The following is a 288,358-nucleotide window of genomic DNA, read 5'->3' on the forward strand; positions in this document are numbered from 1 at the left end:
TAAAAATACCCATGAGTAAAAGAGGTGTCTACTTATTAGCCACTATGTCAGGAGAAACTGGAGAAAAAATAATACCCATTTCTGTTTGTTTCAAACAAGTGAGTTAGCTGTAAGTAACAGTATACAGGATCCCCTTCGCTCTAAAAATGGTTATATTTGAAAAAGGCTTTTACATTTACAATACGGTAAAATCAATATGAATTTTTTATCATTGTGCCAGAAGCATGGAAAATAGTTCTTACCATGATTTTATGCAAATTGATGTAGCACATTACCAATGCTCTAGTTCACCTCAAACGATGCTGTTGCTATGAACAAGTCAGTCTATAAAATTCACAGGATTTGCTTCAGACCAAAATACAAAGGTCCTTGTTCTACGGGAAGGAACTCTGTCATGACGATACAGCAAATTCTCAAATTTAATCACAGAGTGGAAAGCATGCTGCTACCTAAGATATTCTCAAAGATCCCCCCAGTGGCCAAAACTAATGAATAGTTACTGTAGATCATCATATTACTTCCTCTGAATTTTGCTGTTGTAACGACACATTCCTGTAAATAGCATCTATCATGACCAAACACAACATCTTTATAACTATATACAAGTTTCTTCAGTTACTAAATTTGGCATCAGCAACTTCTATACACCAGCACAAGCATGGGAAAGTTAGGTCACATATCATCATTCTGTCACTGAACTCCATCACTTGCAATAGCTCACACTGATGACTGATGTGTATGGTGAGAGCTAGGCACATGTGTGCTCTGTGGAAATTGTATAAAAGAATACCTTTACAAATGCAATTCTAAAGAAAATGATGTATGAACAATCGAATCATTACAGCAGTCAATATAATTATCAATGTTGATCATTATTTCTATTTTTACTTTTTTAAATTAATTAATTTGTTTTGGTGATAGCCATCACCAGTATCTGTTGGGTAAACAGAACAAATGAGAAGTACTTCTAAAAATATTATAAAACACATTTACAGAATAAAATGAAAAAATACCACACATAATTATTTCACTTCATTTACAGACATGTGTACAATTGGGTTGAACAGTTGTCTTGTATGTAGCAAATGAAGGAAAGGAAGGACATGGAAGATTCTAGGTGAATGATGGGGGTGAGAGAAAGGGAAGATCCAGAGATTAGGGAGGAACAGGAACGAAGGAGTAGATGTAGTTCCGATGTTTCACTCAGTGTTAAGAACAATACTATTTTGTAGATGGTTAACAAGTGTGATTTGAGTATTACCAGTAAAAGTGGATATGATATGGTCCACTAAATTCAATGAATTCTTCCTAACAGCAGATGAAAACATAAGGCCAAAAAACTGGTCCACCAGGAGAAAGTGTGACTATTACTGGAAGATTGCACATACTAAATACTTAAAAGAGATCCGTCATTGGCACTTAGCAGGAAGATAGGGGAGTCACAGCAGAACTCTGGTCTCTCTGATGAACTTGTGAAGAATTTAAGACAAAGAACATTTAGGTCAACCAGGTTGTATGGTCTCCCTAAAATAAACAAATATGGCGTATCACTGAGACCAACTGTTAGCACTATCAGCTCTCCTACATACAGACTGGCAAAATATTTAACTAAACTATTGGCACCTATAGTCAGCCACTGTAGATATTAGCAACTCACAAATGTTTGTAGGTATCAGAAAGTGGATGAGAATAAGCCCTAGTGAAGTCAAGCTCAGCCTTGGTGCCATCTTCCTTTTTAAGAAGATACCAATAGGAGACACGTTAAAACTGTTAGCTGCTTATTTATGACATGTCATTTCAAATTTTTTCTAATAGATCTTGATGACTAAATATTTTTTGTAAGGGGAAAACAATTATGACATGACTGGTGGAATAGCTATGGGTTCACCACTGTCATCAGCCATATCTATTTTTTTGTCGTGGAAGATTTTGAAGAATGGGCACTGGATAGTGCCCTCCTCCATCCACACTGTTTCTTCAGATGTGGTGATGATATTTTTAATCTGGTTGTACAGCTGTGAGGTGCTGCAGAAGTTCACAGATCATACGAATGGTATACACGCAAATATAAAATTTACAGCAGAGATGAAGGAGGACAGAAAATGGCCTTTCTTGGATGTTTTGGGTGAAAAGAAAGCAAATGAATGACTTGGAAATTCTGGATATGAAAACCTGATACATATAGACTTGCACCTCAATAGGCATAGTTTTACTGTCCAGCTCAGAAGCAACCTATTGTGAACACACAGAGCCAGGACTACTTCAGAGAAGGACCGCCTCAGCTCCAAGATTAATCATCCGATGACTGTTTTAAGAAAGAATGGGTATTCTGTCCTCAATATTAGGTCAATCTAGTCAAGGAAACCAAGACATGATGCTGTTCAACCAACCCAAGAGTACCGACACACAGTGCATCTTCCATCCTGCAGTGAAACAACTAGTAGTGTAGGTACAGCCTTAAATAGGTAAGGAATCAGACCAGTCTTTTGGCCAGGAAAAGAAAAGAAATGTCGTGAACTATTAAAGATAATCTCAGCCTGAGAATATCATGGATTTACAATATCCCTTGTGAGTGTGGTAACAGTTACATAGGGCAATTTATATGAACTCTGGCCAATCACTGTGGTGAACATCAATGTCACCATAATATAGGAATTTTGAAAAATCAACAGTGACTGAGCACAGCGTATTAAATCAGGACAAAGTCATGATTGATTGTATGAGAATTCTGGATCACCGATTGAAGTATTGGGACTACATGATCAGGGAAGCAATGGGATAGACTATGTGATAAATTTAATAGACACACCAGCTGTGCACTTACCAGGGCACAGAAGCGTCCAGTCGATAAAGAAAGAGAACAGGGGAAGACCACCTGATATAAGCAGTGACACTGCAAACAATGCCACATATTGAGCACAAAAGTAATACTTTGACACAGGGAGCGTCACCTGAGAATGCACCACCTCTGTGAGATGGTCTAGCCAATCAGATACTGTCTTCTGGGCATAAAAGTGATAGCTTTCCCAGTTTCTGACAGTGACAACTAGACCCCAGCAATGACAATGAAGTCAGTCATCAAAAGCTTGGGATTTTATCCAAATTTGATGGGGAGTATTAACCAAGAACTTCTTATCCCAAGACTTTATCACCAAAGACTTTGTAGTCACGCTATTCTTCATCTCATATTATACTGATATCTTCCAAGAGTGCTTAATCCAGCAAGATACATGAAAGCTGACAAGATGACTGGCAGAATATGTGAGAGTGCAGGTTGTGAGCTGTGCCTAGACAGCTCAGTTGGTAAGAGCATCATCTTCAAAAAGCAAGATTTCAGGTTGAGTCACAGTCCAGCACACAATTTTAATGTCAATAGTTTCAAGAGTTCTTATAGACCGTAAAATGCAGAAATGTATCAGAAGAACCAGTGAACACAGTAGGTCTGGCACCCAGTATACAATAGTATTTTCCATCTGTACACCCCTTGTACCGCTCTGCTTCAATGTCTTCTTTTTGTAATACCCATTTCCCTGGAGAAAAACAATGCCAATTGAAAAGCATGAATTCTGCAAGTTACCTCCATCTACAGTTTTACGAGCTCTACTGCAGTTGTTTTACATTTTTTTAAATTTAACAATAAAAATTACTCTTTGCTACTACAACTACTGTCGTAAACTATAAAAATTAATTTAATTTACAGAGGACTATTTGACTGCAGAAAATTATACTACAGTTCTTCCTTTCAATGATCACACGAACGTTGCAATGACAAAGTTGAGATACATAATGTAGGATACAAAATTAAGTGAAATTGCTTAAAAGAGGATAATCCCTAATGGGATATATTGTTATTCTATATAGATTGTGAGGTGACAGAACTTATAGTAACTTTATTACCACATGGAATGTAAACAAACATACCTTAAATTACAGGAATTACTCATGATTATTCACTAATGTCATCATTACTGGTATCCTTGGAGAAGTCCACATCAGAAACAGATTCATTTCTTCTTTCCCTATCATTGTTGGTGTCATTCCAGAGCACATCACCTACATTGCCATCCAGAGTATCTGAAGTACAGCATTTTACGATCACTGATGACTTTATGCTTTTCCAGGGAGCTGAAACCCAATGCGCAATAATGCGGGGTGCAGCATGCTTAATTTTTCCTGTTGGAATCAGTTCACAGTTTGGCAGACAAAACCATCTCTTGAACTGTATCTGAACGTAACCTTTGAAAGTTTTATTTATACTAATATCCAAACGTTGCGATATGGAAGTCATTCCTTCAGGAATAACAACAGGGTCACTGGATAGGCTGTGGATCTTCTTTTTTAGACGGTTAGTGAGATGACCACAAAATGCATTGAAACAAAGTAAGGATAGTAGTTTGGAAAGCCCACCAGGATGGAATTCCTATATGTTTCAAAGCAAGTCAAGCATTAAAGTTTCAGTAATCCATTTCGTCTCTTGATTGCAAAAAATGAAATCTTCAGGGAACAGCTTTCCTTTTTTTATGGGTCTTGGAGCTTGTTTTCCACTCTAAGATTAAGAATGGGGGGACGTTTGCACCCATCTGCCACGATCAGCAGCATTACAGTTATGCACTGTTTTTCACACTCTGATGTTCTGATGATAACTTCTGTTGTCCCCTTCTCATCAATCGTGTAATTACGTGGCATATCAAACCATTTGGCATCTCATCTGTGTTGCCCATTTGGCACATCAAAAAATTCTTCTCAAAGTGTGATGATATATTGCTGAAATTCTTGAAGTTTTTCTCAAAATCCTATGGAAGCTTTTGGCATACAGCATTGTAGAGTTACGTCTACCTATTCCATAAAGTGATCAATCTATCCATGGCTAGCGCTAAGCTCTTGGCTCGGATATTAAACACTGCAGCCACCTCTTTTGCTTTGTTTCTCTGGGGTCACTAGTCATAGGGTGCTCATTCTTCCTCCTTTCACAGATGAATTCCAAAGCTTTTACTTCAAAGTCAGAATGTCTTCCTTTGCAAGGGTCAGTGAACTTCTTTCTAGTAGCTGCAAATAATGCCAATTTCTGTTTTTCCATAAGAGAACATTACTCTCAGTTACATTGAGCTCGCTCCTCCCTCCTGTTACGATATTCTTCAGCATAAAAAAAAAAATACTTTACAGTTGTTCTTCTCTGCCTGCTTTCCATTTCATGACTACCTAATGCAAACACAATATGCAGTCATAAGTCAACAATAAGGTGAAAAAGTTGAGAATTACAACACTGCACTGTGGCATAAGGAACAATACCGAAATTACAATGATGTTGCCGATGAATGAGGGATTCAAGTTTGTACTAAAATGAAATGCGCCATTAGAATACTGCACATCATAAAAATGCGTGAATTACATTTACATAAATAAGGGAATCTAGTAAATTTTACTGTAGGTAAGTAGAGGAGCAGGAAAGTATTCCAAGTGATTGGAAAAAGATGCATGTCATTCCTATGTGAAGAAGGGTCACTATACAATTTTACAAATTCACGAAACTATACAGTTGCACCACAAACATCAACCTGTTGTAGAATTATAGAAAATGTTTTATGCTTGTGTATGTATTATGATTTTGTAGAGAACAAAAATTTTATAATAAAAAATTCCTCCATTGGAATCAACATGAATTCCGCAAAAAATGGTCTTGTGAAACTCAGCTCACTCAGTCTGCCAATGACATCCAGACTGCAGTACACACTGGCACTCAGACTGAAGTCATGTTCCTTGACATCCAGAAAGGCATTTGATACGGTTCCACACTGTCGCCTAACAAACAAAATATGAGCTTAAGCATGTAATTGTATGCTTGGAGTTACTTTTACTTCTATGTGTGTGAAAGTAACATCACATGCACACCAAGTGAGTGAGTTGTGAAAGAAACTTTAGGCATATCTCGAGTTAGTTAGTTAGTTTGTACAATGTCACAGAACTATAGTGAAACAAAGGAAGCCCTACAGGGGATTGATACTCTGTTCTGAGACTGTAAGTCGAGTCTTACTATAAACTAATGTAACATATTCTGCTTAAATAAGTGGAAAGCCCGATTACTGTCTGATGTGATTGACAAATTGACAGTATGGCCTAAAACAGAAGGATCATGTAACACTGATTGCTGGTATATTTTGTCAACAATTAATTTAGTAAGCAAGAGAATCACAGAGAAGATGTCATAAGAGAGGTGTTCTGCATCGAGACAACTAAAATTCTGAGCGAACATGTCTTATGAAGAAGAAAGGAACAAATTACTTCCTCACAGACACTGCTTTTGAAATGATGATTATGGTACCATCAGACAAATTTGAGCTCATACGGGGTATACCAACTATATGTCTTCCAGTAGATTAGTATTTATATTTGGTTGCTTGGTAAGCAGGCACTCTTCTTCAGTCTCAGGAATACAAGTCTCTATGAAACTAAATACTGTTCTTATACTTCGCTGTTTCAAATTTTTGAAAATGTGATGTGTAACGCTCTAGCTGTAAATGATTTGTAATTTGCTTCTGCTATGGCTGATTTTACAGGAATCAAGGGATTATACTTCTAATACTATCATGTTTTACTTGATATTTCTCACTTCTTACAGTAGAAGTGTTAGCAAATAAAAATAAATTATAATCAGAGTACATATTTCAACAAAACTAATTAGTACCAATACAAACATAATTTATATAGTAGTAGTTACTAATATTCTAAAAACTCTTGTGACCACTAAATTACTGATTACAAGCAGTTCAATTGTGTAGAACATTTTGATTACTAATATGTTTGTATAACTAATATAAATTAGCAAACCTCTGGTCTCTATTGCAGTAAACGCATCATGTGAAGGCAATCTTTTGTGAAATAATTCCAATGAATAAACTATTCGCATAATATAATTATGTACACGAGCACAACTCACAACTCACCAAAGAAGTGGTAAGAGGGAGTAGTGTAGGAAAGAGCAAAACTTGCTAAGCTTTTGAACAAAAATTCATCAGTGCCAATAAACAAACAAGTGCACAAACTGACACAGCACTAGCAGATCAATATGTTAACCATACTCTAAGTTCTGTCTGCTCAGCACTTAGAAATCATTTGACATGTGAATGAGTTTGCTAGCATAGTCCATTGCATACTGTCAGGTGGCATAATCATCTCGAGCAATGCAGCTCAGGTTACAAAAGTGTATAAGTGTTTTGCAGAAGTGACATGTATAGGTGCTTCATTCGAAGTATTAGATAACAGCCGACTCTCTGCTAATATTACATTAAAATATTTATCTAAAATAAATTCTAACAGTTATCAATGTGAGTAAATTACCTAATTGTTAGCATACTTCAGAGAGGTAGCCTATAGTGGATACCTTTGACAATTAATATTTAATTTGACTCATTCCACATCCCTCACTCTTTGTAGGATTTATGGAACACACCGTGAGAAGTTGAAATTTCAACAACACTGTCTGCTTTGTAAATTTTTTCCCAATGTAATTTTTAGCTCATACAATCTGAACAAGTCATGAGGTATGTTTGTATTGTGCAATAACAAAACTACTTAATTAGTATGTTTCATTGTAAATATCTGACCATCAAGGACTCAAACCATTTATTATCCTCTTTGCATGTAAATCAAACAATAATCAGAGTGTGGCAAACATAGAGATTGTAATGATTTATGCATATATGATCAGGTTGCTGGGATTTTTGTCACTGTTATTTTATCTGCATTTTATTTATCATCCACTTTTAAGCATTTCAGTGTAATCAATTTCATGATTTTATACACATAAACATACAAATTCAATGAAAAGGATATGGAAATTAACACATTAATAGCCCACTTCTATTACTGATCAAAATACAATTTATCCACCACACAAAGTCCAATAGAGCTCAAATCACTAGCACTTTATGACAAACACTGAATTGAATGATGTACCTTTCGTCTAAGCTATTTGTATGTGGTACATCAAACACACTCAGTGGCATACCCTGTGCTGTTTGGGGTGTATAAGTGTTCAACAGCAAGGTTACCAGTGCCCTTACAAAGATTAAAAGAAATGAGTGTGGGTAAAAGGGTTAAAAATGTTGGCACACTCACTCACTCAATCCCTCACCGACTACTACTCCTCCCCACTCGCAATGATCCCCACAATCGTTCCACATCATATGCTATAAAACAAAGAAGAAATAGTGGAAGTTGCTACATCTGAGAAGAAACAGAAGGAAAATGACACAAGAGCTAAAACAACAGCATAAGAATATGTGACTGGTTGACTACTTACACAAAACATTGGTGAGCTGATTGCACTAACACATCAAAAATATCTCCCTAAAATCTTTGGAAACAAGTTGGACAAATCACAAAACCTTATCACATTCATTTGAATGTCACTTAAAATAGAGGGCAGATCTGCTGGCTACCCTGCTGATGTCCTCTTGTCGGAAAATAAGACAGTCTACTAAAATGTGGTGCACATTGACCTGTATGCCACTGCATCACACATTGGGCGGTTGTCATGTCACAGCATGTAGCCATGCATCAGACCTCATCCCATCTTTGTGGCTGAAAGGAAGTATGCCATGTCCATGTAGTAGGCTTTACTAGATACCGCTTATTGTCTGTCACTTCCAGCCACTGATCCTCAACACAAGACTATGTATCTCAACAGGGACGCGAGTTCATGCAGGAGGATGGTAAACAGAGTTCACTGAGGATTGCGACACTACTCCTTGGCTGCTACATCTGCCCTTTTATTCCCCAGGCACATACCCATGTGCCCAGCCACCCAGCAGAAAGACATCTCCTCCCCAGCTACTGTAGTTGGAGGAAGGCATCCTTGGAATTTTAGACTACTTTACTGATGGGTACGAGTGTTGTAGAGAGTGAAGGGCACTCAGAGAATCACAACAGACAAAGAGTTTAGTACTTGAGTCACATTTCATCTACTCCAGCGCCCCAAAGATCACATATAATTCCACATCGAAGACAGTAAAGTCTTGTGGAAGTTGAACCTCGAGATCCTGATCAGGAGAAATAAGGACATGATCAAGGGAGACAGCAGAGCAAACAATGTGATCCCACTGTTTCGACCAATCCATGAAGATATCTATAGAGTTGTGGTGTTTGGTTGAAATGACATAAAGCATATTAAAAACATAAGCAGGAGTGAAATTTTTCCTGTACTGACTGGCCGAGGTGGTGCACTGGTTAGCATACTAGACTTGCATTCACGAGCATGAGGGTTCAAACACATGTCCGAGCATCCAGGTTTGGGTTTTCCGTAATTTTCCTAAATTGCTTCAGGAAAATGCTGGGATGGTTCCTTTGAAAGGCCATGGCCGATTTCCTTCCCTGTCCCTCCCTAATCTGTACTTGTGCTCCATCTCTAATGACCTCGTTGTTGACAGGATGTTAAACACTAATCTCCTCCCTCCTCTCCTGAATTGTACCAAATCTAAAATTACTTGGGAACTCCACAGTAACCATTGCAGCTGGAGGTTAAAACCCAGGACTTGGGGTCGTATGTGCTCCACACCAAGTGACTCGCACACACTGCACCAAGGTCCCAAACAGCAGTGTTGCTTGTGGACAATTGGAGAAAAGGCATTCCAGAGGTGAAGAAGCAACAGTATGGTATGTAGGTGATGTCAGAGTTGTGAGGAACTTACATGCTTGACACACATGAGGAGCTGCCACTGGATGGTGAGTGGCGATTCCCAGCCTCAGCACAGAGACTGGGTACGAGACTGATGTTGTAAGTACCTGTGGCCAGCTGAATCCCTTCATGATGGATAGCACCAATAATCTTCAGGTACAAAGGCCTCGCTGACCCATAGCTGTGCATCCATAGTTTACCCGCAAATGCACAAAAGCTCTATAAAAAATGGGGCATATGTACCCTGACTGCTCCCCAAGACCTGTCACTAAGGCACTTTATGATATTCAGTGCCGTCTGGATTCTTGACTTTCTGGTCTCTCATGTGTTGTAACCACTACAGTTTGGAGAAAAAAATGACGCCGTGGAACCTTACTGGGTCTTTAAAATGTAGAATAGTGTCCCGAAACTGCGAGTCAGGTTTATTAAAATTATAATGAGAACAATTAAAATGAACACACACACATTTATCTGCAGAAAACTGAAAACACATGTTTGCAGCCCACTCCTCTAACCTCTGCAACTGCCAGCAAAATTGTCTACAAATAAGGAGCACTGTACAGAACTCCTTACCACAGACATGATGATGTTTATAGCCATGGCAAAGAGAGTAGCAATTAAAACACTGCCCTGAGAAATACTATTCTCCTGCTGAAAATGATTTGACAGCATGACACCAACTCGGGACCAAAAAAGCTCTTAGACAGGAAGGATTGGTATGAAGATGGGGAGGTGACACAAAAGCCCCATTGATGGAGCTGCATGAGAATACTGTCCCTCCAAGCAGTGCCCTATGCCATTCTGATATCAAATAATATATGAAGATAGTGACGTTTATGAAGGAAAACCTTTAGTAGGGCCAGTTTCTCGACAGTGGACTAAAATCTTCAGAGTCCACACTGAGAGTAGTGATTTGCTGGTTTCTAACAATCAGACCAGACCAGACAATGGTTAACCATTCATTCCAGTGTTTTTCCTACCCAGTTCATTAAGGCGACACTCTGCTAACTACGGGGATGTACGCAGTCCTTTCCTGGTCTGAGGAGAGGCATCAAAATTGCCTCTCCCCACGAGCTGGGAAATTGAGTTGTCAGCCATATCAAATAAAACATTCAAGTAGGATTTCCTTTGATGCTGCTGGCCAATGTTGAAGCACGTCGTACAGGATTTAGTTGTGACCGGATGCAGTATTACAAAATTCAGATAGTGCCAATTATAGCTGCCACATGGAGAAAGGGTAGTTATAGAACTCAAAGTTGTGGGATCTGAAGCCAAACTAGCTGCTCTATGCAGTTGCACAGTAGTGGCGAAAAGCCGGATCCTGGCTGGCACTGACAATAGTCACTGCAAAATGCTCTGCCATTGTCCGAGCAATGACTCCAGGTGTTGTTTGGAGGCACCCCTGTTTCATCACTGCTGCTGCCGGTAAAAGACTGCCTACTGGAAATCATCCTGATGGCTTCCCATACTTTTGTTGAACAAATGGAATGGTTGATCTTTTCTTGCTCTCATTAATTAAGTGTTGGGCCTTGGCTCTAGCAACCCGAAAGGCCACGAGGTTGCTTGCTGTTGTGTGGTACTTGAACCATAAGAAAGCCTCATGCCTGTCCCAGATTCCTGAATGGCATTCATCAGTCCACCAAGGTACAGGTTGTCTTCTAATACTCCTGAGGACATTGATAAGTCAGCAGCATGATGGATTGTTCGAGTTATGTGGTCCACCCATTCCTGGACGCTATCATGGTGTTCTCTATTCCAGAGAAGAATGTCGAGTGAGAAGTGGTTACTGGAAAGAAAGGTGTCAATGAGTTTCAACTGAAAAGAGTGTGCGAGAGCTGGAGAGCAGAAAGAGAGGTCGATGGCTGAGAATGAGCCTCTATCAGCACAGAAACGAGTGGGAGTGACTGTGTTGAGAATGCACAACTTGTGAGACATCATGAGGTTCTCCAAAACCCAACCTCGAGGGCAGGCAGAGGTTGAACCCAAGAATATATAATGGGCATTGAAGTCTCCCAGTAGTCAGGGGAGTTGTTCCATAAGATCTGTGAGAGCCTCAGAGACCAGAGGTAAATACAGCAAGCAGAGAGTGATCCTTTGACACACAAATTTCAGCTGCAACTGCTTGCAGGTCAGTAGCCAGGGGGACAGCAGAGAGGAATGGTGAGCATTATTGACAAACACAGCGACCCCTCTTTTGGTGCTTTCCCCGGTCAGGTTATCCATTTGATAGAGCATATAGCCTCATAGCACGGGGCCATCAGATGCTTTAAAACACATTTCCTGTAAGCACAAGCACGGAGGGTGTTCCTGCGCTAGGAATTTCAGTTTCTCCATGTGTCCTGAACCCATTAATGTTTCACTGATTGATGGTAGGCATCTATCATGGGGGTAGCACTTTCATCCTGACTTTCTGCTCGGGAGGAGAGCCTGCAATGGGTGAAGGCTCAGTCTTGAAGTGAGATAATTGCCCCACTCAGACATCAAGGTCCATCCCCTCTGAAGAAGATTCAAGAGAGTTGTCAGACAGGGTTGATGTTGACATCTCCATCAGTGGGCAATTCTTCACCTTCAACGTTGACTTTTTGGTCTGTGTAGGCTTCAGAGCCACAACCACAGAAGTGTTAGTGGTAGCTCTGCATGGTGGACATGACTGCACCTTTGGAGGGGCAGAGAGTTCATATTCATATTCATATTCTTTATTCACCATTGACCACCTGAGGTGGAATAGGCAATTTACATGGATAGAATATAACACTTTCCTTGAATAATATCTTAAAGCTAAATGAACATTGCAAATAGTACCCATAGATGCTAACATACACCATAACATAAGATAAATACATTCAGTGACATCACATAATGAAATACTTAAAAATTAATGTCAATTGATTTTATATTCATAAATTCTGTTATATTGTAAAAAGGATTGATTAGTAACCATTTTAGTAGCTTGCTCCTGAAGCTACTTATGTGAGCCGACCGAGAAGAAAATGGAAGTTTATTAAATATTTTTATACTATTGATTAGATGGGCATTTCCTGTTCTTGTCAGCCTGTGCCTAGGTATGTCTAATTTTGTTTTGCCTCTGGTATTATGGTGGTGTATGTTTTCTCTCATTTCGAAATCTGCTATATTGTTTTTTGCATACAATGCTGAGGTGTATATATAAAGATTAATAACTGTTAATATTTTCAGCTGAATGAACAGTGGCCGGCAGTGCTCTAATCTACCAGAATTGCTCATTCCCCTTATCACTTTCTTCTGAATTTTTAGAACTTCAGTGATGTGAAGAGAGTGTCCCCATATCAGCAGTCCATATTCTATATGTGACTGAAAGAGTCCAAAATAAATAACTCTTAAATATTCTTTCGTCACTAGGCTTCTCAGTTTCCACATTAAATACATAACTCGAGACAATTTTGTGCAGATATGGTTGATGTGTGTTTCCCACGTTAACTTAGAATCTACATGAATTCCTAGAATTTTAACTGCTTTCACCTCTATCTCTCTTGACAATCCAAGTATAATCTCCTAGTTTTTATCAGGATTGCAAAGCAGTGTATTTGATGAGAACCAATTTAGTGCCGCTTCTAGGCCATCTCGCATCATATTTTCCAGAACTGACATGTTCTCATGCTGAGCAAGCAAAGTTGTGTCATCGGCATAACAGATAACAGTATTGGGGATACAATGGGGTAAATCATTGACTGCAATTATAAAAAGGAAGGGCCCAAGGACAAAACCTTGTGGAACTCCTGTCTTAACATCTAGCAATTGTGAGTCTTTGTTTCCGACAGAGGCAAACTGCTTCCTATTGTTTAGGTATGATTCAATTACTGCCAATGCAGAGTCTTGTACACCATAGAATTTGAGTTTTGCAAGTAAGATATCATGAGAAATGCAGTCAAATGCCTTACTTAAATCGCATAAAAGAAGTGATGCTTTATTTTTATTCTCAAAGGCTGTTATTACTTCATTCACAATTGAAAGAACAGCATTGGTGGTATTTCTTCCCTTGCGGAAGCCAAATTGACTATTAGAGAGTAAGTTATGTGACTCAAAGTAGTAGTTTAGTTGGTTATAAATAAGAGATTCAAATATTTTCGAGAAAATGGGAACTATTGAAACTGGTCGGTAATTTTTGAGATCTTGTTTGTCCCCTTTTTTATACACTGGGATAACTTTCGATATTTTTAGAGTTGTAGGATAAACTCCAAACTCTAGACACCTATTAAACAGAAAGGCCAATGGTTCATTAATTATATGGACTGTTTTTTTAATTATGTTATTGGACAACCAAGAGTAGTCCATACTCTTGGAGTTTGAGAATTTTGCCACTACCTTTGTGATCTCAGTGGGTGTGATTGTCCTCCATTTAAAGGTATAGTTCCCAGCTTCTATTTGCTTAAGTAGATCACTTGCATTAGTGTTTGTTGTTTCAATTTTGTTCCTAATATCAGTTACAGAGTCCATGAAAAAACGATGGACTACATCTGGGTCAAGAGCTACGCTATGTTCATCATTCGTGCAATGCTCTTGTGCAACAACATTCCATGCAGCTTTGCACTTATTAGTAGCCCCTTCAATGTATCTTTCGTATGCTGTTCTTTTTGCCATTCTAAGCTTAGTTCTGTAGGTTCTCTTACATTCAAGATACGCTTTGTACAATTCATCTTTCTGCTCCGTTCCATATTTAAGAGAATTTTTATACATGTGGTACAATGATAACATATTTTCCCTCACATTGGTAAGTTCATCTGTGTACCACTTAATGTTTTTCTTTTTAGGTCGACTTTTATTATTGATTTTTATAAGAGGAGAACAAGAATACCACAAATCTAAATATATTTTAATGAAGTTCTCAAAAGCAGCTTCAGTCTTATTTATTCCCACTTGACAGTTATATACACAGTCCCAGTTAATATCTCTGAGTTTCTGAATGAACTGGTATACCAATTCTTCCTTCTGCCCTCTAACCCAAGTCACCTTTTCCTTAGCATTGACACTAGTGTTGGAGCGGAGTCCTTTAGTTTTGTTCAGGTTGAGTGTGAGGAGTATTGGATCGTGGTCTGCAAATCCCCCACCTACAATACTGACAGTGTACAAATCCCTATCAAAGTTAACAATGATGTTATCTATACATGCTCCATCACGTGTGGCATTTCTATTGCTACAATATAGATTGAACATTCTGAGGAGGTTGAAAAAATACTTTGTGGCTTGCTCACAATCATTTCCCATTTCTATGTTGAAGTCCCCGCAGACAGCAATTTTTGATTTAGATTTTAACAACTTTTCCATTATTAATTCAAATTTCTCAAAGAAAACGGACATGTCACCCCTTGGTGATCTGTAGAGACTTACAATAATTAGGTTATGATCCACAAGATTTACACAGGTGAATTCCCCATCCATTTCAGAACAGTATGGGCTAATATCAATTTTTCTGAATATTGTACCCTCTTTGACAAAAATGCCTGCCCCCCCCCCCCCATTTTTTTTTTCACTTCCCGACACTTCACATCTGCAGCAACATATCCCTGAGGAATAAAGCAATCTACCTCATTACTCCTCAGCCAGTGCTCTGATACACAAATAACATCTACTTTCTTATCAACTCAGAAATGCTCCAATTCCAACAATTTATTCCTAATGCTACATAAATTCACTTGCATCACAGTTAGTGTTTTGTTAATATGAGAAAGTTTTTTAGTCATATTCTGTGTCGTGTCCTGTTCTGTGTCCTCCTGAGGCTCCAAAAATCCTTGAGAAGCTGCTACATTGCGATTACTTTCACTATTATTATTTAGAGAAGGTTGTTTTGATTTGTCACCCCCTACAGACAGTATCAGTTTCCCTTATTTTTGATTATTTTACAGATATCAACGAGCATTTTACTAAAAGTCATTGAACCCAGTCTATTTAAATGAAAACCGTCCCTACCCAGACATTTGTCACTCAGGAATTTGTTTGGGTCAACGAAAATCGCACCAAGTTCATCGCACTGTTCCCTAATGCCACTGTTTAAATTGTTTATGTGAGTATTACTCACCGATCTTCTTTGTAAAATTCCACTGATTACCAGTCTTGAGCCTGTATAAACAGTTTTGGCACAGTGAATTACGTTTCGTGTTTCATTTATTATTTCTTCCTGGCTGTTGCTTCGTAATGCATTTGTCCCTGCGTGTATTATAACAGCTTTGAAATTTGTCTTAGGACCACTATTATTTCTGGAGTTAGAATCATGCTTTTTGATATTCTTAAAATGTTTTGCGAGTTGTTGAGGTTGAATGCCAGGGCGAACATCAATATCACAGTTCGGAACTACCACATTTTTTAGTATGGAATCGCCAATGACGAGAAATTCCTTTTCATCAACCTGTTTTGATGAGACACCGGAATTTTCGAGTTTGTTCTTTTTCTTGTTCGTAACTGTTTTCCAAATGTATTTGTTTACAGATTTTCCACTCCGTATGCCCTCTGCGTCTTTTTTCACTGAAATTTGCGCATGAGAATCGTCCTTGTTTTGTATTGTACTTGACAAAGAATTTCCACATACACAAGAAACTGTTTCACTTGTCAACTTTGCGTTTGCGTCTTTCAGAGATTTAATCTCCTTTTTCAGAGATCCAATATCACTTTGTAGTAATTTTATTATTTCATCTTTAGACTTTATCGTAGTTACAAGTTCGACTGTTTCACACTGCAAACAGTCAGAGCAAGTCCATGCGAGATCGTCACTTATGAATTTTAGGTTCACTCTAGCGCACTTTTCATGATGCCAGTAGTTGCACTTTACACATAAGACTCCTTTCATAACACGTTTTTTACATTGTTTACACAATGAACTTTTGTTTTTACTCTTTCTGTACGCATGCGATGTGTCATTACACTGTTCACTCGGCGCCATCTTCTGGGAGTTCAGCAACATTAGAAACCATGACTTTTTCTTAAGTTCTGGTGGTAGGGGCAGGCTTCGAAGTAACTGCAGCAGCACAAGTGCATTACAAACATAGGTACTAGTTTTGACACTAGCAACCGCCATTTGTGTCGCAGCATCACTTTTCTGGACTGGCTGATTGAGAATAGACGCAAAGAAACCAGTGAATGGGGGTGGCTGCATGGCCTTGTATATGTTTTTAGTTTCACCATACAGGATGCATTTTGTCGTTTCTATCTCCTAGGTCTTCCAGTCTTCAAGGCAGACACAACAGTCCATACTCCAGACAGGGTGATCCTCAGAGCAGTTGACACACTTTGGCGGAGATGAACAACTCTATTGTGGGTGGTTTTACCACATTTGCCACAAGTGGCTTCTCCTTTACAACCAATAGAAGTGCGTCCAAATTGCCGGCATTTAAAACATCACACTTGGTTTGGGGAAATAAGGCCACACGATTAGGTGAAGGGAACCTGATTTGACTTGCTGTGGAAGTTTCGCACTGTTAAGTGTGAGTGTAAAAAGAGTCCAATTTGACGAGATTACCATCCACTTTTTTCACAATGTTTTGCACATCAACAATACCTCTCTGGGACCACTCAGCTTTCAGTTCCCAGATCGCTGTAAGTCACAACATCTTTGCTATAGCTAAAGGTGTTGTGCAGTTCAGTTTCAGTTGTATACTCCCAATGGCATTGAGCTTTCTGGAGCTTCTATATTTGTTGGAAACTAGATGTTTTGACCAACACAGTCCCATTTCACAAGTGCTTGACAGATTTGAAGATTCCAGCAATGCCCTCTAAACCTTTTTGTATGTAAAATGGTGAAACTTTATCGAAGCTGCTCTTTTTCCTCTTAACTATTAAAAACACGTCCTGACAACCAGCTTGCATTCTGTTACTATTAACTGAGTCTGGAGGACTAGCTACCTGAGCCTTCTTGCTAGACTGGGTGTTGGTACTTACCAGTGGCTCACCCATTCTGCTGGGAGGAGGAAGAGAAAATTTAAGATATTAACAGAATCTTCCATTGGTTCTTGGTAGAACAACATTATAATAAATGAAAAGCACCAGTTTGATTTTGTTCTACAATACATATTGTAGAACAAAAGAAAATTTAAGCCTTATACAACTGAAGTGTGGAAGGTTCCCGAGGCTGCCAACTAATGAGTGTTCCACTTGAACAGCCATGCATCTCATCAGCACACAACACACCTTAAGACTGAGGATTTTTTTTAGATGTTTTTACAAACCTCACAATCCAAGCCAAAAGGACCGGTCCCTGTGGCACACAACCACCACTGTGCCATTAACAGTGGTCACTGAAGCATTTTCAGAGTTCATGGTGACAGGAGACTGGTGGTGCCCCTTGAGGGACACTTACCTTGTGCCTGTGCTGGCAATGTGTTAAATAACTGTACATGCATGATTGTGTAATTGTTTTTAGTTTCACTACTGCAAATGTATTTGTAATGAAAGATCCTGCAATTGAATAGAAATAAAAATTTATCCTTTATTTCACTGTCTAAGTTGCATATTTAATTTTATGGTGACTAGCTTCTATCAACACTTGGTGATCTTCAGCTGTATGTAGTTGTGTATGCAACCCATTATGTCCATGTGGAACTGGATGCAAAAATGCAGTGTAGTTGGGAAGTATGTGTCACAGTGTAATTTGTAGTTCAGTATGGATACCACAGGCTGATTATGCAACTACACAGATCTGAAGATGATCAAATATTGATACAGACAAGTCATGAGAGAAATAAATGTGTCACTGAGGTGGTCAACTAAATTTTTTTAAAAAATGTCTTAAGTTTTCTTAACTTTGGAAAAATGGGCTGTAAATTTGCTGTTTTGGCAAGTGTCACTTTAATGAACAAATTGTTGCAGCTTAGGGTTGTGTTGGTTTTCCAACATGCTAATATTCTCTTTGCTTTTTTATTTTACTTTTCATTGGTATTAATAACATACATTGTCCTCACTGCTGTGTAAATTTTGCAATATTTCCTCAAGATAACTGCTCAACATCATAAGGTGGATGCTGCTAGCAAGCTGCAACTGTGACAGTCGTTACCTTCCAGCAATGCCCATCTGACAATGTTTGGAAGTGTTCTCCAAGAGAAATTTTGGCATTTATGCAACATAGACTGATGACATTCCTCCTGGACCATATATTCAACAGCTTAACCAGTGAAATTAGAAGGGGTCAGCTGAATGTACCAATACCAGATGTTGGTTTTGGCCCATGACATCTTGTACATGCAAACAGAACACTGAAATTTATTTTAATCAAATGAATAACAACTTTAACTACGAATGGGCACTGAAATACGTCAATGATGAAAGTTGAAAATTTGTGCCAGCCTGGGGCACTAAACTGGATTTTTCTGTTTCTCTCGAGTAGTTGCCTTGGCCATCCAGAGACAGTTCCTACCAACCAAAATTTGCAACTAATCCACACACTATTGACATAGTGCCCATGCCCATTACTCTCACTCCTTGCAGTGATCGCCGATTGCTGCAGGAGTTTAGGCTTGCTTGAGCATCTGCACAGAAGGTATCATTGGGTGTCTTGTCTTAGTTATGTATGTGTGCTGTCTGTTCTCTCTGATATGTCTGAAAGAACACGGGCATGTCCAAAAGAACAAACACCATTGTTGATCCTGCAGACTTATATGACAGTTAATCAAAGGAATAATGACATTAGCTGCTAGTGAGCACTGACATAAATCAATGGGTGGGGATTTTGCTGTTTCTCTTGAATGGTCACTGCAGCATCAATGAGTTAAGAGTGAAGTTCAGCAGTTGTTATAACCTTTAATCACAATAATTGCGTGGATATTCACACTCTCTCTTAGAAACATTAACTGATCACATGATTACAACTCGAGCGCCTCTATCGCCGTTTGTGCGTACTGTCGTGGCGGCACTGTTAAATGTCGTGGCACTATCACAACACTTTTCACCCCTTGAAAAAAAAAAACACTCACTTCCTTGGAGATATGGACAGCGCGGAGACATCCATGGCCTCTTGTGAGGCCCCGAGGAGATCCCGTGCAGAGACACGAGAGTATGGTCGAAAATGTCCAGGACGGAAGCTCGTGCGTGGAACGTGCCTCCTGGATGAGATGATGGGTGAAAACTCCGGAGCAGCATCCATAGGTGTCATGGACCTGGGAGTGTGCTCCAGTGAGAGGGGTCCCGGAGAAGGCGGCGTCCCGACTGGGGCCGGTTCCAGCATACTCTGAAGTGGCAGCGACGGCGGCTGCATCAACACGGACGGTAGATCGGCAGCAGCAACAGGACTGGCGTCTCGGGCTGGTGGAGGCGAAGGATGGGGCAGTGGCACCAGCGTGGCCACCACTCGTGGGCGCATCTGGTCGTAATGGCGAACAACCGTGCCGTCGCCCGTACGGATTTCACAAAGCCGGCGGCCGCGAAGAGCCTTGACCACCCCTGCAATCCATTTAGGGCGAGATCCATACCCTCGTGCCCACACGTCGGCGCCCACCGAGTATTTTCCCGCACTAGGGGACACAGTACAAGGCCTGACAGGGTGAAGCAGGTGCAGTAGAGTGCGCGGTTGGCGGCCATGCAAGAGTTCAGCAGGGCTGCGATCACCCAGAGAACTCAGAAATTGCAGCAGGGCGTCATCTGTGGAAAAATCACTAAGGAATTTTTTCATCTGGCATTTGAAAGTGTGGACAAGGCGCTCGACCTCCCCATTCGATTGCGGATGGAAGGGAGGTGCAGTAACATGATGAATCCCTTGTCCAGTACAAAAATCACGGAAAGCCCTCGAAGAGAACTGAGGGCCATTGTCCGTGACGATCGTGGATGGAAGAACTTCTAGCGCAAAGATTTTGGACAAAGCCAGAGTCGTCGCCGTAGTGGTGGGTGACGGACATCTAACAACAAACGGAAACTTCGAGAAGGCGTCAATCAACAGTAGCCAATAAGTACCGAGGAAGGGGCCAGCAAAGTCGGCGTGCACCCGTTCCCATGGCTGAGCTGGATCAGGCCACGGAGAGGGCATTGTACGAGGTGCCGCCAGTTGTTGAGCACACTGGCCACACGCAGCAACCATATGGGCGATGTCCAAATCAATACCGGGCCAATAAACGTGCCTGCGGGCCAGGGACTTAGTACGAGAAATACCCCAATGGCCTTCGTGCAACAGTTTGAAAACATCTTTGCGAAGAGAGGCTGGCACCACGACCCGTGGAGATGCGCCATCCGTGGCCAGAAGAACAACACCATCATGAACAGGCAGACGAAGGCGCAAGGCATGGTAGTTGCGAAGGGGATCCGATGCCCGGCCCTTGGTCGTGTCCGGCCAACCTCGAACAAAACCGATCACCCGACGCAGGACCGGGTCCCGCACAGTAGCCGACGCGACCTGCGAACCTGTAAGTGGAAAGCCCTCGACCGCACGACATTCTTCCTCATCAATGTGGAAACAGAGGAGCTCATCACGATCGAAAACAGGGTCGGGGCCCATCGGCAATCGCGACAATGCATCAGCGTTGGCGTGCTGGGCCGTGGGGCGATATTGAATCTCATAATGAAAACGAGACAAGTATAAGGCCCAACGTTGCAGGCGGTGAGCTGCCTTATCCGGAAGTGACGCCGATGGGCTGAACAGAGAGACCAGTGGTTTGTGGTCGGTGATGAGGTGAAACTTAGAACCATACAAAAAAACGCTTAACTTTTTTAGAGCATAAATTATAGCGAGCGCCTCCTTTTCGATTTGAGAGTAACGCCGTTGCGCCTAGTTGAGGGTCTTGGAAGCATAGGCGATGGGTCGTTCCGACCCATCCTCATACCGATGGGCGAGAACAGCCCCTAGGCCATACTGTGACGCGTCAGTCGCCAGAACCAAGTGCTGACCCGGACGGAATGTGGCAAGACAAGGCGCCGACTGCAAATGAGCCTTCAGGCGGACAAAAGCCTGCTCACACCCGTCGGACCAACAGAAGGGGACGTTTTTGCGTAACAGCTGATGTAGAGGATAAGCTACCGCCGCTGCAGATGGAATGAATTTGTGATAATAAGCAATCTTGCCTAGAAACACCTGAAGTTCCTTGACCGTAGACGGCCGGGGTAGAGCGTTAATGGCCGCAACGTGCTGACTGAGAGGGCGTATACCCTCACAGGACAAGTGGAAACCAAGATACTCAATGGAGGGTTGGAAGAACTGTGACTTGTCCAGATTGCACCTCAACCCAGCCGAATGCAAAACCCAAAACAGTGAACGTAAATTACGAAGGTGCTCCTAAGTGGAGGCTCCCGTGAGAACAATGTCATCCAGATAGTTTATGCAGCCGGGAACGGAAGCCGTGAGCTGTTCCAAAAACCGCTGAAAAATGGCCGGTGCGCTAGCGACGTCAAATGGTAATCGCTGGTACTGATACAACCCACAAGGAGTGTTGATAACGAGAAATTCCTTGGAAGTAGCGTCCAACGGCAACTGATGGTACGCCTCCGATAAGTCAAGTTTGGAAAAGAACTGGCCTCCAGCGAGCTTGGTAAACAACTCCTCAGGACGGGGAAGAGGATAAGTGTCAATGAGGCTCTGAGCGTTGACGGTGGCTTTAAAGTCACCACACAATCGCAGACTCCTGTTTGGTTTAGAAACCACCACGATCGGCGATGCCCATTCGCTGGAGGTAACCGGAAGGAGAATCCCTGAAGCTGTTAACCTGTGTAGCTTCGCCTTGACAGGTGCACGCAACGCCACCGGAATAGGGCGTGCCCGGAAAAACTTAGGGCGAGCCGTAGGTTTAAGAGTAATGTGGGCTTCAAAATCCTTGGCACCACCCAGACCAGCAGAGAACACGGACGAAAATTCAGAACACAATCCATCCAGCTGTTGATACGGAATATCCTCAGATATGAGGTGCATATCATCATCAATGGAGAACCCGAACAACTGGAAAGCATCATAACCGAACAGGTTTTCAGTGCTCGCATGATCCACCACATAAAACGTGAGGGGCCGAACAACAGACTTGTAGGCAGTGGAAGCATCAAACTGGCTCATGATAGGAATTTTCTGTTTATTATAAGTCCTCAGATTTCGCGTAACTGGAGACAAAGGAGGGGAGACCAACGCCAAATACGTGCGAGAATTAATGAGAGTTACTGCAGAGCCAGTGTCCACTTGCATGCGGATGTCTTTATTCAGAACACGAACAGTAACAAACAACTTATTTGTTTGAGAAAGCACACAGTGAACATCCATGTCCGACGCCTCGTCCTCGTCGACAGGAACTTTATGGGACTGACACACAGAAGCAATGTGGCCTTTTTTCCTACATGAATTACACGTGGCCCAACGTTTTGGACACGCTGCCCTGTCGTGCTGTACGAAACAACGGGGGCAAGAAGGATGTGCGGAACGAACCGGCTTCTGTGGTTGCTGGTTTCGCTGCGAGCGTTGTGGCCCAAAGCGACGTTGTTGACGCGAGTGAACCGCCGCCACATCGTCGTTCTCCTGTGAAACAGGCAAATTGCCCGTGTCGAGGGTTGACTGTACAGCGCCTACATCACACCACGCGTCGATTTGCGCGCCAGCAGCGTGAGACACTTCAAAGGATTGAGCGATGCTTATAACTTCCGACAACGACGGGTTTGGCAGTTGGAGGGCACGTTGCCGAACTTCTTTATCAGGAGCAAGCCGTAGAATAGCATCCCTAACCATTGAGTCAGCATAAGACTCGTGATGTGTGTCCGTGACAAACTGACATTTCCTACTCAGACCGTGTAGTTCCGCCGCCCAAGCCCAGTAAGATTGATGGGGCTGTTTACGACACCAGTAGAACGCCACGCGGGCGGCAACGACGTGGGTGTTTTTTCGATAATAGGCAGACAATAAGTCACACATTTCTTGGAAGGACAGGGAGGCAGGTTCCCGCAGAGGGGCTAACTGAGATAGCAGCTGATAGACTCGAGGGGAAATCCAAGATAGAAATAACGACTTACACATAGGAGCGTCGACAACGCCGAAAGCCAAGAAGTGTTGCCGCAAACGCTTCTCATAATCCTCCCAGTCTTCAGCGGCCTCATCGTAAGGAGGGAATGGAAGCGGAGAAGAGGAAGACAGACGATGAGTAAGGGACATCGACAACGCCTGAATCGCTGCCGTCAGCTGTGTTTGTTGAGCCTGAATAGTAGCCGTCAGCTGTGTTTGTTGTTCAATAAGCGCTTGCATAAGCTGTTCCATGTCTGCCCCGTCACGGACACGCAAATCCACAACGCAGTGAAAATATCCAATCCTCGTCGCCAAAAAGTTTTATAACCTTTAATCACAATAATTGCGTGGATATTCACACTCTCTCTTAGAAACATTAGCTGATCACATGATTACAACTCAGTCTCTTGTATTCGACTGCCGTACCGTGACATGCGGCCGGCGCCGTTCGTAGCTAGGTGGCGCTCCCGCGCTCATCCGATTTGCGGAGCGCCTCTATCGCCGTTTGTGCATACTGTCGTGACGGCACTGTTAAATGTCGTGGCACTATCACAACAGCAGTGATGGTAGCTGATCTTCTGGACACGTCTGACTCCACATGTAACAAGGGCAAGACGGCCAATGATCTCTTCCATGCAAATGCATGAAGACACCCAAACTCCTAAGGGAATCAGCAAACCCTAGCAGTAGTTAGGGTAATGTGCACAGGCACTACGTCAGTAGTGTGTGGATGAGTTGGAAATTAATGTCATCCAGGGACTGTCTGCAGGTTGCTGAGGTGGTTAAAGAAACATTTGAGAGAAACAGAAAAATCTGTGTTTGAGTCCTGGTGAGGCCTAAATTTTCAACTTTCCCCACTGATTTGTTTCAATGCCCACTAGCAGCTAATGACGTTATTCCTTTGAATAACTGTCTTGTAAGGCTGCAGGATCAACAATGGTATATGTTCTTCTGCACATGTTCAAAAGAACAGACACTACATAAATAATATTAGTTTTGTTTCTACGAGGGTAGTTTGGAAAACTTACAGAATAACCAGCAGATGTCACTGATAGCACACGAGGTTTCTGTGTAATAACAGGTCTTTTGAAATGGTAAAGAGCAGCAGTCAGTTGTTGTTTTTGTTCTAGCTTTATTAGAGCAGATCCAGATTTTGACTAGAAACTAGCCATTATCAGCGCAATATTTTGGAGTTATATTACTCGTACTGTACTGGTAATGGCTAGTTACTAGATGAAATCTGGATCTGCTCTAATAAAGCTAAAACAGAAATGATGACTGAATGCTGCTCTTTAACATTTTGAAAGTTGTATCAGTCATGGAGCGCATTCTACTTTCTTAATGGAGGTAATCTGATAATGATACATAATCCTTCACAAATAAACAAGTGATGCATCTGTGCTCTGAGCAGATACCTGTGGTGTGGTCATTTCTCTGTTGATGTTCCTGGGTAGTGTTTTTTGTGTGTGGATGCAGGAGGAAGGGGGTGGGGGGGAGGGGCGGAGATAGCAAGATTTGAGCAGTGATTACAGTGATTAAGTACTTCGTAAAGAAATGTATTAAAGCAAAGGAAATTCATGCCAATTTTCAGAACACATTGAGGGTAGGAGCAACTGTTCCTTCATATTCAAGTGTTGCCAAGTGGACAAATGAGTCAGGACAGCCTATGTAGTGGTCAGGTACTACCCCAGAAATTACAGCAGAAGTGCATAAAATGGTCATGATGGATCACTGACTGAAGGTGTGAGGAATTGTTGAAGCTGTAGGGATTTCATCTGAACAGGCACTTCACATTTTAACATTGGAATTGGATACGAGAAAATTATTTGCTAGATGGGTGCTGTGACATCGCAGAATTAGAAACACATCACAATGGAAATGTCCAAATATTGTTTGACCTGTTTTTAGAGCAACAAACACAATATTTTGTACCAGTTTGTGACCAATACTATTCTCACAGATAAAACAACAGTCTACACAGTAGAAACATGTTGATTCATCACCATCAAAGGAAGCAAAGGCAACATGGATAGCTGGAAAGGTTTTGGCATCACTTTTCAGGAACGCGAAAGGGATTCAGCTGATAGATTATCTTCCCACTGGGACAATACAACACTAACCGTCCGGACCAATTACAGCAAAAGATACACGAAAAGAAGCCAAGTTTGGCACGGAAGAAAGTCATTTTTCATGAAGACAATGCGTGTCCACACACAAGTGTCATTGCCATGGCAATGCCAACTTATTTGCCTGGTGTATCTTTGTAAGACTTGTTCGAAAACTCAAAATTTTTCTTGTGGATGGAGATTCTTGTCAAAAAAAGAATTGGTAGCTGAAGCTGTCTAGTATTTTGCAAGGCTGGAGCAATCTAACTTTTAAGATGGGATCAAGGCCTTGGAGCATCACTGGACCAAGTGCATTTGCGTACAGGAGGATTACATTGAAAAATAACAAAGTTTCACTGAGGTAAGTCATTTTTTTCCTACTCCATTCAGAGAACTTTGCAACCTACCCTCATATATAAAATTTTTGGAATGTAGCATGTGGTGGCAGACTAATCTGCACAACAGTGCAAGGTCTAGGATAGGTTGGGAGGAATTTGATTTTGAATTGGTGAATTCAACAAATGTCAGTATGAAATCTTATTTGTGGTGAAATATTGGTACTGATTTCTAGGGTACCCTTAAGTCTAGATTAGGTTGAAAGGTATAGTTTGGTTGTGAACAGGGGAAACTGACAAATGTGATTTTATGAGAATAATCGTAATTAATTTTATAGTGAGCACTTAAAATATATTGTCTACCACTTTGATAACATCATGAGTCAAAGCAAATGGACAGTATCAGAAAATTTGTTTCCTCCTGAAGATTTGCATTTCCTGTTAGAAGTTCGGTTTCTTCTTTATACACAAACTGCCTTATGTTTTAATGGCATGCAGTACATCTGTGTTCTCTTATAGCTGTGATTACGTTCATACACCTCGCTAGTAACTGTTACAGTGGCAAATATATCTACTCTTTAGATCTGTCTACTAGACTCTATAAACCAAAAGTGACTCAGAAAAATGATTTGCAATCACCAGTATAGAGCTCTTTTAGAAATTTTTGACAACAGCACATATAACAAGTATATTTCTGAAAATCTTTGTAAGCTATGAATGTTGTGGATAACTTATTACATGACAAATCCACCTCAGTGATTTGCTCATCCCAAATTTTAGTACATATCAACAGGAATAAACGTACATTTCTCAGATGTTTTAGAAGTTATTACTGTCATGTACATAAACTATTTCACAGGAAATCGACATTTGTGTTAGTTACTGTAGCATACTTTATAACTAACATATTGTGTTATACCTAGCCTCCCTTTCAAGAAGCATATATATTACTTGCATTTATCAAACAATGGAAATGTAGACCAACACCTTCAACCTATTACCTGATACATACCCTCGTATATAAAAGATACCAACCATTTCTTCCACCGACCCTCCACAGGTCCTGTCCCTTTACCACACACTGCCCTGCTCATCACTATTGTACACTAACATCCCTAATGCCCATGACTTTACTGCTATTGAACACTACCTTTCCCAAACCCCGACAGACTCCAAACCAACAACCTCCTTCTTAGTCGCCATGCCCAACTATATCCTCACCCAGAATTACTTCTCCTTTGAAGGCATTACCTACAAACTTATCCAGGATACGCCTACAGGTACCCACATGGCACCATACTATGCCAACCTATTCATGAGCCTTCTAGAGGAATCCTTCCTCAAAACCCAGAATCCTAAACCCCTCATCTGGTTCAGATTCATTGATGATATCTTTGCTATCTGGATCGAAGGTGAGGACACCCTATCGACATTCCTCCAGAAGTTCAACAACTTCTCTCCCAATTGCTTCACCTGGTCCTGATCATTCTCAACCCAACAAGTAACCTTCCTAGATGTTGAGCTCCACCTTAAAGATGGCTACATCAGTATCTCCGTCCATATCAAACCTACAAACCACCAGCACACCTCCACTTCGACAGCTGCCAACCATTCCATAAGAAGAAGTCCCTTCTGTACAGCCTAGCCAATCATGGTTATCGCATCTGCAGTGATGAGCAGCCTCTCTCAAAATATACCGAGGTTCTCACTGAAGCCTTCACTATCCATAATTATCCCACAACCTTGCACAAAAACAAATATCCCGTGCCTTATCTTTCAAGTCTTCCCCCAACTCCCAAAGCCCCACCGTCTGGCTGCAGAAAAGCACTCCCCTCGTACTATATTGCTAATGACAGGAGCAGCTGAATTACATTCTCCGCCAGGGTTTCTATTACCTTTTATCATGCCATGAAATGGGAAATCTCCTGCCCACTATCTTTCCCACCCTTCCCACAGTGGTATTCTGCCATCCAATGAAGCTAGACAATATACTCATCCATTCTTACACAACCCCTGCTCCCAATCCCTCACCTCATAGCTCACATCCCTGTAACAGACCTAGATGCAAGACCTGTCCCATACACCATCCCACTACCACCTACTCCAGTCTGGTCACTAACATCACCTATCCCATCAAAGGGAGGGCTACCTGTGAAAGCAGTCATGTTGTCTACAAGTTAAGCTGCAGCCACTGTGCTGCATTCTATGTAGGCATGACAACCAACAAGCTGTCCATTTGCATGAATGGCTACCAACAAACTGTGGTGAAGAAACAAGTGGACCACCTTGTTGCTAAACATGCTGCCAAACAAGACTACCTTCATTTCAATGACTGGTTCACAGCTTGTGCCACATGGATCCTTCCCACAAACACCAGCTTTTCTGAACTGTGCAGGTGGAAACTTTCCCTGCAATACATCCTATGTTACCGTAGCCCTCCTGGCCTCAACCTTCGTTAGTCACTGTCCTCACCCATCCAGCCCCTTCCCTGTTCCCATTCCAGCACTACATAGCTGACATTCCACCACCACACCCAGTACCGAGCGAGGTGGCGCAGTGGTTAGACACTGGACTCACATTCGGGAGGGCGACAGTTCAATCCCACGCCTAGCCATCCTGATTTAGGTTTTCCCTGATTTCCCTAAATCGCTCCAGGCAAATGCCGGGATGGTTCCTTTCAAAGGGCACGGCCGACTTCCTTCCCCATCCTTCTCTAACCTGATGAGACTGATGACCTCGCTGTCTGGTCTCCTTCCCCAAAACAACCAACCAACCAACCACCACACCCAGTCTTTTTATTTCTCTCCTTTTCTGCTACTTCCCCTTCCTATCTCTCCCCTGCCCTCAGCCTAACCTGCAGCACTTTGCTATCTGCCACCTCCACCATACTATGCCTCGCCCTCCACCTCCCTGCTCCAGCCTCCTCCTTACTCCCACCCACTTGCCGCTCCCATAATGCACTGGTCTGCTACTCGCAGTGTGGTTTCAGTTGCCTTAGACTGCAGTTATGTGTGTGTGTGTGTGTATTGTTGACGAAGGCTTTAATGGCCGAAAGCTATTATTGTGAGAGGTTTTTTGTTGTGCCTATCTGCAACTCAGCATCTTCGCTATATCGTGAGTAGCAACTTTTCCTTCTCATAATATTGTTACTTACATTTATTGTACGTTAATATTACTTTTGAATTTGTTAGTGACTATAGTCTCAAAATTTGAAAGCTTTGCATCACAGCAGTTAGGTAGATGCAGTATTTTTGATTCTTGAAAAGCATTTGACTCAGTACCACACCTATGCTTTTTATCAAAAGTACAATCATATGGTGTATAAAGCGAAATTTGTGAGTGGATTGAAGACTTTTGATAGGAGGGACACAGCACGTTATCTCTGATGGAGAGTCATAGTTAGAAGTAGAAGGGAAATGTGTGTTGGGACCCTTGCTGTTCATGTTATATTTTAGCCATCTTGTGGACAATATTAACAGTAACTTCAGAATTTTTGCAGATGATGCTGTTATCTGCAATGAAATACTGTCTGAAAGAAGATGCATAAATATTCAGTCAAAGCTTGATAAGATTTCAAAGTGCTGCAAAGGTTAGCAACTTGCTTATGATGTTCAGAAATCTAAACTTGTGCACTTCGCAAAATGAAAAATGCAGTATCCTATGACTATAATATTAAAGAGCCAAAGTTGGAATTGGCCAACTCATACAAATACCTGGTGTAACATTTTGTAGGGATATGAAATGGAATTATTATATAGGCTCAGTTGTGGGTAAAGCAGGTGGCAGACTTCGGTTTATTGGTAGAATACTGGGGAACTGCAATCAGTCTACAAAGGGGATTGCTTACAAATCAAATCATTTGTGTGACCCATTCTAGAATACTGCTCAAGTGTGTGGAACCTGTACCAAATATGACTAACATGGGATATTGAATATATACAGAGAAGGGTGACATAAATAGTCACATATTTGTTTGACCTATGGGTGAGTGATACAGTGACAATGAAGAAACTGAAATAGCAGACTCTTGAAGATAGAAGTAAACTATCCCAAGAATGTTTGTTAAAAATGTTTCAGGAACCGGCTTTAAATGATGAATCTATGTATATCCTACAACCCCCTAAGTATTACTCCCACAGATATCATGAGGACACAATTAGAATAATTACAGCACATGCAGGGGCGTTCAGACAACCATTCTTCCTCCACTCCATATAGAATGGAACTGGAAGAAACCTTAACAACTGGTACAAAGAAGCGTACCCTCACTCATGCACTTTGCGGTATTTTGCAGAGTATGGATGTTGATGAAGATATAGAAAAGTTACAAAACTAGTAATTTTTACCACAGGTTAACTTTCTGCCTTAGTAGATATATCATTTTGCATACTAACACTTCAGTTCTTAAAGTGAATTTGTAATGTTTTTAGCACAACAGATTCAAAGACAATCAGCAGGTTTAGTTTAAAGTTATTTGTTTACTGCCATGTAAAACACTGCAGCAGCCACAATGCAGCCCAACTGTGAATGCTGTTCTCAAACATGGGATGAGTTAGTAGATGTTCATATGCAGCTGGAAATTGCCCTGACTACTGTCAAATGACTGGCAGCTGTTGTGAATTGTTGTGTTGGGAGAGCTCCCACAAGCCAAATTTATCTCAGGTACTATCCTCCCTGTGAATCCTTTCTCATGTGCAGGAAATAATGGGATCTGGCACTTAACTGTCAGTGGCATACCAGTGGTACTATAGGCATTCTGTTCAGGATAGACATGGACCAGGGAGGAATCAGGTTGTCCCTCTAACCAACAGATTCATGGTGCTGTGTTCCAGTGAAACTGAGCCAGTTGGACTAACTTCGCCTGTTGAAGAAACCTGCATTGTCCTGTGTCAAGAGGAAGAAAACACAAAAGGGTAGGGGTCTATTAATTTCCAGCACCAAGGATATGGGAAGGAACACCAGGTGCCTCATTCATAATGCTGAAGAGGCTATTCTGGCAGACACTGAGGAAACAGTGTGCAATCAACTGCAGATTGTGGCATATGTTGGAACAAGCAATACTTGTCTTCTGGGCTCTGAGGTCATACTAGAATTATTCCGGTGACTGGCTGAGAACGTTTAGAAAATTAGCCTTTCGTACAGAGTTTCAACAAAGCTCACAATTTGCAGCATTGTCACCAGAACTGATCACGGCCCCCAGGTTCTGAATTGACTAGATGGACTGAACCAGAAACTCTGAATGTTATGTGACAAGCTAGGCTGCGACTTCCCAGACTTGCAACATGCAGCTGAGGACTATGTGTAGGTTTTATTATTATTATTATTATTATTATTATTATTATTATTATTATAGATAAGGTGACTCTTTATCCAGTCCAAATAACGACAACTGTAGGAAGCCAGGAAGTATTAGTGTAAGATAGAAAGGAGTGTCCTCCACAGGTGAGAGCATTAAAATCCTAGTAGTTAACTGTCAAAGCATTCATGACAAAGTGAAAGCATTTGACGTGCTCTTAAAAATTAGTGAAGCTCTCATAATACTAGGTACAGAAAGCTGGTTAAAAGCTGAAGCTGACAGTAGTGAAATGTTTGGGAAAAATTTTAGGGTACATCAAAAGGAGAGGCTAGTGGCAAAGGGAGGTGATGTATTTGTCGCAGGGAGGTGGTGTATTTGTTGCAGTACACAAGAAACTCAAATCCTCAGACAGAAACTGAAAGTGTATTATGTAAGATTGTTTGGGCAAGATTCCGTATCAGCATTAAAGTGTAATTGGATCCTTCTGTCAACCACCAGTCTCATGTCCTGATGTAACCAGAAACTTCAGATAACCTGAATTTGCTTGTACGTAAGTTCCTACATCATACTGAGAATATCAGTAGATACTTTAATCATCCAATAATCAATTGGAAAAATTACAGTTTTGTTAGAAGTGGGTGTGACAAGACATCCTGTGAAAAGTTATTAAATGCCTACTCTGAAAACTATGCAGAACAGGTAGTTCTACGCACTGACGATACAACTATATTAGGTCCAATGGCAACAAATAGACCTGACCTCTTTGATTATGTCCACATTGAAACTGCTATCAGTGACAGTAATACAGCTGTGGCAACAATGATTACCAAAATGCAAAGGACAACTAAAACAAGTAAAAAAATCTGCATGTTCAACAAACTAAACAAAAAAACAGTTGTGAAATATCCCAATGAACTTTAGCACAGGACAGGAACACGAAGAGGAGCTATGCATCAAGATTAAAAGAGTAGTTGACCATGCGCTGGTAAATATGTACCCAGTCTTGTAAAGCAACAGAGACTACTGCATAGTAGGTGTAAAATAAAGCATAGGACTGTAGATAGCGAGAGGCTAAATGAAATACGTTTGGCTGTCAAGAGAGCAATGCGTGAAGCCTTCAATGACTACAATACTCTGAAATGAACTTTCATGAAACCCAGAGATATTCTGGACATATGTCAAGCCTGTTAGTGGCACCAAAATTCACATCCCTTCATTTGTGGATGAGACAGAAATTAAAATTGAGGGGTAGCAAAACAAAATTGAAGTGCTTAACTCTACTTTAAAATTTCCTTTAAGAAGGAAAGCCCAGGAGAACTGCCCCAATTTAATTCTCATACAACTGAAAAGATGAGTGAAACAAGCATTAGCATAAGTGGCATTGAGAAATAGGGTCAATCCAAACTATCTCAGAAAAATTTTATATTTGCTGAGTGAATGCTCCTGATGTTTAGTAGTCAGAAAAATATATTTTTTTAAAATTATTGTTTATTATTTTGAAATGGCATCCACATTTGTTCCAGGCCACATGCATTTTTTCATATTTGCAAGCATCTACATTTTTACAATTATTCAGCAGTGGATTGTCCTAAGCCTTTCAGATAATATGCATTTAGTTCAACACACTCTGGGTTACAAATTAACTTCATTAACACTTAGCTGAATGTACTCTTTAATGTATTTTTAATAGTTCAAAGTTATCAGCCACAAATTTAAAAAAAAAAAACTCATTTTTTAACAGTAATTTTCCAAAGAAAGATTAATTTCTCAGCTTTAATACTTTTTCTGCTATTACACTGTATAGTACAGTTACTTTTTATATAGTATCAATGGTGAGCAGCTTATACTTAAAAAAAATACACTATTTTAAAAAAATTGATTTTTTTATATATTCCATTTTGTGGCCTGCAATAGCTTTGTTGGAGGACCAGATCAAAATCTGAAAATTTCACAGTTAATAGTCCTTTATGATATCAAACTTCAGTATAAATTTCAACTCTGAGATTCAATTGGAAGTTATGGAAAAAAGATTACAAACACGAGTAAAAAATATGTTTTTTAACATCTGCAATATCTGGTAGGCTAATCAAATAAAGTATACCAATTGCATAATGTAACCCACCACATTGCACTAGCTAATGATTATTTGTCAAACCAATGCTGTGGTAATTGTTTCAGCAGGCTAACAATTGCATCTGCACGCCTATACAAGTCTGATTGTTGTCTTCCCCCTTACACCAACAATTGTCTACCCACACTTATTTAGCTAGAAGTTGTTGAAGTGTGCAATTGAAAAATGGTGTCTCAGTGTTCTGTTGGTGTTATTTTTAATGAACCAGGCCATAAATGTGTGTATAGAGTGTATCCTAAAGACATTACTTTAATCAAAGATTAAAGTGAAGAAGAAAAAGTGTTGTTTTACTTACGAGTCGGCCCAGAGGTCAAATCAACATGCAAGTACCATGGAATGAAATACTTAAAAAAATTTCATCACCTTTTTGGACAGTGTTGCATGGACCCTTTTCAGAAACATAAGAAACCTATAACACAAGGTCTGCGAGAAATAACATTTGGTCATTATTCTAAAAATTAAAGCCCTTTTGTCAATCTCATACCATGAAAATCATTGGCTCCATCATGTTATTTCATCAATTTCATACCAGGAAAATCTTGTGTCCAACATGTTATTCTAAGATATTTGTAATTCACAAGAGAAAGGATAGTGTAACCTCAGATACAGAATTTTGTGACTTATCAGCAACCATTGAAAAAGTAGATACAGCTTGTGAAATCCTGGGTATATCGCCTGCTAGTAAAATTAGAAGACCAAGTTGCTTGAATACAAAAATTGAGAAAGTGGCAGCTACAGTCAAAAAGAATTTTTAAGTTTCATTTCAAAATACAATTTGTACTAAAAGAGGAAGTTCTAAAACTTCACCAACCGAATATGATGATTTGGTAGAAAAACTAAAAATTAAATGCAGTACTTCAAACAAAGAGGATAAAATTAAGATTATCCATTTACTGCTGAATTTTTGTAGTTGAGCAAACGTTAGTAATGAATTTAATGTGTCAGAATGTCTTGTTAAGTTAACAAGGCAATTGGTAAAAGGGCAGGGAATTTTACCAGCATTACAAAAGAATAGTGCATCTAATTTGGTAGGTGAAAACAAAATCAATAAAGTTATTAAGTATTATGATGATGACAGCAATGGACTTGGAAGAGCAGTTGAACGGAATGGACAGTGTCATGAAAGGAGGGTATAAGATGAACATCAACAAAAGCAAAACGAAGATAATGGAATGTAGTCGAATTAATTCGGATGATGCTGAGGGAATTAGATTAGGAAATGAGACACTTAAAGTAGTAAAGGGGTTTCGCTATCTGGGGAACAAAATAACTGATCATGGTCGAAGTAGAGTGGATATGAAATGTAGACTGGCAATGGCAACGAAAGCGTTCCTGAAGAAGAGAAATTTGTTAACATCGAGTATAGATTTAAATGTCAAGAAGTTGTTTCTGAAAGTATTTGTATAGAGTGTAGCCATGTTTGGAAGTGAAACATAGACGATAACTAGTTTGGACAAGAAGAGAATAGAAGCTTTCGAAATGTGGTGCTACAGGAGAATGCTGAAGATTAGATGGGTAGATCATATAACTAATGAGGAGGTATTGAATAGGATTGGAGAGAAGAGAAGTTTGTGGCACAACTTGACCAGAAGAAGGGATCGGTTGGTAGGACATGTTCTGAGGCATCAGGGGATTACCAATTTAGTATTGGAGGACAGCGTGGAGGGTAAAAATCGTAGAGGGAGACCAAGAGATGAGTACACTAAACAGCTCCAGAAGGAGGTAAGGTTGCAGTAGGTACTGGGAGATGAAGAAGCTTGCACAGGATAGAGTAGCATGGAGAGCTGCATCAAACCAGTCTCAGGACTGAAGACCACAACAAAAACATGATGATGACGATAACAGCCATTTGATGTCTGGCAAAAAAGTGTGTGTTTCTGTGAAAGTAAATGGTTCTATAAAAACTATTCACTGAATTTAAAAAACAAAATCTTGACATTCAAATTGGAAGATCAAAGTTTTCCGAGTTGAGACCAAGACAGTGTATTGTTGCAGGGGCATCTGGCGCCCATAATATTTGTGTTAGTTTTGTATCATCAGAACATAAAGTTGATGACAGATTGGGCCAATCTTAAGAGTTGACTATAAAGACCTTTTGGAAGTTATGGTATGCAATGTTGACAGTTACAATTGTATGATCAAGGGAAAATGTGAAGATTGTCCAGGCAAACAAGCCTCACTTGACATGTTTGAAGAATCCGAAGAAAATGATTTGATGCCTGACAATATAAAACACAAACAATGGGTTACACAAGACAGAACTGAATGGTGACAGTCATAAAATCACAAGAAGAGTTTTTTGAAGTGTTGGAGGCTAACCTTGAAAATCTGAAAATGCATCATTTTATTGCAAAAGCTCAGTGTAAATTTTTGAAGGACAAAAAGCAAACCTTGGCAGCTGAAGAATGCTTAGTTCTTGCTGACTTTTTGGAAAATTATTCCTTTGTTGTTAAAGATGAAGTACAAGGGCACCACAGGATAAACAAACAGGCCACAGTTCATCCATTTGTATTCTATTATGAAGATGAACATCAACTAATGAGCCACAGGTTTTGTGTAATAACTGACTACCTTGAACACAACACTACAGCAGTGCACATTTTTCAACTAAAATTAACAAACCACATTAAAACAAAACAATTTTTTTTATTAACCACTTCTTTCATGAAGAAGATTTTGGGCTTAATGTAGAATGGCACTTTTTCACTTCATGCCATGGAAAAAATGCTTCTGATGGTGTCGAGGGTACAACAAAGCAAGCTGTCACAAAAGGAAGTCTGCAGTGGACCGATGACCATCATATCGTAACACCTCAAGAAATGTTTAATTTCTGTAAAAAACATATCAAAGGAATTACCTAGGTTTTTGTACAACATGAGGAAATACAAGAAGTCTATGACAGTGTCTCGAAGGAAAGGTACGGCACTTGTCAGAAGATTAAAGGCCCTCTGTCTTTTCATTGTTATATACCCCATTCACACAACTTACTGAAGTGTGAGATCACATCAACTTCACCTGATAGTGAACTTCTTCAGTGTGGAAAACTTGTGCAACTGGTTCTTCAAAATAAGGACATAGTGGCTTGTGTTTATGATGAACAGTGGTGGATTGGTGAAGTTGTTAATATTGACTGTCAAAACCAAGATATACATGTTGTATTTTATCGCCCTCCTGGACCTAGGACATCTTTTTAAAAAACTGAGAAGAATCAAGTTTGGATGCTACTTAAAAATGTACTAAGGAAGCTGTCTCCCATGGGATTTACAATTGTGACTGGGCAAACTTATAACCTAACACCCAAAGTGAGTGAACAAATTTCTCAAAAGTTCAATGAGCAATATCCTAAAAACAAATAACAAGAGGACAATATAATGTAATTAGTAGGCTTATTTTCAATAAAAAAGTAGGTAATCATAGATATGATTAATCTATAAACTGTAATTGATGTATTTTATTCCATAAGCCTAGATATCGCAAATATTAAAAAACGTATTTTTTACTCGTGTTTGTAATTCTTTTCCATGACGACCAATTGAATCTCAAAGTTGAAATTTATACCGAAGTTTGATATCATAAAAATTGCCAAATTTTCGGATTTTTATCTGTTCCCTCAATAAAGATATTGCAGGCCACAAAATGGAAAATTTAAAAAAAAAGTCCATTTTTAAAAAGTAGTGTATTTTTTTAAGTGTAAGCTGCTCACCATTGGTACTCTATAAAAAGTAACTGTACTATACAATGTAATATCAGAAAAAATATTAAAGCTGAGAAATTAATCTTTCTTTGGAAAACTACTGTTCAAAAACTGAGTTTTTTTTAATTTGTGGCTGATAACTTCGAACTATTAAAAATATATTAAAGAATACATTCAGCTAAGTGTTAATGATGTTAATTTGTAGCCCAGATTGTGTTGAACTAAATGCATTTTATGTGAAAGGCTTAGGACAATCCACTACTGAATAATTGTAAAAAATGTAGATGCTTGCAAATATGAAAAAACGCATGCAGCCTGGAACAAATATGGTCACCACTTCAAAATAATAAACAATAATTTTTTTTAAAAAAATATTTTTGTGATTACTAAACATTGGGGAATCCACCCAGCAAATACAAAATTTTTCTGAGGTGGTCAAGCAACCAATTATTATATTTGTGGGTCACTTGGGGATTGCCCCAACAGCTGAAATCATTCACACTGGACAATGCTCCAGTGCCCAATGGAATCACTGTCAGATCCCACACTGAATTTGTGGCTAAGCTAACCCCTGTGTTAACTATGATCTACCACAGATTTCTTGGGGGGGGGGGGGGGGGGGGGAATGCTCAGTAGTTGGAAGAAGGCACAGGTCAGACTGATATACAAGAAAGGGAGCAGAAGTGATCCACAAAACTACCATCCAGTATCCTCAGCAGAGACTTATTGTAAAACCTTAGAACATGTTCTGAACTTAAACATAATGAGGTACCTCAAACATAATGACCGTCTCCATGCCAACCAGCATGGATTTCAAAAATATTGATCATGTGAAAACCAACTCGCAAATTTATCACGTGACATATTGAAAGGTTTGGATCAAGGCAGTCAAGCAGACACAGTATTTCTTGATTTCTGAAAAGCATTTGACTCAACACCGCATTTCGCTTATTATCAAAACTATTGTTATAAGGGGTATCAAGCAAAAATTTTTGGTACAAAGAATCCAGCAAGTTATCTTGGATGAAGAGTCATCAGCAAATGTAGAAGTAACCTCGAGTGTGCCTCAAGGAAGTGTGTTGGGATCCTTGCTGTTCATACTGTATATTAATGATCTTGCAGACTATCTTAAAGAAGCTTCATAAATATTCAGTCAGATCTTGATAAGATTTCAAAGTGGTGCACAGATTGGTAACTTCCTTTAAATGTTTAGAAATGTAAAATTGTGCACTTCACAAGGTGTAAAAAATGTAGTATCCTATGACTATAATATCAATGAGTCACAGAAGGAATTGGTTAACTCATATGAATACCTGGGTGTAATAACACTCTGCAGGGATATGAAATGTAATAAGCACATAGCCTCAGTTGTGGGTAAAGAAGGTGGTAGACTATAGTTTATTGGTGGAATACTGGGGAAGTGCAATTCATTTACAAAGGGGATTTCTTACAAATCACTCAAGTTACCAGCCTAGAATATTGCTCAAGTATATGGTACCCATACCAAATAGGACTACAGCAGATATTGAATTCGTAAACAGAAGGAGAGTACAAATGGTTACAGGTTTGTTTGATCCATGTGACAGTGTCATAAATGTGCTCAATTACAGATGTAAAAGATCTCACAAAGTCTCGAACTAGCTTTAAATTATGACTATAGGATATGCTATAACCCGCTATATATTGCCCCCTTATGAATCATGAGGACAGGGTAAGATTAATTACAGCACACACTTAGGCATTTAAACAATCATTCTCCCACACTCCACAAGTGGATGGCATGCATTATGTGTTTTGCAGAGTGTAGATGTATTGGCGAATAAGAGCCTAAGCAAGATGAATGGTTGATAGCTACAAATCACAAATGCATAAAATGGTATTGTATTTACATCTCCATTCATTCTCTGCAAAGCACTGTCAATTGTGTAAGGTTTCTTCCAGACGCTAGCAAGTTTTCACTCTTCCTTTGTGTGTGCCTTTCACTGGCTCTACACTTCTGTCATTCAAAGAGTGGACACCTGTACTCCTAAATTATTTACAACATTCACCCAGTACTATCTTCTCTATAACTGTGGTTTGTAGAATCATTAGTAGCTTTTCTCAGGGTAGTTAGCATCTGTCTTCTTGGATCTGCAGCATTTCTGTGATGCTCTGTTCTGAGTCAAACCAACCTGTGAGTGATAGGGCTGCCCATATTTGTATACTAATATGCCCTGTTAGTCCCATCTAGTATTGGTCACACACACTTCAGCAATAATCTAGGATGGGTCACACAGGTTTTGAAAGCAATCTCCTTAGTAGACTATTGGTTTTTTTTATTGTCCTACCAATGGTCCAAGACCTGCTTTACCTATCACTGATCAGTCCATTCCACATTCCTCAAACTTGCTACACCCAGATATTTGTAAGAGCTGACTAATCCAATTGTGACTCATTTATTTTATAGTCACTGGATACTGTTTTTCTGCATTTTTTGAAAAGCACATACATACTTTTATAAAATTTAGAGCAAGCTGCCAACCTTTGTACCACTTTGAAATCTTACTGAGACCAAAGAGATTGTTTGTGCACCTTTTTTTTCTCCAGAACTTCATTATAAATAACTGCATCATCTGCTTTGATTACTATGTATGTTGTTCATTAATGCATCATTCAACCTGAATGATGATCATGTCGCTTCTGTACATTTTCCTGAGACATTCCTGAAACTACTATTACATCTGTCACTTCACAAACATTAAAAAAAATTCCTTTCAAGCTTAAAAATAAGCTTATAGACACTAACAGTCCTGCCCCTTGACTATCTATTACTCCACTGAGTGACAGTACAACAGATATACACATTCTCAACAAAGTAAAACTCTCTCTATACCATCACATAGCACTGCCATGTTTACTAAACCATTTTGCATACCAGGAACTCGACTTTGGAACAATCTTCCTCAAAATCTCTGAGTAATTAAATACCTTCCAAGCAAAGAGAGACAGTTAATGATTCATCTTCTGCCACAACAGCCATCTCTCCTACACTCTGTGCAGCTCATTCTTGTCAGTCCCATACCCCAAAACTTTTCCCTACCCCTTGTTGGCTGATTTCTCTATGTACATTCTGTACTTTCCCGAAAGTCACTGTCACTATCATTTCAATATTCTCCTCCTCCTTTATCCTTTCTGCTTCTGATAACACTAAACATGGCTTCAAATGTGCTAAGCTAATCTATAGCATTCAAAATACCCTTCATTATTATTATTATTATTAGTGTCAGTTGTTATTGATAATATTATTACTAGTAGTGGTAGCAATCATCATCTTCATTCATAATATGATCAGGCTACATAAGCAATAAATAAATAAACAACATAACAGCTTCACAGTCTGAACACAGGGATTGTATTACATGTATTTTCTATGTACATGTGTAGCTGTAACTTAAAAATGTAAAATATAATGTAAACTTTTATATCTCTCTTACAAAAGTGAAAAAGATTTTTTTGTAAACCTTGACATGTCTCCTGTATATCAAATCAAATGATTTGAAAATTGTACGCAATGGGATGAATAATTCACATATCTATGTCCTCCTTACCAAGACATCCTCAATCTGGTTATTAATTTTGATTGATACCCTATGCGATCACACTTTTGTTAATAAGTTTTGATGTGGTGCTCAATGAAATGTTTTCTAGATGTCAAGAAATACATCTACCCAACTGCACTGATCCACAGCATTCAGGATCCCATGTGGGAAGAGCACAAATTTAGCTCTGCACATCCAATGTGGTAAGAATCTGTGCTGGTTAGCATGTCTCATTATGTTTGAGCTCAGAACATGTACTAGGATTCTAAAGTGGGCAGGCATCAAGTTCAACAGTAAGTTTGTCGATCACTTCTGCTACCCTTCTTGCACACAGGTGTGACCTGTGCTTTCTTTAAACTACTAGAGACACCAATTAGTAATGGTCACACATGTCTACAATTGCCCATTAATGTGGCATGGTTTGTTTGGAGCCACAGCAATGAAAATATTATTCTGCAGCTCGCTGGAGCACATTTGCAAACATTGGTGCACGGTGCTGTGGTTCTTTGGCATCTTTTTAGCATGTTTATTTCATCAGTAACTGTAAACATAGACTGACAGTCCAGAGAAATCTATTAGCTTTATTCTAGCACTTATTGGTACTTCACAGTGCGTTAAAAGAGAGGTAGATGTACCGTAACATCATGTAGATTAAAAAAAAAAATTAACATGAAACGTAGAGTCACAATACTCCTACCTTTTTTTTCTCACTCAAGACGTCGTACAGAATGTTATTATTGAAAAACTGTTCGCCAGTAGAACTGGAACCCAAATTCGTTGTCTCTGTAATGTTTATTGTCTGACATTCATCCTCAGGAGCTTTTTGCTTAGTAGACGCTGCTGTTCCATCGTCTGCTTTCTGCTTCTCTTTACCTTGCCTAATTCCAGACGTTGATCGTTTCCGTTTAGTTTTTTTAATCGACTTTTTAGGTTCCCTCTCTTCTAGGGAAACTGTTTCGTTGTCCAAATTATGTATCACGCTATCCATTTTAAAATATCAGGCAAATTAACATCAGAAAACACTCCGTCAATTACTGCAAGGTTCTGCCCAAATAACACACAATATTTTTTTTTTACATTTGGCCGTAACAAATTTAGGATTCACCTAGGAAGCAGTTTATGATTTCAGAAATCACAAATTCCAAATCTCTCGACGTCTAAATTCCGAAAATCTGAAAACAACGTACCGCTGCTGTGTGTGTGTGTCCCAAACTTCTAAGCAAACAATATTATGTGTAGTAGCAATCACTGTCAAAAGCTGGGTCTATTTAAGTATGCTTAAGCTAGGTTTAATGATGAAACAATTCCTGAACCATCGCAGGCGTAATAAGCGACCTTTGACCCTTCTAAAAAAAATTGCTCTACACACGGTACATGTTAATAGGCGTTGGCGAACCTGAGGAAGGCGTGGCTTTCTGTTTGCACACACCCCCACCCAACCAGTTGTACACGTGCTAGGTGAGTGTTATGTTTAGGGTAGTTCTTTAGTTGATGCTAAAAAGGCGATTGACACGCGTAGCGATTTAAAGTACAGTTGAATTGATTTAACAAAGGTTCAGGTGCCAAGAAACATTTATTTTGATTCTGGAATAAACGAAATGTTGGATAGAACACACCATTGCTGTATTTAAAGATTTCGAACAAAATTACAACTAAGAAATGGAAGCAACGGCAACGACTGCCCGAAAAATTCATCCGGTCGTAAGTATTGTATCTCGATTTTAAAAATCTTTTAAGACTGTTTTGATGCGACTTATTTCTCTCTTTCTTGTCCGTGTTCACTACTGGTAAATACATATTTGTTTGTAGTTGCAGAAAATGATTCATAGTGGATGCCAGAATCAACAAAAAATTGCAGTAGCTTTTCAGGTTTATATGGAGCTGTGTGAAGGTATATGTCGAAAAATCTGAAATTTCGTGATTTAGATTGAGTCTGTTGTAACCTACGCGTATAATTTTCAGTGGAAAAGCTGTGGAACGTTCGTCATCATTACAACGAATTACACGATTTTTTCTATCTGACTGGCAAACATTCTGCATCCTCTGAAAGGGACGAAATATTTATCCCATTGTCAATCACATCAGACATCTCCCCAGCATGGGTTGAAAATATTCAAAACGAAGTGTGCTGTAACACCTCACCAAAAAGGTCAGTATGGTCATCCTTTCATCACATTATTTGATGAGATTAGATACACTTTTTGTTCCATGTATTCATAGAGAGCTCCCCAGCGATGTAGAACGTTGTAGAACATGCCCTAAAGTAAGTTTATCGCCGATTTACAAAGAAAAAGTATGTTGTTGCCCTTTTAGGTGATAATCGAAATGGCCCTCATGAACATAAAATAGCTCAAAAAACTTGAACCATATTTTAATTTGAGATGATAGCAAATTTTTTCCCCGTACATATACTTGTACAATACAGTGTTATGCATATAGGCATAATTCTTAAATTATTGTAACCATGGATAATCAAACAGAAAAATCAATTCACAACATGCACTTAACATTAATCACATTACTGCACAAAACATGCAGAAACCTGATTTTATATATCACTCACACCATTTGATAGTACTAATTGTATATACATCAAGCAGTTCAACCGAGAGATCTGTCAGTGGTGTAGGTAAAACTGGCCATCAGTAAACATTTTAGGCTTCTCTTAAACTAAACTTTACTATAGCTAAAATATTTATTCAAATTAGATGATTCATTCACCTTTGAACATTAGTAAATACAACCAGTTACTGGGTTATAAAATAAAGTCTGTTTATTGTATATTCTCATGGCATAATCAGTATAACTTAAGGTAGGGGGGCTACCTTCATAGTCTCAAATGTTATTGAATTTAGCATATTTAGGAGTAAGTAACAAACATGTAGAATGTAGACTGGCAATGGCAAAGAAAGCGTTTCTGAAAAAGGGAAATTTGGTAACATCGAGTATAGATTTAAGTGTCGGGAAGTCGTTCCTGAAAGTATTTGTATGGAGTGTAGCCATGTATGGAAGTGAAACATGGACAATAAATAGTTTGGACAAGAAGAGAATAGAAGCCTTCGAAATGTGGTGCTACAGAATAATGCTGAAGATTAGATGGGTAGATCACATAACTAATGAGGAAGTATTGAATAGGATTGGGGAGAAGAGAAGTTTGTGGCACAACTTGACCAGAAGAAGGGATCGGTTGGTAGGACATGTTCTGAGGAATCAAGGGATCACTAATTTAATATTGGAGGGTAAAAATCGTAGAGGGAGACCAAGAAATGGATACACTAAGCAGATTCAGAAGGATGTAGGTTGCAGTAGGTACTTGGAAATGAAGAAGTTTGCACAGGATAGAGTAGCATGGGGAGCTGCGTCAAACCAGTCTCAGGACTGAAGACCACAACAACAACAAACATAAGTGATGACACATGACATGACTCGGCACATAAGTGAGGACATTTCTAATGGTGCTCTTAGTCATTTTAAAAGACGTAACCGGCTGTTTTAAATTGAGTAAGTCGCTTGTGCCATCGAACTGTGTATTCAGTGCTTCAGGTCATGGGAAGGTTCCATGTGATGGAGTAGGGGGCCTGCTGAAGCACCATGCTACAAAACATAATCTTTCCAGACCAAATACAGCTGCAATTCAGAAGGCTGAGGATTTTCCGAGAGTCGTGAAACCTTACACATCCACAACTCTCATTCTTTTCTGCAAAGAGGTAATCAAAGAATTCCGTGAGCAGAAAAAAGAACAACAAACTACTGATTTGAAAGGAATTCAGAAGACACATTTTTGGACTCAAGAGTGATTGGCGAACTCATATTGCACACACTTTAAAGAGCAAGGAAGAAGAAATTTCATTCATTCGGCCAACACCTCAGAAACATCAGGATGATATTCAGATTCACAACCTGCGAAGGGAGGTGTTTGTGGTGTGTGTGTATGACTGTGACTGGTGGACTGCAGAGATTATAGACATCAATTATGAGTTAAATGAAATTGTAGTGAACTTCATGCTACCACATGGACCAGCTGCTGAATATAGGTTTCCAGCTGAAGGACAGTAACAATGCTATGAGTGCTCACTTCCTGTTCATAATGTTTTGAAGATTGTAAGTGTTCCAGTTCCTATTGGTTCAACAGGAAGGCACCACACTATATCAAAGGAAGATACTGAAGCAGTGGGACACATTTTTAGTTCATTGCCTGGCTAATTTCAGTACAAAACAGAGTGCACAGAAGTTGTATAAATTGAAATCTTTAAGCCGTTGGGTCTTTCACATACATTTTGGAACCATTTAAAATGCTTGAAGAATGAGTCTCCTACTCATCTTTCAAAACTAAAATTATGTTAAATAAGGCTAGGTTTTGATTTTTATGAGCCTGTTATATGATACTGTAACAGCTTTTCGACAAATTATGTAGAACTGTTCCAAAATTCGCACATTCAAAATAGTATGCACATCGTCATATTTGGAGGGCTGTATCTTGGGGCAGAATGTTCCTTAATTAGTCCTTCATTTCAACATAGGCTAAATTCAATAACATCTAAGACTATGAAGGTAAGATTTTTCCCTAGTGTGCCTGAACGGATATGGACTATGCCTCGTAAGAAATTTGGATCATTTGTGACACAGTCAAGTTAGTAGACCAAAATCCACTACTTTTCATCCATTTCACAATGTATTATCTTTAAATTTATTTATTGGCACCGTTAGGTGTTTTTAGGTAGTTTGTTATTGTAGACAATAGCAAGGTATTTGTAGCTGTCGCGCGTCTTTTCCAGTGCAGCGCATGGTGCTTTAATTATATGTAAACTTATCTTGCAGTCGTCAGTTGTTCTCCTTAGGCAGACTTATTTAGATTTTCTTTAACAAATGTAGACAGTTCTAGATATGTTGGCTAGGTTCTGTCATTTAGTTGTTTGAAATAATCTCTACATGATTCACATGGGCTATGTCATGCAATGCACCTGAAAGCATTCTTTTTCCATTTAAACCCTAATTTTAAGCGTATGGAATTTCCTCATAGAAGTACTTGATGTTTTGGACGGGAGTACAAGAATGCAATATATCCGTATACTAGACATTATTTACTGACATTGCTCCTCACCTTGTACCGGAGATAGAGGACATATGCACATCTGCCAAATGACTTTCCTGTTTAGTAATCTCAGCTGAGCTTGTGGCCAATGTATGATCCTGATAGTTCAATGGTTTTGTTATAATGACTGGGAGGATTCAGATAGAATACAATGTCTCAGTTCAGTGTCATTTCAAGCAGTACATTGTCCTCTACCAAGTAGTGTGAATCTCTCCATTTCTGCTGCCATATTGTATTTCACATTTTCAATGTTGCTATCACATATGACCAGAGCCAGTTAGAGAACGTTTTCCCCACACAAGCACCTTTTCATTTAACACCCCCTCTCCTCACCATTTTCACTTGTATACTTTCACCTTTGTCAGTTTTTGCTCCTAATTGTGTTATGCTCTGCATGCAAATCTTGCACTTGAATCCCCTGGTGCCCCCCTCAGCTTGGTGTCCCAAGTGACAAATTGGGTTATGTGGACCTTAAACTAGACCCGCATGTGATCATTGTTGTCATTTGTGTATAGCACTGCATCAAGTGGCAGAATTGTGGGTAAATAATTAATATACACTGATCATTATGACTACCGGACTAGTAGCCATTATACCCACCTTTGGCATGGATAACTGTGGTGAAACATCATGGTTTGAAGCAGTGAGACCTTGGTAGGTCACTGGAGGGAGCTGGCATCACATCTACACACACAGGTCACCTAATTCCTGTAAATTCAGGGGAAGGGGGACTGTGAGCTCTTGACACTACAGTCAGTCATATCCCATGTGTGTTTGATCAGGTTCAGATATGGCAAGTTGGGGGGGCCTGCACATCAGTTGAAACTCACCACTATGTTCCTCGAACCACTCCATCACACTTTTGGCCTTGTGACATGGCACATTATCTTGTAAAAAAATGCCACTGCCTTCGAGAAACACGATTGTCATAAAATGGTTTCTGTAGTTTGCAACCAGTGTACAATATGCCTTGGCTGTCATGGTGCTTTGTGTGAGCTCCACTGGATCCATGGATGCCCACATGAATGTTCCCCAGAGCATAATGGAGCTGCCACCAGTTGTGTCTGTCCCACAGTACAGGTGACACGGATCTGTTTCCCTGGAAGATGACTGAGTTACACCCTCCCGTCTGCACAATGAAGAAGGTATCTGGATTCATTGGACCATGTAATGCTCTGCCAATGTCCATTGCCCATGGTCATTTGCCCATTTCAGTCATAGTTGCCGATATCATGGTGTTAGCATTGGCATGTGCATTGCTCATCGGATGCGAAGCTCCATCATTAGAAGAGTTTGGTGTACTGTGTATTCAGACACACTTGTACTCTGTCCAGCATTAAAGTCTGAGGTTAGTTCTGCCACAGTTCACTGCCTGTCCCATGTTACCAGTCTGCCCAGGCTATGATTTCCATCATCTGTAATGGTGGGGTGGCCGCCCATCCTCACGACGTCTGAATGTGGTTTCTCCTTGGTTTCACCACATGTTGAAGACAGTCACCACAGCCCTCCTCGGACACTCGACAAGTCTTGCAGTATCCAGGATACTCGTGCTGAGCCTCCGGGCCATCACAATCTCCCCTCAGTGAAACTCGGATAGATCACGCACCTTCCTCGTTCTACATGTGGACAGCACGCTCACTGATGCTGCTATTGTGTGGATGGGTTTAGATTGATAGTACGTCAGTGATAATAATGTTCTGGTTGATCAGTATAAATAGTGAAAAGAAAAGATCGAGCTACAGATCCCTGAGGTAAACCCTTTACAACTGGAAGACGTTCACCGAGACCTTGGTGGCCAGAGGCAGTGAGCATGGGTGTGCGAGTTGTGCTTGTACAAATGTGTGTGGGTTTTCTGCTTTAGAAAAAGGCTATTTGGCTGAAGGCTTACATGTCTGTCAGCCTTTTGTTGTGCCTGTCAGTGACACAGTACCTCTTCTAAATGATGAGTAACAATCTATCTTTATCATAATATTGTCATTATTCTACTCTGGATTTTCCATCGTTTGATTTTTAACAGAGATTTTCAAAGTGTAGGCAGTTGGAGAGAGAAATGTAACATAGACTACTTAAGCCCATGTCTCATCTACCGTATGTTGTCGTGACAGATATTTGTTGTTTCATTGGTCACTCAGATGCCTACTGGAAAACATCAATTATTTGTTAAAAAAGGATAGGGAGCAGTAACACACTATGTTAATGTTCAATTTGAAAAACCAGATGTACACACCAACAACGTTAAAAATGAAGGTAACTCTCCGAAACATCAGTTTATTTGTACTTAAATGACGAGTTTTCTTAAGATCTTTTGGTTTAAGTTAAGGGACAGTGCTGACCAATAGGGGGGTGGATGGTTCAAATTAATCTCCAGCAATCCAGGTTTGGATTTTTCACGATTTCTCAAAATCGCCTCAGGCAAAAGCTGGAGGGTTCCTTTGAATGGGCAGTTTACTTTCTCCATTTTGTAATCTGAACTTGTGCTCCATTTCTAATGACCACATTAAATTCTAATTGTCCTGCCTTTCTTCCTTTTTGGAAAGAGCGTAATTGATAAACCAGTGAAACTATTTTATGTAACACAGTGTAACCTACCAGGTCATATGGTTCCACACATGAAATCACATGACATGGTATGTCGGGTATACTGGAAAAGAGGGCATTGCACCAGGCAGTGTAAGGAAAATATGTGTTTGAAGGGGATCAGGGAAGTTTTGGTGAATACAGATACTGGGTGATTGAAGGCTTAGTTTATAGTGGTGTTATGTGAATTATGAATTCAAGTGTCCTCCAGGATTCAACACTTCTGGATTTGTGGTTTGACATCCACAGAATGCCTGAGCTGTGAGCGGAGGTTTTCTCTTCATTTCCATTTCTGTGGAAGCAAGATGGGTCATTGGTCATGATGTCATCCTTTCCAGTCTCCATCAAAAATACAATCAGCATGATAGCTGAGAATTGACCGAAGATAACTGTCGGAAACAGTGTGAGGCACAATGGGAGAATGTATCGGGTATTAGGGAATTATGGTGAGGAGAAAGTATTAGGAAATGTTATAAAGTTTAATTAAGAGATCAGACATGGCTTCTCTAATGGTTGTATATTTACTTATTACTCGTAAATTAATAAAATTATAAATATTTCTGTTATATGGAATGTGTAATACTAAAATGTCAGTGTAACCTCTTGAATGTCTAAGTATCCTTCATGAGGTCAGAGTTTACCTAGCAAGTTTTGAAAGTATTTCTACATTGAATTTCCACAGCCACCATAACCTTAAAGATAATTGTGCTGGTACATCGCAGGTGTCTTCTGCTCCACACAGCTGATGTTTCTGGAGTGCGTCATTCTCTGAAACATTCTATATTTATGCAGCTTCGCTGTACACAGATGTGACAAGGGGGTGGGTGCAGTAGCACACTCTGATGTTCTAGAATGCTGGTTTCAGATTTGGGAAAAACTACTGATAAAATTAAAACATTTCTAATGAAAGGAGACTTAATATGATGGAACTGGACTGTCTGCAGGCTCGAGCCAGCACTTGGTTGGTTGATTTGGAGGAGGGGACCAAATAGTGAGGTCATCGGTCACATCAGACTAGGGAAGGATGGAGAAGGAAGTAGGCTGTGCCCTTTCAAAGGAGCCATCCCAGCATTCGTCTGAAGTGATTTAGGGAAATCATGGAAAACCTAAATCAGGACGGCTGGATGCGGGTTCGAACTGTCATATTTCTGAATGCGAGTGCAGTGTGCTACTATTTACATTTAAGCTAGCTTTTATGCACCTTAGCACTTAAATAAAGTTCTATCTTTAAAAAAAATCACAGTGGCAGCTGTTAAACAACATACCTATTCTCAGCATCCTCTAAAGACAAAAGTTACAATCTGTTAACAACTCTTTTCCTCACCCTAATAACATCTCAGAATACTCCACATTGCATAGAGCTTCTTTCTCACAGTTGATAATGTTTCTCTGACAGTTATGTTAATATCATGATCTTTGTCCATGCGCTCAGCACTCAATTCGTTTATCGGTAGTTCTTACAAAAATATTTGATAAAATCGATGCAGTATAATATTTCATAAGAGTTTCACTTCTCATTGTCAACATACAGATGCATTATTACACTTGTTTTGGTTTGAGCACTGCAGCATTTCTGCATGTTACACTGCTGTTGCTGGCCAGCATGCGGCTCCAACACTTGACAGTTTGGTCAGCATGCGGCTCTGACACTTGACAGGAGGGTTAGGTAGGCGTGGAGTCTGTGTAAGATGGCTGCGGCTAGTGCACTTGGATCTGTCAGGATTGCTGAGGTTAAAAGTGATTTAACGAGGCCATTGGAGTTAGCACAGATGGTAGCTAGCAATTGTACAAGTTTGTGCATTTCAAGCATAAAATGTAAAACTTACATCAGAGTATGATACACCAACTTCAAGAACTCAGGGAGGTGGTTCTTTGTATTTCCAAATTGACTGTGGAAATGATGCATTTAATTACATATTGTGTCAAGAAAAAAATGTATAATGACTATTTACACTACCTGCAATAACAGTTTTACTTATTAAGACCTAACAAAGACTCCCACTATGCGACCCGCAGCTCTTTTGTGGGTAAGTGTGTGACATGCATAAGTCCCTGAGCTACTGCAGCCTTTCGTCTTTTTTGGGCTGCTTTACCTTCGCCTTCCTTCTCCCTCCTCTCTCCCTGCCCTTATTGCTTTCCCTTTGCCCCTTTCTCTCCCTCTTGGTGTTCTTATGTCAGCCTGGCTATCCTCCTGACTTCATTTTGTCTTCCAGTTTTGGTTTGATTGCCTTTCCCCCACCTTTTTGGCTTTTCTTTTTTGTTCCCCTCAGGGGTTTGACCTCTATTTCTATATTTGAAATCTGTAGTGTGAGCCAAATGGGGAAAGAACTCCCTTCCTAGTGTCTTTGGCATGGGTTCCTCTCCCTCCCCTCCCTCTCCCCACCACCCCTCTCCCCACCACCCCTCTCCCCACCACCCCTCTCCCCACCACCCCTCTCCCCACCACCCCTCTCCCCACCACCCCTCTCCCCACCACCCCTCTCCCCACCACCCCTCTCCCCACCACCCCTCTCCCCACCACCCCTCTCCCCACCCCCCCCCTCTCCCCATCCCCCCCTCTCCCCACCCCCCTCTCCCCACCCCCCCCCCTCTCCCCATCCCCCCCCTCTCCCCATCCCCCCCTCTCCCCATCCCCCCCCCTCTCCCCATCCCCCCCTCTCCCCATGATGGGGCTGTTATTTACTCATCTGGCTTAGCCCTCTGACATCACAGGGATAACACTGCTGGTACCTGCATTGCGAAAGTGTAGAAATGGTTGTCTATCTTTTTCGGGACGTTGAAACTCCCAGCAGTGACTGTCATGCAAGGCAGCCATTGCTATGGCCATGCCCGCCGGCTTGGGGTGAAACCCTTTCCACAGTTCCTGATCTGTACCAGGGCTGATGGGGAGATTTTTCCACCACCATACCCCTTTGAGATCTAGCTCCCTTCTTATAAAGGCAATAGTCAGTTGGCTTCCCTGTGTGCCTGTTACCACTTATGAGACATCCCAGTACATATCACTCCTCACAGGTCTCTCAGTATGACACAGGGTGTAAATTTCCATGGGAACTGTCTCCTCCAGTCTGATGATGAACTTGAGGCTAATCTGGAATCTCGTGGCTTTCATTTTATCCAGCATGTCGAGAGAGGCCTTAAAGACCATCGTGTAGTCACTGGTGCTTTCATCTTGACCTTTGAGGGTGGGGTATCTTGCTCGAGAAGGTCAAGGTAATGGTATACAGATGTTTTGTCAAACCATACATTCCATCTCCCATGTATTGCTTCCTTGCCTCAAGGTCAAACACGTGTCCTGCGATGCGATGTGGTGACTGATGCTGCCGTCTTTACTTGGGGAGCCCTTGCACCCTACTGCCTAGCTGTGTAAATGGTTCTGGTCTACATTCTCCCCATTCAGCAGCATGTCCAGTATATTTTTTACTATTATTTTGAGCTTTTCCTCATTACAGAGGCATATCTCCAACATAATAATTTACTCGAAAATCACAGTGTATACAAAGGAAAAAAATACAAGAAATAAAGATCCTTGACCGTCTCAGCTACTTTGGGGCCCGGAAGAAGTTCGAGAAACTTCATCCTGTGAATCTATCATCTACCTTTGCCTCAGCTATGTGTTCCCATACCGTTCCCTCCTCCTCCTTACTCCCATCCTGCACTTCTTCCCTTTCAACCCCCTCCCGGGGGTGACTCCCATCCCTTCCCCTCAAGGAACTCCTCCTCCTCCGCCGCCACCTCTTCTCCTCCTCCTCCGCCGCCACCTCTTCTCCTCCTCCTCCGCCGCCACCTCTTCTCCTCCTCCTCCGCCGCCACCTCCTCCTCCTCTTCGGCCAGAGAAGAAATCCTGTTCGCTGGCTGCTCCTAGTGACGAGGTTCCCTCTCGGAACACCCCTCTTTGGGATTCTCAAGATTGTAAGTCTGCAACCTTGGGTCGGATGAGGGACCCACTTTCCAAGGACCCCAAAGCTGCTCGCTCTCTGTCCAATCCAGGCACCACCTGTTCCCTTGCTGGTAAAACCTCCTCCCAAGGAAGGAAAAGAAGAAGAAGAAGAAGAAGAAGAAGAAGAAGAAGAAGAAGAAGAAGAAGCAGTGCAAGTCCAAGTACGAGGCTTCCCCAGCATCCTGTGGAGAGCTTCGCCTACTCCTTCTCACTCCGAATCATACCCAGTTTTATGGAGGTCACTCCATTTCCATCGGTGATATGGCTTCCCCTCAGCTTCTTTATGTCTAACCTGGACTCCTGCCACATGATAATCCAGTGGAATTGCAATGGATATTACCGTCACCTATTGGAAATACAACTACTTGGTTCGTCTTATTCTGCATTTTACCTCACTCTTCAAGAAACACACTTCCCTGATGACCACTTTCAAAAGTTTTGTGGTTATCGGGTGTTTTTTCTGCCATCACTCCCACAGTCTACTCCCCAGCTCTCGTGGCTCCACCACACTGGTCACCCCATGATCATCTTTGTGACATTGACCACTTTCTGGTGATTCCACCATTCCTCTGTCACTGCCAGGCAGACAGCCCCCCATGTTGGGCATTCTGCAGAGCTAGTTACCCTTTATACACGTCTGCTGTGCACTTCTACATCTCTCTATCTCTCGTATTGCATTGATCTAGTCGTGCAAGACATCTCTGACACTATTCTTCATGCTGCTGGCACTGCTACCCCCCTATTCACAGGTCCGTTACTGTGGTGGACGAAGGACATAGCAGTCACTATCCAGGACGGCTAGCAAGTGTTGCAACGATTTGCATGACACCCTTCACAGACGAACCGTATTTGCTTTTAAGTGTCTCTGTGCTAAAGCTCACTACCTTATTAAACAAAACAAAAAGGAGTACTGGAAGCACTATGTTTCCTATGTGGGAGCGTATGCCTCTTCCTTCCAGATTTGCTCCAAATCCTGTAGCCCTGTGGGCCACCAATGATAATCAACTGTCCAGGGTCTTATCGTACAGGGTGCCCTGTGAACTGATCCCTCGGTTCTTGCAGAACACCAAGTGACATATTTTGTCGCAGCACCAGCATCCCCTTCCTATCTTGTTACCTGTTTCCAGTAGAAATGACAAGTTGAAGAAACTCCCCGTTCTTTCAACCCCCACCAAGCTGAAGCCTATAATGGACCTTTAACTGGATGGGAATTCTTGCAGGCTTTTACCTCTTCACATGGCTCTTTCCACAGCCAGACGACCCGACAGAGGCAAGATGTACTCAGGGTGTTCAACCGCATGTGGCTCAATGAGTTTCTTTCTCCTCACAATTGTGAGACAGTATAGTTATCCCCATACTTAAGCCCAGGAAGAACTCAACATCTCTCGACAGCTACTGACTGATTAGCCTGACCAACTTCAACACTCAAGAGGATGGTTAGCTTCTAATTATATTGGGTACTCCAGTCTGAGCCCCTTTTGTCCTCGTATAAGTGTTGCTTTTGGGATGGGCGATCTGCAGCTGACCATTTACTCAGATTGGAAACAGTAATCTGACAGGCCTTTGCCCTAAATGCAAACACCTTGTCGCAGTCTTCTTTGACCTACATAAGGTATTCAACATGGCTTGCACCATCACATTTTAGTTACTCTCCATGACTGAGGCTTTTGCAGCCCCCTTCCAAGTTTTTATTCCGTCAGCTCTTCAGGGTTAGAGTTGACACTTCACTCAGCCCCCCACCCCAGAGGTCCAGGAGAACAGTATCTCACAGGGTTCTGAATTAAGTGTCACACTCTTCCTCATCACCATCAACAGGCTTGTAACCTCTGTTGGGCCTCTGATTTAGAGATGGGCAAAACTGTTCTTTTCAGAGATCGCATCAGAACTGTACACTCCCTGAAATGAACTAGCTCTGTTTCATGACTCACCACTCATTCACAATAGAAAATAAATGGAAGGCACATTGCCCTTTAAACTTGGTTTAATCCAGTACTATACCTGTATTTTTATCTTATTTGATCCTATTTTGAAGTAACACAGATAATGAGTATGAATTTTGTATTGTTTATTGGAATTTCCACGATATGACAAAGTTTTTGATCATTGATTTATTTTGCACTAGCATGGTTTTTTGGGTGATCGGAAAATGTTGTAACTTGAGATTTACATTAACAATATATTTGGCTATAATGTATTAAAATTTCATTAACCTCGTACAAATACATCACAAGCCATATATTTTTAAAGTAAACGTTTCCTTCCAAAGGCGCCTAAAATCGCAAAATCCGTACTACAATAAGAAAAAAATATATAAATTTGACTGTAAGACCAAAGTGCTGCAAATAGCCTTCCGCAGAATAAAACAAGGAAAATATTGGTGTATCACATTTTGCTATACATTTATTGGTTCACTTGTAATTAAAGCATAAATTCGAGTGACCATAATAAAAAATCCTATAGTAAGAGGATCCGTCAGGAACCTAATCTGATCAGTGGAACAAATAAACATAAAATAAAAACAAATGATGTATACATAACATAATTATGTAATATACATAACAGTATTACTACGAAGAACAATATCCAGTAGAGACGAACTCCGATGCAGAGGAGCTGAGTCGAGCTGGTTGAGCCGAGAGCTGTATTACTGCATGAGCTAAGACCGCAGAGACCAGAGTGACACCTGAGTTGCTTTGCTCAACACTCTGGCTAGAGTCAAGAACGGTGGGGTGAGCTTTGAGCGGGCGATTTCAGAGGGTGAGGGGAGCGGTGAATGGCCACCAGTTACTCGCTCAGAGACAAATCGTCCGTTCTCTTGCAAGCAGGTTGTTACAAGTAGTTTTTATGTTCTCCGCTAGGAGGCTCTCTGTCCTGTTGCTCGCATCAACTGCCCAGAGGGCAGGACGTGCTACTGAAACGATCGCCGACGTAGTGCGATACTAAGTTAAGGTGCGCCAGACACTGCACGTGGCAGAGGAAGCACAGAGACGGCACTGCATATGTGAAACTCAAAATCCAATGGGGCACTGCACAATGCAGGCAGCCAAGGCAGAAGCAGGGCAGAGGCCAGTGCTGGCTGTGTTGTGTGGCATGCAGTGTGCTCTAACCAGCAGAGGCCCCGCTGATCTGCTCCGACCCCCCCCCCCCCCCCCCTCTCTCTCTCTCTCTCTCTCTCTCTCTCTCTCTCTCTCTCTCTCTCTCTCTCTCTCTCTGCTGTGGGTAACATTTGGAGCTACCGTTCTTTTTTTCTGATTCACTGATTGTTCACTCCTTTGAAAGATTCAACTCTATGAATTAGCTCAGGAGCAGATCTCCCATTTCTACTCCGATTACCCCAGCACTGTGTTGGCAATTTCTCCATCCAGTGCAACCCCCTCTCGGTAATATCTGTTGAATGCTAGCCATCGGATGGGTCTCTGTGTGAGCCCTTTCACATGTCTTCCAATTTTCTCTCTCCAAAATGCATGTTATACATTTTTGTCATCGATCCACAGTACACCCCAATCCAGCGCTTTATTTAGGCAACCAGCACCTAGATGTCGTACCACAGTCCCATTTTTTGGGCCTCCTCCTTGATAAAAAGCTGATGTGGCTACCCCATATTCGCAACCTGATGACTACCTGCATTTCCTTGCAGAAGCGGGGATTCCATCTCTACAAATGTGATGGAGCCAACTCCTGGTTTATTACGCAGTTGCCATTTGATGGTTCCTGGACCGTCTTGTTTACCCTGCCCTCTTTGCAAACAAAGGCCATCTCCCTCCTGACACCCACCCTCAGGTGGGATCTGCCGAGAGAGCCGCATTCATGCTGCCCCCCTGCCTGTACATGTTAGCAGCTACTGGTGTGCTGGGTGCCTCTTGGGAGGATAAGGCATATGCCTACAAGGCCACCATCTTCCTGTGTGAAAGTGTTGGCTAGATACCAGGGCACAAACTATGTCCGTGAGACTGCCTTGGTGGAATGGCTTGCCATGCTGTTAGCAACTTGGCTGCGTGGGCAACACCTGCAGACTGCAGTGGTGGCTTCCTGTACAATGGCACCTTTGTGAGAGTGCGGTTCCTGACCTCGCCATGCAAAGTAGATGCTCACTGAGCTGGACATATCAGCAATTCCTGGCATGCATGGCACTCTTCCTGAATCTGTTCAATGCCATGGAGGAGCTATTTTCAGTGTGGAAATATTGACAATAAATGCATTCACAGCCAACACTATCTCGCTGATAGGTTTGGGTGTGTCACCGGACCACACTTTGACACCCCATGGTTACCGTCATGTGCACATAGAGACCACAGCTCCCTGGGTCTCCACAGTTGTTATCAGAACTGGCAATAACCTCAGGGTTTCAGTCTGCAGCATCAGCTGTCATCACCTGTTTGGACTTGCAGTCAGGTGCAATGCAGTAAATGAGCATTTTTCTGTTGGCCTTATTTTATTGTTCACTCTGTGTGGTCACAAGTCATCAGGACACCCATATCACTTCAGAAGTGTCATTTTTTAAACCACAAGTGTCTGCATACCTGTTGTGGTTTAAAGAAAATTGCTGGGAAATGTATTCAACACCAGAGAGATGTAAATTCTGTAATTTATCAGGGCACGAGTTGCCATGTCCTATTGTAGTCCCAGCTGCATGTGTCGTTTGTAGGTGATTTGGTCATTTGCACAGGATGAGTCCTGTTGGGCCATGATATGCCATAAAAACATTTTTTTTATTGTAAGTGTAGTTTTTTCCCCTTTTGTTGGAATGACACTTGTAGAATTCACAAACTGTCAGATACACGTGCAGCTACTACTGGTGAGACTGTTGCCACATTTATGGATGTGTTGTTGGCAATTAATTCTCAGCAAAAAGGGTACAGTGGGAAATTACTTAGTCAAGTTGAAGTATTGCAAGCCATTCAACAGAAGATACAATCTGTGGCCAGTGGGAGCAGAATCAAAGTTGAGTGTGGCCCCCTCCTTCTGTGAATCCATTAGCAGTGAACTTGATAAGGCCTTTGTGTGGGAAAACAATGAAGGATGTAACTTTGGACATGTCTGCGCATGGCTGATTTATGGTTAACAGGTGAGTTATGTATCATGAAACATGTAGTAAGGCACAAGCATTCAAGCGGTTAGCTAACGGCCTGCATCATTGTTACTGAAAAAAAAAAAATGCACAATCCTTTAGGGAAAAACTTAGTAGTTTGGCACAAAAGCACAAAGAATCGGTGGTGTCCTTGAAGGCTGATGAGTCATCCGGCATGAAGTTGAAAATAACTCGGTGTCTTTTCACATGTCACACTGAGTCAGCATGGAGTATCTGTCTGCAGCCTTTAGAATTATTACTACTAAAGGGCATCATGACCATCAGGATTTCACCTTCGAAATAAAATGTTACAGATGTGGACATAAGGTCCATCTGTAAAAGCAGTGTTGTCACCCAGAGTCGTACGATTGTGGATGAATTGAGCATAAACCACGCGAATGAAGAAGCAGGGAAAACAATATCAGTCGAAGCATGCATTAAATGCAAATGGGAATGCATTGCTTGTCGGAAAACATTCCCACTAGGGCATAATATTGCACCAACATATGCAGACACAGGATGGTGCTTGTTAGGCTTAATACAAAGCAAGGAATATATAATTTTTGTTTAGACGCAGTCAGTCACGTGTCAGTCATTAGTCTGGACTTCGTAGGTGGGAAAGGGTGAGTGGGGTCATGAGGGACAACTGTGCTCTACTTGAGCATTGAAGCTAAAGTACACATAGAAGTGCTTCTGCTTGCTGTTGATGGATATTCTGTAATTCTCAGATTAGACTTCCTTGATAAACGCTATGCTAAAATCGATGTGTTGTGGTATATGCCAGGAACAACTGCAAGCAAGGCAGTGTCATAAGATGCACTGATCATGAAGGCATTACCAACTGAATTCAAACGTGTATGTTAAAGATTGTTTTGCAGAATAACATACCATTGGATACAGTGAGGTTAGTGTGGGTTATTGTAGGTAATAGAAATGTTGTGTTGTGGAACCACTAGAGAGTAATGAGGAATTGGATAAATGCATTGTTTTGTGTGCAGAAGCATAGCAAGGATTAGTAATATTGACAGTTTGTTTATGGTTCCTATTAGCCTGAACAATCTGCATTACATAGAAAGGTGAATCATGGAGAAGATAGTGATCAACAAGTGCTGGAAGCTTTACTGCAATAATTCATGAATTTGTTTGATATTAATTGTACATTACCAGCAACACCTGTTATACATCATATGACCACAGGCAACAATAATCTATAGGTACCTTATATCAAGGCATCAGGAACCATTGATGGAAGAATTCAGTGATCAGAAACTGGCAGACGGATTAATAGAACATAATGGTAGTCCATGGGCTACAGCTGTTGTTTTCATTCTGAAAAAATCTCCAGATGATAGTAAAAAAATACAGATTCTGTTGTGACTCCCAATGTCCAAACTTGAAAACTGTCACTGATGCATGTCCCATCACAAATGGTTCTGAGATGGGACAAAGTAAGACAGTGCAAGTCTTTTTCAGCAATGTACATAAGGAGTGGATGTCACCAGCTAGTAGCAGCCCCAGAAGATAGATTGCAAACTACACCATTCCGACTCAAGAATGCTTGTTTCAGAGACTGTTAGGCTTTAATCCCTGAAATAATCCATCTAAGAAGTTTATGCTGTACTTTGAGGACATCATAGTATTACAGAGAGCTGAGTGGAAACACCTCTGGGTGAAGTCAAGACAGCTTTGGGGGCAACCTGTGAAGTGTCAATGACACTAGTCAAACATCATTAGAGTTCAGTCTTTTATTCTAAAAGTTTACAAGTTGCTTTCTTCTGCACCAGTCGCAGCTGTTGCTCATTCAGCTATGTGTTGGATTCTGGCTGATGTCCATCAAGTTAGCTCAGAGGTTGCATGCCAAGAAAAATGGTTCAAATGGCTCTGAGCACTATGGGACTTAACATCTGTGGTCATCAGTCCCCTAGAACTTAGAACTACTTAAACCTAACTAACCTAAGGACATCACACACATCCATGCCCAAGGCAGGATTCAAACCTGCTACCGTAGCAGTCGCGCGGTTCCTGACTGAGCGCTTAGAACCGCTAGACCACTGCGGCCGGCTGCATGCCAAGAAGCAGATGTCAGGGAGCAGGTGCGGCCATTGCCCAGTGGAACGTGGTTCTCGCACTGGCTGCTGGAGTGTACTCGGTCCCACTCCGAACTCTACAATGACCCTTGATGACCCATCTGTGATGTACGTGTGGTTTGGAGTTGTGTGGTTGGTTGATCTCCCTACCTCTGGCAGGTGTCAGCACCGGGAGGCAGCTGAATGTTGAACAGGATCATGGACACATCCTGACTGGAAGTCCAGTACTGGCAGCACCTTGCAATGTGGTGTTTGTGATGAGGTGTTGTCTGAAGACAGTCAGTTTCACCTTCAATAGATGGTAGGTAGTGAGCAGCATGATGTTCATAGGGTGAAGCCCATCATCTCAAGTGCACCTTTGGCTACTTCATAGACTGTGCTGGAGCATTTAGGATGTATATTCACTACAGTATCGTAATCATGTAATCGAGTGTTGCTATTGTGAATGCCATCGATCCCAAAGATCAATTCATGTCAAGAGCTGGAGTATTTAAATGGAATGAGCATGAGGCTGTGATGCAAGGCACAGTTTGTAATGACTGCATGTGTCCTCTTTATTCTGCTGTATTCACTTAATTGGCTTGTTAACTGCTGTGTCAGTTCCTCTGTTTGCAGTTATGGAAGAGAATGAGTTTCTTGCAACATGTCTTACAAGGTAACAAATATGCTTGTCTCACTTCCTTTGATTTTCTGTGACAGTCTCCTTTCAGCTGAATGCATATCTTCACCCAGCAGGCAGTGCTGTAATGTGTCGACAACCTGAACCACTTGCGACATACTGGTTCACCTTCTGCTTCTGCCTCCACTTCTGTCTCTGGCATGTCCTGAGCTTGACTATGGCAGTGTGATTGAATCTTAATAATAATAATAAATTCTAATTTCTACCCCTTACTATTCTGTTCCATAACAGTATTCTCAAAAGATATAGAACAACACGTTAGAGGTAGTATCCAGCAGACTACGAACAGACCATCTGATGCTTAGCATGCATAAATGCCATTTTGAACAGACATAAGTGCACTACCTTGGACACACAATTACTGGAAAAGATGTAAAAATTGATTCCCAGTTAGTACCAGCAGTCTGTGATTTCATGAAGTTGCAAACAATGAAGCAAGTACAATCACCTCTAGGCCTAGGTAACTGTTAAATAAAATTCATCAAACATTTTGCAGAAATCTCAGAATAATTAAATCATTTATTAAGGAAAGGTGTAAAATTTGTTTAGTTGATGGAGTGACAAACGGCATTTAAGGCATTGAAAAAAGCGATATCAGTTCCAGTACTGATATTTCTTTATTTTGAGAAAGAGTTCATCTTGTACTATGCCAGCGAAAAAACATAAAATTATGTTTAAGTATGAGTGCAGAAAAGGACATGATATGCTGTTAAACAATACGTGAGGACTAGTAAGCTGGCTGTCAGTAAGGTTTTTGCTTACATGATGTTTTTGCAAGTTGTGCTTGTAAGCTGATATGTGGAAGGCTATATTTGTAACATTCAACATATATATGTACGGCAAAGTGCCCCATATAACATTAAACAAATTTTTTTAATGTGACATACGCACACAGCCGGTGTCATACATTTTGAAAATGTCCTGCCACTGAAACTGGCCAGTAATGTAATTTATATGTATGGTGCATTAAAGGAATAAAACTGACAGCCTATGGTGTTTAAAATTGTTCCATCATTTAGACAGTACATCGAGGCTGTCGACCCCTACTTGAAGAAATTATAGACAGTAGTGTCATAGGACTGAGGAGTAAAACATAAACCTTGTGGTTCAGTTCTCTTGAACATCCAAATAACATTGCTGTCAATTTGAAATATGTGTAATGTGATTGTTTCAGAAGTAATCTGAGAAAAAATTGGGGCAGATTTACCAAAGGGGAGGGGAGTGTTGCACAGCAGAATAGAATTCCTGGGGTACATAAAATTTTTAACGGTTCTCCCCAGAAATCACAGAGCCAAGTCAAGACAGGCCCAAGCATAGTCCCCCCAAGGGGTCCACAACTCTTGTGGATACGTGCATGGCGAGCACGGGGCCCCGAGCTATTGCAGCCTTCCTTCTTTCCAGGGCTGCATTTCCTTGCCCTTCCCCTCCTTTCCTCTCCTTGCTCCTTCCCCTTTGCCCTCTCCTCTCCCCCTCTTGGTGTCCTTGCTATGTTGGCCCCGCTATCCTCCTGGTTATGTTGGTTTTGCAATTTAGTTTTGTTGCGTAATCACCTCATCCTTCTGGCACTCCCTGGTCCCCCTCTGGGGTTTGACCTCCATTGCTAAATTTCTCTTCCATAGTGTGAGCATTTGGGGAAGAGCACCTTACCTAGTGTCTCCGACTTGTGCCCTCCTAGTTCATTCCACCTTTCACGTCGTTGTCTGATGCTAGGGTGCATAACCAGCACCGTAGCCAGCCTGTGTGGTGGGGTTGCTATGTACCCTTTTGGTTGAGCCCCCTGAACACACAGGGATCACACTTCTGATACCTGAGCTGTGACCTCCTTATGTAAGCATAGGAGTGGTTGCTTGCTATCCTGGAGTATTGGAACTCCCGGCAATGGCCGACGTGCCAGACGGCCCTTGGTGTGGCGCCTCTGAGGAGAGCCCCTGATCGGAGTGGGTGGTATCAGGGCGGACGCTATGCAAATGAAACGCATACGGGCCAGGAACTCTGGCCATTCTTCTGCGGCCGTCTCTCTGCGTGGAACTGATTCTTCTAGTGCTGCTTCTCCTGCCCCTTCGGCCTTCCCTACCATGGCTACCCCCTGGGAGGAGGGTCCGTGGCTAGGGTCGAAACCTTTCCACCGCTATCTGGTTTGCACCAGGACTGATGGGATACTTTCACCACTACCAAACCTTTATTCTTTCTGGAACATATTGAAGATGTGTTTGGCGAAGTGGACTCTCTGAGCAAGATGTGGTCGGGTTCGTTGTTGATCACAACTGCTGCAGCTGCCCAGTCTTCAGCCCTTTGTGTCTGTAACCATCTAGGCACAATTCCTGTGTCCATTATCCCCCACCAGTCTCTAAATATAGTTCAAGGTGTGATTTTTCACAGGGACCTCATCCTTCAAACTGATGAGGAGCTTTGGGAATATCTCAGACGGTGGGGTGTTCACTTTGTTCGGCATGTTCAGAAGGGTCCGAAGGACAATTGCATTGATACTGGTGCCTTTATCCTGGCCTTTGAAGGGTATACCCTCCCTGAGAAAGTAAAAATTATGGTTTATTGATGTGATGTGAAGCTGTACATCCCACCTCCTATGAGGTGTTTTAAATGCTTGCATTTTGGACACGTCTTCCCGCTGTTCGCAGGCCTCTCTCTCTGTTGTGGTTGTGGACGTCCACTCCTTGAGGGGAGTTCCTGTGTTCCTCTCCTGTGTGTGTAAATTGTCATGGCAATCATTCTCCACGTTCACCAGATTGTCCAGTATATAAGAAGGAAAAGAAGATACAGGAGTATAAGTTCCTTGATTGTCTAACCTACACTGAGGCTTGTAAGAAGTATGCACGTCTTCACCCCATGTCCATGACGTCTAGTTAAGCTTTAGTTACATCTTCAACCCTTCCTCCCCCTTCCTTACCTCTGCCTTGGACCCCTCTCCTCCTCCCCCCCCCTCCCCTGCGGCTCCCACACTTTCTCCTCTGGGCACTGCTCCACCTCCCCATCCGGAGAAGTGTCCTACTTCTTCGGCATCTGCCGGTTAAGGGCATCCCTCCTGGGATACCCCTTCCCAGCACCTTCCAGGCCCAAGGTCTGCTGCGACACAACGACCATGAGAACCACGGTCTGTTGGCTTCCAGGTCGCCTGACCTCTTTCTGTCCCCGATCTTGCTGCAGCTGGCTCCTTTATGCCATACAGCCCTCCTCGATCTCAAACAGAAAAGAAGAAGAAACTTAAGTCCCGGGACAAGGAGCCTCTGGTGTCACCAGAGGTCCCATCCCCGGCTTCACAACCAGATTCTGACCTGTTGTTCATGGATGTCACCCCCTCCTTGTCGGTGATGGGTGGCGACCTGGCGGTATGACTGGCTTTTGACTGTTCAACTCCTATTTGTATCATCATTCTGTGGTCGTCCAGTGGAATTGTAATGGATATTACAGTCACCTTCCAGAATTGAAATCCCTTATTTCATCTTACTCTGCCGCTGGTATGGTTCTACAAGAATCTCATTTTACTGATGATCACTCACCGACCCTCTGTGGGTTCCGTGTTTTCTGTCGAAATCGGGTCGGCCCCCTGCGGTCTTCTGGCGGCGTTTGTACATTGGTCCATACAGACCTTGCTAGTACGCGGATTCCTCTCAAGCTACATTGGAAGCGGTTGGTGTTAGGGTCCACCTGGACTCTGAGGTCACGGTTTGCAATCTTTATCTCCCTTCTCACAGGACTCTTACCCCTGCTGCCTTAACTGCCCTTCTTCAGCAACTTCCTCCTCCCTTCCTCCTTCTCGGGGATTTTAATGCTCATCATCCCTTGTGGGCAGTGCATTTCCAACTAGACGAGGTCTTCTCATAGACCAGTTTATTACAGACCACGTCTTGTGCCTTCTTAATGTTGGCTCCCCTACTCATTTCTGTGCCGGTCATGGTATCTTTTCTGCCATTGATCTTTCTCTTTCTTCTCCCTCCCTCCTCCCTTCATTACGCTGGTCACCACACGACGACCTTTGTGATAGTGACCATTTCCCATTGATTCTCTCGCTCCCTTCCCGCTGCCCGATGGACAGGTTACCTCATTGGTCTTTCCAATGCGCCGATTGCACGGGTCGTTTTTTCTCCCTCTTTGTCAGGTTGTATTTATGACGTCCTACGTGACGTGTCTGACGCGATTGTTCACGCTGCTAGCCTTCCTGTACCATGCTCATCTGGACCATTTCGACGCCAGCAAGTCCCATGGTGGAGTACAGCCATTGCCATTGCCATCCGTGATTGCCGTCGAGCTTTGTAACACCTTAAGAGGCACCCATCCGTTGCCAACCTTATTACCTTTAAACGCCTTCATGCGAAAGCCTGTTATTTAATCAAACAGAGCAAACAGATATGATGGGAACACTTTGTTTCTTCCCTCAGTTCTACTGTCCCTAAGTCACGGGTATGGGCTACACTTCGCTCTCTCCAAGGTTGCCATTGGCAGTCCATCCTCCCAGGCCTTCACTTCCCAGATGGTCTTTGTATGGACCTGTTGATTCTTGCGGAACATCTTGTGACCCATTTTGCAATGGCATCAGCATCAACCTCCTATCCGGCTGCTTTCCTTCACCGGAAACAGCGGGCTGAAGCATCCGCCTCATGTTTTACCCCTTGTCAGTCAGAATCTTATAACGAACCTTTTACTGAATGGAAATTTCTTTCCACACTTTCTTCTTCTCATGATATGGCCCCTGGCCCAGACTCCGTTCATAACCAACTGCTTCAACATCTCAGTGCTCCACAACAGCAACATCTTCTCCAGGTGTTTAACCATATTTGGCTCCAGGGTGACTTCCCTTCTCAATGGAAGGATAGCATCATGGTTCCTGTCCTTAAGCCTGGTAAGAACCCCCTATTTGTTGAAAGCTATCGGAAAATTAGTCTGACAAATGTTGTTTGCAAGTTACTTGAACGGATGGTAGCCTGTCGGCTCAATTGGGTTCTCGAATCTCGGGATCTATTGTCACCTTTCCAGTGTGGCTTCCGAGAGGGTTGGTCTCCGATCAATCATTTACTTTGCTTGGAATCCGCAGTTCGGCAGGCTTTTTCCCAGTGTTGCCATTTGGTTGCAGTACCTTCACAAGGCCTATGACATGGCTTGGCGCAATCGCATTTTACTTACACTTCATCAGTGGGGTCTGCGGGGCCCACTCCCGATTTTTATCCGCCAGTTTCTGTTGCATTGGTCGTTCAGGTTTCGGGTTGGTACTGTTTTCAGTTCTCCACGGACCCAGGAGACGGGCATCCCACAGGGTTCTGTATCGAGTGTACTTCTTTTCCTCATTGCTATTGATGGACTTGTGGCCTCTGTTGGTCCTTTGGTCGCCCCTGCTCTGTATGTGGATGATTTCTGCATTTGGGTTAGTTCTTCTTTGATTACCTCTGCAGAGCGGCAGCTCCAGTGAGCTATACGGCGTGCCTCTGCATGGACCCTCTCGCACGGGTTTCAATTCTCTCCTTTCAAATCGCGGGTGTTCCACTTCTGTCGCTGTACTGCGATCCCCCTGATCCAGAGCTCTATCTCGATGCACAACGATTGCCTGTGGTCCCACAATTTCGTTTCCTGGGTCTTCTTTTTGACAACAAGCTCACTTGGCTGCCCTGTATCAGACTTCTGAAGGTAGGATGTTTCCGAAAACTTAATGTTCTTCGCTTCCTTGCCCACACCTCTTGGGGTGTATGGTCTCAATGAGTGGCCTTCTGGCTATTGACCGGTGTTTTTCGCGTCATCCCTTCGTCTCTACCATCTATGACCATTCGTGATCTTCACCGTGCTGCTTGTGCCGTTGACTTCCTTTGGATCCCTGGCCATGTGGGTATCCCAGGTAATGAGCTTGCTGATCGTTTGGCTGGGGGAGCAGTCACTTACCCCCTTCCCCCCCGTTTTCTATAACCTCTCCTGCAGCGGATTTATGGCTTCACATCAAATCCCACTTCGCACAATAGTGGGCCAACTCATGGGAGGCTACCTCCCTGTCTAATAAACTTCATGCGATTAAGGTGACACCAGGCCGTGGCGTTCTTCCTTTCGCCTCTCCCGAAAGGACTCGACCACACTGTGTCGTCTCCGCGTCAGCCATACCAGGCTGACCCATGGTTTTATTTTTCTTGATGAGCCATCTCCACTTTGTGGTTGTGGAGCTTTCCAGTCAGTAGCCCACATTTTGGTTGACTGCCCCCTTCTTTTGGCTCTGCATACTTAGTACAGATTCCCCCTCAATTTACCTTTGATTTTGGTTGACGATTCCCGGATGGTTGAATTGGTTCTCGGTTTCCTCCAGGAAAGTGGTTTTTATTCTCAGTTTTAAGGTTTTTACTCTCACTCTGGTGATGGGGCAGGACAGAGAACTTTGGGGTATCTCCCATTGTAAGCTGTGTTGGTTTTACCATTGACGACATGAGTGCACTTTTACGTTTTTTATCCTTTTCCCTTTTATCGTTCTGACTTCTCTGAGATGTCACACTATCTGAATGGACCACATTTGAAGCAAGGGACTGATGACCTTGCTTTTTGGTCCCTTTAACCCCGATCAACCAACGAACCAAGCAAGCATAGTGTTTCAATCATAGTGTAAAGCAGGCAGGAAAACAGATATTGCAAATAGCAATGAATGCGACGGGGCCATTGCTACACAACACTCAAGCAGAGAGCAAAGATGCAAATCCACAGTTGGGAACCACGATGTGGTATAGAGTGCTGACAAGCATTGAAAACGTGGCCAAATTCATGCATTGCCACAGCTTGATAACAGTATAAACATTAGCTAACCAGCATAAATACTTGGACCTCTGAAGCTCATTTGTTCAGTCATCAGTAGAGACTGGATTATATGCATTTGCATGTTGCATATGCGGCTCTTTTCACCAGTTATTGCATATTTTAACTAAAAACTAGTGACAATGTGTATTTTCTCTGTATGTTTACAGTATTTCAAAAATTTAGATGGGCAGTCTCTAGCTCGATCTAGTTTTGTTATCTCGCAGATTGACCGCGATGTAGAACTGCGTGCAGTCGCAAACTGAGAGGCCACTGCCTAGCGAAATCATTACAGAAGAGGAACAGGAACAGGAAGACAGAGTCAATGCCTCTGTGCTCACGCCCCCTGGTTAATCCCCTCCACTGTCATACCGTATGCGTTGGCAACAGTTATGTTAAACTACACAAGCATTAGTTGCACGTCCATTGTTTTAGTTTAGCTTTCTATTTACTTGTACACAGTTGAACATATTTACAATGTGTAGTGCGTAATGTGTTGTGCACAATGCCGCCCAAAAAAAGAAATGTCATTCCGTGGACAGCTGACCATCCTGGAACATTTACATGTGAGGGAATTGTTTTATATTGACGAGTTTGTGAGAAAAACGTTTTGTTCAAAAAAAAGTTTCAAATAAACCAGTATATCAAGACTAGAATTCATATCACAGGAATGCAGAAGAAAGGACCATGGCAACAACTTCTGACAACAGCAAGTTGCAGCAGCAGGGATTTGTCAAAAGGTAACCAAAAAAAGTCGGTTTTACCATAGATCTATGTGAAGAATTCATTGCAAGCAACATTCCTCTTCACAAACTTTCAAACCATATTCTCGAAGGCTTCCTGCACAAATATTGCTTAAATCAAAATATACCAGATGAATCAACATTGCGAAAAATTTACATACCAACTATTTACGTAAATGTTCTCGAAGAAAATGCAATGAACTATAGGACAGCATTATCTGGATTTCAGTTGATGAAGTTACAGACACTTGTGGCTGTTCAGTTGCCAATTTAATGGTTAGTGTTTTAAAAGAAGAGCCTCCTTCTTCCTATTCTGCCGCCGGTAAAGAACTTAAGAAAATCATTCTATGAGCACCAGATTTGGGAATGAGGGTAGTAGAAAAATATTTCCAGAATCTTCTGCGAATGAAAGGGTGTTTGTATTTATTTCAGATGCTGCTCTCTATATGATCAAAGGAGGAGAAGCCCTCTGAGTATTTTATCCCAATTTGATTCGTGCGACGTGCTTTGCTCATGGAGCACTTCATTTTGCTGAAGAAGTACGTTCCACATTTGTGAATGCAAATAAACTGATTTCATCCACAAAGAAAGTATTTCTAAAGGCTCCTGCTCACATGAAGACCTACAAAGAAAAACTACCAATTGTGTCTTTACCTCCCGAATCAGTGATAACTCATTGGGGTATGTGGATCAAAGCTGTGTCGTTTTACAACGAACATTTCAAGGCCATTAGAGGGGTAGTAAATGGCTTCAATAGTGCAGAGGCCTTGGCAGTTTTCCAGTGCAAGGAAGCTTTTAATGATTCTGTTATTAAAAAAGACATTGCTGTGATTAGCACTAATGTTTCCCATATAACTGTGAGTATCAAAAAGCCAGAAACTCAAGGTTTGGTGTTGAATGAATTATTCTAGTGAACTCATTGCTGGAGGCATTCCCAAGAATACTTGAAGAAAAGTTTGAAAACATTTTAAACAATAGCTCAGGCTTTGAACCCATGTGCGAAATTGATAGTTTCATTAATGGGATGTATGAACTTTTACTAGAAACGATAGTTGCTAACATAGCACCCAGATTCAAATACTGCCCAATTATCTCAGTTGATGTAGAATGGTCCTTTTCTGCTTTCAAAAATGTTTTGAGTGATCGAAGACACAATCTTGGTACGAAACATTTCGGCCTGCTTCGTTGGCCGTGTGGTCTAACACAGAGCTTTCCGGAGTGGGAAGGAGAGCCTGTTTCCCGGCACGAATCCGCCTGGCGGACTTGTGTCAAAGACCGGTGGGCCGACCAGTCTGTGGATGGTTTATAAGCGGTTTTCCACCTGCCACGGGGAATGTGGGCTGGTTCCCCTTATTCTGCCTCAGCTACACTATTTCAGCAATTGCTGCGCAGACAAGTTCTCCACGTACCCGTACACCACCAATACTCTATCACGCAAACATAGGGGCTACACTCGTCTGGTGTGAGACATTCCCTAGGGCGGAGGGAGGGTGGGGGGGCGGCATCTGGGGGGCAGCGGAGGGGTGAAGTGGACTGCGGTAGCCGTTGTAGGGTTGTGGACCACTGCAGCTGTGGCGAGCCTCTCCACCATTTCTACGCCCCCGGTTAACATACAATACAATACGAAACATTTGGAAGAGAACTTGGTTGTTTATGTTTACAATAGTGGAAACGTGTGAAATAAATTGTAAATAATGCTTTGGTGCAATAGTATTAATTAAAAGTTAATGCTGTCAAAAAAATTCATGATTGATTTTTCTTAAATAAAATATTACAAAGTTTTTGAGCGTGCCCTTCGGCATGCAATATGTCTCGAAGTTGGTCTTGTACATACTGATTGTTTCAGTGCAACTCACTTGCATCGCATTCACTTGTTGCTGACAACAATAGCAAAGAAGAAACAATTCTTGAAACACAGTGTGTGTCCCCATTTTGCAAATTTTTAGAAAATAATCCGTGAAAGAGCTCCTTCCTAACCTGTACCAGAAAGGATTAAGAGAATGATATCAGCATTCGAAATGTACCAATTTTTCATGTGGCCAGTGCTTTTCCTTGTAATTGATATGCACAGGTTTGACTCTGAGATATAATGGATGCAGTAATTACTATGTTTTTTATTATTGGATCTTTCATATTTTGACTCTTTTCACCCATTTTTAAGCATTTTTCATGGATATATGTGTGCATATTTTAAGGTCTCTAGTGATCAGTAATCAGTCAAGAGTTGTGATTCGGTATGGCAGTCTTGTAAGTTGCCATGTTAGACTGGAAGATTGTTGTGGACACCTCAGTGAGACAACATGATGAATGCTGCAAGGAGTAGCAAAGAAAGTGCATCAGTGTGGAATCAGGCATGTATAAAATGAACAAAAGGTGAAGTGTGGCAACACATCTCAGCTATATTGGTACTTAATATGTCTAGTGTTAGTTATCAAGGACAGCTAGTGACTGAAACCTTGTAAACTGTAGAAAGAATTTAACTGTGTCTGGGCATCTTGTTTTAGCTGTTTAATTGTTACAGTTGGACTTATGTAGATGTTTTGAGTCAGAGACTAACAGAATTTATCTGAAATGAAATATAAAGAATTTAGTTCCAAGTACAGCAGCAGAGAGAAGAAGGCTGAGAAGAGATGTATAATGGCATGAGCCTGAGCAAGAGGGCTAGACACCATAAAGAGGGCCACTTGCAGCAGTATGCTGGCACATCGTTGTGTCATTGGACGCACTGGTGGTTTTGACCAGCCACTGGCCGTCTAGAAACGAATGTCAAATGCAGCAAGCAGTTTCCATTGTGTTGCCAACAATACTGTTAACACAATAGACACCATTTGCAGCATGTGCCTGTAGTCTGAAGATTACCTCCCATCTGTTGAAAACCAGTTAAGACATTGTGAAATGCTCATGTGATTGTGCCTTAAAAAATAAAAATGTATGAAAGACTGAATATCAATCACTTAATTTCCAAGAATGTATGTCACTTTCTCCTTCTTTTCTGTACTGCTATTCTCACCTACTTCTATTCTATTCTCTCTCTCTCTCTCTCTCTCTCTCTCTCTCTCTCTCTCTCTCTCTCTCCCTCTCTGTCTATCCAGGGAATCAAGGAAATCAAGAAATATGTGTGTTAGAGAAGAAATTAACAACTCCAGCAATAAAATCAAACCAATATGGAATTTGTTAGAAGGGAGACAGGGAAAGTAACCACTGGGGTAGGTAGTATTACTATTAAAAAGAATGAAACCATCTTAACCAACAGTACACAGGTAGCCAATGTATTTAAAAATCACTTCTTAAGTGTAGGAGAAAAAATTGGTGAGATAAGTTCACAAGAAAAAGCCATGCAGTACATGGAAGAGTCAGTTTTGAAAAATTTTGGTCCGATTTAGTTTCATGTAACAACCTCTTGTGAAATAAGGTAAATTGTTAAATCTTTGAAAAATAAATGTTCTGTTGGAGTATATGACTTCTCTAACAAATTATTAAAACAATGTGGAGCAATTACAGCTGATGTTTAGAGTCACATATGTAACGCATCACTGATCCAGGGTATTTTGCCAGACAGGTTAAAATATGCCACTGTCAGGCCTCTCTACAAAAAGGGGGAAACCACAGATGTCAATAATTACCGGCCAGTATTCTTGCCTACAGCATTTTCAAAAATCTTTGAGAAAGTAATGTACTCAAGTGGTTAGCCATCTCAACAGTAATGGGATGCTTAGTAAATCACAGTTCAGACTTCAGAAATGCTGAGACAGCAGTATAGAATTTCACTGTCCACATAATAGTCTTTAAATAGTAAAATGTCACCAGTAGGAATATTCTGTGACTTATCCAAAGCATTATGTTAGACAATTTACAATTCTGTGGTGTAAAATGGAACAGCATATGAGTGGTTTAAGTCATATCTACAGAACAGGAAGCAAAAAGTCTCTTTCTATGCTTCAAGTGATTCAAAGGAGTTTGCCACTTCATCTAACTGGGGTGAAATTACATTAGGTGTTCCACAAGGTTCGATCATGGGCCCCCCCTCCTGTTCTTGATACATGTGAATGGCCTCCCTTCTTATGTGAAACAAGATGCTGAACTGACACTAATTAATCCAGTAAAAGAAAGTCCAATAAAAATGATACAAATAAGGTCTTTGGAAAAGTTATTAATTGGTTTCCTGCAAATGGGCTTGCTCTGAACTTTGAAAAAACACAGTACATCCAATTTTCTGCTGCAAAAAGTATAATTCCTTCAATAAACATAACACATCAAAAGAAGTCAGCAGCCAGTGTAGAGCATACTAAGTTTTTGGGTGTATGTATAGATGAGAATCTTTATTGAAAGATTCATATTTTGGATCTCCGAAAGCGAATAGGTTTAGCAACTTTTGCAATCAGAATAATTGCTAATTTTGAGGATGTAGAAATTAGTAAGCTAACATACTTTGCATACTTCCACTCTCTGATGTCATACGAAATAATATTCTGGGGCAACTCAACACTTAGGCAAAAGGTATTCACTACTCAAAAGAAAGTAGTTAGAATAATGTGTGGGGTTCATAGTCGCACGTCTTGTAGACATCTGTTTAAAAAGCTTAGGAATTCTTACAACTGCTTCAGAGTACTTTTACTCAGTAATGAATTTTTTTCTCAACAACATGGACCTGTTTAAAATGAACAGCGACGTTCATGATTACAATACCAGAAAAAAGAAAGACCTGCACTATCCTTTACTTAACCTAACTTTGGCACAGAAAGGGGTAAAATACGCTGCTTCAAAACTTTTTGATAAATTACCAGATGAAATAAAATGTCTGACAGACAGCAGTAATAGTTTCAAAAACGAATTGAAATCATACCTGCTTGACAACTCCTTCTATACCATAGATGAATTCTTGAATATGAGTAAATAAAACTGGAGATATAATATATGCATTTTGTGCCACTTAAGGGAATGGGATAGATAATAGAAATATTTAGGTATAACACTATAACTTGTTTCCTGTGCACATTTCTTGTGTATTAGACATGTTCCACATCATAACGGTTTTTCCGTGCTGTTGATCAATGGAACATGTAACTAACTAACTAACTAACTAACTAACTCCATTATTCTGATGACAACCTGGCTCTCACCAAGGTCTTACCATGTCACGTGCTTCTGACTGTTACATTTCTTAACTTCTTTTACTTCCTACCCAGATTTTGCAGGGTTCACACTACTACTTTCTGAGCCACAAACCCCCCACATTTACCAAGAAGAAGGTGCCCATCCCTATTGGGGCACTGGGACTTTGAGCAACACTCACCATGACTATTGCCATGGCTGGCTCACTGTGATGCCTAACAGTACAACTCAAAAGTGTTTCCACACTTCGCTGTGCCGTGGGAGGAGGAGCAACAGGGCATCAATATCGAGAGCCTTGCTCACTACACTACAGTAGAACCCCTCTAATCCGTCACCTTCGGGACTGGGACCATGGTCGGAACGAAAAAAAGGTCGGATTATCCGAAAAATCTAATATTTATTGGAAAAAATATAAAATGACACTTAGTACAAAAAATTAAACGATTTAAGAATTAAGACGTCTACAGTAATATAAAAAGATGTTTTTTACACAGTGTTAAACAATTAACGTCTACACACACATTACACATACATTACATGTATTGGTTTTAAAAGGAAAAAGACAAACAAATTGTAGTATTGTTACTGTACTTGATAACATATAAACAATATATACTGTAAAGTAAAAAATGTTTATAATACTGTATATACTATTGTATGTATAAATTAAAAAATGATTATACTGTATGCATTGTTTTTACAGTAAAAACGGAAACAAATTACTTGGAAAAAAAGTCAGTGATACAATTTTGTTTAGCAGATGTTATTCTAGATTTAGCTGCAGTGTCCCTCCCTTTTTTTATCCACAAAACGACACCATGACAAGTTTTCGAATGATCAATCCAGCCTTCACTGGCAGAAAATTTACTTTCTGCTTCCAGTTTTTTGTGCAAAACTATCACTTTTTCTTTCAGAATTGGTTCAGATATTGGAGTTCCTTTCCTTCTTTCTTGACAAAACCACATCCACAATGCGTTATCATGCAGTTCAAGCTAAGCTTTTTTAATGTTTTGCGATTCTTGAGAGTGTTTTCATCATCAATCGTAACTGTATATGATTCAATGTCTTTCCGATTCTTCCTCCAATTCTTAACTGTCTTAACACCTACATTCAGTTCCTTTGCAATTTTTTGGAGCAATTCTCCTTCGTCCTGTCTTTGTAGCACTGTTAATTTTTCATTTAGTGAAAGAGTTACATGTTTACGTTTGAATCCAGACATGTTGAAAAACAGACAGCTCTACACACAATGAATCTACAGTAATATGTACTGTAGAGAACATGGAATAAAGATAACAATGATGTTTTTTTATCCAAACAAAGGATAAAACTGCACAATAATGTAAAGTATAACAACATGCACAGCGAAAGACACTGCAACAATGGCCCGACAGGGGTCCAGTCAGTGACAAGTCGGCACAGGCTCGCGAGCCGGAGCATGGTCGGACTAACCGGAGTGGCGAACCATCCAGGGTCGATAGAGGGGTTCTGCTGTACCTAGTGTGCAGAAGAGCATATGGCGTGTCATTTCTATGACTGACTCTGCTCGGTCTTAAACTAAACCATACTTTCGTGTACTTTGGATGACATTCCAGTTTCTTTCACTCCCCGTATACGTTTAAATAAAACACAAGGCCTTATTTTTCACCCAGACTTGATACAAAAATCATATGAAGCACAATGTGCCAACCCAGAATGGCCAGGAGTTCGGTTGGTTTGCCATATCCAGAAGGGCCCGAAGAATAATAGAGTAGATGTGGGAGCATTTATTCTAGCACTCAGCAGGACAACACTTCCATTAAAGGTGAAGAACATGGTTCACTGCTGTGTCATCAAGCTTTACCTACCATCGCCTGTGCAGATTGCCTTTGTTTTGTATGTGTGTATCTCATTGTCTCAATAAACCCTCCTGTGGCAATTGTGGTCATGAGTAAACTTGACAGTTTGTGCCAACGTGTCAGGACAGGCATCCTACCCATTCACAAGTGTGTCCCATTTGCAAGAACGAATGGACAATTAAAAAATACAAATCCTTTTATTGATTATCGTACTTCAGTGGTAAAAAGAAGTACTAACATCAACTTGTTATTATGGTGAGTGGTTTCACAACCACCATGGGAAAACTTTGCTACCCATACAGTTGACATCTACCTGTAATCACATGCTACAAAACCACATCTATATGAGACGGAGGCAACCTTTCTATCATCCCTTTTCTTACAACATTGGGGATTGACTCCTAGTCCTCAGCTGGAACAGCATGAGCCAAGCAGACTCGTAGCCCAGTGCTGGCCTGCGGCTGAAGTAATTTAAGGCTATGAGCTGTAGAGCTGCCATTCTTCCATTTCCAATTTTAAATTAGACAAATCTTCACTGTCTTTGAAAACCTCAAAAGTTTCAAAAGACATGTCAACAAGAGAGTCAAAGATGGTGATTCTGGTGATGTCGGAACCTATGTTGCTGGACATTTTAACAGTGAAATTGATGGTGAATGGGGACTTTGGGGCACTATTCGCTACTCCAGCCTCTTCATCCCTCTAGCCCACCTGAGTGGAATTATAAGGAGTACTATCTTTTTGAACTAACACTGGTGTTTCCATTCTGTCTTGCAATCTATATTGTCATGCAAGAAACCTATATTTGTGGTAACTGCTGAAGTCCTACCAGTACCAAGCTTTTTATAGGAAATGTGACCACACTGAGACAATGTACAAAGGGATCTACACAGTTGTTCCAGACAATCTCATATATAGGTCTCCTCATCGAACAGTTGCATTTCAGTGCAGCAAATGGCTCTTCTTGGGCACTGATCTTACTAGTTGCGCACCAAAGTTAGTCACCTTATTACTTTTGGGTGTATGTAAATCTGCGATAGGGACCACTTCTCAGTTGCCCTGCCACTCTCATTGTATCTACCAACAAACTAACAGGCGCTCCAGAGGATAAACTGCCAGACCTACATTTCGAATGTCACTTTCTTGTCCTCCGGTGTATACCTGTTGATGATGTTTTTATAGTTGTAACAACTGCATTTACCAATGCTAGTGATGTAGTGATCCCATTATCCAATGGGTCTTGTCACCATTGGCTGGTCCTTTAGTGGACTAAGGAAACCGCTGTAATAAACAGACTAACAAGTGAGCTATTCAATTATTCAAACAATGCCCCAGAAAATCATTGAACAGTTGTGCACAAGGGGCTGTTTATTACTTAAACATTGAAAGAATGAATGCTAGGAAACATACATCGCCTTCTTGGAAGACACGCAAAGTCCTGCGTGTCCTTCGTGCCCATGACTTGTCCCCCAACACAACTCTAGGTTGTCTCTTGATCCATAATCAAATGATCCAACACCTACAGGCAGATCAATAATAGTACCTTCTCCACCTTTTTAATCATATCTGGCTCAGAGGTGAATTTCCTTTGCATTGATGCTATAGTATCATTATCCTGATGCTTATGACAGGACAGGACCCAACTTACATTGATACTTACTGATCAGTCAGCCTTACTTGTGTGCTATGTAGATTACTTGTGAGGATTACAGACTGTTGATTGTGCTGGGCCCTCGAATTAGAATTTGTTTACATTGTCAGCATCTTAACACCTCTGTGTGGTGAGTACAGGGTTGTGATTCTTAGGGATTTAAGTAAAATCAGGGAATTTCAGGAATTTCACGAAATCTCTGGGAATTCTGCAGTTTTAACCTTCCATTGAAATAGAATTTTATTGAGTTTATTAAATCACTAATACTTTATATCTCAAAGTGTGTTAATTATATGAATATTATTCCGTATAAATTATTGATGTTTAAAAACAGCAATGAAACTACTGGTTATCGCTAATTTAGAACTCAGCAGAGAGGAAAGGAAAGATACCATTGATGTATCAGGAGATTCTGGACACCATCTTCCTCCTCACACCTGGAATATTCAGGGAATTTTTTTTTCAAAGTTTGAGTAGCTGCCTTTGAGCAGCAATTTGCCCTTTCCATCCATTTTTTAAAAGTATATAAGTCTATGTTTCTCAGAAGTCAGGATATGGACATGCTTCATTTTTATTCAGACATGCAGTTGTCATTGTGGTTGTTTATTTTTTTTTTTCTCGCCCCATCAGATAGAAGTACATACCATATGAGATCAGACTCAACATCCTGTAAAAAAAATTTAACAGTGAATTCATTCATGCTGAATAGCGAACTGTACCAGCCTATAAAGCCATCTCAAACAATATTATATACACCTTTATTCCTAAGTTCCGTACAATATACCAATCTATAATTTAATTATCTTCTCTTAGGCCAGAAATGAGACCTCTATTTTTTAAAAAGTTTGTGCTTGATGTAGTCTTATCACTGAAATTGTTGATTTCCTTAAGGAATTTGGCATACCTAATTTGGCATGATGTGAAATTACTTCAAATAGGTCTCTGCATGACCTGTCCATCAGAGTGCAAGAAGTGCCTATATGTTTAATTTTTGTAAGTAAAATTAGTAGTGATACCCATTTATCTAATTCCATGCCCAGCTCTCAAGAGTTGCTTGTCCACATTTTGTCAACTTCTGTTACAAATTTATTGATAGAATTCTATGTTCACATATTACATAGGAAAGTTTTGTTAACACAACATATTTTATCTCTACAACTTGTAATATTATTGTTATGGTATTGCTTCTAAATATGTTGGAAACATTTTGTGGGTTAGAGGATGCATCCTGTGGTATCATTAAAGTCTGACCCCCAATTAGCTGTAAAGACTCATAAATAATAAGAACCATTTATAGAAATTTACTGTTGCTTTCAGCATAACATTAGCAATAAAGGAACAAGATTCTACAATTGTCTATTATAATGTGGAAAGAGAACTAGCCAGCCCAGATTCCCCAGAAACAACACAAAAGAGAAAGAAGAAACAAGAGACACGCAATTTGATTGAATCAGAACTGCATCGACAACGATTAGACATTTATGAGTCAGCACTTAATAAATAGATTGGTACAGTTGTGCTAAATACTATGTGGAAATTAACAGAAACATTCCTTGGTTATACCTATTACAATTTTGTTTTACATGCCAAAAGTAGAATAAGGACCATTGCTCTGACTGAATTTTTTTGACAAGATCTGAAAGAAAGTAATCTCCTCTTAAAGTATATTTATTGTACCTCTCATCATAGTGTTGAAATGCATATCTTGGAAACAAACTTGTTTTGTGCAAAAAATTGTTCATATGTATATAAACAGTGGATGTATCTTGGACTGCTGAAATCTTGTTTTGCATGTATATAGTCTGTGAGACAGAAAGTACAATTGTTGTGCAGCAGCTTTTTTAGATTAACAAATGACAGTGTCTGTAATTATGACAAATATGACTGAAATATGAGTGAAATATATGCATGCATCTTATCTTTCTTACTTGTTTTTATTACCTCTTACAAACAGCTTGCAGATAAAATAAATTCAGCAGCCGAGAAGGTGTGCAGCTTCTGCAACTTGAATCTTCTTTCAAGCATACATCGATCTTACTGTGCTGCTTCAGCCCAGATTAGAATTTATACAGATATATAATCATGTAATAATATTATTTTCCATTTTATGTGTTCATAATTTTAATATTTTTTATTCAGTGTCTAATTGTGAAAACCTGTAGAAAATTCTAGTAGAATGCATTAGTGTTGAATGCTTATAAACACCAATAGAAAGATATGAAGGGGATGTTGACATCATTAATATGATGAAACATTAAACCTAAATCCATCCTCCTTACTTGTGTGTAAATGTGTGTGCGTGTTGCGCAATAGATGACATTCAGATATGTAACAAACACATTGTTAAACAGGGACTGGTCATTGTTCCAGGAACTACCAGTTACATGTAGCTGTAAGGAATGAGAGGCAATATACAAAAGGGGTATAATGGGAATAATAAAGTAAATAGAGGGCAGCTATGGAAATATGTGTAAAATGTTGTAAGGAACAGCAGAAAGAATTTAAAGGGTGATTTACACGCAGTGAAACTACTAAAGAAAATTACAGTATGTGATCTGAGAATAAGCGTATAAGCTGCTTCAAAAAATATTCAGTAGTGTGTGCAGAGTAGGGAATTTCATCCAACTTGGCAAATGGCCTATCAGATGTTCAATTCCATATTATTGATTTGGTGTGTGTACTGTATTCAAAGTGCCCAAAAGCCAAAACAATAGCCAACCCTTTGTGGTGGGACATCAAGCACCTGCACAGCTGTGGCTCTCTGACCACACAGAGATTGCACTGTTGGTGCATGTGCTGTCCCATGTATGCCTAGGCACATGTGTTTGTAGATCTGGGACATGGAGAAACATTGCAACAGTGATATACACCTTGTGGCTGTAGTTTGTTGGCAACCATTGGAAAACTGCTGCTCAAAACGGCTGGCACCAAGGCAGAAGACTCACAGTAAAGATACCGAAACTATCCTGGGCTGGTGGTCATAACCTCAAGCCGTCTCAACTGAAAGATCAGATAGTTACGGTGCTGAAAGGTACAATTCCAAGAAATTTCCTGCCTTAGCTACATCATGGTAGAAAAGCAGTTCAACAAGCAAGGTGAAAAGTATACTCCAGAGTACTTGATATGTTCCATAACAGTGGTGAATCATTCTTGAATATAAAATGAGAGTTCAATGCAGAACAAGTTGAAAGTAAGGTCAGTGAAGGCACCTCAATAAAATGAGTAGCAGATCAGTATTAATTCAAACATCATCTCTTTCCCAATCACCAGTCCTTTTCTTGTGTAACAAACTGAATGATATCCCAGTGACTTTTATAGCTCATAAGAACCTCAGAATGGTGCAAGGAACAATTTTTCATTGTGACTTTACACGATAAACAGCTGAAGATCTACAGGCAAAGTTAGACAAATGTTGAGTCCAGTGTGGCCGTGAGTCATGTTCAGATAGCCTAATGGTAAGGGGATTGCTCATGATATGTGGGAAATCTGGGTTCATATCCCAGTCCAACACAAATTTTCATTATACAGCTGATAGTTGCTCACAATCACAACTGTGAATATGACTCATGTGTTCTGCCAGTTACCACTGCAGTTAGCTTGTTCTAGGAGGACATTCCCTGTTTTGTCCTTTCCACCTCTGTTAAAAATTGATGCACACATTTTGATGGGCAAGGTGAACCAAAGGTTACAAGTGCTAGAACTGGAGACGGTGATAGCACCTCCTTAACACGTTCACTGCCATCGGCGCACCAGCACGCGCGGCCGATACTGGTGCGTATGCCGTGGATGCACCTGCACAGCAAGAGACTCAGCTGTTGCGAGACACCACAGTTTAGTTGGGAACAGCCATTCAGTGTGGTTTATTGTGCAGGCACTCTAAGAACATATGGTTTTCAATTCTTACGGGTGCAGTTCGTGTTTTTTCCCTACAGTTTTTCTCTGTTGTGTGACTGAAAATGGAAAACAATTGCGGGCCCTTCAGAACCTAAGAAATATAAAATACGGGACACAATAAACATACAAAAACTAATGGATGCAGAATTATTACGAATATTAGAAGAAAGTGATTCGGAAACAGAATTGGCCAGTGGGGAGGATGGGTGGGAATCCAGTGGAGAGTCTGACAGAGCCGAGTTTGCTTTAGTAGAAATGGCTGTGAATCCAAGGGAAAGGGAAAGGGCAGAAGGAGTGGTAACAAGTGGTAACATAGCTAATACAAGTGTTGCATGGGAAAGGGAGCCAGTTGGAATGGTAAAGAGGGACTGCTAATTCAACCAGTGGGAAACACTCCCTTAGATTATTTTCGTCCTTTGCTGATGGGCCAATTTCTATTGAAAGTTGTAGAAGGAACAAAACGAAACGCAATTGAATTATTCCTTTCTGTGGGAACCAAAGAACAATCACGAATAAATTGTTGGGAAGATGTGACAGTTGATGTATTGTTAGTGTTCTTGGGAGTTTTCCTGCACATGTGAAATGTAAAGATGAGGAAGTTGCAGGACTATTGGAAAAAGGACCCTTTATTTCGCGTGAAAGGAATTACTGATAGTATTTCACGAAATCGTTTTCTTCTAATACTATGTGCATTGCATTTTTCTGAAAATCCAAAACAGGGCAGACCAAAAACCATCTGACAGGTTGTATAAAATATGTCCAGTTATCAATTTGTTCAATGAAACGATGTGCCAAGTGTACTACTTTGGATGGGAACTGTCACTAGACGAATCAATGATCCTTTGGCATGGAAGATTACTTTCCGCCAATGTTGTTGTGGTCTTCAGTCCTGAGACTGGTTTGATGCAGCTCTCCATGCTACTCTACCCTGTGCAAGCTTCTTCATCTCCCAGTACCTACTGCATCCTACATCCTTCTGAATCTGCTTAGTGTATTCATCTCTTGGTCTCCCTCTACGATTTTTACCCTCCACACTGCCCTCCAATGCTAAATTTGTGATCCCTTGATGCCTCAGAACATGTCCTATCAACCGATCCCTTCTTCTAGTCAAGTTGTTCCACAAACTCCTCTTCTCCCCAATTCTATTCAATACCACCTCATTAGTTATGTGATCTACCCACCTTGTCTTCAGCATTCTTCTGTAGCACCACATTTCAAAAGCTTCTATTCTCTTCATGTCTAAGCTATTTATCATCCACGTTTCACTTCCATACACAGCTACACTCCATACAAATACTTTCAGAAACGACTTCCTGACATTTATATCTATATTCGATGTTAACAAATTTCCTTGCCATTGCCAGTCTCAATACATCAAAAATAAGAAACACAAATATGGCATAAAGCTATATATTTTGACAACTCCCACTGGAATGTTCCTAAAATTCGCGGTATACACTGACATGCTGGACGATTTAGGAGGAAGAAGCCATGTCCAAAAAATTGTTCTTCACTTACTGGATGAAAGGTTGAATGCTGGTCACCTGTTTACATGGAGAATTATTATAATAGCTTCGCAATGGCTAAGTTGCTCCTGGATAAATAGACTCACTGTATGGGAACTCTGAGGGTGAATAGGAAAGATACACCCAAGGAAATACAGAAGGCAAAATTACAGAAAGGTGAAGCCAATGCCAGATTTGCGGAAAGAGTTAATATAGGTAAGTGGCGTGATAAAAGGGAGGTTTGCTACATTTCTAATGCATTTACAAATGAAACGGTTGAGGTTGAAAATGAAAGAAAAGAGAAGACATCTAAGCCCTTGGCCATTGTAACCTGCAATAAATTTGTCGGGAGTTGATCGACATGATTTCTCTCGGAACGAAAAACATATGCTGGTACAAGAAACTTTTTATCCACATTGTGGAAATGATGCTGTCAAACACACATGCCCTACGCAATAAATATTCTGGCACAAAAATGCCCCTCCAAGAATTCAGACTCAGTATAAGAGCAATATTGCCACAGAAGCAGGTAGAATGGCCAGTCCCCAACATGTTGCGACAAAACGAGTATCAATTGGAAAATCAAAAACTCTGAGAAAAAAGTGCAGATCATGTGCCAGTCGAGAACAACGATAAGAAACGATTTAAGAGTTCCCAGATTGCCCAAATAAAGCAGGGTATTGTTTGAATTGTTGTGTTATTCACCACCTCTAAAGGCAGATAGCAATTTTGTTTTTCTTTTATTTTTCAACAGTTATGTGTAGGTACTATTCTTGAACTTTGTATTTATTTTATTTGTTTGAGTCTAATTGGTAAAGTTCTTGATTGTATCTTTTCTGAGTTTTGACATACATTATATTTCAGAAGTTTCCTCAAGATCTTGTATTTGTTTTCAAATGCTGTTTCTACTATATGTTTTGTTCACTAGATATGTCGTTTGTCAGTAGGATGTTTCATTTTATTTTTCAATATAAAATAAAAATATAGTACTCTAAACTGTCAAAATTTTCAGGAAAAATAAATGAGACGCACTAGCACGTCCATGGCAACCCGCTCCAGAATGTGGCCTGACACCTTTGTGCGTCCCCCAAAAATTTGGTTCATGAGAGTAAATTTCATCTTTTACTTATAAAATAAATACATTTTATATTACTTTTAGCAATACAGTCTGAGATTCTATTAAAAAAATAATTGGTTACGTGGCAGTGCAAGGCCAATTACAGTGGCAGCGAACGTGTTAAGGATGAGGAAAGATTTTTCTTGCAACACGTTCCATGAAAATTTTATGTCTTCCTCCAGTAGTTCTTTGTACAGAAGTCCTTTATTTGTCACTGGTATTGCGAGAAAATTCCAAGAAAACTTCTCGTATCACAAATGTACAAAGGAGTAAGAAAATCTGTCTGCTCTTATTTTCTCTGGATCAGGATGGACTGTACTGCCATTAACTACTGGAGGTCTGCAGTCTGAAAGCACTTCAAAACACTTGTCAGGTGGCTCAGATGTTCTTCAGGAGTATTTGAAAAAATAACAATGAATCCAGACAGCAAAACACATTATTTTAGGTGTCAAATCAAGTTGTCCATCATACATTCAAAGGTGGCTGGAGCGTTACATGAACTCACAGAGGCTGTCACAAGTTTTCGCATTTAAAATGAATTTCCTGTTTGGAATATTACATTATCTGTCCACAAGATTGCACATTTGACCGACGCACATACCTGTACATCATCTAGGCACTGCCGTAGTACTATCTGAATTTTGTAATGTGTTTTGGATCATGAAGGGGAAACAGTCTTGCACACTGGACTTCCTAGCAAATTAGCCAGAAATACCTGGAGATACAAGATAGAAACTCCTTTACCACCTGATCGTATTTAATTCACCAAGGTGTTTTCTGTAACTGGCATACATTTCGCCAGGCTAGTTCCTGTTAAGCTCTGAAATTTGCTACAGATCTATTACATCTTATTCTTTGTGTGTACTACAAGGCCTCTTGATCTTGAGTCTGTATCAGATGTGAGCTATGACAATATTTTTTTATGGCATTCGGAAGATTTTCTCCTAGGAGAGGGCTGCCAAACACTATTTATTCTGACAACACACAAACATTTCAAGCTGTGGATATAGAACTAAAAGACCCATCTCATTTCTTTGAGGACACAAAGCTTAGTTAGATTTTAGAATTCACATAGGCTGTCAGGAAGGTTCAGTTAGATTTTGTCTACCATTGTGTTTCAATTAATTTCATTGCACCAAGGATGGATTGGAGGGGGGGGGGGGGCTGACGAGAGCATACAGCAAAAAATGAAACTTTGCCTAAGAGAGGCTTTGCTGAAATTCCTAGAAGATGAAGAAACTCTTAGAACTTTTTAATGGAAACAGAAGCTGCCATCAGTTGCACAGGAGGACTCGGAAATATTGATGCCAGACTATTTGTTAACTGATGAACGGCTGACTACATTACTGCCATTCCAGAACCCAGTATTCTGTAGGACCTTTTGAAGAGAGGTGATGCAAAGACAAAAGCTGCAAAATGATTTCACAACTAAGGCACATATGGAAAGTGTGCATTATTGAAAGAGGACCAAGAAGAGATGGAATAGTGTGGTCCTTAATTCTTCAAACATCTAATGGAAAAAAATATTAGTCGGGCTGTGCAGCTGATCATACCACTTGAGACTCTGTCACGGTGCAGATGTTGAAGACAATACATTAATAGTCTGTTCATTATTCACCTCTGTAATGTAACAAATTTGGCTGTGGAAGTAATAATAAAGCTCCAAGAAAATACATATTTGATCCTGTGCATCAATCTGAGACATTTAACAGTGGCTGAAGAATTCGACTGATTCCATAATTTGAGGACAGAGACATTACAGGCCACAGAGAAGGGAAGGAGAATGTCAATAATCTTGGTGAGGCTGTGCACAATGTGCAAGAGGAACAAACACAAGTAAAGGAGGGTGTAATCGAGAAAATAAAAACTATCCAGGATGCAAAATAGACTGTTTATCACAGACTGAACAAGTTTGAAAATGCTGTAGTCGCAGTAGTGACTGGGAATTGACTTTCAGCAAAATTAAATAATGATTTAGGCAGAAGTTTAACATGTGGCAACTGAGGCCTCTATTTGGCCAAGTTTTAAACTGACCTCATTGAGAAACTGCAGCAAAAATAAAAATCTTAATTGCATTCAAAGATAAATCTTGACTGAAGAAAAGTTGGGACTTGAACTTTTGAGTTCTCTTCCATATGGAATGATATGGAAACATAGGAACTTTGTAGAATGGCGTCTAAATAAGGCTCAAAACCTAACTTCACATATTCTAGACCTAAACTCTGTAAGGCACCATATGATGTGTGGCAAAGGGTACTACTGGTACCACTATCATTTCCCTCCTTTCCCATTCAATTTGAGAATGTTGATAAGCCTCTGTATCCGCTCTAATTCCTCTGATTTTTTTCATCACGGTCATTTCTCAAGATATATCTGACAAGATGTAATATGTTACCTGACACAGGTATAATATACATTGTTGGAATTTCAGCATGTGCCAATGGAGTCTGGTGAACATCTCTGTATTGCTCTCATACTTTATATATGCATCCATGATGAAAACATGGTGCTCTTTGCTGGACCTTCTGTATCTCCTTTATTAATAATATCTAATAATGATCCTAAATTGAACAGTAGTACTTGAGAACCTGTTGAATTGTGTTACGTAAGCCACAACCTTCATGGCTTAGTTGGATTAAAGAAAATAATAATATGTTTATTACAGTTCAAAGTACAAGATTATAATACTACACAAAATTATAAATTTTACGTATTGTGGTTTGCATAGTCACTAATTGACCATGCCCTTTTTATAGAGTTTTATATGGTAACATTTCCATATTCAATGACAGTTTACACTCGTACATCGTGTTTGGTTCATGATATCACGTGTTGTTGGAAATTAGACTGTTGTCCTGGTGATCACATGTCTCACCTCAAAGTTTTCCTTTGTCCATATTTGGTCAATCATGGCATCCGTGCAGTAAAATTCTTGAGGTATGTCTTCCCTTTTTTCTTTCAATGTTTTTAGTAGGTATTCTGAAGCACTGGTGTTGAGTAGCATCAGGTTTTTCCATAGGTCTTCAATGGATGAGGATTACATTGCCAACAGGTATAAAAGTCTGGATGGTATTGTTTTGGACACTCCGATCACTTTCTTTATATAGGTCACTTTTATTCTTCCTAGTATCATTAGATTTTCCACTGTGAAATGTGATCTGATGCTTTATATGCCCTAAGTCAGTATTGGCGAGACTTTGGCTCTGAATAATACTATTGCTGTCTCTAGTCTGAGGGATCTAATATGTTATGTTCCATGAATAGTCATTATTGCTTGCATTGCTTTATCTGTTACATGTTTTTTGCAACATTTTGCACTTGGTTGCATTGTGACCCATAGATACTTGAAGTCTGGTGCGATTTTCTGTTTTCTCTCCCATATGAAGACCTCAGCCGATGCAGGTGTTCTTCCTCCACTTCTGAGCACCATCATTTCTGTTTTTTTGCCGCATTTATTTTGAAGCAGTATTCAGTGCACCAATCTTCCACATTGTTGTGCATTGTCTATTGCTTTGTTATTTGTTGTAGCTTTGCAATGTCCTTTGAGCCTATTACAATATCATCTGCATGTGCATATAAGGCTACAACCTCTCTTGTGGCATTCTTACAATTTCCTCAGCTGCCAGGATAAAGAACAGAGGACTCAGTGGGTCTGCCTGAAGTACTCTGTTTGGAGTATCGGCTCTGATAGGGAGATGTTATCTGAGATCCTTATTTCGTTCCATCTCAGTACTCCACTTATGATTCATGTCCATATGTTGTTTTCACTTCCCGTATGCCCTTTGGCAGGAGCTCTGCTGTGGCCAGAATTTATCTTCCTTTCAGAAATACCATTTGGCTTTCAGCCAGATGTTCATCATTTGTTTACTTTATTCTTTTCATTATTATTATTATTATTTTAATATTTTGAAAGGTAAGTTTCCTAGTGCTATGCCTCTGTATTTGCTAGGGCTCTTGGGGGTCTCCTTTCCCTTTATATAGCACTTTTGTTGTTGATTTTCTCTGCTGCGTCATTTAAATATGCACTATACACTTTTCAAGTAGCCTTTTTGTTGTTGCTTGGTGGTGTTAATGGCATCTTTGACCTCTTCTGTAGCCAATGGGAGCCATTCCTTAGTTGTTTATGGCAATGTCTCATTTTTGCCCACTAGTCTTTTAGTCCCTTGTACAGTATGTTTTTGAAGTACAGCTCCCATTATTTCATATTGACATAATGTGTTTCGGCTTGTTTTTGGTGGTGTAGTGCAATATAGGGGTCTCTTGAGGTTTCTTTCCTTCTGTTTCTTCTCTTTTTTTTTCTTTTTGAGTTTTCTTATGTCATTTTTCAGCATAAGTAGTGAGGAATATAGGGTTCTCTGTGCACTGTTCTGGTTGGTGTAGGCTTTCTAGAACATCTTTTCTTAGCCTGTAACACAAGGTGTCAAAACATCATTTTGCTACTCTTTTGGTCCTGGGATTGATGGCTTGTCTTAGGAGACCTTGTAATGCTTCTGTTGCTTCCTCTAAGTGTGCATTGTCTATTAGCATTTCAATTTGTTCTCTGTCATGTGATTTTGCTTCCAATTTCCCAATGTCTATTGTTCTTGAAAGTGCTTGTTTCTCCTTTTTGTGTGCTTTTTGCCATTCTCCTTGGATACTTATATGTGGTTTGCAGTCCAGAGAGGTATTATATTGCCCCTTGTTGATTCTATTAGGAATACGATGTCTGTCGTGCTTTTGTCATTGTGGGGAAATATATGTAGGTTTGTCGGGATTGTTTAATAGGATAAAGCCTTTTTCCCACAACTTTTCCTCTATTATTTTCATTTTGTAGTTTTGTGTATCCATTCTGCGAAAAGGCTCTGACAATAATTGAAAGTTTATCGTATGTACTCTGATCAGCTGGCCTTATCAGTCCTGTCAGGAATGTATGTTCCTGTTTAATCACCTTGTATTGCTTGTAGATGAGTGCAGTAAACTTCCAGGAAGATGTTTAAGGTTCCTACAGCTCCTACATTCTCTTTTTTCCTTTCTTTCTTTTTTTTCGCAGTGTTCTTGTGTCTTATTAAAGAGAGATCCTTCTGTTTTGGCGGAAAAAAACGAGGACTGTGAAAGCATCTGTCCATAATTCCTGCTGCAATTCAGCTTTGCCAAGTCTAAGTTGTGAAAGAGGATGCCTACTTAAAAGGAATTCGTATTATTGTTGTTTGGTAGTTTGTCACATTTTATGATCTCTGTAATTCCTATCTTATTGAGAAATTGTTTTACTGAATCTGGTGTTGTCTCAAGTTTCAGCCATCGTATGTAGAGCCAGGCTGTCTTATCTGCAGCTTGTATATTTGCATCTCGTACTCCAGTACCAATCAGTCCAGTCTCATGTTGCTTAGCTGATCTTCTCTCTCTTCTGCAGGTAACTTTGATCCATTGTTCTTTGTTTACATTCGTTTCTGTTTCTTGATCTCGTGTCACATTTCTTGTTATGAGTGTTTTATCTTCATTCGTGTGAAACACATTTTCTGTTTGCCTCTCTGTGCTGTTGAGCCTTTGTTGTGATTTTGGTGTCTTTAGTATTGTATTTTCAATTTCTTCCTGTAGCAGAATCTTTACAATGTTTATGAAATCCTTCTCCATGAGGCTTATGTATTGCGTAACTTTTTCTGTAATTTTTCCTCTAGTATTGTGTCATGGTCAAGAGGCTGCCTGATTGCTGTAGTTACAGGCTATCCTGCTAAGTGTCGATATGTGATGGTTGCCGCTCTCAGTTTCTTGTATCGAGTGAACAAGTGGCACCACTTGTCCCACAATGCTGCAGTCTTTCCCCTCTGTCTGGGGTTGCTAACCTCACTTTTTGAGATTGTGTTGTCTTTATTTTAGTGTTTTCCATGATCGCGTCCAGTTTTATTACACTGAAACATTCTCTCAAGGTAATCACTTCCTTAAAAATGTCATCTTCCATCCCTTTCTTGGATTATCCAGTAATTTCCACCAAATTTATCAAACTTTGTAGTGCTCACTTATCACTTTTGTCTACTGTGTCTGCTATTTTAACCCAGAAAATATCAGTATTACATTCACAGTAAGAAATTAATGGGACAGGATCAATCTAAGGTCTCCAATCTGTTTTTGAGAACAATTAGATATCATCAAAGTGCTGCAGGCTCAAGTTGGGACACAATGCCGAAATCCATATGCTTGCCAACACCCAGGAGCTTAGCATTCGCCCCGTGCCAGTGGCTCAGCAACTGCAGACCAGGCACTATGGCAGTAACCAGCATTTCAAGACTAGGCAGTGTCTGGCCACGTACATGATCTCACCAGCAGCAAGACCTACCGTGTCACGTAATAAGGCTGCTGCCTGGCTAGCTGAGCATATTGCAGCAGCTCAGCTTCAAATGGGCATCCACTGTGTGCGCGCTGCTGCTGTGAGGCCACTGACGGTCTTCCGACAGGACTACCAGCCAAGGGTCCAGCCACTGCCAGATGGGCCGAGAGTTGAATTGTCTCCCTCCTAGTATGAACTGTCAAGTGCGGGTCATGGCATAACAATGCTGGCCTATCACATCTGACGCGACATTGCCAAAGGGTGCCAACAGTGCGAGGTGTTGGCACTGCTGGGGCAGCAGTTACTGTTGCCCTCATGACACTGCTTGCTGCCACTGTGGGCCACAAGATCAGTGCCTGACCGTGCTGTGGAAATAGAGTAGCACAGGTCGACATTAGGCTGCGCCACCAGATGAGAGCTGGCCTCTTGTAGCCCTTGCCAACTTACTGAACACACAACACCCATGGTGTAGGAGCCATTACCATTTTTGACAACTAGAAGAATGGTTCTTCCAATGCCCCACCTCACCCCTGCACCATGGGTCATTATATCTGTAGTTACTGGACTTTTCGTATTTCCACTGTCCTGCTTTTCATAATGTCTGGTGTTGACTCACTTCTTATACCTAAGAGAGACCAAGGGGTGAGACGATGATACCAGTTGTGTGTAAACAATATAATTTGCTGGGTTATGTGGCTCCTTGCACTGAATCACTCAGTCTGTTGTGTTGGGAATGTTGAGGGAAATGCATTTCACCAGCCAGTGCAGGGAAAGTGTGTGGTTGACACTAGGGAGGCTGTGGTTGCCAGGGAAGTATAAGCCAGCGTAGATAGAAGATGATTGTAGGCATAGTTTGCTGTACATAGAGAAGTAGAAATTTAGTAGTCTGTACTAGTGTCAATGATATGTCAATACAAAGCGAAGTGCAGCTGTATATACATAAATTTTTATCTGTGTTTTGTCTTATTAATTACTTGGGGTAGATGTGAGTGTGCAAGTGAAGCAGAGAAGATGCTTGTTTTGCACTAGTGAATAACTGAAACCTGGTTTTATTTATAAAAAAGCTTGCATTAATTAATAATACTTCTATTGCCTTTTTTGAAATCTATATACATTAATTAGGTTTGGAAATTAATGTCATTGAGATGATGTCCTAATTGTTGGACACAAATTTGAACCCTCTACGAATAAATCAAAGTCTACCACCTGCTTTACCCATGACTGAGCCTATGTGATCATGCCACTTCATATCATCTTCATCTACATCTGTATCTACACATATACTCTTCAAACCAACGTGAGGTGCATAAGCAAGGGTATGTCCCATTGTACCAGTTATTAGGGTTTCTTACTGTTCTACTCACGAATGGAGTGTGGGAAGAATCATTGTTTGAATGTCTCTGTGCATGCAGTAATTATTCTAATCTTATCCTCACAATCCTATGTGAATGATACATAGGTGGCTGTAGCATACTTCTAGAGTGATCATTTAAAGCTAGTTCTTGAAACTTTGTTAGTAGACTTTTTTTGGAATTGTTTGTGTCTATCTTCAATGGACTTCCAGTTCAATTCTTTCAGTACCTCTGCGACACTCTCACATGGATTAAACAATCTTGTGACCACTCGTGCTGCCCTTCTCTGTACATGTCTGTCCTATCTGGTATGGGTCCCAAACACTTCAGAAGTTTGTAAGCAATCTCCTTTGTAGACCGATTGCACTTCCCCAGTGTTGTACCAATAAACCGAAGTCTACCATCTCCTTTACCCACAACTGAACCTATGTAATCATTCCGTTTCATATCCCTACAAAGTGTTACACCCAGGTATCGATATGAGTTGGCTGATTCCAACAGTGACTCACTGATATTACAGTCATATGATACTATGTTCTTTTTTTTGTTTTGTAAAGTGCAAAATTTTACATTTCTGAACATTTAGAGTAACTTGCCACTCTCTGAACCACATTGAAATCTTATCAAGATCTGACTGAATATTTATGTAGTTTTTCTCAGATAGCACTTCATTAAAAATAACTGCACCTTCTGCAAAAAACCTGAATGTACTATTAATTTTGTCTGCAAGGTTGTTAACCTCTAGAGTCCTGACGGTTGGTCCGAAGTCTGATTTTATTTAAACTGATATTCACAAGGGATAAGGACACAAATATGTCAAAAATACGGAGAGAAATTTTATTTTCATTTTTACATATATTTTCCAGATGGCATCATATGTCTAGGTCAATACAAAGTTATACACATGAGTGTTACGACAAAATTATTCTTAACATATAAAATAATTCTATCTTTGTGTGAGAAAATCTGGAGCGTTGCACTATATGGTGCAGAGACCTGGACATTGAGGAAGGAAGATGAAAGAAGATTGGAGGCACTAGAGATGTGGATGTGGAGAAGAATGGTAAAAAATTGAAATGGGAAGACCAAGTAAGAAATGAAGAAGTATTAAGAAGAGTTAGAGAAGAAAGAAACATGCTGAAAGTTATCAGAAAAAGAAAACAGAACTGGACTGGACATTGTTTGAGGAGGGACTGTTTATTGAAGGAAGGAATAGAAGGGATGGTGGAGGGAAAAAGGGGAAGACGAAAAAGAAGATATCAAATGCTGTACAATATCAAAGGAGACAAATATTCAGAAATGAAAAGACTGGCTATGGACAGACAAAAGTGGAAGAGGCTTAACTCACGACAAGACCTGCCGTAAGGCAGAATACCATACTACTACTGTGTGAGAAAAGTAAGATAAGTTCAAATTTATTTCTTGTGAAAAAGAGCAAAAGAATTTCTTTTAGATGTAAAGCACAGGAATATTTGAAATGTGCTACATCGTACAAATGTTAGACCTCTACAACCCTCTAACTTGCATTTTGATCTATTTTTCTGTATATTGTCCATCATCTGAGACATGTGTCTAGCATGTGCCCTGAATGGCAAAGATGGTAAAGCTTCTGGTGCTCTTTCCCAATTTGCTGGTGGACCTTCATCACCACCACCCTCATGATCATCATTGCTCGAATCTGATCTTTGTTCATTTTGTAGCTCACCATAGAAAATAAGATTTTGTGCAACATCAAGCTTGATATTGCATGATATCTTTTCTCATAAATTCATTGCTTTGCATTGCTTACCCATATTCTAGTCAAGCTGCTGCAACAGCAAAATCTTTGAAGTAGTGGATGACGCATGCTGTCCATTGGTTAGTTCTGCTTCTCATGGGATATTTTCCCCACTACCCTTTCCAGGAGATCCAAACCACTCATATATTTGTTATATTTGGTAACTGCATGTGGCCTATGACTTCAGACATAAACCTTATCATTCTTTGACCAATGTTGAATTTGGACAGTGGGATGAACACCAAACACAGAAGATGCAATGTAAATAGGTTTATTGTCAAACCATTTGATTGCAGCTATTGTTTTGATCACTCCTTACAACCTGATAAAAAGAACCTGTGCCCTCCCTTTTCATATCTAATTCCCTCTTGAAATTTACAGTTTTTGGAAGCTGATTAGCCATGATAGTCCCAATTGCTAAGATTGGCCCATGAGTTAGGAGACTATCTATTAAGGGGATAGATGTGAAATATCTGTCAATGTATATTAATGACCGAGGTGGCAAGGAATATGAAAGCTTTAGAACAACATGCCCTCCAATATCAAGGTTGTCAGGTACTGGAATTTTTCCAGACATGATATCTTTACCCTTTCCTTGATATAGCAAAAAGTCAAGTATACCGTTGGATGTAGCTAGCACAAAGTTCTTCAAGCCAACTGGGTGAGGTTCACCCCTAACACACTGTCCTGTTCTTACTTGACCTGTAAACGGTATCATCTGCTCATCTATTCATGCATGAATTAGTCAGGATTGATTTCGAAATGCATTTCTTAGTCTGTCAAGGAGTGGCCGTACCTTCCAATAACTGTCACTTCATTTGGTTTTCTCTAATACAGCGTTGTCATGAACTAGTTTCAGATTATATCTTTTCAGGTAAAACCTGTCTCTGCTAATTGTATCTGCAATCTGTGGATAGTGTGTTCGCCTCAATCTAGGGAACCCCAGTAATGCAATCTGCATACTACCCCCCAAAACTTCCTTAATTCTGCACCACTACAGCCCGTTGACTTTCCTGTTAGTGTAACATGACATAAATTTATATAATAAGCCAGATCATCAAACAATGTTTGGTCAATATATTGCGTGAAATATTCAAATGGTGACTTCACAGTCAGAATTTCAGGTGTTGCAAATTCTGATACTTCAGGATTAAACCCAGAAATTAAAGTAAAATAATATAAATCTTTGCAAACTATATGTTAAATATGCCATACAAATTTGCATCTAGCAACTACGTGCTCTGTTGTGTGTCTCCATTTTGTACGTCTGTGTTGGCTCTCACTCAAAGGTATCCCATTGTCATCTGATTTGGATGATGATTCATCAGCTGCTGGAGTTTGTGATCTGACAGCTATATCAAGCTTATCTTCTTTTCCAGACAGCTCAAATTCAGAAATATTTGGATCTTCCACTGCCAAAAGTACCGCTATTTCTTCATAAGTTAGCCCTACAGCAGGGAAAAATGGGATTATGGGTTCATTATTTTCATTAAAGTAATACAATAAATACCCAATATATTTTCATGTAGGAGAAACCCATAATTTAATACAGGATAATGACAGCAAGCAGAGGCAAATTTAACAAAAAATGAAGAAACAAAGACTCGTCACTGTAACTAAGTAATCAATGACAGGAGATTTATAGTAATAGAGTCCTGAGGTATCGGATGATACCTGCAATTAAGTAGAACATTTTGTTCTTGAAGAGTAGTTTCTCAGTTAAGATATTGTCACATAAAAGAAGGTGTAATAAGATGAATGACGAACACTAACTTCGCTGAACAAAGGTTTATTCAGCACTTGCGCATACAAGGGTGTGGAGCGAACTGCCTTCAGTCAGAACACATACGATATATATACACTTACAAAACATTCCGGTGCAATGATTCTTGACATTTGTGGATACTTCTAGAATGTACTCGAAGAATATAGAAATCAAAATTTTGCAGTTCAGGTGAGTTTTGAACTCACGATCCTCCATGCAACAGTCTAGTAACATAACTACTACACCATGGTGACTGTGCTACTCAGCTTCTTCTGCGACAATATTTATTTGCAGGCTAAATGAAACATTTGTGAATATAAATATGCTTCTAAATGTGTGAAATTGCAAAACATAAGAATATTTACCTTTTCTAATTCGTGAAATGGCGCTTGCTGTCGTAATGCTCACTTTCCAGCTGCTGCTGTCACTTGTTGATGGTGTGAAGAAATTTAAACAAATGATGCGCTGAATACATACTCTGTGATACCGGCAGGTGCACTCACTAAAGTCATCGGAAAATGCGTAAAAAATTTTTGGACTAGAGGTATCACATATGATACCTATGGACACTAGAGGTTAACATAAAACATGTAGAGCAAGAGTCCTGACACAGCCCTCTAGGGCACACCCAAAGTTACTTCTACCTCTGACGATGACTCTCCATCTGAGATAACATGCTGTATTCTCCCTATCAAAGAGGTCCTCAATCCAGTCACAAATTTCACATGATACCCCATATGCCCTGCACTTTTGACAATAATCATAAGTGTGATCCTGAGTCAAATGCTTTTCAGAAACCAAGAAACATTTGATCTACGTGGTTGCCTTGATCTCATGTAAGAAAAATGAAAGTTGGGTTTCATATGAATACTTGTTTTGTAAATAAAACTGCTTTTTCCTGCTGCTAGCAAACAGGAAAAGGCAGTTTTATTCACAAAACAAGCATTTATAAGCTTACTAAGGAGAATGGCCACACCAACAAACTTGGGTTTCATATGATTCATGTTTTTGAAATCCCTGCTGGTTGGCATTGAGGAGGTCATTCTGTTCATGATACCTCATTATGTTTGAGCTCAGAATATGTTCTAAGATTCTACAACAAATCAATGTCAAGAATACTGGACAGTAGTATTGTGGATCACTACTACTGTCCTTCCTGTAGATGGATGTGACCTGTGCCTTTTCCCAAGAACTGGGCATGATTTTTTGTTAGAGGGATCTACGATAGATTATAGCTAGAAGAGGGGCTAACTCAGCTGCAAATTCAGTATAGAATCTGACAGGGATTCTATTGGGGCTCAGAACTGTGTTCAATTTTTAATGATTTCAGCTATTTCTCATCACCACTGACACAAATATTTACTTCATTCATCTTTTCAGTGGTACGAGGATTAAATTGGAGCAATTCTCCTAAGTTTTCCTTTGTAAAGGAACATTTGACAATGGCATTAAGTGTTTGAACTTTTGCTTTGCTACCCTCTATTTCAGTTCCTGTCTCATTCGTTGGTGCCACTAACAGCCTTTACATATGACCAGAATTTCTTTGGGTGCTGTGAAAGATCACTTTACAATATTCTGCTATGGTAGTCACTGAAGGCATCATGTATTGTTCTCTTGACAGTCAAATGCCTTTCATTCAGCATCTCCCTAATTATAGCCCAATGCTTTGTTTTACACTTATGCTGCAGTAATGTCTGTTTCTTTAGAGGCTTCTTTTCAGTGACTGAATACCATGCAGATTCCCTCCCATTATGAACTGTTCTACTGGGTACATATCTATTCAATGCATGGTCAACTACTCTTTTAAATTTGAGCCATATTTCCTCTACATGCTCCTGCCCTATGCTTAAAGTTTCATATTCCTCCTTGAGATATGACACTACTAATTTTTATCTAGTTTACTGAACATATGAGGGTGAGTCAAATGAAAACCCTAAATTTGTAATAACAAATCGAAATTTTGCTAAGCGGGCTACAAACAACGTGCAGAATGGCCTGTAGGTGATAGCATAGTGCAGATGCACATGTACCGTCCCGGTATCGGTATAAATATGGCCAACCCACTTGCGACTTGCACCAGGGAAGAACAGTGTTCTGTTATTCGGTTTTTGCGTAGTGAAGGTGTGAAACTTATTGAAATTCATCGACGAATGAAGGTTCAGTATGGTTATGCATGTTTGTCACAGCAGCAAGTCTACGAATGGAGTAGGAAATTCACAAATGATGTGACTTCAAGGTGAAAATGCTCCTCATCCAGATCAAGTACAACGAGTTTTGACTCCACAGAACATTGCAGCAGTTGAAGCCATAGTGACGGAAAATCACTGAGTGCCACGGAATGACATTGCAGCACGTTTACAGATTAGTCAGGGGTCAGCACACCATATTGTGCATGATGTGCTCCAGTTTCACAAAGTGTCTGCAAGATGGGTGCCATGGCAGCTGACTCCTGAAATGAGAGAACAACATGTTGATGCTTGTGAAGAACTTCTTCGGCACTTTCAACGAGAAGGTGATGGCTTCCTTGGAAGAATCGTTACTGGAGGTGAAACCTGGGTTCACTTCCACCAACTGGAAACGAAGAGAGCAACCAACGGATAGCACCATTCCTCATCACCAAAACCAAAGAAGTTTCAAACAGAACCATCAGCAGGGAAAGTTATGCTGACTCTCTTTAGGGACGAAAAAGGCGTCATTTTTGGAGTTTTACATGCCTAGAGCGACCACTATCACCAGTGCATCATACACAGATCTCCTACAAAATCATCTGTGGCCTGCAATCATATCAAAGTGACATGGATTGCTGTCAGTCGGTGTCCTTTTGCAACATGACAATGCAAGGCCCCACACTACCCGTACAACAGTTGCAACAATCACAGACCTGCATTTTGAGTGTCTTCCTCATCCACCAGACTCAGCAAACCTTGCCCCCAAGTGATTTCTATATGTTTGGACCAATCAAAGACGCACTGGGAGGAAAGAAGTTCAGTTCTCATGAAGAGGTACACTACTCGGTGCACGAGTGGTTGCGCGGACAACCAAAATAATTTTTTTCTAAGGGAATTTATGCACTGTGTAAGTGCTGGAGGACTTGCATTGAGTGGGGGGGGGGGGGGGGGGGGCGGAGGGGGATATTATGTTGAAAAGTGATAAAACTTTGTACCACTTCTGCACAATAAATAATATTTAAAAAAATATTAAAGGTTTTCATTCGAATTGCCGTCGAATATCATTCTGTTTGTTTTAGTTGCCCTTTGTACTTTGGTAACCATTGTTAACACAACCGCATCGTGGTCACTGATACCAGTTTCGATATGGACATCTACAAAGTGGTCAGGTCTATTTGTTGCCATTAGATCAAATGTATTTCCATCATGAGTGAGGTTCCTAGCTACCTGTTCTAGACAGTTTCCAGAGAAGGCATTTAGTAATGTTTCACAGGATGTGTTATCATGCCAATGACACTTACCCTTTTGCATTTGCCTCCTTTAGACACAAGACAAAGCAGGTTTCTCCAAAACAGGTGAAGTGAACCCCACTGAATCAGTTTCAGTGAAAGACAGCACCTCAAACTTGTTGGTTAGGGGGATCTGTACAATACCTTGAGTCCCCTCTGGTCCTCATCCACCCTGTACAGGACCTCTAGATCTACCATTGACATGCCACTCGCAGAGAGGTGGATGAGTAATGATAGATCCTGTACTTTCTGTAGAGGAGACAGGATCCACAGGAAAGGATAGTACATGAGGTACCTCTGGTACCAGTATCACAAGTACACGACTCTCAGGAGCTCTTCCAACACACTGATTCACAGCAGCTGCAATTATCGTTTGATAGTAGTCAGGGCAATTTCCAGCTTCTTATGAATGACAACCAAGGTCATTGATTGTGTGAGGCTTGCCCACCTCTTGATTTCAAGTACCCCCGCCCCCCCCCCCCCCCCAAAAAAAAAAAGTCATATATCGATAGATCGGGTGAGTGTGGGGGCCAGGGAACATCACCATATTGTGAAATGACATGTCCTGGGAACATATGTTGAACCACTTCCATGGATGATTTTGCTGTGTGAGCTGTGGCACCATCGTGTTGGAATCACACATCTATCATGTTCACTTTGCGGCTTTCAAGGAATGTACACAGAAAGTTGTTTAAACATTTTGCCGCAGCAAGGTGGTGTCACACTAACTGTGGTACTTTTTTCTTCAGAAAAGTAAAATCCAACAATCCCTATCTTGAAGGTACCACACCTCAATGACTTTTGAGCTGTGGAGAGGTTTTTGGTGTAGTTCATGCAGGTTCTCCGACACCCGGTACTGACAGTTCTGTACACTAACATAACAATTTAGGTGAAAATGGGCTTCATCACTTATGAATACTGGGACATCTTCATCTTCCATAAGAATAGCATCCATTATGCAACAAAATCTATGTGCTGCACAAAATCTGTTTCACACAGCTGCTAGGCAATCAGTATTTTGTATGGGTTAAATCTGAAATCGTCATGTAAGATGTGATGAAGTGACGTACCCAGTGAGACAGCCATTCTCATTCTGTCTACATTTTCTAGATTTCATACTGTATGGGGAAGACCAGGTGGTTTTTTTTTCATCACACATCCGGTACTTCTAAATGCTGCAACCAATTGGAGTACAGTATTCTGATCAGGAACAGCATCTTGACATACAATATTAAACTTTCAATGGAAAAGACTTTGAACTTTGACCACAGAATCATTGTTTCTAAAGAATTGTTCAATAGCGAACACGCGATGCTCTGTGCTGCCTAGCAACTGAATAGTCCGAGCTGGCTGCCAATGACTGCCCATGATCAATATCTTCACTCATCGGTGGCTACTAGTGGTTTAAAAAAACATGTTCCCTGTGCTCCACCCTATATATTGTGGTTACTTGTATGTCTGTCTCACACTTACGTAAGAGGATTACAAGAAAGTGTAGAAGAGACATTTTGCTTAGGCATATCTTAAAGGAACTGTTGGATGACACTTCTGTTTGCACTGTTAGTGATAACAGTATAAACTTAGTGTGTCTGGTAGGAAACATTGATGTTATGTAGTGCAATATGTGAATTATTTTTTGGAGTGTAATTTATATAGAAGTAGTTGTGCAAACATGTAAGAGAAATAAGTTGTCGGAGAGGGCTGCAAATAGCAAAGAGCGTACCAGGAAATAGGATAACTTTCAGTTGATGTAGAACATGCAACCATAGCAATAGTTAGTGAATGCTGTTTAGTTCCTAGGTGTTATGTAGATGATAAGGTAAATGTTAAGAGTTGTACAGGGTTGACCAAAGAGAACCTGAATAAATGATGCGACAGCCTGTAATCCATTTCCTATTTTTGCATCATGCAGTACCAATTCAAAGCAGCAATTGCCGCTTTACCATACAGGTGCAAGACAGTTGTTAGATGTTATGTCGTTATTAAACTACTCCAGGTCCCTCAAGATAAACTGAGTATGACAGCAAAAACTTCACTGAAGATATCTGTCCTAGCTAGGGAAATGACATCATGGGAGAACATGTTGAGTGGTAGGGGAAGTTTTACTGAGTATAATATGTGTACTAAGGGCGCAGGAGAATAACTGAAAAGTTAGTGTGACTCAGGAAGTAAGTCAGTGATACTGAAAGCCCTGGAGTGTGATACAATGGCTAGTCTCTCGAGATGAGAGGTAATTGTGAGTTAGGATATTAAGACATATTGTGAAGTATTGTGGATTTATTGTGAAAATGATGCATTATTGCATGTATTATTCAAGTATTGTGAGTACAATGGTGAAGATAGTCAATGGAATTGTGGTAGTTTTCAAGCCACTGTAACTAAGAATGCAATCACCCCCATGGTACCACTGATTCCCTTCTTTTGTAAATAGTTTTCTTCATGTCAGAGTGATAAGGCAGCGGGGTAGTGTAACTAAGAATGCAATCACCCCCATGGTACCACTGATTCCCTTCTTTTGTAAATAGTTTTCTTCATGTCAGAGTGATAAGGCAGCGGGGTAGTGTGCGCATAGATAGGTAAGTTCGTACAGGTCAAGAACTGCCCAAGATTTGATTCAGAGTTCGTGATGTTGTTTGTGTAGGATACCGCAGGGTGTGGCCCTACAGTATATGCGAGAATATTATTTAGGCTTTTAATGTATATTAGATAAGTGCGTATCTGAAGCATTGATGGAAAGTTAATAGCATTAATGTGTTATTGTATGAGTATTGTGAGGTGGGAAAGACTAGCAGTGTGACTACTCAAACTTAAAAACTGAGAATTCCAAATGTTAGTAGAACCGATAATTTACATGGAATTATATTCATATAGTTAACACACTTTGAAACATTAAGTATTTTAAAATTTGTCATTTACAAAACTCAATAGAATTGAATTTCAGTGATGTTGTTGTTGTTGTTGTTGTTGTTGTTGTGGTCTTCAGTCCTGAGACTGGTATGATGCAGCTCTCCATGCTACTCTATCCTGTGCAAGCTTCTTCATCTCCCAGTACTTACTGCAACCTACAACCTTCTGAATCTGCTTAGTGTATTCATCTCTTGGTCTCCCTCTACGATTTTTACCCTCCGTGCTGCCCTCCAATGCTAAATTTGTGATCCATTGCTGCCTCAAAACATGTCCTACCAACTGGTCCCTTCTTTTTGTCAAGTTGTTCCACTAACTCCTCCTCTCCCCAATTCTATTCAATACCTCCTCATTAGTTATGTGATCTACCCATCTAATCTTCAGCATTCTTCTGCAGCACCACATTTCGAAAGCATCTATTCTCTTCTTGTCCAAACTATTTATCGTCCATGTTTCACTTCCATGCATGGGAATCTAATTCCCTCAGCATCTCCCGACTTAATTTGACTACATTCCATTATCCTTGTTTTGCTTTTGTTGATGTTCATCCTGTATCCTCCTTTCAAGACACTGTTCATTCTGTTCAACTGCTCTTCCAAGTCCTTTGCTGTCTCTGACAGAATTACAATGTCATCGGCGAACCTCAAAGTTTTTATTTCTTCTCCATGGATTTTAATACCTACTCCGAATTTTTTTTTGTTTCCTTTACTGCTTGCTCAATATACAGATTGAATAACATCAGGGATAGGCTACAACCCTGTCTCACTCCCTTCCCAACCCCTGATTCCCTTTCATGCCCCTTGACTCTTATAACTGCCATCTGGTTTCTGTACAAATTGTAAATAGCCTTTCTCTCCCTGTATTTCACCGCTGCCACCTTCAGAATTTGAAAGAGATTATTTCAGTGAACATTGTCAAAAGCTTTCTCTAAGTCTATAAATGCTAGAAACATAGGTTTGCCCTTCCTTAATCTAGCTTCTAAGATAAGTCGTAGGGTCAGTATTGCCTCATGTGTTCCAACATTTCTACGGAATTCAAACTGATCTTCCCCGAGGTCGGCTTCTACTAGTTTTTCCATTCGTCTGTAAAGAACTCGCTTTAGTATTTTGCAGCTGTGACTTATTAAACTGATAGATTGGTAATTTTCACATCTGTCAACACCTGCTTTCTTTGGGATTGGAATTATCATATTCTTCTTGAAGTCTAAGGGTATTTCGCCTGTCTCATACATCTTGCTCACCAGATGGTAGAGTTTTGTTAGGACTGGCTCTCCCAAGGCCGTCAGTAGTTCCAGTGGAATGTTGTCTACTCCAGGGGCCTTGTTTCGACTCTGGTCTTTCAGTGCTCTCTCAAACTCTTCACGCAGTATCGTATCTCCCATTTCATCTTCATCTACATCCTCTTCCATTTCCATAATATTGTCCTCAAGTACATCGCCCTTGTATAGACCCTCTATATACTCCTTCCACCTTTCTGCTTTCCCTTCTTTGGATAGAACTGGGTTTCCATCTGAGCTCTTAATATGCATAGAAGTGGTCCTCTTTTCTCCAAAAGTCTCTTTAATTTTCCTGTTGGCAGTATCTATCTTACCCCTAGTGAGATAAGCCTCTACATCCTTACATTTGTCCTCTAGCCATCCCTGCTTAGCCATTTTGCACTTCCTGTCGATGTCATTTTTGAGACGTTTGTATTCCTTTTTGCCTGCTTCATTTACAGCATTTTTATATTCTCTCCTTTCATCAATTAAATTCAATATTTCTTCTGTTACCCAAGGATTTCTATTAGCCCTCGGCTTTTTACCTACTTGATCGTCTGCTGCCTTCACTACTTCATCCCTCAGAGCTACCCATTCTTCTTCTACTGTATTTATTTATTTCAGTGATAGGTTACAAAAAATAAATAAATAAATAAAAATCCCTTAAATTCTTCAGATTTTAAGAAATTCCCTGAGATTTCCATGATTTTTCCAGCTAAAATTTAATTCCCTAAGAATTCCAGGTTTCCCCACAAGAATTGCCAGCCTGACTAGGGTGCCTCCTGTATTTCTATATCGTTATTCTTATGAGATGGCTTTGTACTGCTGCCAAAATGGACAACTCATAGTCACAGGCTACAAGAGGGTGACAGCTTGGGGTGTACTGCAGGGATCAGCGAATGGATCATGAAAAGGAATTTAGGCTCGAAGAATTGAAGTGAGATAGTGCAGGAATCAAGAATTAAAGATTCAATGACTGAGTCCCAGGAATGTAGAATGGCATAAATATAAATGGGAATGAAAAGAATAGGCATAAGGCAGCTAATCTAAAATTTGTATTCTGGAGTTGAGTTATGACTGGGAGTTTGAAAGCTGCATACTGTAAAGGTATTTCATGCAGACTTTATTCAGTCAGTAATTCAGTGGGTTAACGTATTCCAAGAGGGGAAGAGAGGAGCGGTGCAGGCTCAATCCAAGGTTCGATGACTAAATCCAGGTACTTAACTATGCTCACTAGCTCAATATTTATGCCATGCCAGCAACTCTACAACTACGACGTGGGTGCTGCGGAAGCAATCAGTGTTCTGAGACATTTCTTCAGCACTTGGCAAGCCACATACGTGACCCCAGCTGCAAAAAGACTGCCTTGTTGTATATAAGAGCAGACTATCCTGCCAAGTTGGACATGTGACAGCTGGGTTTTGAACTGGCATCCACTGCGTTCTGTCTGCTGCCACAAGGCCACCAACATTCTCCTGCCATCCCAATGGGAGTGCTAGCTGGGGTTTTGTTGTTCCGGATGGGCTGAAAGTCAAACTGGCAACCTTCTAGTCACTGATCCACTCGGTGCCTGTCAGTACCAGATACTTGCCTTAGCTGGGTGGGACTGAGATGCCTTGCCAGTAGTGTAACAACATTGGGCTGCCTCTGGTGTAGTGCTGCTGAGGTATGCAAAACCTCAGCACTGCTGGAGCAGCAGCTCCTGCCATCCTTGTGACATCATTTGCCAACACTGTGGGCTGTGAGAATGACATCTGACTGTACCACAGAACCAGGATGGGATGGATCGATGGTAGGCCATTTCACTGGACAAGAGCACACATCTCTAACTGCTGTAGCTTTTTGGAGTAATTGTGTGTATATGCATGCTGTCTGTCTTGCTGCAACCATCTTTTTCTTGCGCCTGCCTCCCATAGCCTTTGTCAACCCATCCAGCCCACAATGCCCAGTGCGGAAGAGACCCCACCATATCTCATCAACTATAAGAACGGCTCTTCATCCCCTCTCACCCTTCCCTGTAGTGGTCATTATTGCAATTCTGACCTCCACACCATAGATGAACTAAAAAGAAGAGAGAGTTGAGTTACATATTTAAATAACCTGCTTATGCAGAGTGCTTATACAGAATTTAAAAAACTGGAATATTAATCGGAGGTAGAGTGTACTCTGTTAATGTTTTCTTGGTTGGTAGGTTGATTTAGGGGGAGGGGACCAAACAGCAAGGTCATTAGTCCCATCAGATTAGGGAAGGACGGGGAAGGAAATAGGCCATGCCCTTTGACAGGAACGATCTTGGCATTTGCCGAAAGCAAATTAGGGAAATCACGGAAAACCTAAATCAGGACGGCCAGACGCGGGTTTAAACTGCCATCCTCCCAAATGCGAATCCAGTGTTATAACCACTGTGCCACCTCGCTTGGTAATGTGTTCTTGTCACGTTTATAGAAGAATGTTGACTGACAGCTTAAACATATTTTTAATCTTGTTTACATCCCTGTTGATCGCCCAGTGCCATAACTATATGATAAATGGTTACCTATAGTCATTTTACAATTTCTATGCCACCCAAGGTCAGCAGATAATATCACAGTTGCAACTTTCCACTTAATTTTAAATTTAATGTAGTTTCAATAAGCCCAAGTAGCTTTCAGCAATTAGTGTTAGTTAATTATTAATGGATTTCCTAACAGATGCTTCACTTCACTGATATCTGTCAAGACAGTTGTCCGTCATTACCATGCTAATGCTTAGTAACAAAAGTGTAATCATATGGTTATCAAGCAAAATTTGTGACTGGATTGAAGTTTTCTTGTAAAGGAGGATGCAGCATGTTATCTTTGATGGAGTGTAATCATATGGGTTATCAAACAAAATTTGTGACTGGATTGAAGTTTTCTTGTAAGGGAGGATTCAGCCTGTTATCTTTGTTGGAGAGATATTGATAGATGTAGAAGTAACATTGTGCATGCCCAGGAAAGTTTGTTGAGATCCTTGCTGCGAAAAATCAGTGAAATGACACTTCTGTATTGCATTATATACTTGAATTGTTATGGCATGTTATGTAATCTCAGTGATACAGACACACTGTGCAAATGAAGTTACCTGTGATTGACATTTAAATTGACTTTCTAATTATTCCCCGACATTTTCTGCTGCTGAAACCCAGGAGACAGTAACATTGACAGGAATGTTCAGAATCACAGGGACATCGAAGACACATCAAGTCAGTGCACACTGATTTTGAGTGACCATGCAACAACTACGTGGCATGCCCACAGATAAAGCAGTTGTCCACCAGGGCATACTGTTTCAGTATTCATTACTGAAACATACTACATCACTGTCCTTATGCTAGTAGTTGAAGTACTAGTTGAGTAGAAAATTGGAGGATAATTGATTTTATAACAAGCATAGTTGATCCTAGTAAGAAGATCAATTCAGAAGCATATAGAGTACTGTCGTGGATCATGACCATAAATATTAAAACAGCACATTAACTCTCTTCATCAACCAAATAAATCATTTTAATGACTCTACAGCCAGAAATGAGGTTGAACATGTTAGCACTTGTCTGCAGAAGATTTTTAGCTAATTTGATAGGTGACCATGGATACAACACCCAAGAACTTACTTAATGACATGAGTACAAAGCTGATGTATCAGCATGCAAAGAATACACAGAGTCAGTGAAAAGAGCAGTCTGAAGGCAAAACACAATACTGAGGGAAGAATTTCAGACTTCAGGACAAAGTTTCTATACATTTGTGAACCAGTGTTTGACTACTGCAGATTAAGCTATAGTCTTTTCCTAGTAACATCAAGCACTGTACTTGCTTCTGGGAACAGTCTTGAATCTTCCATTGACCCAGATCCAAACTTGCCAGTCTCTACATATAAAAAGCAGAATGTAGGCGTTTGTGTCTGGGGATCTCCCCCCCAATGCCTGGATCAATTTCAACCAAATTTGGCCAGAGACAGCAGATCTCAAGAGTATCAGCACTGTGGGATTTAAAAACTCCTAGCTCTAGCAGGAGCAGAGATACAGACAAACCCTTGTTTTTTCAGCCCTGGGTGTGTAGGTTGTCCTGCATGACAGGCAGATTGTGTGGGAATAATACCGGCCTGCGTTATCACCTTACTTTGCAGCACGGCCTACACAACAGTGGAAAGAAACAGTTTTCCAGCCCCCAACATGTAGGCTGTCCAGCATGACAGGCATATTGTGTGGGAGCAGTATCAGCCTGTGTTATCGACAGGGGCTACATGTGCAGATGGGCACGGCTGAGCACAGAGATTTTTTTTTTTTTGGGGGGGGGGGGGGGGGGGTGGATAGTGAGAGATGGGGAGAATTAGGTGGCTAGAGAAAAGGGGGTGGGAAAGATGGACAGAGAAAGGGTGGATGGGATGGATAGAGAGAGACGTGGAGGATGAGATGGCTAGAAAGTGTGGGGAAGAGGAAACAGACACAGAGAGAGGGGAGAAAGCATGTTGTGCGGGTAGCAACGGCTTGCTTTGCAGGTGTCACACCTGTGGATGGGCCGGGCTGAATAGAGAGAGGGGAGAAAGAAATGGACAGAGAAATGGGAAAGGAGGAGCGAACAGGGAAAAGGGCAGAGGAGACAAGACAGGGAGCTGGACGAGGTGGGGATGGACAGAGAGAAGTGGGGAAGAAATATATATTGGGAGGGAGGAGGAGAAGACAGGAGGAAGGGGTAGAGGGGAAGCAGGCATGTGGAAAAGAAAGAGGGACAGGAGGATATGGACGGAGGGGTGGGGAAGAAGGTATATGTGGAGAGGGGTCGAGTAGATGCACAAAGAGGGGGAGAGGAAATGGAGAGACATAGTGGGAAAGAGGAGACGGACACACAGAGGTGGGAGGATGAACTGGGCAGAGAGATGGGAAGGAGGAAGAAGTGAACACAGAGAAGGAGGAGGAGGAGGAGGAGGAGGAGATGTATGCAGTATAAGTGTTGAACACAAATTTGAGAAACACTGCTGGCAAAAGGCTGGTTGTCAATAAACAAATGTTTCCTAGAGCCTGCCAGGAGAGGAAATCCAAGGGTTTGGTAGAAGGAACTGCTGTAACTGCAGCACCCTACAAGCACACTAAAGAAATTTCGCGTACATGTTTTGGTGACCAGGGAGGAATTATTCGGGTGCATCATGATTATGTGGGAATCACCCTGCACGTTACATTAACATTTATTGAATGAATATTCGTTGCTGACAATGGAATCATTTTCCTGCCAGCTGAAGGAATTTAAAGTGCGGTTTTTGTGATGTGTTGTGCATGAATTACAGCAGGTTACAAGAAAGTAAGCACAGTGATAACAAGCACACCCAGGCTCTACAGGTGCTAGGGGAGAACACACAATTTTATGGTGGAGTGTTAATTCGTAAAATATTTCACACTTTCCTAGAGATATGTTGGGTCTCGATAATCAATACCAAAAGGTTACTATTGTCAGAAGGAAACATTTTGAAATTAATGGAATTATTGTCAGAAGAGATAGATGGGATGCTGGTGACACAATCCAAATCTTGCAGATTAATTAGCATTATATTGTCTACAGCAGCTCTAAATGTTCACTCTAGGCTAGGGCATACAGTTTGTAAGTCAGAAGCCCACTGCACATTTTGCAACCAGTGTGGTTCTTGGGCACAAGGTTGCAAGACAATAAAGAATGCTCATGACCTCCTCAAGATTCTGAGATCAAGTAACAGGCGTTTTCTTGAATGCCCATGACCTCCTCAAGATTTTGAGATCAAGTAACAGGCACTTTCTTTGCCTTAAGTAGGGCTGTACAGCTACAGACTGCAGCAGGCTGTACAGCAACAGACTGCAGCAAGAAAGGGAACTAATTTTGTCTATTTTGAAAGAAATGTCACCATAATGCAGCCTGTACAAATTTGGAAGATTCTACTTCATCAGTTATTCTTGCCGAACACAGTTCCATTGTAAATGTGAACACCAGACATCTAGGATATACCCATTTCAGATGGTCTATGTGTGTGTAATATTGCCCACCAGTGTAAGTAGTCTCACATACTGCATTCTACATGATGGCAGTAAATCTAGTTTTATCAGGGACCATTGAATGATAACTTAAAACTAGAAGTCATTGCAAATCATCCACTAACTATTGATGCATTTGAGTCTTCATTCACTGCATCATACTCCCAACTTCTTGTCTAACTGACACTAAGGAAGAACAAACTGATCTTCTGATGTACATGAAGTGCAACTGCAACCACTTGCTGTTCAGTAGCTAGGAGGAGATCAGAGGAGCAACGCGTTATTGACAAACAAAATACTCCCCAGTCAAGTCATCCTTGTGATAGATTTTGTAGCCCCACAGTACAGCGGCATCAGGCACTTTAAAATGCATTTCCTCCAAACACAAGGACAGAGGACATACCTGTGGTAGCAGTTTCAATTCTTCCACATGTGTCCTAAACCCATTAATGTTCCACTATAGGATGCAAACCATCTATCATGTAGAGCTGCATCAAACCAGTCTCAGGACTGAAGACCACAACACAACAACATGGGTGTAGCGCTTTCATCCTGACTTGCTGCTGGGGAGGGGATCTCGCAATAGGTGGGGGGCTCACTCTTTAGGTAAGATGATTGACCTAGTCTGACCTCAAAGTTCATCACCTTTAAAGACAAATCGAGAGAGACATCTGAGCAGATGACATCAACATCATCTGACTATTTACTTCCTGATTCCATCAGTTGTAGATGCTTTGCCTTTGGTTTTTTGTCCTGGGCAGGCTTCGGAGCCACAAATGTGACTGTGGTTGTGGCAGCACTGGACGGCATCCTAGGAGAGGGGCAGGGATCTGTGCAACATTGGCAATTTCTGAAGTTCTGGAGGGAAGTACAGGTGTCAAAATAACTGCAACAACACAAGTGCATTGACAAATACTGGTACTAGTGCTGACACTAAAAGCCTCTATTTGTGTAGTAGAATTGTCTTTCTGCACAGGCTGCTTAAGAACTGAAGCAAAAGAGATGAATTTTGGGGGCAGCATGGCTTTATACATCTTTTTGTTGTCACCATACGGGATTTGCTTCATTGTCTTAAGTTCCTGTATCTTCCATTCTTCAGATATATGCTGCAGTCCTGACTGAAAACAGGGTGAGCTCCAGAGCAATTCACACACTGCAATGGAGATGTACAAGGCACTCCTTTTTGGGTGGCCTTACTCCATTTTGGCACAAGTAGCTTCTCCATGACACCTAAGAGTAGTACGCCCATAGCACTGGCATTTAAAATAATGCATGTTGGGGACATAAGGCTGTACTTTTAGGCAAAGGACGTCTGCCTTAACATGCTCAGGAAGTCTGGGGTTATTAAATGTCAGGATAAAGGCGTCAGACTTTACAAGATTACCTTCCACCCTCTTCATGATATTTTGCTCATCAACTATACCTTCGGGAGCTTACTCACCATTCAATTCCTCCATGGGAATGTCCACCAAATTCCTGCATGTCACAACACCTTTGCTGTAATTCAAGGTAGTGTGCAGCTCAGTTTTGACGGCATATTCTCCAAGGCACTGAGGTCTCTGGAGGTTGTTAACATGTTGGGAACTAGATTTTTCCACCAACAGTGTCTCATTGCACCAGGGTTAACTGATTTTTAACTGCCGTTTATGATGCCTTCTAACCCTTTTTGCATGCAGAAAGGCAAAACCTGCTCAAAGCAGCCCTCTTCCCTTTTTACAATTAAAAACACATTCTGACTGCCAGTATGTGTTCTGTTACTAGACCCAAAACTTTTAGAATTTACTCCTGAGTCAGGAGGACTGGCTACATTAGTCTTCTTATTTGATTGTGTGTTAGTACCTATCAACAGCACACCCTTTCCACTAGGAGGAGGAGGACATAATTGTGAGTGTTCAACCAGGTATTTGTATGAGTTGGCTGATTCCAACAGTGATTCCTTGTTACTATAATCATAGGATACTATGTTTTTTGTTTTGTGAAGTGCAAAGTTTTATATTTTTGAACATTTAAGGTAACTAGCCAACCTTTGCACCACTTTGAAATCTTCTCAAGATGTGACTGAATATTTATGCAGATTCTTTCAGATAGTACAACATTTTAGGTTACTGCATCATCTGCTGCAAAGGTTCTGGGTTTACTATTAATATTGTCTGCAAGGTCATTAATATGCAATATGAACAGCAAGAGTTCCAACACACTTCCCTGGGAGACACCCAAAGTTACTTCTACGTCTGATGATGACTCTCAAGATAACTTGCTGTGTCCTCTCGACCAGAAACTCCCCATTCCAATCACAAATTTCACTTTATACTCCTTATGATCTCATTTTTGACGATAAATGTTGGTGTGGTACTGAGTCAAATGCTTTTCAGAAATCAAAAAATACTACCTCTACCTGCCATTTTTGATCCAAAGCTTTCATATGTCATGTGAGACAAGTGTAAGTTGACTTTCACATGATTGAAGTTTTTGCAGACTGTGCTGGTTGGCATTGAGGAGGTCATTCTGTTCATGATACCTCATTATGTTTGAGTTCAGTATATGTTCTAAGATTATGCAACAAATGAATGTCAAGGATACTAGACAGTAGTTTTGTGGATCACTTCTACTACATCACTTCTACTACCCTTGTTATAGACATATGTGACCTGTGCTTTTTTCCAAGAACTGGGCACAGTTTTTTGTTTGAGGGCTCTACAATAGATTATACAAGGGTAAGTCAATTATTATCCATGAAGTAGTTATAAAATTTTATTGTAATCAAATAGGTAACTTACAAGAACATCAATTTTTGATATAGTCTCCTTGCGTTTCAACACACTTGGTCCACCATTGTACAAGCTTCCTGATGCCCTCATAAAGGGAGGTTTTCTATTGAGTTGAGAACCAGGAATGCACCGTTTCTGTCACTGCTTTGTCCGAGGAAAATTGATGGCTTTTCAATGCCTGTTTGAGTAGATCAAACAAGTGATAGTCAGAAGGAGTAAGATCAGGACTATATGGAGGATGATCCAGTACTTCAAATTTGAGTTTCTGGAGTGTTTCAGCAGTGTGGGCAGCAGTATGTGGACGGGCATTGTCGTGCAACAACACAACACCTTTTAACAGCAATCCTCGGCGTTTACTTTGAATTGAAGGATTTTGCCTGGCAATAAGCATCTCACTGTAATGTACATGGTTTATTGTAGTGCCCCTTTCCCCCTAATGTTCCAGTGCTGGACCTTGTGTGTCCCAAAAAACTGTAAGCATCAGTTTTCCTGCAGACGGTTCGGTCTTGAACTTTTTCTTGCATGGCAAATTTGGATGTTTCCATTCTATACTCTGCTGTTTACTCTTCGGCTCGTAATGATGGACCCTTCTTTTGTCAACAGTAATGATCCTTTTCAAGAAGTTGTCCCCTTCGTTATCATAGCGATCCAAATGTTTTTGCAGATGTCCAAGTGCGTTTGTTCATGCAACTGTGTGAGTTCGTTTGGGGCCCATCTTGCACAAACTTTATGCAACCCAAGTCTGTTATGGATGATTTCATAGCCAGGACCATGACTAATTTGCAGACGATGTGCCTCTTTGTCTATCTAAGAGAATCATTTCATGTGAATGCTCATTGGTTTCTTCATTTATGGCGGTAAACAATCGTCCGGCTCCTTCATCGTGCGTAACACTTGTGCGACCATTTTGGGATTTGTCTATCCATTCGTAGACACTCCGTTGTGGCAAAACACTGTTCCTGTTCTGTACCGAAATTCTTTGATGAATTTTGGCCCCTGATACACCTTCCAACCACAAAAAATGGATCACTGAACGTTGCTCTTCTTTGGTGCAAAGAGACAGCGGAGCAGCCATGATTAACAGCATGGCAGCGATAATGAAACTAACCTAGCAGCTTGAAAATTGCAAAGATATTATGACAAATAAACAAAAATATTACTAAATTGTGGATAATAACTAACTTACTCTAGTAGTTAGAAGAGAGGCTACCTCGGCCACAAATTCAGTATAGAATCTGGGCCTGGAGCTGTGTTCAATTTTAATGATTTCAGCTGTTTCTCAACACCACTAACACTAATATTAATTCATCTTTTCAGTGGTATAGGCATTCAATTGGGGCAGTTCTATTGGGTTTCCCTTTGTAAATGAACATTTGAAAACAAAGTTAGGCATTTCAGCTTTTGCTTTGCTACACTCAATTTCAGTCCCTGTCTCATTCGCTAGAGATTGGACACAACTTTTGTGCCACTAACAGCTTTTGCATACTACCAGAGTTTCTTTGGGTTGTATGAAATATCATTTGACAATATTTTGCTATGATAGACACTGAAGGCTTCGTGCATTGCTCTCTTGACAGCCAAAAATGTTTCATTCAGCATCTCTCTATCTACAGCCCTACACTTTGTTTACACCTATATTGCAGTAATCTCTGTTTCTTTAAAAGATTCTTTACAGTGACTAAATACCATGCAGATCCCCTCCCATTATGAACTGTTCTACTGGGTACATATATACTCAGTGGATAGTCAATTGTTCCTTTAAACTTAAGCCATAGTTCCTCCACATACTCTTGCCCTGTGCTGAAAGTTTCAAGTTCCTCATTGAGATATGGCATTACTGATTTTTCATCTAGTTTACTGAACATATATATTTTTCTGCTTGTTTTAGTTGTCCTTTGTACTATGATAATCATTGTTGCCACAACCATGTTATGGTCACTGATACTAGTTTGGATGTGGACATCATCAAAGAGGTGAGGTCTATTTGTTGCCATTAATTCAAATATATTGCCATCGCGAGAGGGGTTCCTAACTAGCTGTTTGTTTTCGGAGAAGGCATGTAGTAATGTTTCATAGGATGTCTTATCAGGCCCACCATTAACAAAACTGTGATTTTCTGAATTAATTGTGTGATTAAAGTCTCCAGCAATGGTTACATTACAATTGGGGAACTTAGGTATAAATGAACTGAAGTTTTCTCTAAAGTTTTCGATTACATCAAGAGATGAATCTGGTGAGCGACAGAAGAATCCAATTATCATTTTATGCGCCACCCTGATACTAGTCTTGCCTAAACAGTCTCACATGGCAACTTAAATTTCTATCTCAGTGGATTTGTGTTTCTTGTGTACTGCAACAGATACACAACTTTCATTTCTCATTTGCCTATCCTTTCGATATATACTTAAATTTTCCCCAAAAATCTCACTGCTATTAATTTCAGGTTTCAACCAGCTTTCTGTACCTAGCACTATGTGAGCTTCACTGCTTTTTAGGAGTGTTTCAAACTCCGGCACTTTACTGTGACCAATTTGGCAGTTAACTATTAGGATTATAATAATCTCAGAGACATTTCTTTTGTTCTTAGACTGATACTTCTCGGTTTCCTACAGCTAATGTTATCTGGACTGGATGGAGAGAATCAGCAAAGAGAAGTCCATCTTCCACAAAAAATGGAGGTTGTTCTTCGAAATAACCTCGGTAATACTGAAAAATCTTTCCTTATGCTGCGGAAATGTCTAGAGAAGAATGAAGCCCTGCATGTGCATATTAGTGTCACATGTCAAACTACATGCAAAACGAACACATTGAACTGGGCCCACCACATAATTCAGCCTACACCTTTTGTTTGCTTCATCAAATAGTAATGATGGAGAAATATGGAAGCAGAAAAATGGTGAATTGTACAATGCATCTTCACACAAAAAGGAGTCTTCTTCATTTATGCATCATCACACAAAAGGGAATCTTCTTCACTTAATGATGTCTTAGAAACTCAACCTACCATGCTTCCAAAGTAACTGCTATACTCACGTGTGTTCAACTGCGATGTTTTGCCATTGTTGCACATATTATCCAAGCATTTTTACAGGTAGGATGTGGAGAATCACTGAAATAACACTTCCGCATTGTATTGTATCTGTGAATTGCTAATGGCATGTAATCTATGTGACACTGATACTTTGTACAAATGAAGTAACTTGCATTTGACATTTAAAATTCACTTTAAAATTGTTCCCCAAAGATTTGCTGATCATGTAGTAATTAATGACCTGGCAGACTATATTAACAATCACCTGTTATCTATAGTGAAATACTGTCTAAAAAAAGCTGCATAAATATAAAGTCAGATCTTATTACACTTTGAGATTATTGCAAAGATTGGTATCTTGTTTTAAATATTCAGCAATGTGAAATGCTTGATTCCTTAAAATTAAAAAATGTTGTATCCTGTAGCAGCAGTATTGATGAGTCACACTTGGAAACAGTCAACTCATACAAATACCTGGGTGCAATAATTCGTACTATCAAGATTCAAGAATGAGTACTGTTGTTTTTCAGACTTTGGTCTGAAAAACAACAGTACTCATTCTTGAATCTTGATAAGTAGGCTTTTGCATGTTGTACATATTATGAGAAATAGAGAGGCAATTAAAGAAGTAAGTGGCACATTTTTAGGGATTATTGCAGATAAGCATTTGGTGTTGGAAGAGTATGTACACTTAGTGCGGAAAAAGATAACACATAGTTTTTCTTTCTCAAACAGAAAACAGCAAACATCATGGATGATAAAGTTATCAGGATAATGGACTATGGATTTGTGTTTCTACAGCTATCCAAATTGGAAATGTTCAAAATCTGATGGCATATACTGTTATACACCTTCTGTAGCATCACTGACGATGGACACGTAATCCTGTTTTCTTTTATTGCATATACATTGCATTTGCACCTTGATGTAATGTAAATGGTAAACTCAATGAAATGTTACATATGTCGTAGTGTTGCTGACTACAAAATTATCAGCTACAGCCTGTGAGGAAAGAATAAATAAATAAATAAAAGTATTAAGTGAGGGACCAATGAAGTACTACTATCCCCTACGTGTACCAGTTCCTTAGAGACTACAAGGGCAAGATTCAACCAATTACAGTGCACACTGAGCAGTCATTCTGCTTGTGCTATATAAGAGAATGGAACAGGAGGAAATCCTAACACGTAGCAAAATAGGAAACGTCCTATGCAGTGCACTTTACAGTGGCAGCAGAGTGTAGACAGATACAGATCCCCAGGATATTAGGCTTCTCTATAGGAACTACGGAGCGCCATGGGTGAATAAATAAGAAATAATAATTAAAAAAAAGAACCTGAAGTGAATCTGTTGGGTGATGAAAATGGCCTTAGAACAACATGAAATGAATGAATGACGATAAAGAAGAAATTGCGTCTTTCGTCATCAACGCAGATTTTTTAAAACAAAAACAAAAAAGTGTTGTCAAGCAGTGACTATGGGATAGCAAACCATTTGTGTATTGTAGGTATACGGGTTCCACGAAGCCAAGTCTACTATTTCACCAACAACATTTAAAGGAGTTTCTCATTTAGCGCCTTGTCACTTAATTTGGGATGCTCCTCAGTGTAATTTTTCCAGGGTCATCGAAGCATCGAAGTCTCTGCGCATTAGTGTATGCGAAAAGCTAAAGCACAAGAAGGATCAAAATGACTGGCAATTTTATAGCATTATATTTGATACAACGGACTACTCTTTATTTTCTGTCTGCATAGTTCTTTCATATATTGTGTTTATTGGCTGTACATCCCAACTGAAATGACAGGGCGAAGAAACATGAAGCAAAAATGAGTTATTCCATAGCGACGAACATAACGCAAAGTCGCAAATGTGAAGGAAAATGGACGGCCGCAACATTTTATACCATGAAGATACTATTAAAATAAAAAATAAAAACTGCTCGCAGTACTTGAATTTGACTTCGTTCTAACGTTCCTATAATTTCTATTGTTATTTACTATTTTTTTTTGTGTGTGTGTGTGTGTGTTTTTTTTTTTGTAACAAAACCGCGGTATGTTTTGAAAACAAACCTCAGTTAACTGCGGAGTAGCGTCTCTTCTGTTTTCAGCGTGATGCGCACGCATCTCACTGAACGAGACAGCAACAGAAGTGGAGCTTTTGTTGTTCCTTGAAACTGTGTTGGTATACGACTTTAAGAACCACTATGTAGGTAGAATGACATTTCATCGAGTACCCTTTCATCCCAAATGATATTTCAGCTCCTTTTAAATTGTGGTTTAGTCAAGTTTATTATCCGGAAAAAAGAAAAGCGTGATGGACGGCATCTCAAGTAGTGTCAGAAAACCAGCTGTGAGCGTGAACACTAGGGTGAATTATACAAATTCAGGATTAACGCCATCAAACTTAAGTATTTGTTATACCGATGAGAATTTAATTCTTCCGAGGAACCCAAATGTCGCCAGTGTAGTTTTTCATGGGAGTGTTGCATATACGGACACAAGAGTGAAAGCGCAGGATGTGTCATGTAAGATATTTGCAGTTTTCGGCATGTTCATTAAAATTATCGCAGTAGAACACAGTTGATGGAAAACGTAGCATTTTTGTGAAAAGTCCTGTATATGTGGTGGTAGCATCATCATTTTATCTTACTGGATTATGCTTTTTAAATCAGCCTGTTTACATTGTGTAGTTCAACATGTTAAAGAAAAAATTGTAGGTTTAGTAAACAGTTGGTGTGTGTGTGTGTATTTTTATACTGAAGCTGCGGGTGTAGACGCATGCAATTTCGTAGCAAATTTCATCGGTAGTGTATTTGACGTATTTGTATTAAATTAACATAACTGTTTTATGGGATTAGCACATTTATTTAGAAGATGTAAACACCGCGGGTTAAAGACTTTTAGTTTCACATATGCCAGACATTGAAGTACTGGCAATCAATAATTTAAATTTGGGGCTAGAAAGCTGTGAGGAAGTGAAATACTTAGCTGTTAGCCTATATCAGCTTCCACATTTGCATGCATAATTTGATTTTCGTGATGCACTTTTACTTCGTGTTCTTTGTTGAAAATAGATAAATAATATAAACAAATGGAGTATGGGCAGTAGTGCTTAGGATATTTTCCTAGATGTTCAGCAAGTGCCTAAGTTTCATGTATATTGCTTATTAATTTAGGACAGAATAACAGCAGCCAAAAAAATTATATATGTAATAGATAACCATTTACTACAATAAGTGAGACTTTTTCAGTGTGATGTTAACTTGGTGGAGTAATCAGGATGGGAATATGTTGGGTAGGTAGAGTATGACTTGAAATACAAAAAGAAATACCTGTATGTTGTCTGCTGACCAAAAGTCACAGCAAATCGCTGTTCCATTCAAAATTAAAAAAAAAAAAAAAAACTTTTAGCGTATGAATTTTGTGTGGAATTTGCAGAGATTTTTGGCCTAAATTCCTATGTGTGAATACTGCCAAATAGCCGAAGGGCCTGAAAGCATGTCCAAAAACAACTATCAGGTATATACCAAAATATGAATAAAAGCTAATGAAAACACTAGCTTCTAGAAATAAGAATGAAAGTGCAAGGGGGTTGGAAGCACTAGCCAAGAATTAAGTATGACAGTCATCTGAGAAAGGGAGGGGATAACAAAGGATGAAATGAAAATCAGTATGAAAGAATACAGGAGTCTGACAGCTAGTGATTTTGTTTCTGGGAATATCTGGTGCCACACAAGAGACTGAAGCGATTTATCTTACACCCCTTTCTTTGTGTTTGAGGCAATACTTTGATTTGGATTGAGGAGGAAAGTGAAGAAAAGGAGGATAAATGATGACAATGAAACAATAGCAGATATAGGTTTTAAATTGCTAGGAAATCATGAGTTATATGTACTGTTGAAAGATGGTTGTAGTGCATATGTGGTAGGGACAGATACAAAATGTAGGCGGGATATGATTTCCCTTTTTTTGATCAAACAAAGCTGTATATCCATAGAAAGTGTTGGGATAACTTGAACTTAAAGCAGAAAGATTACAAATATTGTCTTGATAATAAATCCCATGTTTTAAGTTTCTGATTATGGGTGAAAGTTAGATAATAGCTGGAACTTCAAATGCCTGGTGACAAGTTTTCAGCTTCTGAAAGGGTGATTTTGTGCATGAACAATACTAGTTAGTTTGTAATTAGTTGCTGTATATTTTTGTCCAAAGGAAGGAGAGTATGTATCTTTGTTTCTCTGGTGTAATACTGTCTGGTATCTCATCTCACAGGTTAGACTCAGTAGTTTGGGGAAAAACAATTCTTATATACATTTTAAGTTGATCCTGTTTCTGTAAATGTTTTAGAGTAAAATAAGCTCTTGATTTAAAAATACTTATTTCACAATATTTCAGATACATCGTGTGACGAAAGGCTGGATTCTTCATTGTTTTTGTCATACTCACAGGCAAATGGTGTGCCACAAGAGTCGAAGTTAGCCACATACATGGTAAAGTGTGTTATACAACATTATTTATTTCGAATGTAACTTGTGTTTGATTACTTGCCATATTTGTTACTGATCCACTAAAAGATGTAGTGGTCAGTATTATGTTGCCCAACAGCTAAAATGTCAGAAGAATTTAGTTTTGAGATCATATTGTTTCCTTTTACTACAGCGAATGTATCAAATAAAGGTAGGAAAGATAATACACCATGTATCTGCTGTGAAGTATGTTGTAGTAGAGAAGAATTGATGTAGAATGTTAAAGGCATTTGTTGAAAATACTAAGAGGTTTGACCTATTTGAAGTTTAATATAGAGAATTTTGAGCACAAAAGGAAATATGTGTGACTCACGAGGACATGACATCAAATGAGGTCAAAATACTCTACAATAAAAATTCTCGAAGGTTCAGCAGAAAGGTGGAAGAGGGACCTTTTTTTAGTAGGCTTCTCCACTCCACACCATCCCCAAACTAAATTCAGGGAGGTCATATTTGTAAGGAAGAGACTAACAAAATATAGTGCAACTAAGGAGCACACAATTTAGTTAAGGAACATTAGTATAGAAAGTTCTTAGGTCCTGATGCAAATTTCCATTTATGGGCAACGATAACATTCTTTTGTAGCAGTAAATAAGCTTTCATTTCTAACAATTTGATGTACAGGAGTGTTACTGAAGAAGTGTGTTTGTGTGCAATTAATTGTGGCCAATTCATTTGTACGACATGAGGTCATGAAAATGCAGATTTTGTATCTTACCATGTGATGTATGTATGGTGTAACTCAGTTTACTTACCTGAATCCGAAGAATTGATAAAAACTGAATGACACTGTTTTCTGGTCATCACCAACTGTAGCTAGTCATCACACACACACACACACACACACACACACACACACACACACACACACACACACACATGCACGCAAAGGTTTTTTGAAGTTGTGTAGGAACTCTACCTTTGGTTTCCATATCCATATCCTCCTTATGTTCTGGATTTTTTCATTGAAGCTGTAATGATGTCTGTGAAGGTCTTGCTTCTTTTCCCGCTATGTAATGAACTCTGTCACCTGAATTAGTTTGTCGACTCTCCTCTTATGAAACTTGTCATTCTCTGGTAAAGGTATTCCAAGTGTGTGTGTGTGTGTGTGTGTGTGTGTGTGTGTGTACTGCACAGCACTGATGTCAACAGTCATTCCATATACTGATTTCAGCCTTCAATAAATTTCAACTGGGGCAACACATCCTGCTGTTAGGCTTGTTGCTTCAGTTGTAGTGATGAGCTATCCTGAAACAGCCCTTTCCATTAGCAATAACTACATAATTAATCACAACAGTATTTTGTGAGTAATTGAGGTTGTTGCAGAGATTCCATGGAATGTGTTGCAAGCTGGCACTTGCAAGTGCTGTCATTTATGTGTGGTACATTACTTATCATCCAGCCCTCACATATTTTATATTTTTGGATGCATAATCAGCATGTTACAGGTGACTGCAAGTATCTGAGGAAATTATCTGGTTCTGTACTCTGCAAATCCAGATCATGAAAAGTACAACGGCCAGAAGAGCAGTGTGCTGACCTGCGCTCCTCCATACCGCATTTAGTGACTCCACTGGGACAGGATGACATGGCAGTCAGCCATTACTGACAGTCCTGCCGGGGCCTGTGGACATAGCTTATGTTTATACTCCACAAGTCACTGTGAAGTGCATGGCAGAAGATACTTCCATGGCTCTATGTAGTAATTTCTTCCCATACCATACATGTATGGAGCAGGGGAAGAACGATTAATCAGATGTCTCTGTGTGCACTGTAATTAATCTAATCTTGTTTTCGTGATTCCTACAAAGGAATGTGTAGGGGATTGTAATATATTCCTTGCTTAATTCTGGTTCTTGAAACTTTGTAAGTTGGATTTTGCAGGATGTTTGGTGTCTTATTTCCAAGCATCTGCCAATTCACGTTTTTTCTCATCCTTGTGATTGTATTACTTAGGTCAGACAAACTTGTGTCCATTACTGCTGCCTTTCTTTGTATATATGCAGTATCCCCCATTAGTCACATTTGGTATGAATCCTACATATTTGACCAGTATTATATGACTCGTGCCACGAGTGTTTTGTAAGCAGTTTCCTTTGTAACCTGGTTACCTGTGAGTGTCATACTTGTGAATCAAAGTCTGCCTCCGGCTTTACCTTTGACTGAGCCTTTGTGATGATTCCATTTCATATCCCAAAAAATTCATTTTTACATGTTAGTACATGTTGGCTGATTCCATTTGCAGCCTTTTGTTATTGTAGTTATACAATACTACGTTTTTTTTATGTTGTGTGTAGAGCAGGGTTTTATATTTCTGGATACTTAAAGTTCTCTTCTTTGCACCACTTTAAAATCTTATCAGTATCTAACTGAATATTCGTGCAGCTGCTTATAAACAGTGCCTCATTATAGGTAACTGCATAATGATAAAAAGTTTAAGGTTCCTAGTAATATTGTCTACTAGTTTATTAATATGTTTCATGAACAGCAAGGGGTCCAACACACTTCTCTGGGGCAGGTGAAGTTACTCTTACATCTGTTCATGACTCTTCATCCAAGATAGCATACTTCAGTCTTATATTGTACTTTCGTGTGTGTGTGTGTGTGTGTGTGTGTGTGGTTTTTTTTCTGAGGCAAATGTGTTTTGGAAGTCAAGAAATATTGCAATTACCTCATTACGTTATCACTTTCAAAATTTCATGAAATAAAATTGTCGTCAGGTTTGGAATGATCCATATTTTTGGAATCTGTGCCAAGTGACATGAAGGTCATTCTGTTCAGTAGTCTTCTTTACGTTTGTGCTCAGAATATTCCACAACAGATGGATTGCAAAATGTTTTTTAATAAGTCTGGTCGACAGTGCTTTCTTCTAACAACTGGGCACAATTTTTTGTTTGAGGGATCTGCAGTAGATTATGATTACAATAGGGCTTAACCCAGTCTCAGATTCTGCATAGGATCTGATGCAGATTATAATTGGCCCTGGAAATTTATTCAGTTTTATCATTTTTAGCAGTATGTCAATGCTGCCAAAACTAGTATATGTGTCATTCATCTTTGCAGTTCTGTAAGAATAAAGGAGGGATAGGACTGTGGTGTCCTCCTTTGTAAAGACACATTTGAAAACAGAATTAAATGTTTATGCTTTTGCTTTGCAATCCACAATTTCAGTTCGTTTCATCTATGGGTGTCTCAACACTACTGGCAACTTTTACACAATTCTGTGTACAGGTCCAGATGATTGACTCTTGAATGTTGAATGCTTCACAAGATGCAGTATTTTGGTGCAAGGACTGTGTGCACAGTCATTAAATATGTACAGGAAGTTCTTTTTATTAAAGTTCATGAGTGTTCTACAGGATTGTGCACAAAAAAGAACACCCGTTTACTGACTTACAGTATGAGGAAAATCATCAGACTTGTTCTACATCTACATCCATACTCCGCAAGCCACCTGACGGTGTGTGGCTTCCAATTATTTGTGACTGTTGGGAATCCCAGCAACAACTACTGTGTAATTCACTGTTGTTATGCAATTGGTGTAATCAATGTTCATACAACACTTTTGTTCTGTTTTGACTGTAGCTGTTACTGACTACTGCTCCAACAAAGACCATTGTCTCCAGACAAAAAGTTTCAAAATCTTGTTGCTTTCCACTTCATAATATGCTAAAGCCTTTGTAAATTCGATTGTTTGTAGTTATGTGACTGTTGCTCTTCAATTTATGTACACAGTGAACATTTTTTCTTTTGGGTTCGAAATTTGGTCTTATAGTAAATGATAGGCTGTGTACTCCTATAACAAGCATCATTTCTACTATTGTCAGGTGGACCTTCCTCCTTGTCTTACCAGTTTGATGTGTGATATGGTGGAGTTTCTAGTATGTCAGTGATGGCCCTTTTCACAGCACCTCATTTCTTCACAAAAGATTTTATGACGAAGTATGACTAAAGATTTTCTACACATTATGTGCAATGATATAAAATTTTGAGAGAACATGTTTCACAACCGCACATAGCATCTCTCTCCCCCCCCCCCCCCCCCCCCCCCTCCCTTTTTCATGCACTTAGTCGCTAACCAAATGCAATTTCACACAAAATGTAATCGTTTGGTCGCGCTCGACATTCCACCCATTTTACCATGGAAGCCTTAGCCTGACTGCAGATCATTACGTGCCCCAGCAGAGCTACATTTTAGCATATGGCATTTCTTACACTAGGGTATTTGCTAATAGAATTGAACTTCCATTATATATGTATTCTTGGGGTCATTTATCTTCATGTCAGTAGCATAGAGCAAGAGACCAGTCTCTGGAACAGTGATGTTCCAGTGCCATGACTTTTTAGTTGATGTTTTAGTAAGTTTCTATCTGATGTTTTAAAGAGTTAATATAATCTTTGAATTCTTACAATTTAATAAGATTAGAACTACAGAACCTTTGTTATATAGCTGAAGAAAGTATATCCAAAGTGAACATAAAAATAGAAAAATTTCCTGCTCACAAAGTTGCATTGTAAATACGCATAAGAGCTTATTTTTCTGTACAAACTTTTCCTTCAACAGACAACAATGCGTACATATTGGAGGAAATGTAAATACCCAGTAATTAATGATTGTATCTTCCCGGACTCTTGGGTAAGGAAGAAATTGGCGTATAGGAAAAGAAGAAAATTTTCAAATAAATGTCAGCTGCATAGATATACAAAAAAGTGAAAAATGGCAGAGAAAGACCCTCCAAGTTAGAGTATGAATCAACTTGGAAATATGAACGTAGTTGAGATAAAAGATGGGCAGTGTTAGAAGAGGAGGAAAGAAGCAGCAGTCAGAGAAAAGGACAGACAAAAAACTGTTAAGACTGCTAGAAGGTTAAAATAAAATAACTAAATTTAAAGGAATGGAAAGATATTGATAGAAATGAGAGTGTAGGATAAAAAAGAGGTAGGAAGTAATAAGAAAGATTATATTGGCCAACATAAAGCATGTGCCGCAGTACAAGCTTTTTCTTCTAAAGTTTTGAGTTATCCGTGCAGGGAGGAATAATCTGAATGATTGTCACAGTTAAGAGAGCACTAATGTCATACTCTACATTAAATCTGCATTTTTCTCTGGTATGCTTATGTCATCGCAGGTGAATTTTAAGATGGTTCCTGCGAGTGGGGCACAGCCACCTTTCCTGTTCACACCCAACCCATATAATGCTACGTATATGTTAGAAAACTTTTTATTCCCAATCATCTTAATTTTTGTTCCTCTACTTTTTAGCCATTAAAGCGGAATCTTGAAATAACCTACAATTTCTTAAAGTGCAAGGAGTAACATCCTGCCCACTCCCTCCCACCCAGCATCCATGCATTCCATTTTTAATATATGCTTTGATTTGGTCAATGTATATAAGGTAGTGTGAGAAATGTGAGGCGTGATAAAAAAGAAACGGGAATTTTTAAATTTCTCATACTGTATAAATGAGATTTTATAATTGTTTACCTTGTAAACATGTGTTCCTGATGTAAGTTTGCATTTGCAGCTGCTTTGATTGTTTAGTTTATGCTTGATAGTTAAAAAGGTTATACTTGTTTCAAGTGCTTGGTAGATTTTTACTTTTGAAAAGATGGAACAAAGAATTTGAATTAAATTTTGCTTGAAAAATGGAAAAAGTGCAGCCAGCCATGGTTTTCGGCAATTCTACAATGAGTAAGACAAGTGCTTACAACTAGTACAAACATTTCAAAGAGGTTCAAGAAGACATTGAGGCAATGACTGCCCGGGACACCCTATTACGTCAGTTACTGATGACAGTATGGAAGGAGGAGCTGAAGACCATAACAAAAAGTGAATTCCAGAAGTAGTTCCAAGATTGGAAAAAGTGCTGGCACAAGTTTATTATATCTTAGGGGGATTACTTTGAAGGGGACAATGGTGATGTTGATGAATAAATAAAGATTCTTTAAGAACAACAAAAATTCTCGTTACTTCTTGATCACACCTCCTATAAAAGATGAAATAGTCACAAGTACACAAAACACGGACATTTTGTAATTGGTGACTTTTGTAACCGTTCAAGAAATATCATTAGATTTTGTTAAGTTGTTGCTTCTCATTTTATAAGTTTTTTTCCATTCTTATTTTAGTTATAGAAGAAATCTGATATTATTTGCTACAAATCTCTTTCTCTTCTGATGGTACTCGTTTATTTTCATATTTTTGTTGAAATACTGTTTGTTATGTTCCATTGTTTCTCATGGGACTTCTTTAAATTGACTTTTCTACAGAATCGTCAAAGCGCAAGCACACCTACAAATGCCACAGCCCATGCCATTACTAAAGGCTTAGCTGGACTTACGATAGAGCAAACTGTCTCTACAAAGAAGGTTAGTGTGTTTGATATTTTCCATGTGAGAGATAATTAGTGCATAATGATTTTTATTTTTTCCACTATGCTGGCATTGAATAGGTATATGAAAGTATGACATTGAAATGTTATGTTAGTTCAAGTAACACTGTTATATTGCAAACATTAGAATCGGTGAAGTTAACCACAATCTCAATTCTGAGAGTTTTGAATAGTCGACAGGCACATACACATTGACAGGGACATAGTAGCTCAGTTTACAAATTTATGATGTTCTCCCTCTCCCTCACTCTGCTACTCTCATCTTCACATCCCTTTCCCCCTCCCACCCTCCTACCTCTCCCCCCCTCTCCTGTCTCCCTCCCCGCTCCTACCTTTTCCCCCACCTCTACTTCCTCCCTCCCGCTCCTGCCTCCCCCCCACTCCTACCTCTCCCCCTTGCTCCTACCTCTCTCCCTTGCTCCTACCTCTCTCCCCTCCTTCTACCCTCCTACCTTCCCCCACCCCACCACCTCCTCATCCCCTGCTGCCCCCACCACACCTTTGCCCCCTCCCCTACTGCGCCCTCCCACCAATTTCACCCCCCCCCCCCCACCCAGATCTTTGCCCCTCACCCTGCTTCCCCTCACCCACTCCTCGCCCCTCACCCCCCCTTCCCCCCATCATCATAGTGAGCTGCCTTAATTTACTCTGACCTCCACTTTACTGATGTCTCTATGCAGTCCTCCATCCACACCATATCTTTGCAGTGACCAACAATACTAACACAATAATTGCTATACTCTCCATGCCAAAAAGTGTATTTTTCAGAATTTTGCCACAAGCAGATGTCTCGTGTTCTGTGACAATTGATTACGCCTCTAGTGTGTTGAATGCCTTCCCAAGGCCTTCACAGGCAGTCACTACCCCTGTTTCATAACCTCATACACAAAAACACCCCTCACTTCATATCCACACAAACTTCCAGCCTTCCAGCTGCAGTCATTGAGCACACTTCTAAATAACATGTGTCTTCTTAAACTGAACTGTTGAACCACATGTAGTCTAGGTATTCAACTAGCTTAAATTGTACCCTTAAATGTGAATTTCTTATCCATCTCCGCGAAAACAGGACTACTCTCAGTGCATTGATTGTACTACTTGCACATACTGTCACCATTTGATCAAATTTTTGACTGATGTCGCTAGCTCCAGGTGGACTAACCTAATGGCCACACTATTAAGTCCCTTAACCCCACCATCTTCACACCCAAAGCAGAACATTGGTGCTTTGTGAAATATCATGGTTCGTCCTTAGGCTACTTCGTCCATTAACCATTTGCCACATGGCTCACATTCGTGTCAAAGCCTTAAGTGCAGTACCTCTCTCTTGCATCCACACAGCACATGGTACTTCAGTTGTCACTTTTCTGTCCCATCCCATTATAGGCAAGTCACTTGTAGAAGCAGTCTCCCAGCTTCTCCTAATTGCATGTGTGGAAACTGCCCTTCTGACACACCATTCAGTCCAGCATTATCTTTGCTCTGTAGCCCATTAGACTGTTTACTATAACAAGTTTTTTCCCTTTGCACAACTGGTTCCGATTACTTGGTCTTTGACCCCCCACCCACCTCCATACCCCGTCCTTCCCCAAACTTCTTACACATCACTATAGTTCAATTCTTTTATCTTGGCAGTTCACACATGCCCGCCCAGATGTGTGAGTTTGCTGCGTTGCCAGTTGTACGCGCCCAGAGAAGCAGCGCCATAGTATATAGTTTGCAAACTTATGTTTAGGGGGAACGCGCAGTTTATGAAGTAAAGCCACCACGGCCACATTAACCCTTTCGCTGCTACAGAGACGTGCTGCCCGCATTCCGCGATGTGTGCGATTTTGTCATCATTGCACTGCTTGCCTGTGCCGACACATGGTGTTCGGACTGCTTTGACACATTTTATCATTTGATTTCACAAAAACTATTTGGCCCAAAAATTTGATTTTTACACATCGTCTTGACTGATACCTTCCCCCCATAAATGACGTAATTTTGTTTTGATGTTCAAAGCAGTTATTGTGCAGCATTAGATGTAGTAAACCATTGCACGAAATCGAAATTTTTAAGAGATTGCAGAGGTAAAAATCTGTAGCGTATACTTTCCGTATGGTCGATTTTAGTTGCCACTAGAAATTTCAAAAAATTACATTCAAACGAATAAAATTCAGGAAGTAAGACACTTCGATATTGTTTTAAAATAAAGGAAATATTAAGCACTGATCAAGGTTTGAACTCAGAACCTTTCGCTTAGCAGCCACACCCTTTAACTATTATGCTAACGCAGCTCGTCATTCAATATATCTCCTGGAGAACTTTAAAATTTCTTGCAAAATACCGACAAACACTGTTGGTATGATTATGAATTACTCACACTTCGTCGAAGTACAATAGGAAATAAACAATTACGGCTGTTCTTTATTGCGTAAAAGCTGTTAGTGAGAATGATACAAACACCTTTCCTTGCTATCGCCTGAATTAGGAGGCTTATTGCTTGTTTGGTGTAATTAATAGAATAGAATATGAAGCAATTAATATAAAAAATGCTTTTTCCAAACTTTATATAAAAGATAGTGTGCTATCGAGACATTGCTTTCGTTCAGTTACTTTATTTATGACTGAACGTTTCTAAAACTGAAGACACTCGTCCGTGCTCTGCACTGCAGTTGAGCTCTGGCAACGTCATTCTCTGTTAATTGGCTGACTGTGTTTTGTTACGTCAGATGCGCAGAACAAACCTAAACTCGGCCGCCTTCAGGAATGACGCGCACTTTAGTTCAATCTGGTCCCCTCAGCTTAATCTGCTTTCTATTTCTTTGAGTCTGTGAACTTCATCCACTCTGGTCTGTGATTTCCATCTCCTTCTTTAGTTAAAACATCTACTACTATAGAGTAAATGAATATAGAAATATGGCTCAGTTAATGTGATAGGATCCCTATTGATTGACTGAGTTATCAGTTGTTTAAGGTTATCAGAATGTTTTTATATTAGAAAATAATTGGGCAGGGTGCAGCTTACTGGTTGGATCAAAAGAGTATGTTGTACAGTTAGTGCATATGAGACAAATGGTTATCAGAAAAATGCATGAAATGTTTGAAGAATAACAGCATAAAATAGATCAGAATGAAAGTATAAACAGAGAGATCATGTTCTGGAAAATACAGAGATATAATGTTTGACACACACACACACACACACACACACACACACACACACACACACACACAGAGAGAGAGAGAGAGAGAGAGAGAGAGAGAGAGAGAGAGAGAGAGAGAGAGAGAGGGGGGGGGGGAGGGGGGGGGCTGGGGATAGGTGGTCATATATGTGAATGACTGTATTGGCTCTGGTGGAGGAGGAGAAAGAAGAAGAAGAGGGGAGATGAGGTTTCTTTATCTTTTACTTAAGTACGTGTGTAGAGACAAGAAGGAATCTTTTCCATTTTTTACAGGTAACTCCGCAGGCCCCAGAGTTCATTCCTGCAGCCAGCACTGGAGGGACTGTTTCGCCAAATTTCCTCCGTGCATTTAGTAGTCCAGTAAACAATTTCGTTCGGCGTACAAGTGTTGAAAGCCCATTGCCACTAACTCCTCATTTAACACCACAGCCATCACCACCACTAAGCAACTGTTCACCTACATCTAGTCTTGAGAAGACATCAGTAACTCCAGTTTCTGCCTATCAGGTAACATCTCTTGTACATTATACTATTTGTAAACAGTTATCATTAATTTATAATATATGGTAGAATCAAAGGTAAAAGATGAAAGTTGTCTTGCCATATTCTATACTGCAGTAGAGATTGCAACAAAATGTAGTTTTCATTTACATTTGTTTATATTGAAAATGTGAAACTCCGATGAAGACAGAATTGACTCCAGTGCTGGTGATCTTTGAGGGCTAGTCATCATTATTGTTAGTGTTCTGCCAAAAGGCAGGTTTTCACATGGTATTCTCCAGGCTCTCCGGTCTTCTGCCATCGTCTTCAGGTCTGCATAATTTCCTCTTCCTTTTATGTTGTGTATCATCTTATATCTCCTTCTTCCTCTCAGTCTTCTCCCACAAACAGTGTGATTTGATAACGTTGTTAAGACTGACTGTTGGCTTTCTCCATTTTTGCAGTTATGTGTAATGAGGAGAAGGTAAGTAATGGTCAGGTTTTGGGATTTTAGGATGAAGGGTAATGTAAGTGGTAATTCACATTAAAGCAGAGGTATGGAAAATATTTTGTGGTAAGTTAACATCATCATGTTCAGTCCATTTTGAATGGAAATTGGAAAACTAAGAGAAATTTGAATAGGAAATTTATGTGAAGTTATGGAATCATATGAAATTTCTTGTTGTGGAAAGATGATAATTCAGTAAAACAGTCTAATTTTGATTAAAGAAGAGTTATACTCTTGCATTATGGAAATGTCTCTGCTTCAGGATTCAGATACAGATACGTCTGATCTAAGACTTCCTCATCTTTCTGTAATTTTGACTACTGATACATGATGTTCTGTTGTGAAACTCAGTCTTTTTTACGCACCAATGTAAACACAATCTAAATCTTGTATTCATTCTCACAGAAAGCCATGTTCTTAACTTCCTTTTTCACAGCACTATCTGAAATCTCCAGTGTGTCCCCACCATCCACTATGCAGTCAAAGGCAGAATATAATAGATAACAGCACAGCCACAAAGAATCACTTTAGAACAGTTATTAGAATGAACTAATTCTACTATACGGAGTCAAGGTAGATGTACAGTTTGGTTATAATTAAACTTCTGCTTCTTGATGTGGTCACCATGAAAAACAAATGAGTGTAAGACAATGAAACTTTGTTGAAAAATTTGTAAGAACAAATGAAAGAGAGATAATGAATAAGCCACCGAAAAAAATACACGTTTCAATTTCCACGTGAGAGGGAAACATTTGTTAATTGTGTACACTGTTTACATTCCAACTTACAAACATTGCTCACTGTCATGACCATCTGCATCAACAACAGCTGGAACTGCACTAGAAATTGCTTTACTGCTCCCAGAAACAACAGTGGACCATGCAATGTTCAGATGTCATGACACAGCTCATGCATTGCTTGAAGATTGCACATAGCATCCAGCATTCTCGGCCATGGCAAAAGTAACTTTTTTAAGACTCTATGGTGCAATTGGCTGCTAGCCATTACTAGGAGCAATTCCCATTAGCCACTTAATTCAAACCTCTGCATCATTTTCTTCAACCCCAGTGTGGAAAGAAGACCACTCCATATTACTTTAATGCATTGGTACTCACAAAGATCAGCAGCACTATTGCTGTTGTTTGGGTAAAACAACTTTTGAGTAAAGCCCTGCTCACCTTGCCCACCCTCATGTTGACTGGCTACAACTGTAATGCACCCTGTGTCACCGTACCAGTACCAGCACCTAGCACTACTAACAACACAAATCTCAACGCACAGTCTGATCATCATTCCTATACAGTTGGATATCCATATGGTAAACAGTTTTCCATTTACACAGCTCATATTGTTCAAGTACACTTGTACCGAGATTCCACTCTTCATTTCAGAGGTGAAGTGATTCAGCTTCTATAACAATTACCAAATGTCAGTTTAATAGGTTTAATAAGCTGTTGATGGTCTGAAATCAGTCAGTTGCTTGAGTATTAGCAATTAAAAAATTTTGGACTCAGAAAATTTGATGAATACAAGTTTCCTTAATTTGTTTACATTTTCCGCTCATATTTAGAAAATCATGACAGCATTAGCATACTGTTCCCATTCCCTGCAAAATAACTACACTTGCAGAGCTATTTGACCGAGTGAAGCGGCACATTGGTTAGCACACTGGAATCTCATTCGGGAGGATGATGATCCAAACAAATATCTGGCCATCCTGATTCAGCTTTTCTGTGATTTCTGTAAATCACCACAGACAAATGCTGAGATGGTTCCGTTGAAAGGGCATGGCTGACTTCTTTTCCCATACTTCCCTAAGTCAATGGGACTGATGACTGCACTGTTTGGCTCGCCTTCCCTAAGTCAACCAACCAGAACTATTTGCCAGGTATAAAAATGTACTGCATGCTCATCATTTGGTTTCGGAAGGGCATCTATCCATGTGAAATTAATATACACATAATAATAATAATAATAATAATAATAATTGTATGGTAATTACACATCAGTTTAGGAATACAACTACAATACAACACAAAATGCACATAAGTTACAAATTTACAGACATATTATTTATATAATTTATCACATCTGGTGTAGTGTCAAAGAAGTCCGAGAGGTTTCCAGGGTGCGAATTTTGAAGGCACTCTTCCACAATGTGTCTGACAGTCTGTTTTGGAAAGCCACAGATGTACTCTGCAGTGGTATTCTTTCCAAATCTGTAAAGTAAGCCACTGCATCTCCTGTGGTTGGTTCAAATCCTTTGTACTTCACATCCTCCAAGGCAGATAAAGTTCTCATGTTTTGTTGTTAGCATGTAGAAACCTCTGGTAGAATGTTGTTACTACTCTTCCATCCAAGCTTCAGGGAGGTTGAAGTTACAATCCGCAAGGTTACTAGCTGTTCTAAGTGGCGGATGTCTGGAGTAGAGCCTGTTGATTTGGACAGTAGGTATGTCTCTGTGAACTGGCAGCACTTGGTTGTTGCAAATTTTCTTATATTTCCTGAGAGGATTATTATTTCTTATCAGGTTAGTTGATGGAATGCGGGTCAGGGCAGACAGCCAGAACACTGGAATGGACTTGATTGTACCAGTAACAATCTACATTATTTGATTTAGTTGTGTGTCTATTAGTGTCACATGGCTGGTGTTTGTTCATACAGAGCTGCAGTAATCTGCCGCAGAGTAGACAAGGCCGAGGGTGAGTGATTGTAAGGTCGAAGCTGCTGAACCCTAACGGTGAACCACATAATTTTTGCAGAATATTAATTCTTGAAGTCAGTTTAGCTGCAGGGTTTGTTAGATAGTGTTTAAATGATTGCATTCTGTCGATTATAACTCCAAGCTCATGTGGATATTTGCTACGGGCCAGGCTGTTGCTCTTTAAAAATACATCCATTTCTCGGTTGGCAAGAATATTACTCTGGCGAAAGTGAGTGGATTCAGTTTTGTTAGGGTTTGACTGAAGTCGTCATTTAGGAAAGTATTGTTGTACTTTACTTAGGTCTTTTATTAATAAGTCCTTGGTGACAATTTGTTTGTAATGTGTTACTGTCACCCAGTCTTCAGCATAACTAACTGCCTGGGTTGAGTGGCTTGCATATCTGCAATGTAAAAGTTAAATACTAACAGAGCCAGTACTGAGTTTTGAGGTAGGTGTATGGTTGACGATCTTTGGATCACTAACGGTGTTGCCTACAAATTACCTGCAGTGGTCTGTCAGCCAGTGTATTGTTGAGAAGTTGGGCTATTCTTCTGCAGTATATTACACAGAGCAGCTGATACACAACATCCTGCCTCCGTCAGTATCGTAAGCTGCAGACAAGTCAATAAGTACATCAGAAGTCTTTAGTTTTTTCTTTAGGCCAGCTTCTGTGTAAGTTGTTAATGAAAACACGAGGGTAATCCCAACAGTAAGGTCTCCTATTTTTATATAAAAACATAGACCTCTTTATTTCTACAATGGTTTACATCAGTTTAAGGCTTGAACATTTAACTATTTTTCGATAATGTAAATAAAATAGAAAGAAACTTCCACATGGGAAAATATATTAAAAACAAAGATTCCAAGACTTACCAAGCGGGAAAGCGCCGGTAGATAGGCACAATGAATAAAACACACAAACACACACACAGAATTTCGAGCTTTCGCAACCGGCAGCTGCTTCGTCAGGAAAGAGGGAAGGAAAAGGAAAGATGAAAGGATGTGGGTTTTCAAGGAGAGGGTAAGGAGTCATTCCAATCCCGGGAGCGGAAAGACTTACCTTAGGGGGAAAAAAGGATAGGTATATACTCGTGCGCGCGCGCACACACACACACACACACACACACACACACACACACACACACACACACACACACACAGACACAAGCAGACATATTTAAAGGGTTTGCCTTTAAATATGTCTGTGTGTGTGTGTGTGTGTGTGTGTGTGTGTGTGTGTGTGTGTGTGTGTGTGTGTGTGTGTGTGAGTCTTTCCGCTCTCGGGATTGGAATGACTCCTTACCCTCTCCCTTAAAACCCACATCCTTTCATCTTTCCTTTTCATTCCCTCTTTCCTGACGAAGCAGCCGCCGGTTGCGAAAGCTCGAAATTCTGTGTGTGTGTTTGTGTGTTTTATTCATTGTGCCTATCTACCGGCGCTTTCCCGCTTGATAAGTCTTGGAATCTTTGTTTTTAACTGTTTTTCGACATATTCAACATTTCTGTTGATGCATTTTTGTAGGTGCTGTGCCAGTTTTTGTATGCCCATGTCATACCAGCTCACCGTCATGCTGTTCAGAAAGTTATGAAACTCTTCTTTCACCTCGTTGTCGGAGCTGAATCGCCGGGACCACAATTAATGCTGACAGGTACTGTGAGACTCTGAAAAAACTCAAATGGACAATTCAGAACCGGAGAAGAGGAATGCTGAGCAAGGGCATACACATTCTCCATGACAACACTCGCCCACACATCGCTCAGCAAACCGTTGCTCTCCTACAACAGTTTCAGTGGAACATAATCACCCACCCACGCTATAGTCCTGACTTCGCGCCCAGTGACTATCACCTGTTCCCTAGATTAAAAGAACATTTGGCCAGAAAGCGGTTCAGCTCTGACGACGAGGTGAAAGAAGACGATCTTAACTTTCTGAACAGCATGGCGGCGAGCTGGTATGACATGGGCATACAAAAATGCATAGACAGAAACGGTGATTATGTCGAAAAATAGCTAAATGTTCAAGCTGTAAACTGATGTAAACCATTGCAGAAATAAACAGGTCTATGTACTTACAAAGAAATAGGAGATCTTACTTTTGGGATAACGCTTGTACTTGATCCACACAGCTTAAGTTCGGTCAAAATCCAGTCTGTTGAACAGGAATCTCTCCAAGTATCCTAATATGTGTTTTGCTACATGTCGTACTCAAAAGGGCAATAGGACAAGAACTTGGATATTTGTGGTTGGGTTTACCTGGTTTTAAGATATCACTGACCTTTGTCCGTTTTCTAAGTTGGGGAACTGATCCTGTTCACAGAATCTTGGAGAAGAATTGGGCTAGCCATATTTTAGCATATATACCACAGTGCAAGAGGATCCATTGAAACCTGGAGCTTTACCTGGTGATGTGTGCAGCAACTGTATTCAGTTTTATGAGGTTGTTGTTGCTTGTTATTCAATTAGCACCTCCCACATTGTTCAAATAGTGACCCGACTCGTGCTAGATTGTTTGAAGTCAAGGTTTTCAACCACGTTGAGCCATTGCAGGTGGTGCTTGTCCTCAAGACTATGCAGCAGTTAATTTGCTACTTCTTGTTCTCAGTGTCCCACGTAACCTTTGGGAATAAACTTTCTTGTTCTCTTCAGTACTTCCATAGCTATTGTTCAGGACAGGGATCTATCCCACAGTCTTATCAAGGTTTTAGAGAAGTCAGGCCATTTGCTTTCTGAAAACTTCAGCATGGGTTAGGAATGGATTTTACCAGCGAAATTTGTAAGTTTGCTGCCGGTATTACTGGGTAGTGGGAAGTCATACAGAATTCTCTGTGTGATTGCTAATGTCTCGAGGTTATCATTTGAAGATACAAAACGTAATTCAGGATTGTACTCTTGCCTCCATGCAGCTGATATAAATGTGAACTAATCCTTGGCATCAAAAATTAGGCTGAGGCTGTGCTCTTCTGCCTATGAAGTTAAAGTTTTTCCATTGGAGTCATTAGAGCTATACTTCAATTGCTCATTCTGGCTGTTGAACTCCCATGTAAATAGCTGGGTGGATATGTGTGTGTGAGGACTTGAGATGGCCATTGAACCGCTGGAGGATTGTAGATGTTTACAGTAAGTAAATATCCAGTTTTTATAACAACTTCTTGGATTTCGTTCCAGGTTAAGAAGGCACACACTATTCTATTTCATACATATCCTGTAAGCTGGATGGTAACTTGCGCGGAGGAACTCAAACACTTGTATTTTACCCCTTGTCTTGAGTTGCATGTATTTCTTGGAGATCAATCACTTCATTATTATTTTATAGGCAGAGCTGTGTGAATATTGGCATTTAGATCTGTTAATGCTCTCCATGTTGATGTGTAAGATTCTAGTGCTGCGTCTAAAATATCTAGGTCCTTTGGTTCTTAAAAGAACTGTTATTGATGTTAGCAGCCATAGTGATGTGGCGTACTAAGAGATCATGAGTATTGTCTAGCACTGAGTGATTTTGCTTGCTTAGTGCCATTCAGGTCATGTGTTGAGTTCAGTGTAATGTTACCTCATGGAAACAGGTGTGCACTGACTTCAGTTGTAGAGAAACAAATGTGTGTGATGAACAGTGATTTTATCTGCCAAGTATGTCCCCCAGAGCCAACAATCATGTGTCCACTAACTTACTACAGTTTTATGCAAAGATAATTTACAGGGAGGCAGAGTGCCACTGAGATTGACATGCCTATTCTGTACATGATGGTGTTTGTTGATATATGTATTGTGCACTCATTGCCTTAGTAAGGGGCTGCTGTTCCTGTCTTTTGTTATTATGGAAGATTAGCAGCAGCATGTGATGCCAAAATCGGAAACCATTAGTATGGGAATACACATTATCCCCACTACCCAAAATGGCTCAACCGGTAAAGCAAGTCTTGTCATTTCTGATACCCACATTGATTTGCTTGTTTTGATCACTGGATGAGAGCACAGGCACTGAATCCATGGGGCCCAAGGCCCCTCAAAAATTTAAGAAAATTATTATTAAAAACAAAGATTCCAAGACTTACCAAGTGGGAAAGCGCCGGTAGATAGGCACAATGAATAAATAGAAACACACACAGAATTTGAGCTTTCGCAACCGGCGGCTGCTTCGTCAGGAAAGAGGGAAGGAAAAGGAAAGATGAAAGGATGTGGGTTTTAAGGGAGAGGGTAAGGAGTCATTCCAATCCCGGGAGCGGAAAGACTTACCTTAGGGGGGAAAAAGGATAGATATATACTCGCGCGCACACACACACACACACACACACACACACACACACACACACACGCACGCACGCATATCCATCCATACATACACAGACACAAGCAGACATATTTAAAGGCAAAGAGTATGGGTAGAGATATAAGTCAAGGCGGAAGTGTGGAGGCAAAGATGATGTTGAATGACAGGTGAGGTATGAGTGGCGGCAACTTGAAATTAGCGGAGATTGAGGCCTGGTGGATAATGAGAAGAGAGGATATATTGAAGGGCGAGTTCCCATCTCCGGAGTTCGGATAGATTGGTGTTGGTGGGATGTATCCAGATAACTCGGACGGTGTAACACTGTGCCAAGATGTGCTGGCTGTGCACCAAGGCATGTTTAGCCACAGTGTGATCCTCATTACCAACAAACACTGTCTGCCTGTGTCCGTTCATGCGAATGGACAGTTTGTTGCTGGTCATTCCCACATAGAAAGCTTCACAGTGTAGGCAGGTCAGTTGGTAAATCATGTGGGTGTTTTCACACGTGGCTCTGCCTTTGATCGTGTACACCTTCTGGGTTACAGGACTGGAGTAGGTGGTGGTGGGAGGGTGCATAGGACAGGTTTTACACCGGCAGCGGTTGCAAGGGTAGGAGCCATAGGGTAGGGAAGGTGATTTGGGGATTTCATAGGGATGAACCAAGAGGTTACGAAGGTTAGGTGGACGGCGGAAAGACACTCTTGGTGGAGTAGGGAGGATTTCATGTGGCTAAACATGCCTTGGTGCACAGCCAGCACATCTTGGCACAGTGTTACACCGTCCGAGTTATCTGGATACTTCCCACCAACACCAATCTATCCGAACTCCGGAGATGGGAACTCGCCCTTCAATATATCCTCTCTTCTTGTTATCCACCAGGCCTCAATCTCCGCTAATTTCAAGTTGCCGCCACTCATACCTCACCTGTCATTCAACATCATCTTTGCCTCCACACTTCCGCCTTGACTTATATCTCTACCCATACTCTTTGCCTTTAAATATGTCTGCTTGTGTCTGTGTATGTATGGATGGATGGATATGTGTGTGTGTGTGTGTGCGTGCGTGCGTGCGTGCGCGCGTGCGTGCGCGCGTGCGCGCGCGAGCATATACCTATCATTTTTCCCCCTAAGGTAAGTCTTTCCGCTCCCGAGATTGGAATGACTCCTTACCCTCTCCCTTAAAACCCACATCCTTTCATCTTTCCTTTTCCTTCCCTCTTTCCTGACGAAGCAGCCGCCGGTTGCGAAAGCTCAAATTCTGTGTGTGTGTGTGTGTGTGTGTGTGTGTGTGTGTGTGTGTGTGTGTGTGTATTTATTCATTGTGCCTATCTACCGGCGCTTTCCCACTTGGTAAGTCTTGGAATCTTTATTTTTAATATATTCTTTCCCACGTGGAAGTTTCTTTCTATTTTATTTACATCATCATTAATAAGAAAATTATTAGTTACATGCTTTGTAAAATCACAAAATTATGTTGGAATTTTTTATTTCCCTTGTTTGACGGTAGTTACCTTTCAAAATACATTTAGTAATGAGTTAAAACAAATAATTTACAATAGTAAGCAGGTTAACTGAAAAAAGGTGGTGTGAATCATGATAGTGTTACGGTGCTGCGGGCACACTTAGAATTTGTTCATGTGCGCAAACCTTCGGGTAAAGTCTGGTGCCAGCAGGCCAGTGCTGCAGCTGCAGCAACAGCAAAAGGATTGGAGCAGAAGCACTTGGAACCCTCCGCCTCGCATCGCCCTGACGCTTTGAGACATTGCGACGCCACAGCTATATAAGGCCCACCCTGCTGTCGCAGTCATTCGGTGTGGATAGTTTCGTTCAGTGCATGTTGCAGACATGTTTAGTCTTCCAACTTTAGTGACTTGTGGACTATTTTATATGACTATATTTTATTCGTTTACCTTAATCTCTGTGTATTGTGAATTAAGTTTGCAATGGATAAATTGGTTACCAAAAAGCCGTGCTTGGGAGTTGATGATACTGCAAGTCAATCTCCAACAATTATTGTGTCATCAGTTGTTTCGTCATCTTTGGGTGAGAACCGTTCGCAGCTGAAACCTGGACAATCCAGTAAGGGAAGATTATTTCAGAAGTCTTAGTTGATAGAATATGAAGCACCTACCGAAAAAGTTTTTTGCAAAACCTACAAAGAGGCAGATGCTAAAAATCTATTACAATTTTCTTCAAAAAAAGAAGATGCATTTACTTCCATAGGGTTTTCTAAATGGAAAAAGGCATTGGAAAAATTCCATACTCATGAAAATACGTTTACCCATAAAAAAGGTGTTCTGAAACTTAAGTCTATTACTAACCGAAGTGTGGCTTAGCTCTTGAGATTTTCTGCAGAGGACAAAACAGAGGCAGGTTACAAATGTTCAGGCTGGCTACCTTGAGTCAGTGTTACAATTCAAGACGATTCATTTTATGTCTTTACTGCCATGCAATGAACCCAGTAGAAAATGTCAATGAAAGTATTCAATGCCCTCATCTAAGTGTTGCTGATCTGGAAAAAATATATGTGGGCTTGATTTGTATATTGAATGGAAGGCATGATAGTTTTGAAGACTTTTGGGAATTGCGTTTAGAAGAAAAACCTTTACAAGTTGATGATCCTTCGCTTCCTCGGAATCAAAGTATACCAAAGAAGTATGAAAACAATGAAGCCAGCTCACTGCACACTTAAAAAACCCCAAAGAGATAATACAAAGCTAAAAACTACAAAGCTATTTACATTGAAGTTTGTAAAAAGGTGCAGTCTTGCATTACTGAGAGGTTTGCTTCAACTGGACTCAGAGAGGTCATTGCAGTTGAAGAAGAGTGCTTGCTTTTAGTAAACTTGGGAAAATCAACTGAGTTTTTCAAAAATGATCTAAAAAAAACCATGCCTAATGTAAGGAAGTACATAACACAAGAGCCTGCAGTTGGGGAAATGTTATGTGAAGTAGTAAAGTGCATTAAGCTTCTCCAAGTAGTTCCAATCATGACAGCAACAGCAGACTGAGTTCATATCTCCGATCAACAATGGTATAGAAGTGATAGAATAACTTGGCTGATCTTCATGCCCACCAAGATGTTTTGGATGAATTGGATATCTGACCAGTCATCAATGACTTCATATGCAGTAATCCAGTCAGGCAGTCGACATTTGCACCTTTCTAAAGACACACTAGCCCTAATAACAGCATTTAGAAGAGTATTAAAAATCTTTATGAAATAGAAAATTAAATACAAACATAATGTTAAAATTTCGGGTTCGAAATATTAGTACTAGTGTAGTACTTGTATTACTATATTACTGTATTAGTTATTTTCAAATTCCTAAGTATTTTTAGGGTGTAAAAACCAATTGAAACCCGCTATTTACATACTTTTGATTGAAAGTATTAGGCATACTGTATTAACTTTATTAACTATATTGAAGCATTAACTTTGAGATATTGTTTTTATTTAATAAACCCTGAGCCTTATTCAGAGTAAGCTTAAATTAGCTATTTCACTTATTAATCAAAGTGCTGTTACCGTGTGACAGCAATGTTTTATTCTTTTAATGCTAGTTTAGGATTTATTTAAATATAATTTAAGCCTTTTCAGAGCTATATATTCACTGTTCTATAATAGTCTATAAGCATGATTATTACTGTAAATTAAATTAGCTTTTTATGAAAATACCATGTGTGTTTATTTCTTGTTTCTTTTTTCAAAGCCAAAAAATGTGTGAGGCTTGTCAAGTTTCCTGGAGTGTCAAGATATCGAGAGCCAATTTTCGGGGTTCTAATGTTGATCATATGACTCTAAAATGCTTAAAAATCTTTAGAACTCACTATTTTTCATCTAAAATTTAGAAAATTTCCCAGGGCGTTACCCCCAGTATGCCCCCCACCCCCAATATTTTTTGTAAGTCAGTGCCCCTGGATGAGAGACAGTTAATGATGCTGTTGGTGACTTGTGGAGAAAATTCTCAAATTGAGTTAACCTCTCTCAGCAGCCATAATGTTGCTTGACATTAATATGCAGCCACACCTGACCATCTGCATGTGTACATTGTTGTGGTCGCTTTATGTTGGAATCACTGGACTTAACACTTTGATTTTCAGTACTTTATATTTTGGAAGTAGCTCTTAGTCTCAACTGAACAGATGTCCAGCACACTGACACTACATTGTCACAGAGGCTTGATACAGATGCCTTCTATGCATGCATCAATACTTACTATACTGACTGAATAAATGCCTAAACCAGAATGTTAATCTATGTGAGATGACGTTTGTCTGTGACAGCTCTTGTTGCTTATTTTTTGAACAGGGCATAACTTCTCATTATAGTCCAATAAATATATGGTTTAGATGTGAGATGTTACAGTACTTATGGAAGCTGTTTGTTACTGTTATTGTTCACAATAAACGTAATCCCTTTCTACTGTGTCATGTCGACACACTTGGTGCAAGTTAGTAAGTTCCCTTTGCCACTTAGTGTAGTACTGTTTTGTGTTTTGCATAGTGAGTAGTTTTTTTGTGTGTGGTTCTTAACTGATCACTTACAGTTTTGAAATAAGAGCTTTATGGAATATCATTCTATTGCCATTGCAGGAAAATGTTGGAGGAACAACATATTTTTATCCTGCATCGGGTGGGGAAAACAGCAGCTTAAACAGCAGTGGTCTGAGTTTGAATTCAAACACTTCAGTTTCTTCAGTGGTTCTGCCTAGTTTTCATATGTATCCAGGGACTCCAACCCATTTGCACCCTGTTCCACAAAGCAAGGCTGGTAGTGGATTTTATATAGCAGAAGAACTGCGTCTAGAAGCCCTGCATAGAAATGCTCTTGTACTTTCTCAGCCTGATCCAGACCAGTATCCAGGTAACATTCCATATAATTGTATGCGGTACTATAATTTTGTGTCTAGTTGTGTGTGCCTCTAGTGCTCTGCATATAACTGTCATTACTTGGTATACCAATTAATATTATTATTATTAATCAACATCATATTCATTATGTTTACTGCATTAATAACAAATGATGACAAATGTGCCATTGTGGAATTTCATTTGTATATAACCCTGAGCCTTTTGGAGTTCCAGTATTCAAATGCCTACATTAACATATTACATATTGCATGATATCAGCATTGTTTCGTTTGATGTTGTGTTGCATGAGAAATATTTTGCGGTTGGCACTACTTTTGACCTATATATGTGGATGAAACAGATTAGCAAGCCTTTTGTGTGATAAAAATGTAGGGTTATTTATTCGCAAGGTAAAAAAGTTATGGGGTATGCTGACTTACATGGGCTGCAGTTTCAGCTTCTGTAATCCTTTTATTGTAAAGATTATTTTTTTCCAAAAAACTCAAATGCTTCACACCGTAAAACAGTGTGGAATATGTCATTAATGCCATTCACTGTTGTACATGAATATGTACAAATTTTCCAGATTTTTACAATTGCAGCCCATTATCAAGGAGTCTAGCATAGGCCATCCAGTCAAAATTTTTGCCGATGTTAATAATTGTATGTATTAATTATTTATTCCTAGTACTTATATACATTTTGGCCCAGAAATGCTAATTTAAAAAAAAGAAGTTACCACTCGTGCTGCTGCTACTACTAGTACAACAACTAGTTTCTACTATTTCACAGCTACAACAGAAACACCATAATCAGTTACCCAGCTACTAATACTAACGTTAGTGCGAAAGATTCAGTTCATTTATTAGGGTCACCTAAACTGTTGACATTTGTTTCTACTGCTGGATCTGTCTCGTACTACCTCGGTCAACAGCCATTGTCTGCGGGATTCCTTGTGCATAGTGCAGCATGTCAGCAGCATTTCCACTGTAACATCTTAGAATACCACTTTCATGATCACTTGCGCCATTGCAATACAAATTCTTCGAAAACTGTTTCATTCAGTGGTCACGGACCTCGTTTGCCTTCTCTCCATATGTAAAGTAATCCATAATAGCTGGGATGGCTGCATGTTGTTGTGCTGTTGAGTGCTTCTTGAAGTTTTTCTTGGCCTTCCTGAAAACTGCAGCTGCAATATCATCCAAGGTGCATCAGATTGACTCGTTCCTCAGTGCTGCTTTGGGATCCAGCATCCTTAATGCCTGAGAACCATTAGTTGCTTTGTCGTCGAAGAGCACACAGTCCCACAGTGTGTGTTCTGGAGTGCCCATACTGCCACAGGTGCAACTATAATTAAGCTGTCTTTTGATTTTGTGCAGATACGTAGCATATGGGTCATGACCTGTCAGGTAATGTCTAACTCTGCAAGATGGCTGAATATATCTCACTTTTAGCCTCTCCGTGATGTCATGGAGAAATTTAAATGTTCTCATTTTTATGATTTGTAAGTCCAGTGGGCATATTTCTAGAATTGCTACCAGTGCATCATTTGAGGTAATGAGATAGGCACCGATTAATCTTCGTAATATTCCTCGTTGAAATCTTCTGACTGATGCAGCTGGCATCACAAGGTGCAATCGATGAGCTCAAATGCTCGCAACATATCCTGCAACTGATGCTAGTATATACTGGTGGTTACTCTGATTGATTTCAAGGAAAGCTGAAATAGCCCATGTGCAGTAGCTATGATTTTGTGCACCAGGTGTGTGCTTTTTCTGCCTGCCTTCTCTATATGATGTGCAAAATAACATCATTTGTACAGGAATACCCCTAAATGTCTCGTTACTACTCTTTTTCTAATCGTTACATCAGTTAATTGTATTTTAGGATTTCTTGCTAGATTCCCTTTCAGCATGAGATACAAAGTTTTGGGAGGTGTGTGTGATGGTTTGACACTTCAACACCATCATCCAAGTACTATCCTTCAAGGTCATGGAGTGCTGCATTACATTTGTTTTCTACAGTATTTCTGGATTCGGCACTTACGATGAACAAGAAGTCATATGCAAATGTTACCAGCCTGCTTACATTACCACTGTCATGTAAAACTTCTGTTATATGGGCTCCAATTTTGCACCCAAAACTCTGGGCTTCACACTAATACCTGTGGAAAGCGTTTTGTTATGTTCTTCATCAATTCCTGTCCTGGGCATATCAGAGGTGCACATCTCCTGAGGTGGTAGGCTCTAAGGTTGTTGTACAGCACATTAGGGCACTCCAGCTCCCAGAGAAAGACAGTCACCAAAGGTTATCAAAAGCACCAGTTGTATCAGTCATCACTATTAGAGCGTACATAGAATGATTGTCTGTTGCTAGCGACACTGCCTTATTAATTGGGTCTTCAGTTGACTTGCTGCTTCTATACATGTACTGTTGAGAGTGCATCCCATGTAGCAGTCTGTGATCTTGCAATCTTTTGTGTTATTGATTTTCCAATAACTTACCAGAACATTCAGAAGACAGATTGGTCTGTAGGGTGTTGGTATAATTGGTCCCTCTTGTCTTGCCTTTTATTGGTAATCACCACCTCAGCATTCTTCCATGATACAAGGGCCCTTCCTTTCAAGAACCACTTCTACATTTCACACAAGTAGATATCAAATTGTCATTTAAAGCTTGTATTACTTCGGCAGGGATCCTATCTGGTTCTTTAGATGTTTTTCAGTTTTACAATTATTTACCCAGTTTCTTCATGTGAAAAGGAGTTCACAAACTTATTGTTTCTACAGTCTTCCCATAACATTGTTTCTAAACTATGACGTTAGGGAGCACTTACGTAAATAAGTAGAAGTGTTATATATACATACTAAGGCCAGGCACAAATTGAGATGCCCATAGCACGAGTGGTGCAACGCACATTTTTCTAACTTCACGGGTTCAAGTGGGCTACGCAGATTGGGTCATGACGAGATGGTGAGATGACTCTTGCCTATACCTGGTAAAGTGGTATGGTTGTGGCACAGTTTATTAACCACATTAGCGATGTGAGATATGTGAGATGGGGAGTGGGAAAGCAGTCTTCCCATATGGACAGTAGTAGTATTGGCCATGTGAAAAATATTACCGTACTATTGGCCATTGTCATTGAGTATTGTTTTGTTTGTCACCATTTAAGCTATTTATCTTTTTTCATTAGTACATTATATTTTTCAGTTATTTATATCTGTGTAGTTTTGCTATTTTGTTTTGTTATTTTCGTCTTTTGTCAAGAACAATTCACAGTTCAATGACTGATGAGCCATTAGACACTGGGATTATATCTTCTGCCTTGACAATGTCTTCAGATCCCAAAATCAATAGCCCATTCATTGTTGGAGTCGTGAAATAGTAAGGTATACTATAAAATCACATGATCAAGAAGCAAAGAAATTTTAAATATATAGTGAAAAAAGGTTGTCTGTGGGCTGCATAATATGCTGTTGTATCTGTATGATCTATTACAAACATTTGAAAAGTGGGAGTTTCCACAAGTTTATTTTCTCTGTGCTACTGATAGAAAGGATCCTAGATAAGAAGTATGCAAGATTCACTGTGATTACTTGGGTATGGATGTAATTAGAGGTATCATACTACATGAATGTGGACATCAAATTTTCACTGTATGCTAGAAACAGTCAAGAAGCTCCAATGAATGTCAATGTTCATTCTTTCAGCATGAATGAACTGATTGCACAACAGGCTAAACAAATGAGGAAGGTGGTCACTATTATTCTGAAAGTACCAATAAACTGAAACAGTGTGGTGATTTGATACATTTAATTTGCTTAAATGTATTGCTGGTGAAGGTGGGCTTGAATTTATGGCATTGTTTTTGAACGATGCAATGCAGAGAGCTTTGCTGTACAAAATATCCTTTCATAAACTGCACATTGCCAGTTTGGCAAAGATGTAGGTGTGTAATTAGTATCCGGAATGTGCGTGTCACTCCATTTGAAGGGCGCACTTGTCGTACATGTCTCAATATGTGCAGGTTCTGCACTGTACATGTGGAACATGCACATCATGCTGTTAATCTCATGTCATTTCACACATGCTATACACATCTCCATTTGCATTTGGCATGAATGAAGGTAAAAATAAGGGATGTTGTTAATAAGTATGATTTGCAGTACCTGTGTTGTTAAGAAGAATGTTGCAATGTTCCTTATACATTTCCTGTATTGTTAAGAAGAGTGATAGAGAGGGTGGGGCCACCGTTGTGTCCATAGCCATCTACTTGTAATGATATATTGAATGGTATATTGTTAACAGATTACATATTTTGAGGAACTATCAAAAAAGTCCAATTTGAAAGTGAATAAGTGCTGTAGAATAATTTTTTACTTCTTTGTGGAGCAACTGTAAACATAATTAAATTTTAATGAAAAGCAGTCCAGGTTTTAATAGATATTTTTTTATTATTTTTTATTCCGTTAACTGGATTCAGTCTATAAGACCATCCTCAGACCACAGTTCAACATGACACGAGGAGCCAATGCACAAATCTGCTGTGTAGTACCGACTGGTGATGTCATGAGTCTACAGTATGTGGCTTGTACCAGTCGCTACTGCACAGCAGTCCCATGCATCAGCCCCTCACATCATCTGGAAACATGGCCTGAGGATGGTTTTATAGACCAAACCTGCTTAACAGAATTAAAAATAAAAAAGTATTGTGATCTGAACTGCTTTTTATTAAAACTGCTGTTTATTTAAGCAATAGTGTATTTTTGAACTATTTGAAATAAGTTTTATAGCAAGGCAGTTGTAAGTTGTAAATTTTCCCGTGTCATTCATTTACTCATCATGCTCCACTGATTAATTCAGCCACTCTTTGTGAACATACACACCTTTTTGTTTGTCCATCAACTGTCACTTTTATCTAAATACTTTTGGTACCACATCTTGTCTTGTCCTGCTTCTATCCCCCTACCCCTCATGCATCCCATTTCTTTACCATATATCATCTCTTTCAGTGATTTTGTTTCTTTTATATGCCCTTAAGATTCTGCTTGCAAGCAATCTCATATTTCAAGATTTTAAATGTAATTCAATGTCTTACTGTGTTTTGGACAGGTTTCTGTCCTTTGTTCTATCTTTGCCAACTTCAACATTTGAAAAAGGTTGGAAGGCACTGAGTATTCTGTGCAAAGAATTATAGAGAGGCTTCCTTGTTGTATCTTGATTCTGTCATGCCTGTCCTTTGTAATTAAGAAAAATACTTTTACTAATATATTGTGTTTTTTTGGTTCCATTATTTGGACACCCCATTCTTTGTTATCAATTTAAATAAATACCTCTTATTTTAAACTTATTTCTCATGTATTTGGCATGTTGTGTACCACATGTTGGCTGTTGGCTCCAGTTAACTTTTAGTGTATTAAAATCTTTCCTGATGTTCAGAATTTTGAAGTTTTATCTATTTGATTTTGATTTCAAAGGTAGCAAAGCCATGCTTATCAGATAATTTGAATTGTTAGTTTTGTTTCCCAACTTATAGTAGAATATACTATTTTTACTTCTTAATACTTTTCTTTTTTTTTAACAGAAATAAAAAATTTTGTAGTAGTTTCTCATTTAGTACTTCCTTTACTAACCAGTTTGTCTTTTTGCTCTTGTTTGATTGATCTCCTATTTTTGAAATTTGCCACATTGTTTACCAATTATATCATAAACATTGCTCATTGCTCTGATGTATTGTCCACAGTCACAGCTGTTGGCGGCCAGTAAATACTGGTGTGCCAAACTTAACGACAAGAATAACTTCTGCATAATGTGTCACTGTTAAGTAACATAGCTCGATGAAACTTGAGTGATATGTAGAAAGGAGTGCTATGGTACAATAAAGAAGGTAATCGAAAGAAATTACCAATGAGACAAGCAGAAATGACACTTTTATTCAAAGACAATAACTATACTTAATTTACTGCAGTTTGTGATGCTCTATTGAACTTTTACAAAAAGTGGGACTTGGTTCTTCATAGGGTTTGTGATCACCACGGACGGAAATACATGCTCTGCATCGCGCTCCCATGCTGGCCATAGGATTGGTAAGAAGTTCTTGTGGTTGGGTATTCCATTGCTCCACCAGCACATTTGACAATTGCTGGATGGTTGTTGGTGCTGTTGACACGCTGCAATGTGGGTTCCTGTCACTTCAGTCTGACAGGAAATAAGACTGACACAGCTGCCAGGGCTGCAGACCTCTTACCTCAGCTCGCTAATTTTTACATTCCCTCTGATGATCTCTGCGTTGCCATCTGTCAGCAGGTGGTTTCACTTCGGCATCACCACTGCTCCTCCCTTCATGGGAACAAGCTATAGGTTATTAAGCCTCTTCCAGTGGCTTGGATAACCTCCTCTCAGCCCTCTTGTGGTTAGGAGATCATTTTAGCTAGGTTGTGTATTGGGTACTGTCTTTTAGCCATCGCCATTTGTTAAGGGGTGCTCTCCCACCACTTTGTACTCATTGCACTCAAACTTTGACAGTATGCCTTTTCTTGATGGAATGCCCCCCCCCCCCCCCTTCCTCCTTTTTTTTTAAATTTAAGTCGGAGGAATGGGCAGGCTAGTCCAGTTGCCGAATATCCTCATATCAAGAACTCATCCACATTGGTTGTTCGATGTGATAATGCATTATAATCCACAAAATTTAAGTCATCCATGAAAAGACCTTAATGGGGAAGAAGTACAGGGTGATGATAATGTTGATTGGTGAATGTACCGTGTTAAAAAATTTTGAGGTCAGCATGCCCACGCAACATTAGACCTCATCACACCATAACACTTCGACGAGTAAAAGACCATGTTTGGCAATGTTCCTTGATACATTACATGTTCCCATCTCCCACCATTTGGGGGTAGTATGTTCAGAACCACTACTCAGACTAAATCTGCTCCTATCTGGGAAAAGCACTCAAACCTACTCCTTATTGACCCCATCTGTATGCTCTTGGCATCATTGCCCAGTGACCCTGGCTGTTTTTGCCTCAGGGCAGCACTGCCTGTGGTTTGGAACATTCCCCAATGCACATTAAACAAGACTGTGAACAATGTATGAAAAGATAGATTGCTGTTTACTGTAAAGAAGAGTGTTAAGCTGCATACAGGCACAAATAATAATAAAAAAACACGTAACTAAAGCTTTTGGCCACAACCTTCATCAGCAAAAGAGAAACACACACCATTCATTCACACAAGCAAGCACACCTCTTGCACACATGATTGCCAATTCAGGCAGCTTTTTTTTTATTGTTATTACTACCAACCACCTGTCCACCAGTTTGAATGGCTACTGCCAAACTGTGAGCAAGAACAAAGTAGACCACCCTGTGACACAACATATATCTGAACATAACATGCTTCATTTCAATGGTTGCTTTACTACCCAAGCCATCTGGATCCTCCCTTCCACCACCAGCTTTTCTGAACTGCTCAGATAGGAGCAGTTTTCCACTCTTGCAATAATCCCAACCTCGCTCTAGGTAACATACAGTCCGCACACCCTCCATCCAACATTTTCCACCTCCAGGTTGTACCATCAGGTAATACCAACTCCCACTCACCAAAGAGAGCTCGGTCGGTCGGTCCGCACGGAAAGAAGTGTCAGAATCACAGTAACAGGACATTAGTGTGCCATAACACTTTCATTGTAACCAAACAAACAGGGAGAACCTTTGAGAAGGTCTCCCCTTTCTAAATTCGCAAGGCATTGACAGGTATTGCTGGGTCCCTAAAAAGTGTCAAAGGACTTCATAATGGAACACTTCCAGTTGAAACTCCTAATTCAAACCAAGTACTTAATCTTCTGGGATGTTTGGCCTTAGGTGACTACCCAGTTGAGGCTGAGTTTCACAACACCCTTAACTTTAATAGGGGTGTGGTTACCTGCTCCAATATAATGGAAGTGGACCCCATGGGGTTACATGAAGAATGAAAAAATATGTGCATCACAGAAGTGCAGAACTATATGAGGAGAGTCAAATTGAACAAATGTGCAACATTTCTTCTAATGTTTAGTACTCTAACACTTTGGACGACAATTTAAGTGTGAAGTAGATACACAGACTTCCACTTCTTGTACGTGATGACTTACTTGAGATTCTCGGCCGACCTTCTTTGCTGGCTAGCCTGCTGCTGCAAACTCTTTCTCTTCTTCTCTGAAGTATGCTGCTAGGTAGAGCAATTTCTTAAGACTCTTTCTACTTATAAATATAAGTAGACATACTAATTTTCATTTGCTTCAATTATCAACGTGTATTTAAACTTCAGACATGTCACGAAACCCACTCTTCACATAAATACATATTGTTTAGTAAGTCCCTCGTGTCTCCAAATGTCAGAAACACACTAAATTACATATACAAGAAAGTTGCCTTAAACACCATGTCCATTCTCAACATAAATCAGAAGCACTTCTTCCCTTCAACAAGGCTAAGACAAGAGTTTTTATCAAGAGTACCTTCTCAACTGTTTTCATTATTATAACAATGGTCACTGACACAATTAGTACAGAATAACATAGAAGCTCCATGGTTCTTCCGTACAGTTTCACTAAAACTGCCATGGATCACCCGACAAGTACTTGTCGTTGCTGCTCGGCCGCCACGTCTACGTTCTTCTCGTGACTGAATTTCAAACCTGCACACACAAACATGTGGCGCACAGTAGGTATGATTTTATCATCCTATACTCACTTCTAAAATATCATGTGTTCGAGATAGTAGACGGCTGAGTTGTTCTAGAATTTACACAGAAATTCTCGAAACACTACAGTACTCCAGAATTACCTGAACGTACCCTTGCAGACTATATCCATTTTAAGGTTTGCCCGTTTATTCCTAAACCAATGTGATGCTTCATATGTCAAAGATTTGGCCATACCTCTTTGGGATGTAATGGGAGGGATGTGTGTAGCAGTTGTGGAGGCTCAGTTCACAAATCAGGCAATTCTTGTGCCCTTCCTTCAAAATGTGTAAACTGCTGCATGGATCCCCCAGTGTGGGGCAAAAAGTGTGAGGTTTACAATGAGGAAAGGAAATTTCAGGACTTGGAAGTCAAGAGATGCATACCCAATTATGAAGCTAAAAAGCTTTCAAAGCTATGTGACCTCTGGTTTTTGCTACTTCTTTTGCATTAGCCCTTAAGGTGCCAGCTGCCAAGTGTGATGCCTCCACACAAACTCAGACCACAGATTCAATTGTGAGCGCACACACTTGTTGGTGTACCTGTGGGAGAAACTCTACACTTGAAGCGGAAGCTGTTCGCAATGGGCTTACCACCTAAGCCACGTACCACTGCTCACCATGAGAAGCCTACTAAGCCATCCCTCAACCCAAGCAACTGCCTCCTCCCATGAATAAAGAAAAGCTTTCCCCTCTCCACCATGCACATGAGATTGGCATCCCCCCCTCCCACATGCTCATGCAAGAGATTGGCATGCAGACTTTTCACCAGGGTGCTGATGACCATGATTTTGAGTGTTCCTATCATCTCATCTGCATTCTCGTCTCCCACCCTCTTTGTTGCCACCCTCTGTTAATGAACCTGCCCATCTTTGCCCACTTCTTTCCTTCTGCCCTCTCCTCCCCTTTTTTCCCACTCCCCTGCCCCACAACCTCCTGTCACTGCACCTGATGGCATTGTAGTCACTGCGCACTCTACCAGAATGTATTCATCTCTTCCACCAACCATACATTACTACCCCTTCCTTTCTCCCTCTAGATTGCTGCTTGCATCCCAAGTGAAAGTTACATTCTGGAGTTAGTGATCATGAGTGTGTCAGGTGCGCTTCCTTGTGTGTGTGAATATTGTGTGTTTCTCTGTTGCTAATGAAGCCTGTAGCCGAAAGCTTTATGTAAGTGTCTTTTAGCTGTGCCTGTCTGCAACTTATTGTGTCTTTATGGTAAGTAGCAATCCTATCTTTTTCTACATTGTTGATATTCCTAGCTGATATTTCAATTGTTTGAAACAATGCTGTGAAAAATAATAAACTCCTGTGCTATAATCATCACAATCATCCCTCTTCCAGTTTCCCAGTGATTCTTTCCGTATGTGAAATGGTCCAAATGTTGTGACCTGGCCAGTCTATAATGAACAACAACACTGCAGTGCACTGTTAATTGCTCACTGATCGATGCACACTGTCTTTTGCCATTCCTTCAACTGCCTCATGTTGTGGAGCCACTCTCATTGGGCACTATGAGTCACACTGATCTCACACCATGTTTCATCCATCTTTCTGTGCATGGCTGGGAGACTTCTGGCAGTTTGATCCTGCACTTTTATTCATTGTCACCAAATTTTTCATGTGTTATGTTACTTTATCCATCTCATTCTTATGTTTTGCAGGGTAGCGTACATAAGGGTGTCCAAAAAATTTCGGGTACAAAGGGAATTCTAATATGTAATAATAAAGCACATTTAGTCACTTTAATGTTAATAAAAGTTTTCAACATGATCTCCATGCTTTTCAATGCATTATTTGATGTGCCTTGCAAGATTAAGGTGAGCTCAATGGAATAGGTCTGAATTCCATCGATTTTAGCACACTTAACTGGTAATGCGTTCTGTCTGGTGGTTTAAATTTGCTATCTTCATCTAGTAAACTTTCTCTTTCGGCACACCCCAGAAAAATAAATCCAGGGTAGAAAGGTCTGGCAAATGATGGGACCACTCCACATGTCTTCTCTCAATCCAGTGAGGAAAACTGTCATTCAACCAGTCTTTAATAGTGGCAGCAAAATTCCCTATGTACTCAGACTTTGTGGACACCATGTAGTGACATGGATTTGGGAGAAGTGAAAGGGAAGTTAGTTGGTGGTTTGGGGAGGGAATGTGATCATTAGGTTTGCTGATTATATGAGCGGGGAAAAAGAAAGTCAATAGCGAGATATCCACAGAATAAGCAGTTTTCTAAATTTGCTTATAACATTACCTTCAATTTTAATTCAGATGTGGCTATTAGAGTAGATAAATAATTATCTGTTGTTACTTGCTCTACTGCTCCTACACCTAAAGGAAATAATCACCTGAAGTAAGTAAATGTGAAGTTAACTAATATGCAAGCTCCTTGAAATTACATTGTTTCGTAAGAGGGGAGGTCTCATTAAAGTTCCACTGATTTATTATGTATTCAGAGAAAATACAGATTCCCTTCATTGTCTTGAATACTCTTGGTTATACTCCATTGTGTATGTCACTGAAAATTCAGTAGCCCTGCCGTGAATTGTAAGACAGTAATTAATGGTGCTCAATGATCTTGTCATTTAGGAGCAGCTGCAGATCTCCACCTGTTGCCTGTAAATTGCTGGTCATATTTAGGGCTTTGGATAGAAGCTTTGGAAACTGATCTAATGTAATTGTTATCATTTGGCTCGACGATGCGTAGCCGCACAGCAGATAACTACAGTCATAGGTAAAAACAACTCTTGATGTGAAACTTCCTGGTGGATTAAAACTGTGTGCCCGACCGAAATTCGAACTCGGGACCTTTGCCTTTCGCGGGCAAGTGCTCTACCATCTGAGCTACCGAAGCACGACTCACACCTGGTACTCACAGCTTTACTTCTGCCAGTATCTCGTTCATATCAGCGCACACTCCGCTGCAGAGTGAAAATCTCATTCTGGAAACTCCTGATGTATCCTAAGACTTTGATGCAGATTCATCAGAAAACATCCTAAGGTCTTACAGAAACCTTGCACATATGTTCACTCTTGGTAATGCACTGTTCATAAAGTGAAACTTGTTTAAATACCTTTTCAGCATTTTATTACATCCTTGAGGAAAATTACAATCTAGTGCTTTTAACACATTTGTCACAGTAGGAGAGTAAAATAAATGTGGCATTAATGGCAGACAGCAATGAGTTGCAGAGTTCTGTTCAGTATTTGTTCACATCTGTTAGGGACCACTTACCATAACAGTGTGTGTCATCTGTCTGCTTTTTGCTTTAAATTTAGCTCTCCAAGGATCTACTACAATCCAAAGAGTAGAGTCATCTCTTGTGCAGGCAGAATGTGGTACATAGCCATATTTCAGAGTTTGTTATTAAAACAATAGAGAGTTTGTTGAATATCAGCTGATCTGGTTTTTAAGCAGATATTAAATAAAACATTGTACTCTAGCACAGTGGGATATTACTGGTTCACACTGAAATGGGTTTCTGTAATGTAATGGGTTTCTGTGTCCACAGGGACACAGAAAAGCATAAAATAGTGGTGAGGATGATACATTTATTGGTGGTAAAATCTACCAGAGTGTGGGAAATTATAATTCATTATCATATGAGGTGCTATCCAAAATTTTTGGGACTGGTGCTGCCATCTGTTGAAAACCTTACCTTTGGACTAACGGTCACCATCACCCACGAAGTAGTTCCCATCCGCAACTACACACCTGTCCCAGCACTTCTGCCACTGGTCAAACGTTTTCTGAAAGTCCTGCTCTTTGAGGGTGTTTATCACCGCCAGCAATGCTTCTTGAATTCTATCTAGAGTGCCAAACCGACGCCTTTCAACTTGAGATTCAGTTTTGGGAATAGCGTGAAGTCGCAAGGTGCCAGATCTGGCGAGTACGATGGGTGGGGTACAACTGCCATGCTGTTTTTTGCCAAAAAGGTCCTGGTGAGCAAGGATATGTGACAGGGCACGTTGTGATGCAGCAACCAGTTCCCATGGCGCTAAAGTTTGTGCTGTCGTCGCCACATGTTTTCATGGAGCCGTCACAAAATGTCACAGTAATATGCAGAATTCACTGTTTGGTTGGGTGGGACAAATTCTTTGTGCACAATTCCCTTGGTATCAAAGAAAACGATTATCATGCTCTTCACTTTGCTTTTCACGTCTCTTGCTTTTTTGGTTCTTGGAGAGCCCGGGCTCTTCCACTGGGTCGATTGTTGCTTAGTCTCTGGTTCATAACCGTAAATCCAGCTCTCATCACCGGTGACAAGAAGGTTGGATCACCAGATGTGGTCTGATGAAGGTCTGTGCGCCCTTCATCATGCTGTGCCTTCTGATCGGCAGTCAAGATCCTGGGCACAAATTTTTCAATGACACAATGCATGCCCAATTCATCAGTCAACATTCATTGACATGTCCCATGTCTGTACGGCTGACTGTGAACCGAGCATGCCACTCAAACACACACATATGGCTCATGCTCTGTCCCCCAAACACTTGTTGAATCATTGCAAGGGTCTTCGTAGCATTTTTCACTAGATTTACACAGAATTTGACACACACACACACACACACACACACACACACACACACACACACACACACACACACACACACACACATTCTGTTCTGCTTGCAGATCCATCATAAAATCGCCACGCACCAAACACAAAGTATTATGGAAATCACTGTGGACACGCAACATGTCCTCCCAGCTGAATGCCACTCTGCACACCGACTCATCAGATATGCACCTTTCACCACCTAGCGGTGCAAAGATCTAGTATTCCTAGATGGCAGCACCAGTCCCAAAAATTTTGGGTTCCACTTTGTATGTGATAAATGGGTACTGGATTTATCCAGTTACGTACATTTACATCCCTACTCTGCAAGTATCTCCAATTTTACCATGTAGTATGTGCATATGAGTCTAGGCGATCTGTGACTATTCAAGCGCCCCTTCTTTGTATCGAAAGTATGCTATCTGCTTTAGCTATGGCTTCAGTGCATGTGGTCATTCTTTTTCATGTAATGATATATTCTTACATCCAGGTATTTTATGAGTTCATTGATTCCAGTTGTAACTCATTGATGTAGTAGTAATAGGATACTGCATTTCTGTGTTTGGTAAAGCACTCACTCGTACATTTGTGGACATTTAAAGCAAATTCCCTCATTTGTGCCACTTTGAAATCTTACCAAGATCTGCCTGGATACTTGTTGGAGTGTTCTTTCCTTATAGTTAACTGCTTCATCTGCATAAAGTCTGGGGTTGTTATTTTATACTGTCTGCCAAGACAATCACGCATGAGAGCAGTAAGGAGCCCAACAGACTTTCCCATGGCAGGCATAAAGTTACTTCTCCATCTCTCAATCTCTCTCCATTGAAAATAATAGACTGAAAGTTTCATTTAGGTTCACAATAGATGATTTTTATTTTCTTTAACAACATATTGTGAAACAAAAAGTAGGTATTGAGGAAAAGACAGGTGGTGTTGAGGAGAATGGGGAAGATAAATACTAATACTAATATGTAATCCCTGTAATGTAATGCACAGTTGCAGTGGCATCTCCAAGATTTGATTGTTGGAACATTTTGTCTTCACCTTTAGACTTTTAGAACTGCCTTTGTCATACATTTGTGTTGTATACTCAAGTAAACATAATGTTGCACAGTATTCAGTTTCATATATGTTCATAGTTTCAATTTAAACAATGGGAAGTTCAGGATGGATAAACAAAAACATGAAAAGCATAGAATGCTACTTGCAACATACAGGTGGTGTTGAGTTGCAGACAGATACCATGAAAAAACACACACAACCACATTTTAAAATTTAGTATTAATAAAAACTTAGAAATACCACAAAGAAGGTGTGGTCGTAATTATCAACTGGTCAAGGGGGCGGAGGAGGGGGTGAATCTTTAAAATGCTTGTGGCTATCTTATGTTCAGTATACTTGTACTTCTGTTCTTCTTTATTGTAATTTCTCCCTAAATGAGGATTACAAACACGGCAATATGTGTTAAATTGTTTTTGTTGCTCTGGTTTATCTTGTAAATCTCAGAGTAAGTACTAAATGAAATGTCATGCTGAGATTAAACACGATATTACATGAAGTGTACCACGATAAAAAAACTCTTGTCTCTGTTGATGACAAGCGCTAAGGGAAATAAAACTACATGCTACAAACAAAATGTAAGTGTTGGCCATAAAACTAGAACAGTTTCTCTTGAGGAAATTACTCTGTGGTTGTTACCCATTTTCATCTGCCAATGCATATACAGTGTGTGTGATATTTAATTGATTTACAATGGAGTGTAAGAAATTTTTTATCTTGTTTGTAGATCTGCCCAATGAGATAGACAACTACCATGATCTCTGTCCTCTGCAATCTGCGACTGGAAATACTTTGCGAAAGTCTCAGCTATTGGGCTACCCCATATCAACATATAAAGCCACAAACACGAAAACGGGTGTGCGTTACTGTCTGAGAAGAGTGCATGGTAAGTATTAAATTATTTTTAATGAAGGTCTTTGTAAAGTGTGCTGCTGCCATATAAAGTGCCATTATCAATGTTTGAACTGGATGTTTTCCCTAGTTATACTCAATAAAGTTGGTTCTGGCTTCTTGTAAAAACACAGGTAAACCTTGACCTATTTTAGCATTTGCTTAGGAGCCATTTGTTTTAACTTCTACTGACTTAAAAACATGAAACCCATTTAATTTTTATTTCTCTATACTTCATATTTTCTTTTTCTTTCCTTTTCTGCATTGTAATACACCAAAGTTCTTTAACGCAAGAAGAAACTCACTTTATTGATTAATTTTGTTTCCTCTGTGGAATAACACAAAAATTTTATAGATTTTATTCACACATCATGCTGAAATGACAAACTGATTACAACATCTGTTGTGTCGCGCCAGCAGTACTTGTTGTCAGCCATGTTTCCCACCTCTTTTTTGTTTTTTCGATTTTATAGCTCCAAGTGCATAAGATTAGAAAGTGTTTAGAAATACCGTAAGTAACTATACTGAGGGCAAAAAGTGAATTGAGCTTTTGTTTGAAAAACCAGTACCCATTTTTCATCTTTCCATATATGACAATGTTTACACAATGTAATATGTACTGTAACATTGAAGAGATGTGTCATCCTTCTTATATATAAAAAAAGTGGTGACTATATTATTTACAAAAGCAACAGTAGAAAAAATAACTGGAAAAGATTTCAGGGCACCAGCTTTGAAAAATAAATGTGAGGATGCATAAAGGTGAAGAGAGAGGAAGAAAAGGCATTAATTACCTTTCTTAGAATAGGAAAGTTAACAGGGTGTGTGACTTGTGCTTCAGGAAACATGAATTACGCTAGCATTGCCTGAAGTGCTGTGATAGAAACCTATAACTTGCACCACTAAGTTACATGTTGTGTATGAATAGATAATTGGTTGGAAAGTTCTGCATGTAAAGCTGAAAAACAAAATAGATTGTTGTCAATGCAAATTCAATAAAGAAAGCTAATAAACCATGAAACAAAATTGCCAGCCAGTACTTAACTTCAATAGGTGAAACATTTGGTACTGCTAATAGACATATAAAAGTAACATATCTCTCTCTCTCTCTCTCTCTCTCTCTCTCTCTCTCTCTCTCTCTCTCTCTTCTTTCTTTTTCTTTCTCTCTCAAAGAAAACCAGCCATTACTTAAAATATTACAGGCACATTAGTGATTGGTGTATCTTAAAGAGATAATAAAAAAGGATCAACTTCAAAATCTATGTCTCATATTTATTTTAGTTCTGTGATAGATAGCAAATTTTATAATAATGGTAGAAACTATAACTGTCTTCCAAAAATCTGCATGGTGAGTTCTTAAGCAATTTCCTGGATAATTGGCTTTGTATGGAAAAGTCTGAAATATTCAGAGAGGCATGTTGTAATCAGGGCAGTACTAGTTTGTAAATGATTAATGGAAAATCTCATATAAAGATGTGAAACAAATACTACAAAGAGATAGAGGGGCTGGCCAGTACTTACCTCAGCTCAGTACAGCGGATAGATACACAAAAAACAGAACCAAAAATTTTCGCTCCTAGCTTTCGGAACAAATGTTCCTTCATCAGGGAGGAGAGAGGGGAAAGAAAGGGAAGAAGGGAAAGTGGACTCAGTTACTCACAACCCAGGTTATTAAGCAACAGGGAAAGGAAAACAGGGAGGATAGCAAGGATGGAGGCATGGTTGTCAGAGGGAAGCCAAAGATATTCTACTGTAAGTACTTTGCCAGCTTCAAACCAAAGAGGATGCATACAGAAGTAAAGAGGTATATAGTATAAAGATAAACACAACTATGTAGGATGAAAAGATGTGTGAATGGCTAATGAGGAAAGGGAAAGAGGAGAAGACTGAAGAGTAAATGGGAGTGAGGTTGTTTAATGTAGGTTCAGTCCAGGGGGATGGCGGGATGAAAGGATGTGTTGGAGTGCAAGTTCCCTTCTCTGCAGTTCAGAGGGACTGGTGTTGGGTGGGAGAAGCCAAATGGCACATACGGTGTAGCGGGTTCCTAGGTCCCTAGAATTATGCTGGAGGGCATGCTCCGCTACTGGGTATTGGACATCTCGTAGGCGGACAGTTCGTCTGTGTCCATTCATGCGCTCAGCCAGTTTAGTTGTCGTCATTCTGATGTAAAAGACTGTGCAGTGCAGGCATGTCAGCTGATAAATGACATGTATAGTTTCACATGTGGCCCTGCCTTGAATTGTGTATGTTTTACCAGTAGTGGGGCTGGAGTAGGTGGTTGTGGGGGGATGCATGGGGCAGGTTTTGCAGCGGGGTCGGTTACAGGGGTAGGAACTGCTGGGTAGAGAAGGTAGTCTGGGAATATTGTAAGGTTTAACAAGGATGTTACGGAGGTTAGGGGGGTGACGAAAGGGAACTCTGGGTGGTGTAGGGAGAATTTTGTCAAGGGGTGATCTCATTTCAGGGGTTGACATGAGAAAGTCATATCCCTGGCGGAGTAATTTGTTGATGTATTCAAGGCCAGGATAATATTGGGTGACAAGGGGGATGCTTCTGTGTGGTCTGGGGGTAGGAACATTGTTGTTGGACGGGGAGGAATGTATTGCTCGGGAGATCTGTTTGTGGACAAGTTCTGCAGGATAGATGTGGGAGAGGAAAGCACTGGTCAGGTTATTGGTGTAATTGTTGAGGGATTCGTCACTGGAGCAGATACCTAGGCTGTAGGGAAGGGAGCGTTTGATGTGGAATGGATGGCAGCTGTCAGAGTGAAGGTACTGTTGTTTGTTTTGGGTTTGATATGGACAGAGGTGTGGATGTGAGCTTCAACAAGATGAAGGTCAACATCCAGGAAGGTGGCTTGGGTTTTGGAGAAGGGCCAGGTGAAATTCAGATTCGAAAAGGAGTTGAGGTTATGGTGGAAATTAAGGAGTGTTTCTTCACCATTAGTCCAGACCACAAAGATGTCATCTATAAACCTATACCAGGCCAGGGGAAGCAGCTGTTGGGTCTTCAGGAAAGCCTCCTTCATGCGGCCCATGAAGAGGTTGGCATAGGATGGAACCATCCTGGTTCCCATGGCCATTCCCCTTCAAAAGTGAAGTAATTATGGGTGAGGATGAAGTTGGTAAGTGTGATAAGGAACGAGGTTTTTGGAAGATCTTTGGGTGGGCACTGGGAGAGGTAGTGCTCAAGGGCAGAGAGACCATGGGTATGTGGTATGTTTGTGTAAAGGGATGTAGCATGTATGGTGACAAGAAAGGTTTCAGGTGGGAGAGAAGTGGGAATGGATTTGAGGCGTTCTAGGAAGTGGTTTGTGTCCTTGATGTAGGATGGGAGTCTGCGGGTGATAGGTTGGAGGTGTTGGTCTACTAGAGCTGAGATACGTTCTGTTGGGGCTTTGAAGCTTGCTACAATGGGATGGCCAGGATGGTTCTCTTTGTGGATTTTGGGTAATAGGTGGAAGGTAGGGGTACGTGGTTCAGGTGGAGTGAGTAAGTCTATGGATGCTGTTGTGAGGCCTTGTGAGGGACCTTGGATTTTTAGGATTTTCTGCAGCTCAGTCTGGATGGAGGGAATGGGATCCTAGGTAACAGCTTTGTTGGTTGAGGTGTCGGAGAGTTGACGCAGGACTTCTGCCACATACTCCACACTACAGTTGTACCACTCCCATTTACTTTTCAGTCTTCTCCTCTTTGCCTTTCCTCTTTAGCCATTCACGCATATTTTCATCCTACATAGTTGTGTTTATCTTCATACTATATACCTCTTTACTTCTGTATGCATCCTCTTTGGTTTTAAGCAGGCACAGTACTTACAGTAGAATATCTTTGGCTTCCCTCTGACAACCATGCCTCCATCCTTGCTACCCTCTCTGTTTTCCTTTCCCTGTTGCTTCATAACCTGGGTTGTGAGAAACTGAGTCCACTTTCCCTTCTTCCCTTTCTTTCCCCTCTCTCCTCCCTGATGAAGGAACATTTGTTCCGAAAGCTAGGAACAAAAATTTTTGGTTCTGTTTTTTGTGTATCTATCGACTGAACTGAGCTGAGGTAAGTACTGGCCAGCCCCTCTATCTCTTTGTTAGTATTTGTTTCAATACTAGTTTGTTTCTTTTATGCTTGTATGGCAATAGTTGGTTTCGTATTCTCTGAACAAAACTTGGAAATTCATGGTGGATGCTACTGCTTGAGATTCATCCGTATAAAAGAGAAGTTGAAGACAAATATAAGAGAACTAAATTTTAATTACATGAGTAGTGTCTGTAGCAACAGATCCAGTAGACTGCTGCTTACCTGAGTACGAGTCATCTTCAAATTGATCCCACTCAGACGTCCCTCCTCCTAATCCAGAATCAATGAATCTTTCTGTAGAGCACCCAAAATTTCTTGCTCGCTCAAACAAACATGACATATTTGTAGCAGAACTACAACAAATTGCAAAATCTAATGAAAGCCCCTCACACACACACACACACACACACACACACACACACACACACACACACACACACGACAATGCAACCGCACAACCACACAGTAGCAGGGCCAGTCACGGCAACAGCTCTTAGGTTCACTACTATTTTATTTCAAAGTAATTCTAGAAATTGGGAGCAGAATGAAGCACCTTTCAGGGACATGTATTGAGAGGTCTGTACTCTTTGCTCTCATACAACGAAACTATCCATATATTGAGCAATAAAGTGGCACATATACTTTACTTGCTTAAAGCCAATGAGAATGATGCCCTCTGACCCAAAATACTGTGATTAAATGTCTTGCTTGCCACACTCCCCATGCCCACCTCACCATGACCTCTCCCCCCTCAAATGGCCTATTGCTACACTCCCGAAATACCCCATCACTGCTTCCCCAAACGCCCCATTGCCAAAACCACCCAAATGTCCCCCTAACCACCTTGTCCCTACCCAACACCCCCTCAGTATCATGCTTCCCCTCCAACACCAGCTCACTGCTACACTCGTCCACCAATGCCCCCCATCGCTTCAGACCTGCAACAACCGATGCCGTCTCCTCAGCACCCCCTCTCAGTGCCTTTTCCCACCATATTCCACTATCCCCCCCCCCCCCCCACCATGCTCTCCAATCCTGCCCCCCCCCCCTACCAAGCTCTCCAATCCCCCCTCCCAACCATGCCCTCCAGTCCCCTTGCACCATGCTTTCCAATCTGCTTTCGCCATGCTCTCCCATCTCCTCTTGCCATGCTGTCTAGTCCTCTGTCACAATGCACCCTGGCCTTCATCTGCCCTGGCCCACTCCTCCACCCAAATCCACCCAAATTCCCACACATTTGCCTTCTTGTGCCCTTCCTCAGCCGCAACCTCCCCCCTCCACCTCACTCAGCTTTCCACTCACCCCCCCTCCATTCCCAGTCCCCATCACCATTCCCCCTCTACCTCCCCTTCACTTTCTGTTGCTGCCTTATCCACTCAACCCTCACCCTCTGTCCAGCTGTCGTCCTCACCTATGCCATCATTCTCACCCCAACTGCTTCATACCCTGGGCCTGGTGCCCACCCCCAGGCTTCCTCCCCACCACCTGCCCTTCACCCCTTCTTCCCCCTCGGGCCACCTTTGTGCCAACTTCTTACCCTTGCATGCCAACTTTGTCACTGATTCCCAACCACTCCGACCACCTCCCCCACGTGTCAGACCACCGTACCCCTCAACTTCATTTCTGTCACTTCGACCTATCCCCACTCACCCAGTTCCCTACATGCCCCTACCCCACCACTCCATGCCCCCAGCATCACCATCCTGGCCCCCACCCATATCACCACCCCTTGCCGCCACATCACCGCCAACCACCACCACCACTTGCCGCCACACTACCGCCCCTCGCCACAACACTGCCACCCTGCCCCCACACCGCCGCTCCTCGCTACCAAACACCACTACTCGCCACCACACACCTACTTCTTGCCTCTATATCCTGTTATGGATACCTAACCCTTATACCCTCCCTTTTCAACATACATTCCCACAACACTAAACATATCAACCCCCCCTACCCCCCCCCAAAAAAAAAAAACAACTCCTGCGCAGTATGCCCTCCATTGCCTCAATACACCCCATCCACTTTCATCACCCTTCTTGATCCTAATACACCCAATCATCCCAATATACACTCATTCACCCTAGTACATTCTCCTTCTCCTCAGTACATTCTCCTTCGCCAAAGTAAACTCTCCATCGCCCCAGTACCCTCTCCTCCTCGCCCCAGTATGGTGTCCTTCGCCCTGGTACCCTCTCCTCCTCGCCCCAGAACATTAATATAGCCACCTTTGCCCCAACGGACCCACCTTCATCCCAATACACCTGTACACCCTGGTTCACCTCAGTACACCCTCCCTTGCTCCATACACCCCTCCCCGCCCTATGCTCTGCCCGTATATCTTCACTCATCCCTTCACACTTTCCATTTACCCCTACTTGCCCCTGTACACTATCTATACTCCCTCTCTCACTCTCACACTCCCCCTGTCACTCCCACACTCCCCCTGTCACTCCCACACTCCCCCTGTCACTCCCACACTCCCCCTGTCACTCCCACACTCCCCCTGTCACTCCCACACTCCCCCTGTCACTCCCACACTCCCCCCGTCACTCCCACACTGCCCCCTGTCACTCCCACACTCCCCCCGTCACTCCCACACTGCCCCCATCACGACTGTACACCCCCCCCTCCCGCTCCCCACACATACACACCAAGTAAGTTGTCAAAAATAGAGAACTATAAGTTAATTAGGAGTAGTAGCCAATTGGCATTTTGAAACAGATGCCAACCAGTGGAATTAGTTATTTAATGTAGAGTATCTCCTAACAGCTATTAAAATAGGATATGATTCAGATTGAAAAGCTGTTTAATGTGATGAACAGTTGGTAGTACTACAAACACAGTTTTTGTGAAACAGTTATTCATCAGTAAACATTAATAAAATGAAGAATGTATCTATATTTCCCAAACCAAAAATAAATAACTGTGCTGAAACGAAAGTGGATTAGCACCAGTGCGAATATGTTAATTATTCGATGCATGTCAGCAAAACTAGTATACTCTTCACTTCATCATTATTCTATTGTAGTGCTGCCTGTTTTTAAAGTCACTGTCCTTTTAGTTATCCAGTTATGCATACTTTTTTTAAGTAAAATTTTGTTTCATATTTCAGGATTTCGACTGTTAAATACAAAGAGCATGGTGATGATTGATATGTGGAAAAGACTGCAACATTCCAACATTGTCCAGTTGAGGGAAGTGTTTACAACGAAAGCATTTGGAGATTATTGTAAGTTCAGTACTCATTTTAGGTTGTTTACTCTAAATTATGTTAATTTGTTGCACATACTTCTAATCACTGAAAGACTAACTTTAGTTTTTGTCTTCTGTTACATGTAATACATGTAGCAGAAATATTTTGTTTGCTTCTGGGAAGTTCTTTATTGTTATATCTATATTTTGATCTTTTAATTATTTGACTTTTCATCTCCCAAGTGTCTTACAGTATGAATAAAATGAATATGTGTGTGTGTGTGTGTGTGTGTGTGTGTGTGTGTGTGTGTGTGTGTGTGTTGTGTGTGTGTGTGTAACGAACACACAGGAAAAAGCTCGGTAGGTACCTATGGATTCCTACACATATGTGTGAATATACATCCCTATACCCCCGCCGGCGAAACATTGCACTTGACAGTTCTCTTTTTGTCTAGTTAGGTTGGCTATACTGTAATAGCGATGTTGCAACAGCAGCCTCTATACACACAGCAGACGATACAGTTTTCCGTCCCGTCTCGTAAATGCAAGCGATTGAGCAATTACAATGTATATAAAAACTCGTTTTTAGTTGTACTACAATGACAGGAAGTAAACAACCGTAGAATAATGCATGTAAAAGCAATACAATGCGCAGCCTTTCGATAACGGAGCAAAGAAATACAAAAAACAAGCATCTGACGACTGGTACTTTAAAATCAATAATGTACGTAGTTTACAAAATAAATAATAACCGAGATTGCAATAAATAACCAATATTAGAATTTTTTCACTCACCAATTTACAGCGATAATGGCGCAATTCCATCCAGCTCGCCGTCGTCACTGTTGTCCGATTCATCGCTAAAACCGTCTTCATCATCGTCATCGGCAAGACAAATCATTAATTGTTCATGGCCACTGATAATGCCTTCTATTGTCTGTGCTGCTCGTATAAGCTTCTCGACGTGCTCTACTTTTTTTCTCCATGAGGCTGCATCCACAGTCACAAGAGCTTCACGCAACAGCTTTTCCACCTCTGTTATTGTAAAGGACTTGTTGTTGTTCCTTACATACATTTTTACGTCACTCCATACTAACTCAATAGGGTTGAAATGGCAGTGATATGGTGGCAGCCTTATTACAGTATGACCCTGCTCCTTGGCAATTTCGTCTACTACGTATGTAGGTGTCGTAGGCTTATTTTCTTTAACAAGAGAATATAACAGAACCTTTGTCATACCCATATCCGCTGCAATATTTCGATCCTGTAACCACTGCACCATAACTTCTTTCCGATCATTTGTAGTTGGGGCTTTGTTCTGTATCACCGAATGATATGGAGCATTGTCCATTACAATTGTTGTAGGGACAGGAAATTGTTTTAAAAGGTTCCTGAACCACTCAACAAATCGTGCGTGAATCATATCTTCATGGTAATCACCAGTCTTTTTTGATCTAAAAACTAAAAGTGCGTCAGGGACAAAACCACTGGAGGAGCCTGCATGGACCACAATTAATCTAGCTCCTCTTCCCCTCGGCTGATGGCCGCTACTGCTGGGTGTGTTATCTGTCCAACATTTACTGACAGCTTCCCCGGCATTAACCCACGTTTCGTCTAGCCAAATTATGGAATGAATGTCTCTGCCCACAATTTTGTGCAAGAAAATGCTACGAGCGGTAACAATATGTGCCCTCTCTAACAGTACTTTGCGTCCGTCTAGCGTTTTGTAACGGAAACCCATATTTTTTAGCACAATTTTTAGTGATGTTTTACCACCCCTGAAGAGTTCACTTTCTTTTAAAGAGATTAATAACTTAGCTACAGTCGGATACTCTTTTCTGCTGTAGTAAGCATAAACATGCCTACGAACTGCATCAGTCTGGAAAGAATCTAAATCTGTGACAGGACTTCGCCGCTTTTTCTTCTTTCCCGGGGTTGATAAAAATGTATTATTTGATCCAGACAGCTCGGAATCATTACGGCTCACTTCAGTATCTTCCAAGTTTTGTAGTAATACTCCCTTACTTACTAACGTTCTTGCACTAATACCAAGAGTTTTCGACGTACGTTCCACCACTTTGTCGGCAGGAATTGATGGCTGTCCATGAATGCTTACGTAGTTTTTCTCCTGCTCGTAAAACTCACGAGTTCTGCGTAGCAACTCCAGTGCCTGGCTGTTTAGTGGCACCCCTCGACGCAAAGGATTGTCACTAGGTGAACGAAGTCTTTTCGGTGGCATTTTCCAAGTACGTAAACTCACAACGTAACAAAAGTCACAACGATATAGCACACAGTACAACGAAAACACGCGGTAAACAACACGCAACTCACGTTGTATACACATGCACTAAACAAAGCCGGCAACGCGGGAACTTTGACGTCACAGCACGTGAGTAACAGCAGTGCTCACTGCGCTGTGATTGGCTGGCGCCCCACGCTGAACGCCTAGCGCCTATCGTTCTTCACTTGTTACTCTGTTACGCTGCCAACTTCATACGCAAACGTCAAGTGCAATGTTTCAGCGGCCCGGGTATAGTGGTATTTTTGGTTAATAACAATAGTGAGTATGGTTTGAGCTGGGGGTGAGATAAAACAGAATGTGGAATGAATGAATGCAGCAGTTACTTAAAAATGAACCTGAAAAGCCATATAGTAAACACAGAAAATTGTATTAAGAGTAGGCAAAGCATCCTGAAATAGCAAACATATCAAATATCTAACGCAACTTGGAAGTGAACCGCTTACACCAGCTGATGGATCTCCATTAAAGTTGCCCCAATAGCCCTGCTGTGTCCATGACTAGTGGAACAGTTAACATGCCATCATCTTCCGTCTTGCAGATTGGTGTAAACAGAGACTGTGTATTTTTTGATGTCCATAAGGCTAGCTGTTTTAGGACATTAGAAGTTAATCAGACTTCCACCAGACAGTCATTCATCAGACTATACAATATTTCCAAGACACCTGAAAAGACACAAATGGTTTGTTCAAAAACATTAATAAAATTTGATGCTGCCACTGTCTTCGCTTACAAACATCAGTATTTACATTAAACTCAGTTTAAGGTAAACACAAGAAGACATAATGTTATAATTTACCACCAATAACCATCAAAAAATTGGCTATTTATACAGGTGGCTCACTAATTTAAAAAAAGGGGGGGGGGGGGACTGAATGTGTTGGAATGTATAGAGAAATATTTTGCCTTTACCGCAACCTTTGCAATGTTAGAGTGGCTTGGACACTGATGTTCAATCCATGGATGTTCTATTGCATGAAATTCATATTCAGACAAAGGCTGATCAGAGCAGATACTACAAATACACGCAGTGCATCAGAAAGAAAGAGTTACTCAACATCTGCCCTTCAAGCAGGATCTTGACACAACACATAAAATTTTAGTCGCTGTCAGTTAATATCTAGTTAATATCCTTGACAAAGGAAGGAGAAAAGTAATCTTCTAACCTTCTGAGTGCTGTGAATGTTCTTGCTATTCCTGTGTTGACTGTTTCATTATCATCAGCAGTCTGGCTACTTGTTCATTAAGTGCCTTATTCTCTGTCTGCTATTGGGGAGTCAGTAACCTGCTAGGTCTGCCTCGCTCTATAATGAATATCTTCTGGAGCACATAATGATTGTTCTACCTGCTGTGGCTCTGAGACTGTTCAGTGTAGATACTACAAATATAGGGCAGTACATTAGTTATAGCTATTTGGAGAATTCGTTTTTGACTTTGAAGGTTCTCTGTATTTGGTTTACTGCACAAACTCACTCTAAAATTGTTTTCTCAGTTAAGAATTACATATTTTCAGTAATATTCAGTAAGATATTATGGCCTATGAAGAAAGCAATGTGCTTTCACAGTATTAACTTAAGAAAGAAAGAATAAAAACTAGTACAGCTTACTTTAAGATGTTCTTGTTGGTCCAATCATCATGTTAGGGAGTTTATAGGAATAAGAGATCCACTGGCCCTCTGTCATTCTACTTTATTACATCAGTCTTTACTGTAAACCACAGTACAAACTTCTTCACTCCACTTTGTTGAATATTTTGATGAAAGTTGTTTGGTAACTTTGTAGAAATTGATCCTTGGGCTACTGCGTACTGAGAACTTTGTCAGGGACATGTAGGTTATCTACTTATAATAATACACTATGCAAACAATTCTAATAAGGTACTTGTGTCATCATCCTGTGTGATAGCTAATCATCGTGTTTCTTTAATTTTGAATAATTTCTTTTGAATTGAATATGGTTGACTGTCCAAAACTGAGCTTTCTATGGTGCAACAAAGCATAATTTTTAATTTTTAGTATGCAACTTACAAAATAAACACTGTAGGATACTACTGCAAGTTGTGCTGCATACAGTGTGGTGAAGCAGTTAGAATCTGGTATGCTGTAGGCCGCCACTTCAAACCCGAGCACACACATTTATTTCTCATTTAGTATTTATTAATTCTGAAAGCATCTTGAAATTTCTAATATTTACAATATTTATATACTCTTATTATGTTCTAAATTTGTATAAATACATGTACCCTCTGTCCAAGAGTTCAATTGTGTTTCGGCTGTACATCGTTTTTTGTAATACATATGTTTTCAGTGCTAAGTGTTGTACTTCATTGACAGTCCTGCTTTTGTGCTTTTGGATTTGCACTATATTCTGGTTACTGCAGTGCAATACAAAATGGCCAACCAACTCGGTTTATCTGGGCTTGCTTAATAACTCTTTCGTAAACTGTTTTGTACAAAAGACTGTGTGATGGGAAACTCATTATGAGCTTACCATTATAGTTCAAGCTCATGGCCCTGATTAAATTTCTGTAGCTACCTTCTAAGTGAAATAATCAGTGTTGCCAAGTAATTTTCATTGGTGTCCAAATAATTGTTGAGCGTCAGAAATAGACTGTTGTGTACGATTCTTTTTCAGTGACTCATTGTACACTATGTTTTTAATTTTGAGCTGCATGTGCTCAATAGATATTCATATGCACTCAGTGCAGTTAATTTTTTTCTCGTTTTCTCATAATCCCCGAAATTTGGCACAGTACACATTGATATATTGCATGTTTTGCATTTTTACATGGCTTCTCAGTACACTTTTTTTAAAGCAAACTATGCTTCTGCTCATTGGGTATCTTCAAGGGTTCACTCTTTAAGAGCATTTGGACAATGCATCCCAGTAAATGATAGAGGATTCTCATCATCAGAGCTACTTTCTCTGCTAACTTTCCTCTTTTCTGCGGCATGTTCTCTTACCAAAGATGGATGAAAATCTGAAATTGGCATTTTTTGTCTTGCTGTTTAAAATTCACATGCACATTATGTGGCAAAAGAACGTTCTAAGCCATATAGTGGAGATGTTGAGTCACCCACAGACACAACAAAAGACTGAAGCAAGTAAGCTTTCAACCAAAAGTGGAGCTTGGACTTGGCAGCTGGAGACAGTAGTCAATGTGAGTTGCATTTGTGTGTGTGTGTGTGTGTGTGTGTGTGTGTGTGTGTTGCCTAATTCAGACAAAGGACTTTGGTTGAAAGTGTAATTGCTAAAAGTCTTCTTGTTCTGCTTGTCTGTGACTCAACATCTCCACTGTATTGCGAGTGACTTTCATACAATATTCCATAGTGGTTTGACTGAACTCAGTAGCGTGTCAATGTGGTCAACTGCTTTCATAATCCCATAATCAAGTTGTATTCGGTGACTCACAGCAGTTTGTTGATTCTTTCACAAGGCTGTCAGTCAATATTTTGTGTCTCAAACATTTCAGGCAGTCAGAGAACGCGCGCGCGCACACACACACACACACACACACACACACACACACACACACACATATATATATATCAAAAAACAAAGGCGCTGTGACTCACGAAACGGGAAAGCACTGGTAGATAGATGCAATAAAAAACACACACAAATTTCAAGCTTTTGCAACCCATGGTTGCTTCATCATGAAGGAGGGAATGAGAGGGAAAGACGAAAGGATGTGGGTTTTAAGAGAGAGGGTAAGAAGTCATTCCAATCCCTGGAGCAGAAAGACTTACCTTAAGGGGAAAAAAGGACAGGAATACACACCCTCTCTCTCTCTCTCTCTCTCTCTCTCTCTCTCTGTCTCTTTTTTGCTCGTGCACACACACACACACACACACATATATATATATATATATATATATATATATATATATATATACAAGCAGACATCAAGGAAAGTGGCATGGGATTTGGAGTAGGACCAGGTGAATCTGATGGAAACAAAGGAGCGTAGGTTGGAGAGGAAATTCTAGAGTTCTTCTTCACTGAGAGTCCAGATCATGAAGATGTCATCAATAAATCTGTACCAAACTTTGGGTTGGCAGGCCTGGGTAACCAAGAAGGCTTCCTCTAAGCAACCCATAAATAGGTTGGCGTACGAGGGGGCCACGGAAGTAAATCACAATGGAATACTTTGAGGCCTTCCTTGGGACTACATACGGCAGTAGTGGCTCCAACAGGACCTGCTGTGATGTAGGGATGTCTACTGTCGAGTTCCAACAGCCGCATGCCGCCCAAGGAGTACCTCAAATAAATAATAAAAATACAAAACAAATATGTGAATATATATGGGATGTTACCTACATGCAAATAACAACTTTAAGGACTACTTTCGTTCCACTTGATTATTATTCCATTCAGCATCTGAACCAGACTATAAAGTGGACTGTTGTGCCTATAAGCAACTCAGCATCTCTGCTATATGGTGAGTGGCAACTTTCCTTCTCAAAATATTGTCACATTCCATCCTGGATTTCCCATTGTATAATTAATGTTACCACATAGAAAACAATACAAACTCTTACCAGTTGTCAACATTTAGTAAATCAAGCCTACAAAATCCCTCTAGAAGAATGAAGAAACTTATGCACCAGTCGCCTTAATATGAAAACATGAGGGCACCGACACAGTCAGTAATTTAGAGCATGTCTCTGATAGGAGAAGACTCCCAGAGAATGTTCACCTGCAGCATTTCTAGTACTAACTTTACATTTCCAGTAATTCTTCTATATGAACTAAATTCCAACAAGCGATTGGTGCTTCCGTGCAACAAGGAAAAAGATACTGCCCCACAAAGAGGAAAAAAAGTACTAAGACCATGGTAATTACATGCAGTCTCTCCAAGGGCCTCTATTCCTTTACACTACACCAATATTCTTTGCCCATTAAAGGTGGTTCCAAGGCCACGATGTTAAATGATGTATTATTCTCCCCAAGTGCCCAACCATGTTTTGAGACTCAAGATACTTCAGTGCCCAAAACTTTGAGGTTGTTTCTCTAGTCTTTATACTTTTGTCCACTGACTTGCAAACAATTTTACATCTTGTGTGCTAAAGATTTCCTTGATATTTCCAGTGGTGGAATTAGCCAGCATCTTTGCATTGGGGTTCGACATACTGATAACTACAAAGGGTGCTACATATAATGGATAGAATTTTTCCATTACTTTCTCAGTTAAAACTAACCTATGACTTTTAACAGGAAATAAGTTTCCCAATCTGCATTGTACATAGTCCCATGCTCCCATCTACTCTTCTCTCCCCCTTCTCCTCCCCCCCTCCCCCTCTCCCCTCCCCCTATCCCCTCCCCATCTCACCCTCAACCGCTCGCCCACTCCCCTCCCCCTATCCCATCCCCATCTCACCCTCAACCGCTCGCCCTCTCCCCTCCCCCTATCCCATCCCCATCTCACCCTCAACCCCTCCCCCTCTTCCCTCCACTCTCCCCTCCCCTCCCACTCTCCCCCTTCCCCACCCCCTCCCACCTCCCCCCTTGCCACCGCCTCCCCCTATCGCCCTCTCCCCCTCCCCCTCTCCCCCTCACCCCTTGCCACCGCCTCCCCCTATCGCCCTCTCCCCCTCCCCCTCTCCCCCTCACCCCCTCCCCCTCCCCACTCCCCCTCTCACCCTCACCCCCTCCCCCTCCCCACTCCCCCACTGCCCCTCTCCCCCTGCCCACTCCCCCTATGCCCCTCCCCCCTCCCCCTCTCCCACTCCCCCTCTCCCCGTACCCCTCTCCCCGCCTCCCCCCTCTCCCCGCCTCCCCCCTCCCCCGCCTCCCCCCTCTCCCTGCCTCCCCCCTCTCCCTGCCTCCCCCCTCTCCCCGCCTCCCCCCTCTCCCCGCCTCCCCCTCTCCCCGCCTCCCCCCTCTCCCCGCCTCCCCCTCTCCCCGCCTCCCCCTCTCCCCGCCTCCCCCTCTCCCCGCCTCCCCCTCTCCCCCGCCTCCCCCTCTCCCCGCCTCCCCCTCTCCCCGCCTCCCCCTCTCCCCGCCTCCCCCTCTCCCCGCCTCCCCCTCTCCCCGCCTCCCCCCTCTCCCCGCCTCCCCCTCTCCCCGCCTCCCCCCTCTCCCCGCCTCCCCCCTCTCCCCGCCTCCCCCCTATCCCCCTATCCCCCTCTCCCCCCTCCCCCCTCCCCCCTCTCCACCTCTCCCAGCCTCCCCCCTCTCCCCCCATACCCCCTCTCTCCGCCTCCCCCCTCTCCCCGCCTCCCCCCTCTCCCCGCCTCCCCCCTCTCCCCGCCTCCCCCTCTCCCCGCCTCCCCCTCTCCCCGCCTCCCCCTCTCCCCGCCTCCCCCTCTCCCCGCCTCCCCCTCTCCCCGCCTCCCCCTCTCCCCGCCTCCCCCTCTCCCCGCCTCCCCCTCTCCCCGCCACCCCCCTCTCCCCGCCTCCCCCTCTCCCTCCCCGCCTCCCCCTCTCCCTCCCCGCCTCCCCCTCCCCCTCCCCCTCTCCCTCCCCTTCCCACTCACCCTCCCCTTCCCACTCACCCTCTCCCTCCCCCTCCCCCTCTCCCTCCCCCTCTCCCTACCCCTCCCCCTCTCCCTCCCCCTCGCCCTCTCCCTCCCCATCGCCCTCGCCCTCTCCCTCCCCATCGCCCTCGCCCTCTCCCTCCCCATCGCCCTCGCCCTCTCCCTCCCCATCGCCCTCGCCCTCTCCCTCCCCATCGCCCTCGCCCTCTCCCTCTCCCTCCCCATCGCCCTCGCCCTCTCCCTCTCCCTCCCCATTGCCCTCGCCCTCTCCCTCTCCCTCCCCATCGCCCTCGCCCTCTCCCTCTCCCTCCCCATCGCCCTCGCCCTCTCCCTCTCCCTCCCCATCGCCCTCGCCCTCTCCCTCGCCCTCTCCCTCTCCCTCCCCATCGCCCTCGCCCTCTCCCTCTCCCTCCCCATCGCCCTCGCCCTCTCCCTCTCCCTCCCCATCGCCCTCGCCCTCTCCCTCTCCCTCCCCATCGCCCTCGCCCTCTCCCTCTCCCTCTCCCTCTCCCTCCCCATCGCCCTCGCCCTCTCCCTCTCCCTCCCCATCGCCCTCGCCCTCTCCCTCTCCCTCCCCATCGCCCTCGCCCTCTCCCTCTCCCTCCCCATCGCCCTCGCCCTCTCCCTCTCCCTCCCCATCGCCCTCGCCCTCTCCCTCTCCCTCCCCATCGCCCTCGCCCTCTCCCTCTCCCTCCCCATCGCCCTCGCCCTCTCCCTCTCCCTCCCCATCGCCCTCGCCCTCTCCCTCCCCATCGCCCTCGCCCTCTCCCTCCCCATCGCCCTCGCCCTCTCCCTCCCCATCGCCCTCGCCCTCTCCCTCCCCATCGCCCTCGCCCTCTCCCTCCCCATCGCCCTCGCCCTCTCCCTCCCCATCGCCCTCGCCCTCCCCATCGCCCTCGCCCTCGCCCTCCCCATCGCCCTCGCCCTCCCCATCGCCCTCGCCCTCCCCATCGCCCTCGCCCTCCCCATCGCCCTCGCCCTCCCCATCGCCCTCGCCCTCCCCATCGCCCTCGCCCTCCCCATCGCCCTCGCCCTCCCCATCGCCCTCGCCCTCCCCATCGCCCTCGCCCTCCCCATCGCCCTCGCCCTCGCCCTCCCCATCGCCCTCGCCCTCGCCCTCCCCATCGCCCTCGCCCTCGCCCTCCCCATCGCCCTCGCCCTCCCCATCGCCCTCGCCCTCCCCATCGCCCTCGCCCTCCCCATCGCCCTCGCCCTCCCCATCGCCCTCGCCCTCCCCATCGCCCTCACCCTCCCCCTCTCCCTCACCCTCCCCCTCTCCCTCGCCCTCCCCCTCTCCCTCCCCCTCCCCCTCTCCCTCTCCCTCGCCCTCCCCCTCTCCCTCGCCCTCCCCCTCTCCCTCCCCCTCCCCATCGCCCTCTCCCTCCCCCTCGCCCTCTCCCTCCCCCTCGCCCTCTCCCTCCCCCTCGCCCTCTCCCTCCCCCTCGCCCTCTCCCTCCCCCTCGCCCTCTCCCTCCCCCTCGCCCTCCCCCTCGCCCTCTCCCCCCCCCTCGCCCTCTCCCTCCCCCTCGCCCTCGCCCTCCCCCTCGCCCTCTCCCTCCCCCTCGCCCTCTCCCTCTCCCTCCCCCTCGCCCTCTCCCTCGCCCTCGCCCTCGCCCTCGCCCTCCCCCTCGCCCTCGCCCTCCCCCTCCCCCTCGCCCTCTCCCTCCCCCTCTCCCTCCCCCTCCCCCTCTCCCTCCCCCTCCCCCTCTCCCTCTCCCTCCCCCTCTCCCTCCCCCTCCCCCTCTCCCTCCCCCTCCCCCTCGCCCTCTCCCTCGCCCTCTCCCTCCCCCTCGCCCTCGCCCTCTCCCTCCCCCTCGCCCTCTCCCTCCCCCTCGCCCTCTCCCTCCCCCTCGCCCTCTCCCTCCCCCTCGCCCTCTCCCTCCCCCTCGCCCTCTCCCTCCCCCTCGCCCTCTCCCTCCCCCTCGCCCTCTCCCTCCCCCTCGCCCTCTCCCTCCCCCTCGCCCTCTCCCTCCCCCTCGCCCTCTCCCTCCCCCTCGCCCTCTCCCTCCCCCCTCGCCCTCTCCCTCCCCCTCGCCCTCTCCCTCTCCCTCGCCCTCCCCCTCGCCCTCTCCCTCCCCCTCGCCCTCTCCCTCCCCATCGCCCTCGCCCTCCCCATCGCCCTCGCCCTCCCCATCGCCCTCGCCCTCCCCCTCCCCATCGCCCTCGCCCTCCCCCTCTCCCTCGCCCTCCCCATCGCCCTCGCCCTCCCCCTCTCCCTCGCCCTCCCCCTCTCCCTCGCCCTCCCCATCGCCCTCGCCCTCCCCCTCTCCCTCGCCCTCCCCATCGCCCTCGCCCTCCCCCTCTCCCTCGCCCTCCCCCTCTCCCTCGCCCTCCCCCTCTCCCTCGCCCTCCCCCTCTCCCTCGCCCTCCCCCTCTCCCTCGCCCTCCCCCTCTCCCTCGCCCTCCCCATCGCCCTCTCCCTCCCCATCGCCCTCTCCCTCCCCATCGCCCTCTCCCTCCCCATCGCCCTCGCCCTCCCCCTCGCCCTCTCCCTCGCCCTCGCCCTCTCCCTCCCCCTCTCCCTCGCCCTCGCCCTCTCCCTCCCCCTCGCCCTCTCCCTCCCCCTCGCCCTCGCCCTCCCCCTCGCCCTCGCCCTCCCCCTCGCCCTCGCCCTCGCCCTCCCCCTCGCCCTCGCCCTCCCCCTCGCCCTCGCCCTCCCCCTCGCCCTCGCCCTCCCCCTCGCCCTCGCCCTCCCCCTCGCCCTCTCCCTCCCCCTCGCCCTCTCCCTCCCCCTCGCCCTCTCCCTCCCCCTCGCCCTCTCCCTCCCCCTCGCCCTCTCCCTCCCCCTCGCCCTCTCCCTCCCCCTCGCCCTCTCCCTCCCCCTCGCCCTCTCCCTCCCCCTCGCCCTCTCCCTCCCCCTCGCCCTCCCCCTCGCCCTCTCCCTCCCCCTCGCCCTCTCCCTCCCTCTCGCCCTCGCCCTCTCCCTCCCCCCCCCCTCGCCCTCTCCCTCCCCCCCCTCGCCCTCTCCCTCCCCCTCGCCCTCGGCCTCCTCCTCCCCCTCCCTCTCCCCCTCCCCCTCGCCCTCTCCCTCCCCCTCTTCCTCCCCCTCATTGTCCCTCACCCTCTTATCTCCCTCTAACTCCTCCCCCTCCTCCCTCTCCCTCCCTCTCCCCCTCTCCCCTTCAGTAAATATTTCTTAATATTTGTTTTCTGAATCATATTCATCCAAAGGCCAGGGTACTCATTTTAGAAGTGGTTGTCCCTTAGGCTGCCATCCTACTACCTTTGTATGCTTGAGTTTTCTAACTGAATTGGGCAAGTCATTCAGCCACCTCTCAGATTTCTCAATCATTTCTACTCACTTGGACTGCTTAATTAGACAATAGGGTCTGCAGTCATCCCAGTTCATGTACTGGATTTCCCTGTAATCTTAAAATATTGATCCTTAAATTTGTCTATTACAATATTTGCATAGCACTTTTTTAAACGATATACACTACCTGTCAAAAATGTGAAGCACCCAGAAGGCATGTCAGTGTAACCTCATAAACATGTATACCATCAGTGGATATCTCAGTGACTAGAGTTGTAATTTTCTGTGACATATAGAATGACCAACACAGTGCTTTAGTGTTTGTGTGCAGTTTTGTTACCAGGCTTGTCATGGTACATAAGGGGTGTGAACAGTGTCAGATGCCGAGTGATCACTGTGAAGGAGATAGAGCTGCTACATACTTCAGTGAGACAGCATTTTCAGTACCTAATGAACTTTCTAAAGAACCTCTTTCTGGTGTCCATGTAGCGGGATAATCGAAGTGTGCAATATCCAGATTTGTGGGACATTTGAATGTGAGAGCGGCTCAGTATTGGACTGCGAAGGAGCGTTAAGGAAGGCATAATCATTGACAAGTTTACACGTCAGAACACCACAAGTGAGGGTCATCATGTTGTGCACCAAACACAGTGCAGACCTATCACATTTACACTTGGCCTCCGAGAACTCCGTACAACATTCTGTCTCATACTGCACTATTAGCCAGAGACTGACAAGGAGGAGGAGGACTGTGCAGTTACTGTCCCATTCTTAGGCTGCCATTAACATAACACAAATGTCTGTATTTGAAATGGTGTCATGGCCAGAAAGTATCGACTGCTGATGAGTGATATAACATGGTACCACAAGTGAATCACGATTCTGCTCTAACCTGGATAACAATCATCGGCGAGTGTGGTGGTGCCCTGGGAAGAGGTCCCATTCTTCCAGTGTTTTGAAGAGGCAGGGTAGTGCTATTGCTTTTGTCATGGTGAGGAGAAACATCGGGAATGACTTCAGGGAGCAGTTGGTAGTGATAGAAGAAACTGTGATGGTGTCTCTCGGACGTGATCCATCATTGTTTGTTGCTTCTCATGGGGCAGTATTGTGGCACAAATTTTCAACTCTTACACATATGGCATGTGTATCTATGAGCTGTCTGTGTGGCGAGCGATCCTCTAAGATCAGTATCTGGTAGGACATACATGAGACTGGCTCACTCATCAAGCCCCTCTCATTGCCAGTATCCAGGAAGCTAAGAAAGAGTTAAAACAGTTGTGGGTCAGCTTGCCTCAGGAGAAAATACAACAACTTTATGACACAACTGAATCAATATATGCATCCAGAACACAGGTGGTTCATCATCATACTGATAAGTGGGCTTATACTGGAAAGTTCTTTGTAAATTTGATACAATACCATAATCACTGATGTAACATCACGTACCCTGTCAACCTGTGAAGTTTAATTTAATTTCCTATTCCCCATTTTGACAGGCACATAGTTCCATGAATGTAAACCAACTTTCAACTATCGAGAAAGCATGTCATTCCTCTCCGGGCATGAGACAGTGGACACAGTGTGTCCACAGCCACAAGATCTCAAAGGCCTTCTGGTATTATTGGATCTAAAATAGTATGTAAAATGTGAAGCAACTACTTTCACTTTTTGAAGTTGCTCCAGGTTCTCAGTATTTCGTTTACTATTCCAGAAGTATTCATACAGTAATAATGTTTTGTCATATGCAGTGCAATAGTTAACAGAAATGTAGTTTATCCTCTACCAAATTTCTGTTGCAATCAGTAAGCCATGATTAGGTCTGAATTACCCCTTGTTGCTCTTAATTTTGTTCTAATTGCATTGTGTTCGCTAGAATGTCCTGTCCTGATTTAATTGTATGTAAATGCTCAACTTTGCTTTCTAACCATTCTGTCACTAAGCTGAGACAATCAACTAAATCTTGCCCATGTTTTAATCCTGTTGCCACCATGTTTTCTAATCTGTCCATCATCACATTTTCTTGAGAACTCAAATCAAGCAGTTTATCATCTGTGTTAAAAAAATGTTCCAACTATTTGAGAAAATCTTTTGACCATTTTAGATCATATGTTGTCTATCGATTAAATCTTCGCCAATCTACCCACAAGTCACAATTAGAAAGAGTTGCGGAAATGGCATTGACAGTAGTTAAGAAGGTACTAACAGTAAATGATACGTACATCTTTTATCTAAATTGCACATAAACCAATTAAATTCATTTAGCAAACTCTGTATAAATTGTAATTCTACTAACGTGCTAACTGTATGAATTGAACTGCAAATTAATAAAACACTGCACGCTTTTGAAACCAAACTCACTGGATTTTGATGAGGCGAACCCCAATTAGAGTTCACGTAGGCCATGCACACTGCTTGCTTGTAGGGGTTGTGTTAGCTCGACTGTTACTGGACATCCACTGTTCCGGCTGCCCCCTCTGTTTCCAACGGTTGGGTGCAAAGTGGCGGTACACACAGGTATTGCGAACTAACTACGCTCTTTGTTGTCACTTCCCAGAAAATGAGCTACTCACTTGTCAAACAGGTAGTCCATATGAAGCTTCTGTATGTAGCTCTGACTTTCATGTTTAATTCTTCATAGATCAAGACCATTCCAAATTGTATTAACTTCCCATAAAATCTTATTCATATTTAGTATTGACCAATAAATAATGAGAAACAGTGGTTATTAATTTTTGCTCTAACTGTTGAATGTCTTGACTACTACTTCTTGTTTGCTTTCACTATGAAAAATTCACTCTTATACGTTGGGTGAAAGCAATAATAATTATTTTAGGAATGTTTCAAGTTCAAAACATGAAACATTAGTTCACTTACTGATGCTTCAGTTAAGTGTTAGTTTGACTTCCAATCAATGCTGATTCCTCATCATTGTAAATATCATATACACATAACTAAGATGTCAGTGAATGACAGAATTCCAATATCCTGTTAAATAACCCACCAACTCACTTTTGTAAGGAAACTATTTGTCCAATATTCACTTTTATAATAAAATTCAAAATGATCATGAGTCTTCAGTAGAGTTACTCAGCTTCAAACACTGTACAATAGTGCTTCCATGCATAATGTTGTAGTCTGAATTATTCTGCTTGTCACAGCTTCAATTTTCTTCACCATTTTTGTGATATGAAAGGTGATTCTGAGCCTCAGATAGAAACTAAAATGATTATTATTTTATTTTCAGTATGCAAGTTCTCCTTTCTGAAGTTTTGAAACTATCAGCCATATAGTATCCATCAAATTTCTACTACTTCCCTTTTTGTAATTTTGTTTCACTGGTTGCTGCAGCTATTCTGTCAAACTTTCCAATAAAAAGTGAGTAAAATAATTCATCTGTTTCTGAATATTGAAGAAATTTTATTACAGAAATGTGAGTGCAAACATCCTGTCTGAGTAGTGACTAGGCTCATACTAAGAGCTTTTTTTTCCATGAACATTTTTACCCTGCACATCCACGGTAATATATAGTAGTAGAGTGGAGTACTTCACTTTGAGGTCTTACTTGCCACTCCATATGATGTTAGTAGCTCCATGCAGCATCTGAAGTGATGTAGAGATTTTTGCTGTCGAATTCCATATGCCAAGCCCCACCCAAGGAGTGCTTCAATCAAATAATAAAAATACAAAAAATATCTGAACATCTGTAGGAATCATCTGTGTCCCATTTAATTATTGTTAAAATTATGATGAGAATAGAGAACATGCTCATTTATAGATGAAGAGGGTACAGAAATTTTCACACCTCTAATGCTTATGAGAAAATTCCTGAATTTAATTCTGTACCCTCCAAAAATGCGAACAGGGAATCTAATTGAACTGTCCTAAAGTTGAACAGCTAGTAGGTGCTTCAGGATCAAATTTGGCTGTGCATGTAATTATGTCCAGAGCACAAAGGGATTGGTGAGGTAATGTGCCTAAAGACAACTAAAGCGAATCGGAACAGGAGCAGCAGTTTAACATGTCCAGAATCATCAGTGGGTTAATGGATAACATGCCATGTTGGATTTCATGTTAATTGGGTGGCTGATTAGCTGGCCAATAAATGTATTTCACCATAGGAAGCAAAATGTCACCACTATCTTGCTCCTCTATAAGAAAACTAATATGAGGTATGTTAAAAAAATTCTGGAATTTTGTCCACAAAATTTTTCTACGCTTACCTTGTGCATGATCTCCTTTGAAATACTCTCCTTTACTATTGATACACTGCTCCCAACGCTGTTTCCCCTTCGCGAGCAGTCTTTGTGTGTTGCTTTCTGGGTCGTGCTAAATGCCTTCTGCACATTTTCTTTTATCTCGTATATTGTTGCAAGTCTTCAACCTTTCAACAGGTTTTTCAACTTTGTAAATAAAAAACTCTGCAGGGGTCAGTTCTGGAGGATACGGAGGATGAGGAAGCAGAGTGAATTCATTTTTTGTGCAGTAGTCATGCACCAACTGGGATAAATGTGCGGGTGCATTATTGTGATGTAAGTGCCATGAATTGTCTTGCCACATTGCAGGCTGTTTGCTTTTCACCTATTCTTGCAGGTGTCGCAACACGTCCAGATAGTATCATCAATTAACAGTGTGTTCCTGTGGCACGAATTCATGATGAACTAAGCCTTCAAAGTCAAAGAAAACTGAACTGTTCATAACACTGAGTGTGGCTTAAGCACTCGTCACAGGAGGCTTCTTGCATCATTTGGTGTGTCTATTTAAAGGTTTTCTTGCAGACATGTTGCTCCTCTAACTCTACCATCTCTAAATTCACAAACTGTGTCACACAACATTCTAAACAATACAGCCCTGAACAATAACTAACAGATGTACAACAATGAAACTTCAAGCAGTTACACATTTTACACAAGCTTGTGCAGGGATGCTACCCACATGACGCTCCAACACATCATTGGCTTGGAATTACAAATCTTCTGGAATTTTTTGATCATACCTCGTAAATGAAAATTTTTTTAAAGGATTGCGTAGAAACCTTGCATAGAATGTCTTACAATGCAGATTTAAAGTCACGGTTACTTTCCTTGCTGAAGAATTTGCATCCGATATGTGTCCATCATCCAGATAAGTATTTTGTAATAAATAAGACTTCATTATGAACTTGCAAGATTTTCAAAGTTTATTACATCATAGAATACATAAATTAGGTCACTGTATTGGGAGACAAAAAAATGAATTTCTCTGTACTAGTTTTAGTACATGTTAACTAAATCTTAATACTGATATGACTTATGTGACTCATGCTGTAGATAAATATTCCATTGAACATCTGATGGTCTTTCCTCATTGAGCCATAGATAACAGTGGAACAATATAACTGCAACATAAACTTCGTTTGTGGTAGTGACTGACTTGATACACTGTGTGTGAAAGAGAGGCACAAAACTCTTGCATGAACTCAGCATAGTGGGCAAGGATGGATTTATGAAGCTTATGTTGCTTATGAAGCTTATGTTGCTTCATAACCTGGGTTGTGAGTAACTAAGTCCACTTTCCCTTCTTCCCTTTCTTTCCCCTCTCTCCTCCCTGATGAAGGAACATTTATTGCGAAAGCTAGGAACTAAAATTTTTGGTTGTTTTTTGTGTTTCTATCGGCTGTACTGAGCTGAGGTAAGTACTGGCCAGCCCCTCTCTCTCTTTGTTAGTAGTTGTTTCACATCTTTATATGAGATTTTCCATTAATTAGAAAGATGATTATTGATAAGAAGTTGTCGCATCTCCAGAATGGAACACATCTGAAATGGAAGAATATGGGAAATTATAGGAGATAGAGACACTGTTCTCAATGCCATAGAAAGCAAAATATAAACTTGGTTTGGTTGCCTCCAACGAATGGATGATGACCGATGGCCAAAAGACTCTGAGTGAACTTAGCTGAATGAGAAGAATGTGGAAGACCACCTAGAAGATGAATGCTAGATGTTAATGATGATAGAAATTTAAAGGGTCTTCATGATGAGGATTGCACAGATGGGAAACTGAAATCTGACAAATGGAAGACAATGATCACTGTAAAAGAGTTGCATATATCATGAAGCCACAAGAAACATCATGTAATCCCATAGCTTTTAGTTCTTGCTTCTGTACATGTGTAAATTGTGTGGCCTGTCAGGCTGTGCATGTACTTACTAAATACGAATGTGATGTTAGAGAAACAAGTGCAGTTTACTTGTGGTTATTTCTACAAATTAATATGATGAAGTAGTGACACTGAAAAATACTGTTTTGTCACGTGACATTGTTCCTTGAAGTTTCTGAGATCACCAGATATATCACACTGAAAGTGAAAAAATAAATGTGTGCCAGTAATTATTGTTTATATAGTTGTAATCCATCAGTCACAGTGCAGTAATTGAAAATTTTCTTCCTTTGTTGTGATGAGGCAAGTTTGAAAACTCAGTACTGCCTGACAGATAGGATGATTTTTTAACCATACATATTTACCACAGTTGAAAATGGAACCGTTTGAGCACTGTTTTATTTCTAAAATACTGGTACTCATGCCTGTGCCCAAAGTCAATATTAATGTCAATGGACAATCAGTTTACTTGCTTTATGGTTCATTGTAGTTTATCTTACAAATTCAAACACATTTTAGAGACTAAGATAACAATGTAATGAATGTTAAGGTCATCTGCACTACTTAACACATTAGTAATTCTCTACTAATTATCAATCTTGACATGTTTTGCTTGCATGAAATGTAACAAAACGTTGTGTTCACGCAAGAGGTTTTTTTTATGTGAACAATACTTCTTACTAATTCCAACATAGTAAGTTTCTATGCAGCACCATTAATTATGAAATGCTGGACAGATCAACAGGCTCAAATCTTAAAAAGTTCTGATGAGTGTCTAAATGCTAGAAACCATTAATAACAGGCATGCTTATGACAGTTTGAGAACCCAAAGGTTGTTTTTCATTTTTGATAGCAAACAAGTAGAAAATAGTGGCAAGAAGTTGGAATATGTACAGAAACAGGATGTTGAATGGTATTTAATGTGGTGAGTGAAATGCATGAGAAAATATGCATATGATTTTAGTTAAGGTTTCATTAACATCACTTCTTCTTTCTGCCAGTTTCTTCTAGTTTGCTCCTGGGGAAAAACTGTACAAACCAAAATTTTTCTGTCACAATTCCCACTTTTCATAGTAGGGACTGTTTATCTGTCTGTACCTCTATGTGACACTCATTTTTTTTTATGTATATAATGTGGAAAAAGCTCTTCACTGAAACATTTCCTCTTATAATTTTTCAGCAATGATATTCGTTTATGATTACCATCCTGGTGCAGAGACAATGATGGTAAAGCATTTCACACAAGTGGAACCGGTGAATGGTTACTGTGATCCCTTCTCAGCAGACCCATCAGCACCACGACCATACAGTCATCAGAAGAATGCTTTATTACGCCAACAACTTCCTGAAAATGTAATCTGGAATTATATCATGCAGTTAACATCAGCTTTGAGAGTAATACACTCTGCAGGACTGGCTTGTCGAACACTTGATCCTACAAAGATTTTGTTAACAGGCAGATCAAGGCTTCGTCTTAGCTGTCTTGCCATTGCTGATGTATTGTCATTTGACCCTACAGCTACAAACCCACTGCATCTCATACCACATTATCAGGTACATTTCAGTTACACTTTCTTTCTCTATAGGTCGCATTTGTACCACCGCTGTTGGCATGTTACGTTTTAGTAATGTAACGATCCACACCAATAACAGTGTGAGTAGTAATGCTTTGCATGTAATTATATTATGTTGTATCCTAGATTTAATAAGTTTGTTATTATTTTTTATTTTTGAAAAATTCATTAAAAACTTAATACATTTAGTCAACGATACTATTAATGATTTTCCTGTTCATAATTTTCTGGCACCTCCACCTCAGAGAGATTTGCAAAGTGTTGAAGTAGTTGTAGATTTGATGCGCAGGCAATGGAAACCAGCAATTCACACAAGAGGGTTCTCTTATCTAAAGCCTCTTCCTTGTCATGGGACCATGCAATTTCCAACACTGCCAGCCTAACTTTTGAAATACTTTCAAAACTTGGATTTGCAGTATTGAAATATTTTGCACGAAGTCCTGAAATTGCTCATGATTACCATCTCTTTCGTATGCTTTGTGTGTGTGTGTTAAAGAGGTCAGTGAGTTTACACTGACCCGCATATTCAGAGTGTTGTGCTATAATTATAGAGGAATAAGCAAGCTCGTGAGACACTTGAATGATTGTGACAAATCATAGTGATCACATAAAAATGCTGTAATTATTATCTTCTATGTTTGTATGGTTAAATTTGATTTGGATTTGGGTTAAAGACTTAAACCAAAGGCCCTGTCTATACATTGATGACATTGGGTGTAGATTTCTTGACATTGTGGGGAGTTGTGGGGAACTGTAGGATCCTTCTGAATAGGTAATAGTCCTAAGTAGCTGCTCAGGTAGCAAGAGTATGTGTAGTGTGCATACAATAGTTTTCAGGGTTTCTGTGTATTGGGCAAACAGTTAGATGTAGTACTTAAGGAACCATGTGTAGTTCATTTAGATTTTAAAAAGATGAACAAGCATTATTGTATGCCAGACAAAAAGAAATTAAGTCAGATATTAATTAGGTGCAGAAGCATTCAGAGCAAGTTTTCAGAGGTACTGTTGCTCACTAATGATGATAACACAAATAAACACAATCAACAGTAGTGAAATAATCAGTTCATACTGGAATATCTACCTAAAGACTGAGCAAGTCCCCAACAGTGACAGCACATTTATTACCATAAAAACTCCATAATGTCTAATGAAATAAATACTGAAGCAGAATGCAAGATAATCTGTCGGAAGGTAAGGGCAAACCTGAAATAGTAGTTGGATGTTACTATCGTCCATTTACATCATGATCTAAGTAGTGGAACACTTCAGAGAAAACCTGGAAAATATTGCATGTTAATCCTTCGGCCATGCACGGGCAATATGGGGAGGTTTCAGTCTACCTTCTATATAAACTAGGAGATGCAAATACATATATTTAAAGAGTTATAGGCAGGGACGAAGAATCTTCTGACAGTACTCAAAATATTTTTCAAAAATATCTCTGATGTTCAGTTAAAAGTTAAGAAAGGTATAAATATATTTCTGCTACCCTAGTGCAGGAGGAGAATTACCAGAAACTACCTGAACATTCACCAACAAACATTTAATTGCTTGGAGAAGAAATTGGAGGATCAGTGGCAGAATTTCAGATTTTTGCAGTCCATGTGCTAGATAAGTTGGCCCAATTGAAGATAATGAGTGATGGGGAAAGACACGTCACTTCAGTAATAATTCGAAAAAGTTTATACAAAAACAGAGAGAGCTGCATAGAAGATTCGAGTGAAACAAAACCCTTTTTGGCAAATAAAAGCTCTACAAAATCAAAACACGTGGAAAGACAGCTTGTGAGAAGCATTGAATTAGGTTGGAAGCAAGGTCTTACCTCTTGAGATCTCAAAAAACTGGTAAGTTAAGGTCTTGTGTTTAAATCAGTTAGTGGAACATAGTCTGACCACATGGTTTTGACCATGGTGGTACTGAAATGAAAGATGATAAAATGGATGAATTATTCTTCTTCTCCAAAGATGTTCATAACTCAGTTCATATGTTAGACCATTGCATGGATGGGAAGTTGATAGATACAGAAATAAGTGAGCACAAAACTGAATAACTGCTCAAATTGCTTGATAGAGGAAAGGGCACAGAATCTGATGGAATGCCCATTAGATTGTATTCCAAATATCTGAAGGAATTGGCTTCTCTGCTAATGCAAGTTTACCGTAGGTCAGTGGAACAACAGTGTGTATGATGTGACTGGACTAATTCACATGTCTATCCAATATATAAGAAGATTCGAAAGATATATGAGCAAAAAAGCAAAATTATAGACCTAAATCATTAACTTCAATTTCTTTTAGAATTATGGAACGTATACTATTCTCATGTGTGAGGGAGTCTGGGGACCAGAAAACTGCTATCCTCATGGCTTCTGCCGGCATCAGTCATGTAAAAGCCATCTTGTTCAGAAGGGTGTAGATAGAACAACTCAGGTTGACATTGTTTCTTGATTTGGAGAATGCCTTAAGTAGAGTTCCACATTGTTCCCTAGTATACAGAATAAGTGCATTTGATATACGAGGTGTGATCAAAAAGTAATTAGAATTTTTTTTTTAATTTTGGGGCTTTACATATCCAGTTTTCAATTTTTTTAAGCATTTTCAATTGTTTTGAATATTAGTTTATTGTTGACAGGGAAAGATTGTGTGTGTTTTCGAATGCTTGGCTAACTTTTACTTTAAAAAAAGATGGATCTAAGTAATTGCATTGAATTTTGCTTGAAAAATCGAATAAAGAGCAGCACTGCATTCAAAATGTTTACTCTGGTTTTTGGCAAATCTACTGTGAGGAAGACAAGGTCAGAGAGGTTGCTGATGTTTTCGGCTTATTCTTTGACTTATACAAAATGATTTGTGCACATGTTTTGGGCATGAAATGTATAATAGCGAAGTTCGTTCTGATGTAGTTGAATTTTGACCAAAACTGATATTGTGTAGACTTCCTCAGTAATTTCTGAATGAAGATGACACAACTTATAAAGAAGGTAATAGCAGATGTTGAAACATGAGTATACCGGTATGACATCAAAGAAGGCCCAGTTGTCCCAGTGGATACTGTTGCAGAGCCTATACCGAAAAAAATTCGACAAGTTCGATCACATTTGAAGCTTCTTCTCATTGTTTTCTTTGATTAAAATGCTTCACAAGTTTCTACGTCATGGTCATATGGTCAATAAGGAATACTACCTGGAACTTATGCACTGTTTGTGTGAAGCAGTCTGAAGAAAACAACCTAAATTTTGTCAAACCCACTTGCTGACATTGCATCATGATAATGCTCCCCCTCGTAATTTTTTGGCAAAAAACAAAACCATTATGTTGCTTCAGCCACTATATTCACCAAACTTGGCTTTCTGTGACCTCTTTCCATTCCTAAGACTGAAGAGAACCTTGAAAGGACGTTGTTTTGCTACTACTGATTCAATAAAAAAGAATTGCTGGAAAAGCTGATCACCATAATGAAAAGTGAGTTCCAAACTGCTTATAAGATTGGAAAAAACACTGTATCATATCTGAGGTGGATTACTTTGAAGGAGACAAGGTTGGTGGTGATGAATAAAAAAAAAAAAATATTCTTTAAGAAAAACAAAAATTCCCGTTACTTTTTGATCACTTCTTGTACTTCAACAGAATGCAGAAAATTTGTTATATATAGGTAAACTGAAGACAGATTTGTTGGAAAGTGTGTGTCAAAATGCACTGCATTCATAAAGGAAGCCACAATGAGACCTAGTGTGATCAGTTCTAGAGTACTGGTTCAGCATTTGAAGTGTTCATCAGCTGTAGGCAAGATGGCAGACATGAATAAATCCCAAGGCGCATGCCTAGGATCATTAATGGTTGGTTGAGCCCATGGAAAATGTAACTGAGCCCTGGCTCAGAGTGGTTGCTTCTGGCAGCCTTGGGACTTTTAGGTCCTGGGTATTTTATGGGATCAGGGCTTTAAAGGCACATATATGGGTCCCAGTATATGAGGTATTCTTGCTGCTAGGTGTACAAAAGTTTGATTAGTCTTGACATATCTATAATAGCTTTGATTCTGACTGAAGCAGGGAGATTTTTAATTTGTCAGCTTTTGTAAACTGATTGAAAATACATTTATGGATTGGAGTGGTTTTGCAAGAAAATCTGTGGTGTAGGTGATAAATACCGGAATTGGTCATCCGAGATTGGTGTAAGTGAATTGGCCATGATGACAAATATGAATACCTACCGAATTTCTTGCAGTGGTATAAGTTTGCAATGGCCAGTTCTTTTTTAAGGGCTTGCTCCTAAGTCAATCAAGATAGTTTAAAATTTGGACACCCCCATTGTTCTAATTAATTTTGATCCTGTTGGGTTGATTTAATTTTTGTCATTTGCTGCCAGGCTTTTCTTCTTGAATCTCATCTGATAATTGTTTACTAATCAGAATTTTTGTGTTTATACACTGTTTTGTGAAGCAGTTGGCTATCTGTGTAGTTTTAATAGTGTTATTCAGTCTGCACAGAGCACGTCTACAAAATGATTATGGAATCATTTTTGTTTTATTTTTTAAAATTTGTAGCAGCATGAATAAATTTTGGTATATTGTTGATCTCCTGAGCACTGGTACCTTATTGTTAATACAGTCAGTTCTTTGTCAGAGGATAAATACCTGAAAACTAGAGATTGCGACTTACCACTGACGAGAGCTATATTGTGGCCATGAGGGTACCTGATTTTAGCTGAAGAGAAGGACTGGACACTTTTTCTGGATAGAGGACCCTTTACTCTATAGTGTATGTAGTGCATTATTTTGTGAATGGTGTGATAGTATTTAAATTTGTTTAAGAAAGTTCTTTTGTTGTATGTTACACCATTAAATGAGTCTAAACTGTTTTCATTTTATGATGTTGTTGACATCAGATATAAACAAACATTTATTTCTGCATATAACACATACAGAACAGTTACAAGTATGTACAAGTAAGAGTCACTTTGATGAGAAGCATGGAATAATCTAGAACTCTCAAGTCAAAGAGAAACTAGGAAAATACACTGGAATTTGCAGTTACATGGAATGTTTACGTATCACTGAATACAGGTGCTTGCCGGGACAGAATGACACACTACATGAGTGCCCTCCCTATTGCTAACAATGTCGTAGATTAAACTTCGTTTGTTGTTACAACTGCTTTTTGAAAGCTGACGTTATGCTGCTTGAGTCAGTGACTACAACAGTTGTGAGGTACAATCTTTGGCATTTATTTCTTTTTCAAGGCACCTGTGTCCATCATGTCTCCTGGTGATTGTGCTGTACTGGAACATTACCTGGCACTCTATTGTCATATTTTGCTTGTGTGGATCCTGAGGTGTTTGCAGTATCCAGTGCATTGAAAAATGTGGATTTGATTGGTCCATCATGATGGTGGCAGGCACATCATTGATTCTGATTCAGAATTTGTCATTGCCTCTGCTAATCACTGCCTACAGTCCATCATATGGTGCCTGTAATGGTTAGCATACTGCATCATTATGTAAGAAAATGTGTTTGCAATTGTCGATCTATGAACACAAAATGAGTGTCTTCTAAAATGACTTCTATTCTGGGTGCTGTTGGTCTGAGCTGGTGTATATGCTCCCATAATCTGGTAGTAAAGTCTGATACAGCGATTGTATCGTCTTCTGTGCTGTGCAAGAATTCTTCAGCCAGATGTAGCATTTGCCCATATACTAATTCTGCTGCCAAAGACTTCACATCACTTTTGAGTGATGCCCATAGACGAAGGAGTACAGTAGGTTGTGCCTCCATACAATTCGGCATTGCCTGACATTGCAGAGTTGCTTTTAGTTGTAGATGCAGACACCTAATTTTGCTATTTGATGCAGGATAGCCTGTGGTGCCTGAACGCTTTGTGCATAATAATGTAGCTATGTAGCTAATGCTTTAAAAAGATAAGCCTGAAATTGCCACCCTTGGTCAATGATTATTCGCAGTGGCACACCGAATCTGTTGCTCTATCCACAAAAAAAAGAAGAAAAAGAAGAAGAAGAAGAAGAAGAAGAAGAAGTAGTTTGCACTATGGTTTCAACTGTGATATCTTTCATGGGGAATGCTTCGGGCCAACTGGTGAATTGGTCCACAACTGTGAGACAATAACTATTGTCTTCTGAGACTGTGAGCGGGCCTATGGCATTCACATGTTCGGAACGTTGATTCAGAAGTAGAAATGCACCTAACAATGCCCTGATATGCTGTGTGAACTTGTTCGTCTGACACACTATGCATCGCTTGGCAAATGTTCAGCAATCTGCATGCAGTCCAAGCCAGAGAAAACTTTGCTTGACCTGTCTGAGAGTGCCTCCTACTCCTGGATATGCCAGATTGTGTACTTATGCAATTGCTTGTATTCAAAATTCTTGCTGCACAGATTTATGTGTGTCGAGTCCAGATATGTCACAATATAATACATTTGCTTAAGGTGTTGCAATGTGTTGCAACTTCAATCCTCCCGGTTGTTTCAATTAATTGCAGAACTCCTTGTCTTGTTGGTTCGCCCATGCGAGGGCATCAAAATCAGTGGCAGCTGCTACAGCTTTGACACATGAGCATGTGTCTGCTGTAGCCTTCACAACCTTCGCACCTGAGAGTGTGTCCGCTGGCACATTCAGCTTCTTTTGTACATGCACAATTCAGACAATGAATTGGCTAATGTAATCTAGTTGGCGTAGCTGCCTCTGCAATTCTTCCTTCTGTTTTACAGTGAAAGCACAAATTAATAGCTTGTGATCTGTATAAGTAATGAACCATTGGCCTTCTAATAAATGCCTGAACTATTGTGGTGTAGGCGGCATATAATTCGCAGTTGTAGATTGGCCATCATTGCTGCGAAGGTGACAATTTGTGACTGGAGAATGCAATGGGCTACCAACAATGCTTGATCTGCTATTGCTGCACAGCACCAACAGTGTTAGATGAGGCGTCAACCTTAAGCACAAGTGGAGCATGCACCACTAGGTGTGCCAGATGTGCAGCTCCTCTAATTTCTTAATTTCTGCTTTTAAAGCATTAAAAGCGTCATGCACCTCGCTTGTCAAATGCACCCTGTCGTTTGACTTTGGTGTGCCCTTAAGATGGTCATTCAGCGGAGCAGTTATCAATGTATGATTGTATATGAATCTTTGATAAAAATGGCGTGCTCTCTGATTGTAATGGGGCGAGGGTACTTGCTTATGGCTTCTACCTTACTCTGTGGTGGTTGAATAGCATGCACATCTTTCGTGTAAGCAAGAAACTGCACTTTCCTTGCTCCGAAAGTACACTTTGAAGGATTAATTACCAAGCCTTGTGGACATAAGCAATCAAATACCTGTCCCAGATGCTGTAAATGTTCTTCTTCTGATGCACATACCACAATATGCCATATATGTAGACATAACAGAAATCTGAGTCCCTGGTGATCTCATCCTTGAAATGGGGGAACATCTGAGCTGCATTGCACCAACCAAAGGGCATCCTAGTGAACTCAAATAGGACGAACTGTATTGTCATGAATGTTTTGGGAATATCTTCTGCAGCAACAGGGACATGATAGTATGCCCGGGTCAGGTCAATGGGGGAAAATACTGTCTTATTATGAACACTGGAAGTACTCGAATCAATACCTGGTGTGGCACTGGGTACTGATCTGGGATGTTCCTCACATTGAGCTGACGGTAATCGGCACATGGATGTCATCCGTGTTTTTGTTAGGTACCACATCAATTGAGGCTGCCTAGCTACTATTCGAAACTTTGCCGCCCTGCTTCCCAATTTTCAACTTCCCTGACATCAGACATCTAGGCCAAATGTGAGTTCTTGAGCCTGGTGTGGTCGGTGGGAGAGCAGGCGACTGATGCTCGATTTTATGTAGGTCTTGTAGTTGTCATGTTTATGGTGTACTTCTTGCGACCATATGTACCATGATTGGCGTGACACAACACACTGTCCCTAGAGTATTCAGGTTTGTGGTTGAATCGATCAGCTGCTGGCGTCGTAGGTCAGGCACCGTATCACAAAAGGATAAGAAATCGGCGCCAGTGACAGGTTGTGATATATCAGCTACTGTGAACTGCTGCTCAAATGTATGGCATAATCCGAGTTTAAACAATAATATGACCTGACCATAGCTCTGACATGGTAGACGAGTTGCCAGGTATACTGACACTTCTGCCCCGTTTCTACTAGGTATTGTAATTTTGTGTTGCGGTCTGTAACAAAAAGTCAATGTGTACTACTGATAGATGTATCTGTTGTTACTATGGTTTCCGCTTCATGTTTTCACTTGCATGGTGCTGTAAAGTTCCATGTGCAGTTGCCGAATGTCTTGTGATATCAGTAGATACTTGGTGCCAATGGTGAGGGGGTGTGAGGTCATGATGTCTGGCGGTGCAGTTGCTGGCTGGTGTGTACTGTTTGTAATGTGGCTACCTGCGTGGTAAGTTCTGCTAATTATGACTGTAGCAATGCTAGTGCCACTGCAGGCAAGTTCTGTCATAGCGTCAGTGTTTATATGTTGTGCAGGATACATCTCAGCGATCCAGTCCGCTGTCTGCGCCAATGCATTTAGTCACCTGTGCACATTGTCAAATTTTTTGGGTGTCTGAGGGTAATTGGGACTACCAAATACTGTGCAGCATGTCGCCGCTCACTGCATTGCTTGCCAGTGCGCGCAAATGGCATAAAAGTTGTGACAGTGTGCAGTCGCTGAGCTCCTCGGTCCACGAAAGCTTCTCTAGTCGCTTCACCTCTGACTGTCAGAAGCATGTCACCACTGCATTCTTGATTGACACATTGATTCGTGTCTGGCAGTGCAGCTAGAATATCCTGCACTTATGTGGTTAGGTCCTCTGTAACTGATGCGACCAGTTAACTGTATTTCATTTCATCTGCTGAGATCTGCACAAGGATGAACTGGCTTTCAAGTTGCGCGAACTACAATACTTGGCCAGAACAGCGAAGGCTTAATACTAACCCTTGTAATTGCACTGCTCACAACTGGTTCTGTGGTGACCAGCGAGTTTTCCATTTTCATGTGAGAACGAGTGTGGGATGGCTAGTGTGGAAGTGACAGACGTTCATGTTGCGGTACATTGTAGAATGCTGAAACCAGCCCAATTGTGCTGTAGTGCTATCATGTCAGGGTCACCAAATATGTGGACATCAGATAGAACCACACATGTATTTCCACATATAACACACACAGATCAACTTAAAAATATTAGAATGTAAGAGTCGTGGTGATTAGAAGCATGGGATAATCTACATCTCAAAAGTCAAAGAATAACTAGGATAATACATCGGAATTGCTGTTACATGTAATGTTTATGTGTAGCTAAACACATTTGTGGGGACAAAATGAGACACTATAATGTAATGCCTGTAGTATAATGATGGAGGAGGAGGGATCCTTTTGTGTGGAATATTTGGCAAGATATGTAACTGTACTGAGGACTTTTGACAAAAAAGGTCTGTACATAATCGTGTACATTCACAGTAGTAATTTGATATGTGCCCTAAGAAGTGTGATGACCACTGCTATTAATGTTACATATTGTATTACTTTACAGGCAATTCATTACAACCACAGGAACTTTGTTAATGACACAGTTGTATACACCTTGTGATCAAAAGTATCTGGACACCCTTAATAATCATAAGTTTTTCACATTAGGTACATTGTGCTGCCTCCTTCTGCCAGGTACTCCATATCAGCATCCTCAGTAGTCATTAGATTTTGTGAGAAGCAGAATGGGGCACTCCCCAGAACTCGTGGACTTCGAACGTGGTCAGGTGATAGCATGTCGCTTGTGTCATACGTCTGTACGTGAGATTTCCATACCCCTAAGCACCCCTAGGTCCAGTGTTTCCAATATGATAGTGAAGTGGAAATGTGAAGGGACACTTACAACTCAAAAGCATACAGGCTGACTTCGTCTGTTGACGGACAGAGACTGCTGACAGTTGAAGAGGGACATAATGTGTAATAGGTAGACATCTATCCAGACTACCACACAAGAATTCCAAACTGCATCAGGATCCACTGCAAGTACTATTAAAGTTAGGTGGGAGGTGAGAAAACTTGGATTTCATGGCTGAACGGTTGCTCATAAGCCACACATCACGATGGTAAATGCTAAACAACGCCTCGCTTGGTGTAAGGAGCGTAAACATTGGATGAAATTCGGAGACGTTTTTTTCTTAAAAATCAAATATATTAAAACAAAATACCAATGAAAATGAAAATCTTTTTATATATAAGTAGTGGTATCTTTAAAGAGTATATTATTTGATGTAATTCCCTTCAGCCATGATGACTGCCTCCAATCTTTTTTGAAGTGATTGGACACACTCTTTGAAACAACACTACAGCCCTGTCCATATTCACGAATGCTGCTTCAATAGCAGTGCATAGAGATGCGACGTAGGGTGAGTCAACTATGCTCCAAACATAGTAATTGAAGGGCTCAAATCTGGGCTATTCGAGGGCAAGAACTCCTTCGATCTGAACATGTCAGTATTATCTGAGAGCCAGTTTTGGACTAAATGGCTTGTATGGGGTCCTCCTCTGCCTTCCGACGCATTGTCCGCTTGCTGACATTCATTACTGACACTAATTTCCTCAGCGATATCCTTGGGTCCCCTGAAATCAGTGCCTAAGCCTTTTCGATGAGTGCCGCAGTTTGTGACACACGTTTCTTCAAATGAGGTTTCCATGCCGGGTTAGTGGAACCGTCCTCAGACTTCTCCAAAGAATTGTACTTTGGCAAAGTATCATAAACAGTTTATCTCAGGTACCCAAAGAATCGAACTGTTTCCTTGGGCGAACACTCGGCATGAAGGCTTTCAATAATTGCGGCTCTTCAGTTTTACTCCGCACTTGTTCATTGCTTCTTGGCTATTTTGAGGTTCTGACTTTACTGAATGCGTATGGCTTTCATGAATGCCAATTGCACCTCCGGCAGATCTGCAATATGGCGGGAAATTCAAATTGAAATTTGTCCGTATTTAAGTGCCACATCCTGTACATTTTATTTATGTTTGTTGTGTCTTGCAAATGTCAAAATAATATTTATACATTGTGATGTATTTATTGTTTCCAGCAAACATGTTGATTGAAACTTAAGGGTCAAATCTCTCCTTACTGCTTCCAAACCCAATGTCTCAAAAAATACTATATGCTTAATAATAATATAAGAAATGCAGGCTGGAAGCTATTTGTGACACTTATTGAGAGAAGATATATTTGATCTCCTTACATACCTGCTTTTAATAAGATACCTTTAATCCTGCATATTTACATTTTTGGTTTACTTATGTGTGTTTATGTTGCTCTTTCTATGATGATTACTCTAAGTGTAAATGGTGCTACCAATATCAGGAATGAAGCTAGTCTCAGAATGAGGGATCAGAACATGTGAGGTCCCACAAGAAGCACTACTGAACCCACTTTCATTTTTAACTTGGATATATGATCTTGCAAAGCACAGGTCACATCAGTTTCATAGCAAACAGTTTTAAGTCCCACAGAATTCAGTTTCAGACAAGCAAAAGGCATGCTAGAATTTGAAATAGATATGAATGGTCACATGCTAAATGAAACACTACAGATATCTGGATAGCAAGTGAAAATAGATCAGCACACAGAAAAATTAGCTAAGTAGCACAGTTCAGCATCTTTTGTTTATAAAAGCCTTTCTCATTGTGCTGAACTAAAGATAAAGATTTTGACTTATTTTGCATATTTTCACTCCTTGTTTTATAGAACAGTGTTCTGGGGGCAGTGCATTGAAAGTAATAGTGTTTATTCAGCAGAAGTGGGTTGTGAGAATATTGCATAAATTAGATAACCATATATCTTGCAGAGATCTCTTAATGATCTTCTAGTTCTTACACTCACTTTTCCATATCTTTATTCCATAATGTTTTTGTTGCTTGTAAGGAAAATCAGTTGTAGTTAAAAATATAATTTGCCCAATCACAGTACAAAGTAATACAATCTTGTAGACTTCGTCCTCTTGTTTAGGGTACAGGATGGAGTTACATGCTCTGCTGCAAGGGTATTCAAGAATCTCACTTCTAACACAAAGCCAGAAATTGGTATATTCTATTTGCTGATGTAGGTAATTTTTCTAAAAGGATACCAATGCAAGCAAGTAAATGTTAAACCATCAGTAGGTGATATGCAGCTAACATTTAATAAACCTTCAACAGTAGCAGCTTTTGTCAATGTTTTCTTTCTGATATAGTAGGCTAAATTTTACTGATATAAGCACTAATCAATATAACAATACTTTATTGCTAATGCAGCGTACAGGTTAAGTCTCTGTGGTTAACTTTTCTTTTGTTGATGTTCACCTTAATTTGGTCCACATCCCTGAAGATTCTGTTTTCTGTTAGGACCTACTTCCAAATTCTTGTTTATATCAAAGTAAAGGTAACATTTAGGAGATTTGCTCTATTTTTGAGAACAGGGGCTTATTCTGCAAGTAGAAGAAAATTACTAAATCCAGTATGTAAGTTTAATGTATCATCATCATCATCATCATCATCATCATCATCATCATCACCACCACCACCACCACCATCGTTATCATCATCTTTTTCTTCTTCTTCATTTTCTTCTTATTCTTTCATATATTTAAAGGGTAATGAGTATCAGAGATAGTCACTATATAAATGAAAACTCTGACTTACTGTACATAGTTTCTTGTAAATATAACTATACACTCCCCAAGCACTCTGTACGTAAAAAGTTAACAATATTTGTGCCAAGATGAGCTGTGTTTGTACTCATATTTAGTCCAGTTCATAACACCATGGTTTTAAACTTTTAAATCAAATCTATTAACTGCATTTCATTAGGGAAAAACATTGTTATTGGTCAGTAGAAGTGAAAAATGTGCTGTTTTGTCATAAAAATACATGAGACTGCCCATATACTAAGGAACATTTATTCTGGTGTGTTAAAAGCAAGGCATTACTGTTCTTTGAACCCACAACTGTATCCTTATACAATGGCAGGATTCAGCAAAAAAAATTGTTGTGGCAATGAACAAGCAATTTACAAGAGGCATTTTCCTATGCTTCACTGAAAAATGTAATGTAAGAGTTCTGGCACACGAGAGTCAAGGCTCCTGCAGCAAATCTGTGTAGTTATCAGCTATATTGTTAGTGGGATTGCATTTAAAATAAAACCTATTGCAAGCTGAGGACACAGTTTAGAGATTACTGTTGTTGTCTTCTTCTTCTTCTTCTTCTTCTTCTTCTTCTTATTCTTCTTCTTCAGTCCAGAGACTGGTTTGATGCAGCTCTCCATGCTACTCTATCCTGTGCAAGCTCCTTCATCTCCCTGTACTTACTTCTGAATCTGTTTATTGTATTCATCTTTTGGTCTCCCTCTACGATTTTTACCCTCTACGCTGCCCTCCAATACTAAATTGGTGATCCCTTGATGCCTCAGAACATGTTCTCCCAACCGATCCCTTCTTCTGGTCAAGTTGTGCCACAAACTGCTCTTCTCCCCAATCCTATTCAATACTTCCTCATTAGTTATGTGATCTACCTATCTAATCTTCAGCATTCTTCTGTAGCACCACATTTCGAAAGCTTCTATTCTCTTCTTGTCCAAACTAGTTATCGTCCATGTTTCACTTCCATACATGGCTACACTCCATACAAATACTTCCAGAAATGACTTCCTAACACTTAAATCTAGACTCGATGTTAACAAATTTCTCTTCTTCAGAAATGCTTTCCTTGCCATTGCCAGTCTACATTTTATATCCTTTCTACTTTGACCATCATCAGTAATTTTGCTCCCCAAATAGCAAAACTCCTTTACTACTTTAAGTGTCTCATTTCCTAATCTAATTCCCTCAGCATCACCCGACTTAATTCGACTACATTCCATTATCCTCATTTTTCTTTTGCTGACGTTCATCTTATATCCTCACTTCAAGACTCTATCCATTCCGTTCAACTGCTCTTCCAAGTCCTTTGCTGTCTCTGACAGAATTACAATGTCATCGGCGAACATCAAAGTTTTTATTTCTTCTCCATGGATTTTAATACCTACCTCGAATTTTTCTTTTGTTTCCTTTACTGCTTGCTCAATATACAGATTGAATAACATCGGGGATAGGCTAGAACCCTGTCTTACTCCCTTCCCAACCACTTCTTCCCTTTCATCCCCCTCGACTCGTATAACTGCCATCTGGTTTCTGTACAAATTGTAAATAACTATTTATTATTATTATTATTATTATTATTATTATTATTATTATTATTATTAAAAGAAACATCACTACAAAGTTTGTCCCAGTGCTGTTAGGAGTGCTTGTGTCAAATTCAAAACTGCTGTGCTGTTTCACTGCAAGTTGTGGCATTCAATCCTTGAAGTTTCAACAACAGCTTTGTAGAAAATCAAGAGCGCTAGCATTGCAGCAGCATGTATACTGACTGCAAATGTAACAGTATATGTCTGACACTCATCAGACACAGTCGGTGGAGCGGTGGGACATTGCCAAGCTTTTTTAGTATTCTAGTGTTTGTGGGCCACAATTCGTCGAATTCATCCTGAATACCGAGATATGGTTTCCCGTTTGCTCCTCAGCAATGATGCCCCACTCACAAATTGTTGTAAAGTTTTTGCCTAGCAAACAGATCATAGTCCTGACTCCCCCGTCATATTCATTGGATTTGGCCCCACTCAACTTCTGGTTATTCCCCAAATTGAAGCTGGCATTGAAAGGACACTGTTAGGATGCACTCAAGGACAACTGAGAACAATGTACTGCAGTGCTAAAAAAAAAGAATTACATTTCATTATCAGTGGGTATTTCATTTAAAGCTAAAACAGATTAACAGCACACAAAAATGAAGTCAACTGAAAAGGAAAGCGTAGACTATTGAGAAACCAGGAAAGAGAAATACATATAGAATACAACAGATCATAAAATGTAGCAATGCAGCTGAGCATCTGGATTATTATGGTACATAACATTCATGCGAGAGATTAGAATTTGTAGGCAACAGTAATTATGGAGAAATAGTTTTTATGTCCTGTTATAACTAGGAATCTTCCTTTGTAAAACACACGGAAGTACTGTATTAGGAGGTTGAAAAGAGAAGTTGATTGATTATGTCCTGACATATGGAAAAAAAAGAAAAAAAGGGGAAAAAAGGTAGATTAGAGAGGGGGGGGGGGGGGGGTTGCTACTGAGGCAGTGCAGTCAGAGGGGTTGGTGGAAGCTGTGTTTACTAAAGTGCTGGTGATACTTTTAGGTTTCATATTATTTTCTTGTGTTTTTAGCTCCATTTGGATTGCCATCTAAAAACAGAAGAAAAATGTAAAATTAAAAGAACATACTACAAAGATATGAAGTTAACCTTAACATAGCAGGCAAAACAACAAATTATGTTTGCATTCTATTATCCCATTACATTTGAGACAATGATACTGTATAAAAATGAGTAATATGAAGACTTCAGTACATTTAATGTCTAATTTATACTTCATACTAATTTGTCCAAATCGAAGGCAGCTTACCAAGGCATTAAGAAAGGAAAAGCGAACTCCTTCACCCCCTCCTCTTCTCCTCATCACCCCCATCCTTTCTTCCCTTGTGATGCACTAGTTTACTCATTATGATAGATTACATTTTAGATTTGGAACATTTTGTGGTTGCGTAAAAGCGATCAAATAAATTTAATACTGGATTTTCATTGTGGTAGAATGTAAAATCTAAAGATCTCTGTAACAGCACAATGCATTCTGTTTTATGGTTTGACAGCAAGAAGATCTGACTGCCTTGGGAAAACTAGTGCTTGCACTGGGATGCAGATCTCTCATGGCAATACAACGAGAGAATATTCAGACATCATTGGATCTTGTAACTCGTACCTATTCATCAGATCTCCGTAATCTCATCATGTGAGCAGCAGATAAGTTTTTTTTTTCTGTTTTCTCATTTAGTGTATGATGAAGAGGTTAGGGAAATTGCTTTTGTATGGAAAATAATCAAGTTTAATATTGTGGACTGGATGGATTGCTACTCACCATATTGAGGAGATGTTGAGTTGTAGAAAGGCACAAGAAAGATACTTCTGTACATTTGAACTTTCAGCCACAATGCTTCCTTTCCAGTGGAGAAAGTAGTGTGTGTGTGAGAGTTGTTCTTGTGTGAATGTGTGTCTTCTACTTTAAAAAAAAGGCCTTGTGACTGAAAGCTCAGTTTTATAGAAGACTTTTTGTTGTGGCTGTCTGCAGCTCAATGTGTCCTCAACTTTAACTATCATTGCCAAAAAAGTTACAATGTCTGGAAACAACAATGGAAACAATGTTACACATGTGGATTGAGACACAAGTGGACAGTAAATGTCATCTTTGACAGTGTTGTGATAATGTAATTTAGAAGATAAAAAGTTGAACCATAAATATGACGGAAGCAAACAAGAAAGACATTAACACTAAATTCAAAAACTGTACCTTCATAACAGTATACATTAATAAACAAACACAATAAAATCAGTACTCTTAAGAGTTATCAAATGTAGAAAGTGATACAGAAACCAATTAAAAGAAAGAATTAACATTTGTAACAACAGAATATGTGAAGTACATAGGCAATCTCAATAAGATAAAAGGGACTGAATAAATACAAGAAAACTAAGGAATATCAAGAGACAGACTGTGTGGAATGTAGTGGAAAACTGTGAGGATTGTGTGAAGTTTAGAAGAAGGGTAATATTAAACTGTGTTTGGTCATTTAAGATTAATTAACGACTGTGAGCTAGATGTGTGTTGATTTTAGGACTTCCAACAGATTGAGTTTTTGGCCTGTGTTAGCTAAATGAAAGACATGGGACTGTGGCTGGTAGTTGTGGTTCTCACTCAGTACCTGCTCAGCAAATGTGGATTCATAATTCTGCAACCTCCAGCTGTATTCGTGTTCAGCCAGCTTAATTGCTTTATCTGTGCCTGACTGACCAATATAAAATGTATCACAGACAGGACAAGTAATTTTGTATACCACACTATTTGCTAGTAATTGGGTCTTATCTTTGTTATTAAAAATACAGTGGGCTGTGGTGTTCATCACATAGTAGGAAAAACAATGGTTGCAGGATTTCAGTGTATTTGCTACAATCTGTGATACCTGTCCTTGGTGTGTTAATGTACACATTCTGCAGACAGTGGAAGGGGCAGCATATGTATCATAATTGTTTTCTTTTAGTTTATTTCTTTATAACTTTCCATGTTTAATACCTCTTAAAGTAATCTCATCATGTACCAGTTTTTTTACTTGGTTTGTTTATTTAATGTAAATTTGTATATAGCTACAGTTTTTTTAATATAGTATTAATATTTTTCCTTTTTGCTCCCTTTGCATTTATTTATTGTTAAACATTTTACCTTTTAAATTGTTTTACCACCATACTGTGTGTTTTTGCCTCAGTCTAGATGGGTAAAATATTTTCCAAAGTTGTTTACAAACAATGTATCTCCTTCGGAGATGGATAGTCTGATGATGGACTTGTAACCTGAAAACCAGCTAACTCAATACATTAATTGTGTAGAATATAAGCTTAGTAATGATTTCCATTTATTATAATGTTGGTCCACCAAGGACTGACAGAAGAATTATTGACATGTGTTTTTTAGTGATGGTAGTTTGTTAATGTTGTTTAGATCTATAAATAATTACTTCTGTGTTCTACAATGATTTGCAGAAGAGCTTGAACTACAGTATCTCTTCCACTGGTAATTCGGTTATATGCCTTCTGGCTATTTTTGTAGTAGGCCAACCAACAGTTGGTCAGTTGGCTCTGAAGATGGCCGGAAAATATGCCACATGAATATCAGTGGTGGAAATGTAATTTGTATGGCTGAACAATTGAGATTTAATGGATCAGTCAGTGTACTGGAAGAAACATGAAGATACGCTACAGTATTGCTGTTGTGAAGTAATTGTGTATCTTTGAAAGATGATACACTATTTACTATTATGACCTCTAGCATTTTTTTCTAAGCAAAAAATACTTGCTTACTGGTGGTGAAAGCATTTCATACATTGCATTCTCCCAGAATTTATGCTTAATTTTTGTATAACCTATAAATGTTCATACATGGCCTTTGAGTTTACATTTAATTTTTCTTTTAGTTTCCTTAGGTTTCATCATTTTGATTTCTTTCTCATTTTCCAAAAACGATCATGGATAAAAAATACCAAGAAACTGGAACCTGTACCCTCTACTCAATGCTTCTGTTGCATTAGAATTAGCTTCTTCTTCTTCTTCTTCTTCTTCTTCTTCTTCTTTCTTTGTTTCTTTCTTGTTTTTTTTTTTTTCCTTCTTGTTTTTTTTCCCCCTCTCATCTTCCTCCTTATATTTGACTATATTTTTGCCAGCAACATTTTGTTCATTGAGTTCAGAATACTCCACTAGTTATTATCATTCATGCTTTTACTGTGAAAATATGTTTTTATTTAAGAATATGCACCGCAAGTCATTATCTGATGTGTGTGGAGATGGATGAGGTGGATATTCATAACTATTTGGGGAGAAAAGAGTGTTAGGATGCAGCCTGACTAAAACAAAGGTTTAGTCAATAGGAGAACTCCTGATGTATCAAGAAATAGTAAATTTTGGATATGGGGGGTGGAAGGGAATAAAGTGGAACCAAGGTCTGACAACAGCATGTATTGCCGAGTGAATGTAGCTTAGAATAATTGATATGAAGAGGCACACAGAGGACAGATTAGCATGGAGAGCTGCATCAAATAGGTCTTTGGACTGAAAGACAATACCACCACCTCAAGTTTTTGTTGGAATGCAAGATACACTTTGTTTTTTCCCCTTGGGCAAACTATAATACTACCTAACTTTTAATGAATCGTTTTTAAATTAATTGTAGGAATGGTAAATATATAAGTGAAAATATGCCAAATCTCTGATAGAAAACAGAAAAAAAGAAAAGGGGCATAAAAAAGAAGCCAAAAAAGGTAGTAGCGTGAAACACAAGATAAACGTCTTGCTTCCTCATCTTCTACTGTAGATTTGTGTTTCCATTGTGCTCCTTCTTGTTCTATTTCAGTGTTGTCTTACATCCTTACTATTTTTTTTGTTGTTGTTGTTGTATATTGTAATTTTTGCTCATTGTCTACTCTCCTTAATGTAAAAATATACTTCACTTTGCACTAGTGTCCACTAAGGTCTACTTTGTGTTGAACTGTGGTAAGTTTTTTGACATCTAACTATCTAAAATTATTTCTTGAGCTTAGTGATGGTAATAGGAGGAAGGAGCATTTACATGTTTTCTCCTGTGTTTGCTTTATCTGTGTTTATGCTAAAGTTCAAGTAGAAATCTAAATCTGGTTCTAAGAAGTGGCCATATACTTGTATTTTTATCATTTCCTGTTAGGTACCTGCTGAGTAGCCAGCAGCAACAGCAGCAACCTCGGAACGTAACAGATTTGATGCCAATGATTGGGGCACGTTTTTACACCCAACTAGATGCGGCACAAATGAGGGCAGATATACTAGAGAATGAACTGGCAAAGGAAATGGAAAATGGCCGCTTGTGCCGGTTACTCGTCAAGTTGGGCACCGTAAATGAACGTCCAGAGTAAGTTGTATCAGGTTTTTGTATGCAGGAATTTTCTAGGCTGTGTTGAATAGAGAAATAAATACTAGTTAAATAAATTTTTTTTCTTCTTTTTTTTTCCCATCCATAGTGCATGCGGATTTGAAACTGCCTGGCTAGTTAAAACTGTGTTCCAGACCGCAACTCTAACCTCAGACCTATACCTTTAGCTAGCAGGTGCTCTACCTAATGAGCTATACAAGCATGACCTGCCCTCATAGATTCATTTCCACCACCATCACTTCTCTTAACCATCCAAATTAGTATGACATTTCAACTCTGTCAGAGAGAGCAAAGGGCTTGGGAGATCAGTTGAATGGCGTTAATAGTGCCTTGAAAAGAGGTTATAAGATCCCTTAGGGGATTCTACTGTAGATTTGTGTTTCCATTGTGTTCCCTCTTGTTCTGTTCCAGTGTTGTCTTAATCTGGGCCCGGCTCTTGCAGCGCTACTTCTCTTTCTGTGCTGCAAGTCCGTCCTTGTGGTATTCTTTTTCCCCTCTGCCTCTCCATTGGGTGGTCTTGTTGGTGCTGATCATGCTAGATTTAGTTTTCAGTTTTGGATGCTCATGGTTCCTGAGCTGGAGAATGGTGGGCACCGCCAGTCCTTCGAAACCATAGCCCTGGGCATGCTTCAGCAAACTCCATGTTACACGGTGGTGGAACGTTGTGTGTCACAGGGAATGGGGCTCTTGCCTTAGCCACCCAGATCATGAGGATGGTTGAAACCTCTATAAAAAATCGCTCAATGTCAAGGTGTGCTGCACACCAATGAACTGTATGGCTGCTGAAATGGAACAATCATTAGCAGGCAACCTCTGGGCAACCTGCTGCACTTCAGTTGTGTAAGTGGGGCTCTGTCTGAATGCGCATTCAGAACCTAGCTGTTCATGGGAACACAATGAAGAATCTCAAACTTCTTCTCCTGGTGGCTGCAAGGCCCCAGCACCCTCTTCAGATGGAAAAGGTTATTGCAGTGCAGAGAGATAAGACCCCCACATTTCTTTCCCTGTCTATGTAGTGGGAAGAGTGACAAGCCAGTCGTCTGTGAGCAAAACTCTTCATCCAGGAGGACGATGGTTCAATCCCGTCTCCGGCCATCCTGATTTAGGTTTTCCGTGATTTCCCTCAATCGTTTCAGGCAAATGCCGGGATGGTTCCTTTGAAAGGGCACGGCCGCTTTCCTTCCCAATCCGTCCCTAACCCGAGCTTTTGCTCCGTTTCTAATGACCTCGTTGTCGACGGGACGTTAAACACTAACAACCACCACCATCTTCATCCAGTGCTTGATATGTACTTGGACTGATGGGGATACCTTTACTGCAGCAAAACCATTATTTTTTGTTGAAAACATCAAAGACAAATTTGGTGAAGTTGGGTCCGGGAAAAATGCTGAATGGTTCGTTGTTAGTAATATCTTCCTCTACTGCCCAATCTATAGATCTTCAGGCATGTGACTATCTAGGTGACATACGTATAACTATTTCCTCACACAAAGTGTTGAACATGGCCCAAGGAATCTTCCACAGAAACCTCACTCTCCAAACAGATTAACTCCAGATTAATCTCCAGTGGTGAGGCATACACTTTATCAGGCATACGCTTTGTCAGATTGGTACAAAAAGGGCCCAAGGAGAAATGTACAGATACAGGTACCTTTATCTTAGCCTTTGAAGGGTATGTCCTCATGGGGAAATTAAGGTCATAGTGTAAAGGTGTGATGTGAAACCGTTTGTCCCACCACCTACGCTGGGCTTCAGATGTTTGTTTTGGGCACAAGTCATCCCACAGCATGGCAGGACCCAAAATGCAGCAACTGTGGATGATCACTCAATGAAGGTACTGCTTGTTAATATCCACATTTGTTTGTCACCATCCTCCTCCACATTTACCAGTTTTCCCAGATTTCAAGTAAGAAGATTCTGGTATACAAATCTCTGGACCACCTATCTTGTACTGAGATTCTGAATCACAGAAAGGCACAATGAAAAGACTGTCAGAAAGTTAGCTTTTGGCCAACAAGACTTTTGTCAAACGTTGACAACATAAACAAGCGCGCACACTCACGTAAATGCAACTCGCACACACTTGACCAAAGTCTCTGGCAGCTGGAGTCAGATGTCTGGCTCACCGTACACATACGCACACACTCGCGCAACACCATATATCTGGCTCCTGCTGCCACAGACTGTCGTCATGTGTGTGCGAGTTGCATTTGCGAGAGTGTGTGCGTATGCTTATGTTGTCTATTTCTGACAAAGGCCTTGACCGATAGCTAACGTTCTGATAGGCTTTGTGTTGTGCCTTTCTGCAACTCAGCACCTCTACTATATGGTGAGTAGCAACTATCCTTTTCATTATTTTGTTACATTCCATCCTGGATTTTGCATTGTTTGAGTTTGTCTTGTACCGAGGTACATCCTGTGGAAATTATTTTCAGTTATGTAGAAAACATGACCATCACCCCTCTGTACCTCATCCATACTGAATCAGATCTCTTAGCACCCTCTGCTCTCATGGTTCCTGCAGCACCTTCTTCGGGAACCACTAACATGCACTCGACCAAAGAAGTGTTCTTCTTTCGTGTCTACTGGTGATAAGGCTCTTTCTCTTGGGATCCCTCTCTTGAGCAACCCGCAGACCAGAGGCATGATGCCAAACAATGGCTGAAGGAGCCATGGCCTCTTGGTCCCAGGACTTCTCGCTCTTCATCTGTCCATGTGCTCACTACAGATAGCCTCTTGAACAAATCATACCCATCAGAGGTTAGAAAGGAAAAGAACAAGAAGAAGAAGAATTGGGACAAGACTCGTATGATGCCCCCCTCCAGGTCCAGATTCCCCCACTCAGGTGGATTCTGAGTTGTTGATTTTGGATGTGGTCCCATCCCCACTAGTGACAGGCAGTGATTGTGTGGCATGACCAGTTCTCCTGGACCGTTTATGCCTCTCTGAGCCATTACGGTCATTCAATGGAACTGTGATCGGTATTGCTGTTATCTGCCAGAACTACAGCACCTTTCTTCCTAATCTTCTGCAGTTTGCTTTACTTTCCAAAATATGTCTTCACTGATGGCAATTCGCCAACAGTTGGTGGTTATTGTACATTCTGTTGGAACCATACTGGCCCCAAGAGCCATCTGGAAGAATCAGTATGATGGCTTGCACAGAAGTCTTCAGTGAATGGGTTCCACTTTGTACCATGTTTGAAACAATAGCCGTATGGGTGAAAACAATCTCAGGGATCACCATTTGCAATGTTTACCCACTTCCAGGCAGGCCACTTACTTATGTTGAACTGACCCCCTTAATCCAACAGCTTCCACAACTCCTTTTCTCCTACTGCTTTGGGACTTCAATGCCCATCACCCCCTGTGGGGGGAGTTCCAATTTGTCTGGTAGGGACTTTCTAGTTGACCAGCTTCTTGCAGATCATGATCTGTGCCTCTTCAGTGCCACTCATGGCACCTTTTCAGCGATCTCTTCCCCTAATATTGTGGCTTCAATATTTTGGTCACTACATGATGAGCTTTGTGACAGTGACCAATTTCCATTGATTTTGTTGTTTCTTTGCCACCACCAGACTGACTAACTACCATGCTGTGCACTTCGAAGATCCAGCTTACCTTTGTATGCCTCTGCTGTTACATTCAGCACCTCCCTGACAGATCATCCACACCATTGGTACTATTATCCCTCTTTCTACAGGTCCCCTCCATGGTCGACCATTGCTGTGATCGACCATAGACATTACAATAGCTATTCTTGATCTCCGATGAGCCCTGCAATGATTCAAACAACATACTTTGCAGATCAACCTTATCGCTTTTAAGCAACTTCATGCTAAGGCTCGCTATGTAATCACATACAGTAAGAAGGCATGCTGGGAGCTCTAGGTCTCCACCCTCGGGATGTATGCCTATTCTTCTCAGGTGTGGGCCAAGGTCCATAGTCTTCCGGACTGCCAATGATCCAGCTTTCTGTAAGCGTCAGCACCTTGTTGCAGCCTTTTCTTACATACTTAAAGTGTACAGCACCACTTGGCATCATGACATTGTTCTTTGACTGGGACTTTCGTAGCTCCCAGCTTACTTTTATTTGTCAGTTTTTATCCCACTGGTTGTTGTATGTTAGAGTTGGTACTTCACCTCCTACAGGGCTCTGGGTTGAGTTTCACAACCTTCCTCATTGCCATAAATGGGTTAGTGACCTCTGTTAGGCTGCTGGTCACCCCTGCAAATTATTTGGAGGGTTTTTTCAGCTACAAAGTGCCATCCTGCAGGCACTGCAAGGGGCCTTTCCCATGATTTCCAGTTCTCTTCCACAAAAATGTTGGTCATGCTTTTGCTTTTCTGTCATCGTACGACACTGTATCCTGACTCAGAACTGTACAGCCCTGTACGTTGTAGCACAGTCTGTTTCATGGGTCTCCTTTTTTGATAAAAGTCTGACTTGGTTGCCTCATATTCATCAACTGAAGACTAACTGCATGCAGAAGCTTAAAGCTCTCTCCTTTCTTGTGCCTGGTGCTGCTCTTACCCATATTTACTGGGCCCTGGTTTTGTCCCACTTGGACAATGCATGCCAGATTTATTGGTTGATGGCTCCTTGAGCTTTGAAATTGTTGGACACAGTCCATCATCATGCCATACATTTGTCCACTGGTACCATCTGGACTTTCTGGAATATTCTCATAGACAGTCTCCTTGTTGAAGTGGAGATCTTATCTCTTCAAATTTGATGGCACCAGCTCTTGGTCTCCTAACCAGTTGCTATTGGACAGTTCTCTGATCATCACATGTATCCCATTCTCGTTGTATATTAGGGGTCGTCATTCTGATACCCATCTTGGGTAGGATTACCATTTGGAATGCATGTCGCTATCCTGTGGTAAGATCTCTTCCATCTCTCCTCCTGGACTTTGCTTCTCGCCCTCCCCCCCCTCCCGTCCCCTACTGCATCCCCCAACTGGATTATGCCCAGGCCATGGATTATTACCAATCTCTTTCAGGCTCCTAATGTTTCGTTTGTCCCCATGACCTTTCAGCATCCATTACATCCAATTCTTAAAGAGTTCGTGGATGCTGTCATTTTTTACACTGACAACTCCAAAACTGTGGATCACGCAGGATATGTTTTCACATCCCTTGCCAGTATGGAATGCCATGTTTCCAGCAGAGCTGATAGCTATTAGCAGAGACCTCCAGTTTATAAAAAGGGCTTCTGTTGACTGTGTTTTAATATGTACTGACTCACGGTCTCCACACTGTTGATTGATGCTATTCTTGCCACCCATTTGCCTCTGCTATTCAAGACCCTCTCACTGACCTTTGTGATGCTGCCTGCATAGATGTCTTTCTGTGGGTCACTAGTTACATGGGTATCCTGTGGAATGAAATGGCTGACTCTTTGACTAGAGGAGCAGTTACTCAATCCCCTTTGATGATCCCAGGTGTAGATTTTCAAGTGCCCATAAGGTCTCTGCTCACTCAGAAATGGAACGACATCTGGTGGTCTACTGCTGCATCTAATAAACTCCGCATAATTGAGAAGATTGGTGCAGCAGGGCACTCTTCCTTCTGCTTCCCCCGGAAGGAATCCACCACCATATGTCATCTTCACATCAGCCATAACAGGTTAACCCTCAGTTTCATTTTGTGTCCTCAACCACCCCTACATTGGGGTTGTGGAGCCTTACAGACTGTAGCTCATATTACGGTGGAATGCCCTCTCCTTTTGCCCCTCCATGCTAAGTACAGACTTCTGGACACATTGTCTCTAATAGTGTGATACAGTTCATGGGTGATTGAATTGTTTCCCAGTTTTCTCTGTGAAAGTGATGTTTATTCTCAGTTTTAAGGTTTTAATCTACATCCTGAGCAGGGGCAGAGTGGTTGGGGTTGGGGAATCTCCCACCTTGTCCAGACCATTCTTTCATCCCTCTTTTCCTCTGTTTCAGTTGTTTTTAGATTTGGTTTGCCTCCTATCAGGTGCACCCAATTTTCCATTGTGGGTGTCACACTATGTTGAATAGAGGGTGCTCTCGACTGTAATGGATTAGGGATGGGCCAACTGTGGGTGGAACGTTCTCTTCTGTGTACAGAGACCCAGGGAAGCCCACTTGCTGATTTCTTTGTTTCATTTTGCTATTATTATTGACAGTCCAAAAGATGGCCATTACATTTTAGACTTTCTGTTTTTACTTTTATGTATATTCCGATTAGACCTGATCATGTTCTTGGTAGATGCCTCTACTTGTGAATGCATTGCTCTCAAATCGAGGGACAGATGACTTTGCTGTTTAGTCCCTTAACCCCCCCCCCCCCCCCCCCCCCCAATCAACTAACATATCAAGAGTTTATCTGTTTGGGGCAGCAAAATAACTGATGATAGCAGAAAGAGAGATTATATAAAATGTAGACTGGCAATAACTAGAATAGCTTTTTGAAAAAATAAATATGTTAACATATAACATAAATGGTTATATTGGGGTGTCCTTTTCTGAAGATATTTGTCTGGAGTGTAGCCTTGAAGTGAAATGTGGACAGTGACTTTGAAAAAGGTGGGAATATGTGTTTAAAATGTGGTGCTACAGTTGTGCATTGAAGATTAGATGGGTGAATCGAATAGTCAACGAGGAGCTACTGAATCAGATTGTAGAGAGACGAAATTTATGGTGCAACTTAGTAAAAGGAGAGATTGGTTGATAAGACACATTCTGGGATCTCAAGCACTTATCAGTTTGGTGATGGGGGGAAGTATACAGGGTAAAAATGTTAGAGGAAGAACAAGGCTTGAATGAAGTAAGCAGATTCCAATGGATGTGTGTTGCAGTGGATGAAGAGGCTTTCAAGGGATAGACTAGTGTGGAGGACTGCATCAAACCAGTCTCTGGATTGAAAGCTACCACAACAAGCATATAAGCTTCATGTACCAGTGAGCTTAAATATTGCACTGATGATTTTTGCTTTTCCATGCAAGTGCAGCTCTACGTTTCACAATATGTATTTTTACTCTGTTCCAATTTTTCTCATCCATACAGAAGCATTTGGTTTATTTCCTCTTTTGTAATTGTTATTCCCCGCCCCCCAACTGTGTAGCATTGTAAATGCATCAGTCCATCCATTTTGTCTTTACATATTTCCTCCACCTTTATGTCTCTAGTCCACATGTTACCTCATGGTATAAGGCGGAGGGTACTTATTGTAGGTTATAGATTCCCAGTGTCATGTTCTGTACATGAATAGTGTTCAAGAAGAACAGCTGCCAGTAAGCTTTTGTAAGAAAATACGATCTCAGAATTTTAACAGTAAAATTTTCCATGGTGAACACTACCTCTTTTGTAGCATTTGTTTTGATGAGATCTCCAATTTTGTGCTTACTGAAATTAACAAGTTAAAAAACACACAGGCGTCTTTGGATTCATTTCTGCTGCTTCTGTTAGTCTGATCCACTGATGGCTCAAAACTGATGAATGCTATTTAATTATTTATTGAAATAGGATTTGCTAAGCTGCATGCTTTCTTTGTGACTTGAATTTCTTTAGCATTCTTCTAATGAATTTCAGAATGTGATTTGTGTTTCATACAACTAGCCCTATATTGTTGCTTCTTTATAATGTTACACACATACTGCTTGTTATTTAACAGTTTGGAATATGGTTGATTGTAAATTGTGAAATAAAAGAGTACTGGATCTTTTGACCTGTGTACGAGCAATAAATTGAAGTACATTTGTTGAAACAAGTTACGGGAGTGCAGCTGGGTGATGTCTCCAACAATGACAGATATTTCAATAGTTGAACACCACTTTGTTTACGTAGAGTCTCAATGACAAGCATTGAACCTCTGCAGGTCTTCCTATGTTTTCATACAGTAAATCATCTGGAAACAGGCCTGTGTCATTCATGTATACCATGTACAATATTCGTTTTATAACTCTCTTTTGGGACATGCCTGTTGTTAGTTTCAGATATAACAATTTCTGCCAATTAAGAATGATAAATTGTTTTCTCTCAGTTGGAAACACTCTCTGCAGTCACAAAACTGATGAAATATTCAATAATCAGAGGCTGAGGGAGCAGAGTTTGTGATGATCACTCATTGTGAAAACTTTGTTGATTCCTACATAGGAGATTTATTGTAATCGTATATTGTTTAGGGGCACTGTACTAATATCTGCTATGAACTGCAGCCTATTTTATACTGCCCCTTGTGTCTAGCTTATTCCCATCTCCATGTAAAGAGCCCTTGATTTTTAGAAGACAAAGCAGAGTACTGAACTAGAACAATTGTAACACTTATTTATATTTTTTTCTTCTTCTACTTCTACCACTACTAGCTTCCTAGGTCAGGTTTGTAAATCAGGGACCTCCATTGTTTTTGTCTGTTGTTTTCTGTGCTAAATAAATTGTAGCGTACTCTCCCCTTTAAGTTTGTAACTGAAAGAACTGTCTGTAAACTTTAGTTATTATATATTTGTAATATATTGTAATTTTTTAGAGGCCTGAACTTGAAAACATTTTGCTTCACAGGAAAATATTGTATTGCAAATTAGTATATTTTGTATGAATGTAGCTAACAAAACATTCACTTCTTGTTCTTTAAGGCTTAATATGGATCCCACTTGGGCTGAAACAGGGGATCGTTACATGCTGAAGCTTTTCCGTGATTACTTATACCACCAAGTAACTGAAGATGGACGTCCATGGATAGACATGGCCCATGTTGTCCATTGTCTCAATAAATTGGATGCTGGAGTCCATGACAAGGTGAGCTTAAAAATAAGTGTGCAACAATAGTGGGAGCTAACAAGAAAAGTTCCCCAGCTAAAACTGAATAAAATGACTTTAAAGTATGGAGATCAGTCTCTCCTACGGCCCACAGTTGTTATTTATCTGCATCAGTTTTTGAACATTACCAAATCTGGAGACTACAGAAGCACAGGTCCCTGAAGAAACAGTGCTGTGAAACAGACAGTTATGACCAACATTTGCAGTCATATTTCTCAAAACAGAAATTGCAGTGTTGTTATACAGTTTCCCCTTATTAGTCAACAAAGTGTAAATGAGGAGTTTCAGTGAAATGATTATAATGTCTTGGAATGGGACAATAAGCACACTTGATAGTGGGTAAGATGTGGACATACCACATCATTTTTTAAGTATCCACTCTGCAGTAGTCTTGCATCCAAAGCCACGGTGATCACATTATCAACTTCACAACAGGTATATGCATTTTATTACCAGCTCTTTTCCACACATACGTTAACGTAGCTATTTACCTTTCTGCATAAAGTTGGTGGTAGAGAAGAGTGAAGACTGACGATTAAATATCAGTCATGTAACATGACCTGTAGTTTATCAATTTTTGTACAGATCCAACACAGTGGCTGGCAGGCAGCTTTCACTATGTAAAAAATAAACATGTATCCATATACTGACAGCATACAGTGTGTCTGAGAAGTCCCCCTAGTTGAAAATAGTATACTGTTTGTTGAAGTTCTTATGTATAGCATGTATAAATTCTTACATATAACAAGTATGGATCCAGAAGATAAATGCATCCACCATTATGCCTTGTACACAGAATCCTGTGTGTTTCCATGTCATCATTGACTCTGTGCAGAACAGTTCATGGGCTATGCTTTAAAAGGCTTCCTAAGCACTTTCGTACAATTCTTCTGTAATCTTATACTTTCACCGAGCCACATGGGATTAGATTATTGTCTGTAATGAATTGTCTGCCGTGCTAAGGTCCTGGGAGGTATCGTGATGACACCCCAGCTCATATCATAACATAAGGTGGAGTGCTGGCCTCAACAGCCAGAGAGAGTTGTCATATGTGTGTGCGAGATGCCTTTTGATGCGTGCGTGTGTGCGTGTGTGTGTTTCACAATCTTCTTGTCATGCCTCTGACTGTACATCTCTACTGTAGAGTAAGTAGCAATTCATCCTTTTCATAATGTTGTCTTTATTCCATCTTGAATTTTTCATTGCTTTGCTTACATTTTCAATTTTTTTAAAAATGTAGTCATTCTTTGTTGACTGCAATACTTGAATTTCAACTGCCCAGGTAATGGAGTGTCAGTGGCATGTTCCCATGTATATTTTTTTAAGGGGTATTGTGACTTCTTGGAGACCCTTTATTGTTATCTTTGGTGGCAATATCTTTAACATAATATCCTTGTTTGGTAAACATTCTTCAGTCAGCTGTTGTATCTGTGTCCTGAAAGTAAAAGTAGTAGCCATGTCTCACCGACATGTTCTTCTAGGACTGATTGTAAATAGCTTTCCATGTCATCTGTGAAGAAATGCACGCACACTTGAAAGCTGTGCATACTAGCAAAGTGTTGTCATCCATTAGTGTGTGTTACGAAAGAGCATTACTGCGAACTTGCGGTAGAACCGGACATGGGCGACTTCCTATTTAAACCCTGCTGCACTATGCTTGCACTCAGTTGTCATGTTATTACTGTTTGCATACATTTGCCTTGTCTTATTGTGTTCAGTGTATGATATGATGAATGCCATACATGCCACAGTCTAATAAAGTTGTTCTAACATTCTTGGTTGTGTCGAGTGACCAAATTACAACATGAGTTACAATGGTGTGGGATTGATCTCCACATGGTTTTCAGTCTATGGTTGGTCCTGCATTGTGTATACAATGTCTGATGGTGCTACAGATGATTTTTTATGTTGGCTGGTTGATCAGTAAGGGGTTCTTACTCCTTTTACAGCATCTCAGTCAGCAGCAGGGGGTGTTCGTCACAGTGCAACACAGTCAAACAATGGTATTGCAAATGCTTAAATGTTTGTCTCTGTTTTGCCAAGTTAAGTCCCTCTCAATATACATCGCCTGCTATGTCACCCCTTGCACTTCCAGTTTTGCCTGTCGCTACCCCGGTCATTTATCCCTGCCGTTTCCAGCTTATGATGAGTCAGTTGAAGAATGGGAAGCTACGAAAAATGGCTGCAGCAGCATTTTCACTGATTTTACCTTATGCCATGCTTTTTTTGTCTTCATTATTGCCTTGCATGTATCAACTCCTTTGCCATCTTGCCCCCCGCAGGATTAGTCTTCACTCTGTTTGATAACAAGTGCGATCTTCATTTGTCACTTTCTCACCAATGTACATAAGGAGTCGTATGCCAACCAAGTGGTTCGTGTGCAATCATTCAGTTTGCCCTGATCGTGAGATTCGTGAGTGGGCCTCTTGGTCTGAAAACCCCTCCCTCTGAGACATTCTGACCATTGCTCAATTGTGTGAGGTTTTGATGGCTGCAGGTACTCAAATTGAATTGTGGTGCGAGGTTGCAGAAGTTTAACCTGCTTGCCTCCCACTGTTTGTCGGCTGATTCACTGGGGGGGGGGGGGGGGGGGGGGGGCGACAGGCAGCAGTCTGCACACAAGCAAAATGTTGCAGCAGCTGGCCCACCTCACTGCAGCAACCAAGGCCGCAGCAGCACAGCAAGTGTGGTAATAAACAACAATGCAAGTTTTCGATGCTTCCATCTTGTCCGTTGAGTTTTGTCACCCATGATAGGCTCTATTGTCCTAAGCGGTGCTCCATTTGCTGCCATTGCAACAAAACAGGCCACATTGCTCCTGTTTGCAATGCAAAATTCCAACAGTCTATTGCAGATGGTGACATGAATTTCAGTTATGTATAGGACGTGCCTGTTGCATCCAATAATCTTTTTATTGATGTCAAGGTTTATCTGAAGGTTTTGCACAAGCAAGTCAACATTGGTGCTGCCGTGTCACCATGCAACTTGCAAAAGTACATGGACTTTAGTGCCAGTGTTACATACGTTAGTCAGCTACCATAAAGAAAGCATTCTGACCTTAGGAAGTGTCTCGGTCCAGTCACATATAAATCTGTGGTTCGTCCACTGGCTTCTCTGGTCTTGTTTTCTGCAGGTTTGGTTGTGCCAATAATTTCAAAGCCCATTTCCCCATGAAACCTCCGGCCAGACCCCATTTCTTCCAGGTTCACCTGGTGTCGATGGTGCTCTGCCATCGAGTCAAGGCAGAGCTCAAGGCACAGGCCGAGGCAGAGCCTCTGGGGCCATCCAACAAATCACACCCATGGAATGGGCTACTCCCTTAATCATTGTGATGAAGCTGTCAGGACAGTTACATCTGTGCAGTGATTTCAAAGTTTTTGTTAATCCACAGTCTACGATTGACACGTATCCCTCGCCTCACTCTGACGAACTTTTTGCTAGGCTTACTGGTAGTCAATATTTTTTCAAGATCGACCTCTCGGATGCAGATCTCCAGTTTTCCATTGATGCTGTCTCTCAACAGCTCATCATTGTTAACACGCCTTTTGGATTGTATCAGTTCTTGCAGATACCATTTGGCATGGCCACTGCCTTGGCAATTTTCCAGCAGTTTCTTGAACAACTCGTGAGGTCTGTGCCAACTATCTTGATGGTGTTGTGGTCTCTAGCTCCTCCAATGCTGAATATCTCGACAACTTGTGTGTGTGTGTGGGGGGGGGGTTGCTTTTTTTTAAAAATCTGGCTGCCAGGCTGAAATGCATTTTTCTTTCATCCTTGTGTTGTTTTTCTTGGGTTCAAGTTTTCTGGTGCTGGTATCAAACCCCTTGGTCAGAATGTCTCTGCTGTTGTGGCTCTTCCACATCCTACACGAGTCAAAGAACTCCTTGTGTGTGTGTGTGTGTGTGTGTGTGTGTGTGTGTGTGTGTAAGATTGCTTATTATCACAAGTTTTTGCCGGGGACACCATCAGCTGCCCAACTGTGACATGCCTTGCTGCATGAGGGAATGTCTCTCCACTGGTTGCAGGTGTGTGAAACGGAGTTTTCCAAACTGAAGTCTGTCTCACAATTTGCTTTTTATCTCGTAACATACCAACTGGGTCAAGAACGATCTTTTGGTCCGGACCCAGTTTTTGATGTGGGGGAGTTGCTCTGTTTCCACATTGATGAATGCATTCGTCAGACTATTGATGGTTTTCTAATCTGGTGCTCAGGTCGTGCAGGCTAATGTTACTGATCCGATTTTACAGAAGGTGATACATTGCATACAACATGGCTGGCGTGAGGCACCTCCACTGCGGGTGTGGGCATCCAACCATCTCCATAACTACTATGTGTCTAGACATTGTTTCTCTGTTACTGATGATGTTCTACTCCTTGATATGGACTATTCAGCTCCTCGCATAGTGGTTCCCTTGGCTCTCAATTCGAGTATCGTTCAATTGCTACATGCTGATCAGTGTGGGTGTCACATACAAAGGTTTTAGCCTGCCTTCATGTTTTTTGGCCTGGTTTGGATGGTGACATCACTAGTCACATTACAGCATGTTCTCAATGTGTATTACCGCAAGCTGCCCCTCAGGTGATGTTCTCCTCGTGGCCACAGCCTTCGCAGGCCTGAGACCATTGCCACATCAATTTCGTCGGCTCTTTCCTGAATATGTACTGCCTAATACTTACTGAAGCATTCTCTCAGTTCCCATATGTTGTATGTTACCCATCAACTTAGGCCTCTGGCACCTTGGCAGCCCCCTCAAAATTTTTTTCCATAGGAGGACTTCCAGCAATGTTGGGCTCCAATAACAGTCCTCAGTTTGTGTCACAGGAGTTTGCCTGCTTTGCATCACCCGCAGGATTCACCACATTTTTGCCCCGCTCTTACACCTGCAGTCCAACAGTGAGGCTGAAAGGGTATTTAGAACATTCAGAACACAAATAAAGAAGTGAACGACTCGGTCCCTGTCTGATGTTGCCTTGGATCAGTTTCTGTCTTCCTATCAGTTCACGCCATTCGACGACAACAAACCCCTTGAATTGCTCCACAGGCATCAACCCCGGACACTAGTGCCTGTCCTGTGGCTCATGTCAGGGATGCCAACCCGTGCAGCCGTTGTCCCATTTCCGGCCCGCCCAAACTGAATTCCCGCTGTCATCCCCCAATGCCATGGTCACCGTCTCTGACATCTGAATGGAGGAGGGCCTCAGTGCACATCATTACGACCAGTCACACATGCACGTGGATGACCAACGTCACCACACCTGTCTTTGTTACTCGATGGATCCCTTGATGCGACTGGATCCCTGCCACAACATACGAGGGGACCCCCATCACCAGTGGATGGACCTGGGACAGCTTCTCCAATAATGCTACCAGTACCGATTCAGCCGCTATTCATACTGGAGCTGTCTCCTCCACCTCAGATGCTACCTGTGGGGGCACCACCACCACCAACAGCAGCAGCAGGCTCTGGACGTGATGTGGACATGGAGCTTGTGCTGATGCCACCCATATTACTGTATGGTTTGACTTAAGAAGTCTTCAGGTCCAGATTGTATTCCGATTAGGTACCTTTCAGATTACGCTGATACTATAGCCCCCTACTTAGCACTCATATACAACCGCTCGCTCACCGATAGATCTGTACCTACAGATTGGAAAATTGCGCAGGTCGCACCAGTGTTCAAGAAGGGTAGTAGGAGTAATCCATTTAACTACAGACCTATATCATTGACGTCAGTTTGCAGTAGGGTTTTGGAGCATATACTGTATTCAAACATTATGAATCACCTCGAAGGGAACGATCTATTGACACGTAATCAGCATGCCTTCAGAAAACATCGCTCTTGTGTATCGCAGCTAGCTCTTTATTCGCACGAAGTAATGGCTGCTATCGACAGGGGATCTCAAGTTGATTCCGTATTTCTAGATTTCCGGAAAGCTTTTGACACCGTTCCTCATGAGCGACTTCTAATCAAGCTGCGGAGCTATGGGGTATCGTCTCAGTTGTGCGACTGGGTTCGTGATTTCCTGTCAGGAAGGTCACATTTCATAGTAATAGATGGCAAATCATTGAGTAAAACTGAAGTGATATCAGGTGTTCCCCAGGGAAGCGTCCTGGGACCTCTACTGTTCCTGATCTATATAAATGACCTGGGTGACAATCTGAGCAGTTCTCTTAGACTTTTAGCAGATGATGCTGTAATTTACCGTCTATTAAGGTCATCTGAAGACCAGTATCAGTTGCAAAGCGATTTAGAAGAGATTGCTCTATGGTGTGTCAGGTGGCAGTTGACGCTAAATAACGAAAAGTGTGAGATGATCCTCATGAGTTCCAAAAGAAATCCGTTGGAATTCGATTACTCGATAAATAGTACAATTCTCAAGGCTGTCAATTCAACTAAGTACCTGGGTGTTAAAATTACGAACAACTTCAGTTGGAAGGACCACATAGATAATATTGTCGGGAAGGCGAGCCAAAGGTTGCGTTTCATTGGCAGGACACTTAGAAGATGCAACAAGTCCACTAAAGAGACAGCTTACACTACACTCGTTCGTCCTCTGTTAGAATATTGCTGCGCTGTGTGGGATCCTTACCAGGTGGGATTGACGGAGGACATCGAAAGGGTGCCAAAAAGGGCAGCTCGTTTTGTATTATCACGTTATAGGGGAGAGAGTGTGGCAGATATGATACACGAGTTGGGATGGAAGTCATTACAGCATAGACGTTTTTCGTCGTGGCGAGACCTTTTTACGAAATTTCAGTCACCAACTTTCTCTTCCGAATGCGAAAATATTTTGTTGAGCCCAACCTACATAGGTAGGAATGATCATCAAAATAAAATAAGAGAAATCAGAGCTCGAACAGAAAGGTTTAGGTCTTCATTTTTCCCGCTCGCTGTTCGGGAGTGGAATAGTAGAGAGATAGTGTGATTGTGGTTCGATGAACCCTCTGCCAAGCACTTAAATGTGAATTGCAGAGTAGTCATGTAGATGTAGATGTAAATGTAGATGAAGAAGGTGGGCTGTGATGCTGCCTGTGCCCCAAGTACTTCCGACCATATTTCCCAGTATCAGCACCTCATCTCAGTCAGAACCTCGCAGAGGAAGACTCCATGGACACCTTGTGAATCCGAGCTGTTCCTCAAGAATAGATGAATGAAGTAATGTGCATACACTTGAAAGCCTATTTAAACCCTGCTGCACTAAACTCACATTCAGTTATCATGTTATTCTGTATGCATACACTTGCTGTATCTTATTGTGCTCAGCTTGTATTATCGTGATTGGTGCACATGCCACGGTCTAATAAAGTTGTCCTAACATTCTTGGTTATGTGTCCACATTACAACAAGCTGTTTCTCTAATTTTTCTCACTTCAACGTGGTTGTTTGCTACTTTCTGTGCAAGATGTCAACCAAACAACGCCTGTGTTTCCTGCAAACGAATGTAAACCTTGTTCGCTAACCTCCTTCCTGGATGTACCTTCATTTTTAATGAATATGTTCATATCTGCCACAGCTGTTTCTAAATAAAAATGTGGTCTTCTTCAGTCTTGCTGCGAGTCATGCCTATTGTGATACTCATACCAAAAGCATTATATTCTACATTGAAATGTGAAGATGATGGAAGTTGTACAGAGCAACTACGCTGTCACACACCTTTACAGTTTTTACCCTCCACAATTCCTTCCAGTACTAAATTGGTGATCCTCTGATGCCTCGGCATGTGTCCTATCAACCGGTCCCTTCTTTTAGTCAGGTTGTGCCACAATTTCCTCTTCACCCCAATACTATTCAGTACCTCCTCATTAATTATGTGATCTACCCATCTAATCTTCAGCATTCTTCTGTAGCCCCACATTTCGAAAGCTTCTATCCTCTTCTTGTCTAAACTGATTATTGTCCAAGTTTCACTTCCATACATGCCTACACTCCTTACAAATACTTTCAGATAGGACTTCCTGACACTTAAATCCATACTCAAAGTTAACAAATTTCTCTTCTTCAGAAATGCTTTCCTTGCGATTGCCAGTGTACATTTTATATCGTCTCTAATTTGACCATCATAAGTTATTTTGCTCCCCAAATAGCACAACTCCTTTCCTACTTTAACTGTCTCATTTCCTAATCTTATTCCCTCAGCATCAACTGATTTAATTAGACTACATTCCATTATCATCGATTTGCTTTTGTTGATGTTCATTTTGTATCTTCCTTTCAAGACGCTGTCCATTCTGTTCAACTGCTCTTCCAGGTCCTTTGCTGTCTCTGACAGAATTACACTGTCATTGGCAAACCTCAATGTTTTTATTTCTTCCCTGTGGTTTTTAATTGCTACTCCAAATTTTTGTTTTGTTTCCTTTACAGATTGAATAACATAGAGGATAGACTGCAACCCTGCCTCACTCCCTTCCCAACCACTACTTCCCTTTCATGCCCCTCTACTCTTATAACTGCAATCTGATTGTAAATTGTAAATAGCGTTTCGCTCCCTGTATTTTACCCCTGCCACCTTCAGAATTTGAAAGAGAGTATTCCAGTCAACATTTTCAACAGCTTTCTCCAAGTCTACCATTTCTAGACACGTAGGTTTGCCTTTCCTTAATCTGTCTTCTAAGGTAAGTTGTAGGGTCAGTATTCCCTCACGTGTTCCAACATTTCTACGGGATCCAAACTGATCTTCCCCAAGTTCGGCTTCTACCAGTTCTTCCATTCACCTGTAAAGAATTAGTGTTAGTATTTTGCATCTATGACTTACTGAACTGATAGTTCGGTAATTTTTGTTCCTGTCGGCACCTGATTTCTTTGGGATTGGAATTATTATATTCTTCTTTAAATCTTAGGGTATTTAACCTGTCTCGTATATCTTGCTCACCAGATGATAGAGTTTTGTCATGGCTGTCTTTCCCAAGGCTATCAGTAGCTCTAATGGAATGTTGTCTGTTCCTGAGGCCTTTTTTTGACTTACGTCTTTCAGCGCTCTGTCAAATTTTTCACGCAGTATCATATCTCCCATCTCATCTTCAACTATGTCCTCTTCCATTTCCATAATATTACCCCCAAGGACATTGCTCTTATATAGACCTTTTATACGAGTGGGACCCAAAAGTAACCAGAATCGTAATGCTGCACATCATGTACTTGTAGTAGCAGGTTGCGCTGCCAGACGGTTGTAGTAGGAGCTCTGCTAAGGCATTCTGCCACGCGGCGTCACCCAACAGTGAGATGTGTGGTTTCTTTGGCAGTTTTTTGAGTGTGCGTACAGTGCAGACATGACACAAGGAAATGGCTAGTTCTTATGAACACCATGCGGCAGTGAAGTTTTGTTTCTTGCTCAGCAAGAACGCAGCAGAAACTGTTGTGATGATTCCGACAGCCTACAATGACCATGCTCTTAGTAAAGCAGAAGTGTACGAATGGTTTTCTCGGTTTAAAAAGGGAGAAATGGTGGTTGAAGATCAGCCCCATTCTGGTCGACCTTCAACTGCTCGAAGCGAAGACAACATCGACAAAATCCGTGATCTCATCAGTGAAGATCGACGCAGAACAATCGACCAAGTCGAGAACTTGTCCGGGTTGTCCTGGAGCTCAATTCAGCACATCTTGGCCATCAATTTAGAGATGCAAAGAGTGGCAGCAAAATTCGTGCTGAAGCTTCTTACCCGAGATCAAAGGGATCCGCGTTCAAGCCTGTCTCGAAATGAAGGACGCATTCATAGATGATCCACATTTTTTCAACAAAATCATTACAGGTGATGAGTCATGGTGCTATGGGTACAATCCAGAAAGTAAACAACAGTCATCACAATGGAAGTCACCTGACTCACCTCGACCAAAAAAAGCTCGACAAGTGAAATTGAATGTGAAAACGATGTTGATCTGTTTTTTTGACATCAAAAGGATCATACACTCTGAATTTGCCCCTGAAAACCACACAGTAAACCAACAATTCTATTTGGAGGTTATGAAACGGCTTCGCAGAAGTTTGTTGCGAAAATGTCCGGCCTGGTGGGATTCCGGCAAGTGGTTCCTGCATCACGACAACACTTTCCACGCACAGGGCTCCCAGTGATCGCCAGTTTTTGGCCTCAACGAAGACGACTACCTTGACCCACATGCCCTATTCACCGGATTTAGCACCCTCAGATTTCTTCCTATTCCCGAGGATGAAAAGAGACTTGAGAGGGAAGCGTTTTGCGAATGTGGAAGACGTAAAATGCAATGTCATTAAAGTGCTAGCAGGTATCAAAGAGGATGAATTTAAAAGGTGCTTCGAACACTGGAATGAACGTTTGGACAAGTGTATTAAAGCTAATGGACAGTACTTCGAAGGAGATTAAGGTTGTATTTGAAAACTATAAAGTATATGCTTTCTAGAAATAAATTCTGGTTATTTTTGGGTCCCCCCTCGTATACTCCATCCATGTTTCTGCTTTCCCATCTTTGTTTAGGACTGGTTTTCCATCTGAGCTTTTGATGTTCATACAGGTGGTTGTCTTTTCTCCAAAAGTCTCTTTAATTTTTCTGTCGGCAGTATCTATCTTACCCCCTAGTGATATATGTTTCTACCTCCTTACATTTGTCCTCTAGCCATCCTTGCTTAGCCATTTTGTACTCCTTGTCAGTCTCATTTTTGAGATGTTTGTATTCCTTTTCGCTTGCTTAATTTAATGCATTTTTATATTTTCTCCTTTCATCAATTAAATTCAATATTTCTTCTGTTACCCAAGGATTTCTACTAGCCCTCCTCTTTTTACCTACTTGGTCCTCTGCTGCCTTCACTACTTCATCCCTCAAATCTACCCATTCTTCTTCTACTGTATTTCTTTCCCTCATTTCTGTCAATTGTTCTCTTATGCTCTCCCTGAAACTCTGTACAACCTGTAGTTCTTTCAGTTTATCCAGGTCCCATCTCCTTAAATTTCCACCTTTTTGCAGTTTCTTCAGTTTTAACCTACAGGTCATAACCAATAGATTGTGGTCAGAGTCCACATCTGCCCTGGAAATGTCTTACAATTCAAAACCTGGTTCCTAAATTTCTTTCTTACCATTATATAATCTATATGAAATCTTCGAGTGTCTCCAGGCCTCTTCCACGTATATAACCTTCTTTCATGATTCTTAAACCAAGTGTTACCTATGCGAATAAAATCTGCAGCAGTTGTAATTTTGAAGTTCCTTTATTTGAATAAAGGCATGTACACTACCCAGTTTTCAGGACACTAATCTCATCTTCAGGTGCTACTTAATTGTGGATGACAAATCATGTAGAAATATTAACATATTTATCCAGCAATATGAAAGAGACTGTGCAGATAAAGCATGAAAAATGTGGGGCCATCCAGTAAGACCTGAGGCAAAAACGGCCTAACCGAAAAAAGCAGGACTAAATCTATAAACATGTAATAGGTCATCAGATTATATTTTTCCATCTGAGTGTGCATACTAATGGATTGGAGTTAGTCCTGCTTTGTCTGTTACGCCCTATTCATCTCGAGTCTTACTGGATGACCCCACATTTCTCATGTCTCCTCACATATATTCTCTTACACTACTATTGAATTTGTCAGTTTTGGTATGTGAGTTGTGCAGTAGTGTCGTAGACAATTAAAGAGCACCTGAAGATGGGATTAGTGTCCTGAAACCCTTGTAATGTACATGCCTTTATCCAAATAAAGGAACTCTGAAATTTCAGTTGCAGTGGTTTTTTATTCTCTATGAACAATATTCCGGAGGTAAAATAGTCCCCCATTCGGATCTCCGGGCGGGGACTACTCAGGAGGACGTCGTTATCAGGAGAAAGAAAACTGGCGTTCTATGGATTGGAGCATGGAATGTCAGGTCCCTTAATCGGGCAGGTAAGTTAGAAAATTTAAAAAGGGAAATGGACAGGTTAAAGTTAGATATAGTGGGAATTAGTGAAGTTCGTTGGCAGGAGGAACAAGACTTCAGGTCAGGTGAATACAGGGTTATAAATACAAAATCAGATAGGGGTAATGCAGGAGTAGGTTTAATAATGAATAAATTAATAATGAATAAAAAACAATAGTGCGGGTAAGCTACTACAAACAGCATAGTGAACGCATTATTGTGGCCAAGATAGATACGAAGCCCACACCTACTACAGTAGTACAAGTTTATATGCCAACTAGCTCTGCAGATGACGAAGAAATTGAAGAAATGTACGATGAAATAAATGAAATTATTCAGATAGTGAAGGGAGACGAAAATTTAATAGTAATGGGCGACTGGAATTCGAGTGTAGGAAAAGGGAGAGAAGGAAACATAGTAGGTGAATATGGATTGGGGCTAAGAAATGAAAGAGGAAGCCACCTAGTAGAATTTTGCACAGAGCACAACTTAATCATAGGTAACACTTGGTTTAAGAATCATGAAAGAAGGTTGTATACGTGGAAGAACCCTGGAGATACTAAAAGGAATCAGATAGATTATATAATGGTAAGACAGAGATTTAGGAACCAGGTTTTAAGCTGTAAGACATTTCCAGGGGCAGATGTGGACTCTGACCACAATCTATTGGTTATGACCTGTAGGTTAAAACTGAAGAAACTGCAAAAATGTGGGAAATTAAGGAGATGGGACCTGGATAAACTGAAAGAACCAGAGGTTGTACAGAGTTTCAGGGAGAGCATAAGGGAACAATTGACATGAACAGGGGAAAGAAATACAGTAGAAGAAGAATGGGTAGCTCTGAGGGATGAAGTAGTGAAGGCAGCAGAGGATAAAGTAGGTAAAAAGACGAGGGCTTCTAGAAATCCTTGGGTAACAGAAGAAATATTGAATTTAATTGATGAAAGGAGAAAATATAAAAATGCAGTAAATGAAGCAGGCAAAAAGGAATACAAACATCTCAAAAATGATATCGACAGGAAGTGCAAAATGGCTAAACAGGGATGGCTAGAGGACAAATGTAAGGATGTAGAAGCTTATCTCACTAGGCGTAAGATAGATACTGCCTACAGGAAAATTAAAGAGACCTTTGGAGAGAAGAAAACCACGTGTATGAATATCAAGAGCTCAGATGGCAACCCAGTTCTAAGCAAAGAAGGGAAGGCAGAAAGGTGGAAGAAGTATATAGAAGGTTTATATCAGGGCGATGTACTTGAGGACAATATTATGGAAATGGAAGAGGATGTAGATGAAGATGAAATGGGAGATATGATACTGCATGAAGAGTTTGACAGAGCACTGAAAGACCTGAGTCGAAACAAGGCCCCCGGAGTAGACAACATTTCATTGTAACTACTGACAGCCTTGGGAGAGCCAGTCCTGACAAAACTCTACCATCTGGTGAGCAAGGTGTATGAGACAGGCGAAATACCCTCAGACTTCAAGAAGAATATAGTAATTCCAATCCCAAAGAAAGCAGGTGCTGACAGATGTGAAAATTACCGAACTATCAGTTTAATAAGTCACAGCTGCAAAATACTAACGCGAATTCTTTACAGACGAATGGAAAAACTAGTAGAAGCCGACCTCGGGGAAGATCAGGTTGGATTCCGTAAAAATATTGGAACACGTGAGGCAATACTGACCCTACGACTTATCTTAGAAGAAAGATTAAAAAAAGGCAAACCTACGTTTCTAGCATTTGTTGACTTAGAGAAAGCTTTTGACAATGTTGACTGGAATACTCTTTTTCAAATTCTAAAGGTGGCTGGGTAAAATACAGGGAGCGAAAGGCTATTTACAATTTGTACAGAAACCAAATGGCAGTTATAAGAGTCGAGGGACATGAAAGGGAAGCAGTGGTTGGCAAGGGAGTGAGACAGGGTTGTAGTCTATCCCCAATGTTATTCAATCTGGATATTGAGCAAGCAGTAAAGGAAACAAAAGAAAAATTTGGAGTAGGTATTAAAATCCATGGAGAAGAAGTAAAAACTTTGAGGTTCGCCGATCACATTGTAATTCTCTCAGAGACAGCACAGGACCTGGAAGAGCAGTTGAACGGAATGGACAGTGTCTTGAAAGGAGGATATAAGATGAACATCAACAAAAGCACAACGAGGATAATGGAATGTAGTCAAATTAAATCGGGTGATGCTGAGGGAATTAGATTAGGAAATGAGACACTTATAGTAGTAAATGAGTTTTGCTATTTGGGGAGCAAAATAACTGATGATGTTCTAAGTAGAGAGTATATAAAATGTAGACTGGCAATGGCAAGGAAAGTGTTTCTGAAGATGAGAAATTTGTTAACATCGAGTATAGATTTATGTATCAGGAATCGTTTCTGAAAGTACATGTATGGAAGTGAAACATGGACGATAACTAGTTTGGACAAGAAGAGAATAGAAGCTTTCGAAATGTGGTGCTACAGAAGAATGCTGAAGATAAGGTGGATAGAACACGTAACTAATGAGGAGGTATTGAACAGAATTGGGGATAAGAGGAGTTTGTGGCACAACTTGACTAGAAGAAGGGATCGGTTGGTAGGACATGTTTTGAGGCATCAAGGGATCACAAATTTAGCATTGGAGGGCAGTGTGGATGGTAAAAATCGTAGAGGGAGACCAAGAGGTGAATACACTAAGCAGATTCAGAAGGATGTAGGTTGCAGTAGGTACTGGGAGATGATGAAGCTTGCACAGGATAGAGTAGCATGGAGAGCTGCATCAAACCAGTCTCAGGACTGAAGACAACAACAACAATGAACAATCCAGGTAACAGTTATGGATTTCCCACTAAGAATAAATTAATTGCCTTGTTCACCGGTTCTTTACCACGATATCGGATAGTGAAGTAACGTCTGATCAAGATCTAGGACTTCCTATTATTCAGTCTTACTCACCAATGTATTTCTGTACACTTTCCAACCCCTTTTTATCAAATTTTGTTTCTCAAAGTATTGTAGTTACTACTGGAAATTAATAATGCAATCCCAAGAGCCAGTTGTGAAATCAGTACGATGCTTCTGTTAAACAGTGTATTGTATGTTGTACTCTTGTTTACAGTAACCATGCAGGACAAAAGTACTTCATCATTCAGAACATCACAATTGTACTGAAAAGGCCGAAATCCACAAACAGTCTGTGTCATTTAACAGATTACAATAGTGTGACTGTATAATAAGTTGTATCTTGCCCCCATGACTTCATTGGCATTGCCACAGTGACTGTGGCTCACACCATATCTCTAGTCCACACATGACCACTGACCCTGATAGCTAGAGCCAGACTGGGAGCAGCAGGGTATTACAAGAGAGGCATCTGGGTGGGGGTAAGAGGAGGCTAGGGCAGGGAGGGGGAAGGATAGCAGGTTAAGGGAGGGGGATGGTAAAGTGCTGCAACAAGCGTGCAGGGAAGAGGTGAAGTGTGAGGCAGCCAGGTGCAGTCGGTTAGCAGAAAAGGAGAGAAGAGAGAAGTAAAAGACTGGGTGCTTTGGTTGAATGAGTGTTGTGTTGTGCAGGAATGGGAAAAGGGAAGGGGCTGGATGGGTAAGGAGAATGACACAAAGGTTGAGGCTAGAAGGGTTACGGGAACGTTGGATATATTGCAAGGGGAGTTTCCACCTGCGCAGTTCAGAGAAGCTGGTGTTGGTGGGAAGAATACAGATGGCACAGGCTGTGAAGCAGCACTGATGGCACAGGCTGTGAAGCAGCACTGATGGCACAGACTGTGAAGCAGCACTGAAGTGAAGGACATCCTGTTGCGTGACGTGCTCAGTAGCAGGGTGGTCCAGTTGATTCTTGGCAACATTTGTCGGTGGCCAATCATGCTGTCATGCTGGCAAACAGGTTGTTGGATGTTATGTCCTCGTAGAATGCAACACAGTGGTTGCAGCTTAGCTTGTAGATCACATGGCTGGTTTCGCAGGTAGCCCTGCCTTTGATGGAATAGGTGATATTTGTGACAGGACTGGAGTAGATGGTGGTGGAAGGATGTATGGGACAGGTCTTGCATCTAGGTCTTGTTACAGGGATACGGGCTGTGAGTCAAGGGGCTGGAAGCTGGGGTTGTGTAAGGATGATGAGGACATTGTGTAGGCTTGGTGGGCAGCAGAATACAGTTGTTGGAGGAGTGGTAAGGATGGTGGGTAGGGAATTTCCTATTTCAGGGTATGATGAGAGGCAGTCGAAACCCTGGTGGAGAATGTAATTCAATTGCTCCAGTCCTGGGTAGTACCGAGTCACAAGGGGAAATCTTCTCTGTGGTCGGGCTGTGGGACTTTGGGAGGTGTTGGGTGACTGGAAAGATGAGATGTGGGGGATCTGTTTTTGTGTAAGGTTGGGAGGATAATTACAATCTCTAAAGGCCTCAGTGAGACCCTGGACATATTTTGAAAGGGAGCGCTTGTCACTACAGATGCGATGGCCACAGGTGGCTATGCTGTTTGTAAGGTATTTCTTGGTATGGAATGTGTGGCAGTTGTCGAAGTGGAGGTATTGCTGGTGGCCGGTAGATTTGATATGGACAGAGATACTGATATAACCATCTTTGAGGTGGTCAGCATCGAGGAATGTGGCTTGATGGGTTGAGTAGGAGCAGGTTAAGCGAATGGGGGAGAAGGTGTTGAGTTGCTGGAGGAATGTGGATAGGGTGTCCTCACCATCAATTCAGATTGTGATGTCATCAATAAATGTTAACCAGGTGAGGGATTTGGTATTCTGTGTGTTAAGGAAGGATTCCTCTAGGTAGCCCATGGGTACGTTGGCACAAGTTGCTGCTATGTGGGTGGCATAAACCCAGGCCATTTCTGCGGGTATCTGTAATGGATCGGGCTTTCCAAGCTGAAGCTCATCATTTCCCATTAATGTGCAGGCCCTGCCCATAGACTGTAGTCTCACCATTCAAACTGCAGACCAGGTCTGTATGTGTGTGACACAATACGGCAGAATTTCGTGTTTTATCTATAGACCCAGGACAGGTGTGATCCTTGGCAGGCCAGAGGCCTGAGAATTGTGGCTGTCTCACCACAAGTATGTTGTACAGTGCAGGTTTTTATAGACATTTTATTTATCGTAATACATTTTGGCACTTCGGAAGTAGTTTATATATTAGAAAGCGTGGACAGTAGAAGAAGAAAATTGTGCCAGTCGCTGACAGTTTGTATGCTATGTGCTCATATATTTCTCGAAAGAAAATCACACAATACCCTTAAAATAATAGACATAACACAAAGGGTAATAACCAACAACAATGAACACAGTAGAACCAAAATTCTATTGGGGGTCACATAAAGTATTGGTTGACACAAGTTTTCCCTGCCTTATACAATTCTTTCGAGGGGAATATTTTTTTCTGAGGTTATTTCTGAAATGAGCGAAGGTATTTTAAATCTGTCTTGTGACTCCGAGGAAATACGTATTTTTGTCACGAAATGTTTCGTTTTATTGAAATAAAATAACAGTGGCCTTAATGAAACACACATACCTTTTGGTTTCCTTTCTCCATCTAAAAACAGTTCATTATAAAAGATGTTGATGTTAGTATTTAAGGTATTTGCTCACACGGAGGAGAAATACAGAAATCCTTACATTTTATGTCAACTTATGTTTTTACTTACCCTTGAGATCTAAAAATTTGTCGGAGAAAAATGCTAAAACTTGTCTGGAAATCAGGAAACTATCAGCAAATTTCGCTTGGGGAAGCCTGTGGCAACCCTAAAACCTAGGATACGGCTACGGGCACCTATATGGCACCATCCTATGCCAACCTATTCATTGTCTATCTAGAGGAATCCTTTCTAAACACCCAGAATCCCAAACTCCTCACCTGGTTCACATTTATTGATGACATCTTCGTGATCTGGATCGAGGGTGAGGACACCCATTCACATTCCTCCAGAACTTCAACACCTTCTACAGCATTCATTTCACCTGGCCCAGCTCAAGCCATCAAGTTGCCTTCGTTGCTGTTGACCTCCGCCTCAAAGATGGTTACATCAGTACCTCTGCCCATATCAAACCTACCAACCACCAGCAATACCTCCACTTTGGCAGCTGCCACTCATTCCATACCAAGAAGTCCCATCCATATAGCCTAGCCACATGTGACCATCACACCTGTAGTGACGAGGGGTCCCTCTCGAAATATATTGAGGATCTCATTGAGATCTTTACAGATCGCAATTAACCTCCCAGCCTCGTACAAAAACACATCTCCCTTGTCTTTTCTTTCCAGTCACTTAACACCTCCCAGAGCTCCACTGTCCAGTCACAGAGAAGCATTACCCTCTTGACTCAGTACCACCAAGAACTGGAGCAACTGAATTACTGTCTGTGCCAGGGTTTTGACTACCTCTTGTCGTGCTCTGAAATAAGAAATGTCCTACCCACTACCCTTCCCACCTCTTCCACAGTGATATTCTGCCACCCATCGAATGTACATAGTATCCTTGTCATCCCTACACAACCCCCGCTCCCAGGCCCTTGCCTCATGGCTCATATCCCAGTAACAGGCCTAGATGCAAGACCTGACCCATACATCCTCCTCCCCCACTTACTCCGATCCTGTCACAAACATCACCTATCACATCAAAGGCAGGGCTACCTGTGAAACCAATCATATGATCTACAAGCAAAACTGCAACCACAGTGCTGCATTCTATGAGGGCATGACAACCAACAACCTGTTTGTCATCATGATTGGCCACCAACAAACTGTGGCCAAGAAACAACTGGACCACCCTGTTGCTGAGCACACCACCCAACACAATGTCCTACATTTCACTGCTGCTTCACAGTCTGTGCCGTCTGGATTCTTCCCACCAACACCAGTGTTTCTGAATTGCACAGGTGGAGACTCCCCCTGCAATATATTGTATGTTCCCGTAACTGTCCTGGCCTCAACCCTTGTTAGTCATTGTCCTTACCCATCCAGCCACTTCCCTTTTCCCATTCCTGCACTACACAGCCCTCATTCCACCAATGCATCCAGTCTTTTTACTTCTTTCCTTTTCCGATAACCCTCTGTCTAATCTCCCGACTGCACCTATCTGCTCTGCTGCCCCCCCCCCCCCGTCCCCCCTTCCCCGCCTCCCTCCCCCGCCCCAGCCTCCTCCTTAACCCCACCCTGTTGCCTCTCCCACAACACCCTGCTGCTTGCAGTGCATCTCCAGCTACCACTGATTGTGGTCATGTGTACGTTAGTTGTGTTTTTGGTGAGTGTGTACTTCTGTGTGTGGTGTCTACTTTTGACAAAGGCCATATTGGCTGAAACCTAACTTTCTGACAGTCTTTTTGTTGTGCCATTTTGCAACTCAGCATCTCCACTGTATGGTGAGCAGCAATTATCCATTTCATATCCAATTACATCTTTGTTACCCATAGTGGAAAGTCAATGTACCTTTTCATGCTACAGCTTAAAAATGTCCACAAAGCTAATTTGCCTTCCACTTTCTTATGTCTATGACAGTCTTACTAACAGTGTGTGTCTGACTGCAATACAGTAAGGCTAGGACAATGATTTTCCGGTTACTCTAGTGGTCGCACAGTTTTCCATATGAATGGCATTGACAGTTATCCAAATAAGTACGTTATTAGATTTTAAGCAAGTTTCTAGTCATTTACAGCCATTCGACTACGTACCTTGTACATTTTTTTAAGTGTCCCATACTATGTTTCTTCACTCAGACTAATTTACTTTGTTCAGTTATACATACCTATTATTTAATATGTGCCATGCATACATTCACTGTACATTACCAAATTTAATGCATGAGATATTTTTCTGTGAATAGCTGAGAGGAGTTGACTAAGTAAATCATAAATTTCATATCAGTAAGTAGAGATTTGACTATAGTTAATGATTTTTAGGGAACTTAATCACTTAATTTCAAACAAATAGTTTATTGATACCTGCACGAATGATGATTAATTGAGCCTCATCCAGAGAGTGATATCAAATGCAGTGTAAAAAGAATTGTGGTTGATGTACATTTGCTGTGTGAGCAGTTCTTTCATTGTGTGCTGAACTAAGCAGTTTGTTGATGTTGGTTGTAGTCAGTCAGGTGATAGTATGCACTAGTCATTGAGAGTTGCCAAATCCAGAGATCTTCTTTGACAGAATGTACAAGTTGATTACATTTGTTTTTGGTATTGAGAGAGCTAGTAGTTTTACTTACCTGGTAATTATAATTTCAAGGTTTCTTGCTTATTTTCATATTTGATAACTGGGAAAAAACTACCTATAGTATAGCCTGAGGTGTAAGCTAGGACGAACTGTGATGATTTGCCTGAGAATTGGCGAAGCCAGTGAATCTCAACACAAAAATACAATTGCCATAATTGATTTATGTGTAATGTAGTCCGAGATATACATTCACCATTGCAATAACCTACTTGTACATTTCTTTTCTGAGTTTGCCAAAAATTTCGACATTGTGGTTACAGCATAACCTTTATTTTATTTTTTGGTCATCAGTCTACTGACTGGTTTGATCCGGGCCGCCATGAATTCCTTTCCTGTGCTAACCTCTTCATCTCAGAGTAGCACTTGCAACCTACGTCCTCAATTATTTGCTGAATGTATTCCAATCTCTGTCTTCCTCTACAGTTTTTGCCCTCTACAGCTCCCTCTAGTACCGTGGAAGTCATTCCCTCATGTCTTAGCAGATGTCCTATCATCCTGTCCCTTCTCCTTACCAGTGTTTTCCACATATTCCTTTCCTCTCCGATTCTGTGTAGAACCTCCTCATTCCTTACCTTATCAGTCCACCTAATTTTCAACATTCGTCTATAGCACCATATCTCAAATGCTTCAATTCTCTTCTGTTCCGGTTTTCCCACAGTCCATGTTTCAATACCATACAATGCTGTACTACAGACGTACATCCTCAGAAATTTCTTCCTCAAATTAAGGCCGGTATTTGATATTAGTAGACTTCTCTTGGCCAGAAATGCCTTTTTTGACGTAACGGGTCTGCTTTTGATGTCCTCCTTGCTCCATCCGTCATTGGTTATTTTACTGCCTAGGTAGCAGAATTCCTTAACTTCATTGACTTCGTGACCATCAATCCTGATGTTAAGTTTCTTGCTGTTCTCATTTCTACTACTTATCATTTCTACTACTTCTCGTTACCTTCGTCTTTCTCCGATTTACTCTCAAACCATACTGTGTACTCATTAGACTGTTCATTCCGTTCAGCAGATCATTTAATTCTTCTTCACTTTCACTCAGGATAGCAATGTCATCAGCGAATCGTATCATTGATATCATTTCACCTTGTATTTTAATTCCACTCCTGAACCTTTCTTTTATTTCCATCATTGCTTCCTCGATGTACAGATTGAAGAGTAGGGGCGAAAGGCTACAGCCTTGTCTTACACCCTTCTTAATACGAGCACTTCGTTCTTGATGGTCCACTCTTATTATTCCCTCTTGGTTGTTGTACATATTGTATATGACCCGTCTCTCCCTATAGCTTACCCCTACTTTTTTCAGAATCTCGAACAGCTTGCACCATTTTATATTGTCGAACGCTTTTTCCAGGTCGACAGATCCTATGAATGTGTCTTGATTTTTCTTTAGCCTTGCTTCCATTATTAGCCGTAACGTCAGAATTGCCTCTCTCGTGCCTTTACTTTTCCTAAAGCCAAACTGATCGTCACCTAGCGCATTATCAATTTTCTTTTCCATTCTTCTGTACATTATTCTTGTAAGCAGCTTCGATACATGAGCTGTTAAGCTGATTGTGCGATAATCCTCGCACTTGTCAGGTCTTGCCATCTTCGGAATTGTGTGGCTGATGCTTTTCCGAAAGTCAGATGTCGCCAGACTCATATATTCTACACACCAACGTGAATAGTCGTTTTGTTGCCACTTCCCCTAATGATTTTAGAAATTCTGATGGAATGTTATCTATCCCTTCTGCCTTATTTGACTGTAAGTCCTCCAAAGCTCTTTTAAATTCCGATTCTAATACTGGATCCCCTACCTCTTCTAAATCGACTCCTGTTTCTTCTTCTATCACATCAGACAAATCTTCACCCTCATAGAGGCTTTCAGTGTATTCTTTCCACCTATCTGCTCTCTCCTCTGCATTTAACAGTGGAATTCCCGTTGCACTCTTAATGTTACCACCGTTTGCTTTTAATGTCACCAAAGGTTGTTTTGACTTTCCCTTTATGCTTAGTCTGCCCTTCCGACAATCATATCTTTTTCGATGTCTTCACATTTTTCCTGCAGCCATTTCGTCTTAGCTTTCCTGCACTTCCTATTTATTTCATTCCTCAGCGACTTGTATTTCCGTATTCCTGATTTTCCCGAAACATGTTTGTACTTCCTCCTTTCATCAATCAACTGAAGTATTTCTTCTGTTACCCATGGTTTCTTCGCAGCTACCTTCTTTGTACCTATGTTTTCCTTCCCAACTTATGTGATGGCCCTTTTTAGAGACGTCCATTCCTCTTCAACTGTGTTGCCTACTGCGCTATTCCTTATTGCTGTATCTATAGCGTTAGAGAACTTCAAACGTATCTTGTCATTCCTTAGAACTTCCGTATCCCACTTCTTAGCGTATTGATTCTTCCTGACTAATGTCTTGAACTTCAGCCTACTCATCATCACTACTATATTGTGATCTGAGTGTATATCTGCTCCCGGGTACGCCTTACAATCCAATATCTGATTTCGGAATCTCTGTCTGACTATGATGTAATCTAATTGAAATCTTCCCGTATCTCCCGGCCTTTTCCAAGTATACCTCCTCCTCTTGTGATTCTTGAACAGGGTATTCGCTATTACTAGCTGAAACTTGTTACAGAACTCAATTAGTCTTTCTCCTCTTTCATTCCTTGTCCCAAGCCCATATTCTCCTGTAACCTTTTCTTCTACTCCTTCCCCTACAACTGCATTCCAGTCGCCCATGACTATTAGATTTTCGTCCCCCTTTACATATTGCATTACCCTTTCAATATCCTCATGCACTTTCTCTCTCTGTTCATCTTCAGCTTGCGACGTCGGCATGTATACCTGAGCTATGGTTGTCGGTGTTGGTCTGCTGTCGATTCTGATTAGAACAACCCGGTCACTGAACTGTTCACAGTAACACACCCTCTGCCCTACCTTCCTATTCATAACGAATTCTACACCTGTTATACCATTTTCTGCTGCTGTTGATATTACCCGATACTCATCTGACCAGAAATCCTTGTCTTCCTTCCACTTCACTTCACTGACCCCTACTATATCTAGATTGAGCCTTTGCATTTCCCTTTTCAGATTTTCTAGTTTCCCTACCACGTTCAAGCTTCTGACATCTTTTTCTCATGGTAACCTCCCCCTTGGCAGTCCCCTCCCTAACAGAACAAAATACCAGCTGACATTATTTACTAACCACAGGAAATTATGAATGAGCATTTTGATTGGCAACCAACAACTGACTCAAGGTTTGTCTTATTTAATTCCCATTGTTCAACAAGTGAGCTGTTACCATCAGCACGCAGAACTGCAGCTGCAGATACCGTAAGTGCACGTTTACCAGAACTGTTTACTGTACATCGAAATATGTACCTTCCTGCATAAATGATTCCATTGCTAAAAGAGGTATTATTTGTTGCACAAACTCAGTTTGGAAATACTTAAGGTGACTCACTGGTGACATTTGTTGTAGTCAGTCATTGTCATCTTAATCTTCATGAAAGTCACTTCACACTTCATAGATAACTTTCTCTAATCCTGCAATCGTGTCCACTCATCAGTCATTGATTCACTCATTATTGAGACTCCCATAAACTTGGCAAATTTAATGTATGTTGGTGTAATGTATGTTTCAAATTAAAATTAAATAATCACTTCTTAGATGCTAAATTTGGTGGCCATTCTACTTTTCTTCTTTTTTTTTCTTGTAATTGCTGAATCTAAATGGTGTATATTCCTAGCACAAATAACATCCTTCGCATGAGGCTTTTGTAAAATGGTTGCCAAACAACTGTGTTGCAAGGATAAATCTGTGGAACATACATTCAGAGTGGTCAGCTCTAATATGTAAACAGGAATCCACTCAACCTACCAAACAGTTTATTAACATATTCTTCTTGTTTCAAATTAGTAATGATTAGTTTGTAATTTGCTGCATTTATCCACTATGACTAGACATTTATATTGATCTTAAGGCATATTAACTCTGCCTTCATTGTATGTGCTCATGATGATTGGCTCAAATAATACAGCTTGGTTTGAAACAGTTATAAAATCATGCATCTGATGTGACACATTAAATCTTATGTTCTTGTTATAAATGGCAGAGAGTAGTGGGGTGTGTGGTACATATAGAAGGATAACATGTTGTCTCACCGTTTTCTTGTTGAAATTTTTGCAGTGACTGCCCCAGTCTCACATTAAAGTAACAGGATGTTTTCTGCAAATTCAACTGGCCAGTGTGGCCGAGCAGTTCTAGGCGCTTCAGTCTGAAACAGCTCTGCTGCTACGGTCGCAGGTTCGAATCCTGCCTCGGGCGTGGATATGTGTGATGTCCTTAGGTTAGTTAGGTTTAAGGAAGGAGAGACAAGTTAGGTTAGGAACAAGACACATATAATAAGCTTTTCGTCGTAAAATACATAACAACAACAAATTCCACAAACCGACTGAACTTCAGACAGAGAGCTAGCAAATACCATTATAATGTGTGCAAAGAGAATGAAAACTATGACAGACTATAGCAAAGACTAAATCCTGTGTAAACTTTCCTATTAATGCTCAATCTGAGTGCACTTTTCTAATTAATAAATAATATGTTTTATGCACTTCTGTTTGTTTCACTTGAAAACATCACACATACCAAACTTGTGATTGTGAAATAAATAAATCCAGAAAGAGTTCAGACTGAAAATGTTGTTGTATTTAAAATAGTTTAGGACCACATGTTGTAATCCTCACTTCTTGCCACAACATTTATTGACATAAACATACTTCTTCAACAAGCAACTAACATGAAACAAGCAGAAACAGTTCTTGAAGGAATGTTTATCAGATTCACAATACAAATTATCTGGAGATAGCTCCTGACTAGAGAGGATATAAAATGTAGCATAGCTATGGCAAGAAAGTGTTTCTGGAGAAGAGAAATTTGGTGCTTTCTGCCTCTCTGTGGTAATATGATTCCCTGCCCATTTACTGTCTTTCTCCCCAAAAGTCATACTTTTGTGCATTCTACGTGTAATTAGTGGGGACAATAACCAGAGTACAGTAATGAAATTCATGGTAGTGCTGTAATTATCATTCAGTGCACCAATAAGGAAAGTTTAAATGTTATTGAAACTGGTGAGCTATATTTGATTAAAGATTGAAGCTGCTCTATCCCCTATATTGAAACAGTGTAACAATAGTAATGCCAGTGCAAAATGAACGTCAATTTCTGCATACTCCAGTGAAACATTAACTTAACATAACAGTTATCATGCTCTCATAGCTTTCGGCCATTAAGGCCTTTGTCAGCAGTAGACACACACACACACACACACACACACACACAAACGCAACTTGCACACACGTCTGGTAGTTTCAGCTCTCTGAGACTGCAGATGTGTGTGCAAGTTGCGTTTGTGTGTGTGTGTGTGTGTGTGTGTGTGTGTGTGTACTGCTGACAAAGGCCTTAACGGCCGAAAGCTATGAGTGTGTGAATCTTTTTATTGTGCCTATTGCGACTCAGCATCTCCGCTATATGGTGAGTAGCAACTTTCTTTCTCTGGTATTGTTACATTCCATCCTGGATTTTCCATTCTTTGAGTTATCATGCTCTCGCATACTTATCAAGCTAACAGTAGTAATCTGTGATTGAAATAAAGAAATTCTATTAGTTATATGAAAAGTAAGTAAGTGAATTAGAAATTAATATATAGTATTAAATTATAGCAAGTGTCCCCTCCCCCCTTAATTTTTATTCCCATATAGAGGATTGTGGTTTGCTGTTTCTCTCTTTTATTCCTACTTCCTGCTTTCCCCTCCTCCCGCTCCCCCCACTCCCTTCAGCTGCCCGTATAACCGCTGGCCTTCCAGTTATGGATAGTGTATGCTTGTCAAGCTTTCTACATTACGCAAAATTGTTACCAACCTTTCAGTAGCTTTAGTTTGAATTTAAAAATTTTGATATATTCTTCACCATTTTGCAATAGTCTTATGAGGCAAAGAAAATATTTTTGAAAATTTGCTTAAGAGAGATTTCTTGTTGCAGATATGCCTGATGTCACGTGACGAGCAGAGTGTACTAGTTGTCAGCTATGCTGAGCTTAAGCATTGCTTAGAGCAGTCATTTGATGAAATTCTGGCAGCTGCTGCTACTGTTCCCACTTCAGCCACAGTTGCCACTGCTGCTAAACCAGATCCAGTTTCATAAAAGTAAAAAAAAGTAAAAAAAAGAAACATATTCAGCATATCTCCTTTGATCAGTTATGTTTCAGTCCCGTTTCAGTGGCTCTGAATGTATTTATGAGGAACTGCAACATCACCGTTATTATTATTTGAACCAGTATATTTATATCCTGTTGCAGGAAAATGCCTAAAATTCTATGAATTTTGACAGTTTATATCCTCTATTGTTTTTCCTTTTTGACCCTTAACTTGCAGTGCAACAGAACATAGCATTGATCAAGAATGCTCTTCAGTTTTTATAATTTTTTTGTGGAAGTTTATGGCAAGTTTTTTATTTATGTATTATGAAAAAAAAATTATTTTGGCATTTTTACTTATATTTTTTTAGTGAAATCATAGGACACAAAATGCCCCAAAATTAAATTGGAGAGATTGCCAGAAGCTTTGTCCTCACCAGTTTACTCTTTCAAACATTGAGGGACAAAGTGACTGTGCATTTAATGGGCAATTATGTAGCATACAGGAACACAGTATTTGTGTTTGATTCTGATATTGATGTACTTTGTTACATTTTTTGTGTTATTTTGAAATTAGTTTCAGCCTATGCACAAGAGTAGTAATTATGTGTCTCTTCTACATGTAAATTGTATTGTGGCCATGTTGTTCAGATAGAAGTTCTGTTCCTGCCTTGCATTAAAACTCTACATGAACAATCATGTTCCATAATAAACGATTTGGAATGATTTTCAGAATAGTTTCAAAACTTCTGAGTAAGAAAAAAATATTATTTTGCGTGTTTTTACATCTTTAAGAAAAGTGAGAAAGGAGAAGTCTTCCGAGACAAAAATACTTTGCTGTTAATTACATTCCCACATAATACGCCAGTGTTCAATTACTTCTTTAAATTTTTAAGAGAGGAAGTTGTTCTGTCATGCATATATTCACTTCATTGCCAACTGGTGTTCCCCTGTGAGTTTATTTTTCTAAATATATATTTTTTTGTAAATAGGGCCAGAAAAAGTGATTGTATACATGACAGAGAAAATTTGAAAACAAGAGCAAGTAACAGCTGATTTTATGTTACTTGATCTGCCAGAAGTGCAAACCAGGGTGCAAGAGCGATATTGTGTGCTTTATTTGAATGCAGTGTTGATGTTGTAAATATTTTATTACAGGAATGTATGTGGTTTTGTACGAGTGTTTAAAAGTGTTTAAGAACACAGTGTAAAAATATGTTGTTCAGGAGGCTTATTTTGAAGTCCTATTGCAATAAAGAAAAGGCTGTTTTGAGTATAGCAAAGCTCCTGAAGCACAAGTTCTTGCAACCTTGACACGCACAAAAGAGATCTGCAGTCTTTGATTCCTTGTTGAGGTTTGCTTATACTGATTTGAAATTTTCTTTGAAATTTCATACATGATCTGGAATAATAGTATCATGTGTCAATAACTGCTGTAATATATCTTATATTGTACAAGGAAACATCAGTGTCCAAAAATGTTTTCAGCTTAAAAAGAAAATACAGCAAAAGGAGGATATGGTAGACTGTAGTTGTCTGATCAGACATTTTGTAGAATTTCTTTAAAGCAGTAATTTTGGCATACATCAGTAATTTAAAAACAAAATAAAGGAAGGTTTCAGTTTTTTCCATGTATTCACAAGTCCATCTCCAGGGCAAACATGAGAAGGAATGTGTTGATGAAAAGATATTATGTGCTTCAGGATCATGTGTATCTGACATTAATTTTTCAAATGAAAAGTGAACATAAAAATTGTATATATAGCTGATCTCTTTGCATACATATCATGAATTTTCTCGTCAGTTCATTCATTTATGAACAGTTGATTTGAACTAAAAAAAGTGAAAAGTAAATGTGTTGTGTTGCAATGTGACTGATTGCTGCAGTATTATTGAGACTGTAAGTTCAGAGTTTAAAAGTTTATGTTGCCTACATTCAGTACTTGTTATTAAACAAGCTGTGAGAGATATGTTCTGATGAAAAATGTTTGTCTACTTTTCAAACTCCTAATCTGTACTTAAAAATAAAGAAGAGATTTTACAAGTAAATACATTAAAATAATTTCTTTCATGGCTTCTGTATATATTCCCTTACATAGTATGCTTTTCATTTGCTAACTAAAAAGTGGGTGAATAAGATGATCAGTAATTCAGTATGTGAAGATAAATTGGAAGATGATCATAATAGTAATAATAATAATAATAATAATAATAATAATAGTAATAATATTGTTATTATTACATTTGTTTTGAGTAATGATGTCAGCTATTAATTACAAATTCACCCACAGTTCAGTTAATGATATCTGTCATGTAATCTTAGTATGTACAAAGATATAAACAAATATTAGTATTTGGTAGATAGAGTGAATCGACAATGCTGGTACACTGTTCATTCATTTTGTCTCACTGGCCAATTTTCACACACACACACTCACTCAATTGCCTTCGGCTGACTTTAAGACCATAATGAGACTTCTGCCTTTATATTAAGTACTTCATGTTTTTTCCTCTCTCTGTTGCTAAAACTGACTCAGCATCTATGTATATGTGAACTCCAACAAATGGCGGGAGATTAATCTATCATTTGTCAAAAATCTTGAGCATACTATTGTATGGTAAGACACACTGTATTTTGACTCTGTACTGTAGAATGGCAGAGATGATGTTATAAAATTACAAGAATACACATTGGCTGGCCAGTACTTACCTTCAGAAAATGATGTGCAACTACTGCCAATAAAAAAATGTAAAAATACAAAACACTATCCAAGGTCTCAGAGCTGAGTGCCTTTCTCAGGGAGGAAAGAGGATTAGGTTTAGGAAGGTTAAAAAGGATTGACGGGTCATTACCTGAAGATGAGAGATACCAGCCTGTTGTGTGAACATAAGGATAACAGATGGAGGGGCTCAAAGATGACCTGTTCCTAAGTGCTGTGCCAGCTTCACTGCAGGGCTGACACAAAGACAAAGTGAATAGTGAAGATGAACTGAGAGAAACAAAAAAGAGAAGTGGAATGGATACTGTAATTAAGAACCTTGAGTAAAGTGGAAAAGGAGATGAGGAAAAACTAGAGAGGGAGGAGGGAAGATGAATAGAAAGATATAATGGTGTGAATAATTTGCTAATAATTCAGTTCCACTATGGAAAAAAAGAGAGATAGGGATTGTTAACAGAGGTTAACTCCAAGATGGTGTGCAGGATGAGAGACACTTTTTCTGATCTCCAGTATTAAGAAAAGCTAATGCGGGTTGGGAGGATCCAAATGGCCTATGTGGTATACCAAGCACATAAGTCCCATGATTGATGCTACTGAATATGGTCTACATTTGGGTAATGGGTGTTCCTAAGGAGGACAGTTCTCTGTGTCCATTCATTCACTCATCCTACTTAGTGGGGGTCATTCCTGTATAAAATAACATTGACTCCCTTTGTACTCACAACAAGCAGCTCCCTCTCATTCTGGAGTCAAGTGACCTTTCTAACTTCGTTTTATTGAATTCCAGAAATCTTATACTGTGTTTCCACCAAGATATGGGACATGGGACAGGTGACAAGAAAATTTTAAATATACAGAAACAATTGCATACAAATAGGGCACTTTTAACAAAGAAAAATATTTGGTATTTTCAACAGTAAAGTACTATTTACTTTAAACACTTAATAAGCAAAAATAGACAGCAAAGTTCTGCACTCATGGTGTGCCAAGACAGCAGTTATGAAATACAAGTGACAAAATGCGATTTGGCTATGTTGTTATTGTTGTTGTGGTCTTCAGTCCTGAGACTGGTTTGATGCAGCTCTCCATGCTACTCTATCTTATGCAAGCTTCTTCATCTCCCAGAACCCACTGCAACCCACATCCTTCTGAATCTGCTTAGTGTAGTCATCTCTTGGTCTCCCTCTACGATTATTACCCTCTACGCTGCCCTCCAACACTAAATTGGTGATCCCTCGATGTCTCAGAACATGTCCTACCAACCGATCCCTTCTTCTAGTCAAGTTGTGCCACAAACTTCTCTTCTCCACAATCCTATTCAATACTTCCTCATTAGTTATGTGATCTACCCATCTAATCTTCAGCATTCTTCTGTAGCACCACATTTCGAAAACTTCTATTCTCTTCTTGTCCCAACTATTTATTGTCCATGTTTCACTTCCATACATGGCTACACTCCATACAAATACTTTCAGAAAGGACTTCCTGACACTTAAATCTAGACTCGATGTAAACAAATTTCTCTTCTTCAGAAAGGCTTTCATTGCCATTGCCAGTCTACATTTTATATCCTCTCTACTTCGACCATCATCAGTTATTTTGCTCCCCAAATAGCAAAACTCCTTTACTACTTTAAGTGTCTCATTTCCTAATCTAATTCCCTCACCCGACTTAATTCGACTACATTCCATTATCCTCGTTTTGCTTTTGTTGATGTTCATCTTATATCCTCCTTTCAAGACACTGTCCATTCCGTTCAACTGCTCTTCCAGGTCCTTTGCTGTCTCTGACAGAATTACGATGTCATCAGCGAACCTCAGTTTTTATTTCTTCTCCATGGATTTTAATACCTACTCCAAATTTTTCTTTTGTTTCCTTCACTGCTTGCTCAATATACAGATTGAATAACATCGGGGAGAGACTACAACCCTGTCTCACTCCCTTCCCAACTACTGCTTCCCTTTCATGTCCCTCGACTCTTATAACTGCCATCTGGTTTCTGTACAAATTGTAAATAGCCTTTCGCTCCCTATATTTTACCCAGCCACCTTTAGAATTTGAAAAAGAGTATTCCAGTCAACATTGTCAAAAGCTTTCTCTAAGTCAACAAATGCTAGAAACGTAGGTTTGCCTTTTTTTAATCTTTCTTCTAAGATAAGTCGTAGGGTCAGTATTGCCTCACGTGTTCCAATATTTTTACGGAATCCAACCTGATCTTCCCCGAGGTCGGCTTCTACTAGTTTTTCCATTCGTCTGTAAAGAATTTGCGTTAGTATTTTGCATCTGTGACTTATTAAACTGATAGTTCGGTAATTTTCACATCTGTCAACACCTGCTTTCCTTGGGATTGGAATTATTATATTCTTCTTGAAGTCTGAGGGTATTTCGCTTGTCTCATACATCTTGCTCACCAGATGGTAGGGTTTTGTCAGGACTGGCTCTCCCAAGGCCGTCAATAGTTCCAATGGAATGTTGTCTACTCCGGGGCCCTTGTTTCGACTCAGGTCTTTCAGTGCTCTGTCAAACTCTACTCGCAGAATCATATTTCTCATTTCGTCTTCATCTACATCCCCTTCCATTTCCATAATATTGTCCTCAAGTACATCGCCCTTTTATAGACCCTCTATATACTCCTTCCACCTTTCTGCTTTCCCCTCTTTGCTTAGAACTGGGTTTCCATCTGAGCTCTTGATGTTCATACAAGTGGTTCTCTTATCTCCAAAGGTCTCTTTAATTTTCCTGTAGGCAGTATCTATCTTACCCCTAGTGAGGTAAGCCTCTACATCCTTACATCTGTCCTCTAGCCATCCCTGCTTAGCCATTTTGCACTTCCTATCGATCTCATTTTTGAGGTGTCTGTATTCCTTTTTGCCTGCTTCATTTACTGCATTTTTATATTTTCTCCTTTCATCAATTAAATTCAATATTTCTTCTGTTACCCAAGGATTTCTACTAGCCCTCTTATTTTTACCTACTTGATCTTCTGCTGCCTTCACTACTTCATCCCTCAAAGCTACCCATTTTTCTTCTACTGTATTTCTTTCCCCCATTACTGTCAATAGTCCCCTTATTTGCTCCCTGAAACTCTGTACAACCTCTCATTCTTTCAGTTTATCCAGGTCCCATCTCCTTAATTTCCCACATTTTTGCAGTTTCTTCAGTTTTAATCTACAGGTCATAACCAATAGATTGTGGTCAGAGTCCACATCTGCCCCTGGAAATGTCTTACAATTTAAAACCTGGTTCCTAAATCTCTGTCTTACCATTATATAATCTATCTGATACCTTTGAATATCTCCAGACTTTTTCCATGTATACAGTCTTCTTTTATGATTCTTGAACCAAGTGTTACCTATGATTAAGTTGTGCTCTGTGCGAAATTGTACCAGGCGTCTTCCTCTTTCATTTCTTTGCTCCAGTCCATAATCACCTACTACGTTTCCTTCTCTCCCTTTTTGTACTACCGAATTCCAGTCACCCATGACTATTAAATTTTCATCTCCCGTCACTATCTGAATAATTTCTTTTATTTGATCATACATTTCTTCAATTTCTTCGTCATCTGCAGAGCTAGTTGGCATATAAACTTGTACTACTGTAGTAGGTGTGGGCTTTGTATCTATCTTGGCCAAAATAATGCATTCGTAGCTTACCCGCATTCCTATTTTCCTATTCATTATTAAACCTACTCCTGCATTACCCCTATTTGATTTTGTGTTTATAACCCTGTAGTCACCTGACCATAAGTCTTGTTCGTCCTGCCACCGAACTTCACTAATTCCCACTATATCTAACTTTAACCTATCAATTTCCCTTTTTAAATTTTCTAACCTACCTGCCCGATTAAGGGATCTGACATTCCACGCTCCAATTCGTAGAACGCCAGTTTTCTTTCTCCTGATAACGTACAAAAATATAAACAGTCATACTAATACATAGACTTTGATACTTAGAAATAGGTACATTATATTTTTTTTTTCTATGCTTCTGGTAGTGAAATGCTATACAAGGTATAGTACAACTAGAATTATTTATTTATTTGGTTTGTTGCAATCCTTTAGGATCACAGGTGACTTTCAGAAAGTCTTCTTTCTTACCAATACCTCTTCATTATCTTGTCCATCCTTGGGTGTGTGTGCTTCTGTAATCTTAATTTTGATTCTGGTATCAGTCCGCTTATGATGTTCCACTGTACTCCTCTAGCTATACCTACCTTGCACTGCTGTATATGGATATTTACATTTATTCCAATCCCCCCCCCCCCCCCCCCCCCCGACCTCTTTCGTTCAGCTGTTCCTTGTTAATCATCTTTTTTTTTTTCACCCTCATGATGAGCTACAGTTGGGTTCGGCACTCTTATACTTCTCCTGCCTTGATCTTTGTATCAAGACTTCATTGGTTATTGTGTTTCTCTTCCTCCATCTGCATATAGTTTCTCTTCCCCCAAGTGGTTGTCTCCATTGTGTGTGATGCAGTGTTTTTAATTGTTAACATATAATGACTCATTTGGGCATTCTTGGACAGGTCTTTGCAACATATTGTAGTTTCTGCAGCATTTGGGACCTCTTTAGTATTATTTTGTTAGTCTGTAACTTGTTTTTTATGTTTTCCATCAGGTAACGAAAACTGTTTGGACTCTCCACCACATGACCTTCAACCTTCCAGTTGATCTCTGTGTGCAGGACCTCAGTCTTATTGTATGCCGTCTAAGAGGCCAGCTTTTGCTGTAACTACAGAATTAATTTCCAGTGTATGTTTTCCAATTTCTTCATTGTCATGTAGCAATGTCATTTCTTCAGCAAAAGCTTGGCAGTCCACTGTTGTGTAAAGTGTTATTTTGTATCCCACCTGTACACCTTCAATAATCACAGTTTTGTTCACCAGTTTGCACTGTTGGAACACTTCATCCAGCCATAAGTTGAATAAAATCAATGACAAACCATATAATTGACAACGCCTGTTTCTGTTTCAAAGCTTTCCAACACAGAGCTTCGGTACTTGACCCTTGCAGTTGTACCTTCGAACGTGTCCTGTATTAATTCGTGTGTTGCTGTTTCCAGTCCTCTGGCTCTAAAGACATTCAGCAACACATTTCTGCCTATTCTTAAGGTTTGGTAATGTCCATATAGTGCACTGCAGCGCTTTTAACTTACCTGCAACAGTGATCTAATATCATTTTGAGTCCAGAAGTGTGTTCAGTACAGTTCCCCCGTTTTCAGAAATCACCCTGATAGTCTTCAGTGCATGACACAACGTGCTCATCCACCCAGTTCAACAACAATCTAGGGAGTACCTTGCACCTGATATTCAGTAATGAGATGCCTCTGTGATTATCAAGGTAACTTTCTGTGACCTCTCTTATGTATACGAAAAACGACAACTTATTTCCAGTTTTTCAGTACCTTTCTATTCATCCAGAAGTCCATTATTGTTTTGGTGCCAAACCACTCCATTGAACTTTCTCTGTACATGTGCCATCATTACCTGCTGCCTTATTGTTCTGAAGAGTCTTCAGTGCTTTTACTGCTACTATAATCTTTGTTTTCCCTGTTGTACTGCAGCGTTAACATGTTTTGCAGGTGTTACAGATCATTGAAATTTCCTCAAACACTTCTTTCTCTCCTATTTTTAGTTTACCATCATGCCATTTTGAAAGGGGCCTGTCACTTCATAGCCCTTTTTCCTTTTCTTCATCCTTTTAAGGAAGGCTTTTTTTCCGTGACTGCATCATCTGCTTCTTCACAATCTCAGCGAAGGATAGTCGTGGTTCAGGCATTTAGTGACCCTGCCTAGGTGAGTTTTTGGTTTGTCCTATCTCCTTATCCAGGATGAACCATGACCTTACAACTGATCCTAACCACTTCTACTTAGTTCTTCATGTTTTCCTTTGTATTTCCAACTGACACCAGAAGGCAATGGGAAACAGCACCAATGATGTGTTCCAAAGAAAACCCATCATGGATTTGCCTGCTGTTAAACAGCCTGGTTAATACAAACATTCCCCTAGTTGGATTTCTGGAGGGACAGCTGCAAAGCAAAACTGTGAACATCCAAAGCAATATACACAATATTGCAGCTTGGAATGTTCAAGGATTATGCCAAATTGGAAAATTACAGAATATGGAAAGGGAATATCTGCGAACTAAAATCGGAATATTGGGATTGGGTGAGACTTACTGGATTGACACAGGACACTTCGAAATAACTAATGGCAATATAGTATATTTTTCTGGCAGATCAGATAACTCCATCAATGCTGTTGCCTTGTTAGTTCGCAACATATATGGAGAATATGTTATGAGAAAAAGTCTTCAGAGCTGGACTTGTGGGATCCGAATTAGAAGATGAAGAATCAGTAATTTAAGATTTGCTGATGAAACCACAATGTATGCAGAATCACAAATGGAAATGAAGGAACTACCGGATAGAGTTAAGAGAGAAAGCGAGAAACTTGGATTGTCAATTAATAATGAAAAGACCAAGGTCATGATAACTGACAGAAGTGAGTCACTACCCGCTACTGATGTACTACAGAATATGAATAAGTGGATTACTTTGCTTCCCTGGGCTCAATGGTTCAGAAGGAGGCTGCCTGTACACAGGAAATACGACATAGGATTGTTCTGGGTAGGGAAACTGCATCGAAGCTGTCAGTCATTTGGAAAGACCAAGCCCTAACCAGGCTTACTAAACTCAGAGTGCTGAAATCTATGGTGTTTCCTATGTTCCTTTATGGCGCAGAAACATGGACAATAACTGAAAGGGACTGCAAAAGAAGTGATGCTTTTGAGATGTGGACACATAGGGGGTTTCTGAGAATATCGTGGATGGACAAACGGACCAACAAATCGATCTTTCATGAACTCAGGGTGGAGAAGAGGTTGTCCAGTATTTGTTTCCAATGAAGCCTGCAGTTCCAGTTCATTGGTCACATAATTTGATGACAGGAAGATAACTTGGAAAAGATGATCATCCAAAGCAAAGTCGAAGGGAAAAAAATGCAGGGAAGACAATAGACACACGAATGGACCAGATAAAGGAGCAGACACACCAAAGATGGGGCCATCTACTTAGAGATGCAGAAAACCAGAAAAATAGAGACAGGCTGGAAACTCTTTCTGCGGGCAGTAGTGTCCTTTGGCAGAATGTGTAATGACACAGAACATAGTGGGAAAGTGTCGTCGTCAGAAAGTGTCATGGCTTGCAGTTGGCGGATTTCTGAGGATATTGGTACCTCCACGAGGAGCTTGAAAGATAGTGTTATCGTGGCATTCCATTTGCTTCTCCTGGTGTTCCGTATTATTGTAGGAGTTGTTCTTGTGGTTCCATAGATTTTCTAGTCATTTTGTTTCTTAGCTGTGTGCCAAAACCACCACATTTTTTTGTCTACATTAAACAGCTTCTCGTACATCTTCCACTCATGTTTTCTTCTCTTTTACTTGGGGCCAGTCATTGTGATTGCATTTTTATTGTGTTGCTCACTTTTTCTCCTCCTTTGTCAATCCTGAGTGTGTTCATTCCTTTCTGTTTGGCAACCATCTGCATTTAATTTTGGTAATGATCAGATTTCATTCTAATGTTTTTCAAACTCTTGTGTTTGTCATCTCCCTGTGGGTTTTCTCTCGAATCATTACATGGTCTAGTTGTCTTTCTCCAGTTCACTACCAGGAATCACCCATATTGTTTTATTATCCACCTTTGGTGTTACAGTAAGTAATCATTACTTTCATATTGTGCCTCTGGTACAGATCTACTAGTCTCTCTCTGTTCTTGTTGGTTCTCTTGTGTGCTGTGTATTTTCCTAAAGGGCCTTCAAATCTCTTCTCAGTACCAAAGAGTGCATTGAAGACACCCAACAGGGCTGCTGCTTTGCTTTTAACTGCTTCTGTCGCTATTCTGTTCAATGTGCTCTAGAATAATTCTGCTCCTGCATTTTCTGTTCTGTTTATATCATTTGTGGATGCATGTGCATTTATCAGGGTATCGGTTTTATTTCCTATCTTTGTCATTATGTATGAGAACCAGTCATTCACACCCTTCCCTACAGTAATTCCAGCCAAGTGCTGTCTTCCTACCAGAAATACAGTTCCAAATATAAAAGGCTTAACCCTATGACTTCTCTTCAATATTGTCAAGTTATAATCAAAATCAAGCCCAAACCCGAAAGCAGCATTGTTAGTAAAATAGGAAACCTACAACTGAAAGGTCGCAGGTTCGAATCCTGCCTCGGGCATGGATGTGTGCTATGTCCTTAGGTTAGTTAGGTTTAAATAGTTCTAAGTTCTAGGGGCTGATGACCTCAGCTGTTAAGTCCCATAGTGCTCAGAGCCATTTGAACTACAACTGAAAACAAGTTTATTACAAATGTCAACATACAGTCAATGCAGAGCTGACTTCCTAGATGGAGAGTGTAACTATTTATACAAACTTTGAATATTCCAGAATGCTGGTATTTATGCATATAATGAATACACCAGAACATACTGGGTGGTTACAATTAAACTGACGATGTTTTGAGTGCTGCAGTGCAGGCTGTGTACATCATGGGATGCTAAAACATCTTAGCTATCTTCATTAATTTGTGCACTCATGAAGTATTGTAAAAAATAATAGTTTCACTTTGTGGCACCTGGTGAAAATATGATGCTATAAGCAGTCAGAATGTGGTGTGGTTGCAGGAAAAGGGAAGGAACAATCAAACACATGATAACAGTGGCTCTGGCATGGTTAAACATTACAAAGTGTGTTCAATATGGTCTCCTGACTCAGCAACATGCTGCATCCATAACATCGCATAGTCAACAGTTGCTCACAGTATATCCTGGGGTAATCGAGCGATAAGTCATTGTATGCTATACTTAAGATCAGGAAGTGTCTGGGTACATACCTGATAGATGTGGTCTTTCAGATATCCCCACAACTATAAGTCACATGGATTTAGGTCAGGGGATCTTGAAGGCCACAGATCAAGAAACTGCTTAGAGATGATGGAGTTGGTACTGAAGGTTTCTCGAAGCAAAACTTTTACAAGCGGCATGTGTTGTTTCCCCATCTTGCATGAAAATAGTGGTCTGGAAACACTTGCATTGTTGCAAAACTGGAATCACATGTTACATAGGGAGAGTCTCATAATGTGCAGATGTCACAGTACACCTAACAGGCCAGTGAGGTGTCGCCTCCTCGAAAAACGGACTGATAATGTAGGAGCTTGTGAAACCACACCATACAATCACATAAGCTGAGTGCAGTGGACACTCCTGCATAAAATGTGGCAGAGTAGAACCCTGTATGCGACAGTTCTGTGCATTCATGGCACCATTCAGAGTAAAATGTGACCTAGCCATGTCATCCATTTTCATGCATGCTGAAAAACGAAGGACAAAGTCGTGGTGTTGTAGCTTATCTTGGACTTTCATTTGGTGCACAATCTGAATATTGTACATCTTCGTGTTTTTGCAGTGCAATGACTGCTTCATTAAATTTTGGATGTGCAGGTGCATAAATTCAGATTCTTCTATCTTGGTTGTGTATTGTTCACCCTTTTTCAAAGTAAGCAAAAAGACTAAAAGACTGACACTCCAGAAATCTCTCTGCCCTTTTAAATTCACAGACTGCACTATTGCACATGCGGTCACATATACGCAGGCTCCAGAGACAATGATCAGTGGCAAAGGTGTACAATGTGCATCAATTATATCTGCGACTGCACAGTCGATCTATGATAGGATGTCACTGTTTCATTCTGAGCTGCACTGTCATGATATCTTTGTCAGTTTATTACAGAGAGTGCTGTATTCCATGACTTAGCCAAGCTGAAGTCGCTCCCTCCATTAATTAAATAGATCACCAAGCAAATTTCAATCACCTCTTTCACCACTTAGTCCCAGAAAGATGATAAAGATGCTAAAATTTTTATATTTAAGTACAGTGACCAGTATCAACACAGCATTCTGCCACAGCCGATTTATTTGGCTGTAAGAGGTGGGTGTATCTGTGGTGTTCTGTACATCTTGCATGGACTGTATAAATCATCTGTCCAATGTATGAGAGGCCACATTCACAGATGATGTAAACCCCAGCCTTCATGAGCATTATATAATGTTTAATAGATCCAAACAGTGCTGTTGTCTTCGGTGAAGGATAAAAAATCACTTTTACTTTATACTTTCTGAGTATCTGTCCAATCTTTGATAATAGGCTTCCCACATGACAGGAAAGCCATAGATATAAATCTTTCTGTATCTTCTGCATTGCTTGTGGCCTCCTTTGGTTTCATTCATGGTGCCTTACATATCTACTGTGGAGTATACCCACTGGCTTCAAAAACTCTTTAAATGTAGGAGTTTATTCTGCAGACAGCTCTCATCAGCAATTATGTGTGCTCTGTAAACTAATGTTCTGAGAACACTTGTCTGTAAAGGATAGTAGCAGTGTATTGGTTTCTTATGTATTGTATGTCCCAGGGTGCCATTACCTTCGTGCCTAACTGAAACATCCAGAAATGGAAGGCATCCCTCCTTTTCAGTTTTCATTGTAACTGGATATGTAAATGGAGGGAATTCAGATGGTTTGGAAATTCAGATGGTTTGGAAATTCTTGTAATTTATCTTCACCATGAGGCTACTCTACAAATGTGTCATTAATATACCTCCAAAACGCTGTGGACTTTACGATAGTTGATTCCAGTGCTTTTTCCTTGAAGTCCTCCAAAAATAAATTGGCCCCCAAGGGTGACAAGGGACTACCCTTGATGACACCACCAGTCTGTACAATAAATCTGATACTAAATGGAACTTATGTCGAGATAATTATATGTTTGAACAAAGCTGGAATCTATGGGTCAAAACTTCTACCTGTAACTGATGAGGCTTCTGAAAGCCAAACATTTGTGAATAAAGACACCACATTCTTCTTCTTTAGCCTCATCAACAAGTTTCCTCCATTCTGCTCTCTCCAGCATGGTTCTCCACCATCCTCGGACTCTGAGAAATTTTATATTTTCTTCCACATCATCTACTCACCATTTTCATGACCTTCCTCTCTGTCTTCTTCCAGTTGGTCTCCATTCAAAAATCTTTTTAATTGTTCTTCCAGTATCCATCCTGAGGACATGTCCAAGCCAGGCTATTCTTCTACTTTTTTTTAAATTCTTACAGTGTCAGCTCCTTGTATGAGTGGTCCAACTCGGTATTCATCCTAGATCTCCAGAAACCATTATTATCCTGAATTTCCCTATAGGTCTTGCGCAGCACTCTATGTTCAAATATCCTAGGTTGGTGCTCATCTACACTCGTTAGCGTCCATGTTTCACATCCATAGGTTACAACTGGCCTGATCACGACCTTATATAGTTGCAGCTTCAGCTGCCTGTTTAACAACCTAGAGGCCAACAATTTCTTAAATGTGTGAAAGCATCTGTTACCACTTTGGATGCACAGTTTTATTTGAGTTGACATGCATTTTGTGCTGTTGATGTTAGAGCCCAAATAGCCAAAGTTCTGCACATGTTCAAAATTGAAACCGTCTGCTGATAGTCTATCTAAGTTACTATTTACTTTCCTGGTGAAATTCATGTACTTAGTCTTTGTTTTATTTATAGAAATGCCTCTAGTTTTTGAAGCTTCTTTCAGCTCACATATTGTCCTCTCCTCTAGTGATACACCCTTCTTGTACTAATAACTGCTACATCATCAGCATGTGCCTATGTAACCAAATATCTGAAGCTTCCGCATGGCTGCTTCAAGAGTTACATTGAAAAGTATTGTAGACAGTGCGTCCCCTTGTCTGACTCCTTAACTAATGTCAAACCAGTTGATCAGTTCTACATCCATTCGCACTGCAGCCTTGGAACCAACCAATATTGCTTGAATAAGTGAGACATACTTCAGTGGCATACCAAGCAGCAGCAAATCAATTAGTTTTTGTGCTCTATTGTGACTGCCAAAGGCCTGCTTAAAGTCTACGTATAGATTATGAAGGTCAATGTTATACTCATGTGCCTTTCAGGTATTCACCTCAACACAAATATCTAGTCTGTTGTTGACCTATTTAGCCAAAATCCACACTGATACTCTATAAGAACCTCTTCTGCATATGCTACTAACCTGTTGGAGATAATACTAGAGAAAATCTTATAGGCTACATTCAGTAAGGTAATTCCTCAGTAATATGAACAGCAGGTCTTCCCTCCTTTCTTGTGTACTGGTTGAATTACACATAAGGTCCATTTTTTTGGGATTCTTTCCTGATACCATATCAACTTAATAAGTTTGTGGATCGGCTAATGAAAATCTTTTCCCCCATTTTTTCGCAGTTCTGCAGTTATTTCATCAGTTCCTGGTGCTTTGTAATTTTTTAGACAATACACTACCTTCTGCATTTCCTCTAATGTTGGTTCCTCTATTTCTGGATCTGCAATATAATAGAGTGGGTGCTCATTCCTAGTAGGACTGTCCTCCAAAATTCCCTTGAAGTATTCTCTCCATCTGTCCAGAACACCTTGTTTATCTGTCAGCGGATTTCCCCCCATCCCCCTACAAGCTGTTATTTTCAGTCTATTTTCTAGAGTGCCTTCTTCAATTTTATTGTAGAATTTTCTGTTTTCATTCTTTTGGTAGTGCTTTTCCATCTCCCTATCTTTCTATTCACGGCTTCCCTTCTTTTTTCCTACTACATACCCTTGTTGCCTCTATTCTCTTTTTCTTATACAAGGTGTCCCAGAAAGAATGATATGATTTTAACTTGTAATAATATTGAGACAAATGTCGCTAGGTAACTGAAACAGCGCTAGATGTAATCGGCATGGTCTAGAGTTTCAGAAAAAATCTGCTAGATGTTGCTACGAGCACTGACCTGGAGTGTGCAGCCAGTCTCTTGCAATATGGTGTCTGTGCAACAGAAGGCATATTGTGTTATTGAATATAGTCGTACTCAATCAGTGATAGCAGTTCAGCGGGCGTTTCATATTCAATTTCGTGCTAAACCACCGTCACCACAGAACATTCAACAGTGGTATAAACAGTGTGAAGAAACAGGGTGCCTCTTTAAAGGCAAATGTCGTGGCTGGCCACACGTTCCTGAAAAAACAGTGGAACAAATCCGATGGGCATTTGAGTTGAGCCCCCGCAAGTCTAAGCGTCGTGCTAGCTGGGAACTTGCGTTACTGCACATGACAATGTGTCTTATGTTACGGCATTGTTTGGCCCTTAAAACATACCAATTACAACTGGTACAAGCTCTTCGAGATAGTGACAAAGTGAAGCGAGTGGACTTTAGCAATGCTATTCTAGAGGACATGGAAGATGACACTTTCTTGCATCTCATTTCAGGACATCTATTTATGAAGTCATTGTAATGAATTTTATAGAAATTTGGTGTAATGATTAGTGAGAGAAAAGTTTGAAGTTTTTGTGTCATAAAAGTAACTATTTAATGCTTGACGACATATAAATCATATGCTTAAATTACCAAAAACAATATATTTCAATTTTTCAAAAATTTAATTTTAATATTCAAGCAAAACGGCACAAAAATCAGTTTCCATTATTGCTGACAATGGCAAAAACGAAATGAGCCAAGAGGACATAAAATTGCAAGACAGAATATCTGAAGTTCCAGTGCCACGTCCTCCACACTAAGACGTATTAAGTAGTTCAGAAATGAACATAACCGAAGTAACAAGTGCTAGTGAGCTTTCACAGAGTTCTAACCTTGATCATATGTTGATGACAATAGATGAAACTACATCACGTATTTCCATGAGCAACATGATTTTTGATGACACTTTACCGTCACCTATCATACAAAATCCAAATGTCAATTTAGAAAGTACAGTTGTTAACAACCAAAGTACAAAATGTCATTCTACGATTTTCACAATAAGAAGTTGCAGCTGCTATTACTCAGGCAAGGAGTGGGAAAGCTACCAGTCCAGGTTCTGTTCATAACAAAACAGAGAAAACAGCAAACAATAAAATTGTTTCAATGTAAAAAACAGCAAAGAACAAAATCATTCCATTCTCCACACACCTATTAAGACAAGGACTAATTCCTGTACTCTAGAAGCCTGCACAAGTTATGATAATTCAGAAAAGCATGGATGGGGATCCAGTGGTTCCTAAGAGCTCCAGACCAATTTCCCTTCTTAAGACCTTTGGTAAAGTACAGGAACAATTTCTATGTAGTAACCACTGTCCTACAGAGAGCTACATGGCCTCAATCAGAGGCATTTCAACTTCAGGAAAGGCAGATTCGTGGACATCCTAATTAACTGTACTTTAAGCAACTGCAGTAGGATGTGTGTCATAGATATCATGGTTGACATTGCGGGGACATTTGACAATCTGTGGTGGTGCCCACCTGAGACAACAGTGGTCCGAAATGTTTGCACCAGAGTGTCATAGATTATTTTGAAGGGTACACTGTGGAGTGGAAAATGACATCCAGTAAAGTAATAGGCAAGTCACTAAGGTTGTTTACAGGAATTTACAGGGCTTGGACAAAAATTCAGAAACACCAATAACACAACACATTTCCATGTCTCATGAAGTGTAGGAAACCCACTGGCATTCAAGAACAGCTTCAAGTCATTGTGGAATGGATAAATACAGGTCCTCTGTGGTTTTCAAGGGAAGTCTGTCCCGCATTAGCACTGGGTTGGCATAGTGACGAACTGATTTGGCATGGTTAATTTAAGGAGTGATTGAATGCCCTTTAGCTGCCACCCCTTTATCCTCCAGAATGGAATGTGTGTACCTCAACTGCCTGCATTTATAATTTCACTTGAAAGTGAGCAAAAGTTCTCTAAATGTTAGCAAATTGTATAATTGAGCTGGGACTTTGGTACTAGCAGGATATTCACTTAGTGAGATGTGGGAAATTCCCTAAAAACAACATCCAGGCTGGCCAGCTAAAAACCACATGCAGGCTGGCTGGCACACTGACCCTCATCAGTGCCGGATTAGCCAACGTACCAGGAGTTAGCAAATGATATGGGGCCCTGCACATTGAAAAGGGGGGAGGGGGTAGCCTGTGCACAAAAACTCTTGTCAAGTTAGGGGGGTTTCATCATCACCTCTTTTTTTCAGTATTTATTTTGTTGCAAGTAAACTAGTGAAAAAGGTGAATTATCTCACCATTCAGTTAAGTTCACAACATTCTGGCAACTGATTAATAATGTTTCTGGCGCCACGATGAAGAACAGGGTAATCGGTGTGTTGAAGATAACCTAGAAGGCAAGCAATAGCTTCCTAGTGACATTTAGTTCATGCAACAAACCCCTTGCATGCAACCAACACCACACAGCATAACAATTAGAAATGTAAAAGCATGTCAATGTTGACGTTTGCAACAGCGATCCAAGAAGGACAGTCGACAAATTGGAAATATGTGATAAGTTCTTACAGGACCAAACTGCTGAGGTCATCGGTCCCTAGACTTACACACTACTTAACCTAACTTAAACCAACTTACGCTAAGGACAACACTCACACGCATGCCCGAGGGAGGACTCGAACCTCCAAGGGGGGCAGCTGCACGAACCGTGAAAAGGCGCCTCAGACCACACGGCTACTCCATGTGGCTGGAGGCCAATCCTCAACTTCTTATACAAAGTTGAAGATTATTAAGTGGGTGACATCGATTTTATATAGTGATTCCAAATAAGAGCGCAAAGAAAAGCCCATACACTTCCATTTGCATGTGAAATAGCCGGAAAATTATGATTTTAGTCAGTCATGACTTTTCTAGCTCTCAATATTTTACATTCAACTGTTTCAATTTGACTGTATTTCCATTCAAATCCAGGAACTGCTGCACTGTAGCTTGTGGATAGCTGATAAGTCGAGGTTACGTATGTAATTCGCGCCTAGGCTTAAAATGGCTGCAGTGTGGCAGAGTCAGTGACGAACAACCAATGCACACATGTATAGTCAGGTCATAACTGCATACTTTCACTAGATGTCCCACATTCTCAAGCTATAGTGTGTATAAAATTAGTTGCGACTTTTGACAGTTCAATGAAGAGCCAGTGGAGGGAAGTGTCAGCAGGTGACTACAATATAATGGCAGGCTCACTTGACTGCATACTGTGATCTTTCTCAAACGCTTTTCAAAGAAAGCACATCTTAAAGTTTAATAATAGTCAGCTGTATGATGAGAAGCCTATCATTTCATTTATGGCCACAGTTACTGCAATATTTCATTAGTAGGTAATTACTGCTAGAAATTCTTAGTTTGCAGTGAAAATTAGTTGTCGCTATGAAATGGTGTTTCGTGCATTAGGTTACATGTTGCTGCATATTATATGAAGATAATATATTGAATCATTCTTTAAACTTGGGGTGATATCATTGTCAGTTTCCAATCTCGAGAAAATGCAATGTACGGTATGTAAAGCGCTCCGTCACGAACTCGTGATATTCATAAATTTCTCTCATATCTCATAAATGGTATGAGATGTTGAAGCAAATTTTGGCAAACCATAGCATGCAAAGTCGAAATTGTTTTGCCATGTGATCAATATGCGAAACTCACATACCTACTGAGATATTCAAGCGTCTACAGATTTTTTGAATGAAATAATGTAATTATTGGGTCAGTCGATAGCTGGTGAAACGAGAAATGTTATGGGTTTCATAATAATATGAGTGAACAAGTTACACATTTGTTTTTGTACTGAGAATGGGCCATTACATAAACAATTGACCTGATTTGCAATCAGTTGCGCTGGCCGCAGTGGCCATGCGGTTCTAGACGTTTCACTCCGGAACCGCGCGACTGCCATGGTCGCAGGTTCGAAACCTGCCTCGGGCATGAATACGTGTGATGTCCTTAGGTTAGTTAAGTTTAAGTAGTTCTAAGTTCTGGGGGACTGATGACCTCAGATGTTATCAGAGCCATTTTTTTTGCAGTCAGTTGCTAGTTTAATCATAAACTGTTTCAGGATTCAGTTCCAATTTCAGCTGCATTAGAATGCTAATGAGATGAATTTTTCTAAACTCTGCAGTATTTCGACAAAACAAATACCAGTCCTGTCGTGTAAAATTTGCAGTGACGTCTTTTGTCGGCATTCCAACCTCAGTGAGCGTAAACTTTTTGTTGTTTTTTGCCACATTACTTTTCACCTAGGCCCATATATTCTCAGCAGATTTAAGTGAGCATGATACGGAGGATGCCTGGTTAAACTATGCCCTTTACCGTTAGGCTTGTACAGTAGTACAAGTTACATTAATTTGTCCGTATACATGCTAGGCTCAGCTTTATCTCGTGGAACATTTCTTTGTATCCAGAGCAAAATATCCACTTTCTTCCAATGCATTGTTGGAGCTTTATGCATCACAACAGAGTGGTATAGCGTTTTGCTCATTACTATAGTGTCACATTCCGATGAATGTTATGCAGCATGACGTCTTCGTAGCCGGTGAACATGTTCTTAGACAACACTTTTACTGCAAATCAGGTATCCAGAGGTACCACACTGTTGTTATTAACACAACGCCAGCACAAAACTTGTTCACAATACCTGACGGCTGCAGAACACTTTAACGCCAGAAAATACGACTTTTAACAAGAGCTGACGAACATTAATGCATTCAATGTGTGACATCACATTGTACTGTTTATTCATTGTGTGGCAACAGGGGTGCTTTACCAGCAATACCGCTGGTGGCATGGTTGGAAAAGCCGGCTCGCCATTGGTGTTCCCTGGGCAAGGAAGGCGTCACGTCCGCCTCCGGTTAGCCAAACGTCAAAAGTCACTACTAATTTTAAACGCACTACAGGTAATTTGCGGGAGCCAACATTTTACCAGCATGCTTCCTATACTAAATACCAAACATCAAGTGAAGTGCAGATGGTTGGAAAATAAGAAGTAATGTGGAGATCTTAAAAAAAAAAATAGAGGAAATATCTGAAGTAATGGCCCAACGAAGATTAATGTTTTTCTGACACCTCTTCCGAATGGATGGAAATAGACCAACAAAACAAATACTCTTATATTTCTGGAAGAATAAATCAACAGTAGCATGGATTACAGAAGTAAGGAAAGATCTCAAATGAAACAACATCAAAGAATCAGAAATAGCAGAAAGAAACTGTTTTAAAAATAAAGTACTAAATTTGAAAAGCTTTCAAAGTAGAAGAAATAAAAAATCGGGAACAACATGGACAGAAGAAAGGAAGAGACTTCATGGGGAGAGAATGAGAGAATACTGGAAAAATAGGTAACAACAACAAAGGAAGAAGAGGAACCAAAGTTGTTAACGTGATCCTAGTTGGTCAAAAAAAAAAAAAAAAAAAAAAAAAAAAAAAAAAAAAAAAAAAAAAAAAAAAAGAAGGCAAGTGTATAATGTTTTGTTGAGAGCACTAATTACGAATAATTTAAAGATGTGCCTGAGTTTGTATTGATGGGCAGATAACAGCTGAGAGCTCATTTTCAACTCTTTTTATTCTTCTTCCTGCACAATTTGTATGTGCAGGGATTCAGCAGACCTCGATAGGCAGGAAGCTGCAGTAGTCTGAACTCTTGGAAGGCAACTGTCGGTTTCGCTCCACTCTCGTACATTGCTAGTGAGCAGACTCTCGCTTCTGCTTACATGGCACATATAATTCGTAAAAGTTCTGTGGGTTAAAAAGTCTCATACATATCGCTTAGCATTTGCGCAGTCAACTGGCACTTGCTTCAACAGAAAATGGACGTATATTATTTATGATACTAACACGTTACGGAAACTGATTAAATAATATATTAGTGTTCCATTTTATTTTGTAATTTATTTTCCCTTCTACACAGGTCGAGTGAACCACCATGAGCAGCAGACGTACTGGACGCCACTACGCTTCTGGAAGTGCAAAGTGTAAAGCAAAAGATGAAGAGGGGAGAGAGAGACACATGCTGTTATATCTCAAACACGTAAACTGTCAGTTTTTTAATGTTCAGAATGATTTTGCGGAATATACAGAAAATGAAGAACAAAATACAAAAGCTGTAGTTGATTGTAAGGTTGATAGTTATACTACAGAAGATTCGTCAGAATATGCAACTTTTTCCGATGTAGTTACGTTTTCCACAAGTGATACAGCAATTGAATAGACGGCAAGTTTTCCCAATTCAGCCATATTGTCTCCAAGCCAAACTGAAATGAAAAGCTTAGGAAGTCCTATCTGATCAGACACCGTCTTCAAGGTAAAGAGAAGTCGACAAAAAGGTACAGGCTTCTGATGGTACTGCATCGTGTAGAAGTGGAACACAAAGTGAAAGTGAAATGTATTCTAGTGATATCGATGAATAACCAAACAACTTTGACAGAGATAATTGTATTATGAACTGAAGTACCAAAAGTTCAGCATACGAACAGTAGTTTTTTGTCTCCAGTGAAAATATATGAAAAGGAAAACAAGTCAAGATTCTGCAGAAAATCATTTTTCACATATAAACATAAACTAACGAATAAGACTAACATGGGAGTTTGGTTGTACTATTCAGAAAGCAAAGGGTGACTGTTTGTTTTGCTTGCAAAGTGGTAGATTCTGATGGCTCGCCACGGTTTACGAAAGATGATTACACAACTGGAAGAATGCAAAATATTTTGCTGAAGAGACATGAAGAACGAATTTTTCAAGGAAAAGCGATAATTTCCTATCGCACTTGCTTAATCCAGCACTGTCTTTAATCCACGAAGCAGATTCGATCCAGAGCTGGTGCACTTCCCCATCCCAGAAGTTGCACTTCAACACACACAGCCATCTGGGTGAGTGAATTTCATTAGATTCTTCCTGCAAAATAGTGGCAATTTCAGGTAATGATGATGCAGGTGGATAATGATTGTGCACCATTCTCTCCAAAATAGACCACAAAGGCTCAATGGTATTGAGGTCTGTCGACTATGTTGGGCAAGGGAGATGTGAAAATTCATAATTGTGTTCACAAAACCAGTCATGGATCATGAAAGCTGTGAAAAATGAGTTCTGTCATCTTCAAAAACAGCATAACCATTAGGGAACCAACACTGTACCATAGGTTGGACTTGATCGCGCAAATTATCACATTTGTCTGCAGCTTGTGGTCTGGTGGCTGGCGTTGCTGCCTCTGGAACACAGGATCCCGGCTTTGATTCCCAGCCGGGTTGGGGATTTTCTCTGCCTGGGGACTGGGTGTTTGTGTTGTCCTCATCATATCATCATCATCATCATCATCATCATCATCATCATCATCACCACCACCACCACCACCACCACCACCACCACCATTCCTGACAAGGCTAGATTGAACTGTGAAAAAAAAAATTGGACTGTGTGAAAATTGGGACTTTGTATGAGCACTGAAGACCATGCAGTTGAATGCCTCACAAACCAAACATCATTATCATCAAAATTATCACATAATCATTGGCCATAATGCAACCTTAATAGAGTAATTGTAGGGCCCATGGAATACCATGATATGTCTGCCCAAATCATCACTGAACCCTTGCCTAATTTCGTTTCTGGGTTCATAAACTCAGCCAGAAGTTGGAAACAGTGTGAAAGATGACTCATCTGAAAAAAAAAATGACTTTCTTCCATTGCATCATAATGCAGGTTTGATGGCAACAGCACCATGTTTTCCTGCTAGAGGTATTTGCATCACTGATGAATGGCTTTGGAATTCCAATTTGCTCTGCAGTTTCCTGCTTTTGGAACTCCTTGAATGTTGTATTGGTGCTGACTGTAAGTGTGACATTCGGTTCTGTTGTGACTTTTGCAGCAGTTGTCTTCTAATTTTTTGTCACAGTCTTCTTCAGTGGCAGTCTGTCATAATAGTTGTGGTGGCAGAGGAATTTGGTGTGTATGCATGGAGACCTCATTCAGTGTATTGAAGAGGCTATTCCAGCAGCCATTAAGGAAACAGGTTGTAACCAACTGCAGATCGTTGCACACATCGGAATAAACCACGATGACTGTAATCTGGGCTCTGAGATCACACTTGGATCATTCTAGAGACTAGCAGATAAGGTTGAGAATAACAGCCTTGCTCATGGAGTCTCAACAAAGCTCACAATCTGCAGCATTGTCTCCAGAACAGGCCATAACCCCCTGGTTCTGAACTGAGAGCAAGATGTGAACCGGAGACCATGAAGGTTCTGTGACAAACTATGTTGTGACTTCTTACACTTGTGCCTTAGGGTTGATAACTGTAGGGTCTGCCTAAATGGGTCAGACATGCACAACATATAAGTCAGCTGCCCATGCACCTTACTATGTGTGGGGTGCTCTCAAGGGTTTTTTATATTAAGCAAATCCCCACCCAGTCCAGATAATGATAACTGTAGGAAACCCTGAAGTATCAGTGCATTGTAAGATTCAAAGAAAAGCCTTCCTCCCCTCCATAGGCACACATTTTATACTGAAACTGCATGCGAGATTGAATGAGCAAAACTCAGAATCAAGCGTGTGCATGACAGCCACCAGCTCCCTCACCTCCTGATGTAACTGAAAACTTTGGCAAAAACCTCAGTTTGCTAGTACATTAACATTGCATTGATACTGTAATCACTGGTGATGACTTAAACTGCCAACAATCAATTGTGTTAATTAGTTTTGTTTGTGGTGGTTGTGACAAGATATCCTGTGAAACATTACTAAATACCTTCTCTGGAACTACCTAGAACACAGAGTTTGGAACCCCACTCATGGTGAAAATGTGTTAGATCTAAAGGAAACAAGTAGACCTGACCTCCTTAAGAATATCCACGTCAAAACTGGTATCAGTGACAATTTGACCATTGTAGCAACAAGGTATACCAAAGTACAAAGGGCAACTAAAAGAAGTAGAAAGGTTTATATTTCAGCATACCAGGCAAATAAAGAACTTGAAATTTAAGATAGGAGCATACAGATGAACAATGGCTCGAGTTTAAGACAGTAGTCGCCTATGCACTGGGCAGATATGCACCAAGTAGAACAGTTAATGAGGGAGTTAATAATAGATACAAAACAAAGCACAGGGTTATAGATTGAGAGGTGCAGAGTGAAATATGCCAGACTATCAAGATTGCAGTGTGTGAAGCCTTCAGTGAGTGCCACAGCAGAATATTGTCAAAAGATCTTTCACAAAATCGAATGAAATTCTGGTCATGTGTAAAGGCTGTCAGTGGCACCAAAGCTTTGGCCAGTCATTTGCATATGAGGAACTGAAATTGAGGGTAGCAAAACAAAAGCTGAAATGCTTAATTCTGTTTTCAAATTATCCTCTAAAAAGGAAAACCCAGGAGTATTATTGCCTCAGTTTAATTCTTTTACCATTGAAGAGACAAGTGAAACATATTGCAGTCAGCGTCAGTGATGTTGAGAAACAGCTGAAATCGTTAAAACTGAACAAAGCCCCAAAGCCTGATTGAATGCATATCAGGTTCTATACACAATTTGTGGCTGAGTTGGCCCCTCTGTTTGCTATAATCTATCATAGATGACACAAACAAAGAACCCTGCCCAGTAGTTGTAGAAAAACACAGGTCACATCCCTCTACAAGAAGGATAGCAGAAGTGAACCACAAAACTACTGTCCAATATCCTTGTCATACATTTGTTTTTTTAATGTAGAACACATTCTGAGCTCAAATATAATGAAGTATTTTGAACAGAATGACCTCCTCCATGTGAACCAGCACAGATTTCGAAAACATCAATCATATCAAACCCAACTCACACTTTTCTCATGTCATACCGAAAGCCATAAACTAAGGCATTCAGGTGGGTGAAGTGTCTCTTGATTTTCATAAAAGCATATTATCAAAAGTATGAACATATGTGGCATTAAGTGAAATTTGTGACTAGACAGAGGATTTTTTGGAAGGGAGGATGTGGTAAGTTATCTTGGATGGACAGTCATCAAAAGATGTACACATAACTTCGGGTGTACCTCAGCGAAGTGTGTTGGGTCCATTGCTGTTCATGTGATATATTAATGATCTTGTGACAGCATTAATAGTAACCTCAGACATTCACAAATGATGCCATAATTTACAATGAAGTACAGTCTGAATGAAGCTATACAAATATTCAGTCAGACCGTCATAAGCTTTTAAATTGGTGCAGTGATTGGCAGTTTACTTTAAATATTCAAAAATGTAAAATTGTGCACTTCAAAAAATGAAAAACATAACATTCTATGAATATAACATTAGTGAATCACAGTTGGAATCTGTGAAATCATACAAATACCTGGGTGTAACACTTTGTAGGGTCATTAAGTGGAATGACCACGTAGGTTTAGGTGGGGGTAAAGCAGGCAGCAGACTTCAGTTTATTGGTAGAACACTAGGGAAATGCATTAGTGTACAAATGGGGATTGCTTACAAATCACTCTTGTGACCTATCGTCGATATTGCCTCCAACAAGACTAACAGGGAATATAGAATGTGTACAGAGAAGCACAGTATAGATGGTTACAGATTTGCTTGACCCACAGGAATGAGTAAGAAAGAATTGAAAGAATTTAACTGGCACACACTTAAAGAGAGGCATAATTTATCAAGAGAAAGCCTACTTACGAAGTTTCCAGTGGGAAACTCAGCCAGGCAAGTACTAAAGATGTTAAAAAAGTTCAAGATACTCAAAAAAGTAAAGTGAAAAATAATGTTAGTATATTTCATCAAAATATTGGGGGATTGAAGAATAAAATTGATGAGCTTCTGCTTTCTTTAGAAGATATAGAAACTAAGAATGTAATAGATGTACTATGCCTGTCTGAGCATCACATTGTCACTGATATGCAAAAGGTTAGCATCAATGGGTACAAATTAGCTGCACATGTTGTTGTTGTTGTGGTCTTCAGTCCTGAGACTGGTTTGATGCAGCTCTCCACGCTACTCTATCCTGTGCAAGCTTCTTCATCTCCCAGTACTTACTGCAACCTACATCCTTCTGAATCTGCTTAGTGTATTCATCTCTTGGTCTCACTCTATGATTTTTGCCCTCCACGCTGCCCTCCAGTACTAAATTGGTGATCCCTTGATGCCTCAGAACATGTCCTACCAGCGATCCCTTCTTCTAGTCAAGTTGTGCCACAAACTTCTCTTCTCCCCAATCCTGTTCAGTACCTCCTCATTAGTTATGTGATCTACCCATCTAATCTTCAGCATTCTTCTGTAGCACCACATTTCAAAAGCTTCTATTCTCTTCTTGTACAAACTAGTTATCGTCCATGTTTCACTTCCATACATGGCTACACTGCATACATATACTTTCAGAAACGACTTCCTGACACTCAAATCTATACTCGATGTTAACAAATTTTTCTTCTTCAGAAACGCTTTCCTTGCCCTTGCCAGTCTACATTTTATATCCTCTCTACTTTGACCATCATCAGTTATTTTGCTCCCCAAATAGCAAAACTCCTTTACTACTTTAATTGTCTCATTTTCTAACGTAATTCCCTCCGCATCATCCGACTTAATTCGACTACATTCCATTATCCTCGTTTTGCTTTTGTTGATGTTCATCTTACATCCTCTTTTCAAGACACTGTCCATGCTGTTCAACTGCTCTTCAAAGTCCTTTGCTGTCTCTGACAAAACTACAATGTCATCGGTGAACCTTAAAGTTTTTATTTCTTCTCCATGGATTTTAATACCTACTCCAAATTTTTCTTTTGTTTCCTTTACTGCTTGCTCAATACACAGATTGAACAACATCGGGGAGAGTCTACAACCCTGTCTCACTCCCTTCCCAACGACTGCTTCCCTTTCATGCCCATCGACTCTTATAACTGCCATCTGGTTAGTATACAAATTTTAAATAGCCTCTCTCTCCCTGTATTTTACCCCTGTCACCTTCAGAATTTGAAAGAAAGTATTCCAGTCATCATTGTCAAAAGCTTTCTCTAAGTCTACAGATGCTAGAAATGTAGGTTTGCCTTTTCTTAATCTAGCTTCTAAAATAAGTCGTAAGGTCAGTATTGCCTCACGTGTGCCCATATTTCTAAAGAAACCAAACTGATCTTCCCCAAGGTCGGCTTCTACCAGTTTTTCCATTCGTCTGTAAAGAATTTGCGTTAGTATTTTGCAGCTGTGACTTATTAAACTGATAGTTCGGTAATTTTCACATCTGTCAACGCCTGCTTTCTCTGGGGGTTGGAATTGTTAGATTCTTCTTGAAGTCCGAGGGTATTTTGCCTGTCTCATACATTTTGCTCACCAGATGGTAGAGTTTTGCCAGGATTGGCTCTCCCAAGGCTGTCAGTAGTCCTGATGGAATGTTGTCTACTCCGGGGGCCTTGTTTCGACTTAGGTCTTTCAGTGCTCTATCAAACTCTTCACGCAGTATCATATCTCCCATTTCATCTCCATCTACATCCTCTTCCATTTCTATAACATTGCCCTCAAGTACATCGCCGTTGTATAGACCCTCTATATACTCCTTCCACCTTTCTGCTTTCCCTTCTTTGCTTAGAACTGGGTTCCCATCTGAGCTCTTGATATTCATACAAATGGTTCTCTTTTCTTCAAAGGTCTCTTTAATTTTCCTGTAGGCAGTATCTATGTTACCCTAGTGAGATAAGCCTCTACATCCTTACATTTGACCTCTAGCCATCCTTGGTTAGCCATTTAGCACTTCCTGTTGATCTCATTTTTGAGACGTTTGTATTCCTTTTTGCCTGCTTCATTTATTGCGTTTTTATATTTTCTCCTTTCGTCAATTAAATTCAATATTTCTTCTGTCACCCAAGGATTTCTACTAGCCCTCGTCTTCTTACCTACTTGATCCTCTTCTGCCTTCACTACTTCATCCCTCAATGCTACCCATTCTTCTTCTACTGTATTTCTTCCCCCCATTCTTGTCAATTGTTCCCTTATGCTCTCCCTGAAACTCTGTACAACATCTGGTTTAGTCAGTTTATCAAGGTCCCATTTCCTTAAATTGCCACCTTTTTGCAGTTTCTTCAGTTTTAATCTACTTTTAACCAATAGGTGCGGTCAGAGTCCACATCTGCCCCTGGAAATGTCTTACAGTTTAAAACCTGGTTCCTAAATCTCTGTCTTAACCATTATATAATCTATCTGATACCTTTAGTATCTCCATGATTCTTCCATGTATACAACCTTCTTTTATAATTCTTGAACCAAGTGTTAGCTATGATTAAGTTGTGCTCTGTGCAAAATTCCACCAGGCGGCTTCCTCTTTCATTTCTTACCCCCAATCCATATTCACCTACCACGTTTCCTTCTCTCCCTTTTCCTACTACCGAATTCCAGTCACCCATGACTATTAAATTTTTGTCTCCCTTCACTATCTGAATAATTTCTTTTATTTCATCACACATTTCTTCAATATCTTCGTCATCTGCAGAGCCAGTTGGTATATAGACTTGTACTACTGTTGTAGGCGTGGGTTTCGTGTCTATCTTGGCCACAACAATGCGTTTGCTGTGCTGTTTGTAGTAGCTTACCCACATTCCTATTGTTTCATTCATTATTAAACCTACTCCTGCGTTACCCCTATTTGATTTTGTATTTATAACCCTATATTCACCTGACCAAAAGTCTTGTTCCTCCTGCCACCAAACTTCACTAATTCCTACTATATCCAACTGTAACCTATCCATTTACCTTTTTAAATTTTCTAACCTACCTGCCCGATTAAGGGATCTGACATTCCACGCTCCAATCCTAGAATGCCAGTTTTCTTTCCCCTGATAACGACGTCCTCCTGAGTAGTCCCTGCCCGGAGATCCGAATGGGGGACTATTTCACCTCCGGAATATTTTACCCAAGAGGACGCCATCATAATTTATCCATACAGTAAAGCTGCATGCCCTTGGGAAAAATTACGGCTGTAGTTTCCCCTTGCTTTCAGCCGTTTGCAGTACCAGCACAGCAAGGCCGTTTTGGTTAGTGTTACGAGGCCAGATCAGTCAATCATCCAGACTGGTGCCCCTGCAACTACTGAAAAGGTTGCTGCCCCTCTTCAGGAACCGTACGTTTGTCTGGCCTCTCAACAGATACCCCTCTGTTGTGGTTGCACCTACGGTACGGCTATCTGTATCGTTGAGGCACACAAGCCTCCCCACCAACGGCAAGGTCTATGGTTCATGGTGGGAGTAAGTAGAGATAATATGATGAGAGGAGGAGTTGCCATATATGTAAAAAGCTTCCACAGTGTAAAAAATTTAGAAACTAAAAAGTTTTGTGTGGAGCGACATATGGAAGCATGTGCCACTGAACTTAAAGTAAATGATGGCACTTTCATAATTGTAACAGTGTATAGGTCCCCCTCAGGGAATTTCCAGCTATTTCTAGAAAATTTGGATGCTTTGTTGTGCTATCTGTCAGACAGGAGGGAGCAAATTATCATTTGAGGGGATTCCAATGTTGATTCCCTGAAAGAGTGTAATAGGAAAAATGATCTTGTAGTATTACTCAGTTCTTTCAATTTCAGCTCCGTCATGGATTTTCCTACTCGGATAACAAAGAATAGCAGTACATTGATAGATAACTTTTTCATACACCAAGATAAGTTTAAGGACATAAATGCTTATCCTGTTGAGAATGGTCTTTCAGATCATGGTGCACAGCTAGTTATAGTACATGACATAGCTCCATGCAGTATATCAGATCAGATTTTCAAACCAGTGCGTTCAATTAACAATATAAATATTGCGAACTTTAGGCAAAGCTTACAGCAGCTAGACTGGGATGAAGTGAATAAGGAACCCGATGCAAACTTGAAATATAACTTATTTTACGATACATTTTTAAGAGTATTTGAAAATTGTTTTCCCAAAAAAATAGTTAAACATAATTCCAAGAAAACATATAAAAAACCTTGGCTAACTATAGGAATAAGAATCTCTTGCAACTGTAAAAGAGAACTGTATCTAACAGCAAGAGGGAGTACTGACCCCAAAATTGTTCAGTATTATAAAAACTATTGTGCGGTACTAAGAAAAGTTATTAAAAAGTCCAGAAGCACGTGTATCATGTCTGAGATCAGTAACTCTGATAATAATATTAAAGCAATTTGGAATATTATTGAAAGGGAAACAGGGCAACCAAGAGCACAGGAAGACTTTAGTGCCATAAAACTGAATGACAAGTGTACTAACAAACAATCAAAAATTGAAAATATTTTCAATAATCATTTTTTAAATGTTGTGGAGAAAATAGGATCTAGATCTTCACTAGAAGAGGCCATACCTGTGCAGTTTGAAACAACTATAATTCCGCCAACCTCTCCCTCTGAAATCAGTGAAATAATAAACTCACTGAAAAGTAAAAGTTCTTACGGAATTGATGGCATTTCCAGCAAGGTATTTAAAGCGTGTTCCCCACAGATAAGTAGGATTCTCAGCCATGTATGTAATAGCTCTTCGGAGCAGAATGTTTTCCCCGAGAGACTGAAATATGCCATTATAAAACCATTGCATAAAAAGGGGGATACGTCTGACGTCAACAACTAGCGCCCAATCTCTCTTCTGACAGCCCTATCAAATATTTTTGAGAAAGTAATGTATTCAAGAGTAGCCTCCCATATTTGTAAAAATAAAGCACTAACACAATGTCAATTTGGTTTTCATAAAGGCTTTTCCACAGAAAATGCTATACACGCTTTCACTGATCAAATATTAAATGCTCTGAATAACCGGACATCACCCATTGGTATTATTTGTGATCCCTCAAAGACCTTTGATTGTGTAAATCATGGAATTCTTTTAGATAAGCCAAATCATTATGGTGTGAGTGGGGCAGTGCACAAATGGTTTAATTCATACTTAACTGGAAGAATGCAGAAAGTTGAAATAAGTGGTTCATGTAACATTAAAACAACAGCTGATTCCTCAAACTGTGTGTGTGTGTGGGGGGGGGGGAGGGGGGGGGAGGGGAGGGGAGGGGGGGGGTGCTATGAAGTATGGGGTCCCACAGGGTTCGGTCTTAGGTCCTTTACTGTTCTTGATATATATTAATGACTTACCATTCTACATTGATGAAGATGCAAAGTTAGTTCTTTTTGCTGATGATACAAGTATAGTAATAACATCCAACAACCAAGAACTAAGTGATGTAATTGTAAATGATGTTTTTCACAAAATTATTAAGTGGTTCTCAGCAAACGGACTTCCTTTAAATTTCGATAAAACACAACAGAAGTCTGTAGCTAAGGAAAATTTTCAAAATTTTTAGGTTTGTCCATTGATGAGAGGTTAAACTGGAAGCAACACATTGATGGTCTGCTGAAACGTCTGAGTTCAGCTACGTATGCTATTAGGGTTATTGCAAATTTTGGTGATAAGAATCTCAGTAAACTAGCTTACTGTGCCTACTTTCATTTACTGCTTTTGTATGGCATCATATTCTCAGGTAATTCATCGTTGAGTAGAAAAGTTTTCATTGCTTGAAAACATGTAATCAGAATAATTGCTGGAGCCCACCCACAGTCATCCTGCAGACATCTATTTAAGGATCTAGGGATCCTCACAGTAACCTCACAGTATGTATATTCACTTATGAAATTTGTTGTTAATAATCCAACCCACTTCAAAAGTAATAGTAGTGTGCATAGCTATAACACCAGGAGAAAGGATGTCTTCACTCTGCAGGGTTAAATCTGACTTTGGGACAGAAAGGGGTAAATTATGCTGCCACAAAAGTCTTTGGTCACCTACTAAACAGTATCAAAAGCCAGACAGATAGCCAACTAACATTTAAAAATAAATTAAAAGAATTTCTAGATGACAACTCATACTCATTGGCTGAATTTTTAGATATAAATTAAAGGGGGGGGGGGACAACTGAAACATTAGTCTCATGCAATACAGACATATTTTATTAACCTGACACGTTCCACATCATTATGAAGTGTCATATTCATGATCTATGGAACAAGTATTAATCTAATCAAGAACCAACTTCAAATGAAGACTATAGGAATGGACAACAACCCCCTACATATTGCTCCCATACAGATTGTGAGGACAAGATTAAATTAATTACAGCATGCACAGAGGCATTTGAACACTCATTCTCCCTGTGTTCCATAGATGAGTTCAATGGAAAAACTGGTACAGTGGGACATATCCTGTGCCATGCACTTCACAGTGGTCTGCAGAGTGTAGATTTAGATATAGATGTAGAGTTAAGATCCAGGCAAGAAAAAGAAGCATTATGACATACTGGCTCAGATGTAAGAGTTGTGCTCAGACAATATATTAAAACTGCAGCATATAAGACTACCTACTTCCTGTTCAAAGGCAGCCTCTCCAACTTGTAAAATCCTACTCCGAAAATTGGAGGAGCTCCTGTGTGCCACGGTGAAATATGTAAGTATTGTGGCATACACTTGGATGAGAAGTATAAATATCTCTCAGATAAATCAGCAAGGTGCCAAAGTTATGCACATATGAGCAAGACTGGATCCTATTGACTTTAAGATCCCATTAAAACTTGTTAGACTTTATCATGATGCAGTCCTCACTGCTATACAGTTTATATAAGCCACTCCCAAGGCGTATACAGTGCACCACCTGAGATCCACAAGAGCCTGACAGAGGACTAGACCTCAAATATTTACTTAAGATAAAGAAATGTTCAACAAATGTGGGTTCATGTAGCACTATTAGCACACCAGGCCATATTGTACTACTGTGCCCTACCTATGAAGGTCTGCTGACTCAAATAACAGATACTGGAACACTAAATGACATAATTAGAGACAATGGCGAATGGCACCTGGTGAACAAAGTAACAAAAATGTACCTACAAGAGAATTTGGAAAACACAGACTCTGTAAGAGAAAGCCAGTTTGGACACGATGGCGCTGAAATGAATGCCATGAGTGTAGTGAATATTACTGAGGATTCACTGATAGCAGAATTTAATTTCTACATGGAAGAAACCAGAAGCTAACAACACAACAGCTATGGCAGAACCAGCAGAATGTATGAGAACTGGTATAGGACTTACAGGGGTTGTACAAACATATGGAAGTGCATACAATTCATGCTTCAACATTGATGCAGGTGCTAGCCATGATTTCTGGTTGTACTGTTCTATCTGACCACAAATAATTCCTGGGCAATGTCCTCAATACATTGCAGGTAGCAGTCTGGGTCAGAACGGTGTATGTCTAATTGTGAGTATATTTTGCTAGAGGCAACTGAATTCAAATTTGGGTAAATTTTTGGTACTTGCGCAGTGGCTGCTTCCATAATCAAGGTGTTTGGTATTTCAAGTAGAACCACATTGAATATTTATACCAAATACAGGGAAAATGGAAAAACATCACCCACTAAGTCACAACACACATAAAAGTGTGTGTATAGTGATTGTGATGGACGGTCATTGAAGAGGTCCATGACGAAAAATAACAGAACAACAGCTGCAAAAGTCAATGTCATACTCACAGACCCCGTAAGAACTAAAACAATACAAAGAATGTTACAAAAATGGGGAATTGCAGGATGAGCTAGAATTCCAAAACACTCATCAGTGATGCAAATCCCCATAATAGGAAAACATGGTGCTGAAAGTATAAAACTGGCACTATGGAACAATGGAAGGAAGTCATTTGGTCAGATGAGCCTTCTTCCATATTGTTTACAGCTTCTGACTGAGTTTATGTATACAGCTTCTGACTGAGTTTACGTCCTAGGAGTGAAACATGATAGGGGTTTGGCTATGATATGAGCAGCCATATTGTGGTATTTCTTTAACCCAGTGGTTACTCTATGTGGTCACATTACAACCAAAGATTATGTAACCATTTTGCCTGATCAGGTGCATACCATGGTACAATGTTTATTTCTTGCATCACCCAGGACAGGTGTTGTGAGTATGACAATGATTTGTCTAATCTCCCCTGACCACCACATTATTGAGCCTTTGTGATGTACTTTGGAGAGAAGGGTGTGTGATTGCTTTCCACCTCCACCATTGTTACCTGAGATTTCCACTGTTTTGCAGGAAGAATTGTTTAAGACTCCCTTGAAAACCCCATGCAGGACCTACATTTATCCATTCTGAGAAGACTGGAAGCCATTTTGAATGTCAAGTTTCCCTAGACCATTTGAGGTAAGGTATTGTATGTTTTCGGTGTTTCCATATTTTTGTCCACCTCTTGTATGTGGGTCTCCGCACAAGAGCTAGCTGCAGAGGGAGGATCCCTTAAGTTCCACTGGTTGACACAACGGGGACTGTGGCCAATGGTGCTAACTCACATGTGGCCTCATCTCAGGGCTGATGTGTTGTGGGTTTCCTTGAAATCTGGTTCTAGTGATAAAATGTTGTCCGCAGCAATTGAGAGGTCATAGCTGGAAATAATGTTTGCATAGATCATAAAAGTAGAATCTGCAAGATGAGTTTTGTGAGGAAAATAACTTCCTTAACCCCGAGATGTCCCAGAGGTTAAGACTAGGACTTCTAGTAAGTCCTCTGGTGTAACAGTAATGTAGATGATTACCAAGTGCAGTGCCATGGTTTAAGGTTCAAATGGCTCTGAGCACTATGGGACTCAACTGCTGTGGTCATCAGTCCCCTAGAACTTAGCACTACTTAAACCTAACTAACCGAAGGACATCACACACATCCATGCCCGAGGCAGGATTCGAACCTGCGACCGTAGCAGTCACACGGTTCCGGACTTCGCGCCTAGAACCGCGAGACCACCGCAGCCAGCATTGTTTAAGGATTTTGGTGTTTTCCTTTTTTATTTCATATTTAATTTCACTCCCCAGTGTTTAAAGAGCTTTTATTTCACACGGTTGTCCAAGGATTCCAAAATATGTAGCAGAGACTACACAACTTTGTTTTTAGTAGTTTGTCTCTGTCGTGGTCCCAGTTGGGTGAACTGTCAATCCATAGAGCTACTTATCCAATTTCTTTCCCATCCTATTCCTCTTCCTTCTGTTTGGAATAAACTAATGTTAAGACAGTTAAGGACAGATGTTGGGCAAATGCATTCTTTACTTAAACATACGTATTTCCAAAAATACATATTACAGCTAAAATAGTAATCTTGAAACTATTACTTACAACATAATGCTTGAAATTCTAGGCAATTTTTGTCCGAAAATGCACATCAACATTAATTTTATAAGGATTTGAAATTCTAATTGGCATTGTTTCTGTAAAGAACCTTTTCTCATTAACTAACCAAGCATTAAAATTGGAATTTCATAGTTTACATCTTTATAAGAGGCTTATGAAATGTGTGGAACAGATCTTTGTTTGTGGTCACAGTTGCTTTGAAATTAATTTTTCAGTTTTCTTTTACCCAGAACTGCTCTACTTTTCTCAAATTTTAAAGGAAAACTTCCCTCAGAGAAAAGATAACAGAAAAGTGCTGCACAGGATTATTCCAAAAGTAATTCTTAAGAACAATGCCAAATTTCAATTTCAATTTTATAGTTCCTGAGAAAAGGTACATTATAGCTCAAAAAAGTCAGTTTACAACAATTCACATTTAAAGTTTTTGTTTCAATTTTTGACAATATTGCCAGTGGCGGTTGCTGTGTAAGAGCTCAAGAGCATGTGAATACCCTGACTTTTAACACCTTGTGGATTGATTGGCTATTTTTCTTTGAGTGCTCTTAATACTAGAACATAGATGCTGACCCTGAAAGATACTGCACTTAAATCTACCACACTACTGCTTTTATTTTTATATGAGATACATATTCCATAGATCCAGTATGGCGTGATTACGCATGTATGTGGAATGAGTCAAAGCAGATACAATATAGATATCATACAATACAATACATACTGGTAAATTACAGATGGTAGATGAAAGAATCAAAACTGGTACAATACAATAATATAATTGAGATAATAAACAATACAATACAAAAGTACAACAGTTATAAGAAATAATACAGATAAGATGACAGAGGAAATAATCTGTATTACTACTCAAATTATTTATCTCTGTTGAAGAATTCATCTAAAGAGTAGAAACCTTTTTCCGGTAGGAATTCCTTTAGCTTTTTTTTTAATAGCATTTGATTTTCTTTTAGACACTTTATATTACTTGGGAGTGCATTAAAGATTTTTGTACTTGTGTACTTTACTTCTTTTTGTACCAAAGAGATTTTTCCATTCACAGTGCATATCACCTTTCCGCCTTGTGTTATAATGATGGTATGCCTCATTTGTTTCATATTCAGAGGAATTTAGAAGTGTGAAAGCCACGAGTGAGAGGAGATATTGTGAGGTAGTGGTTAATATACCTAACTGTTTAAAAGGATTGCAACATGAGGTTCTTGGAGGAACACTACATATAATTCGGACTACTTTTTTCTGGCTCTCAAAAAATATTTTTTCAAGTGCTGAGTTGCCCCAAAAGATTATTCTATAGCACATCACTGAATCAAAGTAGCCAAAATATGCAGACTTTGATCTGTTGATGTCTCCAATTTTGGAGATTATTCGGATGGCAAATGTTGCTGAGCTACGCTTTTTTAGTGTTTGCTGTATGTGGGATTCCCAGTTGAGCCAGTTATCTATGTGAACGCCTAGGAACTTTGTGCACTGAACGCTCTGTAACTGTTGGCTCTCGTGTGTAATCTTAATCTCTTCTGGGCTTATGTAACTGGATTGGAACTGCATGTAATTTGTTTTACTGAGGTTTATTGCTAGAGAATTTGCTGCGAACCAGTTCAGAGCAGTTGCAAGTGCTTGGTTGACATTTAACTCTACGTCACTGGAGGTTTTGCTGGCTGTCAGTATACTTGTGTCATCTGCAAACATTGTGATATTGCTAGCACTGTTTGAGGACAGGGGTAGGTCATTAATATATATAATAAATAGGAGGGGACCAAGGACTGACCCCTGTGGAACTTCATGATGTACTGTTCCCCAGTCGGACTCTACCTCTCCTACTTGTACATTGTTAACACCTAATACTATTTTTGTTGACTGTCTTCTAAATATGATCTGAGCCAGTTACCCATTTGTCCATGGATTCCATATTGGGCTGCTTTTACTCAATGTATTCTATGATCAACACAGTCGAAACCCTTAGTCAGATCACAGACTATCCCAATGGGTAAATTTCTCTTGTCAAGGCATTCTAAAACATTATTTGTAAGTGCGTAAATTGCTTTGGTTGTAGATATACATGATCTGAAACCAAATTGTTCTTTACTAATTAGTGCAAATTTTTCAAAGTGATTGACAGTCCTGACATATATTAATTTTTCAAAGACTTTAGAAAATGCTGTTACAAGAGAGATAGGATGATAGTTGAAAACATCTGTGGGATCACGTTTTTGTAGTGGGGCTTCATAGTAACATACTTCATTCTGTTCCACTAGCCTCCTTGAAACTTGGAATCAGGTTCGTGAGCACATCCTCAGTTGTGTACATTTTAAGGAGATTCTATGCATGCACTGCTTGCATGATGTAATTGCCTTACAGGCCAAATACATACAGATTTGATAAACAACATGCACAGTTCATGATGCGCACAGCTAGCCCTTGCCACACAACTAGAAGTTCATGTCTGTGCCCCCATGCAGCAGACTTTTATCCCGTCTGCTTGGCATAAATCCAGCTAGATGATAGCACACTCCTCAGATATGCTAATTCCCTCACTATATATTGTGGTAAAATTAGATCAGACATTAGTATATATTCAAATTTTACTGTCAGCAAACCTATTTTTTTGGTTTCTGAATGTGTTATAGTGTAATAAGTTATGAATTTTATCATACAGTAATCCATTTGAGGCACTGAGAATCATAAGGCCTAAAGCATATCACTGTCAACTGTGAGACTGTAGCATTTATTCATGCTTCTGAGATCTGTTGATCTTATGGCGAGTCAGGTTTTTCTGTACTGTGGGCCCATATTGTATATATGAAAATTCACAAATAAGCTGTTTCACTGGTTTCTCTGATATTCACTTAAATGTGGGGTGGATGGTGGTGTGCTTTAGGCCCCTATGGATCTCAGTGCCTCATTTGTATTCTAGTCAATTGACCAGACTACTTGTGTTTAATCGTTTCCACAAACCACCCTTTGTGTTTGGAGTTGGTTATTTACTGTGTGTGAATCAGGTTTCATTTGCAGTGCAAACATGAACTATGTTCAATCTATTTTAAATACTAAAAGAAAAATAAAGCTGTGAGGATGGAGGATGAGTTGTGCTTGGGTAGCTCAATTGGTAGAGTATTTGACTGCAAAAGACAAAGTTCCCGATTTTGAGTCTCCATCTAGCACACAACTTTAATTTGCCAGGAAGTTTCATATCAGAGCACACACTGTTACAGAGTCAAAATCTCATTCTCAAAACAGAAAATAAACTAACAGGAAAAGTTAGCCACAAAGGAACTAGGGGAGAACATATCCATTGATTGAGATTTGACAAGGAAGTGTACAGTTAGCACAGTTATCGTGTGGGTGCAGTGTAAGAATATCTGAGTTTCAACCAGGAAGTAATTCATGAACTAATATTTCTGTTGGAGATCTTGTACATTTGTCTGAAAAAAGCATGAAAACTCCTATTTACACAAAAATGCAAAATGGAGAGTTAGAAAAGCTTACACATTATTTTGTTATTGCCTTAAATGGAACTTTATTAAGTACAGAACAACAAAATTCCACAAAATAATTCTTTCTTTTGTCAAATATTATTATTATTATTACTACTGTCATTGCTATTATTGGCAGTGGCTGTAGCTGTATAAACTTATTGATAAGTGTGACTATTACAAAGCAGATGCTATTAATTTCACACCCTCAAATTTATCTGAATCTAAAAATTTGTGAACACTCAGAATGTATATTAGAGCCACCACTGAATATTGCTACACCTCTCGTGACTAATGCTGTCGATATCCATAATCTTCCTCGTGTTTCTGGAGTAATCTCTTCCCCTGCCTCCTTTGCCTAGCTAACTTTTGCTTTTTGCTTATATTGCCCGAACTTTGTCCAGTCATGTTTCCTCGATGTTTCTGAGTATCTTCAGTGTGAACACACTTGAATGGAAGCCTAGTCTCTGCAGGTGCTTAATCCTATCTACATTTCCAGTATTGAACACTATACAGGCATCACATGCAGCTATCTTCACAACAATTGAGGACACAAATACTGTTTTTGGACGACACATGCATATAAGGTGATTGTAGCTCACATTTTTAGTCTGTGTTTTCCCATGTACGCATTTTTTCAGCAATTTAGGATTGGTTAGGCACCTGAAAGTTGGTTTTATCAGCAAGTGGCAAATAATGTTTGTTGATGCATGGCTTTCCACTGGCTTCTGCCTGAAGATATTTGCACCACAATATGTCACAAAGGGAATGTTGGGGATTACCATCCGTGTAAAGTTCGTGAAAGAATATTACCCACACAGATTGCTGCATTGTTTTCACACTATGTAAGTTATCCCTGATAGCTTTTCCATAATATATTTGTAAAGTGTGAATTTCCTTGTCTGTCAGTCTGTTAACATCTGCCAGTGGTCTTTAATCTTCTAGTTTGTTGCCTTTCATTTCTTTCTTCAATCTGAGAAGTCTACCTCCCATTTGCTTTTGAACATGCTCCATACATTCCAGTTTTTCAATTTTACTTTGTGAGCTGTACTGACTGCTCTGTAAAACAGTCTTAAAAGCACCGTAATCACCATTACCTAGGTCATTCACATACCTAATACCATATAGTTAAACTGACCTTTGGAATATTAGTTTCATTCCAACTGCTTCCATCCCACCACTTGACACCTGGTAATTCTTGCTACCCACTTTTTTGTGTTCCTGCTGCTACTGTCTTCTTCACTGCCATCATTGTTCTTTCTAGTGTCACATCGAGAGCAATATTTACTCGTTACTTGGAAGTCTAAAATTTTCCCTGTGTACATACTAATGACAGATGATACACCATGAAGTTATGTGTGGTCGCTCTTCGTCCAGGTGCCATAACAAGAGATACACAGATCTGTCTTCACTGCACAGTGTCCTCCTTCCCCTTCATTGTTAATATCTACACCTTCCTCAACAGTTACTTTCAAGTCCTCCTTATACTCAACGTCAAAAGTACTGAGAAGTGTTGTGTTGCCATCATGGAATCTAGTCACTGGTGCAGGCATGTTCACAAAGCCACAAAGCAAATTTGTGCCTTCTCTGCCTGCACTTAAGCATCTTCTGGCAGAACACAATCTTTTATTTGCCTCTTACATCTTCTCAGAGAGAGCAAAAGTCTTGATTTAAACATCTTTCTTACAAACTTTACACAGAATATGTATATTACTTACAATGCCAATTCTTTCTGCAAGCATCATACAGTCCAAGGCCCTTTAACCCACAATTACCACATGCACATGAAACTTTTATCATATGGGCAAGTATTTCTAAGTCAATTAACCTAAATCCACTGGAAAACTCGTCTTTGGGATAAAACTTTGCGGAGGTCCATCAGGGAAATCTAAGACAGCGGAACTGCTGGATTTTGACTCACTGTTTCATGTGATTTAAAAAAAAAATTAAATCATTGGGCTAGGGAGGTGGATGGGTAAAGATGAGTGATCAGTTTTTATTGTCAAAAGTAATAACACATTCAAATCATACACACACAGGCATTGTCAGCATCTGCATGTGGGCAACCCACTATAAACTTTAGCTTTCTTTGGCAGTAGACACAGCATCATCAATTACTTTACTAATTTTTTTCTTTGATAAACTCAATGACTTTGTTGAAATTTGTCCTTCATACTTAGAAGCAGCATCTGTAACAGTGTTATTTAAATTCCTGTACCTTTTACATGTGAAGTTTGACATTTCCTCACCCTTTTGAATATGTGTCGCTGTTACAACCCATTTTGAGCAAAACAGGTTGATATGAGGGTTGGAACATAAATAGTGGCAACTATTTATTCACAACTGATACAAAAGAATTACATGTTTGCACCTGTTACTGTCCTTCAAAGTAGTCACCAGCATTGTGTATAACCTGTTGCCAGTGATGTGGAAGGTGTAGTATACCATTAGCAGAGCCTGTTCTGTCGATGGTGCAAATGGAGTGGTCTACTGCCTGTGAAATCTCTGGAACAGTTCCGAAGTGAATGACACAAAGTGTTTCCTTCATCTTTGGAATCGAATCAAATCAAAGTCACAAGGATTTAAGTCTGGGCAGTATGGTGGATGGTACAGTACATCCCAGTCCCATCGACCAAACAGAGCAGCCACAGCTTGCACTGTATGTGTCCGTGCATTGTCAAACAAAATGATGGGTGGGTTGCACAGAAAGTGTTGCTGCTTCTTTTGCAAAGCTGGTCGCAGGTGATGCTCCAAAAAGGAACAGTAATACTGTTCATTGATGGTCTGCTGTGGAGGAACACAATGCATTAGGATAACATCATCACAGTCATACACGAGAATCACCATAACTTTCACCATACTGGGGCTCTGATGCAATTTCGACATTTGTGGCGACCCTTAATGACGTCATTCATTGGACTGGCGTTTCAGTTTTGGCTCATATGATGTGGCCCATGTCTCATCCAGTGTTACGATTCAGCATAAGGAAGCATCTCCTTCATATTCATAGTGCTCCAAGAGTGTCTGAGCAGTGTCGTAATGCATCCTTTTCTGCATTTCCACCAATCCAAGCAGAACCCACCGCGATGCAATTTTTCGCATGATCAGGTGTTCCTTCAGGATGCGAAGTACAGTCATATGTGCTAATCTGGTTTTGTGAGCAAGCTAACGAATGTATGGCATTGATCACTGTCCACTAACATGGCAACAGCATGCACTTCTTCTTCAGAGACACTAGAATGACCTGCCCGATGCATGTCTGCCACAGTTTGCCGACCTTTGTTGAAAGCTTTTACCCAACGTGTCACTGTTCTGTACAGCAATGACGATTCCTAGCATGCCTCTTGAAGACCTTGATGACGCTGTTGTGCTTTATGATCTCTGGCACATTCAATCTTGATCCAACTCTGTTGTTCCTGTTTCAAAACCATAGTGACACTGTTATGTTAGACCGCTCGCTCACAAGTGACTGTGTTTCCGTCGATTGTGCACACGCTGGTGACATGGGATTGGCGAGTCCATTTGCCTGGAGATAAGGTAGGTATGTCAACAACATGTGCTATCAGCGACAATAGTAAATTCTATTGCATAGTGTCTCCACAGCAGTGTTGCCACTATTTAAGTTCCAATCTACGTATATGCAAAACTAAAATAAGTTTGTAGCACACACTATCCAAAAAATCACTTTGTTAACAAGGAACAAGCACAGAAAATCTTTCTCATAGCCTTCTCGACTCGTCTGCAGTTCGTTTTGATTGTGTGAACAAAAAATTATTGCACAAAAAGTTTCTAACATAAAGAAGGTGTGGATCGAAGAAAGAGAGGGTGTGCAGGTACAGACACCCAAACAAACTTTTCTTAAACATTTTCCTGGCCAGAATTTGGTTAAGAAACTTTGCAATGTTATTCTTAAAGAATCAGTCTAAAAATTATGAAATAAAAAGTTTCGATTTTTTTTGGGCAATTTTGCCCTACATCTATCTGCCCTTAAGATTTTTGTTTTTACTTATTGTGTATGTCCATTGGCAGCACTGGAATTTTGCCTCCTGAAGATAAGACTCCTGTGTGGAGGATACAGAAGTAGGCATCCCTGGAATTGAGAAGCATCTGAAGGAATTGAAAAAAAATAAGTTGTCAGATCTGGATGTAATCCCAATTACGTTTTACAGAGAGTACTCTATAGCATTGGCCCCTTACTTAGCTTGCACTTGTTGTAAATCTCTCACCCAGCACTGAAGTTCCAAGTGACTGTAAAAAAGTGAAGGTGATCCCTGTTTATATAGGTAAAAGAATGGACTCACATAATTGCAGACAGATATCCCTCACATTGACATGGAGCAGAATCATTGAACATTTTCTCAGTTTGAATACAATAAATTTCCTTGAGACAGAAAAGTTTCTGTCCCCAGATCAGCATGGATGTAGAAAGTATTGCTTGTGCAAAACTCAGCTTGCCCTTTTGTCACTTGGAATCCTGTGAACCATGGATGAAGGGCAGAAGGCAGGGTCAATATTCCTAGATTTCCAGAAAGTGTTTGAGATGGTGCCCCACTGCAGATTGTTAATGAAGGTCCAAGCTTATGGAACAGGTTCCCAGCTGTGCGAGTGGCTCAAAAACTTCTTAACTAACAGAACTCAGCTGATAAAATAGCTCCATATTTAGCAATTATATAAAACCACTTTCTCACAGAAAGATACGTACCTAAAGACTGGAAAACTGCTCAAGTCACACCAATACCCAGAAAGGGAAGTAGGAGTAATCCGCTGAATTACAGGCCTATATTACTAACGTCATTTGAAGGAAACCATGCACAATAAGAAAATGATAAGTGTAGAAAAATTTTGTGGGCAAAGTTCTGAATTTTTTGAACAGACCTCATATATGAACACTCTCATCAAAGATGTTGTGGTTTGTCTCATGTCCAACTGTAGAGTTTCACCCAAGGTTGTCACCTCGACAGATTTAATCCTCCATGATGATGGTGTCCATGTTGAGCAATCATCTGAGGTAGCATCATCACTGAAGATGGCTTTTTTAAAATACAGAAACAGTAACAATCAGTGGTCAGCACTGAGTATGTTCATAATTGGAGGAGAGCAATGTCTCATCCCCTCACTACAAGAAACAGCCATAGAGGGCAATTTGCTATCATGTAGGTAGTAGTAATTACGAAGTATTTACAGTGGTAGGTGCCCATGTCTGAGGGATATAGGCTGCTCTTATTTCTTTTCAGTGCAATTGGCATCAGTAATGGGCTGTCATTCCTCAGTGTTGTTTCCAGCAGAGTACTGAAGAAACCAAAACTTAGAAGCATCATGAAAATTGCAAATGAAAATCATGCCCAGAGTGCTAAAGCAAGCATAGCCAGTGGCACTGCTCACTGAGATATCAGATGATGCTGTCATTTACCGTCTTGTAAAGTCATCAGATGATCAAGGCGACTTGCAAAATGATTTAGATAAGATATCTGTCATACATCTTCAGGAACAACACGTTTGTCTGGCGTCTCAGCAGATACTCCTCCATTGTGGTTGCAACACAGTAGACCATGCTAGATCTAGGAAAGGACTCCTGCCTGCTTCATTTCTCGGGCATCCAATGTCAATGCTGTAATAATATGATGCCATTGCATAGCATCTTTCCAGTATCCACAGCACTCACCTTAATTCCCAGCAAATTGATGACTATGTTGGGAATCAGTACCTGCCAAGTGAAGTTTCAGGCGTTGGCATAGGCGTCACTTGTCAATTTGGACACATACTGACATCTGGGCTCCCTGCTATCCCAAGCTCCACAGTAGTATCTAACAACCAGTCGATTCTAGTCAAGCCAACTACCAAAATGTTCATGAAACATTTAACGTTATTAGTCGTGGCTTCACGACTATCACCTGTTTCTTGGCACAATGCATTTTCATTGTTTGGTTTTGAGATCTGTGATCAATTTAATTTAGTTTCAAGGTATGAACACATTATAACAAATGTATGGCCAGTTGTCCTAATCCATGCTGAGCTTTGTAAATTATTTTTCACTCACCTGTGTACCATCATCCCAGTCACATTTCATACAGTGAGTGGGTGATTCCTATGGTAGTTATTAAAAAATGTAATAGGACAAAACACATACATGGAAGCACCAAATTCAAAGTTAATACATAATCTAGTATAGGTCTATATTCCATTTTGAGTTCCGAAAGATTGCTGGCTAAATCACCCAGGGTTGAGTATTTCTCCTGTACTGGCTCAGCAGAGCATAGGGCTACTATTTATCCTGTATTGACTCAGCAGATGCATATTTACAGGTGTCTGGGGGTGCAGACACAGAACAGATACTAGTATGCTAACTATATGTGATGTACAGATACAACAGATTACAATATGGAGCCACAAACGATCCCACAGTTTTCAAAAAATACTTATAGGAACTAATCCACTGGATACTACAGTTAGTTGTACTTGGACAATATTATAGTGATGGAGGCCATGTGGCACAATCACTTGCAAAATCTAGAGGCACCAATCAAATGATCTCCATTGCTGACTTGATAAATGCCATTTCAGCTTACAAGGGAACATTCTCGAATGTCAGTAAACAATCTTGATAAAACTTGGCGTGTGTGTAGATGGGTCAAAATAATGCAGTACATATTGTTTTGTTTGTGGCCAATTTTCCTTTTAAGGGGTAAAACACGCCTGAAAAGGTAATTTGGCATATTAGGTTTTGAGAGGTATCTTCAAAACAACAATATATAAAAAATGTTTCTCATACAAAAGCTGAAAACTGCATAAACGAATTTTGTAACAATTTGAAATTTTGCAAAATATCCCACCACAATTAATTTTGAAAAATGAAAACTTTTGTTAGAACATAAATTAAAGGATATTTCAAGCTACAAACATCCACTAGTAATAAAGCTGGTTTCTGAAATACCATTTTTGGAAAATAAGCAATACACCCCTCCCTCCCCCCTTTCCCCATGAACCATGGACTTTGCCGCTGGTGGGGAGACTTGCATGCCTCAATGATAACAGATAGACGTACCGTAGGTGCAACCTCAACGGAGGGGTATCTGTTGAGAGGCGAGACAAATATGTGGTTCCTGAAGAGGAGCAGCAGCCTTTTCAGTATTTGCAGGGGCAACAGTCTGGATGACTGACTGATCTGGCCTTGTAACACTAACCAAAACGGCCTTGCTGTGCTGGTACTGTAAACGGCTGAAAGCAAGGGGAAACTACAGTCGTAATTTTTCCTGAGGGCATGCAGCTTTACTGTATGGTTAAATGATGATGATGTCCTCCTGGGTAAAATATTCTGGAGCTAAAATGTTCCCCCATTAGGATCTCTGGGCAGGGACTACTCAGGACGACGTTGTTATCAGGAGAAAGAAAACTGGCGTTCTACGGATCGGAGCGTGGAATATCAGATCCCTTAATGGGGCAGGTAGGTTAGAAAATCTAAAAAGGGAAATGGATAGGTTAAAGTTAGATACAGTGGGACTTATTGAAGTTCGGTGGCAGGAGGAACAAGACTTTGGGTCAGGTGAATACAGGGTTATAAATACAAAATCAAATAGGGGTAATGCAGGAGAAGGTTTAATAATGAATTGGAAAATAGGAATGCGGGTAAGCTACTACAAACAGCATAGTGAGAACATTATTGTGGCCAAGATAGATATGAAGCCTACACCTACCACAGTAGTACAAGTTTATATGCCAACTAGCTCCGCAGATGGCAGAGAGATTGATAAAATATATGATGAGATAAAATAAATTATTCAGATAGGGAAGGGAGACAAAAATTTAATAGTCATGGGTGTCAGGACTTTGATAGTAGGAAAAGGGAAAGAAGGAAATATAGTAGGTGAATATGGATTGGGGGGAAGAAATGAAAGAGGAAGGTGACTGGTAGAATTTTGCACAGAGCATAACTTAATCATAGCTAACACTTGGTTCAAGATTCATAAAAGACGGTTGTATACATGGAAGAAGCCTGGAGATACTGACAGGTTTCAGATAGATTATATAATGGTAAGGCAGAGATTCAGGAACCAGGTTTTAAATTGTAAGACTTTTCCAAGGGCAGATGTGGACTCTGACCACAATCTATTGGTTATGAACTGCAGATTAAAACTGAAGAAACTGCAAAAAGGTGGGAATTTGAGGAGATGGGGCCTGGATAAACTCAAAGAACCAGAGGTTGTAGAGAGATTCGGGGAGAGCAATAAGGAATGGGGGAAAGAAACACAGTAGAAGAAGAATGGGTAGCTTTGAGAGACGAAACAGTGAAGGTAGCAGAGGATCAAGTAGGTAAAAAGACGAGGGCTAATAGAAATCCTTGACTCCTTGGGTAACTGAAGAAATATTGCATTCAATTGATGAAAGGAAAAAAATATAAAAATGCAGCAAATGAAGCAGGCAAAAAGCAATACAAACATCTCAAAAATGAGATCAACAGTAAGTGCAACATGGCTAAGCATGGATGGCTAGAGGACAAATGTAAGGATGTAGAGGCTTGTCTCTCTAGGGGTAAGATAGATACTGCCTATAGGAAAATTAAAGAGACCTTTGCAGAAAAGAGAACCACTTGCATGAATATCAAGAGCTCAGATAGAAACCCAGTTCTAAGTAAAGAAGGGAAAGCAAAAAGGTGGAAGGAGTATATAGAGGTCTACACAAGGGCGATGTTCTTAAGGACAGTATTATGGAGATGGAAGAGGATCTAGATGAAGGGAAAGCAAAAAGGTGGAAGGAGTATATAAAGGTCTATACAAGGGCGATGTTCTTAAGGACAATATTATGGAGATGGAAGAGGATCTAGATAATGATGAAATGGGACATAAGATACTGCGTGAAGAGTTTGACAGAGCACTGAAAGACCTAAATGGAAACAAGGGCCCGGGAGTAGACAACATTCCATTAGAACTACTGACAGCCTTGGGAGAGCCAGTGCCGACAAAACACTACCATCTGGTGAGCACGATGTATGAAACAGGCGAAATACCCTCACACTTCAAGAAGAATATAATAATTCCAATCCCAAAGAAAGCAGGTGTTGACAGACGTGAAAATTACCGAACTATCAGTTAATAAGCCACTGCTGCAAAATACCAACATGAATTCTTTTCAGACGAATGCAAAAACTGGTAGACGCTGACCTCCGGGAAGATCAGTTTGGATTCCGCAGAAATGTTGGAACACGTGAGGCAATACTGACCCTACAACTTATCTTAGAAAATAGATTAAGGAAAGGCAAACCTATGTTTCCAGCACTTGTAGACTTAGAGAAAGCTTTTGACAATGTTGACTGGAATACTCTCTTTCAATTTCTGAAGGTGGCAGGGGTAAAATACAGGTAGCGAAAGACTATTTACAATTTGTACAGAAACACAAATTTATAAGTAGGAAATGGGCATTATTTATGGAATTAACAAATTTTATTTGTAGATGTAACGTGTGAAATTTCACTTAATTGTGGACCATAAGCCCCTGATTCCAGAGGGAAGTCTCTGGTCTAAGCTTCCTGGAAAGATGGCACAATATTTGCAGTGATGAGTTCTGTGTCGTCCAGCCTAACCATGAGCCAAGATACAGATTTAAATCAGCAGGAAGTAGTATGCTTTCATATTGATGACCATATGTGCTGTGTGTTGTGCCAATTCCCCATCATTTCGCAAAAGGTAATCCAACCCAAACAACAAGATCTGATGTCTCAGTAGGTATTGTGATTGCCACAATATTGGTGGCCAAAGTTCCTCTTTACAATAGAATACCCTCACTTCTGCACATATTTTTCCTTGTGCCATCACTTGACCGCTACAGCTTACTACTCTTGACTATAGAAGAAGAGAACAGGTCAGTCTGCCCATGCTCTAGCTCAGTATCCTCTAGTAGCTCCACTGCACTTGGTGACATGCCACATGACAGCACATTACATTTACTTAGCACACACAGGCAATGACATCGTGAAACTGATCAGTACTTGTGACACCTGTGGCCAAAATCAGTTAACACCCATATACCACTTCTCTCCATGGTCTAAGCCAGAGCACCCCTGGGAATGGGACCACACAGACCACACCACATCAGCCCTGTGAACAATGTGGCTGTTGGCAGTGGATGTAGTCTCCAATTTTCAGTATGTGGCTCAGATTTCACCAACTACAATTTATGATCTGGGTCCTCTCCTCTATTTTTACTACTGGAGGAGCTCCACAAATCTTAGTGTGGGACAATGGTCCTCAATTCTTGCCATTTTGTCAGGATAACAGTATTCAGCACATTTGTCATCACACCATTCCACTTGGCAACCCATTCCACAAAGGAACAATTGATCGAAGCATTATTCAGAATAAGACAATATGGGCAACAATGGCCAAGAAAGACTGATAAGCTTCCTCATCACCTATTGGTCCACGCTGATTAGCAGATGCAATCGAGATAGCTACTACATGTTTGCAGGCACCACATGCTGCTCACTCTCTTGCGTCCAACCCACTGGGCCCAGAACGCCACTGTCCACCAGCCCATATTACTGTGTGGGTTTCCATGCTGGGGCCCCATATATGAACATACCCTTGGGTGGACATAGAGGGACATAGTCAGAAACAGTGTTCAAAATCATTGCTGACCACCACCACCTGTTTCACCACTGGAATCATATGTGGCCACACCAATGCAAGGAACATACACCACTGACGAACTGGAATGCAGCACCAGCAACCGGCTATGACTACTGCTATCTATTCCTCAATGTAACGTCTGGAATAGTACATTCCCTTCGCTACCACCCTCCATCCCATACTGATATGACCTTTGTTCAAGTCATTGTTATGCAGCATGGTGTCATGTGGAGACCCCTATAGAGGTGGAATATTGTCCTCTGAGCTCTTTTCAGCAGAGTCAACCTGAGCTTCCCCTGATATCCTCTTGGTTGAGATGGTGCCACTTCTCCTTCCCATTTGTTGCCAGTCCAGACATTATTGGCCCTAAGTATCACATAACCATTTGAGTACCAGTGATTTCTGACTGAAACAATCATTTTATTAATTTTTTCAGTGCCTTTCATGGGAATCAACAATGCTGTCGCAAGCGAGAGACATTTAGTGGCGCACTGAGGTACTTCTACAAATGTAGTCCATTGTAACAGTTTATTACAGTGTTCAAAGCAGTAGTCAGTGTGGAGATCGTGCTACATGATTGTAGGAGATTATGACATGTCTTTCTTTTATAGAGATAGTGCTGAGGTGGTTGCTGACAGTGAAAGTAAGTATATCTAAAGTTATTGTAATGTAAAAATGAGTTTGTACATCTGCTGTTAAGAGTGGTTTCGAAATGATGCCATTGGAGCAGTATGTGCACTGGTAATGCTGGTATCCAATATGGTGTTGGCCCACCTTTAGCCTTGATAACAGCTTCCACTCTCACAGACATATGTTCAATCAGGTGCTGGAAGGTTTCTTGGGGAATGGCAGCCGACTCTTCAAGGAGTGCTGCACTGAGGAGAAGTATCGAAGTCTGTCTGTGAGGTCTGGCACGAAGTTGGTGTTCCAAAACATCCCAAAAGTGTTCTATAGGATTCAGCTCAGGACTCTGTGCAGGACAGTCATTACAGGGATGTTACTATCCTGTAACCACTCCACCACAGGCCGTATATTATGAAAAGGTGCTCGATCGTGTTGAAAGATGCAATCACCATCCCCGAATTGCTCTTCAACAGTGGGAAGCAAGAAGGTGCTTAAAACATCAATGTAGGCCTGTGCTGTGATAGTGCCACAAGGGGTGCAAGTCCCCTCCATGAAATATACGACCACACCATAACATCACTGCCTCTGAATGTTACTGTTGGCACTATACACACTGGGAGATGACATTCTCCAG

The 288,358-nt window shown here is 40.6% G+C and overlaps 3 protein-coding genes and 1 long non-coding RNA gene across 7 annotated transcripts in view; 2 read left to right on the forward strand and 2 right to left on the reverse strand.

The window, feature by feature from the left end:
- Positions 1-6,138, reverse strand: part of LOC126267387 (uncharacterized) — a 7,357-nt gene extending 1,219 nt beyond the window's left edge. The window contains exon 1 of the long non-coding RNA XR_007549001.1: positions 3,922-6,138. This is a non-coding gene — a long non-coding RNA (uncharacterized LOC126267387). The remainder of the gene's footprint in view (positions 1-3,921) is intronic.
- A 13,450-nt stretch (positions 6,139-19,588) lies between these two features.
- LOC126267384 (uncharacterized) lies at positions 19,589-23,969 on the reverse strand. Its single transcript, XM_049972570.1, has 2 exons — positions 23,600-23,969; positions 19,589-20,071 (listed from the first exon to the last, which is right to left on the reverse strand). The coding sequence occupies exons 1-2, from the start codon at positions 23,838-23,840 to the stop codon at positions 19,602-19,604; spliced, it is 711 nt and encodes a 236-aa protein (XP_049828527.1). The 5' UTR covers positions 23,841-23,969; the 3' UTR covers positions 19,589-19,601.
- Positions 23,970-41,429: 17,460 nt separating this feature from the next.
- On the forward strand, positions 41,430-78,199 carry LOC126267386 (uncharacterized). Of its 3 annotated transcripts, XM_049972573.1 has the most exons (5): positions 41,430-42,185; positions 42,281-42,428; positions 42,537-42,618; positions 42,690-42,876; positions 77,594-78,199. In XM_049972573.1, exons 2-5 carry the CDS (start codon positions 42,387-42,389, stop codon positions 77,778-77,780), a joined length of 498 nt encoding a protein of 165 aa, XP_049828530.1. In that variant the 5' UTR covers positions 41,430-42,185; positions 42,281-42,386; the 3' UTR covers positions 77,781-78,199. The 3 variants fall into 3 exon arrangements, with proteins under 3 accessions (XP_049828530.1, XP_049828529.1, XP_049828531.1); XM_049972572.1 differs by having other exon boundaries at positions 41,430-42,428; XM_049972574.1 differs by lacking the exon at positions 77,594-78,199 and adding an exon at positions 69,877-70,625 and having other exon boundaries at positions 42,169-42,428.
- Positions 78,200-115,487: 37,288 nt separating this feature from the next.
- Positions 115,488-239,308, forward strand: LOC126267383 (PAN2-PAN3 deadenylation complex subunit PAN3). Of its 2 annotated transcripts, none has more exons than XM_049972568.1 (12): positions 115,488-115,942; positions 117,813-117,907; positions 124,214-124,312; positions 127,776-128,009; positions 140,054-140,324; positions 155,378-155,536; positions 162,724-162,840; positions 182,151-182,524; positions 198,336-198,475; positions 201,965-202,168; positions 210,791-210,953; positions 237,106-239,308. In XM_049972568.1, exons 1-12 carry the CDS (start codon positions 115,732-115,734, stop codon positions 237,265-237,267), a joined length of 2,229 nt encoding a protein of 742 aa, XP_049828525.1. In that variant the 5' UTR covers positions 115,488-115,731; the 3' UTR covers positions 237,268-239,308. The 2 variants fall into 2 exon arrangements, with proteins under 2 accessions (XP_049828525.1, XP_049828526.1); XM_049972569.1 differs by having other exon boundaries at positions 115,515-115,623.
- Positions 239,309-288,358: the final 49,050 nt, after the last annotated feature.

This window comes from Schistocerca gregaria, chromosome 4 (genome assembly GCF_023897955.1).
Source record: "Schistocerca gregaria isolate iqSchGreg1 chromosome 4, iqSchGreg1.2, whole genome shotgun sequence".
NCBI classification, from domain to species: domain Eukaryota; kingdom Metazoa; phylum Arthropoda; class Insecta; order Orthoptera; family Acrididae; genus Schistocerca; species Schistocerca gregaria.

Bases quoted from the DNA above. Each gene is read 5' to 3' on its own strand.
- LOC126267386 (XM_049972572.1), top strand. From the start codon at position 42,387: ATGGAAGCAACGGCAACGACTGCCCGAAAAATTCATCCGGTC. The intron at 42,619-42,689 runs GTATATGTCGAA...TATAATTTTCAG, and splicing joins TTATATGGAGCTGTGTGAAG to TGGAAAAGCTGTGGAACGTT. The intron at 42,877-77,593 runs GTCAGTATGGTC...TGTTGCTTTCAG, and splicing joins TGTAACACCTCACCAAAAAG to CATAACATTAGCAATAAAGG.
- LOC126267384 (XM_049972570.1), bottom strand. From the start codon at position 23,840: ATGGAACAGCTTATGCAAGCGCTTATTGAACAACAAACACAGCTGACG. The intron at 20,072-23,599 runs GTAAGTCGTTAT...AATGGATTGCAG, and splicing joins CGTTGTCGACGCTCCTATGT to GGGTGGTCAAGGCTCTTCGC.
- LOC126267383 (XM_049972568.1), top strand. From the start codon at position 115,732: ATGGACGGCATCTCAAGTAGTGTCAGAAAACCAGCTGTGAGCGTGAAC. The intron at 162,841-182,150 runs GTAAGTTCAGTA...ATAATTTTTCAG, and splicing joins GAAAGCATTTGGAGATTATT to CAATGATATTCGTTTATGAT. The intron at 198,476-201,964 runs GTGAGCAGCAGA...ATTTCCTGTTAG, and splicing joins GATCTCCGTAATCTCATCAT to GTACCTGCTGAGTAGCCAGC.